The sequence below is a fragment of the Chelmon rostratus genome, chromosome 22 (genome assembly GCF_017976325.1).
Source record: "Chelmon rostratus isolate fCheRos1 chromosome 22, fCheRos1.pri, whole genome shotgun sequence".
Classification (NCBI taxonomy): domain Eukaryota; kingdom Metazoa; phylum Chordata; class Actinopteri; order Chaetodontiformes; family Chaetodontidae; genus Chelmon; species Chelmon rostratus.
The window spans coordinates 12,035,889-12,269,287 of record NC_055679.1 but is presented as its reverse complement, the minus strand read 5'-3'; the positions used below and the strand labels follow the sequence as shown (position 1 = coordinate 12,269,287).

The window sequence follows — 233,399 nt, the reverse complement described above, 5'->3', positions numbered from 1 at the left end:
AAAATCTGTTTAAAGCTGCATTAATTTCTTTTTCTCTTCACTTGGGAGAAGCTGAATTTCACAACAAGCTGCTAAACCCCTCTCCATGACATGTTATTCTCTTAAAGCTGTACTAATTGATATTTTCATAGAAACAAAGGATCACTGACTACGTGTAATGTGAAAAGGGTCGTTGAAGTGACAAACACGCAGAGAATTATCATCTGACTCTGAAGCCCACCTCAGCTCTGCTGAGCATTGCTGCATGTTTCTAGGCTGCCTGCCCAGAAAGTTAGCAATTAGCTGGTGAACATAGTGGAGCATAAAGAGAGCTAAAGAGTCAGATATTTCCCTTAGGAGGAGGAGGAGACTAAAACATAGATGAGCGAAGAGTGAATATTGGGTTTACATTTGTCAGGTGGATAGAAACGCTACTCCAAAATGAATGCTAAAGCTGCTGTCTGCTGGATGTATAAATATCTAACATTTACCTCTCATGTTTGTCACTGCTTTACAAGGTGTTGTGTTTACAGCTTAACTGCTGCCCCGAAGAGGTCAAAATAGTCAAGTTGTTATTGCTAACATGCTAGCTAACATGTTACACACCCAGCAGTGTTAGCGTTCATCTACAGTCGTGTTTATGGCCACCTGACAGTAAATTTGTGTTAAAAATCGACCACATGCGACTTCTTGTGTGTAATATGAAATGCTAGGCCTTAAAGGTGCAATGTGAACTCCAAACAAATAGGGGGCAGCATATCACCAGAGTAACCCCAACCCGTGCACACTATACTCTTGTCTGTCTATCTATGTCCGTAGCTACTAGCTGCTGTTGGCTATTTAGCTGCATTAGCCGTGCAGCTTGTGGCCCTATTAGTTGATTTCTGCCCGGTCTGAGAGCTCGAAGCACCAGGGCAGCGTTGGTGTTAACACTGAAGGCTCGGTGGCTGACAGAGGCCAGTTTGACGATAAAGGCACGGCAGGCGGGAGATGAGAGGTGTGAGACAGGACGGACCAAGGCTAGCTTGTTAGCATGCTAACCTCAGTGGATATCTCTGCAACACAATACATAGACGTCCTTGACATCACATCAAAACTGTTATTTTTTCACCTCCTGTCAGTAACTTTTTAATGTTTTAAACTAAAAATCTTACATGCATATTACATATTGCACCTGTAAGGGTTTCTACACCTAGTCACATGATGTGATATGTTGGCATGTGGATTAACAAAAATAAAAAAAACAGTACAAGGGAGCAGGAGCTTCAAATATGGCCTTGAGCTATTTATATCCTTCCATAATTCTGCCCAACAACTTTACCAATCACTTTCTGCCAACCACATTCCAGGTGGAGCGAATCTAACTTTTGATTGGCTGATTGACCTTTTGGTGACATCCAATAGCACCTGAGGCTAAGGTTCTGTATCTAGGGGATTGGTTTGACAGGCTGGCAGACAGAGTGCTGTGCCGTACATGAGGCTAGCAGATGTTTAAATTCCCTGACTAGACACAGTCTGGAGAGAAACTGGAGCTGGGTTAGTGTCTGCCCCGTGTACCAACCCATGTGTGGAGATTTAATGATGGAGCACTCGCACAGACTGTGTTCATTGAGCACCTGCCCTTTCTTTGGCCTACGCATCCAAGTCACCTAATTCATAGATCTGTGCACATTGCTTGAAATCAGGCATATGGCTTTGACTCAGAATTAAGCAACTGATGGTACCATAAGGCACTATTTAAAATTCTGAATACATGAATGACTGAATAAGTGAGTAAAAAAAAGAAAAACTTGATGGTGCTACATGGGTAGTTGAAACAAAAATACAGTATGAAATTAGTGTGTTTGAGTGTGTCCTTTGGGTGTAGGAATGTCAACCGTTACCTTCAGCTTGTGCTGTGACGCTTTGATGGGAGAGTGAAAGGGACAGTAGAAAGATCCACACAGAGGAGCGACCCATACCCATTCCTCTCCCCCTCTTCCGCCTTCGATCACCTGCTTCTTCTCCCAGTTCTTCTCAAATTCCCGAATTCCACTCGACAATCATCAATTCCAATGATGATACCAATTTCCTCTTGTCTGAAAGTATACAGATGAATAGGGAGTAGGGGAAAAGTCAGAGAGTTTTCACCTGCAGTGACACAATGTTAAATAAATGTCTGCAGAAGAATGGCTGTCCAGTATGAGCCCAGCTATTAAATCAACTATTGGGAAGTCTAAATATTGTGGACATAAAAAGTTGGTACCCCGATGATCTATTATAACTGTCTTACTTTGGAGGGTTTCTTCCAAACTCAACCTGCTGATTGACCTGGGTGGTTGCCACTGTTTTGCTGTTTTACTTCAAACTTTCTTTCCCACTGTCATTAATATACGTGATGAGCTGAAGTTGTGGATATGTACTTTAGAAGCTCAAGGAACAAAGATAAAGAGTTTCATCATCAATCATATATTGGGGGGCATTATTTAAATGAATGCTGTCTCCTCAACGCTTCATTGCCTCGACTCAGTTCTCTACATTTTATACCCAGCTCATTGTCCTGTACACACCGCTGTGTACTTTATGATCTACTTTCCTGGTCTTCATTAGGCCAATAGGACACAGCGGCATTGGTATATTATTATTTACAAAGCCATACTGGTTAAACTCCCATCTTATCTGTGTAATCTCCGATCACTCATCAACAGCTGTTATAGGTGGCTGCGCTAGCAGGTGCACAAGATTTGCTCAGACGTTGGTAGAGCAGCTTTCTACTATTCAGGTCCTGGCAAAACCTTCAGAACACACTACAGTTTAATGATTTTGTCTGCCCGCAAGAGTTCAAAGCTCAGATAAAAAAAAAAAACCTGTGCAACTGAAGTGCAATTGCTATCCTTTGTCTGTTTTTCACATATTCTATTTTATAATTTCTGTAACTTGTGCTGTGTTGGCCAGGTCTCCCTCGAACTAGAAATTTTAATCTCAAAGGACTTCTTTGTTAAATAAAGGTAAAAAAAACATTTCAACAAAATTAAAAATTACTCAAAGAGAAGAACCCATCATGAATTGAAGCTGCTGGGTTTTGATTTAGGTTATGTTGAAGTCAAACGTGAATATGCTTTTGGCCTGAAGACAAAGATGTCAGAATATGACTGATCAGTCTGTTGAAACTCTACTGCTGATATGGCAAGAAAATTAAACAGTCGTGACTGGAAACCTTTCAGTTAAAGTAGCTGGAAGAGGAGTGATGCACAGTCCTGAGTGACAGGTTCAAGGAAGCTCTGTATGATTCCAGAGGTGCGAAAAGATGTTTAGACTCATCAAACCTCTGGACCGCATGCACCTGTCCTCGACCGAGGATTACCCAAACCCCCCGAGGGCCTGCCATGGCCTGGGACTCACACTGCAGAGGTGATTATCTACTGAGCCAGTGCTGAGATGGCATGGCTAATCGCTTCCGATGTCTGTGTGTGCGTGCTACCTTGCACTTGGTCAAAAAAATTTAGCTCCATGGTAAATCTGCTAAAACGGGCAACAAGTGTGTCTAATTATAGTTTCCACCTGCCCTCTGTTACATTTTGTGTATGTGTGTGTTTTGGTTTTTCATGTTTGATGGTGACACCATAGAGAATTTGTGTTAAATAACCCATCTAAGTAAAAATTTTATCTCAGTTTTGCATGAAAGGGAAGTGTAAGGGACACATGCTTCACTGTGATCATGTTTTGGAAGCAAGTTACTTCTTTCTAAGCTTCATATAAGGTGCAAGACGCTGACACTATAGTTTAGCTTTCCTTCTAGCTTTAGCTTTAAGTTGTAGATGTGACAATGACAGCAGGACAGGTACACATTTAGATAGATGAGCCTCACTGTGAAAGCACACTTTTTCTCCACGGCAATCTAGATGGAGGGAGAGCTGGTGCCGTCAATGAGAGTAAATGGAGGTACAGTAACGCCCTGGGATACAGAACATCCTCCTTTTTTCTCTTTAGAGACAGAGGAAACTTCAGGTTAGCATGAAGGAAATTAGCCCCAAGGCTACAGCTTTTGACTTTAAACACTGAGTGGAGGCAATTCAGTCACTTTGAAACCCTGCAGCTGCTTTAGTGGCATAGTATCTCCCACTGAGACTGTGATTTTTAAAAGCATTTTTGAAAGTATACTGCAATTATCATGACTTATTGTAAAACCGTGCTGCTCAATGGTCCACTTCAAATTCAGCTCAAGGATCCTGCAGCCAAACTGTGTTAAAACCTTCCCTTAAATGCATACTGAGGACCACAGAAATGTATCAACAGAAAGGACTAAAACAACATTGAGTTAAGTGAGCATAATCAACGCCTAAGTAGAGTAAACCCAACACTTAAATCAGCACACAACACACTAGCAAAGGAATCATGCAGTAACGGATTATCCCATTTGAAATGAATGAACCCCCATCACAGAGCAACACGTTCAACGCATTAACTGTGATGTAGGAAATGGTTCGTGCTGTTATGTTTTACATTAGCTCGCTAACTCCCACACGTCTCCACACAAGTGTGTATGTGCGCCTGTGTCTGTGTGTGTGTGTACTGTATGGGCATGTGCTTTTGCAAATTCATAAGCTTAACATCAAAGAGAGATCTGCCTTCACTCAACTACTACACATGAGATGAAAACATACAGATTTCTTTTGGCTTTAAAGATTCACATTCCATCCATCAAGTTACCCACCAATATATCACTTTCAATGTTTCCTCATGTGGGCATATTCCAGCTTTAAATTTATAAGATGACATAAAAAATAAATCAGATCAATGTGAAATAATCTGAATTCCAGAATATTCCACAGTGTGGTTGGATCACCTGGTCTGACACAATCAGAATGGCTCAAGGCTGTCTAGTTTACAACCTCTGCAGATGGAAGTGAGATCTGGCAGGGCTCGAACTCTAATGTCATACAGCCAAAAGACTCCACTCTACCCCTCACATACCAATGCAGATCTAAGATCTGTCTCTGCATGTATCTTCTTATGACTAAAGTGCAGAGAAGACAAACCTGTGTTTTTGATGAATGACAGCAAGTGCAGAAGCACACAGTCACTGTCTTGTATCTATCCTATGGCACGATTTTTAAATAGGTTTGCATGGGTGTTCAGCAGAGCAGCAGGGGAGCGGATCCTCTGCTTTTTTATGATTTAATGTAGTTAAATACATTTGAAAGCTTTTTTTTTATGTTACCATGAGCCAAAGGTTTCCCAAGTTTCCTGAAGCAAGCAGCAAATCGTAATGTTCAGCAAGTGCAAAAATACATTAGAAAATAAAAGATACAAGCATTGTCTGGAATGGCTGTGATTAGCTCCGTCGACCGGGTCGCAGCTGGAGTCCGACGCAGCTGTACCTCGTGGAATTTACGGGTATGAGTTTACAGCCATGCTAGCAGCACTGTAGCACAATCGCATGCTAGCATACTCACACTGGCAATGCTAACACGGTGACATTTACCAGGTATTATGTTCACCATCTTAGTTTAGCCTGTTAGCATGCTAACATTTGCTAATTAGCACTAAACAGAAAGAACGCGTGAGAATGATGGGAAGGCTTGCAGGTATTTGGTTGTGAACCAAATTGAAAAATTTGGAAATTAAAAATTTGCCGTAATGGTTGCGCTAAAGGATAAGTCAGGATCACCTGGGGACCATGAATGTCTGCGCAAAATTTTCTGGCAATCAATACAATAGTTGTTGAGAGCTTTCAGTCTGGACCAAACTGGTGGGCCCACTGAACGACATTACCATCCATACAGAAGCCATCATTCCGTCAGTCCCATCATTCCTGCAATGTCTGCGATCATAAGGCTGAGTCAGATACTCAGAGAACATGCCTGCAATGATCCCACATCAAAAAACACTTGCACATGACTGCATCCATCACTCACACCATGCTGAGATCACAAGCACTTTGTCCAGCCTCGCCGAGGAGACAGTATGCGTATTGTGTCCGAGGCCTTTAGTTTATCACTGCCCTGGGAGGATTAAATAATGTTACAAAATGAACTTTACTGTCTCTGGCCCTTATACTCCCTCTCTGTTCCCTATCTCTTTTCCTCACACACACACACACACACACACACACACACACACACACACACGCACTCCCTCACACATCATATGCCCTGTAAGTCTAACTGCATGTCAGCTATTTCTACATAATGGCATTTTCCACCTCGCCACTTCACAGGATGGATTATCCCCGTAGGTGGGAAACTGGTAACAGTGAAAAGACACACACAGAGACACACACACACACAGCTCAGACCTACAATATATGATGACAGATGTCTTTGGTGCAATAAAATTGAGATCTACAGCTAAAACACACACCAGCAAACAAAAAAACACACACTTATGCACAACTCCAAAGCTGCAGCATACTGTCTTAATATCACTTTGCATTTGCAGTCAGCCAGCACAGACAAGTCTATGCACGAGAGGAAGAAATCCACAATTAATTCAGCATAGTTTCATCTTCTGCTCAATGCTCTTACAAACAACCTGCTCTTATTATTCATGAATACACTAGAGCTGACATGAGTATAAAATGCATGACATCTTGTTTTTATGCTCCTGTTGAGTTCGGAGGTGTGAAATCTTTGCATTAACTTCTGCACAGAAGCGCTGTGCTCATGCCAAAGACAACCGCACACACACACTGCAGGGGCAATGTGTGTATTTGAAAGTGCATGGTCTAAAACTGAGTGGCACATTTCCAGCAATTGCTGTACCTTATCACATACATTCAGTTCAGACGGCAAGAAAAGAGGCAAGCAGCGAGTACTAATATCAGATAAGCAATGCTATTTAAGGAGAAATTGTACTGTAAAGAGCAGCAGTAAAGTCTCAGTATAAAAAGTGTTGGCCTTAATCCAGACACTTTGCCTGTAACAAAGGGTATCTGGGCAGTTAAGAATTCAAAACTACTCAGCAAAGCACCACATTAAAGTGCAGTTAAAGTAATGGGTTTTGACTATGGCCCTAAAATGGGCCCACACCTTCTCACTCACCACTGCAGACAAGTGAATCATCATTATCTTCCCAAACCAGGTGACCTCTTGCCGGTCGACAGGGGAAAAATGCCCCTTAAAATCCACAAAAAAGTTTCATCCAAGTCAGGGGGAAAAAGTCTGGAACTGATGTAGTCCTGCAAAGGGTGTTATTAGAGATAACTGACTGAATGGTACATGAGAATCAATGTGCGTTTCTGCGCGTCTGCATCTGAGTAAAAGAGGAGGTAGTTGTGTTTGAATGTGTGAAGGGGTGGATGAATGACTTGCTTTCCTGGGCTCTGCTGAGGCGCACAAAAAGTTTGGGAAGAAGGGTGGGGGCGAAGCTGCTGTAACCTGTTGACTCAGAGAGAGCGAGAGAGAGAGAGAGAGAGAGAGGTGGGGGTTACTGAGCTTTGACCCTGCCAGGAATGCATTGCTACTGTTCTACAGTGCTTGTGTGCGCATGCGTGTAGTACATGGAGGCGCAGACACAGACAGCCAAGCTTTCACCTCGGGGTAACAGAATAAGCACTTATTTAAAACGATGTTAAGGACTCGGAGGTTAAGCCTGCCATCACCCACCATCACACTGTAGGCTGTAACGACTAGTAGGAAGGACTGCAAAAATCCACTTAAAACCTTCTTGGCTACACACACGCTTGCAGAAAGCAGGCAACCCTTGGACGACCTCTGCAAATAGTGGCGCAAATAATTTTCAAGATTTGACATGTTATTGACCCAGTCTTTTACAGGTTGTTTCATTTGTTCACGGTTGTTTCATTTGGCAATAAAAAATGTTCTAATTTTAAAAATCCGTGCCGTGATTTGAACTACACTTGCACCCAACATTTACCCATTCATGCTAACAACCGATTATGTCACATCAAATAGGCCAAATACCAAACACAGCAAAGGTAAAAGAAAAGGTCTTGTATTCCTTGCATACCTCTGTATTCAAGGTTTGTATACTCACATAAACCCAACCAAAATAGCTTGTACAGCAAACACCTTCTCAAGACAGAAAGAGGATAAATCTGTCATGTTTTACAAGCCTCTTTCAGTTGGTGTGTGTTTGCGTGTGAGTCAATGTGTGTGTGTGTGTTCTTGAGGGGCATTGGGTCACATTTAATGGAGGACCCCAGGAATGTGGTGACCAGTTTAATAGGGTTTAGCCAGCTGTCAGTCTTGACATGCTATAACTCAGCATGCACACGCACACATGCACACTCTGGTGGAGGTGCAGATCTGGGTGGTGTATAAGGATGTGACGGTAGAAGTATGCAATCATGCTGTTATAATATATACTCAAAAGCATCCATTTCCACCTCTCACAGGGATGCAGGATGTGGCTGCCATCTCCATTCATCTATGCAGAGTGACTGCATCAGCAATGCCAGATTCCCAAACAAAGGTAGCAGAAATGCTGAAAAGCATGTAGATAATGGCTCATCTGCTGTAGCTGCACTTATAAAAAGAGCATTTGCATGCACAAAACATAAAAACCTTTCAGTGGAACACATCTAACAAAATGCAACAATCAAACCAGCAGCTACATGGGTAAATAAATAGACTTGACCATCCAGTCCGGCCTCAAATATAGCTGCAATAAACTGTCATCGTAAATGTCTTTCACCAGACAACAGGAATTTCATCCTCCTCTCAGAATGAGACATTGCAGGCTGATCGAACGTCAAAGCTGTAAGAATATCATGTCTGAATAATCCCCAGATGCCATGAAGAACATCACACAAACGTTTCTACAACTACAAAGGAGGTGTTTTCAATGCAACACCCCTGTAGAATATTTCTTTCTCAGTCTTCACTCTGCAGTCTTATTGGGTGAAATGGTGAAATCGAGGGCTACTTCTAGCGTTCAGGAGCATGCATAGTGCGAGCAAAGCTGCATTTTCTTTTCATCGGGCTCATGCAAACCTTTTCTGTCCAATTCGATATCACGGCGACTCCCTGTGAGCGGCGCTACAGCAGCGCAGCGCAGAGCAGGTCACAAGGACAAGGTTGTTAGCTTAAACTACACTTGGCCATTTATGTGAGCGATGGTATAGTGATGTAGAATAAAAGGTGGTGTATACTGGTTTTGCCTCTGGGTCGTCTGAGCTACGTGCTGCCCCGCCGCTGACCCTCAGCGCATGCTAAGAAAGTTCAGGAGGACGCATCAATCAGGACTGCTCTCACCAAATAGTCAAAGACGAGTGCGTCTGTGTGCATATATCTCTCTGTACATCAGTGTTTTCCCCTGATACTGTCAAAGTGTGAAGAGAAGCTACATGTACCAACGCTGATTTCACCCGAGGGTTTGAGGAGAACATAACCTTAATGAATCCTCATTGCACCAACACTTTACTCTGTAAGAATTCACCACCTGATCGTCTTGATAGCTTCCCAGGCTTGATTACATCATGGGCGAATGCGCCTAACTGTCTTTCAGCAGCAGGTGTGATTAGAAATAAAAGGTGTTGCGGACCTGCTGGGGGTATTCAGATGGGGAAGATTAACTAGCCTTGTCTCAGCTAATTGCACTCTTTTTCCAAGTGGGCCTAAATCCTCCCCAGTCACGAGAGGTGCCGGCAAGAAAGTGAGATCTGATTAAATTTACGCTGCAGGCTAACCAGGAAACAATCATGTGCGTTTGGGAGTCAAGAGTGAGAAGAAAAGAAGGGAGAAGAAGGGAGGAAAAGAGGGGGAGAAAAACAAGCAAAAGCACAGCAAATTAGCAAAGCCATCGGGAGTTCAGAAGAAAGGGTGTGTGAGTTGGGTTATTGCGGCTGAGCAGGTGAGCTGGGAGTAAATACGGAAGGAAAAAGAATTAAAGATGTGTGCGCACATGTATTAATATTTGTGTGTGTGTGTGGTCCTGAGTCATTAGGAAGCCCATGGGCTGGCCAACTTTACTGACAGGACAGCCTCCCAAAATATCAATCACAGCTAATTAACAGCTTCTTTTTAGTGGAAATTAAACCCTGCTTGCCACACTTTCTCCTCCTAACATGTGAGTGGAAAAGGGTAAAAATAAAAAAAAAAAAACTATGCAGACATCTTTTCCGTGACAATTCCCTTTTTCTTAAAAGCCATATCAGTTCCATAAATACTGTGTTTCTGCCAAGGCCACTGATGATGTACGTGATGGAGGTACAAGTGAGCATAATTTCCTATAAATATTCTATTTGCAAGAGCTTTGGTCATTCGCCATTCATGCCTCGTGGCAGGTCTTCAAGAAGCTTCTACTTCTAATTTGATGAAATACAGATTTAATGGATTTCTGAAATCTTAATTTATCCACCTCCTTTTTTTTCTCCATCTTTTTTTCTTTCTTTCTTTTTTTTTTTGTTGCTCTACTGGTTCCATCACAGAGGTTATGAGAATCAAACATTACTTTAGCCGCTGGTTGTACCACTGTTAATTGTGCGATCTCTCACACAGCACTTTAATTATGTAAAGTTGAGGCTCTCAGTTGAAATTGAGGATTGATAGAGTTTTCCGTATAATTGGTGAGCGTATTACAGTAATATCATTTGCTTGAGCTCAAACAGAGATGGCAGAGCGATTTTATCAGAGATGTTTTAGTAACTCTGTGCTGAACTTTGCCCACCTACACTTTGGAACATTAAACTTTGAGAGGTGGGACGTGTCACCTGCTGCTGCAGCGTGACATCAGCCTCGCAGCCTTGTTTTTTCCCATGCTGCTATTTCATTTGCGCTCCTGCCTCCTTTTGTGCAACATCAATGTAACTATTGATAGACAGACAGCGTGAGATGCGTGTCGGACACATTCGACGCTTGTATCAGTTTCTGCTTAATGCTGTCAGTGTTGGCACATTTGTTGGAGTTTCACACCAGGAAGATGGGCAGTCTTTCTCTGACCGGAGGCTAATGCAGTTCTGACTCACATCCATAAACCGTACAAGCTGGGAAGGGTGCCCACTGCTGCCAACTACAAAAGGTCTGCTCTGTGCCAAGCCTTTTAGCAGCACAAACATACATACAAACACATGCACACGCACACAGCAGAGATGCACGTAGACAGGATAAGCCACAGTGTGCAGAAAACAGAAAAAAAGCACACACACACACACATCCATACCCTTGGTGTATACAGTACTCACTCAGCGCTCAGCGCTTGCCTCTTGCAGACCATTTCTGTCAGAATAAATTCATTTCACAAACCATGCAACTCCCCGTCTCTAACTGAGATACGAGCTGTCATGGCAACAGAGGAAAACAGCGGTTGCAGCGTGAGGGCTGGTTTGTTGGGACAAGCTGCACCAGAGCAGAGAATTGAGATGCAGCAGAAGTCTGGGCTGAAAGAATTAGTCATGAGCGTGTGTCCAATTACCACTCTGAAGTCGACAAAGGATATCAAAATAATGAACAAAAGCAGGTCTCTTCACTGCGCTTTAGAAGATGCAGTGACACTGTAGATCCGATATTCAACAAGATGAGAGAACTAGAGATACACATGTAGAGATGTGAGTCAATAACCTCAAAAAACCAAGAGACGAGGTTGTTCTTAACATAACAACAACAGCTTCTTTTCATGTTTGCAAATTGAACATTAAAATCAGTGATTAAGGACATCAGACTGCACAGATTGCATGTTATGCAGCTGTAGTACATAATGCCATAATTATACAGATTACGCTGAAATGCAAGGCAGCAGTTATGTTAATTATAGCCATGCAGAATCATGACTGGGTGACTTAAAAGGCCATCCAGTCAGTTAAAATGCTGTAGATCCTGAAGCTACAGTTTGTACACTGCATCATATACGCTGTAGCTCACCCAGATCTAAGAGATCACATTTGTTGATAACGACAGTTGCATCTCAGGAGTGATGAGCATGTGTCTGACCTGGAGGGATGGTTTTTGCATGCAGGATTTTTAGGAACGAGACAAGCTCTGAAGGTCAAAGGGCAGCAGCTGTCCACAGTTGCCTTTTGAACCTTTCAGAGACCACAGAGACAGAGATAAAGAGAGATGAGGTCAAAAGAGGGAATATGGGGCTGAGAAACTTTTTGAATTCATCAGGGACAGACACACATTTCTGTGTCTCTCAGACAGAAAAACTTTAACTGATGGATATGCTGTAATCACCTTCACAGCTCAATGCATGGGAAGAATCTTTCACAATCAAGTTGCATGAAGTCATGCTTAGCTTTCAAACATCCCTCTCTGTCTGGATACACTCACAGAGGAGTTGACTGAACTTGTTGAAGCAGCGTCTGGAGAGGATTTTTAACTGTGCATATATGATGATGCTTGCTCAAGGGAAAAACAAAAAACCTCAAAAATAGATTAAGAGTCTGGTGTGTGTGTGTGTGTGTGTGTGTGTGTGTGCACCTTCATTAATTTCTCTAAATCTTAGTTATCTTAGCTATTTTGCATGATTTATCAGCTGGGGTGCCTGCCTGCATGCTGCACTCCATCCCACAGACTTGTGCAGACTCCTCTCACTTGGCAGTCCAAGCGTTTGGCTGCAAAGCACAAACAACTGAGAGGTTAAGCTACTGACCTGTAAATCCAGGTGTTTCTGTGAAATGATACTGCTTTGCAAAAGCACGGGAGTGCAGACCAAACTCTGTCAATCTCAGAGAGCGGATTGGTGAAGCAGACAGAACTGACAGTGGGTGGAGGTGAATGCTTAAAACAGGCAACCTCTGCACACCCATCTGGCAGAAAATGACAGAAAACTTTTTTGTGGAAATTGTTGAATACACAGTGTCTGAAATTATGTTGATAATAGGCATAAAAATGTAGAAAATTACTGCAGTTCTGTATCGTAAACAACTTCCATTTTTTTTGTCCACTGGTGCATCATGCAGCTAATCCTGAGGTCAACTGTTTGTACTGATCCTTTGTAAAAACACACAATATCTATTGAAACCAAAGACAGTTCAGTTATGAAGGTTATCATGTTAAAGCAGTTTGCTGCAAGACTTATGATTCTGTGCTTTTTCTGCACAGCTGAACCTAATCCAGCTTTAGTGAGCAGAGCAGAACTGGATTTAACTGAGTTCACAGAGCAGGACTGTGAAGGACAGTACAGTGTTTATTCAGGTATGCAGTATAGTCACATTAGTATTGGAAAAGAGCAGTTTTACAATGAAAGTAGCTCAAAACGTAAGTTTTAGAAAGTAGTTCCTTTGGAAAGAGGAACAAGGTTTTTCAGTATAATGAAGACGACTTTTGGCTGCATGGTTACTCTGATTATCAAAACCACTAAGTTAAGACAACCTGATCATATGATAACAGGATGTGACTGCAAATATTCTATATTTATGTTACTGGAACAAATCCAATGAAAAGACTAAATACTTTCCCTTCTACTTCTCCACTGCAAGCCCACTGTTTCCTGCTGAAGACATATTTTTTTAAGTTCATACAGTTCATCAATATTTATTTTTATTTAAACAAAGTTGCTGGGAACTATTTTCAGCCATGGATTAGTACACATTTGGTTTACTATCACAAGCTACAAAAAATGTATCTCCTTTATACACTCATGTGTTGACAAAGTGGTGAACCTCGCTCCATCCTCACTTGTGAATGACTGAGCCTTTCCATGTTGCTCCTTTCATTCCCAATCATGATACTATCACCTGTTACCAATCAACCTGTTTACCTGTGGAATGATCCAAACAGGTGTTTTTGAAGCGTTCCGCAACTTTCCCAGTCTTTTGTTGCTCCTGTCCCAACTTTTTTGAAATGTGCATCAAATTCAGAATAAGCAGATATTTAAAAAAAACAATGACGTTGATGAGGTCAAACATTAAATATATTATTTTTGTGCTGTTTTCAATGGAGTATATGTCAAAAAGGAATCAGGATTATAGTATTTAGAGCAGCAGGACAGTGTATGTGGGATTAACTGAAAATCAACCTCAGTGCCCATGTTTGTTTTAATGAAGGAACATAATTTTTGGACACAAATAGAGGAGAGGAGAAGTGAGCTTTTGGCTTGGCTACGCAAGCTATTCGCTGTTTGTTTTTGTCTTTTCATGGGATTTGTTGACAATAAGACAAACAGAATATCATCAGACTTGGCCTGTGTTTTCTGTCTGATATTCAGAATATTCTGTTGCTTCTTGGGCGAGGGTTCATGCATTCACCCGCTCCTGTCTTCAACCTGAACCAGGATATGAGCTCATATCTGAGGATTGTATAAATATAAATGCACTCCCTCCATCAGTCAGGCAGTGAACTCAGTGGAATGTGTCTTCTTGTGTTGTACAATATTGCATGTTGGCCGCTGCGGAGAGATGACACACACACACACACACAAGCAGAGACAAGTCTGCTGTTTGTCTGCCGAGAGCAGGTCACTGGAGCTCTGCGGCAGTACTCGACGGAATGGAAAGTGGCCGGGGGGGCGAACTGCCGCTATGAAAGCTGCTGCTTCATGTGCATTATACAAAAGTAAGTGTTTGCATAAAAATTCTGAAAACTAGTTTTTTTGTGTGTGTGTTTTTGCATATAAACATGATAGCCAACAGAGATGTGGAGAGGTAAATGTGGTTCAACAATGCAGAAAAAAAAAGATGGGAGCATAATTCCAAGCATTATCTGTGACGTATGTTTTTATTAACTGCAGGTAGGGTTGTCTTTTCCTGACCTTCACAATGTTTGGATTTTACAGAAACAAAAACAAAATTAAGGTAAACACAAACACATGCGCACATGCCCCCTCTCATCCACCGGCGTGGGCTGTTTCTACATCAAATCTTGCTCACTGAGCTCCACAAACCCTGACTTACCAGGAGTAAATAGATCGCAAATTCATTAGAGCTTGAGCATATGGTGGGGTGAAGGGTTTCAAAGCAGGGACACCTGGGGGTTTTCACAACCGTCACATAACCTTTGTCCCCGTAATCCACCTCCGCCTCTCCTCCCTCTGTTGTAATCGTCTCTTTTGACTCATCTCCCCCGTCATGCGCCCTCCGAAATGTCCCGCTTTGATTTAATTTAATATGCATGGCACAGCTGAGGGGGACAAGGACAGTAATTTGTTGCAGAGTCAGAGGCTCTTCCTCCTTTCTGGGGATGCTATGAAGTGGAAATATTCAGTGCATCACTCGATTTGATGGGAAGTGGACTGTGGGTGTACAAGGCAACAACTTTTGGGACATGAGAGGCTGGGAAAAGAGACAGTAAAAGCAGGAGATACAGCGACAGCGGAGGAGGGGAGGGGGATGAGAACAGCAAAGTGAGGCTGAAGTGACAGTGGAAATGGAGTGGGCTTCAGGAAAATAGCTTAAAAGTAATGATTTCTGAATGACAGCATGAAATACAAAGAGTCTAAAGAATGGGAATAGGCAAAATGAAAGTGGGAGAAAGAGAGGATAACTAAAAAAGGGAGGTTATTGTTAACACATGGCGTGTCTGTAGCATGGTCAGCACTCCACGTCATGGGAGAGGAAAGAGTGGAAGACAGGGAAATGAAGTGATGGAGACAACATGTAGAGGAGGAGGAGAGCAGGCTGAGGAGAGGAACATCTGCAAAAAGAGAGAAACACATGGCAATGGAGGAGGAGGAGAGAAAAAAGGGTGAGACAGCCAGAGAGACAATGGGAAAGGAGAAAGAGAGAGAGAGATGGGAGTGGGTGGTGTTGGGTGGAGAGCAGATAAAAAGGGTTATGAAAACTGCTGTCATCACCCTTTGGAGAGCCCACGTTAAAGCAGAGGTCGAAAGTATGATCAGAGTTCAAGACCCTTAAAAATCAAAAGGAAAGATAAAAAACGTGTACATTCGCACATCCACACTTTCTCTCACACTCACATACACACGCACACGCACAGACTGTGAAATCCCACCTGACTGCAAACTGAGAAACACAGTCCAACTATCTCCTTTTACATCCCCACGAAGCCCAGCTGTAGCTCTGCTCCCCTCAGGCGGCCATTCCCTGGCTTCCAGGTGAGGTCAGCCCACCTTGGGGGGCAGTATTGTTCCAGTAAGGGTATTTGTCTGGGCATGTCCACCTCCACCTACTGAGATCTCCCTCCACCTGACCCAGAGCCTGCGGGGACAAGCCAGATATGGCATGACAGGAAGAAACATACAGCACAATGTGTGTATACGTGTGTGTGTGTTTTCTTCCTCTGTCCAGTTAAGTCTTCTTTCTCTTGACGTTTTGGACATTATTGCTTTGCTGGCTTGTCACTTCTAATGCGAGTTGGGTTTCAACAGCTCCAAGTTTTCAGTACAAAAACAAACCTGCACTCTGTAATTTTTTTTTTTTTTTTTTAGCTTAGTTCGGGTTCTTAGTTAAGAAACAGTCAAGTTTGATTCAACTGCAGGCCACTGCCGTTGGTCTAATAAAAGCTAATCAATAAGTGAAATCATTATCAACAAGCCAAGCACTGGTTTGTTGATAATAGCAATGACAGACATTCACAAGGCAACATTCGAATCAAATAAAGAGGCTGAAAAAAGAGGTGAGTAACGTCTCAGAAATAACAGCAATAACTTCTTAAGGGCTAGAAAGACTCATTTGACTGGTCACCATCTGATATGTGTTTGTTTGGTGAAGGTCAGGCCTGAAGTTTGTAATATGAGTGCCAAAACAATAACTGAGCTTTGGCACAGTGAAAGGCAATTTTCCAAGTCTTACTGTGTGGAATATAAGCATGTTTTTCTTCAAAACACTTTTTTTTCTTTTATCAAAAGAGTTCAATAGGAACTGTGGAAACAATGCAGTTCATGAGCTGTACTATAGCCCAACCAATATCGTTTGAAATTGGCAAGTTTTGGATATTAATGAAGACTGTGTGATCAGAAAAAACATTAACCAGGTTTATGAATCTGACCAGACATCATGTCTAAAGTTACTGTAGATAAGAAGATTGATACCACTGATGTATCTGCCTGGTAGGTAGAAGACCTCGCAACAGGTTAGCTTAGCTTAGCATAAAGACTGGAAACAGGTGGAAACAGCTAGCATGTCTCTGCTAACAGAGGTAGCAAAATCTTCCAGTGTCTTAAAGCTCTCTAATTAACATGTTACATCTAATTTGTTTAATGAGTTTGGACAGAGCCAGACTACCGTTTCAGGTCTTCATGCTGAGCTAAGCTAACACTTAAGGCTGATATATGATATATAGCAATATGTAGTGTCTGCTACATACTAAGTGCATGAAAATTAAAAATATATATTTCTATGCTTGCTGCTGAAAGACAAACTAAATATGACCAATTACAGCATAAACAATATGTACATGAATGAGGGCCAAGTATGTGTTTGCTCAGTGAGACATCCTGCCTCCTCTCTGTACATCTGTATATTGATGAATGGTGAGTTCCTTGGTATGCACTGTGTATTGATTATTGCAATTACACACTATTACGGTTCTATTATCTGCACTGACTGTCTTTAATTACACTAGAGAGCATGAGGAAGAGTGAAGGAGGGGAGAGAGAGAGAGAGACAGCGAGCGTGAGAGAGAGACACTCCACAGATAGATAGATGAAGCGAGACGCTGCACCAAACTAATTAAAACAGAAACTTTTTGTTTCAGCAAGTTGACAAGGAATGAATCTGGCAGGGAATTAATCTGTCCGCAGGGAACACAGTGAGGAGTTATACGCACACGCACACACATATAGGAAGGCGCAGTGCAGAGTGCCGTTGCCATAGTTACTGAGTGTGGCGCCACATCATGCGGCAGAGTTAATGCAGAGGTGTGTGTGTTTTGTGTGTGTGTGTGTTATTTAAGCTTTCATTATAACACCACCCTGACCTATTCCAACATCCTCTACACAAACACAGGAAGAGAAAGGTTGCACACATAAATCCGGAGTGTTCCTGTTGAAATAGCGAAGGCTTTGCTGTTGGTAACGGCTTCCAAACTGTCGCCGTCACACTTGAGGTGAAGCATCATTTATGCTTATGGTGGGTGATGACATAGTGAAAGAATACAATAGGAAAGGAAAGATGAGCACTTCAAGTCAAGGCCTAAAGAAAGTGTTCCTATTGGTTGGTTAAACTGGGTTAAGTACACCATCAACACTGCCTTGTGCCTGTAGAATTAGCAACTATGGAAGATACTACAATACTAGTAGCTTATCAAACCTCCATCTCTACCACTGGTTAATAAACCAGCATTTAAACTACAGCAAGCGGTGTGTCAGCGTCGACTCTGCTCTCCCACCACGGAACGATCTGGCCAACGTGGACCCGGCAGACTCAAACCCAGAAACGGCTGACATTCAGGAAGCTATTTCAAGCCAAGAAATATTACTAGGACATCGCGAGCAACTCCTTTGGACCCTGACTGCAACCATGCTTTGGTAATCAAATCGCTCAATTAACTAATCAATCATCCCATGAATCCCTGTAGCCCATCTGGCATGTTCCTCCAGCTGCACCTTCAGTGTCTCCTCCATCCTGGGAATCCTCTGCACCTGACCCGGAACCCTTCGCTGGGGATTTGGCAAAGTGCAGAGGTTTCCTCCTTCAGTACTCCCCAGTGTTCAATCAGCGACTGTCAACCTTCCCTTCAGATCAATCCGAGGCACATTATGTTCAGGGACTTTTGAGAAGAAAGGCTTTGGCTTGGGCAGAGGCGGTTAATGCTGATCAGTCTGCTGTCACTCCCTCATGGTGATGTTTTGTCTCAGATGGTGAACAAACAAATTTGAAATCTCTTTCTTCTTTAGGGTTGATAATCACCTGTCTAACTGTTGCAGGGAAAAAGTTGACTGTTCCTATCCTCCACTCCCTTCTTGCCCTTCTCCATCACCTCTCATGAGATCAGGAGCCCATTCATTCCCCGTGGCTCAAGCTCCTCTAAAGAAGAGCCCATGCAGTTGGGTCAAGTGCCTCTTTCTCCCCTCTAGCGGCTCTGCAGGATGGGTGAATGCTGTACCGTGGTCAATAAGGTCACTTCATTGCTTCCTGTTCTGTTCTGCCAGAAAGACATGGCTCATCATTAAAAGTGGGAGTACTGGTGAGCCAGACTGCTTCCTCAGCCCCCTCTAAACCCAGAATGCTAATTCAAGCTACCCTTTGTTGCGGTCAGTTCACCTGACCTCTCCTCGCTTTGGTCGACTCTCATGCAGAGGAGTTTTCTGGATAAAGATTTGGCCCTCCGATCAGGAGAATCTCCTTGAACAGCTTAAATCCCTGCTAACAGCCAGTGCTTTAGATGGGAGATTTTTGGCCAGAAAGTCTGGAGGGACAGATAGATTCCCAACCGCCACCGGACCCCAGCTCTGGAATACAAACCAGGCCACAGAGTCTGGCTTTCTTCCAAAAATATTTCACTAAAAGCCAATCTAAGAAATCACCTCATTACATCAGACCTATTGTTGTGGAACAAATAATCACTCCATCTGCTGTAAGTTTACACTTATCCAGCACTATGAGGATTGGCCCTACATTCCTTGTTTCTCAGTAGAAACCAGTCTCTACCAGTCTTGTCTGCCCTCCTTCTGATCCCCCTCCACCAGCCCGGTTCATTGATGATTACTCTGCTTATTCGGTTCCATGGCCCCTGGATGTGCGCCGTCGTGGAAGAGGTTTATATATCTTGTGGACTGGAATTGATTTGGCATAGAGGAGAGGTCCTGGGTTCCTTGGTCCTTCATCTTATCATCTCATCAGGAAGTTTAGCTAGTCATTTAGCTAGTTCTTTGCGTTTTGCTTGAACCCTTTTTAATCATGTGTCTCATCATCCTTCTGTCCTCTTTGTCCGCCTGCCTTGCCCACCAGGTGCCAGTCCGCCTTCCAGCTCCAATAACCAATAACTCGGCTCTCTATGCATGCTCCACATCACCTTTATTCTGACTCAGCTTAGCAAAACTCCATCTCGACCACTGGTTATAAATCTAAGTTTAAACTATTGCAAGCTGAGTCCTGCTTTTGGGTTCAAAACGGGTTTCTCACCACAGTACTGCACTACTGACAATACTACTCCTAACTGCTGTACTAACTATCACCATCGGATAGATAAACATAGAGTATTATTTTCTGAGATACTGATAATCTTCCACATAGAAATGTAGCAGCAGGTGTAGAAATCAAAGGATACAGTGGCATCAAAGAGAAATACTCACCTTGAAACTTTACTGCAGTACAGTGCTTTAACAAATGTGCACAATAACTTTCCACCATTGTGAGAGAGTCACAGAAAGAATGAAATAGAGGGTTAAAGTTATAAGAGAAAGGTATGTTATCCATGCTGCTCCAACATACAGCACTCTAACAAATGTCCAGTAATCAAAACAGTTCAGCACAAATTAGAAACATGTGGGACCCGTCTGTTCTCATTGTCCTCTACCAAACCCATGTCCTTGTTCAAAGAACTGTCAAAACAGATCTGCACAAAATGAATTCCTGATGCAAGCTTCAAATAATACCAGTTCTCAATTTCATGTGCTATCGCTCCACCGTCTGTTCTTCAAACCACCTGAGCTTTTCTCACAGAGACAAAACAGGTATTGTAAATGAAGACACAAAGACAGCTGAAGACTGCTGCTACGAGCACTGGGGACGATCAAAGATCCAGAATCTAATTTCATATCTGTGGGAAGGATGTGTGTGTGTGTTTGTGTTAAATGAGTAGGTGTGTCCTTGCTCCTCCCTCACATGCGCAAAGGTTAGTTACCACATTTACAGCTGCGCCTGTAACATATTATTCTACTTTCATAGACTATTTTCCAAGTCCATTCACAGCCTCATAACCCTCCCTCTCTCCCTCTGTATTTTCACAAGACATTTTAAAAGGAAAACCCACAGTAGGGGAAACTAGCTGTAACTGCTGGCCCTGTATCTAGTAACAAATCACTGTCGCTGTAAAGAAGGGGTGTAATTGAAAGCTGTTTGAAAGACTGTGGCAGCTCATGAGGCTCAATGATGGTTGTGTCCACCTGGTCAGAAGGCCCGATGTCTGAAAAAGAGTGCAGGAACAGGTGAGAAGGATCCTCGTCAGCCTGGAGAAACTCAGCTCTAAGTAGGTCTATACTGTATTTAAATAGCGCACCTGTGAGCACAGTTTAGGGCTATCATTGACAATTCTGATTCGTTTTAACGAATTCAAACAACCCAGATCAGTTCTTTGAACTATCTCAGAATGACAGTAGCATCAGCCAGAGCTTTTCTCTGTGTTGGCACAGTGAAATGGAGTGTGGAAATAGCTCTGGCAACGTAAGCGTACATTATATTGAACTGAAGCTGACTACTGAACATGTCTGAATACATTAGTCATCTAAAGACCATTTCTTTAAAAGACTACTTTAAATTCACACTTATTAAGTATACTTATGTTTCTTATTAAATCAGTTTTCACATTTGTATGGAAACTGTTCAAATATGCTTCATAGAATAATCACCACACCAATCATCATCATCATCATTAAATGATGCAATATGAACCATGATCAGAATCATTCCCTCATTCATTGTTCTGTATGTAATTAGCACTTCACAGTTTACTCTACAGTGAGATTTCACACACTTACAGAAAATCATTCCCTCTGGTCCTCACTGGCATATAATATATAGTATAAATGCCATGAACACTACTTTACACTACTACTGTAGCATTTTGCAGGATAATACAGTTTAGTATAGTATTTGTTGTTATTGTATTGTATTGTATACTATACTGCAGTTTAATACAGTGCAGCATAGCTGTTTTGAGTAGCACTATATTGTATAGTGTAATATCATGTAGTATAGAACAGTTTGGTATACTACAGTGTAGTACCACATAATGCAGCATAGTACTGTGAAGTATAGTTTAATAAAGCAATGGCATAAAATAGAAGAGTTTATAACTGTATAGTATAGAATATATTACAGTTTAGTTTAGTATAGTGTAGTACCAAAGAGTATGGTACAGTGCATTAAAGTGTAGTATAGTACCCTTTAGTGTAGTATAAAATAGTAAAGTGTTGTATCATATAGTATAATGCAGTTCAGTATTGTACAGTTTAGAGTAGTACCATTTACTTTCTTATAGTTTAGAGGAGTACCATATAGTATCGTACAGTTTTGTAGGGTACAGTATAGTGCAGTACAGTTGAAAGTTTAGTGTTCAAATGTTTTCACACATTTCCTTGCTGGGAATTGAACCTCTGAGTTCTGTAGCGTCATTTCCATCCTCTTCTGATTCAGGAGAGAACCATTCATGATCGCAGTCCAGCATTAGAACCAAAGGTGATGTCTGCTCCGCCAGTCAAACTGACATGCTGTTGTTTCCACTTTCTCACCATTTCTCTTATTTCTTACAACTCCCTCTCTGGAATAAAAATATTGATGAAAGCTCTTTCCTTTCATAGCCCAAGTCTTACAAATATCATAAAAAATGGATTCATTACATTGGGCACTTGAGCTTTGTGAAAACCGATAACGTGCTTCTGCATATGTCCCATAACAACTCTTTCCTGCAGACATAAATCTTCGATGCGAGCAAGTCTTTGTTTCTCTCAGAAAATGTGCTCTCCTTTTCTCTTTGGTGAAAAGTGTTGCTGTCTTGAGGAGGTATTTCTAGATGAAGGTGTGTGACATGTTTATTTTTCAGCAGCCGGTGAAGTTAGGGAAGCAGACAGCGTGATGCGTTGTGTACGCATACTGTATGCTGTTTAAGCTTTCTTTGTTATGAATGATGTTTTATGATGCATAGAAACCAGCAGAGAGAAATAACAACTGTGTGTTGTTTTATTCAGTTAAACACTAAATGAATAGGCTGCAGCAACTGCTGCATGCAATCTAGCACTACAAACAGGTAGGCACAAATACAGACGGTAACAGATGCATTAGAAAGATAGACAAGTAGAGACAAAGGCACGTATTAAGTGGAGCTCATGAGAGAGAATAAAAATGATTACGCATACAGAAAGACATGAAGCAAAGCAATTCATTCTCATTTGTAACTCATGTTATACTTCTCCTTAAACAGACTTAAAGGCTTTTGCAAACCTTCATCATGCACATCACTGTATGCAGTGCAACAGTAAAGCCAATGAAGACAACATGTTCGTCCATGATATGATAGAGTAAGGGGTGCAGACTGTTGTGTAAGTAGGTTAGACCCCAGGGGCCCTAAAGACACTGTCTAGTTTCAAACTGCCAAAGAATTATGACAAGGCTGCAACATCTGCTGCCTAAGAGGAAGACAGACAATGATGGATGGCCAGGTGTGTTTTGTGTGTGTGTGTGTGTGTGTGTGTAGAAGTGCTGCATTCACATGTACAGCCCAAGAACCAGAACATGCATACTGTATGTGCACATAAACAAGCACCTACAAGCAGACTGGCTGCTAAATAACCAATGCACACATCTACGGCAGATGACAATTCCAATTTACAATGAATCACAAATGAACATGCCAGTATGCAAGGCTGTGTGCAACACACACACACACACACACACACACACAAAAAAAAAAAAAAAAAATGTGCTAACTTGTCTTTGATGGCTCACTGTTTAATACCTGTCAACAACTTCCATATGAATGTGTTTCCAGTTGAATAAATAATCCCATCAGAAGAGATAAAGATTAATGATGTATTTATCATCCAGTGACAAGAGCTCCACGCTGCACATAAAAGATCAGTATCTACATGTCAATGGCAAATCCTATTTGGTGAGATTACCGAACGGCAGGAAAAATAAAGCCACTTCACTGTCAGGAAAATTAATGCAACATTCATAAAACATGTCGTGTACCACTTAATATTTTGTAGACAAGAACTTTTCCACATGAACATAACGGTACTTCTTTTCATCATGAATCTGAACACATTAATATGAAAATACAAACACATTACTGCATCTATCTTGACTGAAAGACATGCTCATCAATCTGTGTGTGAGCTTGAATCATCATGTGTGTCAACACTGTCAACCTTTAGGACAGTAAGTCAGTAATTTTAAAGAGGAAAAACACAAGTTTGCCTGTAATTATACTCACCTTATAAATGGCCATTAATGCCATCACTTGTCATGGATACAGACTATAGCAAGTGCGAGCGATCCAGACGTGTTAAGGCACGAGGAAGAGATCACAGGGAGAGCCGAGTGCCGACAGTAAAATCTAACCTCAGGTGTTTGGCTTGAGCTTATCACATCACAGTCTGTGTAGTTTGCGGTAAGAAAGCAGGATGTGTAGTTTTGTGGTTGACTGTTAACTTTTGCAGTTACAGATTTTTGGATGTTAACTGAAGAGGCCAAACTTATGTACTTTTACTATTTACTGATGACTGACTTCATCTTATTTTTCTTTTTATGTTAACACAAATTTTGGTTAAAGACGCAGTTACTTTGAATATTTACAACTTTATTTAATGCCAGACAGCCTACAACCATGGCAGCTATCCCTCCCCGCCTGCTTCTCCTCCCCGGCTCCCATCTCTGACTGCTGGGTTTGAGTTGGGTCTGAGTGAAGGAGCCGGGCTGGGCGCCGCAGGGGTCTTGCGCCCAGTGGGGATTGGCGGCAGGATGGCCTTGACGTTGGATCCAGGACGTCCGTCAGTGGGGGGAGACGCGGCCACAGCTAGCTGATCTGTGCCTGGACGGGGGGATTCAGGAGTTTGGCCTGGTGCCGTGTGATGTGAAATAGGAATATTTTACTTCATGAAATCACAGCTATTGAAACACGTCAACACATCTTTAGAACTAACTATCCTCAGCTTGATTGTCTTATAATCAGATGTACTGTGTTGGCGATTGAAAGGCAGTAAAGGGAGCGTTTTTTAAATCAAATGAATGACTAAAATATAAAGGAAAAATATACAGTCGTCAACTTTGGAATAGTGTTAAAGCTTAAAGCATAATACCGTAAGGGGACAACAAATTACTAGTGAAACTATCTTTCCTTGGCCTGTAGCAGCAAATCTCTCCTCTCTTTGCTTTCTATATTTAACAACATAGTAATGCCCAAAAAAGATTAAAAAGAAAAAAACATAGCAATAATAACCTTTGAGTGTTTCCAAAGCGTGTCCCAGGACAGACATATCTAGCGGCTCCACTAAGCCAGACAAGGCCCCGGCTGAACTGGGCACAGACAGCGCTGAACTGGCACGAGACTCATCCGAGCTGGTGGTGGTGAAGGGAGGAAAAGAGGGGACGGAGGAAAAGACAAACCGCAGGGGGTCAGGGGGAAAAGAGACAGACAAGGAGTTTGTGTAGTGAAGGTGTGCAGTGAAAGAAAGACCAGGTTGTTAAAGGGACCAGTCACAAAGGTGAGAAGAACACACAAAATGATTTGAGAGTGATTTTTTGAAAGTTTAACCATTACGCTGGGAAGACCAAGAGGGACCATCAGAGCAGTATTTCTGACCACATGTCACAATAGTTCTGATGAAAATAATTCATTTGAGTTTGACCATTAGTACTCAATAAATAAACAGGTATGGATTTTTGTCGTACACACACGCAAGTGCACATGAATAGAAGACTTTAGAGGAATACAAAAGGATCCTCTGTTACAATGTGAGAGACAGACACACGCGAGTAAAGACACATCCCTATTTAGAGCCGTGTAGACAGATGTCTGGAATCCTCTACAGAAATACTGAAGGGCTGAGTAATGCTAACAGGACATACTGGGGGCATTTATTGCTCAGACCGCGTTGACAGAACTTGTAGATTTTCAACAAGTTTGGCAAAACCTGAGAACATCAGGCAGCAAATTAAATTTGACTGAACATGTCCTGCATGCATGTTTGCAAAAAAATAAATCGCTAACAATTTGTACAGGTGAGAGGAAGCTGTGTGTGCTCTTTCATGCACAACACACACTCATAATCACACATACTATATAAGCGTCTGACTCATTAAACCCATATTTGCCTGTTTACATAAGTGTGCACACAGGGGAGTCAAAAAGCAGCAAGAGCTATAAAATCACAATTTGTGAGTGAGCGCATTTGTGTGTGAGCAAGCGTGTGTGTGTGGGATGTCTGTTTAGATTCAGCCCCACGTGGATTGCACCAGTAGAATGGGCTCTATAAAAGCGAACATATGTTGTAAAAACAAGCCAAGGGAGTAAAGAACACTACTACAAAAGCAGCTTCCTGCTCCTAAATCTTTAGATTGTTTTTTTTTATGAAACCACAGGACTTGGATTCACTCACCTCATCTTAAATCTAAATGCTGCCATTATGAATTCAGAGCGTATATACAGAGTGAAATCTTACACAGCTTTGAAGTATTTATATAAATCTGCTATTCTTCCACAGCAACATCTGGCCTCAGTTTTGACTGCATTGGGAGAGTGTGAGCACCTGTAAGTGTGGTGCATGTGTGTGTGTGTATTCTCACCTGCTGTCCTCAATAAAATGAGTACCAGGATCATGATTCTGCAGTGACGATGGTGCTGTTTGAGCAGACCTGAGGTACACAAAAAATACGATTAAATTCAATCATTCTTCTTCATGATAATAAATCATAATGGAAACGCAATTTCCATTTAATAACTGGTGATGGGTATATTTTTGGAACACTGAGAATAGAGTGCCACTCCACAAGCCCATCATATTAACAAACAGTTAGATTCAAATAATTTGGGCACCTGTCACTTCATCATCAAGGTCAAACAATAACCCGAAACAAACCATCAAAATGCAGTTTGGACAAGTGCACCAATTAAACCAATTTGGCCCAGCTGAAAGTGCCTACTTGAAATTAAGCAGTGGAGTGCAGTGGAGTGTGTGCTACTTATAATGAACCTTTTGAAGAGCTGGCTGTAGACCCCTGGACTCTTCCCCACTATAGCCTCTCTCACCAGCTGCTCACGCCTCCTGATGGAAGCTAGCTCCTGCAGAGGGGAGAGACGGAGAGAAGGAGGAAGTAAGAGGGGAGACAAAAAGGAGAGGGAAGTTAATGCAGAGGGTGATTAAACTGAAGAGGAGACGGGGGGGAGAGGAAAGTTGGACCGGGTGAGTGATGATGTATGGCAGTGAGGACGAGAGAGAAAGCCAGCATCTTGATGGAAGATTGAGGATTATTTTTCCATAAATTTCATACAGTCTAGATGTCTATTTAACATTCACTTACAGGCTTCATTACCAATAAATTTTTCAGCAGACGTCTTATAACTCACAACGTGGCTCTTCTGCGGGCTGAGCACTGCCTGGATCTTGGTAAAATAGTTTCTGTAAGACGGATCTGAGGGGTCAAGAGCTGTGGCAGAGTGTGACGTCAGCGTGGCCGATCCTGACCTCGACGGGGGTGAAGGTGGCTCCTCCTCCTCCTCCTGCTCTTGACCTGAGACAGAGGGAGACAGATGCTGTACATCAGCACTGTGCAATACTGTATTTGATGATTACAGCATTCTAACAGACATGCACACGATCAATAGGCTGTGTATGCATGCACGTACATAAACAGAGAATATGCTACGTGGAGCAGGAAAGCAGATTTATAGACATTATTTTTCAGCCATGTTAAAGAAAAGATGCAGCGATTAAGTGTTGCAAAGTTTAAAAACAATGGTCTAAATCGATGCAGCACAGGCCAATATATCCTGGCTTTTAGTCCCTAGCATGGGCCAAGTATCAAAACACTGAATTTTAGACATCCCAAAATGCATCCAATAGCATCTTTTCATTAGACTCTAACTGTCTGGTCAATGCTTCATACTTTCATACCAGAGATGATGCCACTTGATATACGTATGTTTTCACAGGGTGATGTATACTTCCTGTCACTGGTAAAATGACTTTGACATGTAAAAAAATGGTGGACAGCCCCATGCAAGGCACACTTGACTGACTTCACTATTACCTCTTGCTTAAAAAAAATGCTGTAAGCCTGCTAATCATGATTTGAACAAACAAACAAGTACACACCTGTGCAGGCGTTGTCAGGGGATTCTCTGTTTTTGTGTTCTCCTTCTTCCTGCTCATCTAGCAACAGGTACTCCCTCACTACCTGCCTCAATGTCTGATAGGCTTCCTCCCAGTCATCTACTCACACATCCAAGTGCACGCACACACCCACTCACCCACACCCACACCCACACCCACACACACCCACCCCCACACCCACACACACCCACCCACACACACACACACACCACCACAGAAAAAATCTGGTTGTGAACAGAGCCAATGCATCTCCCATCAAACAGCAATGAATCACAGATATGGGGATGATGACCTTAGTGTAATGAGGTGCTAGCTAGCAGTGCATAAAAGTGATGAGGTTCCACACTCCCTGTATGTTGATCTCATTAAGAAAACAGCTAACATGTCTGAGTGCTTTCATGAGGGGATGATAAACACAGCTATTCCGTGGCTACGTGCCCTTAATACATGTGGTAATTGGATTGAAAGTGTAGTGTATGGATTTTAGAGGAGTGTGTTAATTTATCTAAGGCTATACCAATGACAGTTGCGCTAAGCCAGGGTAAGGCAGGGTATTTTTCGCTCTGTGAGGCACCACATTGACAAATTGCCTGTGAACAAAGCAATCACAGCCAAGACTTCCAAATTTCTCTCTTCCTAACATCATATCCAAAGCAGGAAGAAAAACATGTCTCCCGTGGGAATCAATTGTGTTGTCTTAGTTTAAAATAGATATTTGTTTTAAATTAATTGAGAGTATTTCTAATTACACTTTGTACCACAATTAAACTGTCATGAACTAATAGTAAAATAGATCTAGAGGCCACTGGAGGATATTAAATTGTCATTATTATAACTGTAATGCACATTTAAATCAACAAGTGGAGCATCAAACAACATGAGTGAACACATTCCATATAATGATAAAGTTCTTCAATTACAAAGTGCTTCCATGCCGTACCACAGGGGATAATATTATCAAAGAATCCCAGTCGTTGCCTGTTGGTGTTGGCGTAGAGCTCTATACGTGACACCGCGATGTCAATCTGTGCTGGGGTATAGAGACCACGGTTTTTCAGGTGGCCGATGTACTGCTCCACCTGGGCGGGGATGAGCAGGATGTATCGAGGCTCAAAGTAGCTCTTCTTCAGACTGAACACACCCTGCATGGACGGGCGAAAAGTTCTGTTACAACGAGGGGTTGCTTTGAAATGTATTTGAACTGATTCACACTGTGCTGTAACAACTTCGGAGATGAAAACTGAAAAATCAAATCCACTGGCGACACACGCACGCAGGCAAAAGCAATTTAGTATTCCAACCAGCGTGCGTATGATCCCACAGTCTTATCCCGAATCGCTGAAAACATTATTTATTAGCTTTCATTCCAATAAAGCACGCAGTTGATACTGAGAAAGAAGCTTCACTTTCGGTGTCTTGGGTTTAAAACGAAACATCACTAATGCCCTTAAAGTAAATTTTTGCATTACTTAAATATCACTCGAACAGAACAAGACAAATATGGTTTGCGTTTGCAGATGCTTTATATTCTAGTTTTATAACAAAACTTCATATTTGCTGGGTTTTCAAGAAATTACTCAGCCTTCCCGCTCCATTTAGACAATATAAGCAGAATAAACATATAATAAGTTCTTTAAAACACACTGTAATGTAGCTGCAAACAGATATAAGGACATTTTAAACTAATATTTAATACATTTTCTCAACAATTAGAACTTGTTACTATTACTATGTTGTCATTCATGATCTGTTTAGCATCCACTGATGGCTTTGCACTTGTTGACAAATGCATAAAAAAACACTTACACCTGCTTACAACCACTTTATAGTCTAATATAATCTTACATATAGTAACATAAAGATCCTCCATCTCTACTGTATGTTAGTCTACTGGCTTTATTGTCCACATGTGATATTAGCATACTGAATGTGCTGTCAGACAAGACTTTTCCATACGCACCTCTAGCTCCATATGCAGGCAGCAGGCAAGTCCTTCTCTTGCTACATCCTCTATGGCGTCTCTGGTCAGACCGTACCTTTGACCCCCATACTGCATGGTCTGGATAAACTTACCCTGAAAGGAAATTTCCAGTTATGAGGGGAAAGAATGAGAGAACATATTAGTTACCAGTTACAAGCAGCATTTATCTCCCAAAGTGGACATATTCCCTCACATGCACACACAACCCAAGCATGTCCTGTCAAGATTAACAACCCTTGCCCACCTGTGAACTGAACTTTTGACTGGGTGGTCAGTGCAAAAAAACTCTCCCTTTGTTACTTCTCACACATCACCCCTGACCTTTTGTCTGCCGGCTTTTGGAGCAGTTTCATTTTCAACTCTCAACAAGCTTATGGCCAAATCCAATACAGTTCACTAAAACAAGTTGTTCTTTGGTTTGTGGTGGCAAAAAGGAATTCAGACATATAAATAAAACTTGTTGTGATTCTCAAGAAAAAGTTGTATAAACTTGTATGAATTCTATTACTCTAATTGAGTAGTTGTTTGTGCAAATGTAATGTGAAAGTGTTGTGTTGCATCGTGTAACTGAAGCTTATTTTCACTGTATTAAAGCAGTCTGCTACATTTGAAATCACACCAATTAGAGAGCACAAATTTTGTAACATCAGCATTGAGTCTGGCCTGTCAATTAAAAGGCTACATTTGAAACCAGTAGCAGTAAACAATACACTAACAAGAAAATGGTAATCTAACAAGGCTTTGTTTTGCTAAATCTTTCCCAAAAAAAAGTCCTCTCTGCCTTTTAGAACTGCATTCAGGATGAAAGACTGTATAATATGAAAATAATGTAAAGAAAACTCATTAACCATGAGTCACTATAGTTTAAATTTAATTAGGTTTTACTGATAATTCAGGTAAGATGTGTGTCCTGAAGTCAAACTGGATTTTTTTAGTGTCCCTGAGCTTCTTAAATAGGTCACCGACAAGCATTCAAACACTCAGTTATAAACATGACACTTGTGATTCCATAGTACCAGACGTGGATGCTATTCAGACAAAATTGCACAGCAGGTGTTCCTTGTGTTTACAACACAGTAAGGAGTATAATAAGTACCAACGACTGCTGATTGTGGTTAATTTTGTACAAGAACAGCCACAAGGAGTGGGCTCAAGAGGTTGTGATTGCACGCTTACTAAAAAGCACCTCTGAGGGAAAAGGGAGTGAAGAGGAAGAGGGCGGCTGACACATTAAAAGGAGAGAGCAAGAAAAGGAGGGCAGGGCAGTGATAAACCAAGTTGCTGGCAACAGAAGAATGGAGGGTGGAGGAGAAGATTGGAAAAATCAAGTAGAACGAGGGACAGACAGTAAAGTTAACCTGATCCACTTCCTCTGTAGGAATAGACAAAAGGCATAAATTCCAGCATCAAAGCCCTCGCTGTGTAAATCACTGCATGACCCAGACCTCCATCCATCATCCCCCACCGCTCTTACATAACAGGCAGCCTGACTCGAGGGACAAGATGGAAAACAAATGTGTTCAAGAACTCCGACCTCTGCACCCATTTTTATGACTTGAAGAAATCCACTCATTTGACAATTTTGTTATCCTCAAAGCATATACGTACACAATTTGACCTTCTATGAAAAGAGGTGTATTTTATGTGATTTGTACTAATACCTGCACATTCGCAATTTTAAAACCCTTTAGCTCTCTGTGTCCTTGTCAGTTGTCTCAGACTATTAACCATGACTTGCATGGAAGCATTGTAGGAAATGCTGTGATAAGTCATCCTAAAGTAAAATTGAATTACTACAGCCATTGCAGCTTATCAAAAAAGCCAAACTCAACTAAATGTATTTGTTAAATATCAGCCAGTAAAAGTAAAATCAATCTATCCAAGTAAAAGTAATTATCTCAGCTACTCAGCTCATTATTGCCAGTGAGTGAATTCGATCTGAAACTCAAGGAGTTATGTGAAACAAGAACACTAAAGAAGAGCCAATATACATTTAATTAACTCATAGTGAATATTAATCTGTTTGCATGATTTATAACAGAGTGCATATGAGCTCCAAATAACCTTGAAACATGTATTTTGCTCTCATGTAGTCCAAAGGTCGACAAAAGCTTAATAGCAATCTAACGCACCATTTGAGTCATGTTCTGAAAATCTTCCTCGCTGACAAAATGGTAATCAATTCCATTCTCCTCTCCAAAGTAGGGCCTCCTTGTGGTGTGACAGGTTCTGTGGAAGCAGACACATACGAGGTAGAGAAACACTCAGTCCGGAGAGTCCAGGTAACATATCCAGTCATATAATTTATGAGGTCTAAGTATGTGAAAAATCTCAGAACTACAACCAGTAAAGAGGACCAGTAGGGGGGCTTTGAGCTGGGACAAGAGCACTGGGTTTCTGGAGCGTTTCAGACAGTGAAAACCTTAACATGTAGGTTTTACTTTCCGCAACACGGTTTTGACCCCACATTTAAAGGGTAGATTCATATTTTTTCAAGTCTATCTTCGTACGAAACTCAAATTATACATAAATATCAACCAAGACAAAGACCAACTTGGTTTGGCTAAATCAGACTGGTGAAGCCTCATATGAGCATTTGCTGATCTTAAGAATGTAATTTAGTCATTTATTTTGGTAACAGCACGAACACAACCCCCGAGGAGTTTGAGACTGACCCATAGGCGAAGTATTCGTTGAACTCCTGACACAGTCTGTGGGCCAGCTCTCTCTTCCCGCAGCCTTGAGGACCAGTCAGAACCAGCATCGGATATGGAGAGTCTGCACTGGGCAAAGTGCTGCTTGGAGAGACACACACACACCTTTCTAATAAACTTAAGCTTGACATGTACAGTCTCTCTAACCATAGACGAGCAAGACTAAAGTTTATTAAACTATGAAGCCAGAGCACAAACTTCTCTAGTCATGAAAGCCGCTCCTATAGTCAATATAAACGGGAGCCTTGTGGGCAATATGGATGTGCTCTTTCTGAGAAGCACAGAGTAGAGTGGTAAATTGACTGTAGCTGCAGCATTTTATTTGCTGATGATGGATGTTTTCAAAAAAGTGCTGACGCATGAACTCATTTTCGTCTTTTAGGGAGTAGATAATATGAGCAATACAGAAACACTGCAGATAAATTGCTGCTCATGTTTAACTTTCTTGAAAGTTGATTTTGCAAGATTTTTATGATTTTGACAAATCAACACGTTTGATTGTCAACCTTCACATTCAGAGCTCACATCCTAAATGAGACTGTATTGTTTACTGTCACCTCTGTCAACATGCTGTGTAATTCTTCTTCCTCCATATTACTGTACATTAAAGGAAATTAATATTCATATGAACTCAATGCACTGGGTGGTTTTATCTTAAGCTTTACTTTCAGAAACAAGGCACATGACCATTCAGAGATAAAAAATTATATATCAAACAGTATATTTGTACCGACCTGTCATAAACCACCTGGGGCTGCATCAGCTGATACACCAGGTGGGTCATGTGATCCCGGGCTGCCACTACATCCAAAGGAGGGTCGTACTTGTTTACTGATGACACCTGGGATTTAAGGTTAGTAACTATGTGTCACAAAAAGTAAACTGTCCCACATGGATGGAAAACATTAACAGCTGAATTAGGTTGGTGGCTTTCCTGATTAAACATGGAGGTCAGGCGTGTTGAGACTCTGTTTGTGCTGTTACCCTGCAACATTCCTGTGGTTTTTATTCCTACCTTTTCTTCAGCAGTGACCTTCTCTTGGTCCAGCACAGTCAGATGCTGAAGGAGGAAGACGACTGCCAGTCTGTAATCTGGTTGCTCCTACCAATTACATTCACACGGCATAAATTATAAAAATGTGATGAATCTATACTTAAAGCACAAATTTTTTCTGTGTTGTCAAGCTGAATACAATTGCTGAAAACACGATGCAGGAAAGTGGCTCTCTACCTCCGCACAGTCAATGAATGTTCTCATGGTTGTACGCTGTGGTCAGTAAAGGGTTGGTTTACCTGCACAGGGTTTCCCAGCAGGTTGAGGTCGCTCAACAGGAAAAGATCATGAATGTGTTTGCACTCCCGAATTTCACTAATCTGAAACAGAACCACAAATTCATGCTGGAGTGCACGTGTAAAGGTTCATTTGTAGTCGTGAAAAGACTAAACATGGTGAGCATGAAGGTTCATTCTCAAACTTGTCTGCAACTACTATTCTGTCAAACTAGAATTGAATTGTTGTATTGGGAGTGTACTCATATTGGAGTCTGCTCATCATTTTTTGGACATTTCACAAGCTGTTAAAACTCTGGACTGTTATTGTGATGGTACAGTTGAACTCATTCACCTGGACCTGAACTTCCAAACTGGTCAGTCTACAAAAAATCCATGGCATGGAGATGTAAAATGATGACAGGTTTTGGAGCTGAAACAGCCATGCATGCAACTGAAATGTACTCAAACATGTACCTACTCTTTAAGGGTTTAAACTCTTTTACAGGTTTCCCTGTATGGTACACGATTTTTGTTATTCTGAGGATAGACTTTTAAATTCATCTTTGGTGCAAATCTACATAGGTTTTTGAATTCTGATCTCATAATTTATCTTGGATCCCATGTAAGAATTAGGCTGACATATTTGTGCTCTTAACCAATTCTTTCTGAAGGTTGTCTTTGACCAATACCAGGTTTTTCTCCAGATTGATGGAGCCCAGGAGGTGGAGATTCTGGAGGCCAGAAAGACTGTTAATGCTGTTCAGAGACAAGTCAAGAACCTGCAGACTCCTCAGATTCTCCAACCCTTCAATCCTCTCCAGCTGGTTCCCCCTCTGGACACAGACAGGAAAGAGGACACATTTTAAGAGGCAAGTACGTGATATTCATGAATATGCATGCATGCATAAGTGGATTCCAACCCACAGTTCTACTTCATATACAGTCAGTGATTCCCACTGATAAATATTAAGGACACGCCATGGTCGCTCTGCAGGGTGTGTGAACCTTCTTTCCCCTCAGTGCTGAGTTGAGTGGCAGGCCTGCCTCTCTCTGCTAAATCCTGACAGGTGAGGACTGACAGCCAAACAGCTGGCGAGGTGCTAGCGCGGCACGCAAACCAACTAAAGAACCAGACCTGGGCATTCCTCCCTTGTCAGGGTCCCCAGCCTGCTTCTCACTCCATTCCACCAACTAAAGTTGTTATCTAGCCGTCTGGCCACACCTCATCCTGCTCTTGCCAAGCATGTTGCCTGGCAGAGGGCTGCTGTCAGCGGGGGTGGGTGACTGCACTGGTCCCCTGAAGCTCTAGGTCGGTGCTGTGATGGGCTGTGAAACAGGCTGGCTGACAGGGCTGTGCTGTTTAGGGAGGCAGCATGTGAGGGAGAGGGTCAGGGATGGGATTAGATGGATGTTGGATGGACAAGGTGTGAGTGTGTGTGCGTATGTGCTGAACTTGGTCCAGGCTCACTCAAACACCAGCAGCTGGTCCCAAAGCAAAGCTACAGACAGGGGCAGGCAGAGCCAGACCGATGGCTGCTGACAATGAGGAAACACTGATAAAGGAGAGAACATGCATGTGCCCACGCGTACACACACATACACACACACACACATAAACACAAGCAGAAAGAGAGTGAGAAGCAGAGAGAGAGAGAAAAGGCCTGCTGTTGGACCATATGGTGATTCTCAAACAGGGGGCCAAGGTTTTACTGAATGTAAAAATGTGGCCAAAAACAGAGACATAAAGAGAAAGACAGAGGGGAGAGAACAGAGAGATAAATAGAAATAGGTGAAATTTAGCATACGTGAGGTAAAAGACATGTAATAAGAAAGATCTCTGAAAATACTCCTACTGTGTGTGTGTGTGTGTGTGTGTGTGTGTGTGTGTGTGTGTAAGTGTGTGGGTAGCTTGGTGTGTGGGTGAGATACTAGACAACACATGGAGGGAAACAACCTCCTGTGAAGCAATGCCATACATATAAATGGAAGTATTGCCAAGCAATTGCAAAAAAAAGACAAATGAGACGTCTGTGCTTGAACGTATGAATGTCTGTGTGTGTGAATGTGCATCACATTTCTGACTGTAATAGAGCAGGACTTACGAGGCAGAGGTGGGTGAGAGGCAGACCGTCCATGCCACTGATCCTCGAGATCTTGTTGTGTGCCAGGCTGAGATGGGTGAGCTTGCAACATTGCTCAAGACCACTGATCTCACTGAAACTGTTGTCTGAGAGTGGGCATGTTAAGAATGACACACAAGGGAAAAAAGCAGTGGAACAAGTATATTTTCATAGACATTATCATATATAGGTACAGAAAGAGGCTATAGGGGCTTTGAAAAAATTGTGTGTGAGACAGAGGCATAGACGAAGACAAAGAAAGCGCATGTGTGAGTTCACATACACATGGATGAATGTTAATGTCTCTCAATAAGGATACAGGCCAGATCCAGTTTACTAAGCGATGAATAGGCTGACAAATCCTTCATTTTTGTCATACGGTTATGGGAGAAATTGACTTCCTGAAAAAAAAAAAAAGCAGCACACTATTAACCAAAGTCATGAAAGCCTTCATTACATCTCACTGAAGAAATTCTTCGCTTAAATCCATAGAGTATGGGAAAGAATTTTCAGTCCGCTAAAGTTCACTGTCATTCAAGGGCAGTTAATGCCTTGTAAGCATATTCAAAGTGACTACAGATGGGCTATGGAAATCCATGCCTATCTTGAGGGAATAACAGCAGAGGGAGAGAAGCCCAAGCCAACAATCAAATGTGGTCTTATCCTGTCAGTTCAAGGTCCTACATTACCTTTAGATTCTTGGGTGGCTCGAATCCAAAGAAGTTGGAGATTTCATTGTGAGAAGCATCCAGCATGACAAGGTACGGCATGTGGCTCACACAGGATATATCTAGCAGTTGAAAAAAGTTAGAAAAGCACATTAAGAAAAATGAACTACTCAAATTTGAATAATTAATGTCTTAATTACATCTTCAAGGCCACTGAATTTATCTAATAATAAAAAGTCACCTTTAATTTTGTTGTGTGGCAGTTCCAGCTTTTGAAGATGGACATAATTGGATAAAACAGATATGTCACTGAGATTGTGACTCTGGAGTAGAGAAAAATACAACCTTGGTTAAACTTAGTTTGCCTCAAAATTAAACGACAAAGAGATCCGTCACCATAACGACAACATGACAGTGTCAAGGTAAACTGATTTGTCAGGGAACGCTTCATCTTGACAAATCAGACAGGCAACATAGCTGAAAGCCATTTAATGTCATTTATACATGCTGTCTGCGTGTCTTACAGGCAGAGACAGGTGGTGGTACAAGTGTTGCAGCCCAGTGCCAAAGCGTCCAAGGTTGGACACACAGCTGGACACCATCTCAGCAGTTAAAACACCACCCTTCTGGAAACATAAAAGGGACACATTTTAGTACTTTAACAGAGTAATGAAGCTGGCATGTGCAGCCCTTGTGGAATTTACAGCAGTGAGCTGTAGGGATCCCTGCGCTAACAATACATGTACAGAATCTGAAGACCGCTAAAAGCATCACTTATTGCTCACAGCTTCCTGCCCCTCAAAGCACACATGCACATGTACATGCAGTGCACACACACACACACACACACACACACACACACACGCTTACAAAGGACACACACCGCTCTAATTGCACTTTACGCGGCTACCGCAAATTGAAAATTAATCAACCATTTGACCTTGCTGTGCTGTTTTACTTCCCCAGACCTCTTGTGCAAGGTTACCTGCTTTACCTGTTGCACAACGGAACAAATATGGAGGTTTATTCAAACTGCTCCACTAATATGCGGTCACTCTGCATTTTTCATTTACACTGACTCCACTTTGATACTATTACACATTACAGCTGAATTATTTGGACATGCTGAAAACAACGGAGTGAAAGAAACTAAAACAAAAAAGTTTATTTCTATTAAGAAGACACGCTACATGCAGCTTATTGTCAGCTAAGGTATCCTGCAGCTTACCTCCATCTCCGTTTTCTTCTAGCTCAACGCGGCTGGCAGCGTCATTGAGGGACCCTGGGGGGCAGCAGCTCGGGTGACGCTGAGGAAAACTGTTGACTCACTGTTCCCTTTATCGTTAAATGATGTAAAGTCGGGGACAGCGACTAGAACCTGACTTATAAACAGTCAAAGTATCAACTTTTTGACAAAGAAGGTCAAAAGGTTCGTGTTCTAGCTAGCTAGAAAGTTAGCTTTTCACCCGAAGAGTATACCGTCGTCGCCTGGCAACGTTAAGACAAGTGAGCGGCGAAAGGAATTGTGGGTGATGTAGTTTGCCTGGTCTCAACAGCGACAGTGGCACACAGGGAGCAGGTGTTTAAAAAGACGAGGAACTTTACAACTCTGGAACGTGAGAGGAAAACAAATCCAAAACCTAGCATAGCTGTGAGTACTGTTAACAGCCTTTACTTAGGTGGGCGAGACAATTAAAAGAAATTAATGAGAATATTCACAGGCAAAAGAAATTAAAATCATTCATAGATAGCACTAGGTGAGTGATGACGACTAAAGTTTACCAAGACCAAAAAATACTTAAAAAGAATTGCAATATTTTCCCTACTTATTATTTCTACAATATATTTAGCTCTAAAGTATGAAAATGTAGGCATCTACCATGAAAATGATGATGAAAAAAAACATTACTGGCACGTTCAGAGATTCAGAGATGAACCATCAATCAGCATGTGACCACCAAGGGTTCGAGTCATGCATTTTAAATTTCAGTTGCTGGGTCACCCTTTTGTTTAGGACTCCATTGTCAGTAGACACAGTTGCACTAATACACTCCCTGGCTTTGCAACACGTCCAACAGACACAGATTTCTGTTAACAACACAAGTCTTCAGGTGGTATGTTGTCTGTGTTTATTTTTCTGATTCCAATATGCAGCACTTCAGCTTTTCATGCTTCAAACCATGTCACACATCACACCTGTCAGGTAAAGCACATCCTCTAGTGTTGGTTTTGGATCCATCTCACTCATATGATATAACTTCCCGGTTGCATCAAAACAGTGATGGACTGTGCTGTCATGTGTGAAAGAGGCGTTACTGCATGCACGAACTCAGCTTCCCCCAGTGGAAAATATGACCGTTACGCAACCACACAAGGAAAAACACTGCACAAAATACACCAAACCAGATGGGAATTTGAAGCATTTATTTTTTTTGAGTGAGTTAGTGTTTGCATTGACAAATCATGTGTGCTTAATTTAGAGAAGGTTCAGAGCATTTATGAGATGACAATCATGTTTAAACGTGTTCAGGACTAACACACGCTACAATTCAATACATTCTTACTTGAAAGACAGAAATTACTCTAATGGAAAAGATGTGTAAAATTAAGGTCCACTGCAAAGAAACATGAAATAAAAGCAGATGAGCTGAGTTTTGCCTCCAAGTAAAAAAAAAAAGAACTTTTATTACATTTTACATGATTCACTCATTAATAAAAAGCATGGGCAGCAGGAGTGGTTTGCACTTACAGATATGGAGTATACCCAATACATAAGCCTTCTGGACTTTTATGGGTTATGTGTGCAACAGCCAGTTAACATTGTATTAAAGCTTCCCATGTATAACATAACAAAAGTGGCTCTGAAGTGAACAGCTGAATGAGCAGATTTCAGATTTTACACCAAGTGTACGTTTCAGAGTGGTAGGCGAGCCCCTCAGCAGCTCCGCGGTTGTTTTCCCATCGATCCCAGCCTATGTGTCATTATGATGGATTGCTCTGTGGGCTTCAGGGAGACCAGCGCCGGGCCCGCTGTATTGACAAGGCTCCCATTCCCCTCTCCTCCTCTCGTTAAGTACTTCTCTCCCAAGTTAATGAACTAAAATCACGGAGGGTTGCAGGGAGGGGAATGATTTGCGATCTCCTCTTGAGTTTATATGTTAAGTTCACTTTAAAAGACTTGAGCACGTGTAGTGGGGACGACAAAATAAAGAGCCAGAATTGCATCGTTTCCGTTTATAGAGCTAGTATGGCCAATGTACTCCCACACATATTCTTTAACACAAGAAATGCAAGTCATTCCACTGTGAAGGGATGGAACTGAAATCAGCAAAAATATTACTCTTTTGTCAAATGTGTAAAAAAAAAAAAAAAAAAAGTGAATCAACTCACAACTTTCCACACCAGCCACACAAGTTTACAGCACAAACTATAAGAAAACAGATAAACAGATTTTTTAACAGCCATAGATATGATACAATTCTCAGCAAGGGAGATCTTTGGGGACCAACCCAAATTGGCAGCAGGCGGAAGATGTGGCCTCATTCAGACAGTCTAATCTGGCATCTGTTATTGCAGACAGAATCAGTGGGCCCATGGGGCTGCCAGGAGAGAAGAGCTAGAGGTGTAATTGAGAGCAGCAGTTTAGATCTAATAGGAAAATGAGATGAGATGGGGCCTAAGTTTGGGTGAGTGTTTGGGTGAGACAATCGCCTTTTATCTGGAGCTGGAGTCAGGGTGAGTGGGGGACTGCTGGAGTGTGAGGGCTGCATTTGTTGTGTCTTTTAAAAAGTGCAAATGGACAATATAGGTTATCCTATGACACAGATACATGGGGAGCCAAACTTGCAATGTGTGCAGTTGTGCTGGTTGTCACCTCAATTCCCAATTAGAGTGAGTCAGTGCTGCATTCACTTGTATTTTATTTAAATATATATATATGGTATATATCTACATGCCCAGAAATAGAATAAAGTACATGTGTGTCAAGCCTTGACTAGAATGAGTTTCATCACATCAGGCAAAAGGAGACACACTCTCCATCAACAGATTTGACACACATTATAATCTAGGTCTGGAGCAAGCCTCTATTTCAGTGTTTTCTAACCCAATTCTTAAATATCTCCTGTGCTGCAAATTTTTTGATCTATTAGTCCTTACTCTTGCATACATGACCCAATTATCTGCAGCATGTGTACCTGCAAGACAGAGCTGAGGGAGCTGAAATTAAAATGTGTAGGTGCTGTAGATTGGTGATTGGGAAACACACCGTTATTCTCTTTCACTGGTTCACTTTATCTGATTTCCAGGCAACTCAAACCCCCCTCTGGACCCTTCTTCTTTACACTGTGGTGATCTTCTTGTCCTTGGTGGCCTGTTTGATGGCAGCCTGCTCACAGATGATCTCCTTCAGCCTCTGCAGCCGGATGTTTTGGGTGCCCAGGTCCCCTACACCCGTCTGGCTGCGATGGAGCAAGGACAGGGCATTGATGTACTCCAGCTCCGTGTAGCGAACGCCCTGGTCCACGACCAGATTTAGTAGCTCATCTGCAGTGTTGTACAGCATCTCGTAGTACTGCCTGGATGGAGAGATATGAGAAATAAAGTGAGAGGGAGAAAATGACGGGAGGTTATGGATGAAGAAAATGAGTCGAGGAGAGAAAATTAGGAAGGATAGAAAATTGAGGGGAAGCAGGGCAGAGAAGAAAAAAAGTTAATAACACTTTATATTCCTCTGTTTTGCATTTTTCCAGTGCCGAATCAAAAGGAGCAACAACAACAAAGGGAAAACACAAAAGCCAAACTATCTGCTGTTGCTGTCAAGCCCAATTTCCTTATAAAGGACTTCAAGGACCTCACCCTGCCGCCACCGGGAGCTGAAGGCAGAGGGAAAACATTCACCGGCTACAAACTACTGAGACCGTTTTAATGAAACACTGTTGACAGAGCCAAAAGAGGAAAGAGGTGTGTGTAGAATTAATAGCGCTTTAAACTGGACCTCATGCCACAGTGGGCCATTTGAAACAGACCGTGAAGTACATACTGGTAAAGAAGGAGCACAAAGGAAGAGTGAGTATAACACACACCTCCCACTGGTGACTCCGACTGAAAGGTCAAATGCAGCAGACAGAGGTGAGTGTTTTTATGTATGTTGTTGGTGCTTATTTTTTTTTTTTACTGAATATTTAGAGAAAGCCCATGTGTGTGAGCACAGGATGTAATATTCATTAGAACCAATTAACGGAGAAGTCGAGAATGTTTGTCCATAAATATGGATTCCAGTAGGAAGGTAACTTGTCATAAACATAATTTACACATTCCTGTGCAGAAAGCACTGCTGGAGGTAAGTTAATGCACAGAAAAGGGTCAGGATGCAGGACAATTTTTCTTTGCTCGCGGGCAAAACACAGTAAAACACCCACGAGAATGTGTGTGTGTGTGTGTGTGTGTGTGAGGGGAATTGTGTTGGCCGTGGTCAAAACAAACAGAAACAGCAAAATGCAGTCACACACTAGCATAGATTGCACTGCTGTGTGCCCGGGGCTATGGGACAAATCCCATCCTCTCAAGAGACACTAAATGTTACACTTCCATCCAGCACTGCAGCTGTAGATGCAGTCAGAGCAAGAGGACAAGAGGTGAGCTCCAGACACACTGTGCTACGACATGTTCCACATGTTTACAATTAGAGAAGAAATGGTTGATAAGCCTGAACAACACTTAAATGTGCATTTTAGTTTAGAAAGAACATTTTTCTTTGGGTTTTACTTCATTATTATTATTTTTATCGGTGCAAAACCAAAACAGCAATGACTTTACAGATGCGAGAATAATAGAAATGGGGATAAAATGTGCAAGGACAGGAAAAACAGGGTGACGTACAGAACTTGGCATGAAACAAAACAAACCAAACAAAGGATGAAATAATAGTCACAATAATTAACATCATGCAGTTACTGTGTTTTTTAGATTGTAACTACTGAGTTTTTTAACGGAAATTTGTTAAATATGGCATACATGTTTATATGAATGATTGTGTGTATGGGAGAGAAGAACATAATGATAATAATGCACGTATTGAAAAACAAATAATCAATAGGTAATAATAAGGGACGTAACTAAATAAATAGTTTGCAATTGATATTTTAAAATGTCAGTTACTGTAGTACAGAGATCCTGACCCTGGAAATGATGTCAGTGCCCCCGCTTCAGGAGGACATCGTTGCCGAGGTGAGGATGTGTCTACTGTGTGTGTGTGTGTGTGTGTGTGTGTGTGTGTGTCTGTGGTGGAGAGAAAAAAAAGACACAGTAATCATGCCATCCCAGCCCATCTCCATCAGAGACCCAGCCACGCCACCAGAGGGTCGTGACGGAGTCAGCCCTCAGACACAAGCATTGTGTTCATTGGTTCGCCATGACGTGCAGCAAATGTGATTTAAATCAGACCGGCTATAAGGTGTAGAACCACAGGTATGACACTTGCCCTTCCTTTAACAAGATTTAACACTGGAGCTGTTTCTCAGGGAGGACTGAAGCTGCTGCTGCTCTGCCAACATCCAGCTACGCCTTGTGTAGACATGGTGACATGGCTCCCCGTGTAACTAGAGGGGCAATATATGTATTTTAATGAGCTTGTCTCTGTGTGACACTGCATATGCTCTGACTGTTGGGCTGAAGGAGTTTTCCTTGCATAAGCCTCCCACCTTGGCCAAGGGCAGATGCCACTCACTCAACATCAGTGGCTCCTGCTGCTTTGTGAGCGCAGCCAGACAACTGTTGCTGTGACACGGCTGAAGAAAGGTCTTGGAGGTGTTCAGTCCACCTGTTGTCAAATCTTTCTTTATGCGACAGCAGAGAAAAAGAGTGATTTAAAATTATGTCCATCAGAGGAGCATCTGGAGAAAGAGGGTTAAGCTCTCCATTGTGCCAGAGGAAGATGAAAGTAAATGGATTCAAATCTTTTCTGATATGGAGCAGTAAAAAGACACTTTGCTAAGAAAAGATATTTTTATCTCATTTGTTGAGCACCTCCACCCATCCAAGACCCATTCGCTTCTTGAGATGATCATTTTCGATGCTAACGAGGCGCTAATGAGCACTCTGGGAGCTTCTGCTCCAAGGTGTTTTATGTGGTGTCATTTTGGAGATTCAACAGTAAAAAAAGACGAGGGGTGCAATGAATGAGACGGAGATGGAGAGAGGGAGAAAGAGCGATGACTGAAGAGATGAGTGAGGAATAGAGGTGCATAATACCTGTTTTTTTTGGCCTTCCCCTTACAAGTAATGCCCTTGGCCATCGAAGCATTTGCATTCTGCCTCACTCTCCATCCTGCTCTCAATTTCTCTCCAAGGTCTTGTTCATTTTTCCATCTCTGAGCTCATTTCATGAAAAAGCTTGTCAATATTGATGAGGGTCACACTGGTTCACTCCTTAACTGGGGGCAGGACAGAAGAGGGAGGGGGGGAAGCGGGAAAAAGATGGATCCCACTTGTGGTTTTACCTCATCATTAAATGTGAAGCGTATTTGTGTGTTTGTCTCGGCTGTGTCTAAATGTTAGTGCCCTCAAATGTGTCTCTTTGTATCCGTTTATGTGTTTATGCGTTGCTGCATTTTCCTCACCGCGGCAAAAACGCCGGCTCGAAAGCATTAACATTTCATTCCTGGCGATTACCTGCGCGCGTGAGGCAAATCTTCTTGTTAAATGATCGAATGGGAATAAGGCATGGAGCCACAAAGAAAACAAACACATTTCTTTTGTTAAGGGTAGAAGCTTTGAACAGAAGGCTTCCCTCTTTCAAATACCCATCCTCGACTCTCAATGGGAAACAGCTTAGCAGAGGAAAGCAACTGTTGATTTTGAACAGAGTAATAAACAGAGTAGAAACTGCACCTGACTTCCTGAGACTGATTCACTCTAACTCTCTAAAGGGGCATAATTATCTGTGCAGTTGATGTGTATACAGTTTGTTTTGTTTTTTTTAGTTATGCAGTTATTTGCTATGCTACGCTATGATTGGAGAGTCTGCAGTAAGTTGGCTGTTGGTGTGAATTTGAGCGTGTCTGTCCCTGGGATAGATTGGCGATCTGTCCAAGGTGCCCAGTGTGAGGTCGGACAGGCCGCAGGGATTGTGTGTAAATAATGACGGACGGATACTTAAAACATAAAAAAGGAACTTGGGCCAGGACAAAATCGGTCCAAGTTCTTGCTGTTGAATTTGTGTCGGCCTACTGACTGACTGACTGACAACTGTTTAGACTCAGCTCCCTCTTTCAATTAAGAAAACCCGTCTGGTAGACAAGTAAGTTATGCACACCGTGGGAAATTAGCAACAAATATCGCTGATGAAAACTGAAATTATTACTGTCACAACTAAACAGGGACCAAATCCAGTTTGGAGACAAAAAAAACCAACAACAACAACACAATTTTGTGTGATGAAATCGTAAAAGTAGCTGGAAAGCTCTGGAATCCATCTGTTGATGCAGCAGCCGGCAGGTGGAAATAAAAAATACCTCATCAGTGCTATTAAACAGAGCTTAACTACAGTATAATAGCAACTATAATTCACTTGGCAGTGATGCATTTAGGACAAATCCCACACAGGATTTGTTAAAAGCAGATCTACTGACGTTCATTTATAACTGACGACGGGGTACTAAATCCACTGTGCAGCTTCTCTCTGCAGCGTCGCATATCAAAACACAAAGCTGTGCCCACAGGACGACGGTGTGCAAGACTGTCAGCTAGTTGTGTGTGTGTGTGTGTGTGTGTTTGTGAGTTGTGAGGACAGCTGGCAATCTGGCCTCTGCTCAGTACAAAGGAGAGAGGGGGCCGGTTCAGACAGAGAGAGTGTCAGGAGTGTTTGTGTGTAGCTGTGTGTGCATCCGTCTTTGTATGTGCCTGAGTGATGTATCTTCGTGTGTGCTGAAAACACTTTCAAACAGTTCATTACCCAAGCAGTTGGAAAGCCATTTGCCAAACAGGGTAAGGGGCTGTTAATAAGATTAAAATCTCTCGGCACCCCACCATCAAGAAAGAACCCCCAGCGACACACCCACACTGACACACAAACACACACTTCTTTTTATCTGTTATGCAGCTAGTTAATGAAAACTGCATTGTTTTTGTGAATTGTTGTTTTGTTTGCTTTCTTCCTTAAAGTCTTTAGTCGCTGTCATCAGTCGCCTTCTCTCGACACACACACGCTAATTTTACCAGCTTCCACCCACAGTCCCATCCATAAGGGCACTGCTTTAGTAATCAGCGCATGTGTGTGTGCGTCAACATGCCTCCATGGTGTGCTTTCTATTAAATTTTAATTAGCAACTCCCACCCTCCCTTTCCCCATATACAAAGAATATCAAGTTAATTTATGATGCGTGGATGCGGCATCGGACAGACAGATATGTATGTCAATGAGAGTGAGAGAGAGAGGAGGGAAAGAGGGAGAGCGGGAGGGAAAAGACAAAGACGGGGAAGAAAAGTGAGGGAAAAACAAGAATCAGCACAATTCATTCCCCCCTCATTTCCAGCGTGTACGATATTAAGGCCATTACAGGCTGCCTCTGTCAGCGTGTTTGGAACAACACATTAGTTAGTGAGGGAGAGATGAGGTGAGGAAGGAGGAGAATGGATGAGAGACCTCTCCATCAGCTGGAACGAAGACTTGTTGCTGCAGTAACAGATACCAGGGCTACGGACACCGACAAGAATGAATTCCTCTCTATTTTTTCCCTCACTGTAACAGTAAGCCTGCACTTTACTTGAAAATGCATCTTTGCTTTTGACATTGCAAAAACCCAACCTCACATTTTAGTGCAAAAACAATTACTTAAGCCTGATTGCGGGGCAGTGTGGCAGTGAAGTGAAGACTTCATCTCTCTGTTGCCTTTAGCCTTCTCTGCGATCACTCATTTTAAATGTCAGTTCAGCCAATCGCACGATGCAGATGCTGTCATTAAGCTGGATGTTTCTATGGACGGCCAGCTTCGTGCTCATAGAGCTGCAGGTAGAACAGCAGCTGGTTAACATGGCACCCCTCAAGAAGAGGCATTCAGGTGTGGACAGCTTGCTTCCCTTCTGCATGTAAAGCTGTAAGCCAAGTAGCTTTCACTGCACAGTCACTTTTCACATTTCTTTGAGTTCTGTTTAATGTAAGAAATATTGCCATTGCTTTTTTTAATTGAGTATATGTCAGAAAGAATAAGCAAGTTATCACATTCTGTTTTATGTATGTTTTACACAGCTTTTTTGGATTTAGGCTTGTATGACAACTGGCAAGTGTGACCTGTCTTGATCAGTTTTAGCTGTGGCATGACTGTACTGTTCTAACATGGTGATTAAGATGATTATTCTTCTGCTTTGATAGGGTTTAATATGTCATATGAAAATGCAGCTAATGTAAAAGTGGATAGCAGCACCTTTGGCTCTGGAAGAAGATGCATCTTTGCAAAAATTCATGTCGTTTTCACATGTAACTAGTGTTTTCAAAATTAGCCAGCTTACTGTGGATGTAGTCTCAATCTGTCTTTTTCAATCTCTCTCTGAAGTATTTCTCCCTGCCCTCCCTCTGTTTCCCTCTCTTCCTCCAAAGCTGTCCAACTGTCTCTCCTCTGGTAATGAGGAAAGGTCTGCAGAGACACTGAGACTAAAGCTTCATCAGCAAAGACCAGTCCCATCATGCTGCGCCTGACAACAAGCACACACACACACACACACACACACACACACACACACACACACACACACACACACACACACACACACACACACACACACACACACACACACTGGCTTCATCAGCAAAGACCAGCGTCATCAAAACATACACACACACAAACACACACACATGGCATGAATAGACAGGCTTCATCAGCAAAGAGCAGCCTCATCATACTGCATCTTGTGCATGCACCCACAGAAAACAGCAGAGGAAGGGAGGGGCTGGCAGAGCGAGAGAGTAACAATTCAGCAGAGGCAGTGCAGGTGGTTGGACGTTAGCACAGAAAGAGAAAGACAGGGGGAGAAAAATGAAGAAAAAGGGACTGAGAGAAGAGGAAGAGAGATAAAGAGAGAGACACAAGGTGACAGGAAGGGAGACACAAGCCGAGCGAAGTGACAGCGTACTGAAGCCAGGCCTAAATACAAACAGTTTTATCTGTTGACACCCACTACCTCCTGACACAGCCGTCAACTGTACTTATTACCACATTCTCTGTAGACACACCAGCCTGTCACCTCAACACACACACAGGGATTTAGGCACACACACACAAACACGCAAAACCAGTTTACTTGCTGATGCGCACACACCGGACCTAAGAGGCTGGGGCGTTACACTTCGGGGCAACACGTAGTACACAAGGCTCTTGTACAATTCACACATGTACGCCTGCACACGGCAGTAATTTCCAGTAGCAGACAGGTGGGTGCGATGCGGTGAACTCTGGGGCATCTCCACAGTGAGCCTGTCAGACTGGTGTTTAGCCTAGCTACGGGCTAAGGGGCTTGCAAGTTAGCTAGGAATGTTATGACAGCCCTGCAACCTGCCTACACGGGTCACTGGGCAGCTCAGAGCTCCTCCGTATGCGTGTTTGTGTTAGCGAGAGCGTGCTATGAGTTTGTCGTGTCTCGGTTTGCGTCTGGAATAACATACCCTAAAATGCTGCCGCGCCAGACGTGCAAGATATTTACACAGACAAACAGGTAAACATTTATTTACATCTACCTTTGGTGCAGGACATTCGTGTGTACTCACATTGTTGTGTAAAACATGCTGTGGTGTGTGTGTGTGTGTGTGTGTGGTCCCCGTGCTTTCAGGAGCTGCATCTGCTGGCGGGCTGCAGTGAAAATTAGAAATACACCTGTGTGTGTATTTGCAGTCACACACACGTTTTCTAACGATTATATGCTTTTTCAGGCAGTGGAGATCGTTCCAAGCTTTTTGACACTAAGCCAGTCAGTCCTTAAGCTTAGCTGATCTGAAACGAGTGCTGAAACGATTAGTTGATTGACCGATCAGCAGAAAACTAATCAACAGTTTAGCATGTGGACACGTGCAGCTTCAAAAGTCACTTGCTAGCCTAGCTGTGCTTCAAACAACATGTGCCTGGATTTTAAATCTCAGTGAAAGCTAATTATTTCAGATATCCATTTCAGGTTACTAATTCTGTTCCCGAGGAAAATAAGTCCAAAATTTCTCCTCGGCTGGAGTGGACTGTTGCCAGGCAACACAAAAGTTTTTGAAAGTTTTGTTGTTGTGTTTTCTTTGGAACTATTACGGCTTCTGGGCTTTTCAAAATAAAAGACTCACCTGCAGGAGCACCGTTATCACCAGAGGGAGAGGTGAACATATGGGACGATGACAGGTGATCAATGCAGTGATAATGTTGATGGCGCAGTCACGCATGCACACACACGCAGGCACACACATATACACACATACAACACACAGACTTCCATTTCCTGAAGACTTACCCTAACCATATCCACTACTTGCTTAAACCTAACCCAAAACCTAACCTAACCTTAACCCAAATCTGCACCTAAAATTTAATGATTTACATTATGAGGACTGGCATTTTGGCTCCATAAGCAGGGTGAGTCCTCTCAATGTGGCTATGTAAGCAGATTTATGTCCCCACAATGACATGTAATACATGTTCTCACACACAAACACACAGTACACACAGATGTGACACTGCAGTGACACACAGTTCTGCAGAATAGGACCGAGCCCCTGAACTGTTTCTGAGCAGATGGTCTGTGTGTGTCCACTTGTGTGTCAGAGTTTAGGTGTGTGTGTGCATGACCTTGACCCATGAGCTGATATTGCTGCCAAACTTCTGACTGAGAGACAAGAGACCACCATCGGACCTTGCCATACAAACACACACACTCACTCACACACACATATTGGAGTTTTAACACCCGGTGCAACCTCAACAGTTGACTGTACTGTACTGTAGGTTTTCACAGTATCATACTGTATGTGACCTGGACTCTGCCACAAGGTGGCACTGTTTCCCCATCCTTCTTCACTACATTGGAACGAGAGAGCGAGGAGAGAGAGAGGAGTGTGTGTGTGTCTGTGTGTGTGTGTCCATGAGTTCTGCAGTGCTGGTTATCGGGCCTCTCCTTAGTTTTAACTCAGATCAATGGTTATTACTGTGCCCTTGTCCAGGTCTCTCTCACCTCTCCCTTTCCCACACAGGCACACAGATGCACACACACAAAAAAACAAAACAGCCAAGACACACACACACACAAACACGCATCCACATGCTGAACACACATAGGAAAATAAAACTACATGGGCACACACAGGCAAGTCTTCCTCAAAAGCAAGCTTCGTGCTGTGATCACTTCCTTTCCTCATTTTACGCTTGTTTCTCCACAGGTGGTAATAAAAAACACAGATGAATATTCTGCTTTTAGTCGCTCTTCCTCACACTGCTTTTCACTGCTGACTCTGGTTGGCCAAAAATCTCAACATCTCTACAATAAAACTGTCACACCTTTCAAGATGCTTTGCATAGAGTATGCAAATTAAAAAAATCATCACCTTGATATCTTGATATCTTTAAATGTCTATGACATTTAGAGGATTCAGCTGCGAAATGATTCACTTTGTCAGTCACAGAGGTTTGTTGCTTATATTCTATTGAATTTTTTTATATTTATGCTACTTTAAACTCTACCTCCTCATTAGAAAGGCATGATTTGTTGGGGGCGGCAGAAACACTTACATAATATTTCTTCAAGATCAGTTCTCCTTTACATTTTTCCACTCAATACGCTCATTTACTGTAACCTCAGCCAGCCAGATTTAATATATTAAGACCGACGAACTCACCAAGCAGAATGAACAAAACGTGTATCTGTACGCATATGTACTCTGTGATGCACATACTAAATGCAGTTTGGCCTGGATGGTATATTTATGCCAAGCAATGTTAGAAAATACTCTGTATGAGAGCATGCAGCCTTCCAAAAGGAAGTCAAAAATATTGCTTGTGTTTTATTTTGTAACTGTATGGTCACCTCCGCTCGCAGGTGTGAGCTACGTAGCACACTCTATGAATATTCATGTCCTGAACATAAACACGGTGATTTCGAAATGCTGATTGGCTTGGCTGCGTTTGCCGTGCATGGATGAGAGCAAGGGATACATATTACATGCGTATGAGGGTTTGTGTGTGTGCGTGTTCGCAGCGGTTGGTGTGTCTTGGAGCCGGAGGCCGGCCAATCCAAAAAACCATGAATTTGTAAACAATGTGCTCTGCAATTCCCAATCAACACCTCCACACCACCCACGCCTCGTAATCAGAGAGAGCGGGAGAAAGAGAGAAAAGACAGAAGAGCCATCACTGGCATTTCTCCATAATCAGAGTTGACAGAGGGTAGAAATAACATACTAATCAATGGTCCTCTACATCCAGTACAGTTCAGGTCATTTCAGTTTACTTCGTTGTTTTTTTCCAAGAGGGAAACTTGGCTTGCAATATTGGCGTATTACAAATGTCCAAACACAGACAGCACATCGCCACCCATCCACTCAAACATATGACTCCCTCATGAAGAGTCAAAGAGCCGTGAGAAGCGACTAATTAACCCTTTGACACGAGGCGACAATACAGCAGACCCCGGCAAACACATTTTAGTAAGACGTTGAGGAAAGGTGCATTAACAGATAGTTGAGATGCTGCCATAAAAGCAAATAAAGACAATCTGAATGATGGCTTCAAAGCAGGTTTTCACCAGGTCATGTAAGAATCTGTAGATTGAAAGAGACTGACACGCATCCACACCTGAACAAAGTGCTTATATTTGAATATGAAGCTGATAAAGTTTTTCTCCTCTCATACTATTTCCCTCTTTCTCTCTGTCTTTGCCTTTCATGCTTTCATCTCCCTCTCTCTGCTGTGTTCTCTCTGCTGTGGATCTTCAATCCATGCTGTCCTCTCCAAGTCAATTCAATGCCTTTTCCTGTGAAAGACATCTTTTCTATAACTTCCTTTCACTTAGGTTTTTCAATTTTCCTCCACCTAAGCCCTCCCTTCCTTCTCCATCTTTTCCATCAGCCTTTCTCTCACACATCCCCTCCTGTCAAGGACACAAGCTTCTGAAAGAGGAAAAAAAAAATCATATGAATACTATGAATCACCCCTCTCTTTCTTTCTTTCTTCCACTCTCTTTCTGCCCTCCCGCTCCCTCCCATCCTTTTTTTCACAAAGATATCTGAGCGCTGATTTCCCCCATGCCTGTCAGAGCTGGACAGCACTGGGCAACAGCAGGTAGACTCACAAAATAAAAACGTATGAATAAGAAATAAACACCAACAACCGTGTGCACGCAGACACACGGTGCGGGTGACAATCTGTTTGACCATCTGTCTGCCTCGTGCAGCGACGGAGTTGCTGTCTGAACTTGAGGACACCGTGCACGTCTGTGTGTGTGTCTGTGCAGGTGTGTTGTAGAGTTGGACGGATTTATCAGCAGTTTTAAAATGAAAAACTGATCGTCAGCTTGCAAGCACTGCTCAGTTTTATATTTGATTCATAATCAAGAAATATTACACTGATTATCCCCTTAGGTGTTAAAATGTGGGTGATTAGCGTACAGATTCCAACATGTGAATATGTGTTAATATTTATAAGATTATTATTATCTTGGATTTCAAGGGAGAGTCCAGTGATATCAGACGCTTTATCACCATGACAACAGCAAAACTTCACGGGAAAAAAACAGCAGGAATGTCTAAAGTATTGGCACGAATGTGGCATGACAGTTTAGAGTTGCTGACTGTCTACACTAAATACCTTCAGCCAGCTACTTGAGTCCAAGTTTATGATTCTTTACAAACCCACACTGGTGCATGTACTATCAAAGAGCTTCTGGTTGAACCCAAAGAAGTGCTGCAGGTGAGCTGCACACTGGCTAACCCCTGCAGAAATGTGACCAGGCTCTTACCTGGCGAAGTCGAGGTCGGCCTCCCTGGACATGGTGATGTTGGTGAGGTTCTGCTGGAGGACAAAGATGTTCCGGCACATCTTCTTGATACCAGACTCGCTGATCCTCTTGAAGTACTGGGCACCGTTGATCAGAATACAGGAGATCAGATGGCCCAGACCTGGTGAGAGGGATGAGGGAGAGAATATAGTGGTTTTCAGACGCAAGGAGGGGAATCAAACTAAGAGGGGCAGAGAAGCTCCGTGCTGACCTTCAAAGATGTACTGGAACTTGTGCTGCTGCAGGGCGGCCCCCATGGCCTCCTCTATGGCTGAGATGTCCTTGTTCAGTTTGACCACAAGTGGGTCGTAGTCCATGCTCTCTACGTTAGCCACGATGGCGTAATTGCCTTGCTTCGTCAGGGGGATCAGGTAATGGAAACAATGCACCCTGGATTGAGACATGGGAGGATTGTGAAGTTATGGGAAAGAAAAGAGAACGAGGACGATTAGATGCCGAAGAATGTTTATTTCATGAAGTTTGCTGTTGATATGTTGTAATGGACGATGACCTGTGCCGAGTTTCACAAAATTACAGGGAGCTGAAACAGCTAAAGAGGTGAGGCCTGCTAATATGTAAACCTTCTCTAAAACTTTACTGCAGCGTTGCAGCAGCAATTCACAGATTACAAAACACACATAAGTTACACTAAGCTAACCTGAGGTAGGTAACACTATTTAAAAATATATATACATGTGAATAGAAAGTACTACATTAGATAGAAAATAACAGAATAAAAATAGATTGGAGTTAAGATAAGACAGAACTCTGAAAGTGCATACTAAAGTTGAATAGAGATGTGATACAAACACAGACTGGAGTGAGCAACTCCAGTAACTGTGGGTGAAGAACCTTGCTCAGAGGTTTTTTCTATCCACTTTTCTTGGCCAGACTTTTCTTGACTGGTAGAATTGCATTTATTCTTTTGTAAATGGGCTCATAACCAACAGCAGAAAATATTAGAATGTTTAAATAGCATTTTTTTATTCCTTTTACTTTCGGATTACTGTTAAGTAGCAGACCGCGTCTCGGCTCAAAATGGAAATAACCATAATCTTGACAAGCAAAACACCCTTCCTCCAGTTTGTTTCACGCCCATGATAAAATATACCTTTATAATTCTTTTTAAGACTGTGGTGGGTAGAGGAGGTGAATTTAAACCTATCCTTAAACAAGATGCTACTTCTCTCTGTCCATTTAAACACCTACATCTTGGTCTGAGGGTCATTTTGGTCCATAGAAGGCTCATTTCTGTCTAGACTTCAGGAGTCAATACTCTCATAATGCCATAATCACAGTGCCCTGAGCAGAAAGGTATAAAATGATACGGGTGAATGTCTCTTTCCCCTAAGGCGAAGAACACAACTGCACCACATTTTCAATGCCTCCATCTCACTTCCTTATCTCTCTATTCAATCATTTCTTGCACTTAGCTAGTGTATCTCCCTTCTTTAACCCCCACCATCATTTTAACCTCCGCACTCATCTCTCTTCCCCTCCCTCCCCTCCTGCTCTCTTCCTCACGGCTTCATTTAGCTGGTACCACTATCAGGGGAAATTCGCTAGATGGGGAGAGTCAATGGAGTGTAGCATATAGCTAGACATCAGCCTCAGGGAGGGTTTTCTACTGAAATCATAAACAATATTGCATAAGCTACACAATAGTCTACAGGGAAATCGTGGTACATGGAGGGATGGAAGAAAGGGGAGGGGGATGATGGAGGACTATTAGTGGCTGTGTGTGTGGGGGGGGGGGAGTATATGGTGTGGTAAATTAACTTCGATATTGACATTCAAAACACATATTCAAGACATGATACAAATTCCTAAACTCCTGCATTTAAGGGTAGAAGTGCGTCTTTTTGTCCGTGTGATTTAACGACACATCCTCTAAGCTTGTGTGGTACGATCATGGAAGCTGGGCTGCAAATGATTTGACATCAAACTGTAAGATTTTAACCTCAAGATGACGCCAATGTGCGTCGGCTTACACAGAAATCAAGCAACAAGTAACGCAACACTCCCATGCCACATAAAAACTTGATTTTCACTGGAGGGGGCGGTCTTTACAAGGTTCAGTGGGAAAAATATAATTTTCATACCCTATTATGTGGCTGTAACTATATAAACTTCCAACACTTATTTCAAAAACTGCTTTCTTTGAGGGAAACAAATCATCACCCTGAAATAATAAGCAGAGTAATGTCAAACTACAAACCTGTTTAGAGTATGATATGAGATGGTATAAAGAGTGTGTAGTTTAATGTCTTGACGGATATGGTTCAGCTGCACACCAGCTAACAAATAAATACATTTCATTAAAAAAGGAAATTGATTACATTTCTTTTGTTGTGACAGGATAATTAGCACTGCTATTTAAAAAATCTGCTTATCCATATAACACTTTAAGGCATAAAATTCACAGTGTTTTAACCATAAAAACAAGATTGCAGAATGTTTATAGTCTTCAAGTTGACTTTGGAGTGTTAAAAACGGTTCTGCTGGAGTATCTGAGGCCATCTGTCACCTTGTAACGGGAGCATGATAAGATAAATCGAACAATCCCATACAAAGCCCCTGTGTCTGTTTTCATTCTGCAACAAGTGTGGGTGATTTTCTCCCTTCTCCATACCTGACCTCCAGGTGCAATGCCAAGAGACAGCGGTCGGCAATGTCCTGGAAGCCCCTGGACAGGTCGCTCAGCGTCTGGAGAATCTGCTCCCTGCTCCGCTCACTCTCGCCGACCACCTGGCTGTCTGCCGAGCATGGAGACACGCCTGGATGGACAGGGTAGACACAGCATTAACAAGCACAATTGTTACAAACAGTGGCAGTAGCAGTAAGTAGAGGCACCATCCTTAGCTGAGTGCTTGAGCAAGCTGTCCTACCAGCTCCAGAGGTGCTGTTCTATAGGTGACCCTGACCTCTGATCTGATCCCAAAAAAACTTGGTACTGTTACATGCCTGTGCCCACACACACTGTACTGTACTCCAAGGTAACACTTATGTTCATGTTGATATGATCAGGCAGTGAAAATGACACCACCTCATACAGTACAGCACAAAAGGAAGCCATTATGTTCAACGTTGCATTCTTCCCGAGTCCTTTAGCATGTTCTTGTACTCTCTTCTCGCCACTTGTGCTGAGACAGCAGGAGCATGTGTCAGTGCACTGCATTGTAAACACACAAAAGACCCGTGTGTGTGTGTGTGTGTGTGTGTGTGTGAAAAGAGAGAGAGAGAAAGAGAGAGACAGAGCATGATGAGTGTATATAAATTCAGCACGGTGTAGATCAATGGCCATAAATTAGCAAGGGGGAGGAAAGGGAGAGAAATTGGCCCCGTCAGTCATATGTAAGTCTATTTGGTCAATGAGGCGAGTGTTTGTGTGTGTGTGTGTGTGTGTGTGTGTGTGTACGAAGAGTGACTGTTGAGCAGGAGAATGCAGGGGTCCACGATCGATGTGCCGCAGTCAAAGCCAGCTCCCCAGTTACTCTTCCTGCCCTTCCGAAGGTCACACATGCATGCACGCAAGCACACACGCACGCACACGCACGCACGCACGCAGCTAGGGACAAAGTGGCAGCAAGTCTGAACGAAGGCCGGAATCAGCTGCTCATTTGTCGTCCACATCTATGACTAATACTTGATAGATAGAAAACAGATAGAAAGTGAGATACAGGTATTTGACTGGAAAGATGTTGGTTTCTTTGTTTGTACATGGGTTCATACACATAACACGTTCCATGTGTATGTGTCCAAACCTGAACACTGTAGCTAAAACCCAACAGTCTGCTGGAACAGTACATGTGCAGAAATCATAACTCAGCTCGTCAATGCAATGTGTTTTGCAGCAAACCCTGAGGTTTCGAATGTATCACAGCTTTCAAGTGGACTGTGACATCATACACGGTTAGAGATCCTCCAAAATAGAACAGAGGCAGAGCTGAGAAAACCCTTCCAGTGACATCGATACATCTACCATTTGCTGGAAAAATAGTCAAACAAATCCTAAAAAGCTCAAGCTCAAGTTCATAACAATATGGGAGTATTATATTAACCTACATTCCATATCCACTAAACATACTACACTTATTTAAAAGTCTGGTTGAATATCACTTCAAATGGCTGTAATGCTGATTAACTGACAAACTTGCAGGCAACTCGTGAAAAAGATATTGATCTATGAACAAAATAGAAAAAAAAACAAAAAACACTGAATAAAAAAATGACTGAAGTAAATTTGGGACAACATACTTCTGAAAGAAGCAGTTGCCATCTGATGAAGATGTGAACTTTCCTTAACACACAGTGAAGGCACCTCTCTTAATTGATGCAATTAGCTCACACACCTGTTGTTTATTAGCTGTTGTTTCCTGTTGCCAAACTACTCCTGATGATGGATTAAAAAAAAAAAAAAACGAAAGCAACTTTTCCTCACATTGATAAGGCCGACTTAAGCTTATTGCACACATAGTTCTGTACTGTTCAATCAAAGCAAGTCTTTGCTGCTCTACATGGCGTTTACATGGTAAGCGCTTCTGTGTACTCGTGTTTGAACATTTTGTCTGTGCTGATGAATATATGCTTCTATCCCTACTGTAACAGTTACTTTACATTAAGCCCTGATAAGACAGGAGACCATTGACTTACGCAAACAGCAGCGAGGTATGTGCCACGGCCATCCAATCAACAAAGCAAATACACTCAGAGGTATGATGTGACATCTCCTCTCTGGCCTGTGTGTCTGACATACAGAGATAAAGGCTGGAGATGGTATTTCTTATTAAAGGCGTGCATGACATGTATGGAGCTGTGCACGTGTAGAAGTGCTAAATGTATGTATTGTACATATGAACTCACTTGCTAATTAACTGTCTTCTTGGGTAAACCTCTTGATAATGTGTGTGTGGGAGGACACTGCAGTGAGTCATTTGCAGCAGTTGCAGGCAGTTTATAGTGTAAGAGGTCATTTCAAGTCCTGCGATGAAAAAACTTTGACTCTAGCTGAAATAAACAGTTTCAGATAAATGCTGAAGATTACTGATGAAAACATCACTGTTCACCTCAATAGAAAACTCTTTTGTTGGTTAGAAAAATCACAGATCTCTGCAACAATTATTAGTTAAAAACAGAAATAATAAAAAAGTTTTGCCGCACGCTGTGCATTCTCACTTCTCACTCCACAAAGCTGTGAGTAAACCACTAATTATCAGCCTTGCTTTCTTCTTCTAATCAGTTTCATTGTTACCACAGTCAGAACCACCACTCTGAGATAGTTTTGAGATCATTAGGAGATAGGATGGCTAAGATTTTAATCTTTATCTCTCTGTAAATTTGACTAGTTCACATTAAATCAGTGTGACAGCAAAACCAAAACCAAGCATGTCTTAACTCAGCACAGTCATCTAATATTCCTCCATGAGTTTGGTTGCATATTTGTTTTTTTTTCTTATAAAGAAAAAGTCAGTGAACAGTAATCACTGTATAAATCCATACATCCACACTAGTGACGGCCTCCTCCACCAGGAGAAAACAGGCTACCAAGGATTAGATCTTTAGGTTGGCAATATCAATATTAATCCAGCTAAATGAGCCACAGGAACAACAAACAAGATTGGTCTTAACAGAAAAAATCCACAATAATTTCTCAAGGGAGCGGAGCATAATGACATTAATTGGCTCCATTTGATTGTATTTAGCGGATGCTGTTTATTCTCTCTGGTCACATTATCAGATTATTAATAGATAGACAATGCAGCACTGAAACACAATACTGCCACTCAAAGTAAAAGCTACAATTACAAGAATATCTATACAGCTGAGTAACCTGAAAGCAGCATTAAAAGAATGAAGACTTTATTATATACAGTATATTAAAGGAATATTAACAACACCAACAAGTGTTCTGTGCAGCCAGCAGTGCACCGACTCTTTATACGGTTATAAAACTGTCGCTGTGCTTCCATAAAGTCTTTACCTAAAGCACCTGAGAAAAGGTGCTTGTATATTTGTCTGATATAGACCGTTTTGCTCTCAGTGTGTTTCTTTCCTTCCCTTAGCTTGCGGTTGTGTTGAGAGAGATTGCGAGCATTTCACTTGCTCTGCCTGTGGGAGCGTTTTCCCTCCAAGTATGTGTGTACGTGCACGTCGGCGTGTGTGTGTGAAAGTGACTCGAAGGCTTCTGTTTCCTCTCATGTGCATTACACTCACTCACTTTGGCAGCAGAAAGGAAAAAAAAAAAGGGGCTCGCTGTGGCACACACTGCTGGAGGTCTCTCCAGGGGGTGTCCGTGAAACACGCACGCACGCCCGCAAACACACGTGCGCGTAGACACAAACGGGTTCGTGCCGCCCCGCCCCACCCCGCGCTGCTTTGATGATGCGAGGGAGGCGTCGCAGCATGGGGGACACCATTAGAGTCAGGGACAGACGGGCGAAAGGAGACGACTCATTGGTCCTGACTGACAACTTTCTTGCTCTCTTCTTCGCTGTATGCTGATTAAATTTGAGGATATGTATGTGCTTGTCGTGTATCTATTTATGCGCTCATGTGTAGGCATGCTCCTGTGTGTGTGTGGGTGTGTGTGTGTGTGTGTGCTATGCTTATCCAATTATTTTCGAAACCCATCTAAGAGAAACGTCTGTTGCTTGCCATCTGCAGGATATGAGGGTGGCAGACATTAAGGGAGAAGATCAGTGATGGAATTCACATTCTGACACACATCCAGCACACAGATGCATACACACACGGACAGTTCATATTAACACAAACCCCGTCTTGCACTCTTTGACCCGTGTGCCACCGGGGGAGCGAGCAATACATTAAGAAACAAGAAAACAATGTGACTTGACATTTCCTGTGGCACTGACAAATACAGATGCTAAATATTTGATAGGAATCATGATCTGTTTTGTTTAAAAAGTACAACATGCCCTACCCCCTCAACAGAAGAGAGGAATGAAGAGAAAATGGAGAAAGATAAGCAAAGGACAGTATCCTGCAGGGGTGGAGTGATGAATGATTCATAAACGACTGACTGAGTAAGAGAGGAGAGGAGTTATTAATTATTTTGCTGCCTCTGGTAGAGGATGAACATATGCACATGGGGATCTGAACTTCTGTCCGGAGAGAAAGAGAGAAAGCGAGGGGGGGAAGAGAGAGATTAAAACTGAGAATGAGATTGAAAGATTTTGATATCTGAAGACCCCAGATTGTTTAATGGTGTCTTATAATCAGAGAGAATCACAATATGCTGCACATTTTTGACAGAAACAGATATGGAACCCACGCGGATGAAACAAAAGAAAATATTTCGACTACTGAAAAAACAACACCGTCGTCTCCCACTGCAACTAGTCCCTCAGGCCTGTGCAGTGAATAAGAATGTGTTCTTAGTCGACTTGCTTTGTTAAACGGAGTCAAGTAAAAAAATCATCGCTAAAGGGAAAAGCCCTACACTCACCACAGTCAAGGTTAGAAAAGTGTATTCTATAAGCCCTCCACATGCAGCAGAGCAACCACTAAAGAGAGGGGGAACTTATTCCCACGAGGAGAGCACACCGTTATTGTCTAAGCCCTGCAGCGTGGACTAGAGGCCTGTTTCTAAGCAGCTAATGATGGTCAGGCCTTCGACATGAACACATGCTTTTGTGTATAAAGTATTAGCAGGCGGCAAGAAGTCTGCAAAAGATTCATGATCTCCTGCAGGTCCGTGTTCTGTACACAAAGATCCAACAAGGATGCTTGACACACTGACAAACATTATTAAAAATGTCTAAAATGCATATATGCACACACAGCAGTAAAAAAAAAAAAAGTTTGTCACACTGTCATTGCCCCTCAGGCCCTCAGGCGTATGCATGTGCGGGTCTGTGTGAATGTGTGTGCGTGTGTGTGTTGTTGGGTAAATATTGTCAGAGTAGATTGGAAGTCCAGTGCTGCGACCAGATGGGTGATAAGACCCTTTCTGCAGCCACCTTCACGGCCAATCACCATCAGTGGTCTGTCTGCATATGCATACACACACACACACGCACATACACACTCAGACACTGTTAGCAATCGGGCACACACAGATATCCAAACAGACTCACAAAACTGCATGTGCACCTAATGTGCGCGCTATTTTCATGTTATCTTTTACACTTCAGAGCATAGCAGTGTGTGTCACTACGCATCCAGCAGGATTCAATCACACAGGAAGGTGACCAAACCAAACGTCCACTGCACAGATTACCAAGCCATGGACAGAATCTACCAGAAAGCTTAACACTCAAAGAAAATAGATGACCGTGTTCACAGTACCTGGATGAGGAAGAGGCAGAAGGAAGGAAAGAAGGGCAAAAAAAGAGAGAGAAAGACATGGAGATAGAAAGCAATACCAAGGCAGAAATGCAAAGAGAGAATGAGGCAAGAAAGTAAAAAAGAGGAATGAAAGAAAGAAAAACGCAACAAGAGGGAGAGGAAAATGAGTTGTTCATACCTGACTGCTTCTGTAATATAAAATCCAATTTGGGGAGGCATAGACGTGAGGCGGGGGGGTGGTGGAGGATGAGATAAGGTGGGGTCCTTTTTCCCTGCCGTACCCTTGTCCCATCTTACACAGTGCATGCTTATGTACGCACACATGCGCGCACACACACCCGTACCAACACACACGTAGTTCGTCATCAACTCGGCAAACACTAAATAATGAACAATACGGAGGCTGTCCCAGCATGATAAGTGACTGCCCTATCCTTCCCATTAGTGCCACCCGCCAGAATTAATGATAATTATGTCACGTCCCTTCCCGTACTTTTATTGAATTCTTATCTATGAATAAACGAAGAAAGCCGGCGTCAGAGTGAGAAGGAAGGAGAAGTTTGAAAAGAGATAGTGACAAAGTCAAGCCCAAATAAGAATATCTGAAAACTCTCATTTAATTATTTTATGTCTTAAAGAAAAGTTGCGATATGGAACAGCAAAATAGTGCAAGTTCAATGAGCAATCAGAGGTTTGAAGCTAGAGAGTTGTGACAATCGCTGATAAGGGTTGAAGCTCTCTCTCTATCCCTCTAGGAAAGGTGCATAATTTACCAGAGCTCTGCCAGAGGACCAAGATACTGCAGTGAACATGGTTAAGTCTCTCCACAGTACTGTAACATAATTACAACAGGGGTGAATGACAGAGCTGTACATATATGCAGAGAAAGCACATACAGTTGGATGCAAAAGTTTGGTCAAATTTCTGTTACTGTGAGTAGCTGAGCGAGTAGAAGACGACCGGGTCGGCATAAAGTTAAAGATGACACATTTCCTTAATATTTTAAGCAAGATTACTCTTTTACAGTTTCAAAATAACAAAAAAGGAGAAGAACCAAAAGCAAAGGTTTGGCCACCCTGTATGGTGATTAGGTAGTAACACTCCCTTTGGCAAGTATCACAGCTTGTAAAGGTTTTTTGGAGCCAACTAAGAGTCTTTCAGTTCTTATTCGCCCTACCTTGCAAAATGCTTCTAGTTCTGTGAGGTTCTTGGGCTGTTTTGAGGTCTATCCACAGATTTTGGATGATGTTTAGGTCAGGGGAGTGTGAGGGCCACTGCAAAACCTTCAGCTTGGTCCTCTGGAGGTAGGTCCATTGTGGATTATGAGGTGTGTTTTGGATCATTATCCTGTTGCAGAAGCCACACTTTGAATCCATTCTTCATGCATGCCACCGGCTGCAACACAAGCCTGATGCATGATCGATCCACCCCTGTTCATCACAGTTGGAGAGGTATTCTATCCATGAAATTCTGCAACCTTTATTCTCCAAACATACCTCTGCTAATTGTGGCCAAAAAGTTATTCTAACTTCATCAGTCCACAGGACTTGTTTCCAGAATGTATGTTTAAATATCCCTTTGCAAACTTTGGACACTGAATTTTGTGGTAAGGACGCAGGAAAGGTTTTCTTCTAATGACTCTTCTATGAAGCTCATATTTGTGCAGCTGTTGCTACTTAGTAGAAGAGTGCACCACCACTCCAGAGTCTGCTAAATGTTCCAGATTTAATCCAGGTCCTCTGCATTGCTTGGTACTGCTAGCAATCTTACGAGCACTTCTCTAAGAAAGTTTTCTTGGTCTTCCAGATCTCAACTTGACCTACGCTGTTTCTGTTAACTGCAATTTCTTAATTACAATAAGAACAGAGGAAAGCTATCTGCCTGAAAACACTTTGCTATCTTCTTATAGTCGCATCCTGCTTTGTGTGCATCAATTATTTTAATTTTCAGAGTGCAGGCAGCTGCTTAGAGGAGTTCATGGCTGCTGATTGTTGGGACAAGGTTTGAAGAGTATTTATAAAGCTTTGAAATTTGTATCACCTGGCCTAATGATGAAACAAGTCATATCATTGCATCAGGCTAATTAAGGTCAGAAGCCTTGGTAAAAGTTAAAAGCTCAGATCTCTTGAGGTGCCAAAATGTGCTAATCTTGTTTAAATTGTTCATCTTTAACTTCATGACTTATGGAGATCAGTCTGGCTTCAACTCATGTGTCCACAAGAAATTGTGCCCAAACTTTTGCATGCCACAGTATGTATATTTTCTATGTTGTCATGCTGAGATTACTGCAGGTGTCAACATGCTGAAACTGAATCCAGTGCTGCATAAAGCTTATTAATACAGAACAGTACTCCAACATCTTCCATTTGAATCTTCAAGAGCATCATCTTGTCGAGACTGATAACATTTGCTCATCCAGCTCTAGAAATCCAGCTTGATGACATTCTTAAATATGTTAAATATTGAATGAGCATATTAGACAGACATCAACAAGAACATGACTTTAGCATGGGACTGGGAGAATGAAGTGTGACATCTGTTTATGCTGCAAGTATCTGGGGGGAAGCTTTTCTATTGCACATGTAGTTTTGATGGAATAAGGATGATAAAATCACAAAATACGTGGTGGCAAATCCAAGTTGCAAACAAACCTGACCTTACTCTAAGTGTCAATAATTCGAGTAATAACTCCTTGATTGCCATCGTGTGATGTTAATAAAAAGATATGGACTAGAAGGAGAATATTGCATGCTGGAATCTAAAAAAGAGGAGATTGAATATGTTCCCAAAGTGATAATGAGGATAAAACACCCCAGTAATTATTAGTGATTAACAAGACCTACTTAAAGACTATGTGTTGGATGGAAACACAGACACCTCATTTTGATCAGTGATTAATGATACAAAAGTGATGAGTGAGCAGGGAACGTATGAAATGCTTTTAACAGACCTGATTAGGGTAGGAAGTTATGCACACACACTCGCAGAGGCAGAGCCACGGATAATGAGTGTGTGTGTGTGTGTGTAAAGTGCTCTCTGACAACTCCAGTGGAGACGGTAATGAGTGTATGATAATACACTCAAACAAGAACTTAATGAGCCACAGGTAAGAAGTATTGCTACAAAAGCACCGCAGCTAAGGATGACAAAACTCCATACACCCCCGACTGTGACTCCCCATAAACCATCCAGACAATGTTTTTAATCTGGAGTGTATTCTGATCAATAACTGCTTAACGACCTGAGAGACTAGAAGCAGCGTCTCCTGGAAAAATGTCCATGGTGTAACATTGCACTATACTGTAATATACCAGTCAGTAGAGGATGTACTGAGGCTTGTCTTCAGGTGCTTCCGGGGTTGCAGCGTCACTAAACAACCACACACTATTACACAAACACACACTGAGCATTTTCCCGAACAGTAACATTTTTGGCAGCCGTGAAAGCCTCTCTGTCTGTGCCAAAGTGGAAGAACAAGAAGCCGAGGAAAGAAGATGACAGAAAGGACAATCTAATTTCTGGTGTAACGCAACCATCCGAGAAGCAGAATTCATGTGTCAAAGACAATATTGAGTTTTTGCTGCACAAAGTATAAACGGCAACAGATGTCTGGTGCCGGGTTGAAGGCGCAAAATTTACTGCATATGTCAATGTTTTTGCCAGAAATATCACCAACCAAAGTCTTGCTTAATTTAATTTCATGAACAGAATAACAGTTAGCAGGAACAGGGTGTTCAGCATACAGGCTGGAAGCACTTTGTATTTATTATCTAGTGATGTTACAGTTTCTTTCCTGTATGCACAGATATGAGACGGATATTAGAGCTCAACTATGCAAAGACCTCAAACGCCAACAGAACCGGAGGACGAAGAGGTGATATCTTCATTAAAATTAAGAGCTCACCGCCTCTTTTTTCATTTGTCACACAACTATTTCTGTAACTTTTGCACATGTTGTACGGACTACTTCCACGTCCCAAATGATGCTTCTCTTACTTACTGGAGGCATGCGGTAGGCTGGCGAAGAACGTCTTGAGGCGACCGGCGAGCCACTCCATGCTCTCGTGGAGGTTGGCCAGAGCCTTCAGGTCGCTGACGTCACGCAGGATCTCATTCTGGGGGATCAGCTTGTCTCCTAGGTTACCAGTCAGCACCTCCGACTCCTTAGCAAAAGCCGCCCTGAATGATGAGGGAGGGGAGGGTAAGAGTGTGTGTGGTTAGAGGGATACTGTCGGCAAAGTAAAACATAATTTGACCATCACTCAACCAGCAAACACCCTTCATCAAAAATGACTGCTATCAAAAAAGTGCTTGGACAAATACATGCCTGATGACTAAGAGGCATGACTGAAAAACACTATAATCAGTCTACAGTATTAAGTTACCTGAAGGAAATAACCAGTTATTGGTTTGCTAGATGGTCTGCAGAGGCAGTGAGTGGCTTACATAAATGCTGTAATAAAGGCCAATTTTCGAAAGTTAAAACATTACAGATTGCTGAATGGAATAGATGTGTGTTTATACAGCTTGTGTTTTTTGCTTTTTTTAAGGGTTAAATTTTCATAATAACCCCATCTGTATGTGCACAATGATGCCGGACTGAATTAGCATTGCAGCCTTAACAGTGATGCACAAATGTCCAAACTAGATAAACAGAAACAAGACAACAGCCAAAGGGATGAAGGGCAGATAACTAGATAGATACAAAGATGTCGCGTTAAGAGAAATTTGTTGTCAGAGTCACTTTAAAAGCCGGGAGTAGCAAAACAGTCTGTGGGAGAGAAAAACAACAGGTGATGGAGAACATTAGCAATGGAAGACAAACAGAAGGCGGCGATTTACACGGAGGAAAAACAAAGGCATAGAGATCAAAACCTGTTTTCCACTATATTTGCAAGCACTTGTGGTTTTGAAGGGATATATGACTTTGGTTGCTGGCAAGAGAGATGGTGAGAAAAGTCGGATAATCTCAACACCACAGTGGCGCAAACACATGACCATGTGGACCGGCCTCCAGAGTCACCAGGATGCCCAAAAGTTCAAAATCCTTTGAACAACAAATGGGTAAAAGAAAACACAAAGATGCACAAACACATTCTCTCACTCACAAATAGGCGTGTGTAGCTTATTAATGAGGCTTCATTAAAGTGCCGGGGTTGCCAGTCGTGCAGAAGCTAATCCCCCTTTCATAGCGATGAAAACATCTACGGCTCTCGAATCAAACAGCCTTATGGTTTCCCTCTTGCTAACTCTGAGCTCTCACTGTGTGTGTGTGTGTGTGTGTGTGTGTGTCTCAGAAAGGGAGTTTGAGAGGAGAGGGAGCAGGCACGCACACAACAGATTGACTTTCTTTGGCCACATAACCAATTTATTTATTTACTTTACTATTCCGCTCCGATGAGCTCCAGTGTTCCCTGCAGAGTGCGCACATTCAAAGGCAATTTCGATAAGACTGACCCCCCCCCGAGCCCCCGCCTCCGTCTGCTCTCCTTGTATTTTCTTATTTTGTTCATCCCTCGTTTCCGCACTTCCTTGAGATAGAGGGTGTTTAAAAGAGCAATCATGACTTATTTTATGGGTGTATCTTAGTCAACAAGAGAGGGTTCAACAGTATGTGAATAAAGGAGCAAAGACAGGAGGGAGGGATTACTTGCCCGATTGCTCAAACGTGAGTCACTGTCTACTTCTGCTTGCTTGTATGTGTATGGTGTGAATGAGCGAGTGTATTTTGTTACCCTGCTTGTTTGAGTACAGCTCTTTATGACAGAATTATGAATGTGCACACACATGGATATGCTGTATGCACATTTCTATGAACTAGTACACATGTTCTCCGTGTGTATTTGTGTGCGTACCGAGTAAAGTCCTCTTCATCCTCTCTCTTCTGTCGGGTCTGTCTGGGTTGAGCCATATTTGCCCAGTTAGGGAGCGACTGGAGCAGACGGCTGATGTCTTCGTCTTTCGACCAGGAGGCACTGATGGTGAGCTTCTCCTCACACTGGACGATACCCCTGAGGACAGACACACATAATGAAATGCAGACAGAGGAAAATTATAAAACATACATAACAAGAAACAAGTTTGAAATTGTTTTGGTTAGATGTTCATTTCTAAGATGCAGTATTTTAGGATTGCTAAAAGCTACATGCTATTAAGACGAATATGCAACCAAGGTCGAAGGGAATCCACTCTGATCATGAACTGAGATGATGGAAAAGTTGTGATTCTGACCTGCTGGTGGCGCTAGGTGAAAAAGCAAAAGATGAATAACCAAAGTTAACTGGATTAGCCGTCCACAGACCAAGAATGTCTGCACCAAATTTCATGCCAATCCATCCAAAGGTTAAGATATCTCACCTGAAAATGTTCAGCCACACAGCAAGTGTAGCTACAAACTAATTGCATAATAACAATAGTCATACAGACAGACTAGTATCCCTACTAGCCAGGTGACTGAACACGTGGTTCATGAGCATCTGCGCTGGCATATAAAATAGTATTACAGCAGCTGCGATTTGGTGTGAAGAGAAATTGGGGCAGACTGCCAACATGTATTTGCTTTGTGTGCATGTGTCTGGGTTGGAGGAACTGCTTGGCTCTGCAATTAATATCATACTAATACCTTGTACAGGAGACACAAGCCCTCTAGGGTTTCACATCTACCCACACGCACAGACTTGCTCATGTGTAAATACACGCAGGAGCACAAACGCACACACAATACAAACACAAATACACACATGTACACTGGCAGCCTCTGTTGGGCTTGTCTTTATCACTCGGAGGCCCCAGTGAGACTGAGGCTGACCTGTGACAGAGTCCAGATGGACTCCCAGCAGTCTGTCAGTCCTTTCCTGTGTCCCCTGGACCGTTCATCACTCCCTCCCTTATCCCTCCCTTTTCTCTAGGCCCCCCCTTTACCTGGCCAGGTGTTACATGGTCCCAGGGGAGCACAGATGGATGGCCTTTCACAGGGTGTGTGTGATTGTGTGCATGTCTAAAAAGCTAAAATCCCATATTCTAGTGATAGTGAGGAAGTAGACAGGAAACAGAGGAAAAAGAGGGAGTATGACATGCAACAAAGGTGCTCTTTGCAGTTATATGCAGCATATTCAATTCTGTTCTCACACTAGCATTTCCCCATGAATGACCAAATGTCTTGACGAGGTTTCACTCAGGAGAAGCTTCCATTAAAACATTGCAAGACTACAACCTGACCTAAACAACACAGATTTATTCCCACAACAGTTTATCAGTGAAAAGGCAAAAATACAAAGCAGCACACTTGCATTTTTTAAATTGCTTTGTTGTTTTCTAAATAAATACTCGACACAGACAACTATGAAGTATTCTATACAAGAAAACATGGCTGTCATCCTCAAGTACGAAGGAAAAAGAGGATTTTAGCTCATGTTGCATGTGAGCTAGCCTCTCCCTTCTTTTACCTGTAGGCTGTGTTGCAGATTTCCTTGTACTCTTGCAGCTTGTCGCAGACCATCTCAAGGAACTGGTTGGAATAGGCACTCAGGTCTTGCATTAGGCTCATTAGATCCTGGATGGACTTCTCCACGACCACCGTGCTCTGCAGGCAGAAACAGGTGGGACAGCAGTGAGTGACTGGTTGATTTAAAAAAGTAGATTTTGCAACCTTAAGAAGAGAGAGAAGGAGACAGAGGAAGAGATATAGGAGGACTTGATTTTATGCAAGCAGCCGGTCAGGTCCAGTCTGCCAATACAACAGGATGGCTCCAACTTCACTTGTCTATCTGTCACCTGCGGTGGGACTGATGACTGGTGCTGGAGAGCTTGTCAGAAGTCATAACACTGTATTGGTGGAATGGATGACTCTTAGTGTGTAAGTGAATCAGCGCCAGTGCACGTATTTTTGTGTGTTTTAAACTTCTGTGCTTTCTGTGTGTGTGTGTGTGTGTGTGTGTGTGTGTGTGTGTTCTCAGGCTGAAAGTGAGTGCGTGTGCATTTGTCACAGAGCACCCATCACCAGGAGCCACGGCAGGGCTGTGACAGCAGCCATTACAGATTAGCCACTCCTGCGTGACTAATAGCTGGCCCGGGAACAGCAGAGCAGCTTCATATCCCCAGACACACTCACACACATACACGCAGCGAGCAAACTTTTCAAAACACACACCTTTGAGCAATTCAAGAGCTGTTAAATGAGATTACAACTGGGTATGTTCTCGTTTGCCTGCTCCTAGCACTTTACCAATCTATCCTACATCTCCAATAATAGTGATAACTTGCTATTAGTCTGTTGATAGCGCTGCCGCGTTCACTCTGAAACTCGCTACGACTGGGTGAAGCAGTGCTGTGTGTGTGAAGCAGAGTAATCCTGCACGAAGATACACAGAGAGGGAATCTTAAACACATGATTTCTATTCATCATTCATAGATTCTTAATATTCATCTCGCTATCCCTCCTATGTAAACTTAACACGGAGTTCCATTGTTTAGGTGTGAAATGGAAAAATTAATAGCTTTGTCAAAGATGAATAAAATGGAAATGATCTGTGGCAAGCGCAAACAACTGCAGGGGGAGAAGGTACTGGCAACCAGAGGCTGGAACTTTCTTTTCAGTGCAGCCTGTTAGAACCAGGCCGAAAACACAGACAGCCAGATGATCTCCTCCAGAGTCAACGTCTTGTTTACTAGAGCAAAAGGTTAAGAGTGAAAGAATAATATATATCAGGTGTGATGTTAATAATATACCTGAATCTTAGAATAGTGAAATTACCACGTTCAAGTCCCAGATCGCCATGATACACTGTTAAGTATTTACTCTGTTATTACAGAAAACTTCCATAACACACAGGCCAGTGGTGAGCTGCCAAAGAGGCTGAAAGACTGCAGGGGGCAGTAGTGTCTGTAATTGACCCTAAAAAACTATGGAGGGACCCCTGATGTGATAGAATGACATTAATATTAATAGCTCTTTCTGTGTTTCAGCTTCCTGCTCGCTCATTCTGTCACGAGCAGGCAAGCGTGCACACACACATCCGCACACACCCCCCCCCCGCCCCACACACACAAACACCAACAGCAGCCACTCCACTGAGGGACGTAATGATCCATAGCAGTGCCCATGCCCATGGAGTGCTAACCAAGGCCTTGTCTCTGCCAGGGGAGCACCCTTTACTGTCCACGCCTGACTCCCTGTCAGTCGGCCAGGGCAGGAAGAAATACACAGAGCCTGCAGGAGGGCTAGCTGTTAGTGCAGCACTGGCAGCAGCTACTACATCTCAGTGCAGGCTGGTGGTACTGCAGACCACTTAAATAACAGTAAAAGAAAAAAAAGAGCGTTGGCAAAGACGACACTGCCGATTTCTGTTGCTGTGACTACGGGGATAATGGTAGGTGATAATAATATACTACTTTTGTGATCCCTGGAGGCATTTTTTAATTCTTTTCCACTTGCCTGCTCCGGGAGGGTCAGGCTGTCGGGTCAGCACTGCTGTGGCTGCAAGGGATTCAGTGGGTAGCTCAGGGAAACTTCAGCACGACTGACTTCTTCATTCAGTATAACAATAACAATGCAACAGCAAATACTATTAGGATGCATCTAGAAACGGCATATTTAAGAATAGGGCAAATGTGGAATACCCGAACAAGTGATAATTTCTATTCTATTTAATATATTAGATGCAGCAGTTGGATTTTTAACCATTAAAATGCCTGATTCAATCCGAAGAAAAGCAAGATTTTGAAATTTAGAGATAATAACAATATGCTATTATCAAAAGGTTAATTGTGTAGTCAGAATGATAACAGTGGCCCCCCACTCTTGCAGCCTCGACTTTGAGGACATGGAGCTCAACAGCGGGCCAAGCCAGTGAATGGAGAAGGGTAAACAATGGATGCCCGATCCATTACTCCTGCTCTAACAAATGCTCTTGCGCTCAGCTCCCTTGTCTAATTCTGCTCATTTAACACAGCCATTTGTCTCAGGCAGCAGAAATCATTAAAAAGTAATCAAGGGACAGATTGAGAAAGGGAGGGCTGAGAGAGAGTGGTAGAGAGAGCGTTTTCTGCTACATCTCCTCCATCTTACTTGACCGTTACATCGGAGACAATATCTACTGTGGAGGCTTCTCTGTCTGTATCCATCTTACTATCCACTTTCTAATGTTTCACGCTTTAAAGGTCAACATACCATGCGATCATGTGAAAAACACACATTTCTCTTGTGATTCTACTTTGCAGGATTGCATTACGCCTGAAGCCTGGTTGCACTTTGCCTCTTCTCTTTTACATCATTACTACGCAAAAGCATAGTCATCAAGGAAAATTAGACTTGCGTGTTGCAAATGGATCCCAGATATTTGCTGGGGTAAACTGCCGTCGTTAAGAGTGAAATGAAGGCCGAGGCCGCAGTGGTTTAATGACAGCAACAAGGCAGCGCTAGCACTCAGAGTGGAAAAGCTGTTAATGCACGGTCATCACGACAGAAACCATCCTGAGCTGGTGCTAAAAGTAGTTTTTTTTTTTTTTTTTCCTTTGGTTAAGTGAGTAAAAAGCAAAACACAGGGACATGACATTAATACAGCACGAGTGCGAGGATGTAATCGCTAAACTCATCTGCGGCGCTGTATTCTGCTGGTTAAATGTAAAGTGTCATCCTGGGGTAGAAAGGAAGGTACGGAGAGGAAGTGCATTCTATTTACTCGAGCTCACTTAGGATACGTAAACACATGCTGAGTCTGAATGGCAGTTTGTTTTAAAAGCTCTCTGTAATGTGTTTTCTGAGCTGTTGAAGTGAATGGGGGACTTGAGGGCCTCAGGTTTGAATCTGAAACGGATCATGGACTTCCCCATTAAAATGGGGGTGTCCCTCAAGGTTGCGCAGGGGTCAGGGTGTTTAACCCCGTGCTCTTTGCCACTTCACTCGCACCCTGACCCCAAACCGCTGACTCGTGTAATGCCTATGCCATGCCATTCACGTGTGTGACAGAGGGTTGCCAAAATGATACACACTCAGCGGCGCGTATACACAACAGCGCACACCCACACAAACAAGAACAAATGCTAAGATAACCCCCGTTTGCCCCCTTTCCCACACACACACACACACCCACACACACACACAGGCTGTCCCTCTCCTGGGTACAGGGGGAACTGGGCATGAGTGGGACATTGTCTTGACAGATCATTCATCAACGTCAGAGTAGAGCCACACTTCGAAGGCTCCCCTGACACACACCGGATGGCCCTCATGCTCTTGCCTGCTCAACCGCAACACATGCTTCTTTGTATGTGTGTGCACGGCAGTGGGTTCGTACTCAAGTTTGCTTAAGCTCTGACAACAAGGCAGCGCGCCTTTGTCTACTGAAGTGTGTATAATGTCACAAAAAATAAAAAAACAAGGCCCCCCCCTAATCCTCATGGGATTTCATTCAGTAAGCTTAGGGCTGTTATCTAAAATCAAAATTAATCTGCAGACTTTCTTATTTCTCTTTTAATTGACTGAATTTAGGGCTTTCGAATTAAAAATTAAATTCATGGTTTCAAGACAACACTAAAAGCTTAACTGTTTATTTGCACCCAGATTTGCCTCAGTTCTTTCTATATGACCTGAAAGACACAAATCAAGAGCTGCCACCAATGATTTTGTGCAAGGAATCATCCTGCTGACATGCTGCAGTATATATTACAACCTGCATGTGGATTTGCATAAGCCCATCGTTTTCATCACTTTTTGGGTAAAATCTGACATATGCAAATTGAATCCTAGACGTCATTATAGCTGGCGGTCATTAAATGATTCGTTTTGGGCTGAAGGAAGTCAAACAATGATAAAATAATGATGTACAGAGCTTCTGTGTGGACCAAACTGAGTAATTAAAACAACACATCTTCTCTTTCACCTCAGCCATCATCCCTTCTGATGCAAAGCTTAATGCAGTGTTTGTAAGTGTTCTAATTGAGAGATGAGGAGCAATATCACACTTGGCTGATTACAGATGGGCTTCGATATGACATGCCCCCTATTCACACCCACACAAAAAACACAAATGCAGGGTGAAATATGGTGATTCTAGGAATAACCCAAGAGTTCAGATTTGCCATTTGATTCCACATAGAAACTCAAAAGTCAGCTTTACTCTTCACTCTTGCTGGTATTACACCCAGGATTGTATCATTGCCTTCTGGTGGGTGTGAGAGGGATGTTCATACCATTTTATATGATTATTTATCACTTATTACGACCAGTTATTCTGAATTATTTAGAACAAGATCTGGGTCAGGCCATCACTGGTTTGCGTGAGCAAATGAAAGCCTGTATATGAGTGTGAAAGAGAAATGATAATGTGATTTAATGTGCTCTGTGAGGGCTGTATGTTCCTCTCTGTGCCCCATTAGGCTCATATGGCGCCACTGTATTGGTGCGCACGCGCACGCACACACACAATGCTTGTGCTCACAGCAATACAAAGATTGTCATTTGCAAATTTGGAGCACTGACTTGCTTCTAAAAATTCAAGCTGTAACTTTTATCAGGCGCCCACAGCCAAAACCGTCTTTCCTTCGAACCAAAGGGCATGTTTGTGGTAGAGCTGACATTTCAACTTCTCTCCCTCTAACTCACTCACTCCAAAGGCAAAGATGATGTCTCGTTACACACTGAGACTCTGTCAGTGGTAACGCTGCATGGTGTGAACCTGTACAACCGTAGGCTGTGGCTGGCGAGGCTGTTTTCTTCACTCGTTTAAATGCTCTCTCTGTCACAGCGCACACAGAGACAAGCACACACTCATATATTATGTATAATATATATATCTATTATTTTAATATAAATATAGAAACAGCATAAACAAAGCACGGCTGTGTCACATATGTGAGAGAGGAACATTTCCTTGGTGGAGGCAGGTTGGAGGCCCAGGGCAGCTGGGCGCGAGCCTCAGGAGTATCTGTGTTTGGTGTGAGATAACCAGGCGAAGGCGGGTGGTGGGGATTGTTCCACCTTCAGCAGTAAGGAACAGAAATAACGCTTTGAGGTGATCTAAAATCAAAATACTTGGAATTTACCAGGATTTGAGTCCACTTGGTTGGACAAAAAGTGACTCCTTCTACATTATTGTACCAGAGCGAATATAAGCAGCATATATTTGTACATTTAAAATCATTTGAAACTGGGCAGATCCACTGCGAAATGGTTCAAACAAATGTGACTTTCGAATTAACTGACTAAGAACTGGCAATCAGAGAGGGAAGCCAGCACAAGACATATAGTTTAGATAAATACTGAAGAGTTTGATCTGAATGTGATGGGACTACAGCAGCCTCTGAATTTCAGTACCTTTAAAATCAAACATTTACTACAATTCAAAGCTGGCGTAAAAGTATTTCCCCTTGGTAGCAAAAGCCTCTTAAGTGTTTTTATGCACTTCATGTGCCAGTGTAACTATAGTGTTCTTTTAAGAGCATGTCTGCTCAGCCAACCTCCATGTATAGATCAAGGTTATAATTATAATTATGAGTCAAATCTCAGAAGATGTATTTAAAAAGCTGGAGGATTGGCGACTGCGACTTTCTTCAAGGACGGAGGAACTGAAAGAACAAGCAATGAAAAATCAGGAAACTCATTCTTTCATCTTACAACTTCTTCTTGACCTTTTTAAGAGCACGAGAGCGAATCTGACCAGTTTGAGATGCTGCTACATCATCTAAGTTCAAGCAAGGCCGAGACAAGAACGTAAAATCAAATAATCCTCCGGAAACCATCACGTTGTCTTAGTGATTACAACCCTCTTGGTAGTGGAGGAAAAGGAGATTGGAGGGACTCATTTCAAGTGCAGCCAAAATTGCTGCGAGTAAGAGTGATACTTTTTTTTATTGAGGTGCCTCATTCCTTGATAACTCTTAACAGCTGTAAAATTGTCAACTGGATGCTTAGGCACAATCCATTTCATGACAGATAATGTAGTAGAGGGCTGCAGGAACTATTTGGACTAAATGGAAAGGCATTTCGATTATTTATTTTACTGTGAACGGGCCTATTTCGGTTGAGCGAAAATGGGTGTTGTGCAGTTTCGCTGAGATTCTCTTTTTGCTAATAAACCTGGGAATGGCTTTTGCTTTTGTTTCTGCTAATCTTTGTGGGGTGGGTTGTGCCTGCGTGTGTGCATGTACGTACACAAACCACCCTAATGCCCTCTTTCCTCCTTCCTCCCACTCCCACTTGTGTCCCAATCACAGGGCACGGCTGATGCAGCTAACAGGTGTATTGTGTTGTGATTGCTGCGTCTGTTGATGGGAGCAGGGTGCTGAGAGTCTCCTTAATAAAGAGAAGCCACCCCACCCTCCCAACACTCTAATCTGTGTGTGTGTATGTGTGTGTGTGTGTGTGTGTGTGTATGATGGGGTGTTCGTGGGGGGGCAGCAGGGAGCCAATCAACAGGGAACGATCACCCCCCCCCCCACAAATAAACATTGCCTGCACACATCATCACAAATAAAAAGGTCAGTGTCATTACAGTTATTGGAGGTGGTGTGTGTGTGCATGCACAAGTAACACGTGTATACTGCATGTGTGTATGCCCGTTTGCACCCTCCGCTCTGACAAAGCTACATGTGAATATGAAATTTAAAAGGTCAACATCATTAGCAGGCCATTGGCAGCCCAACACATCTGCAATACAGTGAGCGCTCTGGCAGCTGACAGCGAGTGAATGAAATCAGTCTTTATCTGGCTCCAGAACAAGTTATGTGTGCACACAAACACCCCAAAAACAGGCACATACGCGCACGCACCGGATGCACAACAAATGCAGGGACACTGACACACACATGCAGATACAAAAGCAGTAGTTAGCGGCTATTGTTTGGAGACACAGGGGACAAAGCTGAATGATACTTGGCTGGAGAGAGAGGACCGGTGCGTAATGTAATTATGGCTCTGGTGTGGTCTCGGCTGATGAAGTAAACAAGCAGAAAACAAACAATTCATCCGCACTCATGGATGGACTCTCTCACAAACATGAGCGCAGCCTGCGAGTGGGCATGCAGGTGGCTCGACACCGCTGTCTTCAGGGTGGGGAAATGTGGTCGCCTATTTCTCGTTTTGGTGGGTTTGTTTCGTTGCACTTGTCTGAGGCTGCACGTGCACACTGTGTCTATGCTTGTATGTTAGCGTGTCACAAAGCGAGCGTGTAAAGGGGTTCTCTGAAGATTAATGGAGCCAATCTTGAGAGCTATCCAACAGAGTGACCATACCCTCCCTATCCTACTTTCTGCTATTCTATTCCCCCCCCCCCCCCCCCCCCCACCATTTTCCCTCGATCTAACTCTAATTAAATGAATCAATCAGTGGCAACACCAAAGCTGGACAGATAGCATCGCACTGCCAGGGCTGACGGCATGTATGTTTGTGTGCTGGAGTCGAGTCCATAGGGGGAAAAAAAGGACAGGAAAAACAAGAATAAAAGGGGAATAACTATGGTCACAATAGATGAAAGGTGGAGAGCAACAAAGATATATAAAAAAAAAAAAAGCAAGAATGGAAGCCAGAAATCAAATAAGCCAAAGACCCAAAGATACATAAAGATACATACAGAAGACTTAGATTGGTGGCTTGGTTGCCTTCCTTCTTTCTTTTAACACCACTGCTCCTCCAGAGACTTATCAGCCAAGGCTATGCTATCACACAGACACATGAATGGACGTTAACCTTTCCCACTGAACTATATACTGTCCCAGTCATCTTATCTCATGCTCCGAGTGGACAATATATAACTAGTGTCAGGCTCATAATCATATCATTATTATGTAATATATGTACATGATACATAAAAGCAGTATTTGACACTGCTGGTGCCTTGTGATAGGCAAATCATTGCCAGTATCAATAGTGCTTATTAACCTAAGCCCAGACTGCATGTGTATTGCTTATTATGGGCTGTTTCAGCAAACCAAAGGCGTGATATTCACCTTGACTCCTGTGCCGTGTTTCCACAAAGTCACTTTGTCCATTTCTACTGGTGAGATATCACTGACAAAGGGTCAAATAATTCCTACAACATGAATGTATTTAATAATATGGGTCCACTCCAAAAGTTAATGCTATGGAAATGCATCCATAAATATTCTCATCATGCGGCAGGGGGGTAGATAAAATAGACCAAAGGTAAACCTATCCCATATGATAGAGCAGAGGGTCAGAAAATAATATACATTTCATGTATATGTAAATGCTGCGACAGAGTGATGCAGCTTCCCGTGTTCCTGGCATATGCATGTGCGCTGTTACATTTCTGCTTGGCTCCAAAACTCCTCAGCTTTGTTCCAGAACACACAAAACCACACATGCTAAGTGCTAATGTCTTCCTCCAACTCAAACTATTGCACCCATTAATATGTGCTTCAGTGGCTGCAGAGAGCAGATGCGTCCATAAAATGGGCTCCCCTATGGTGTCCCGTATGTGGCTGCAGCCAAGGTGTATGCGAGAGTGTGTTTAATGTGCTGTAGCAATATTGAGCTCTCTCCCTCTCGTCAACCACGCTGGCTCTGGTGCCAGCGGTGTGTGTCTCTCTCTGATAACACCTGGCCCAGTAAGTATCATGGCACTTAAAGGGAGCACATACAGTAAATGAGTTCACAAAAACATGCTCAGACTCAGCTCCTACATAGATAGGTAGACACAAGGAAGCACACAGAGACACATGGCCACATCTGTTCCATTATTGGAAACTCTCGCAACCATTATATAGTACTGTCACTATAATCTTTAATTATCCATTGCAGTTACAGAGTTGGTCGATTCGCCAACTGGCCAGCCAGAAGCAACTGACATAAAATACTTTGCGCAAACCCAGTTCAAAAACCTACTTTAGTTTATACTTCCTGGATAAAAAGGTGTCAAAGTTCTTTACCAAAAGCTCTCATGACAACTAAATGAATAAAAAGTACACACTGAGGAAGAGAACGGTTGCTCATAAAAGTGACACTGTGGATGAAGGCCATCAAAGAAAGCAGTGGGAAGGCTCTCAAATTGGGGACCGAAAACACAACCACACACATGTACCAAAACAAACCCACATGGATACAAATACACACATGAAAAAGTGCCGAAAAACACACAGAAATGCCATCCTGACCCTAGAATGTGAATGGCAGGAGAAGAAGAGAGGAAGGCTCTTTTATTTAGCCCAATTAAAAAGGCAAAAAGCCCAAACAAAAGGAGTGTTTTATTGCACTCCCCACTATCAGCAGAAAGGCTCATTAGCCACAGCAGCATAATTAGCAAGATGCCGCACTCCTCGTTAAGGAGGGGCCCGAGCCGTAAACAAACCCTGCTGAACTCCAAACGCCCACGGTCTCTCTCTCTGTAATGATCTGCCACCGCTGTTCCCTCCCTGCGAGAGAACCAGGCACACAGACAGGAAGGCTCTGACAGAAACAAACACACAGAAACACACACACACACACACACACACACACACAGACACATCCAAGGAATGCTACACAAATACCCTCAGCACAAACAAACTACCTCTCTGGGACACGGTCTTCCTTGACAACTGCGTGGACAAAAACACACGCACACACAACACAGACAGACCTGTCAAGAAAAATATGTGTGCATGAGAAACATACATTTTTACAGTACTGTCGGCATAGAGAGCCATACTCCACCAAACATCCAGAATATCTGACAGCTGAGACATCTAAAAATCTTGCCAACTGTCTGGATCTTGACTTTGGCACTGCTGTAATCTTCAACCTGCCACGATGAGCCTGTTTTGAATAAGAAAGGCTGCCAAAATCAGCAAGATGAGCCTGTGGTTGAATGCGGTGCAGCTAATGAGGCAGTCAATCTCAGTTAATTTTTTAGTTCATTGCTAAGTGCAATTTTTTTTTTTTTTGGACTGTTTCTTTGGACACATGTTTCAAATTTAATTTTGAGAAGCACAAATTAAGTCCCAGGCTGTATTGGGGCGGCAGCACAAATTCCAAAGGTGGACATCTCAAAACATCAACACACAAAAACCAAAATCTAACCCACTTTCACTGGAAACAGTCACTCCCATGTAAACACAAATAGATATACTTAAATGCATCGACATTGCTTGCAACCCATAGAAGACATCTCTAATGTAAGGACAAGCACAGCTAAGTAAGGCTGGTGTGTGATCATGCACTGACGGTGTGTGGCTGCAGAGTGGATTTGAGACACAAACCCTCTGATTCTCGGGTTAGGTCAGCCATTGTGAGAGAGAGGGAGACACAGGTGTTAATGGGTATGTGTGTGTGTATGTATGACCACCAGTCAGGCTCAAACTCTAAGATCAAGCGCTATTTCAACCACAATTATGATCCTGTGAGATAGGTGGCCGGGTGGGCATAATGATCTAAGAGCAAAACAGAGGGGGTGAATGTGTGTGTGTGTGTGTGTGTGTGTCCACCTGCCTCAGAACCAACTGAGATCATAGAAAACTGCAAGGTGAGTGTGCTCAAGAGAGCCCTCCTCCACTGAACAGGTGTACAAAGGAGAAAAGGTGCCAAGCAAAAAGGTAGCGTGGGTTTTTTCTCAGTCTCTTACTAACACATGTGGACGTGCTACACACCTACAACGAATATGCATGCGTGTGAACCTGTGTCACCAAAAATCGAAGGTTATTCACAGCCAGTGTTGTAATCAAATAAAGAAGACTTGAGGACAAGAGGACACATTGTCATTCATGCCCTCCATGTAAGCATATAATTGGCATCCTGAGAATGAGCATTGTGTGTTGGACGTTCCTCACCTGCAGCAGTGGTCTCTGGACGCCCAGGACCTTCATGGTATCAGCGCTGGCAAGGATCTTCAAGGGGTCAGCTGCTTTGCTCACTGCCTCGATTTCTTTGTTGATCTCAGTTCGCACCTAATGGTTAAGTGGCAAAAGTTCACATTATATTAAATAAAATGGGATAAAGCTAGAGTGATGAAGAACTCCATTGTTGTGTTCGCACATCAGTCTGCATTTTGCTATTTTTTAATGAGTTTTCTGTTTGGACTTAACATTTCCTGAAGGTGAAAATGATGTTCCCGTCGGTGTAAACAAAAGTCACTTCAATTCAAAGTGTCTAATATTTTGTGTACAAAAAAAAAGAATCTCAGTTCCAGATGGCTGTCTAGTTGTCTATTTACTAGTTGGAATTTCTTGATGAAGCCTGAGGGCCAAACAGTTGCATAAAGCAGAATTACAATTATGTTTGTACGTTCATTAACATTTGTTTTAAAGGTAAAAGCAGCTTTAAAACCAAACAGACAACCCATGAAAACATGCAGAGGAGCATTACTTGATGTCACTCTGCCAGACAATCTAAACAATATCAATTTGTTATTTCACTAACCTGGTTGAGGAAGAGGTCGTTGATGTAGTAAGTGAGGAAGGCTCGGAGTTGGCACTGCTTGGCCTGGCCCGGCCCCATGTTCATCTCTATCTCCTGAATGAACCTGGGCATAAAAAAAAAACAAACAAAAAACATTAGAACAGCTACGGCACAGCAACATCATAACACCACCTGTGAATGGGGGCAGATTCACCAGAATGTCTGAGACGTTATCACAGGGGCAATGAGACACAGGCTTGTGACCAGCAACACAGTAGCTTTGCGTCAGTGGATCCAGCATCGACTGGGAGGGGAAGATCTGCCCTGGGAACTCGTTTTGGAAAGCTTTGCGACTCTCAAGGTGCCGTTGAGCAAGGTAGTTAACCTAAAAGTGCTCCAGCGGAGCTGCTCGATGCCATTAGTGCAAGACTTTAGTTATACTTGGCAACTCTCAGATGTGAGCATGTGCAACAGTAGTAAAAGTGTAGAGCAAATCAACAAATCTACATGGTAAAATAAACTGCTATTTACAACGTTAATGATATAAAACGATCTGGGATTCAGTACTCGTGCCCTAGGAATTCCCCCAGAGAGCCGGTGTCTGGTTGGTCAGATAGGGTCAGACAGTAATGTATGGGTTGGGAGAGGCACATGCACACCTCGTTTGTCAGAGAATCATTGGTCACTGGCCTCGTCTCATACACACCACAGGGCGAACCATGCAAGAGCGAGTGCCTTCTCAAGCGCTCAGCACATATAAATGCACAAATAAATCAAACTCCTCATGAAGAATTCTTTGACCTACAAGACCTGTAATACGTATGACCTAAACTTATAAAAACACCAGAGACACACAAGAAAGAGTACAAAGAAGAATGTTTCCTGTGTGAAAATCATGAAAAACCGAGGACATAAACTGAAACTAAAGCTAGAGTCTAGCTGGTGATTAGGATGGACAAAGCCATTTATAAAAAGCAGGAAGAAGACTCTATTGCCTGGAAACTGTGTCTGTGCTAACCTGCAGTGGGAGTCAGAACTCGGAGGCTGCAGCATTGCAGACAAGCAGGGGTACACAGCCTATGCAAGAACTACAGATCAGTGGAGGTGAATGATTGATTCGCTTAAGTTAAGCGTGCATGAACATGTGCACACAAACATGTATGCGCAGGCACACATAAAAACACATGCAGACAAACACACGAGCTGTAAGATCGCACAGCTCAGCATCTGTGCCCAATTAGTCAGCAAGAGCTGTGTGTGTGTGTGTATGTGTGTGTGTGTGTTTGTGCATGTGCGTGGATACGTCCATCCTTGTGTGTCAGTGTGAGCAAGAGAGAGCCAGAGTGAGCGAGGAACCTAAACCTATTCTAAATCCTTCATTGATCCCCGCTGAAACTCTACCACAACAGAAAGTTAAGTAGGAGAAACTCTTCTGTGGCCTCATTAAAACCGTCAGGCTTGCAAAACAGTGGAGGCCAGATATACAGCTTCCCTGTATAAATATGTAGAGAGCACAACCTAAACACTCCTCCTTTACAAAAAAGATGCAATTTCTGCTGACAACTTCATTTCCAAGAATCGATCTTGACAAAAGTTGCCAGTTTAAACGTGCATCGTGTTGTTCGGAGATCCATCTCGCGCTGTCATTATTGTCATTGTTTCAATACAAGTGTCAAGATGATGGATCTTCAAGTTAGCGCGTGAGAACAGATGGATTTTTGCAGGCAGGGGTGATAACGTTTGAGTAATGTAGCAGGGACGAGGCAGTAAAACGGCTTTGTCTATGCAGGCGGCCATCTGGAGCCAAGCCGCGGGCCCCTGCACGAGGATACAGAGCCCACGGGTGTCGCAAGGAAGTTGAGCCAAGGTAACTGGGCTGAAAGCACTGTTGGGGCCCGCAAGAACTCATGACAGCAAATTTACATTTTAAGAGTTTAAGTTTAGTGAGCAAGACAACATGCGCTAAACAGAACGTTTTGTGAGACGATGCGGGGATATCATTTGGAATATAGAGTCGTGAGGCTGGTTAAAATGCAAATGGTTTAATAACATGGGGAAAAGCACAGCGGAGCTTAAAGATTTCCAAATGGATCCTGAAAGAAAATCTCTCTCAGCTCATTATCATTACGACCGCATCTTCCAAACATCCTCCTCGCTGACGGCGCGACGTACTGCACAGAGAATGACAGCTCCTGGTGAAGATGATGGCGGTGATAACAGATGACACCGAGCAAGTTAACACACGCACATTCAAAAGCCATCAACTTGTGTCGACCGCAAATGAATAACAAACCACCAAAACTCAGAGGAGTGCTATCTTTGCAGGCAGTGCAAGGCCATTTGCAGAAGCTCACCCTCTGAGCCAAAACTCCTACACAAAAACATGGTGAGACAGCCTGACCTCTCGCCGAAGAATGACAGCTAGCCTCGTTTGATGTCTCAGGGCTATAACTGAGCCTGACATTACACTGGTCTAAAATTGACATTATTTCACCAGTTATCATGAGCTCTTGCGTGATAATTCAAAAAAAGGAACAGGCTTCTCCACTTCTCTGGCTGGAGTTCCCTCTATATTAGTAGGGGTTCCTTTCAACAAGTCTGAAGTCTCCCTACATTTAATAGTCAAAGCATATTTCAGACATGATTAAAAGGTCAATGCAACACTGTTTTATAAAAGCAGGTAACATAACAGATGTTATTGTTACTGGAATAAATGATGGACTCACTTCAAAGGGATACCATACCACATGAAAGCCAATGTAACGGTACAAAAATCCAGAAATGGCATACATGCTTCCTTAAATAGTCTCCTCGCACTTGGAAAAAGAAATGAGTCATTCAAAGGATGCCTTCAATCCTTTCAGAACCACAAAAATTCAGTAATTGTGTCCGCTTCAGCTTATGAGGCTGTTATAATTGGACCCGATGTGACATTAACAATGTCAGTTTCATTGCCAGGTGACAACAAAACACACCAGTCAACCATATGGCAGCTGTACGCGGCAGAGGTGTCAGCCAAGTCGCTAAGGAGACGCGGTGGAAGCGCTGCAGAGGCACAGCAGCTAGTACACGGTGTAGACTCGCCCCTGTGTGTGAAATCTTAATAACCTTAAATAATCTGCTTATCTACCCTCACACACACACACACACACTATTTCCAATTGGCCTAAAAACACTGTGGCAGACACTTACACACAGACTGGCATGCAGCAAAGGTTGTAATAGTAGGTGTCAATTACAAGAAGGAATGAGACTTAGATCTTTGAAAAGGACAAGAAGACCAAGAGTGAGTTCATGGTGTTGGTGCTAATTGATCTACTCATTACAATACTGGCTGCTGCTGATCATAACACAATAAATACATAAACAATGCTGCTAATTATCAATTCTCAATGCCATTAAAGCAAATCCAATGCTTGACACAATGGAGATGCGAGGGCAGACTGAGTGTCTTGAGGTTAATAGGCCAAACAATTAATCCAGTGATGAACAAAATAATTGGCAGATCAATCCATAATGAAACTTTGTGCTAGTTGACACCCATCATTTAATACAGTAAATTCTTCTTAGGATTTCCAACGTTTAGACTGAAAACATCCTCTCAAAACAACAGATTTTCTGAAACTGGTGTTTCGGAATGATTAAATTTCTGAGTGCCATTCCTCCTGTTGTTAGAGTTAGGTTTGAGAAACTGATCCAGTAAGATAATTATCTCTTGTGGGACAACGATTGCATGGACCAGGCAGACAAAAAAAACCCCAGAATCAATCAATTTGTCCATCTAGAAGACTACAGACCGGCTTCACCCTTCACAAAGCCTCACAGGTGCCAAGAACTGATCACACACACATTCTCCAATGCATGCGCACAGGCACACTTACACAACCAGACCGATATTCAAATTCAGAGGTAGTTTGCCAAAGCAGCCCGGCGCTGGCCTCAGGGTGTGTTGTCTCCAGTAGAACCAACATGGCTGCACCAGTCGCACTCCAAACCCAGTTCCTTAGCAGCAACGGCCGATGATTGCACCTGACAGCATGTAATTATCTGTCATTAGAAAACAGATGTCAGAGCCTAGGGTCTAGAGCTGGATAATTGTAGATGCCATGCCCTATGTGTATGTACGTCAAGAAATGACATTCCTGGATGGCATAATGTATTTATACCAACAGGGATTTAGCTAATGAGTGAACCCCCTGCATCCTAATGGCTCGTTGATTATTCACAGAAAGCCGAGGTTTGATTATTTCTTTTTTTTAAAGATAGCTAATACAAATGAGAAGAGACAGGGACAAAGATGTTTTATAGCGGCAGTTCCAAATTCATTTCCCACTGGGAACTAAACCTAAGGTAACAAATGTTTCTTTAAATGGAAAGGGCTGGGATCCCATCATCCATCTCTATCTGCAGCAGCGGCGTAATGATGCTGAAAGAGGAATGGGATAAAGACAAAGATTTAAGAAAGACAGCAGAATAAGAGTGTGCTAAGATCGATTAGCGAGTCAGCATTTTTAAATCTCCCAGAATTCTCCCCCAGGCACGGACCTATCAGCTATGGTGAATTCTGATTTTGCCGCCCAGAGAGGAAGGCTTGTTCTGTAAAGACCTGTCACACACCAAGGACAGGACACACTGAACCTCTACCGACCGAGAGAAGGAGGGAGAGAGTGAGTGCAGGCTGTATGTGTGTGTGTGTGTGTGTGTGCATACCTGTGACTATGGCAGATACATCTGGCTGTCACACTGACACACACACACACACACACAGACACACACTCAAAGGCTGACATGGAAATGTGCAGCCACACGCCAATACATCAATACACCACATCCAGTGACACTTAAAAGCACTTATGTTTATGCAATTACTCTTACTCGCTGCACTACCCAGTCACTTCAGGAAGATTTCAAAGTCGTAAAAGGATTTAAATGGATGGTGACACTTTATGGGTTTTATGGCACAACCAACATTAGCTTTCATTTCAATGGATCAGACAGTAACTGCTACAATGGCAGCTTTTAATTGTTATCCAACTGCACATTCAGTATTGATTTTCTGTGAATATTACACACTTCAATCCACACTCGTTACTTATTTCTACAGCAGTGTTAAATTAATGAAGGCACACACGAGAATATAAAGAGCTACTCAAGAGGTTTCAAAGCACATAGCTGTAAGATTGAAAAGATGGATGAGGGAAAATCACGTTCTGTATGACTACTGGCTTGATCCGGAACACCTTTTCATCCACAAAATGTAGTACTTAAAAATATATATACCAGTATACTTTTCAGTTAAAAGCTTAAAAAAAAACCATAGAGCAATTACCACCACCACCACTGGATGGCACTGTGACAGCTTTTTCCACCAGCTCAGGCTGCAAGACCAGCTTACTGAAGTTTTTTTTTTTGTTTTTTTTTTAAATCACAAATGGTTTTGAGGAAGAATTAAGATTCCAGTTGGTGTGTACTGTCTGAAACCTGTACAGGATTTGCTGTGTGCGTGTGTGTGCATGTGTGTGTGTATGTGTGTGTGTAGAAAGACAAAGACAGAAAGAAAGAGATGGGTGAATATATTGTTTTTTTTCTTATGCGACAATACTGTGTGTGATTAAGTGTACGAGCGTGTGTTTTCATCAGTGCCTGGTGAAATGCATATGGTCTTCCCACACACCACCTACGCCTGTGCCAGACTCCCTGCTGTTTATACCCTGCCCTCGCCCCTGATGCTGCATCACATACGCTGAAGGCTTTCCGTGTGTTTGCACATGTGTGAAAACATGTGTGTGTGTGTGTGTGAGTGTGCGTGAGTGCAGGACTAAGGGGTGGCATGAGTGTGTGTTTGTTTAAGAGAACAAAAGGGAGAAAGAGGAATGCTAAGGGAAGGTGCAAAGATGCATTATGTAAATTACGTGAGTGTGTGTGTGTATGTGTGTGTGTGTGTCCCACATGCTTACAGCAGCAGGTATAAATGGGCTTCATAATCAGGACCTTTCCTTGGGAGAGCGAGGCTAATAGGATATAAAACAGAGGTCCATCCTGCCGTAACCCAACATAGACTCCGTACGGACCACAATGAACAACATACAAAATGAACTCTGAAATAATCCATCAGTTATTTATTCCCCGTTATTTCAACCCATGCCACACATGAAAAAAAAAGAGATCAACTGTTCACATTTAAATAAAAAGTACGCATGTTAAGACCTTCAGTGAGAGGCGTCTCAAAGGCATTTTCTCCCAAACTCACAAATTAGATAAGAATGTGGCCACAGACTTCCGTTTCTGTGCAAGTTAACCCTTATAAAAGTGTTCTTGTCGGATTTGGCAAGATACTTTCTTTGCTGTCTTTTCTACCAAAAGACAGGATACAATTAAACTTGTGATTGCGACACTGATCCAGAAGCTTTATGTCTACGTTCTGTCCTGAAATGAAATGTCAGCAAACTATTCCTCAAATTGTTGTTGGACTACATGGATCCTCCTTCAAGACACCTGGGCCTCCTTAGGGAAATCGTGACAGAAATATAAAAAGAAATGTAGCCGTATTCCCCATTAAAAGAGTATTGAGCCTTCACTAGACGATGAACAAGTTGATGAATGAATGAAATACCAGCCAGCACAACTAGGCCTTTTTCACAGAAGACGTTTTGACATATCACATTAGGAAAATCGCAGGTAGTAAACACCACAATCAGTGATGGTTGAGCTCCATTAGCTGCCTCTGTTAAGGGCCCTGGCTATATGCACGCTGGCTCGGTCGCACGAGCTGTCATGGCTTACTCTGAGCCACCGTTAATGTTATTAAACACACCTGCGCTTTTTTTTCCTTATGTGTCAAAGTCAAAATGTCTGCTGTGAAAAAGGTCTATTCTAACCGGAGTTCTATATGAATGTTAGGCTCACATCTAATCATCAAAGTAAAATCACTGTGGGCGCTGCCATCGTGTTCTTGGAGTGTTTTAGTACGAACTGTCTCTGAAGCAGCCGCAGAATAGTTTGTGTCTGAGCTGTTCTGGTTAGATTACAACTTCTTCAGAGACAAAAATTAAACTGAGATGTACAATATGACAGAAATAAGATCAAATTACTTTTTAGGATATATTTTACCTGTAAGAACCAGCGGTATTGGGATTTAAACACTCCTGACATGAAGATATGACTGATATCAAGGAGCCTTTATGCATCTATATACTCTTGGGTACTATTAGTAGCATTTGTGAACATGTAGGTTCAGTATGTGTTGTAAGCAGAAATGCTCCAGCCAGGGCTGATGAGGACGAAGCTACACATCTTCATCCTGTATGTGCGTGAAAGTGCATCCACACATCTATTGCTGCATGCACATTTATGTCTCTGCACCTATTTCTGTCAGTGTGTGTGTGTGAGTGTGTGCTGGCCCATCGCAGTGTGGTGCAGACCAATTAAAACGGGGGAGATTGATGACCAGGGGCTCTGAGTAGCAACAGCAGCAGTAGCGGTAGTAGACAGCTGCTTCCTGCAGACAACAGGAAATGAGATGGCCTTGTTTAGCTGACGCTGCCAGCACCAACACCACAGAGCCTCAAAGACAAATCACCACCTTACCGCTGCTGCTGGCCTACTCCTCCATCTTCCTACAGTGCGCTCTCCACCCTCCATCTCTTTATCTCTCTCTAATTCCATCCAAGACTATCTCTCTCATTAGTCTTTTCTCTAAGAGTAATCTAGTCGAGGTGTATTCAGTTAATACAGTGAAGATACCAAGCACCGATGTGCAAGACAGATGCTGCCTCTATGATTTGATCCTAAAGCCCTCAGTCACCACTAGTTTGATGTTTCTTGCTGGAATACTCATTGCAGATTTTCTTCCAGTTTGGCAGCATTTAGGGTATTTGTGTCAACTTAAGTCCAGAAGCAAAAGATTAATCATGTAGTCGACTCTGTAACGCTGAGGCAATGCATTATTATGAGAGCAAATTCTCGTTTGCTCGGCGTTAATAGCATGCCGGTGAATTTCGGTCCGAGTCATTGTCTCCAGCTCATGTTTTAATTATTAAACTCACAGTTGTGTGTGATGGGTGTATCGAGCACTGCGAAAAATCCCCCACTCCACTAAAACTTGGTTTCAAAGACACACACCTTTCCTGGCGCGTTGCCTAAGGCAAGGAAATCATAGCAGCAGGGGTACAAACGTGTCCACTGCTGGTTCATTCCCATTCATAACGGCTTTCAATTTTTCAGTGGACCACATCTTTTTATTTCTGAAGGTTTGTCACTGAAGTATGAATTTTATATAATGGGCTGTCTCTGCTGTCAACTGAATGGTAAATACTAAGACTTCTTGGAATAAAGGCACACTCACAGCTTTACTAATGGGTCTGTAAATGGGTGGAGCAGATCAGTTATTATGACACAAAGGAATAGCAGCATCCAACAGTGGAGATAATTATATGATGCTTAATATGGAGTCCTAATTTGTCTTCATGTTATATTCCATTAATTTTCAACTTTTAGATCCATCTGCTCTTCATTAACATTTCTAAAAAAGAAAGCACCACTCAGCCACTAACAGTCACAATATTTTAAAACCTGAAGCATCTTAAGTTGGATGAAGGCTTGTTATTGCCATTTTAAATTATGTTTTGTGCAACATAGAGCACATTTCCCATTCACTCTTAATGGCAGCTAACTGTTGCAATTTTTGTGTTTTTTATTCTCTTACTATCCAGTGAATGTAGAAGGGCTGCAGGAGGTTCAACTTGCTCTCATGCTACATTGAACCATTAAGGCCACAGAGTGGCAAAGATGCCTCAATGTCACAATGGGAGGCTACCGGGCCTAAATTACTCCTTTTGTGCACACTGTACAATGTCAGTCAATACAAACAGAGAGGCAGGTGACGGCGCTGTTCGTGCCTGGTCCCATGGTGTGTATGTGTGTGGGTGTATGGCCCCTCCAGATGCCTATTTTCTTAATAACAGGCAGCAATTTCTCAGTTCAGACACACAAACACACACACTATTCTCTAGTCAGATAGGCAGGTGCACACAAATGCTGTATCTGGCCTGATTGTACTCTGCTCAATACTTAAGTATTTAAGTGTTCATCTCCTCCTTATAAAACAAGTCTGATTAATAAGCCGAGCATTAAGTGGTCTCCCACAGGTGACATTTACAGAAACGGGGGAAGGGGATTGCTTTATTAAAGTAAGTCAGGAAGGAGAAAACAAAGCTGACGGAGTAGAATACAGGAACCAAGACTTTAAGTGACTCCTATTCTAATCCAAACAGCATCCACGACTTATCATAGGGTGCCTTCACTTGCAGTTTGGTCTGCTCCAAGGGAGGTTTGTCAAAAAAAATCATAGCCAAGCCGACATCTAGTGTCAAGATTGAACTCAAACTGCCTTAAAAACCTTAATGTACTGTTCTCTTTAAGTCTGTGCATCAAGAAGAGCATCAAGGTGACCCTTTGTGAGAAACTTAAAGCTTATGCCTAACATTTCTCTCTGTGAGTTACTTCTCATTTTCAGCGCGAAGACTTCGGGTCAAAGGATGAAGAAGGAGAGGGAGGCTTTGGAGCTAATTAAAGGTGCTATCTACAGTACACGAAATATATCTGCCTGCAGCCAGAGAGAAAAGAAAGAGGGAAAAGTGCACATGCCAGTGCTAAGCTCAAACAACAATGATCCCAAAAAAGCTGGGATCAACTTCACTGATTTTTGTAAATATCTGCTTATTCTGAATTTTGATGCAGCAACACATTTCAAACAAGTTGGGACAGGAGCAACAAAAGACAGAGAAAGTTGTGGAGTGTTCCAAAAACACAATGGTAACAGGTGATAGTATGATGTTTGGGTATAAAAGGGGGTCCTCGAGTTTGTTTTGCGAATGACTGCATTCTGTATTTTGGAATCAGGGTTGTACAACATACGTTTTTTCTGGTCTTGGTTCATATTTTCTGCCTTTGGAAAAGTCAGTAGACAACTTTTTAAGTAGTAAATTAGAATTAGAATTGAATTTACTAACCAAACATGTGTACACATACAAGATATTTGACTGTGGTTTTTCATTGCTCTCAGCACACTAGCAAAGGAGTAGACATACAGCTGACCAACGACATGAATGAATGAATGAAACGTTTTCATACAAGTCAGGTATTTTAGGTTGTAAACAACCTAGAAAAACAAATTAGGGGAAACAAATTGGAGAAGCAAGCCAACTGATTTAATGAGTGCTAGGTCCATCTTTTCTCACTTATGTAAACACACACACACACACACACACACACACACACACACACACACAAACATCATGTTCTTTACTAATCAGAGTTGATGATATCGTCTTTTTTAGGCACCGAAGGACACTCACGGTTCAGTGAATGACTCAGCTGAAGACTGAAATGGCAACGATCCCTGGGAGAGCTAAGTGTGAAAGCACTTTTCAATTCACCTGAAAACTACTGAGAAAATCACTTAACCTGCACACAACACACATAGCGCTGGCAGCAAAGATGGACGTGACGAGTCTATTTTGGCCCAAAGGGGAAAGTGAATGGAAAGCTGCCCTGAAGAGAGCGGGCAAGTCGAGGTCAAAAGGATTGTTGTGAGGAAATGGCAGCGGTTTTGATATTTTCTCTAAAATGTAATGGCCACAGGTGAAGGAATGTCATTCTGCTGAGCTATATATATATATATATATATAAATATAAAAAAACAATTTTGCACTAACAACAAAAACTAGTTTAATCCGACATTCCCAGTCAGCTATGTGTGTGTAATATAGTGTATTTTCTTCACACCTCCCAGCACAATATGCTAGAACTGCATAGCATCATTGGTGAGCCATTCCTCCAAACAGGTTTCCACAGTAGATGAGCCATTTCACATCACTCTCCTCTGATTAAAAAACACTTTATATTTATCACTTCCTCTCCTTACTGTACGCACTTATCTCCTCTCCTCTATCTCCCACCCTGAGTTTCACTCCCTTTTCTCTCCTCTGCTGTCGTCTCTGGTCTCTTATCCCCTGTAACGCTTTAGACTCATCCCTCATCTTTCTCTCTCACCCTCTTTCCCCTAATTCCCATGCCTCTCTCTATTTTTACCACTCCATTGCTGTTATCTCTCTGTGGCACCGTTTCAATGCACCCGCCCTCCACTCCTTGCCAAACCTTTCCTCCATCCCTCTTCTCTCGCTCTCTCTCAGCCCTCAATTCCATTTAGACCTTTATGTTAGCGTAGGACTTTCCATCCTGTGGCGTCCAGGTAGTAAATTGAAATGGTTCTGGGGGCTCCATTGAAGGCTGATTGAATTTAAAAAGAGAAAGTGCCATAAAGAGAACTAGTGGTGAGAGGTCTGTAATACACTGAAGGGCTCCCCAAGCTATGACAGTGTTGACAGGAAGAGGGGAGGAGGTGGAGGTGAGGATGGGCAGAAAGGAGAGGGGTAAGAAAAGGATGGAAAAGGGGAAGGAGTGAGGAAGGACAAAGTGAAGGTGGGGGAAAGCAGTGACAGGAAAAAAAAAACAGGACGAAATGAGAGCAGAAAAACGCGGCAGCGAGAGGATTGAGGAAGGAGCAAAAGAAAGGGCGTAAATTGTGTAAAACTCTTCATCGGCATGAAAACCAGCCCATTACCCATCGCACACGAGGAGATCGACAGAAACACAAAACCTCTCACAAGCAAGCACCCTTGATAGTGACACCTCGCAGAAATGACTCAATCACAGTTTGCATGGCCTGGAGGGAGCGAGGTGACAGGTCTCATATTGGAGACAGCCAACAAAATGCAATTCCAGGAAGTCAGCTCTAGGGCTGTGTGTCTGTCATACCTACAGCTCTGATAATACTCCCACACATCACATTACGCTGCTGAAATAGCCACCTCTCAGCATATGGGGCATACACAAAATGGTAGAGACACACAAGTATCTGCACACAAACACACACAAACGCACAGATACACACAGCGCTTGCACATGCAACCCTTCAGTATACATTACTGCCAGGGGAAATATGATGTTAGGGGTTAAATTATTCATTGATCCTTTCGTAGCCTGTCCGAGGCTGCTTGTTGTAGTGTCATGTCTTGGTGTCTGCGTGAGTGTGTGTCCACTTGAAAGGGCTCTCGGGGGAGAGAGACAACCTTGAGCTGGCACTGACCTTTAACTTTGTGTGTTTCACTTCTGAAAGTGACAGGTGTGTGCGGGCCGCTGTGTGCGGCGTGTTGTCATGTACACGACTGTATTGGTAAATAGAGAAACTGTCCATATAATATTTCAGGCGTCAGGATGACCAAAGGAAGGTGAGGGGATGAGGGGAGAGGAGGGAAGAGAAGACCCTTGGATTCAAACAAATTCCTCGATGGATATTTTCTCAGACGCACTGAGCGGTTTACGGTAAGGCTGTAGGCTTTGATCAATTCTGAGATCACGATTATTTATCAAATGTGACAAATGTGACAAAATCATTTTATTGCACTTTCACATTTAAATAAATAAGAGCACTGCTCTTTCACGTTGTGCTACATTTCTGCTAATGTCCAAATCATTGTATCACAATAAGACTTGAAATAAGGCTCTTCTTCACCTGAATTTAATGCATCTCCTAGTTTTAGTTAGCAAAACATAGGCTAACTTAAACAAATATGCCACCACAGAATGCAACCAAGTGAAAACAAATCATGCCTATGAAGAAAAGGCAGTTATATAGTATGATTTCTGCCTTGAGACACAAGCAAAGGCAGGTCGCTATATTTCTAAAACCCTTTCTGAAGGGGAATTAGGGGCAGGATTTGTTCAGCGGCTACAGCTCATTGTTCCTGGTGGGCGGGCCTTGGTGTGGATCCTGGTGGCTTAAACAAGCTCCCCTAGGTCTTCTTTTTCCTTGACATGGGTGCATCCTCAGCAGTCTCAGAGTGGGGATCAATTGGGCTCATCTCCTTAAAAAGAGTACAGTGATTAAAATGTGAATATCTAATTCAATCTAATGAAAAATATTTAACATCCATATCCAGAGAGTAGATTAGAGCACATTACAGCACTTAATTTCTTTGCACATTTTAATCCACTTCATTTCATTTATTTATTATAAATTCTGTGTCTATAAGTAATCACAAAAATTACCCACTCCCATGCCTGCAGGCACAGTCCTCGCCATCTCAGAAGTAAGTCTAGCTTGGCTTGGTGCAACACTGTCCTCACTGATGTATCTCAGCTTGAACCGTGGAGCGGAAAGGAAAGGAAACCATGTCCAGCAGTTCTTGTGTCAGAGGGTTGTTGTATTTTTTCGTCCAGGTAGCTCAGGATTTTAGTTCAGTGCATGTTATGTCCGGATCATCATCCCTCACTTTCAGAATAGAGGAGCTGAAAAGGTGGAGGACTGGATTTCCAAAGGCAACACTGACATACTTCTCACTGGAAAGTGCCTCAGTGAGTTCAGATGGCCTCCAGGACATCAGTGACCTGCCATGTGGGGATGAGGTGTTGGGCTTTTCTGTCCATGGTCAAGACATGAGCAATGGCCCTCTGCTGCTCCAGGACTCTTTCTATCATGGTCTGCCTCGATCTCCACCTTGTGGGGCACTCCAGCTTCAGTGCATGCTCTGGAGGCTCCAGCTCTCTTTGTGCCTCTGCTTGCTGCTTTTTACGCCTCCAGCTGCAGGAGAAGCTGCTCACCAGCTTTTTACAGAGGCCTACTGCATGGCCAAACAACAGATCACTCATTGAATTCTCTGAAAAAGAATATCAGAGATTCATATGTGAAATTAAAGCACAAAATAAAACCTTATTTGCTTCTACACACATTTGATAAACAATCACATGATATTACTGCTATATTCCTATTGTTATTAAAGTATTCCGAAGGCATATTGACACAATCAGAACATACTACATCTAATTTATCATTAAAGATTGCACAAAATATTTAAAGAAACTAGATGTCTATTGTAAATCATATCCTGCCACTCACCTAATGCTAGATGGAGCACTGGGACCTCGTCCATTTGTTCAGAGGGACTTCATGACGTTTGATCTGTTGTAATGCAGACAAGTCTCTAATCCTGCAAGCTCCAAGAGGCCATCGCTTCCCTCAGCCCTCCTTGGCAACTGAGTCTCCAGGGTGACGTTTGCAAGCATCGACTCATCATTGTAAAATCAGCGGCGATGTAATGAATTGTCAGGCTAATGTAGAGCTCTATTGTTTTGCTCGACCACAGGTCAATGGTAGTCGCAAAGTACAAAACATCCCCTTCTCTTTCCCCCTGACGTTTTGCATACGGTGCAGGTAATTCCACTTTGGAGAAATAATTGCGTGAAGGCACCACATATCTTTTGTCCAGTGTGCTGAGCGCTTTCCTGTTTTCCTGTCATTGCTCACATATCTTTGGCCAAATGCGATGCGATTGCACTGGTTATTTCATTCTGTCCTTGGGAGCTGGACGAAATGTTCCAAACAAGTGCTTTTGGGACATTTCACAACTTTCCCAGTCTTTTGTTGCTCCTTTCTTAACTTTCTTGAAAAATGTTGCTGGCATCCAGAATGAGCAAATATTTAAATCAATGAAGCTGATGATGTAAAACATTAATATAATGCTTTTCCACTAGAGGTTGTAACATGACACCAGGGAGAGTACGAGGCGTACTATCCCCACTCGGCACTTCAACATGCATGTCTGTGTCATTCCACATGCATGCCGTCAACTTGATCAGTTCTTATGAATAACATTGCCTACTGTCTGCAGCATTTGTGAGAACAGTCAAGAGCTCCTGTTGGCTTAAGGTAGATTTCTTAAAGGTCAGTGGAAAAGTTATTGCTTTATTTAGGCTGCAACAGTAGAGAGAGAAAGAAAACTCTTATCTGAGATGAGCATGTTGTTCTCCCAGATAGCATATGTACCAAACAATGCAGAAGGTTTTGTTCATACTAAGTGATGTTGTGTTTAATAAAGCATTTACATTTGACGAGGCTTTAAATGAGAGGATTTTTCTCCATAGGTCACTTGCTTTGAAAATGTATATCAAAATGTGAATATGGAGAGCCGCCCTTCCATTTAACATTTACATGACATTTCTATGATTATTTGTTCAGACTTACATCCATTATTAAACTAATAGTTGTCGTCTGAGGTTTCAGTAATTACAGGAATATTTAATCTTTCTGTTTTTCTTACAGGGAGACCGAGGCCAGCAGTAAATGGCCTGGTGAGAGAAAGAGGAATAAAGAGGGGAGTCAGACGAACAAGGGGAGATGGAGAGACAAGAAAAGAGGATTAGGCATGAGGAGTTATAATAATCAGTACACAGCCTACAGCTATAGACACACGAGACAGGCTGAGAGATAAAAAGAGAGAAATAAATTGAGAGAGAGAGAGACGCATAAAGCCAGTGCTTAACAACACTTAGGCCAAAGTTCTGCAGCAGATGATGAGATGACCTGCAATGAGCATTTGTTGTTTGACTCTGTATCCCAAGATAATCTGAATTAAAGGGTTATCTTTCTGTGCTGACAAGGACGATGTCTGAAAAACTGACAATGCAACAGGGTGTGTATTATCTATGTCTACGTTGGAGAAACTGACCAATAAAAGAGTACGTTAGTCAATTAATCAATTGGTCAATCGACCAAAAAAATATGATTATGTTTAGGCCTTTTCTTTAACTTTCATTTACTTTTTTTTTATTGTGAGGATTTGAGGCTTTAACTTGTCTTATGTGGTCATAAATGGAATATGTTTGGGTTTCGAAGTATCAGTCAGACAAAACAAGCTATTTGATTGTATCACATTAGGATTTAGGAGATCTTAATGGTCATTTTTCACTGTTTTCATTACATTTTGTAGACCAAAAAGTAATCTGCAGATTAATTAGTAAAAATAATTGCTATTTGCAGCCCTAGATAACATAAGTGATGGCTATTAGAGTTAAAATTAAGCTCTCCACCTGTCTGAACTGCTATTAGTTATGTCTATATATACCGAAATAAGGTTTCAAAACTAATCTACAGGCAATAACTAGTCTGTTCTCTCTGGCAGCCCCATCTCTCTATGTGTATCTATAACAATACATATATTAAAATTCAAAGACCCCTGGAAAAGACACAACAACCTGAGCCCCACCTTGCTGATTCCCACTCCAAGTATGAATACTCCCAGTCTGAACAAGGCAGGAGGTAGTGTTCTTAGATCAACTAGACTCAATGGACTTACTCTTAACGATTTTTATTCTGTTTTTTCTCTCTGCTATCTTTCAGTGTAACGAAGGCTTTTGCCAGCCTACGTCCTGGAATGCTCTCATTACCTTGGAGCAGTTGCCAAGGGAGCCGGCGTGATATTCAATACTTCTGTTTCCCATCCCTCCAATCTCATTTACACTTGACACCTGACATTTGCATAATGGCCTCGCTCCATCTCCTATCTACTGAAATACAGGGTGGAGGTGAGGAAGCTATATCGTGTGCGTGTGTGTATGTGTGTGTTTGTCTGTGCTCATGCTTGTTTGGTCGTGATGGGTACATATCCCGATCTAGACTGTTTGTTTGTGTGTGTGTGTGTGTGTCACAGGCAGGGGTTAAATGACTTCCGTCTTAATCTAGCTCATTAAGCCTGTGGAGAGCACGGAGTGCACCACATTGGCTGATTTGGGACAATTTACGGAAATGCTGGCAGGAACACGTAAATGTGCATGCTAATCAGAGATGCTGTGACCCCAATCAGTCAGACACATATATTAGGGTGTCAGGAAAAGTGAAAACGAACATGAGTCTTTGTCTTTTTAAAAATGCAAGCAGTGTGAGATACTGGTGGAGTGGGGTAAAAATGCCACTCTGTCATAGCATTGGAGCCTCGCACCAAATTGGTCTGTTCATTCACCACAAGTTCTGTCAGAAAACTTTTTTCAGCGAACCACAGTGTTGAAAAATGCAACCAAGAACTCTGGGCTCTCTGATCAGAAAACAGCTGCAGCAGAATATTCTCATGTTGACAATGCAGTAAATCAAACTATCCGGCTAAACTTATTGGTAAGCCTCAACTCAGCAACCAGTTGGTTTCATTTACTTTATTAAATTAATGAAAATAATCTGTCGCCACAACTGTGGACCTTTGAGTTTGTCCATATCACAGTCAGAAAGTAATAAATTCCTGCACACTGTTGGCGCAAATTTTGAATTTCAAATGCTTGAAACACTGTTTATTCAATAAACTTGCTGACAATGTGTTGGAATGTAGTCATTTGTTTTGCATTTTCCGATGCACTTCCCCGCCGTGCATGAGAAAATACTTGAATTGACTTCTATATAAGAACCGTAAGCCAATCCAAATCAATCCAAACAGGACAGTACAGTCATGAAACGAGGAACAGCCAACTTTGCAGCAGCAGTGATATTTCCAAAACATGAGAGGAGGTGTTACGGTGTGTCAACACAGTGGGCACTGCAATCGGGGTTTCCAGTCTCTCACATGTCTGACGGAACAAATTTGCCTCGATTTTTACACTTAAAGTCCATTTTCTTCAATTTTACACACATACTGTCGCTATGGTAGTTGTGTGTTGGGCTGAGCGCTGCCAAAACAGTGGTGACATGGCTACACTGTACCTGAACGCATCCTGTGTAGAGCGCTGCTCTGCTAGCGTGCTGCTAATGCGACACTTAAGCCACATACAATACAAACAATTGTATCAACAACTTAAAAAAAGCATTCTTTTGGTGTTTAATAAGCCGACTTCCTAATACATTTTGAATAATGTAGTCGACAAAAAAAAGGCACTCATATTTGTTTTTCTCCTTTCATTTAAACCTTTTCTGCAAATTTTCAATTAAGTTTGTAAGAAAATACAAACTATTAATGTTAAAATGATTCCTCGCCATATGGCGTGCAGCGGGCTAAAGCCTCTCGCAGCATCTGAGTCTGGGCTTTGTTTTGAGCACTCGACTGTGCTTTTGTGACTCTCATCCATAGACTCTCTCCACACTGCTTGACATGATTCTTGCGTAGGCGGTAAAAGAAGTTAGTGGCGTTTGAGTCTATTGTGAGGACCGGCCTGCTGCAGACTTCTGGTATATGTAAGATATTTATACCCAAAATATGTGCCTGTGACAGTAGTAGCCCCTTCTTTAAGGCTCCTTTTTGTCTTGGCTGGTCGGGGTCCTTCTCCTGTTCAGAATTACCCCGATCTGTGTCACATTCACTCTCCTCCACGCTTGCTTGTGTTGTCTTCAAGCAAATTTCCTGCCTGCATCCATGTTGTGCAGAAGAACACAAAGCCTCATCCAAATGGTGAAAAATCGTGCCACTAAGAGTGTAATTTGCAGCAAACCTAAATAAATGATAGAGCAAAATATGATAACAGAGATTTTTTCTGATGTATGATCTTCATAACGCACAGCCCTGCCTCACAACGTTAAACACATAAAAAACACATGCATGCATACTTGGAGTGGTGCGGTAAATGCCTAACATAGCACACGCACAATAAGGACAGATGAACAAACTCAAATCCATATACACAGATCCCCTCATGAAACTACTCTTCTCTGCATACCTCTGCACACATTTCAGAAATAATCTCTCTCATAATATACCAATTTGTCACAAATGCTGTGCCTCGAATATTTATCATGATATCTTTATGTAGCACCCCCCCACACAAAAAAAGAAAAATAATATAATCCTCCCCCATATCCCTTCTAGCCAGAAAGCTTGTGAGCTGGAGCTGAGTGAAATGTCGTACTTAGCAAATTGCATTTGAAACCAGGGGGGAATAAATACTACAGATAAAGACTGCTCTAATGTGCTCAAATCCATTAGAAATCTCATATTCACACATAGCAGAAATCACATTACAAGACGCCCCTAATGTCATTTCACAGGGTTTTTCCACCAGCATTTGCTGCCAGGGTGAGACACTAACATCAAACATAATGGATTTTCGCCTTTTCTCTTCTCTACCCACCTCCCTTCTGTTGTTCATTCCCCTCATAGTCTTTTCTGTCCTCTGCTTGAAATTCCCTTCCAGTTGTCATTGCTGTGGATGTGAGCTCTATTTCGGGTGGATGTAATGAATTTAGCCAAACAGTTTCACAGAAGAGACCACTCGCAGACAGAGGGGGGGGGGCTATGGCCAGCGTGTTGCACTTTTGCTACTCATCAGCCCTGGAGGAAAGCTCGCCAGTTCAGTGTTGTTCCACTTTATTGCAAAAGTGTTTCTATCCCTCGACTTCCCATGCTTCACTTCCCTCACTGAAAAACAGGAGAGCAGATGGGGCAACGTGGAAATACCATGTGTACTTCTGCTTGTTTGGATAACTTTTAAAGTGGAGTGATCGACATCGACATTGATTTTCCCTCCTCTGAGGAAAGATTCAAAGTCTTGGAGGGGAATAGGATAGTTGTCTCACAGATAAGTATTTAAATTCATAACCTTTACTACCAAATAATGCATGCTAAAGGAGTAGAGTGGAATAGAGAGAAGAGAGGAGAGGAGAAGAGGGGAGAGAAGACGAGAGGAGAGACTCGATAAACAGACTCAATCAGAGTCTGCCAGGTTGACTTTTCCACTGGTTGCACACTCAGTGGGCACACCATGACTCCAGCCTGACTGGTCCAGGATCAAACCATCACTGATAGGAGAGGAAGGACAAAAGGGGAGAAATATCCATCTCTTTGAAAAATGTTTGTTGTGTCCTTTTCAGAGTTTTGGTTTTCACTTTATCTCAAGGTTTAAAGTCTGGGATGATTCAATTTGGACACAGGGGAGATATATTTGGTTACCATTATATGCAGAGCTGGAAACCCTATCTGAAGGGGATGGTCTCTACTGAACCACAGTTTCTGTGAAATTAAATACACAGCAAAAAAAGATCCTGCTAAACTACAGGAAGATGAGTAGAGCCAGAGGCCAAATTACCCAGACTGTAGAAATCAAAGCCAAGAGCAGCAATTAAACTCCTTGTCCAAAAACTGGCTTATACCGCTTCTACTCACACGCCGAGTGTGACATGAGTCAAACATGGCCATTATGTGGCTAGGCCAACAATAAATTAAAGCAAGCCATGTAGTTAGAGACAACATAATGCAACACAAAAGCAACAAATCGTAATCTTGGTTAGCCTGTAGACTTTGCCTTTACCCACACAAACACACAAAAAGGACAAATATCCTCCAACCACAATTATTCACTCTGAAACACCATCTCTTAGAAATACCAAGAGTCTGTTTAGCCACCATTTGATTTGATGCTGCAGTGAGTTGAGACCATCTATCTTTGAGAATAATTAACTATCCGGAAAGATGGACTAACTTATGTAACCACCAATTAGGAGATCACAAACATCCCTTTCAGAGAGAGTTGAGAATTTTAATGAGGCTTAATGACTTGTTGATTGGTTGGTGGGCTTTGTTTAGAGGTACACAGGGCAGATGTGCTGGGAAGAGTTTAAAAAACAAACTCCCTCCACTCGCTGCCTCATCTGCCCACCTCTGGTGGTACGATGCGTACTAAACTTTACAATAACACAAGTGTGTGTGCGTGTGTGTGTGGATATATGTGTATGTGTTTGCATCTGTACAGTCGGAGGTTGATGTGTATGCTTATCTACAACTCCCCTCAACAATCAAGCTACCCCCCACTCCAGTGTACACACACACACACACACACATCCGCACAGGCTACTTCAGAAGCCTAGCCCCAGACGGGGTGAGCAGATCAATCAATTACATCTCTGCTCCAGCAATCAAACAAGGTTATTATCAGGCAGCAGCTCACCGACCTGGAAAGGCCTGGCCAATCAAAGGCTGCTGTGATGTGGGGGCTGGCGCTCGCTCATGTGACAGTAACACAGAGTGGCAGCTCATGTTGTCGAGGGAGAGAAGGATGGAAAGAGGAAAGACAGACGACTGGGGCTGAATTCAAAGGAAAAAACAGAAGGAGGTGTGTGGGACAGGAACAAGAGAATATCTGTAAATCACCCATCTCCGGCACTCTGTCTTTACCTTGACATTACTCTCAGAAGGACAGAGGAAGATAAGAAACACAGAAAACAGTTCTTTATAAATAGAGTACGCCAGGATTTTCAGGATTTCAGTTTTTAGAAGGTGGTTAAACTCTGTCCTGTTTTGCTATCTTTGCTTGGCTGATTACATCCCTGGAAAATGCAGGAAATTACAGAAAAAAGGAGACAAACACAGGAGAGAGGGAGAAAGCAACACATGTTGAAAACATCCCTACATTGTGGTTCAGTAATTCTCCTCTTGGCAGCAGCTCCCCCTGGCATTTATTTGATAAGCATTAAGGACATTCTGCTTCCCACTTCTGTCCGTTCATAGCAACAGGTCTGGAGAACCATATTCGGCTTAATTAAATTATTGTACACTCAAAAAAGGGAGACTTTCATTTCATTAAATTATTGTTGGTAACACAATACACCAAGACACACACGCAAACCTACAAATCTCCAGAGATTACAATCTAATCTCTTTCAAAAGCAGCCAATCAGAGACAATCAGGCACTGTGGGGGAACAACATTGATGGGGAAAGCATGACTGTGTGAACATCTGTGTGATTATGACCTGGTCATCTGGAAAAGCATCAAAGGCCTAACGGGGTGTGTGTGTGCACACATGTATTCACATGTATGTCACATTGTGGGGACATAAATCTGTTTACAGTCATGTTGTGTGGACTTACACCCCTTGTGTGGACAAAACGCAAGTTCCCATCATGCAAATCATTAAATTTTAGGGTGAAGACTTTTAGGGTTAAGGTAAATCCCAGGAAATAAATGCAAGTCTATACAATGTCCTCGAAAGTGATGGAAACATGACTGTGTGTGCGTGTGTGCATCTCAGCACAATTCTGGCCTCTCAACTGACCAGGCAACAACTCCCAGTATCCCCACTAAATTTTCCCCACACAGACCTGAAACCACAGGGACCTTCAAAGCCGACTTCATAAGAAGTGTACTGCTGAGCGTTCAGACAAACTAGACCCCCTTAAGCTCCAACTGACGACTGTCTGCTTCACATGAGTCTGTTGGACAGGTTGCCCAGGGAACCGAGTCTGATTCCATTATGGGATGGATAAACACAATCAAAGAGTTTATCCACCTTCTATAGCCAGAGAAAAGACCCCCGCAATGATGGATCTAATCTCCTGCACAATATCTGGTGTGTGTGTGTGTGTGTGTGTTGGGGTGTGTGTCATGCCCACAGTGTGTATGTCTGTCTCTGTGCATGCGTGTGCTTGTAAGACATGAGGAGATTGAAAACTCTGCACCTCACTCGAAAGTGGCTGAAGTTGCACTTTTGGAAAGCGATAAAACCAGCAGTATTATTTACAACGTTGTGTGTGTGTGTGTGTGTGTGTGTGTGTTGTCCTGTGGGGAGGGCATCAGAGAGATAAAAGAATAAAGATATGGCAGTGCTGCAGCTGGTGACAGGTAGGAGCACCTGACAGATTCACAGCAAACTGCCATTGTGTTCTGCAGACATCCAGCAGCTTTCCTTTTCCATACACTCACTCACTCACTTTCCATCTGTCTCCTGCTCCTCTCCTTCTATGTGTATTTTTATGTCTTTCTCTTGGTCCTCTTGGTTATAGTTTTACATAACTGTATGATTTACTATTTAGCAGGAGCGAGTAGTTATCTCTCTCTGGCAACTAAAGGAACTATTTAGACACAGAGTAGGTGATTCAATGTAAAAAGAACAGATGAATTACATTTCGATTCAAAGCTGATCAGAATTATTCAATCCAAAAGAGATTTGACTTGAAGATTTAATGGCAGTGACTAAATAAAAATACACCATTATTACTTTACTTCTTTATTTTTTAGTGCTATTTAAGAAAACTTTCTGGACAGTTCCCAAAAACCCATTTTTTTTCCAGAAATGCTGCAAACACTAGGTTTTATATCTCTCGGTGCTTGTGTCAGTATCATCTGTCCATATTTAGAATTTACAATGACACTACTATTCATGGACACATGCCCTTGTAAATCAAATCGCTTGTTGCTTCAGCAGTTGCAGTAGTGTTGCTTGTCTTATATCAATTTGCCTCAAGGTGACCACCCCTGCAGGTAACTCTGACACTCTGATTAATATTCCATACATACTGGTTACATCCCACTCTTCAGTCGTCTGGTGCCTTGCCATCCCCTTGTTTCATTTTCTTCCCATGTAAAGCATATTATAGGTGTAGGAAGAGTGTGTATGAGCATATAAACAACTTGAATTCAAAGCAAGCTAACATGCCACCCAGCTTACATGCAATCTAAGAGCCTTTCTATTCCTCCGCATTTTCTTTCTTCTTCTTCAAACTTATCTCGCTCTATTCTCATCCCACCTGTCTGTTGGTTTCTTTTATCATTTATTCCTTTGTGTTTTTCTTTCATTGCCTCCCATCTGCTCTCTTCTCTCTGTTGTTGGTTTCTTTCTTCTGCCTTCTTTATCTCTCTCTCCCTCCCTGACCTTTCCAGTGTAAAATCCTCTCTCCACTTGATTCCCAGTTTTTAATGGGTGTGGGTTAGAAAGAGGGAGAGGAAGGGTGCTATTCACTGAGGAAAATCCTCCTGAACGAGTGTGAAAAGATTAGAAAAGAGAGCAAGGGCTGGTAGAGCAAAGCAGTACGCGCATGTACGTGTGAGTAAGACTTTAGACAGGACGTCGATGCTGCATTTTAATAGCCTCGGTGCAGACACCTCTTTGAGGTCGACAACAGATGTTATTGTTGAAGGAAAACTGTAGTCGTCACAGGTAATTATGAAGCTGCCGCCTGACTAAATGAAGGTGAGGGTTCAACCACAAATTATTTCTGCCATTTTCAGTTCTGCCAACGTGGGCAGTTGCATGTTTGAAGCAGGTCATGCACAAGGTAGCTCAGTGGGCAACTACAAACACCGGTCTTGTCGGAAAATGATCTCAACAATGACTTTTTTGATCAATAAATGCTGTAGCTGGGACGTTTTTGCAGAGAGTTTTGATCCTGTGCTGTAGTTCGTTCCCTCTTACTGGCAATGTGGCCGTTTTGCTGCCTAATAAACTGCCTAGTGGATCAACATCATAAAAGACTGTGTAATTGCAGGACTTAAATGGATCATAAATGCCTGAGTAATGGGCGCCATTTTCCATGTTGCAGTAGAGAGTGTATGGACAGTGACTACAGCACTACTTTATCAGAGAAAGCAATAATCAACTTTTTCTGTTTGCTCATCATTAGTAAACAATAAAAAATGGAGGGATATGTAGACAACAAGGCTATCCTAATAACAGCCTGCTTCTTTGGCTTGATACATCATACCAATCTTCTAGCTTGCAATGGCGCACCATGTGTACGAACAGAAAAAATAATCACACCACTAAATCACCACAACGTTCTTTTAACGCTGGTTGTGCTTCCATCGCTTAATTAGTGACTGGATGTGATTAGAGGCATATGTGTCTTGGCAGGTAATAATTATAATTCTGAATGGGTTCACACACTTTAAATTTCAGCACAGCAAAGTCTTCAAAAAAAAAACACGATTTCAAAATGCCAATAGGAATGTGGAAAATCAAAAATACAAGGCTCAGCTAAGTCACCTGAGAAACCTCCAAAATACTTTTTAAAAACTTCTTTAACGACGTACTCAATTTCACCTCTAACTCTTGCTCTTTCTGTTTGTCTTGGTCTGTGTGTGCTGCTCAGGAGGGGAGTTAATGAGAGTGTGAAATTAGTGCAGAATGGTGGCGTCTTTCGTTTTCACCACAGGCAACAGCGGTGGGAGGCAGAGCCCTTCTGTCCTTTTCCTGTCATCGAGCTTTCTATCCGCTCCTCATTCCTTTCATCGCTCGCTCCATTGTCCTTCCCTCTCTGCTTCCCCCGAGCAATCTCTGTCAATCTCCAACCTTCTGACTCCTTTCTCTCCCTTTGCACTCTCTCGCTCTGCCACGGACACAGTGGAACCAAACTCGAGCAGAATTCAACTAACTGCACATCAACATGAGTACTTTTTAATTAGGCAATGCTGTGAGTGCATACGAAAAGCTCTGTACTCAATCGCCTGTTAAACAGCTGTGATCAATCTAGTACACCTACCAGTCTGGTATTCGCCGAAGACCAGCAGGACAATTTGAAGCTTTCTTTATGTTTTGGCACACCACAGCACAGACAAATGATGATATGCACTTACATACATATACAAAAGGGCTTTGAGTCCTGTTGGTTATGATAACGTATGACAAACTAATAAACTCAGATATGGCAGCAACTCTGCAGGACTTCAGGCTTTAATTGCACACACAAAAACACACATTGCCACACATGCACGGACACTGCAGACATCTACAGGTATGGCCATGCCTGGTCATGCTGGGGAGGGTGAACAGGGAGAGATTAGGGGCACGCTGAAGCTTTTCAAAATGCCAACCTCGTCCGGAGCAAGGGGTGTAAATACCACCCAAATGTCAGCAGGAGACCCCACAAGTCAAACTAAATTGGCTGCTACATGCACAAACACTCCCCTATGTCTGCCCTGTATTGTGTGCGCCTCTTTAAAGACATACATTCTCAACTCTGACACATCAGGTTGGATTGCAATGCTTGTGAGGGCAGAGCCAGCTTTATTCATGCACTTACTGCAAGGCCTAGCACTGCTGAGCCTAAAACAGACGTGAAGCAAAGTTTCAGTTGTCTTTAGCCCTCAGAATAGAAACTCAAGTATATTTGCTGGGGGAGACAAACAGAATAAAAGACAATCACACAAACAATCAGGACACAACCCATACTTGTTGTTTGCATTTGCTTTTGGGCATATGCCCTGGGCAATATGCCAGAAAGGCAAACACTACGATAAGTAGTTTGCATTAAAAGAGCCCACTCCACACCAACCGCCTTATCATTATCAAACATCTATTTTCTGTCATTTAGCCAGGGCTCGATTGTAGGGGCAGCAGACTAACCATGGTAGCCCAGATGTCATCCTCCCAAGCCGCCTCCTCCAGCTCTTCCTGGGCAAGCCCGAGGCTTTCCAAGACCAGGTGGGATATAAAATCCCTGCAACATATTCTGGATCAGACATGCAGATATGCAATTCTGCTCACTCTTCACTCTTTGGCTGCTTCTGTCCAAAACAGAATAGGTAACAAACCACAAACTCGATGCTCTCACGAGGGTTACACGTGAACTTCATTGCTCGATAGAATGGCACTGTCACCCAATATTAGAACCTCTGACAAGGGCGTGTGAACTACAATGATGTCCTTGTGACTGCATGGCTTCAACAACCTAAACTGCAGTTTACATCCATGTCTGTCTGACATATAATATATGTAGTAAAAACTTTGAAGGAATTTAATAAAAGGTATGAAGTGTAGTTTTAGATGGAATGGAAGTTATCACTATGTTGACATGTCTGATTCCAGTGAATAATTTCCAGCATGAAAAGTGCTGTCTTCACTTAGAGATTTCTTTTACAGAGGAGTCAAGAGGACTGATAGAGAGCTCCATCACATGGTGCAACGATGATCACCTGAAGCTCAGTATCAGCAAACCAGTGAGCTGCTGGTGGACTACAGTGTTTTAAATATGGATGTTGCTGCAAAGAAGCTACACATTCTAAAATGTGGATGCACTTTCTTATGTATTATTTTTACTAATGTATTACTCACTTGAACCTACAAGAATATTTGATTAAAAATGTGCATTGTTTCTGACATTAGCTCAGACACTGGTCAATGCCGATTATCTCAAAATGCCAGATATAGGCCCGATTAATCGGTCTGCCACTCCTTTACATGTCTTAGTCTGGCTCTCTCTGGGTTACTTGGCCTCACTGAACATTACATACGTTCTTAATTACAAGCCAATCAGATGCAACATCATCTGAGCGGGGCTTAATATGACGTAAGATGAAATGGTAAAACCCACTGGGAAATTAGATTAATGCGCCAGCAGAAAGTGATAGTCAGTGAGGCGAAAGATAAAATGTAATCACACAAGTAGAATAGAATAAGAAGCTTAGCCTTACTTTCAGAGCTGAATAAATTCCAAATAGTCTGAAAAAGTTGTAGAAATTATTACAGAAGCTCTTTAAGCGATCTGATTGGACATTATACAAGCTGTTGACACATTTTGATCAGATTCTCATATAACCCTCTCTGGAGCAGGCTAGCTGTGCAGCGGAGGTTACCATGGCGATCTATTCCAATTCAAAGTGAACCAGCTTTGTGATACCGGAAAACCTGAGTCAAACCCACAGACGGCTGGATACGGGCCTCAAGAAGGAATCCATCTTGCTCCAAAATCACGACATAATATTTGGCTGAAAAAGTACATGACTGAGTAGCCAATGGAATGAAACAGAAACAAAGGAACAAAATAAAGTACACTTGATTTTGGGAGAGAAAAAGACATATGCCTCACTGAGAACATTAAGACCATGTTGTCTCATACGCCCACACAAACCACTGATTTCCAGTGCTGCAACCCCCAACTGCTTTTGTCATTAGAGCTGCCATGAGTTGCATGGCTGGCTGCAGGAGGTGTTGCGATCCATCAGCGGCGTGCCAGAGCTTTACCATTAGAAAACCATCTGCAAGAAACAGCGCTCCATTGGCACTATAAGTCTAGAGTGGGCAGGGTGGAGGGAGGGAGGGAGTGAAGGAAGAGAGAGCCCTGTGTGCAAGGCAGTTTGGTGTGATTGATATGAACCATTACAGACAACATAGGAGAGGTTGGCAGAAAGCTAGTCACCGTTTTATTTTTGCTCATTTGTTCAGACAAAAGCTTGGCTGGACCCACAGTGAGCAGGGGTTGAACATCAGCGTGTTTGTGTGAGAGAGAAGGAAAGAGCACAAGAGGGAGGGACTGAGATGAAGACTCAAGGCCAAAGCATCGGTAAAGGGACATGAACACGCGGGCAAGCACCAGCAAAGAAAGACATTAAAGCGTGGACACATGCACAACGCGCACACATAGAAACATAGACAACCCTTACTCTCTGAAACCAGTAATTTGCTTTCAAAGAGCATCGGTCAATCAAACAAAAGGTAACCTGACAACTGACAATACAGCTTAGGTTAGTTGGGATGCGATGACGAGCAAAATGGATCTGAGAGATGAAGCTGATTTTCTGTGACTCTGTCTTGTTAAGTGTCAGTCCAACGTTCAAATTCTAAATCAACATTCAAATGTTGGCAGCTTTTTTTTTTCCTATGCATTCTGTTTGAACCTGGTACACTTGCAGATAAAGATAAGCCATATTATTATTACTAGAATTATATATCTGCAGATTTAAATTCTGGTGGTGGCTGGATGGGATTGTTTCTGATGGGTGTGATCCAGACTGTTGTAAAGTCAAAATGTATTGAACGCCTGCTGAGATGCATTTATGTTGATGACACAAGCTATAATCATAAAATAAAGTTGATTTAATACAAAGGAGACTGACTCATTTAATCTGATGAATCAAATTATTCAAATGCACGATTTTGTTTGAGGATTTTCAAGGGTGATGACATCATAAAATAGAAAATATGACAACAGGCATTCGAAGCCTTTATCTAAAACCTTGACAGAAGCCTTGAATGTACAGTCCTAGGGTACACATAATGTAATTCCACGTATACTTGAAGAAAACCATTGAAAAAAAATCTGAATTGACTTTTTTCAAGTAGGCCTCTCCTCGCTGACTGTGAAATTAAAGAAACTTTGTAGAGCCAAACAGCAAACAACCGCAAAGCAAGTTAGCTGCCTCATAATACAGTTACTGCCCAGATGGCCTCTGAGAAGCTGTAGCTCTCCACTAGCTGAGAACTCAAGATACTTTTACCGTCAAAACATCTGTTAACCCGCCAGCTTTCTACAAAATTAAGGGATGAATGATGAATGAAATGCTTATCCCACCTCTGTGTGTTAAAAACATGCTCAGTGATGTTAAAATTGCACAAATGTATGCCAAGCACCACAGTGTGGAAGTTGGAAACATCACTGTTTAATGGATCCTAGAAGGTAATGTATCACTGCATGGTGGCCAATTCAATTAAATTGCTTCACTATTAGATTTACCCGACTCGCCTGGGACCACAGTGCTGTATAGAAAAGTACCAGACATACAGAACATTACCACAAAGACAACCCTTCACAAAACTCAAATTTAATGGGAAATAAAAGCGAGGGTGGTAGTCGATCCCAATTCCTGGATGGTATCAACAAAACATTTTGAACTGAAAGTACAGTATATTACATCATGTTTGATTTACGACGTCGCACGAAACATTAAAATGGCTGAAATCGATAGATAGTCACTAAGAGGGTATGTAATATAATTAGTTTACATTTTACTGGTATTGAGTCATGTCCCAGCCTTCATGTGTCTTGACTGGCTTGGCCATCCCTCTCTGACAGACCTGTATGACACTATTGGTCCTTTCACACATGTACCTCGTAAAATTAATGGAATCTGCCCGGCCTGTTCCAGTAAAGACAGCAGGTTCTGTCACTCATTGGCTTTATTTTAATATGATCCAATAAAGTGGCATATTGAAGAGAGGTGAGCTGGTGTCAAATGCAGCCATAGCTGCAGTGTAAAGGTTTTGTCCACACAATATACCAAAATCAAACTTTAGTGATAATATGACTACATCTAGGGTGGTCTGATTGCCGTACCCGGGATGCATATGTGCGTTTTATGCGGTCAATCAGGTCCCAGTGGGGTCCCGTTCTATTACCACAGATCCCTTGGATCTACTTCTTGGAATGGATCCTAGAAGACCCAGTTGGTTTGACAAGTTATAAATTTGCTGTAATAGCAATCAGCTGTGAAATAGGTGCTGATATAGTCCATGTTTGCTGGCTTCAGGTCCAACAAACAATAGACGGGTCCGGTTTGGTTCCCGGTAGTAAATTGCAGTGTCTTTCTGGACACATGAAGACCTCTCGCCTACAGAAAAATACTGCTTAATTTACAATAAAAGCTTGAAGTTATGATTTGCTTATCATTTAATTTATTCTATCTTTACCTGCGACTCCGGTCTACTTCAGCACTTTCTCACAGTGCAAGCCGTGCCTCATTTCACATGAGCGACTGTGTGTGGACTCCTTGCTGCTTTGTGTTGCTGATCACATTCCCGATAAACTAAAAACACGTCTTGAAACCACATTCAAATAAATTTCTGGCTGGATGTTGGGTGTACCTGAGAAGAGGCTGGAAGATCACAGTGATGTTCCTCGCTCCCGGTTTACACACAAACTTCATTTCTCCCCCTTCAATGAGGTTGTCATCAGCACCACCTGGAACACAGGAGACGAGACTCAATCAAACATGTCAAAATAAACGTCCAGACACAGCATTGTTGTTGCAGGGGTGCTTTAACTGCACAGTATGTAAAATGGATATGTGCAAATCATATTTAAGATGACATTTAGAAGATTCAGGTGGTCCCACCCAGACTCAAAACTCATCATCACCTGTGTCCTTTAACAAGACACCAAACCAAGAGTGCCTCTCTGTAGGTGGCTCAGAAATCTGATGTCCCTGGAAGGGGCATGGAACAATGATGCTCCCTCCACAAATTAATATTTTTGCTTAAAAAAATCTTAATTATTATGAAACATTATTAAATATTTAATCGGCACAGGAGCACACCTCCAGCCCTAATAAACACATCACTCAATCAGTGCAGCTCGCTGTCACAAATCTAAATGCATCCCACATGCTTATACTCATCCATGTGTCTGCGTCACTGCACGGGCGAACCCCACAGCTAACGGGGTTAATCAGAAAATCATTGCCATGTAACACGCCCAAAGAAGGACTGGGGGAGTAAAAGGGAGGGGGGAGATCATAGGGGAGAGAAAGAACACTGAACCTCATTACCTCCACTCATCCTGAAGTAATCAATATAACTGATGGAGGAGAGATTGCGGCTCATTGTCAATACAGCAAACTGCAAAGCAAAAGGATTGACCGTCCGTCTGCCTGTCTGGGCATATGTAAAGGTTTTGAATGAATGCTATGCATGAATGCACACGTTTATATATGTGTTTATACAGTGTTCGCAAGCAAATTGTGATGAAGAAGGAGAGCAGTGAGATATGGCATGGAGAAAATGTTATTCATTAGAATTTCTTGTTTTAGGTTTATGATTAAGTCCCATGGCACCCAGTAACAATACACCCATGAGAATGGAAAATCAGACAATGCAATAAATAACCTTCTAGACTCAAAACCAAAGGAGACTGATAAATTAACATTTGAGCTCTATGTGTGGGGGAAAATCCAGCTTCCAAGATTTTAAGGACTCTGTAAGAATCAATGCACTGACTACTCTTCTGCATTCCGGCCAGTTGAAATAAGGTGTGATGTGGTGTCAAGCGTACAGAGTGAGTGAAGTGGAAACACTAGACAGGAATCAAACAAGACGGTGATCCGAGCTACTTTGATAGGGTTTTGAGATGGGCAAAGGTGTGTGAGCACGCGTGTTCTGAACTGGTGAGATTTCACTTTGGCACAAAGCCTTGCTCTGCTGTTTTCTTCTGTTTCATTACCATGTCCAATACGGCCTTGCAAAGCTTGTGTGATAAAACACAAAAGACACTTCGCCATAGTGCGAAAGCCTGTTCCGCATTACCTGTGCAGCCTGCCTAGCCTTGCATTCAAATGCATATCAACCCATTGTTCCCTGTGCCCGGGCTCCATAATACATTTCTAATAGAACAAGTTTCATTTGAAAAGTATGGGAGACAACACTCTGCGTATTTTCATTAAAATGACAAGGGGAGCTTTCATTCCATCCAAAACTTTCACATCAGGGGTTTCTGATTCTGATCTGTTGCCATGAAATCTGCCTGCACGGTACGCCCACATTCGTGTTGCTAAGTGGAGACAGAGATGAGGTCCAATTCACTCAAACTCTCTCTTTCTCCATCTCTCCATCCATTCATCCTTCCTTTGGTGCCAATTCAATTAAGACTCAATTACAGGCTCCTAAACAAAGCTGCCGCCAACGCACTCTCTTGCTCACCCTCCCTCATATTCTCTCTCTCTCTCTCACTCAGTCTCTCTCTCTCTCATCATCATCAACGTGGAAGGAGCTGGCTAAACTTTTGTTTCCTTGCCATCGACTTGCAAACACTCAAGTTCCCATGAATAACATCAACATGTCACTGACTCCTGGGGAAGTCAGCGTTACTTGTCTGCTCCAAGAGCCACATCTAACCGGCAGCCACACACACACACAGACACACACGCAGACACCCACACACACACACCAAATTGACTACCATGTATGTATTCCCAATGACAGTGACCAATTTAATTTCATGCTCTAAACATCTGCATCCGTGTCAGACAAAGGAGCGAGGAAGAGACCTCATTGATCCATGGGGTCTGGGACCAGCTGCCAACAGGGCATAGCACTGATGAATATTAAATAGGCCTGCATTAATATGCATAGGATTCTTCAGAGTTGTCTAGACGTGACAGGGTGGCTCCGCTTCCAGGTCAGGATGCCACCAAACTGCTGCCAGCCCTCCCTCCACATAATGTGCAAAAATGCCATTTTGTTTGCGGGCCCTTGTGTGTTTGCTTGTGTGCTTGAGTATACTATTCGTCAGTGTTGTTTGGACGAGTGTCTGCGAATTTGTGTCCCTCGGTGTGTGGTCTGATCCAGGATTAGTGGGAGGGGTGTGCGGAGGTGTGGTGCTCAGTGGGACGGCAACTGAAAGCTGGAGAGGAAGAAGTGACACATTCTAATGTGGCCAAATCTGCCTGAAATCCCCCTTGAGGACCACTACTCCATCTGCAACACACAAACCTGAGCAGACAACACACAACTTCTACCCATACAAAAAAAAAAAAATCCATGGATTAAAGTGATGCAAACAGATATGGATATGGCATGGCTTTAAACACACAACAAGCAAATACACACACACACACTTGTGAAAGTACCATCACAGATCAACCTAAACTACACAGATACCATATGCTCACCCACACACACACACACACAGTGACACCCATCCAGCCCCCTGTGGTGCCTTAGCATGCGCTCTCCAGCCCACATGTAATCAAGTCAGGCAGTGACTTAGTGAAATTGCATTAGCTCCACTTTCCTGGGTTTGATGAGAAACAGGTTTGATCCTGTGATGAATTCTGGCCTTGCCCAGATTTAGGCAGGGGAAGAATGAACGTGTGATGCCTTCTTTAACACACTCCAGCCTCTCCCGGGACCAGTGTGTCTCTGTGTGTATCTGCAAGTGTGTTAGAGGGGGCGAGATGAGGAAATCCAGACAGACGGGCTAAGGAACAGTCATAATCCCTAATTTACAACTGGTCTGAATCTGTTCTGTGTCCACAATCTAAGTTTGTGCGCCTGTAGAGGAAAAAAAGGACAGTGGCAAACACACGCATTAGTCCAGCTACTCATAATTCTGTACATGTACATGTACTACCACAAATACAGCAATAGATGATAATAATATGTAGGTTTAATGTGCAAATATTGTAAAAGCATGTTCAACTTTTTCTTAATTTAGTGAACTTATATTTTCTTCTATAAAACACTGATGATATATCTTAAGTTTGCTTGCCATTATCCTCTCCCCATGAAATTTAGCCATTACAAAATTCTCTCATTGAGATATACTGCTTGAGTTTTCATGTATCAATCAATAATTTGTTTCCACCATGTGATTTTGAATATGTTGGTAAAGTTTATTACATATTGCTACTTAGACAATGTTGTAATAATAAGGACAATGTTAAATTTGCCGATATAAATCATCATTAGATGCGAAATACAAGTAAGTATACATGAGTATAAACTGAACGAGCCACTCATGCAAACTGACCACAGCTGTGAGCTCTCATTTATAGCCAGTGTGCCAAGCTGGGTTTGTGTTTGTGTCAACTCAAGAGGATCAAAGATACCTGTGATCGCTCGGGATAGATCCTGATCGGGACTGGCGGGAGGGCGACTGGATGATTGGTGTAACTGACTCATAATCATGTCCCTCACGCACTCACACATGCTCAAACAATGCAGGCCGGCCAAAACAGCACCGGCAAAATTTGGCATCAAAATACAAACACACTCAAACAAGCATGTTTGGAGGGAATCTTTCGAGTGCGCGCGTAACACTATCCAAGCTGAAGTTTGACTGGTGGGATTCAACGATATCTGCACCTCTCCACAGTATGTACAGTAAGAGTTGGCTTGTAACAGTAGAGTGAGGCGGTGCTCTGCATTTGATTGAGGCCCCTACTAGGACCCGTTAGCCAGCACTGCACATTTAAAGCTAAATTGTGTAAATAGAAAGCGCCATATAGTATAATCCAATTTTCAACCTCAATGGCCTCATTCGTCTGTAGCTGCTACGATATGAAAATGACTGATCAATTCAATTTGCTTGTAAAAGAATCAGACTGGCAGTCGACTACATATCCACAGAGTTGAAACCTGCTGATCTAATAAGAACGATTTCCGTGTCAATAATGTATGACTCTCTGGTCAATTCCAGGCAACCCATTCCACTCAGACTGTCTTCATGTCTGATTGGGTCTTAATGAGAGCCTTCTATTATTAAAATTAATTTGATGGGATGATATCTGCTGCTCCACCTTTCAGGAGACCAAATCCACCCCTCAGCTGAGAATAAACGGTATAAATAAGTGATAGCATAAATAAATTCAGGTGTAAATTGAGGTGGATTAATTATTAAAAGTGTCATTGTGGCACACAATGTGTCTCCGTGGTCCTGAGTTTAATGAATGCACATCTGTCAGTGGTATGACAACAATGCACTCACTCCTGCAGCAGAATGAATATTAATTGTGCAGAATGTCTATTTTGAGACATGAGGAGGAGCCATCCTAAATAAGGGACAGTTTGGACGGACAAAACCCTTCGAACAGCTGGAAATGCATGTTGTTTGTCTTTCAAACTTCAGCAAAGACAGTGCAGTTTCAAACTGTTGGCAAATTGTGCCAATGTTAAAAAATTGTGGCATTTTCCAACATTGCCACAACCTAGATTGTGAACTTAAGATTTCACAACAGTTCACAACAGCCATGCAAGCTATATGCTAAATGCTAACGTGCTGAAGTAGTGACAAAATTTGACCTGCTGGTGGCACTAGAAGAAAAGTCAGAGGGACACCAAAGTCAGAAGAATTCATGACAGCTCATCTGATCGCTTTTGAGTTGTTTCAGTCTGGAACAAAGAAGCTGACAAACAAACCGACTGACCGACAGCTGAATCGATGAAACATGACCATCCTGAGAGCCATGCTGCGATCATGGATTAATACGACATTTCACACAGTAAACAAACACAAAAAAATCAAAATTTTATGCGGCTAAGACATCATATTTACCGTGAAAGAAGCGAACGAGTATCTCAGCTGTCCATTGGTGTGAATGTGTTTGCCGGTCTGTATGTCAGCTCTGTGTTAGGGGCTCAGTCACACCAGCATTACAACTGCAAAGTCAATTCATTTCTATGGAAAACCTGCAATCAGTTCAACTTCAGTGAACACTGAGATGAATATTTGTGCTGTTAACCAACTGAAAACCATCTTGACAGTGCTGACCTTTGTGGGAAAGTAAACAACCAGAGAGCTCTAGTCGTCACTATATCGCCAAACTTTGAACACCTCAGAGGAAGCACAAATAAATTTCACTTTGCCATCCTTTAAAGAGATAAATCATGGCAATAACATGGTCTCTGGTCATAGAGGGTTTAAAAACACTCTCGAAACACTCTTGAATCTGTCAACCATGATTTGATTGAGTGTAAAAACGAATCGGTAGGAAAACCACGTGTTGTCACATCATTGATTGGACCCAGCAGGGAATGAAGACAGCACACTGCACACGTTCTTCTATAGCGGAGGAAGAACCTGTTGCATGCTGGGAAAGCAAGAGGTGTGTGTTGTTTATCTGTCTGGCTACCAGCGATGCTGCTACGGTACAGGTGCCAAGGTCTCTACAGCCCCACGTGTCCTTCTTCCATCCCTCCTTCCCTCCCTCCCTTCATTTGCTCATCCCTCCATCTTCTCCAATCAGCAGGCCTGAGATTAAAAGTAAACACAGAGGTGACAGTCAAAGCCGCGAATGATGACAAGACCAATGCTGATTAAAATTAGCCACAGGTTGGGAAAATACACCAAGCTCTTTCTCTCTGATTAAATGTCTGCACTGTGTAAACTATTACAACCTTGTTCTCCTTCTGTTGTCCTCTGCATCAACCGTTTCTGGTCTTCCGGCCTCCATTTTCTCACTGCATTAAAAGCTGGAGCTTTTAACATTGAAGAAACCAGCAAGAGGAAGCTAAATTTTGCAAGTGTCCAAGTATGGGAAAAAAATCCCATTCCCACCCTTCATGCCTCCCTTCAAAGCCACTGGCTCAAAACTCATGAACGCGTACTACCTGACGAGTCCACAAGAGAGCGTCGGGGAGGTGACCGAAAAAAAACGACTGCGCGAGTCTGCTGTCGTGATGTAGAGAAAATTTCAACATGTATTTCCACTTTCCAGGACTTTGGTCTAAATGATGTCTTGATGAAAGTATCTCCAACATCTGGCCGTGCTCATGTTTAGTCTCAGTTGGTCTGATAAAGCAGTTTACATTTTAATTATGTGACAATATGCTTGCCTAAAGCTTGCGTGTGTCTGATGTTGGGCTATGAGCACTAGCTTCCTCGTTGCTCAGATATTTTAGTTTCCATCACTGCATGGAAGGAACAACTGAATGAGACATGCATGCAGGGTCTAATGGGGAAGCGCTTTGGTTACTGTTAAAGCTGTAATTTTGGTTGACATCCAGTTTTACTGCTGGGCTCCTACTGAGATATTCCAGCAGGTGTTGCTGGCTTGTTTTAGGATAATCATCTGTGATTCACATTTCGTCTAGAAGTGGAGAGCCACAATGGCTAAATGAACTGGAAAAAAACAGGGTGCAATGTGCAGTGCACTAACATTAATACTGTCAAGATTCAGTAAAATGCTCAGTTTCACTAGGTCCATAAATGTCTGACCTAACGACGAGTCAAACGCTGGCAACTCTAATATCAGCCTTTAAATAACCGCCTCCAAAGTCTTTTCCATTATCATGCTCCTATCCTTCAGTTTCCTAACCAGGGGCTTGGTGAAGTACAAGACAGTAAAACACTGATATTATTATTACAAGCCACAGTGCATTTTCCGCACTGTCTCCATGCTCCACTCTAATTTCAGCACTAGAGCTACTGTAATTCAATCACAGCAGATGAGAATCCAACACTGCATTTATGTGTGTGTGCGTGTGTGCATGTATGTGTGTGTGTGTGTCTGTCTTGAGAAAGAAGGGGAGGGGAATCAAATCTCTAATGTTTTAACCGATCAACCTCGCTGAAATCTATGTTGGAGCAAATTGAACATGATGAGCCCAAGCTAACACGTACAAAATAACTACTGAGAACTACAGTAGGCCATCTGCAGCGGTGTGTGTATGTGTGCCTTGTTTTCCACAATATGCAGAGCTGCTCCATATTTGCTTTCATGCTGAACACAAATAAAGGCTTTTCACAGTAATAGCCTGTCAGGTAACAGAGGTACCTCGCATTTTATCTACAAACCCAGTTATGTCGCCGCTGGAACAAAGCGATTCATAAAGGTCTGGCACCTGAGCAAGAGGGGAAACATGTCATTTTCTGGTGACATTCTTGCAGCGTGCACAAGCACAGACTCAGTTACAACATGTCATTCAATTACAGCATGTCGTACATGTCATAATTGGCATACATACTTTATGTAGCGTACACACACACCCACGTTTGGGCAGAATAAAAGCCCTCATCAGTCATTGATATGACATGTGCCTTTGCTACATCACTCAGCATTATGGGTAATAATTCTACTCGGAATAATGGCCATTTGAAGGAGACTTTTAAAAAATAGAAATGGTGAACTAGACGATATTCCATATATAGACAAAAATACTAACCTGTTAATCCCTCTTTGCTGTAGAATAAGTCGATAAAAAGCGAGTATTGTCTTGGAGTTTAATAAAAGATGCCTGCACTTTGTGGAGAACATATTTCCCTAATTTTCCTTCTGAAGTTTCTCAGAAACTTAGAACATAATTGTGGCTTATTAGTGGATATAATATTACCTCCTTTATAATCTGTGGCTATTGGATTCAATCTGTTGCACGATGAGCAGCTAAAAATGTAAACAAGTTTTGGAAGACAGACATTAGGGTTTATTGAAGGTAGGAAATCATTTTTATTTTACAGCACAGAAGACATAATTTAGAATGATTTAGAATGAGTTCAGAATGGCCTGAGGACTTACAGTTTATAATGCAGTTTAAAAAGAAATCCATCTCCATAGTCAAGTGTTATTTTTACTTATACACAAGAACTAAGCATCCTGGGGGTAAAAAAAAAAGCGCTGATACATATTTCATGAAGTCTTTGAGAACCATGAAATTATAAATATTGAGTTAATTTAAATTGTTTGACTGATATTTACTTATGGTGGGTCCACATGGAGCAACAAAATGTCACTTACTTTCAAGTGATTTGATTTGGTTATGATCTGTTAATGAGCCTTCTGTGTTGAGACACCCACGCATGAACACTCAAACTCAAATCTATTAAAATGTCAATCTTCTTGTAGCAAAGAGCAAGGGAAAGTTAACACCAGAAAAGAAAGATGAGCGTGAAACATCAAAACTTGACAGAGCATCAGTGCCCGGGGAAGAAGGCAAAGAGTGGAGAGAAGGGAAAAAAAATGAGAGGCATCAATCGCAGTTAAGCAGTTGTCTTCGGCATTCCAGCGCTGCGATCCTGTAATAATTATTGACTTTTTGACCGACAGAGCTCCATCTAAGGTTCCGTTTGTGTATATGATAAATCATAATTGCAAGTTCAGCGGAAGTCAGGTATTGATCACTCTACAAGATGAGTGAACAACTGTTACCCTTGAACTCTGACGACAAATGAGGAGCGTAAATGATTGGAAACAGAATAATTAAAAAGGCAAATCAGTGATTTACAATAAAAATAGAGAGAGGGGAAGTCGTCTGAAGTGGTCGCGGGGGCCAGTCAATGAGGGTGACGTGGTCTTTGCTTTTCTGCTCTTCTGAAAAAATGGCTCTCCCTCAACATAAGATATTCCACCCCCAGCAATCACACCCAGTTTGGCCAAATTGTGTAACATCACACATCAACTGGCGGGAACATGCTGCTTTGCTACTTTACGTTACGAGCACACACATTCTGTAAACACGTTGGTTATCAACATCTGCTATCCCACCCACCTGATATCCCACCCACCATCTCCTCCACCCGTGTCTCCCACAAGACATTTTCCATTTGCACCTCTTCTCCCTCCCCCGTTGGGGTGTACAAATCAGGTTGACAAGGAACACCACTTCTGGTTGCCACAGCCCCCACACCCCCCCCCCCCCCCCCCCCCCCCCCCCCCCCCCCCCCCCCCCCCCCCCCCCCCCCCCCCCCCCCCCCCCCCCCCCACCCCATGGGAACATGATGCTATTATACATAAACAAGAAGCCTCTAATACAGCGTCAGCTTTTCTTTTTCCACCTCAGACCGAGCATCAGGTATAAAGGGGTGCGCGGAGAGAAAGAGAGAGTTGTTTGTGACTAGATTGGACTCAGCCAGACTGTTCTTTTTGTTTGCAGGACGCCCTGTGAACAAGCCTATTTGAATATCAAAAGGAAAGCAGGGAATGTGTGAAATAGATTTGGAAGCGAGTTGATAATGAATACATCTTAAGAGTGGAGGCAGGTCAGAGTTGGGAATGGAGGTATATGCATGTGGCCTGCAGAGAAAGGGGGACATCTGAAGTGTGTGTGGTTGTTTACATGCATATCCGGGGCAAGCGTGTGGTGATAGGCAGGATTTGTGTACGGCTGTCGCATTCGGGGGGGGGTCTCACTTCAAACGTGCCCTGGGGCAAGGCAATATCGCAAGAAACACAATGAACGACGGTGACACAAAGAGAAGTACAATTTTTTTTTTTTTAAAGGGCTGTAAATGCTTTACTGACTCGGCGTGGTGCAAGACTGCAGTAGTTATTGGGATATATTCACACTTCACCTCCCAGATGACCACTGGGGCACTCCGAGTCACCCGCTGCCTCCACACGCGATAGAGGGGCAATAAAAGAGCAGAGGGCGAGGATGTTAAAGTCGAGCGGCTGGGAGACATGCAGAGGAATATGGGGGCATGATAACACATCTATAGCTGGAAAATTGTTATTTTCATAATTTATTCATAGGGAATGTGATTGAATCTGGAGGCTCTGTGATTCTGAAGTAGCGGTTTGCAGAGGATACAAAACACACCCGCTAACACTACATACACATTTCGAAAGACAGCTGAGGATCTGCTTTATATATATGAACACCATATACACGTTCTAGCTGGCAGCCTCACTACATACATTTGGAAGACATACTCCAGATGTGGCTACATATGGAGCTGTAATAGAGTCTTTAGATGAAGCATTGGATTAATTGAAGCGTACCAGACGTGTTTCAGTGGAGAAGGCAAGCAATTAAGTCCCTCCCCCCTGTGTGTTTGCATGTGTGTGCGCGAGGCATGTGAATATGCGCCCGTGTGCATGTGTGTAATGATATATGGCGGCTCCTTACAACACTCAGGAGACATAAATTACAGATATTACAGATTAATTTCAAACCCATTAGAGATATGTGACCGCGGAGAGCTTGCAAAATCATTACATGTTCAATTCAAACACAGCTGCTCTGATTCTTATTTAAATATCTGAGAACTTGGACAAAGATATGTGACATACTGCAACCTCTCTGATATAAAAATATGTTTAACGTCGGTATGAACAACCCTGATTCCAAGAAAGGGGAAACGCTGTATAAAACCAAAAAAAAAAGAAGGCCTAACTTGCTAATCCTTTTTGACATACTGTATACTCAAAACAGCACAAAGGCAATTTATTTACTGCCTGACCTCATCATCTTCAAAAAGTTTTGTAAATAGCTGCTTATTCTGAATTTGATGCAGCAACACATCTCAAAAGTGTTGGAACAGGAGCAGCAAAAGACTGGGAAAGTTGTGGAACGCTCCAAAAACACCTGTTTGGAACACTCCACAGGTAAACAGGATGATTGGTAACAGGTGATAGTGTCATGATTGGGTATGAAAGGAGGATCCTGGAAAGGCTCAGTCGTTCAGAAGCGAGGATGGAGCGAGATTCGCTTCGTGAACACGATTGTATAAAGAATGTTACTACATGGACTCAGAAATGCTTTGTAAAACCACCAGCGAACACATTTTGCTTGCAAATGATCGCATTCTGTTTTTATTTACATCTTACACAGCATCGCAACTTTCTTAGAATCAGGGTTGTAGTAGCTTTAACAAAAGTCCTGAAAGTAGCAAATACAGTGAAGGCTTCTCCAAAAACTACAGGAACATCTGCGGCTCTGACTTTGTAATCTATTTAGCGCATGACCGTTTTCTTCCTTTGTTAACAGTGCATAGCTGGATTTAAAATGAACAATCAAAGTCCTATTTCCAAGGCTGCATTGGTGAGCATCTGAGTTAATAACTATATTGACTTGAAGCAGACCGTTGAGAAAAAAAGAGTTTAGGAAACTCCAAGTAGAGAGACTAAGAGACACACATGACTAAGCTTTAAGTGTTGAGTAATCCCGCAGCCAGAGGAACTCATCAACTCAATCTCTCATTCTAACTCTTTTCCTCTCCCTCCGTCCCTACAGTAAGTTTAATTTGAGGAGAGAGAAAAAGTCCCTTTCCACACCGTCTCAATACATATTTTTCTAATTTCTTCCTTCAGAAATCTCTTAATGGCTTCTTCGCTGGACCCTGATGAAAACAATGACTTTTAACCTTCCTCTCCCTCCCTCCTTCCCTCCATCCATCTTTCCCCTCCCTCCATCACCGCCGACTTATTTCACTTTCTAAATGATTTCTTACTCCTTCAATCTCTTTGCAGCCATTCAGGCCCCGGCCTAGGCTTGTGGCCGGCGCTACGCATTGTGACAGGTGAAATGAAAGCCCAGAGAAATCTCATCTTCTTATAAACGCTCCGAGGCATTCAGCCAGTCAAAAAAATATTTTTTCCTCTTTCTTTCTGAGGTGCCGACAGATGGAAGAAAAAAAAAAGGAGAAAAAAAAGTGAGCCGTTATTTGAAGACCATTTGGGGTTTTCCTTTATCCACAGTTAATCAATGCTGTTCTTTTTGTGGCAGCGAGAGCTAAGCCAGTACATTTTGCATACATTTACAGACTATCTACTGTATGAGTGCAATTTCTCTTTGACTCCAGTCTGCAGTGAAATGTCTTCTAGAACTGTCAAGGCTTATTTTTGAGTTGAATACCGAAAGAAACTTAATTAATATTTAAAAAGTTGACCCTCAATACTCATAATTAGTTATGCAGATATTGTCAAAAGGCTCAGTTTTGCATGTGTTGAGGAGAAGTCTCTGCAGATTAAAAGCACTTCACTGTTATTGTCTCGCTCCATCTGCTACCTTTTCTATTTTATCCAAACAATGTCAATGAAGAGCTCGGCGTGAAAAAAAGGAACGGTAGCAGACAAACAGCGCTGTCAGGCACTGCTGATTGAAACCTCAAGGTCACAGGCAGAGAAGCAGAGAGCCAGGGAGAGAGAGGGAAACAGAAGAAGTATAGGAGCAGTAGAACAGCTTAGACTCTCCAGGGTCTGGCTGTGCAGCTCACTCACTGTGCTGTTTTGTGTGTGTGTGTGTGTGTGTGTGTGTGTGTGTGTGTGAGTGAGAGGTTTTCAAGGCCTCTCCCTGTAGGCGGATTCTGCAAAGTCACCCTGCTCTCTGCCTCTCGTCAATCTCTTTCTCTACCGCTGTCTCCCTCTCCACACTCTTGTCTGCCTTTTTCCTCAGTGTAACTTCTCGACCCGCGACATGCCCTTCCTATCTCCACGGCACCTTTTGTTTTTACTGCTCCCTCGTGCTCTCATTCCGCCTCTCCACCTCCCCAAATCCCTCCGCCGCTCGGTGGCTGGATCCCTCCACACCCCAGCCTCCACCTTCTCTCTCGCACCTGTTTCTCTTCACAGCCTCTCTACTCTGATGTCTATCTGCACTTACCCATCATTTCTGTCTGTTCAATGAGCTTGTAGGTCTCTTTTATTTCTACTCCGATCTCCTTTGTCTTCTTACTCAACCTGTACACCTTTAACCTCCCTCCCTTCCCTCTTTTCAGCCTTTCACCTCACCTCAACCTCTGTGTTCCTGCTGCTCTTTTCTTTCCTGCACACACTGTCACATCTGCTCAAATTATATTTCTTTCTGTCATATTAATACTTTTCACACCTTCTGCTCAGTCATCTCACTTTTCCCTTCCTCCTTCTCACTCCCCTTCCACCCATCTTCACCTCACGTCTCTATTCCAGCTGTTCAGGAGTCTTCTGCACCCCCGCTGTCTTTTCCTCCACTCAGAAACGGGCAGTATATCAATTAAACGTGTTGAAAATACGTATTGTAATACGTACTTTGATGGTCAGAAAAAATAGATTTGCAACAAAATACTTTAAGAGCTTGTATTTGTGCATTTAAAACTTAGTTGCAATTTCTCATGCCAGTGTTTCCTATTTCATTTTGATACATCTGATGAGCAAGTATTTGTACATTGTAACTTCGCTCTCCGTTCCTCGGTCCGTCCCTCTATCCCCCCTCCTCACCTTGTAATTCTCCGCTCTTGCTGTAGAGTTCCCGCCTCTGCTCTCTCAAGTAGGCACTCATGCTGATGGCATGGGAAGATGATTCAAACCTGCAAAGCACACAGAAGGATCAACAAGTAGGCAGAGGACACAACAGCACAACACTCAACACAACAGGAAACAAAAAAGGAAAAACAAAGAGCAATGGGCTTTGGCCTGAGATGTTTAACAGATCAATGTAGCCTTAAACATAGTTTTGTCTTTTGAGATATTTCAATTTAAGACTTCTCTTATACACACGGAAATGTATTCTTTTATTTTCATTATATTCGGACAAGCACAAGGCAGAGAGCAAAGTGTGTGACCCTTACTTGAAGAGCGACTGCTTGGCACGTTGCGGTTTTTTCTTCGCAAAAAAGGCAGCAAACTCACTGCCAGTGCTGGCGTAGGAGAGCTGAGCTGACGGCTCCGTGGCGCTGCGGCTGTTCTTCACGTCCAGGTACTCCATAAGCAGAACCTAAACAACACACAGGGCACGAGGTCAAAAGGTGTAAGAGGTACATCAGGAATATGTTAAACTGTAGAGGGCCGAGGTGCAGTAGGTCTAATGGACTCAGCTGCCCAATTTGTGAATGCTGACTCATTGTTTGTCTGCATAACACTAAATCGGTGCATGAAACACAGAGATGATCTGAAACAAAGAAAACAAGATCCATCTCTAAAATATCACAAAATCATCACTAGTAGTACGTCCAATAACAAAAGATGTGATATTTTAAAGTACAATCATAACCAACTGCAAAGCAAATCTAATGTTCATCCCTAATTTATCATAAATATGCTTCCTCTCAATATTACTACACCTTTGATAATGTAATATGGTAATATAAGCCTAATAATGACTTTAGAGCTCCCACTCACAGTCATATCCTGTTCCTCTGCTCTGTTCCCTTATCAGTTTATTCATGAGCGCCATTTTTATCCATAAGGCCTTCGTACAGTAGGTCTACTTCTAGAAAATACTTCTTTCTAAAAGAAACATACCCACATTTACAGACATTTACCATCAGATTATGCTCCATCTCTGCAGAAAACAAAGCAGAAAAGGTGAATCACTCTTGGTCAGGTTAAAAAATTGTTGAGTGGAGCTGCAAAAAACCAATAAGGTTCCCACACTGTGTTTGATTTCAGCTTTGTTGTATTGTGTATATTGGTTTTTACTGAATTATTCTTCTGTTTTCATATCCCGTTTAATGTAAAATTGCAATCAAAAAATACTTTGTTCAGCAAAGATGCATATCCAGCAGATAAGCACTGGACATCCATCGTGGTAGGTTTTGTATTTAGCTTGGTTTGTAGTATTACAATGTGTCACAATAAAAAAACAGAAAAAAACAAAAGAAAATCCAAACTTTCAGACAGAAAAAGGCCAGTGACACAACTGCGTGCCTAAATATTCTTGTCCTCCATTTCCCTCATCTGTCAGCATGATCTATGGTGAAATCCATCAATGTCTGATCATGCTTCATGAAAATCTTATCAACTTCTAACAATAGCTGAGGACAAGCACATTGAAACTCTGGCCAGACAGAGGAAGTTAACTTCCTCCACTCTATCATTCTATCAGCACATTCCCTCTGTTGCCTTCATTGGCTCTCATTTTTCAAAATCTCTGAGCGTTTCATCTCTCATTTCTCACATTTCTATTTTCTCTCCGTTGCTCGGTCTACCTCTGTTCATCGTCCCGTTTCTCTCTCTCGCCTTTCTTTTTTCCTCTCTGTGTGAATACATATGTTCTAAAATAGCCTCCCATATCTAATAGCTTCATAATTTAGCGGGGCCATTTAGCCCGTGTGTGTCTAATTCTGAGGCGCAGTGTGGGTCAGCCCGGAATGGGACAGGAGTAATGGCCAAGCAGATGGAGATCCATCCCGACCATAATGATGTAATTAATGCTGCGGAGAGCACCCCCCCGTCACGGATGGGAAAGCCTTCACATGCGAGCATCGATGTTAATTCAGGTGCACACACATGCATATGTATCGATGATTGCTTTCAGAGGTTTTGATGGATGACGTCAAAAAACAGGTCAAATTTCTTACAAACTAAAACGTGCACGGTTGTCCCTTAAAATGGTCCTGACATAAAGGTAAATGTTTAGTGTGATAGAACAAACGTTTGTGGAAATACACACATTAAACATGTGCACACAATCTTCCACCACACGTATAATTACTCTCTAACACACTTCCCCACATCACCGGCAGCACTGGAGGCCACATCACACACAGCCTCTCCAACTGGCAACACCAGGTCCACTTGCCACTTGCCACTAGCCTCATGCTGCAGCTAATCCTATCAGTGTATTAATTACTAATGATGAGCTGATGGAGCGAAACCCCCGCTTGATTGCAAGCTAACGCCCAAGTAGACTTAATGAAATGCCAGCAGTGGGCTGATGAAGGGGCTCCGACCCTACTTAAATTGCATTAGCCCAGAGACAGAGTGAACTTTGGAGGCAATTAACTGGACTGTTAGGACAGAGAGAAAGATAGAGGAAGAGAGGGATGGGAAGCGGAAAGTAACACAGAAGGAGCGAAAGGAGGAAGGAGAGATAAAGGTGGAAAGGAGTTGTGGAGAATAGAAAGAGCAAAGGATTATAGGTGGAGAATGAACATGGAATAGAATGCTAAAGAGCAAATGGGAATGGAAAGGGAGAAGAAAGACAAAGAGAGAACACGAGAGACCAAGTTCAATAACCAGCTGTCGCACATTTAAGAGAAGTTAAAAAACAGAGCTCTCTTATTAATTTTGACAAGGGCACATGCTTTTAGTACAGTTTCACCAACCAATCTCCAATCAGCAGCAAATCATGATGCAGAGATAATAACTCGCAAAAGTAAAGTTTTTGTTCACGTCACCTCAAAGTTACAAAGCTGCCTCGATAACAAGGGCTACATTGGTCCTTACAAAGTTACTCTGTCGCAAAGCCAGCAAACGACTGCAAATTAGTGTTTTTTGTCTTGTTTCAAGTGGATAGCATGACACTGACTAAATATATCTCATTGTGCAGTGTATAAACTAATTTTCTAGAATAAAAGAACAATTTCAAGAACTGAAGACTTCGTCCTTGTTTGTGAAGAAAGTGACGTAGTTTCTTTTCTTTTAATAATATATTATAACTACAAACACATCAGAGCAACAGCTTATCTAAGATAAGTCACTTTATTCCTGAAATATATTATCTTTACGTGTTGATATGAGCACTGCAGTGAGTCGTCTTCATCTCCATCTGTCCACGGCTCTACTCACATACATGTCAGGAGACTTCATAGGCAGAATACAATCTACCTATGTTACAAGCAAACTACAATCCCCAGAGTAAACTCCCCAGCATCTGATCAATACAAACAAGGCACAACCTAGTTGCATAGCATTGAATGTTCCAAATATAGCAGGGCATCATGCATGAAAAGCTCCACACCCATTTGCTGTAACCCTAAGAGCTGGAGGACGATATAATACATTAATCTCAGGAGGCTAGTAATCTGTTAAATGTTGCACCACAAAGAAAACTTGACAGTGTAGGTTGCGACAGCCTCTCTCCCACCAGTAGAGTTCAATGTACTGTAATAATGTGCTGTGACTGCATTTATATGGACACAACTTTGTGCCAAAGCCTTACCTCTTGTTGTAAAACGAACAAAATGTCAGATTAATTTAAAATAATCTCAGATATTTGAATGTTTGAACCGAAGTTATCCTGGATGATTGTGCTAGTCTGCTAATCAGTTACTCATACGACCTGGATGTAGTAGACTTGTCTCCACACAATGAATAAAACAATGTCCCCTTTCTTCCCTCCTCCTCCCTCTTACCCATGAGGTCAAGCAAATGAAATCTCATTAAAACCATTATTACTCAAGCAACAAAGAGGCCTGGGTCGTATTACTGTTATCTGTGTGTGACCCCCACGGCTCAACAGTGAGGAATACTCAGGTAGTGATAAAGAAGTATCGGGGGGTCTGTGGTCTGTGTTGCAAAGAATAAGAGCGACCAAAAGATGAACTTACACAGGGTGAAGGACAGCAATACATTGAGAAACAAAACTATAATTCGGAGACACTGGCGACATAAGAGGCAAAGAAAAAATTATGCACAGAGGAAGAGCGGCATCTATGGTCCAGACCTTTGAATCCACCCACTCCATCAAGTTCAGTTGACTGATTCTTCCGACTCTAGCCTTGTGACATTAAAGAGTGGTTTCTCGTCAAAAAAAGCTGATGATCTAATGAGTGCCCTGTGGGGACTAATGATTAGCCAATCAGCGCCATGGGCGGGACTGACGCTGTTGTGAAGCTGTTGGAAAGCGCTGTCAAGCTGTCCACTAAAACTTAGGAGGAAACTGTCAAACTATGCAGTGCTGATAAAATATGAGCCATTACTGCATTTCCTATTTCTCGCCTTAAATGTATTCAGAAGCAGATTTTAGTGTACTGTTTAGCTGTAATATGAGAAAGTTTGGGACGGGGACTCCATGCTGAAAACAGACAAGCCAAACCGAAGCGCCACCCGACTCGCCCACTCACCCACCAGGAGGAGCTTTCTGGTCCAGTGCATTTAGATACATTAGTCTTGGCTGAGGAAAAATCCAACACACAGGCAAACACATCAATGCAAAACTACACAGATCCACAAGTGACGACAATTCACTGGTCTACACCGTCATAGTACTGATAGCAGAGCCAGTTACGGCAGATGTTATTAGAGGACGGGAAATGAGAATTCATGGCAATGATCTCAACACCTTTAATGTTGGCAACAAGTAGTATCAGATGGAAACATGCCACTTTCTACATTTCCTTCTTTGTCTTAAATTCCCCTAACCCTAACCCAAAATCTGGCATTTAAACATCAAAGCATCCTGGTAGCAACTTCCTCAGTGTAGATGCATCTTGATAACTTAAGACAAAATAGAATCTGCATGCTACATTAGTCAATAGAACTTCAACCAAAGGTTACAGAGAGTTGATGGAGAAACGGGAGAGGAGAAAATGAAGTGCTTGAATTTCCCAAAAATCAATATTCACGGGTGAATCCGTGAAGCAGCGGATGAAAAAAAGGGTGGTATGTAAAGATGTGAGACGCCGAAAATGGCTCTTCACACCAGATACGAAGACTAAGCTCAAAAGTTCACATGAACTCGAGTGTGATTTTTGGGTGCTTATGTGCCGGCACACGTGCAAAACACACGTCGCTCTCAAGGGCTGCCCTGACGAAGACTCACTTCCATCACCACCACTGAATGTAATTCTGTCAGGCAAACAAACTTTCACAACTGAGCGGCTTGGGGTCTCGTCTTATTAAAAAAAAGGGAAAAGCTTCGTTTGAAATTCATTACTAGCACTCCAATTTATTTCCTCCAAATCAAATGTCCTGATGTCACCCTTTGTGCTTGCAGAAATTGTATACTCATCCTCCATCCTGTCCATTAGGGCCTAACACCTAATAAATCAGTGCAATTAAGAGAGCGCCACTCAAATCTTTGCAGGTGAGCACTCGTCACTGGATGAATTCTGTTGTCAGCTGGCTAAAATTAAAGAAATAAACACCACTTCATTTGCACTTTCCTTTGCTCCAACCTCTCCTGCTTATTTAGTCATGTTAAGAGCAGCCGAGAGAACAATCACAACAATTTGTTCCCTTCTCCAAGCTTTATTGAAATCGGCTGTTTTCCCACTAAATCCCTTGGCTGGTGTCTTGTCACAAAACATATTGACTGATATCCCTTGCTGCTAGCTTGAAGTTAAAGTCCAAAGTGTCCTTGGCCGTCAAAGAAAGTGTTCTTTATACACCCTGTATTGATTGTGTTCCCGAAACTTCAATAACCTTCACAAGTTCTGACAGAGCTTCAGCCACAACTACTCCCGCAGCACTGAACTACCGCTAACCGGTGGGGGTTCCCACCTGGAGCGCACTGCATCTAGTCAATCTTTTGAAGGCTATCTTGTTGACGGAGTAGAGGAAGATGTGCCTGCGTGTTCAGTGAAACCCATTTTATTTCTCTCCATGTCCTTGCGGTGTCCTCAACGCTTTTTTTGTTCGATGCAAAAACATTCTAAGCGTATTTATTGCTAAACAATTAAAGAATAACAGAATAGTCTGCTGTGTTGAATGCCGTTTCTATGGATACTATCCTTTTAGTATATGTGTGCTTTTATTTTTGATTTCCATGAGATAGTGAAAATACCAGTGAATATGTTGAAAGGGAAAGGATTACTGCATATTTTAAATCAATAGCAAGAGAGCAAATTAAAGACGACAGACAATATTACCATTCACCATAAAGGGATAGACACCATTATGGTATCCTTTAAGTTAAAAGTCAATTTTCTGCGTGTTGTTACTCAATGAGACTGTAGTGAATTTTTATTTGTAACTGTACAGTAAATAAAATTACTTATTTTCCACCAGAACAGCAGCCTTGAGGGTGTGAGAACATTGAGAGTGAAAGACCACTGAATTCTCTCCTTTAAACCTGTACATGTAAAAACAATACATGCTGATGATCTTCCAAGAGCTGGACGAATGCAATAACCTCATCTGAGATACTTTATTTGAAGTTGAAGCCACTACAGTGTTAACTGTGCGGGACATGATATTGTGTACCTTTGTGTAACACAAAGTCAAGGAAATTATTACAAACACATACATCAGCAGTTGATTAAGTCTCCAGTGACTTTGATGTAGTCGATACGGGTGGGGTAAGGGACTTTGCAACACCATGGAGATGGTAGACTTCACTGCGCTCCAGCGATATGTAAATATGACAGCGCTTTGGAGGGCAGAATAAATGTGACACATTGATTAAAATGTTGGGTGAGAACAACGCAGCTACGTCTGTGCCTCATATCTAATTAAAAGAGATCATTGTCTTCTGGCTGCTCTCTGGCAGTTCAATTCGCCTCGTTTTCACTGTGTTGATGAGCTGAGAGAAGGCACTGCATATTTAAGCCACTTGTATATTTACCAGTCGCGACAGCCTGGCTGGTATAGTTTTCACCTTGTGAGTCTGTGTGTGTGTGTGTGTGTGTGTGTGTGTGTGTGTGTGTGTGTGTGTGTGTGTGTGTGTGTGTGTGATCATGGCAAAATGTGGTCCTGGAGACAACTATTAGCAGGAAGTACCACAGATGTGGTTTTGAGAACTTTGCTAGGTGCCACGTCTGTGGACAGATTTTGTAAATGCAAAAGCCTTGCAACTGTGCAAGATGCGAACTAAAATTAGATGCCCCAAATCATGTAAGAAAAATAAAAAATGCAATGTAATGAAACTTCCTGCAGTAATATATATGATCAAGTCGGGATGTTTTTCAACATTACACATTTTATCTCAATTACAAAAGTTCTAATCAGTCAGGAATAGGCATGGTTTGAAATATTAATCATTATTTACAGACTGTGTGGGCTAGAACCCACAATAAGTCTAATTTCCCCTTACAATAATTCACTACATGCTTACAATTGGGTAGGCAAACTCATTAAAGTATGCAATAATTAAGATCAGCGTACATGAAGGAACAGTGGCATTAGAATGTGCCAGAGGCCAACAAAATTGGGCTCTTACAGCCTAAATATTTCTCCGCAGAGGAGGGTATTTCCCTGGACTTCCACTGGCTGGCTACTCCCTAACGTTGAGGAAAGCCCCCTGTGTATGAATACATAACATGAGAGCAGTGAGTCTGGCAGAACAGGTAATCTGTGCTAGATTTACTCAGCATGCCTAACCATCCTTGTATGGCTAACTTTTACCTATATTGGTACTGACATATATGTGTGTTCTGCTGAAATATTCCCTCATTTGATAAAAGGAACGTAGCTACAATATAAAACATAAATAGTCAAAATAGGCCAGAGATAAATCAGTTGTTTGGTAAGAATGAGTATATGTCTGGCTGGCTGTCTGTGGACTGATCTTGAAACTTTACAGGTGTGTAGTTGAGATTAAAATTAAGATGGAAGCTGGGTGTGGTCCGACCAGTGAGTACTGGGACCCTCATGTAAAAACATTGGAATGACTGAATACTCATGGTTGGGAACGTCAACATGCTCACGGCTGATGTGATCCTAACAGAAGATGGTCCCTAGTTATATATTTTGGCACAAACATTTGTCTATGTTAATATATGGCAATGAAATGGTATACTTGTGAATTAAGGTTTAAGAAAAAGACAGAGACCTGGGATGAGATGAGATCAGTAATATATAAAAAAATAGGAAAGAATATTCGAAGCTGTAAGAAAATTATGGAGGCAATGTGTTAAAAGATATCTCCTAATCACAGCACTTTCGCGAGAGAGAGCGAGGACTTTCCCGTTTAGTGCCACAAAGCGGATTCTGAAGCAGGGACAGGTACCAGACAGGCAATTAAGTTTACTTTTAAAAATTCCACTCTTTATTTGGAGCCTAAATTAAAAAAAAAAAAACACTGGTTGCACACACTCTTCTCTCTTGCTCCAGTAGAAAATGTTGCTCTGCAAAAATTCTCTGATGGAGTTTCTATGATCTAGAAATCAGTTCTTTCAGGAGGCAGAGAGTCAGCATCCATCCATATTTTTGAATGCAGGCTCAAAGTTCCTTGTCTGCGGCGAGGAAGCCACTCATTAAAAGTGTGATTTGCACTCTGGTCACACACTCGCGGCAGACAACGGACATGGCAAGCAGTCACCCAGCCACAAATCCTTGAAGAAAGCGCAAATGGCGAGCTAATTAACAAACGTGCATGCCTCAAACCGAACAGCAGACAAGGTCAAAGGGTGATGGACGTCGGTAGCCAGCGACACTTTGTGCCAAATATACATTAAATAACACTCCCAGTGGGCGGGCTTAATGAAGAATGCATGGAATTTATGAACCGTGATCTTTTGTGAACCATGTTAGCCAATTACCTGAAAACGCATTGTGACTTCCGTCTTGCTAATGATTCAAAGGACACTTGTGGATTTTCTTGCTTGGCACCTCAAGTTGTTTTAACTCACACAGTTAACATTAATCACATCACATTAATCCTGCCAGTCCTAACTGCGTGATGCTGCTATACTGTATTTTTTTGAATAGCGAAGCATATTAAACATTCATGGACACACACCAGCTCCAGTCACTGTGACTTCTTTGACAAAACAAGACAGCTTTGAAGAACAGGACAGTTTCTGATGGTAAAGGAAAAAAGGACAATCACAGATAGAGAGCTGCAAAGGCATGCAGTGGTGTACACTTAGAAATGTAAATTCAGTGATGGTGTGAATAATCAATAGATACACTAACAGACATTCCGCAGAAAGCCACTTCAAAAATTGCAATGTGGCATGAAAACACCTCTTCCAACAACCACTCTTTCACATCCACACTGAAATTAAGATCCAGCAGAAGCATCTCCAGCATTTCTGAACAGGGATTAGAACCATTACATGAATCTTGACTTTCAAAAGCTTGTTTACCTACTCCCCATTCAAAGCCTACGAGGCCTCAGTCACACACTGATGAATGGCGTTTCTCTGCCGAGGCCTTGTACCTGGGTGCGCCCTGTGTTTCTGTCGGCTCTAGCATCTGTCTGCTGGTATGTCATGTGGAAAGGTCAACCTGGTTTCTCCACCTCTCAAAGTGGGGAAAAAATAACACCTACCCGAGAGGTTTCTGTGCATGTCAAAGATGTGAACTGCAATAAGCAAGAGGCGCAAGACAGGCAGGGATTCAAATGATTTAACTGCAGGGGAGGAAAAAAGATACCGATGTCTTCTTCTGTTCAAGCCTTCGTACCAATTATCACTTTTAAACTGCATTTTTTGGAGGCAATAATGACCTGGTGCTTGGAAAATTGTAAGAGTTACAGTAGTTACAGCAGAACTGAAGGAAAAGAAACTTATGATGAGAGACTAACAAAGATCGTAACCAAATTTTGACCAACGCTGCCCTGGCCCTTCGAGAGTCTACAGACGTGAGATAAGAAGCGGCTCACTGTCCAATAAAACTTGACAGAGCCACTGTAGGAGCAGTTGGAATTTAATTTCTCTCATTGCTGATATGCGACTCTCGAGGACAGAGTGGGGTAAATGAAGGGGGTGAAAGGGAGTGTGGGAGTTGTGAGAGAAAAAGAAAGCCAGATAATGAGATTAAGAAGGAAATTGCAAGGAGCAAGAGGGGTATGCGCAAGGTGTTGAGACGCTGAGAGACTGTAATACAGAAGCAGCAAGAATGATGCTGAAGAAGGCAGGAGGAAGGGAAATGGAAATGCAGAGTGGGAGAGAAAGACGAAAGAACAAGCAGGAGATGAGAGAAACGGCAAGACGGAGGGTGGGATGGACGAGGGGCCTTCATATTGATACAATCGGTCAGGAAATAATAACACGAGTGAGTGAATAAGAAAACCTCATTTCACGTAATGAGTATTCTAATCAAGAGATTACATTATCTCACATCGCAGAGACGGGGGAGAGTGGAGCCCCTGGCAACTGGGTGTTGGCAGTGATCGCATGCTGGGGAATGGCTTAATGCCTTCTATAACAGCACTGGTACAGCAGAGCTATCGCAGTACATGCCTATGCACAATCACACCCTCTGAAACACACACACACGCACACACCTAAACACTCCTGTATTCATGCATCCATGCATGCCAGCTGGATAAAACTCAATTAATTAGTTGCATCGTGTTAGAAGTTGGACATAGATGGGCTTTCGATTTTACTAGGCAACAGAATTCTGTCATTTTATTTTTATACTTTGATCAGTAAAAAAAAAAAAATCAAAACATATAATTACTGATCTTGCTATCGATTGCCATAGCGACAATCCAAGAATTCAAGCCAACCCTCTGAGAAAATTTGTGTTTACCGCTGTACCATCCTTCCCATGTTGTATATTTATATACAGTACTTCTCATAGGTGAGAAAAGGTGAGCACCATGACAAATTCAAGCTGCTTGACAAGTGCTTATACACAAGAAGTGCTTCAGAAGAATGTCATGAATTAACTCAAAGTGTAGGAGAAGCAGGGAAAACACTGAGATCTTGGGTATGAGCGCGCACACACACACGCATACGCACACGCACACGCACGTACGCACACGTCACTTCGAGAGCAACGACCGCCACAGATTGCCCTCCGAGAATCACCATAGGTCAGCTCAACAGCTGCTCATCCCCTCAGCCAATCAAACAGTAGCAGGGAGCAAGAACCCAGCATAAATACACGCCAATTAAAGAACCTAAAATTAGTCCAAGCAATCAAGCTCCCCCTGTCTTTTTCTCTCGCCACTTCTTTCTGACAGACTGAATGTCATCCGTCACATCACTGCCAGTTTCTCCACTGATTAATTTATTGTAAGAGAAGGTGAATTGAATCAATGTTTTCAGAAAAGTGCTGGGTGGAAAATAAATTAAGGATGAATAACTCTCCATGGAAGTGGATGAAAAATAAAAGCCTGGGGGTATGCCAGCAAGGGAAGACAAAACAAACAACACAGAGTTCACCATGAAAGTGTCTTGTTATTAAGGAGCAGTGCTCTAATATGGCTTTATACTTAAAGCAGCAAAAGTAAATATAAGTATAAGTAGTATAACCATACATCAAAGCAGGCATGATTCATAGATTATACGGCTTTTTGCTCACAAAGGGATAAATCTATTATAATCTACCCGACTGAAAGTGTTATCCAGCTTCAACACACAGATTTTTATTTGATCTCGAGGGTTTTAATACTTAATTTACTTTTTAGTGTCCTCTTTTTCACGTGTCTGCAGGTGACTGTCAGACAAACATCTGCAACAAAGTTCTTCCCAGTTTCTCCTGAACCCATATATCAGCGCTCTGAGTCACTGACCTGCAGCACCGTCTGGATCTTGGCAGAGACGTCGGCCTGCTCGTAGAGCTTGATGCCCTCTTCGTGGGCCCCGCCCGGGCACTGCACCGCGATCTTCTGCAGGTGGGCCAGCACCACGCTGTGAGCCTGGGCCACTGCCTTGAACTTGTCGAACAAAAGCTCCAGCAGTTCCAGCAGCAGCCTGTAGAGGGAGCCAGAGAGAGCAGAAAGGGAAACAAGGGATGGGGAGCAGGAGAGCGGGGAAAAAAGACGAGGAGAGGGAAAAGGGAGGGAGATCAAGAGGGCTTAATAAACACTTAACACTTAATAAAAAAATAAAACAAAATAGATGTGATACATTTTTTCACTTTGGGAATAAAAATGTATTTTATAAACATTTTCCCCATGGTCTTGTCTATCACAGTTGAATACAGGAGCTAAGAAACACAGCCAGCACAACATTTAGACAGTTTATTGGGGAGGAAAATACATACTCCTACAGCAAATCTCTTGGTCTTGGATTTCTATATAAAGAGAGCAGAGAGCCGCCAAGGAATTCAGCTTCTGTTTTAATATTGGAGAGAGCTGAAAGTGAGACCTGACCTCTTCACTGCCACCAGAAGAATGTGTATGTGCATGGATCCATTCTACCAAATGATGAAATGACTCCTATTTCACCGTATTTACCTGTATAATAAAGTTGAATAACGACTTGATGAAAGGAAAACTAAAGGCAAAACTACAGTTGTCCTGAAGAAAATGACGGAAATAACAGATGGCAACAGATAATCTACCCAAAAACCATTACTGAGTGCATTTCACAGCACAAATTTTGTTTTGCAGTTCCTTGTTTTCAACAACATTTCCTATTTAGCTGATACTCACAGCTATTTTAACCCAGCACCTCGGCCGGCTATCGAAAAAGTAGTGAGCTGTCTGACCTGGACTCAAATGAACATCTACGCCCATTAGTTCTAAATGGCTCTGGCTGAAGAAGAAAGCGCAGCCAAAAACCAAACAGACCTTCCACTTGATCTGAGTGCTACGCTCTGGCTTGGAAACTCACAGTTGCCTCATCTACACTAATGCTTTCATACAGACATTGCTATACCTGCTTTCTGCACAAGGACAAAGCTTTCAAAGTAAAGAGGAAACACAGGTTACATTAGTGGAGTCTGAATGAGGACCCAGTGCACCCATGCCAGTGAGTGCCTACTTTATTTTAGTGGAAATATTACAGTTATATAAAGGTAGTCACACAGTTTGAGGAACACTGGTATTTCAGTACTCTCCTCTGGCATTTAAATTGGGTTTTACTTAATTAGTACAATGCTGTTGTTGTTTTCTTTTTTAGGCGCCAACAGCTTAAAGGTTTAACATACTGGTGATTTGACGTCCCTGATAGGCCTGGATTTATACAGATCTTTCTGTTCTGGGACTCTTGAACCACCATATTTTACCCATTTACACTCAAAACTAACGAACTTTTCCTGCACCTAACCAATAATATTTTCTGTTGATCCAAAGAAGGAAAAAAGCAGTTGGGTTGGTTACCGAAATATTGAGTGATACAAAAAAGACCAGCTGTATTAGTGCAAAGTACAGCTAACAAGATTTAAAGTTAAGGTTGCAAACCAGAAGAGCTGCAACTGCCAAAACGCATCATCTATTAAGCAGACTCAAAAGCACCCGAGCTCATTACGCCGTTAATGCCAAGTCAATACAAATTTGCACTGATTTAAATGCTGCGAGAAAAGAACACATGCTAAAAGTTTTGGGAGGTGGCCAAAGTTTTCTGGGAAGGTATGAGGATAATGTCGAGGCAAGACGGATGTTTCACTGGGGGGCATTTTGGTTGGCTGTCTGTCACTACACTGGCAGTAGCAGCGAGTAAATGTTATTAATGGAGAGGAAAGAAGGCACAAATCACAATGAGCTATAACTCAGTGAATGGAAGATGTTCGTGAGACGAAGACAGGAGCTGTGAAATGCCAGCGAGTCAAGGAATTCTCCCTCCCTCCCTCTCTTATGCATAAACATGAAGGACTGGCAAGAAAAATACATTGTGAACAGCAACTTTCAGGAATGCACAAACAATACATGAGCATGTACGCGTGCATAGAGGCAGACACACACAAAATGTATGGCTCTGACCTTGTCACCACTTCTATTTGTTTGATTTCTAAGCACATTCCAACTTACCCCCACCTCACCCTTTATACACACACAACCAAGTCCTCCTCATTATCTCCCAGTGGAGGCCATCCTAATTCATATCGTCTGTTCTTTGAGGCCTCACTTCTCATTTCCCCTCAGGATCGAAGCTGACACACACATGGCTGATGAAAGGTCGGGAGAGATGGCAGAGAGCACACATGTGGACGTACAGTCCCAGTCTAACTGACCAGCAGTACATCTTTGTGTGTGTGTTTCCTTCATTTTGGGAGGACAGTGATTGAGTCCACATTAGATTATCATTAGGTTGCTGAGTGTTTAAAGAACCCTTGTGAATTGCCACATGTGCAGGCCATCCTGCTGTCATACACAAATGGACTCTGAGTCAGAAACACTCTGACACAAATTTGCCCCCCAGAAGATTCAACGGCCACTTGACTGAAGAGGCACAAAAAATGGTTTAAAAGAGACAAGCAATCAATCTTGTGATCAATGTGCATTTCTTGTTTTCAAATTGGATTAAAAATACATAGCCATTTATTTTAATGTTCTTTGGTCATTCAAGCATTTCTTCATTAAATCAGCTCTCTTTCTCAGGCAGTCGGATTAGATTCAGAATCTCTATAAAGCAAAAACAAAGCAAAAAGAAGAGGCTCAGTTTTTGTAATGCAAAGTGAAAAAAAGGGAATATGAGTTCAACAAGTCTGATTTGATGTAAATGAAACCAAGCTACTCACAGATCAGTGGTGCATGCTAATAACTTTGGTGCATGGAGTGGGAACCTGTGTGGAGAATCTTTGTGAAAGTAAAAATCCAGTGAAAGGAGTCGGAAATGAAAATGCACCCCCAATGTGGTCGATCTCAGTGGACGAGAATGAGAACATAAAACTCCAACAGCAAGCCACACGTCGCTGTATATACTGTAAAGTCCTTAAGTGTTGCCTGCTAGTCTGCAGTGCTATAAAATATAGTGTGCAATATGCAAGACCATTGTTCCCTACAAGTGGTACATTGGTCTGAGTTTCCATAGCAACAAGCCTTGACTTTAAATTGAAGAGAACATAGGCAGAACTAGGTGTGTACGCATCCAAACACACACACAAACCTCTGAGTGTTCGCCCAAATGCACACAAATACAGTGTTAAGCGCTTACGCACACAGGCAAACTTAAAACAATCTGCAAGGAGCAGAGCTGGGAATGAGCTACACGGTGGCCTATTACAGCGAGGTCAGATGAGATTCGGCAGGCAACAGGAGAGGGAAGGCAGACGAGGCCAGAGAGAACATCCCTGACAGAAAACAAGACGTTCCTCTTAAATAGTTCAGGATCAGTGGACTGAGACCTGTGTTTCCCAAGTCTACTCGCTGTGTGTGTGAGAGTGTGTGTGTGTACGTCTGCAGGAGCTGATGTGACTGCATTTAAAATGTAGCAGTCCTCTACGGCAGGTGTGAAGTTGTTTGTGTGTGCGTGTGTATGAGTGTGTTTAACCATGACTTGTCTAGGTTTAAAGCAGCAGAGTATCTGTTTTCATGGTCTGACGCAGGTGTGCCGCCAGTCCTCACCTTTACTGTGTTTCATACCTGGTTGACTGTCTGACTATGAACACCCTGGGGCTGCATTCAAAACATGGTGTCGACCGCCTTTACTGTCAGCTCTAAATATACCTAAAAGGCTGAGTACATGTTAACACCAAAAATGACTGGTGACTAATCCAAGCTATATTAGTATTTACTACCTTCCCTCCCCTACTACAGCTGTACTGTAGTAGGGGAGGGAAGGTAGATACATTCCTAACTTTTACTGACCACTTGGGAGAGTGGCCACCTTATATGTAATGACACTGAATGGAATTGATTCGAATGGAAATTCTATAATCACAAAAGAATAAGCAAACAGGCTGTTTGAATAAAAGTCTTGCATGATGCAACATTTACAGGATTATAAAGTACAGCTTTATTAAAGTCTGTCTTTAGTGGTAACAACAGTAATTGCATACTGCTGTGTACACTGTTACTGCTCATGCTACTTATTATTTTCTAACAAAATATAATTCTAAAAATACGGCTTTGCACAGAACTGCTTACCCACTTCCAGTATCTCCCTTTCCTTCTTCATTTGCTAGTTATTATTAACCTCCACTTTTCTCCATTGTTTTACTGCTACGTAGCAATCCTAATTGTTGTCCACTCTCTGGAAGCTGTGACATATCAACACAGTGCCTTCCTCCTTCAGTGTGCCACCCCGATGCTCCCTGTCTCCTTACTGTACCTTGGCTGGCTCTCCTGGGCCAGGTTTTCCCCTCTCTGGTAAGCATGGTCTGCTATCTGAGTGGTGGACCGCTTGACAATCTGTTTCAGCTCAGGTTCCAGCCGCTCCATTATGGCTTTGATGGTCTCAGGGATTTTCTTCAACTTGGCCAGAGCCTGAGGGAAGGGACAATACAAGCAGCTTATTGAAGCAAGAACACCCAAACACTGAAACAGCAGCACGGAACATGCTACGGATGTAGCATAACTGAGATGTTGAAATTCACAATTAACAGGGAATGTAGCATTCAGTAATGTTTATGTATGTACCTTGATGAGGATGCCCATGAACTCAGCACTGTTCTCCTCTGGATCCACCTCAGGGAGGTCCGCTTGGTTCAACTCCCGCACATCCTGCTGCAGCTCACGCACTAAACAAAGTACACACATACACAGGTCAGCACATGCTGTAAGCGCTTGAAAAATATTTACAGACATAAGGATGCAGTTATTTTAGCAACGGGTCATTCTAAGAAGACACGACAAAAAAGAGAAACAAAAAGTCCAAACACTGTTTTGCTTGTACTTGCACATTTATAACATATTTAATTCTAACATATAATGCTTACCTGTTTTAGCCACCTCGTCAAACAAACATCTCACATCTACATTAGTCCACTGAGATCTGTTACCTATTCAGTAGATTCCCCAAACATAACTGCGACCTATGTACAAACATAATAACTATGATTCAACTATCACCTTTTTAATAACACACTAATAAAAATATGATAGCTTTAACTATATTAATAGACCACATCTTTGTCTTAAATGCACACACCTGCACCAATACAGTAATTCCTGCCCAACCCCCCATCCCCACCCCCAAATGCTCTCTCCATCTGACTTAGCCACATTAGCAGCTAAATTGAGAGTGGCAGCATCGAATGATGCTCTAATTTCCATTAGATGGGGCCTCCCAATTCCCCATCAAAGCGCGTTAAGAGAGTTAATGTTTATGGCAAGTTAATGGACTTTGGGTGTATTTCCTCTTTTCCCCCATTCCAACTGTAGTTTGTGTAATAATTATGACAATTACTAGCTACAAATGAGGTGCTCTAATGCTATTAGACAAAATGGCAAGCTAGGCCACTGATGGAAGATGGCTGCTGTGTCGTGACCACAGTTGTTAGCATGACGGTGTAAAGGCACTTACCACCTGGTGATGGCTAATTGCCAGTGTTCTCTTTGCATAATGTGGGGGAAATATGTGGTTTAGCTGTTACTTTTAGGCCTACAGGGTGGGTAAATTGAGTAGCGATTTATTATGTATTAGTGTAATTTGTAGATTTATGTGTGTGTTTGTGTGTTTGAGGTCAAGGCATTCACATTTATGGCGATGAGCTGAGCTGAGTGAGTAAAAAGAGGTGGAGTAAAAAGACGCGGAGCTGAAATGATAGTTGTAACTGACATAAGCAAAGGCAAAGCTAAGGGCAAAAAAGAAAGACAGTGATAGAGAACGACAGCAACAGCTTAATTAAATTACTGGACGCCTTAAAAATGTTGGCTTTCAGGGAAATCTTGCTTTTCAGAAGCTAATCATATGCTAATGTTGTTAATATGTCACTGCCAAACTGCGAATATGTGTGTTGATACTGAATATGTACAATATAGCGTGTGGATGCCTGGTATCCACAGAGCTTAAAAAGAAATGGTGAGTTTCTAACTTAGAATGCCAGCAGTGGGTGGTGAAAAAAAAAATGCCAGGCTTAATATAAAAACTCAGAAACACCAAGAGAACACCAAGTTATTGCAGGATTAACTTTTTTCATTATCTTCTTGTTTGCTTTCCTCTGTGCTCTGTCTGGGAGGAATGCAGCGCTGACTCTACGCCCCAACAACCAAGAGAGACTTCATACATTCCTGAATACAGTTATAGTCGACATTATCAGACCCCGTTACTGTGCTGGTTACCAGTTTGAGCGTAATGAGTGCTGTTCCCCTGCTGTGATGACAGAGATGCTGGGTGACTGATGGTGCAGATGAGGGGGGGGGGGGGGGGGGGGGGGAGATGATTATAATGTTAGCAGGGAAAACGTATATTATGTTCATCGTTGAAGATGTTATGACATATACCACCAGGACAGAAATGTGGTTGTGTGCCTGTGCGCAAAGATGTGTGTACGTAGTTTGGTAGCGTTGTATAACAATTCAGATCGGCAGATTCAGTGTGCATTCAGTAATACTGTGTGCTTGTGTGTGTGTGTGTGGTAATACACACCCATAATGGTATGCAAATGAATGCAAGCCAGAGTGATGCTAATGACTTCATTATCACTAAGAATATCAGCACAGTGAAAATAAAATTGCAAACTGAAATCCACACACTTTGTTATCCAAAGAGACCAACAACGCTGCTTTGGTGATGTGTTTATCTCCATGGTACTCTTAATGTATGCAATTTTAATGGAAAGCAAAACATTCATGTTACGGTTTTTCACAAAACACCCTCTGAAAATTCCCACTTCTATTTGCTTACTTTATTACCATCTTCTCACCACCCTTTCTTTTTGTTTTATTCCCTCTTACTCCTCTATGTAATATGATCTAAGGATCATACCGCTGCTGGATCCAGGTGTGCTGAACTGTGACGAATCCAAGAGCTTGCGCGGTGTGGACAGGCTGCCGACATCCAACGCAGGCATTGGAGATGTGTCTTTGGCCGTGGAGCTGTGAGAGACAGATTATCAAGATAAAATAACCCATGTTATTGAAGATAATACTTTCTGTGTCATATAAAACATAATATTGCAATTGCATGAGAGGAATGGGCCCAAATTAACCCCAAAAATCTGCAGTAATCTGCAGTCCTCATGCAAATATGAAAGTTTAGTATGCTTTAACAGAAACGCACCCACTAACCTACCTTTCTCGAACAAAAACAATCTGCTGGTATAACAAAAAACCCTTGCATCTCTGGGTGGGATTGGTGTTGCTTTCCAATGAGCCATTTATCAAGCCTTAAGCCGGAGGTGGAAGCAATCCAGGTCCTTTAAGCTGGCCGGTATAAACACAGTGTGCCTGCTAAGTGAATGGGGTGTATGGAGGCTGGCTTGTTGTTAGAGGCGACCCAATACAGGAAGGCCAGGACCTGTCACTGGCTGACCCTCAGTAATAAATCACTGTATCTCACCAACCCACCGCAACCATAATTACTGCACCCCACACACACACACACACACACACACACACACACACACACACACACACACACACACACACAGCAGAATGCCATGCACGGAACACAGCAGCATCAACAGTGTGTTCGAAGTCATTGTGTCGCATTATCCCTAATAAGTTATACGGCCGCATCGTGAAACTAAGAAACTGGCCCTCATGTCACGGAGGCATAGCTGAAGTTATTTTCCGAGGGGCTGCAAAACCTGCTTCATAATTTGAAGCAGTGCTGGTGTCACACAGAAACTGTGGATGTTGAATTCTGTCATTTTATTTATTTAATGCTAGTAATTGGCAGCTGACATCTCCCAGCTTTAAAAAAAAGGTTTGTTTCCTGGACACAAAACAATACAATGTGTGTCAGTAGCATCCATCATGAATCTGAATGCATATTTCCTAATTCCATATTAGTGTATTAGGGAGGTTTGCCTTTTTCCAGTAAATGATGTGGGGTTTTTCTCCTGCTTCTTCAGAACTTCACAGCGCAAAGTACAAACATGAAAAAGTAGAGCAACAAGTTATACAAGGTCTAATTGTTTTTTGTCAGTAATTGGCTTGGTTTCCATTCAGTAAATAACTGGCAAGCTGCAATTGAATAACTTATAATGAAGGAACATCAATACAGTCTAAACTTTTGAAAGAAGGAAGCACTTTGAAGGCTACATTTCTGTTGACTACATAATAGGCAAACAATAAAGGCAACTCAGAGCAAACAAACTGGCTACAAGATAGTTTTAACAGTCTATGACTATTTCAGCCTCACTCTCTCTTTCAACCTTGCACATATTAGCTGAAGGTAAGAAAATGAAATCATTTTTATTAAATTGTGTGGATCCATAAAAAAATCACTAAAGCTTTGCTGAAGCTAACAGGGATGTTATCAAAGGAGATGACTACTTACAGTACCTTGCAGTTTTTCACCACTAGTCATGTTACTGTGCAAAATACTGTTTAGTGCTTGCACAAGAACAGAAGCAACTACAGGAGCGCACTCAGTACAGCGCAGATCTCTGCCAGGCTCACAGTCAAGATAGCAACAAGCATAACAAAAAACAGGGAGCTACTGATTACGAACCGTGTGTAATTTTATTGGATCATAACAAATCAGGTACAGAATTAATCTGCAGATGTTTCAGTTCAAGATGGGGCCAAACAAAGGCCAAAACGTGGCCAGCATTTTCATAATGCTATGTGCTACGCAATACTATTTCATATCTCTGTTCTTGTGAGCACAAATGAAGTGGTAATAATATAATAAACTGCCCCTTACCCTGGAAGGCGAGCAGTGTTTTTGTCCTTGTTCTTGTGTCCCAGCCGACTTGTGGACTTGATGTAGAGGTGTCGGTGCAGCTCATCAATGAGTACAAGGTGGATGTTGAGCTTCTTGCTGTGGAGTTCCAGACGCAGGTCTCCAAGGCCCTCCACCTGCAGCAGGGAGCCTTCCAAGGACTCGACGGCTGATACCTGCATATGACAACATACCAGCCAGTCACCGGCAGTCCATAGCTGTGCCTCTCAAGTTTAAAAGTGTCTGATCGTACCCTTTCTGTAGCCAGACCACCTGTTGTTTCCACTATCAATCGATAGCAGACAGTTGCAAGCCACAGAAATCACATGTAAAGACAAGACACATGACAATAATGATATCTGGCCTGGAATTGAACCAAGGGCCCCCACCCTTGGTGAAAATCTAAATGAAACTCATTCCGCAGCCACTTCATATAAAACTTTCACAGCCAGTGAAAAACAATCATAACACAACCAACATCAGAGGGTGGCGGTGGGAGGGAGGCACATCCATCATTCCTTGACACTGCTACAAAACTCAGCCCCACAAATAAAGGACAATTATGTGTAGGAAAAAAAAATCACTGTATAAGACCTCTATATGGTCATATTGAATTCTTACCCACCAATAACTGCATGAAGACTACACAAAAACAGGATATACAATTTAGCATCCCACTGGCCTATATTCAGTGTTCCTCTGCTGGTGAAAAATCTCAAATCATATAAGGTGTCTAATGGATATCCTTCCAGTGTATATAAAGAATCCCAATGGTCAAGTTTTCTTTTTTTCTTGAATCGGAACCAAAGCTGTTCAGTCAAAGCCTTATTTATCCCCATCATTCCCTGATTACTTTCGGCCATATTCAAGATCCTTCAATACAAGAATATCCCTTTTTAATCAATCTCTCTCTCTAATTCCATGTTTCCGATGAGATAAACAACCACAGCAACACTGACAACAATCATCACGAATCAAATGAACAAATTGTAAATTCATTTTTTAATGATTTTCAATTGATCTACAAATATACATACTATTATGTCCAATATATGAAGAATAGATTTCTCTCCAAAAACTGACCTTAAGTCTGTTCATGCCCTCTTGAGTCATGCTCATTACTTCTCCAAGTTCTCCCTCCCTCCTTCCCTCTTTCCTCAGTTTTTATGAGCAGGAGCAGCAGCAGTTGTGGTTTTCAATTAATAAATCATGCCATTAAATGCAACAAGCCAGTTTGTATGTGTGCACTTATGTGTATTTATGTGTGTATTTTAAGGGCACTAATAGCAAGATGATAGTGCTCTGAAGAATATTTGCATGGCCGGGGCAGGCCAGAAGGGAGCTGGTAGAGGGAGGGGGGGGGGACGCTGGGCAGGGGCATGGGTCAAGTGTGTGTTGATGCAAATGAGAGCCACATTAGCGACAAGATGAGCTAATGCACTGCATGATAAGCCCCTTTTGGCTTAATAGAATAACTTGGCATGTCTGCAAGGCTTGCATGTCCCCTGTGTGTGTGTGTGTGTGTGTGTGTGTGACCTCTTAGATGTGTCTATGTGTGATTATATGTGTATGATTGCATGACTGTAAATCATTTAACGCTTATGTGTCTGTGTGTGGAGGGGGGAATCTCATTACCATTAGGCTGGGATGACAGAGGAAGGCTGGTTAACATCATTAGGGGGCCAGGCCTGTCAGCATAATGAGCGATATGAAACCTCGAGTGGATTTGTTGGGAGCAAGAGAGATGGCGAGAAGGACAGAGAAGAGAAGAGAAGAGAAGAGAAGAGAAGAGAAGAGAAGAGAAGAGAAGAGAAGAGAAGAGAAGAGAAGAGAAGAGAAGAGAAGAGAAGAGAAGAGAAGAGAGAATGACAGTTTATCACCAAGCTCTGAGCTCCGAGGGGGGCGTCAGTGGTTGTATGTGTGTGCACCTGTGTTTTGTGATACTACAGGAACAAGGGAATGAGAGAAGATATAGATGAGCAGAGGAGAGGAGAGAAGAGAAGAGGAGAGGGCTTTTTCTGGAACCAAAGTCAGTCTCGTTTTTAACCAACCCCATGGGGTCTACGACTGCCATTCAATAGCAGACAGAGCATAGTCTGAATTCTAATTGTCAACCCTTAGAGATAGGACTCAAATAAACACACGCATGCAAGCACACACACACGGTGTTATGGAGAGCAAGAGACAGCAAAGGAGGGAGAGGGAGAGGGAGAGAGAGAGAGAGAGAGGGGCCAGAAAGTTGATTCCCGGCTACTCTTCTCTCCACCACAGCAAAATAACAGACAGATACAGTCTGTAGCCACAAAACATTTACAAGTTTTGTTAAGGAAAGAAAGAAAGAGGCGAAATAGAGGAGAGCAGAGAGAGGAAGCAACAGAAGGTGCATGCGAAAAATAAGGAGACGCTAATCTGCCAGATGAGCGCTGTTATGAGTGACAGCATGATGAGAATAAAGATATCAGGGACTCTGAGAGAAGTAACACAGGCAGTATGACAGGCAGGAAAGATGTGAAGGACAATTCATAAGGACTTGGGAGAAGAACCCCTCAGAGGTAAAAGAATCCGACTGCACTTAAATTAGGAAACGTAATTTAGGAATAGCGGAATTGTAATGTTGGAGCTTTAAATGTTGCTGCTGCAAGGATTTGTGGGTGCTAAAAGAGATGAGAAAGGAAGCACTGAAGCATCTTTCCTTAGCATTATTATTATTAGAGAATCTGACCAGCTCTTATCACGACTGCCACTCAGATTCTTGTCAGTCCTCACTCAGTTTAGAAAGTTCTTCAGCAAAAAAGACTATTTCATCACAATCTATGTCTTGGCAGTATACAGTTCATCAGAAAAATTTCATATGCACATCTAATTGTTATGTCATGATATCTTTCTAAAAATCCAGAGAGAATCAGTGGGGGTGACATTTTTCCTTTTGACCAGTTTCAAGTCAAACTGAAGTTTGTGTCGAGAGATTTTTTTCACGCTCACACACTGCATATACATTTAACAAGTTGCTCCAAATACAAGTAATTTTTTATTTAAGTCTTTAAGTTATCTTTAATGAGTAAACAATGCACCGACTTTTCTCACAAAGCCCTTCATCAACTTGCTCAACGGCAACGTGCACTGAGACTGTTTCACCTCTGGGTAACCAGTATGTATGTACTGTAATTCACTTTATTGCAGCTCACAACATTCATTTAGTCCATCATGTCAAAAGTGCAGAAACATAAGTAAATACGGAGGGTTGGCTGTATAATTCACAAACTAACCGAATGTGCTATTTCAAGGGATTTTCTAATCATAACGAACATCCTCTACTCTGGCTTAAGTGTAGGTTATTCAAAGTGGACTTTTCATATATTACTTATTCATGAACTGCATAAATATGTCACCAAAGCGAAAGGTAGAACGAATGCATCCAACAGCATTTTGATCTGCAGAGGCAAATAAAATGTGCTTTAAAGGGGGCTTTTTACATACCAATGAAGCTGCACCGCCCTGATCAAGTCAAGCGCATTTGAAGTTTGCAAGACAGAGGCAAAGCGTCCAACTGACTTTGAACTTTCCACAACCTTTCAAAACAAGCTGCACTGACTGAGCACAGGTTGAATGAACTTCCACTTCTCCCCACGCCCACAAAGAGGATTTTTCATGGTCCTTTGGGAGTACCGTCATCTCTCTTTTTTCCTCCTCCTCAGATAACCCCATTCTAGCAAACTAATTATTACCAACGTCTGAAGGAAGATGTGTGGGAGTGACAGAGGAAGAGGAGAGAAAAGGGAAGGGAAGGAAAGGAAAGGAACAGAGAGATTACAGAGCCTGGTCGTTTAGTCCTCAATGCCTCCTCCAGCTTCCCTACTGAGCATACTGCAAAACACCCATCAAAAGAACATAAGTACACGCATACATACACACCTGCAGCGTCCTCACTGCACTTAGATGATGTTCGCTTGAAGTAAAAGAGTTGCATCCAATTGACTGTTTAAGGCTAGAAAATGATTATTTAAAGAGATGACAGGTCTTAGCAGCAACACTTCATAGACACTGGTGCATATGCATGTGTATCATCAAAGATCACACTGTACTGCCACAGTATTGCCTCATATGCATGTACGTATTGATCAAGAAGCTTTCCCAAATCTTCAAAAACAAGTCCTTTTTTTTTTCTCACTTTCTTCACCTGGTTTACCATCACACCAAACAGGACAAAACAGCTTCCGAAGACCAAATCCATCAATCTATTTCTTTTTTCTTTATCCCTCTGTCTGCTCCATTTCCATCTAACTGAGATACTGCACAGCTCAGACATACAAAGATGCTGCCAGACAACCACATCTCTGGTCATTACTCTACTCACCAGCATATCTGTAGCATGAAGGTAGTGCTTGCTCGCCATATAGGCCTCCAGCCGCTGAGGCACCTGCTTAATGCTTTCGATTTCATCCAGCAGCTGGAGGACGTGCTTGTGCTCGATGCCCTCTATCCACAGCTTCCGCAGCTCATCCCTTTTGCAGTGCAGCAGCATCTTACAAGACAGGAGGTTTTCCTTCACCTGCAGGAGAGAGTGAGTTGAAATCCAAACAGGTGAGACACAACACTCGTCCACCAGGTGCATTTTAGCTCCAGTCGTGCTTATAAAAAAAACATTAGATCAAGCCATTCCTACACATACTGAAAAGGCAAGAGGCTGCTCTAATGAAAGCTGAATAATAAAAACTACAAAGCAAATCAGTTCTTATTTCTGACTGCTCAAGCAAAGATATTCCCCTCTGTTAAATTGAGACACTGATTTCAGGACAGCTAAGATACTTTTCTGCAATAAAGGCAAAGCATTGCTGATCCTTACCTATTGTTTGAATAATGTTTGACTGCTAAAGTCATGCAAAAATTTTAGCAATGCCAAGGATGTAAAATGTTGAACCATGCCATAAAATGTTTTGAAACAGCCAGTTAAATGGTGTTGGAGACATACTTTCTTTTCCCTGCTTTGAACTGTACACACTGTCATTTGCTGTAGATATACTTTTTTGTGCAATACTTGTTCATTACTACTGTTTACTATTTTGCTATTTTATTATTATGTATATAATCTTTTTACTGCTCGCTATTTTGATATTTTATTATGTATAGTAGTTTGTTCTTTATAGTCTTATTTCACAATTTTTCACTTATTTCACTGCGTGTAAAGCTGCTGCTGCACTGCAATTTCCCAGCTTGGGATAAATAAAGTATGTCTGTCTGTCTGTCTGTCTGTCTGTGTATTGAAACCATTGGCAATTACATTAAAGGTCCAGCGCACCTACACGGGTTCTGGCTGACTAGACCTCAGGTTGAAGTTGGGTAGAGCTGTGCTGAGAGTGCGCAGCAGGAAAACACACATAAGAAAATAGTTTCACAGACGACATATGTTACAGTGTGCAAAGCACAGGAGTCAGTAAAAAAATTATTGCAGCAGAGTTTCAGTAAATTGCACTGAATCTGAAACTTGCAGAATCACTGACATCTTTCAAATCGCTTCTCAAAACTTGTCTTTATCAAAAAAGCTTTTCATTAATGCTAGCACTGTTTTCTTTCCGACATATCTGAACTCTTTCATACTTTTATCTCATATTACTGTTGGGTATTTAATTTAATTTTGTATTATTTGAATTGTCTGATTTTATTTGCCTCTTTGTAGCCCTAACAGGCTTTAGTCCATATTCAACCATGTGAAGTAATTTGTAACTTTGTTTTGGCATAATTATTATTTCTATTTTTATCATCACAATAATTAAAATTATTAGTATTACTATTGCTACTACCACTGCTATCATTATTATTGTTACGATTACTATTTTGCAGCTTCCATTTCAAGGTCCTAGTATTGAACACGCTGGCTCTCGGTCACAATGTCACTGCTTACTAGAACACTTGAATAGATCAGAGCGTAAATATTATTGTGACACCTGTGCTTTTCCTACTAGAACAAGTCAAAATGCCTGCCAACTGTGAAAAGAAAATGTATTTAAGTCATCATTTAAAGATAGAACTGTGCCAGCACACCTCGGTTAAAATTCAGTTTTATACTGCTCAGGAAAAGCACCTGCACACTGGATATCTTTTTTTCCAAATCTGTATCGGAGGGGGGATAGAGCGATTGACCTCCCAGTTTTAAATATTTTGTGTGTGATAGAGAAAATTATGTCCAGGGGGCTAAGGATTCTGACTTCAGCTGACAACTGTTAAGTAGGCAGTTTTCTTCTTGGGTGAACAGGATTTGTGCTAATTAAGTCAGTCTTTCAGTCTCTGAGAATGAAAAAAAGCCTAAAAACTGAGATAAGAAACCCTTTTAATGTATGAAGTGACAAAGAAAATGAATGAAAAATGTGTTTTGTGTTTAATTACACAGCTTAGAGTCACTGCTCTGAAATCCGTCAGAAAAAATGTCACATGAATTCCAGTAATGGTTTTGACAACCTTCCTCATTCATTTCATCCAGGGTCGATTTTTGTCTCTCCCATGTACCTGTTTGATCTTGTTGCGGGAGCTGGTGATGCGCTCGGTGATGCTCTGGTAGGTCCTGATGGCAGTGGTTAGTTCGGCATAATGCTGAACAATCAGCTCATCTAAATCCCTGTCACATGTCTCAAAGGCCTCCTCCAGACGACCCTTCTCTGTCTCCCTGTCCTGCACATCATCACTGCTGGACAGAGTCCTGCATCACAGAGGAGGGAAACAAAGGAAGAACTTAATAACTAAATCCATGAGTCTGAATGAAGCATCAGTGATGGAGTGGAGAGGAGAGACCCTCAGGAAATCGGAAGTAAAAGCTGAGTTTGAGATAACTTTGAGTTTAGGTAAGGAACTTGAGGGCAGTATAAGGTAGACAATGAAAAACAAGAGTATGACAGTAACAGTACCAGATGTTGTGTGCCAACACACTCCTGCAATATCGGCAGTACTGCAACACTAAGAGGTGCATTCATGCAGTAACAAATGGGTCTGCAGCCTAAGCACCTAGTGGTGCAACCTTAATATAAATCAACCTTTATTTACATCATGAAATTTAAACGTTATTCTGGAAGCCCTTGAACTCTGAAGTTTTGTTTCCATCATTTTCATGTACATTGTCAAAACTGTCACAGTGGTTGCAGCGCGTGCCTCTCATGTATTACATCTGTTTCACGTTTTAGTGAGTATTAGTGAGTGGAGTTTTTCGGTGATGATGCCAGAAATGAGCCTCTGTGTTCCTACAACATACACTCAAGTGAAACTTTAAAAACCCATTCAAGACGTTAACGTTAGAAAAAATTTGTGTTGCTAAGAGACATCTCCGAAATTCAAGCTTGTTGCACTTCGTGTAGCCACCCGGAACAGAAAAAAAACATTTTAATATACATCGGGCAAAATATTTTTCGTCCAATTTTTTAGGACATATTTGCAGTTTGTGACACGAATAGTCGACGAGCTACAAGTAGTGAGACACACACTGTGGCAAAGATTCAACCTTTTCTTCAGCTTCAGGGATGAATAGAGCTGCTGTTCACATTAACTGAAACATGCGAAACATGCGTAAATAAAAATAGCAAATTTGTGACCTTTAATTTCTTTCTTATAATAAACGATACAGGAAGGATGTTGCTAACATGTAGCTTTAGCATAAAAGCTAGCTGTCAATCCGTGTCTCTCCGCAAATGCGAGCACAGTTCAGAGCTGCCTGACGTCTTCCCAGCTATAATATAAAGAATGTGAGAAACCTTACCTTATGACAGAGATAAGGAGACCAGAAGGGTCTTTGTTTTTGCTAACTGCACTCCTATATCTCCCTGTATCAGCTGCCATTTTTCCAGCTGCGGCACCCAAACAGGAAGACAGGCGCGCGAGGTGACACGACGGAATTCTGGGAGTTGTAGGTTTAACATGGAAGGAAGTTCTGGCACTGCCGGTACACATTTCTCTGACTTCTGCTTTTGTCTCAGCCACAAACAGTCAACTGGATGTGAAAGGAGTAAGTACATTTATATAGGCTGTAAAAAAAATAGGCACAAAAACAAACTGTTTCCTAAATTCCATGCCAAATTTTAGGGGGTTCTGGCTTTTATTTAGCGAATAAACTCAAAACTTAAACATGACATAACAGTAGTTCTCTATCTATATGTTTGCTTTATTTATTATAGAAATATTGTTAAAGGCAAACCAGCAATTCAGAATATTTAAATTTTAGATTATTTCTGAACATATTCATAATTGATCTCCGCCAACAGAGATCTCCATAACCCGGATGATAAATAGTTTCACTGTGACATTTTCAATCCAATCCTCTTGAGACTGATAAAGGAAAGGTTGAGCAGAGAAGAAAGGAGAGAGACAGAGTATGTCAGTGAGTTAATAGCCTCCCTCATTTAGAACATATAGTGCTGGATTCCGCGGGGCCCTCCTGTGCTGTATCTCTGACAATCTCTGCTGTACCAATGAGAATGGGAGAGAGCATTGATTCTGGAGCAGAGGGGGTCGATTCAGAGCAGCCTAGGCCCTGATTGATGCGCTGGTGGACTGACGAGATAACATTGTGGGTGAGCTTTGTGTCGCTTCCACAAAAAAATAAAAAATAAACAATCGCTGTGTCATGCAGGAGCCACAGTTTTTTAACTGAAGGCGCCTGACTTCCCAGGTCCAAGTTTGATTTTGAAGGTCTTATCACCTTTCCTTGCAGCCCATGTCCCATCAGTCCAACTAATCAACAGGGCTTCTTTTCTCCAATAACCCAGGACCAAGGTTATTTCGTTCAGCTTGATGTGTGTTTGGACACTAACTGATTGCTTTGATTGACTGACCTGTGTTCGGATTAAATGCAAGGGCAATAAGGTCTTTGAAGGACATGCCTTTATGATCTGTTAATGTAGAGATCTAAATGCAAATGTGTCTTTCATCTAATGCTTAGTAAAGAAAGTAGAAATACTGCGGGAGGTGACTTCTATAGCATTATTAATAATGGTGCAACGATTTAAGCAAAACATTTCAGTTTTGTTCAAGTTTCAATACAGTATGTGGCTGCAGAAGAAATAGCAGTTTATTTGGATTAAGATAAGAGGAGCTCTATTAGCAAAAGCATGCTTTTAAGCAGGTGCTTTCCCTTAGATGTGCTTCTTGCAATCATTAAATAATTCATGTCCATGGTTTTAGGAATCTAGTTTGATGTAATTTTGATGTTCTACTGTTCTAATGTTGAGTCAATGTTAATTATTGTGAGAGAAATACCACAGAAAGATAAGAGGGTTGTGCAAATACAGTATTTTCACCTCTCTAATGACACCCCTTGGAAACGTAACAAAATGACATCCCTTGGTGATTAAGAAGAAGGCACTTCTTTACTTGTTTCCATGGAAATGTGGTTAAGGGAAACGGCAAAACATTGCATCTACATGCCTTCTGGATTTTTCACATAATCTTGAATTGGATTAAACAAAACCTGCTTGATACTGTATCTCCAAATGAATACACCACCTAAATTTAGATACAGCAAACTTTATATATTAGGCTGCAGAGAGAAATGAAATTAGGTAAACATGCCCAATGTGGAATCAACGGAGACATCACAAAGGCAAAGTACAATCAGAGATACTACCAAATGCAGTAATAATACATAAAGGTTAAGAGGACAAAGCAAGATGAAAAGATGAATATCTAGAGATCAACTTTTTAGGAACTCAATAACAGACTAGTGACCAACGGACCACATCATGTCATCATCAACTTTTATCTTTTTTGTGTGATCTTTGAGCTGCTTTGAGGTTGCAGGTGTTTCAGCCAATAGTGGCAATAAAAGCAAAACACTTATTGTGCAATTTGGAGGTTTAAAGCGACAAAGTGTCATCGATTCAGACAGTTTATCCAAGCAGAACACACAAGGTGTGAAAACAGGATGATGATAAGTCATGATGCAAATTGTATCCAGATCATGAGACAAATGGTAGTAACACATGTGAAAAATGTAAGGGCAATGAAGGACATAGGACTTGCAGGCAGTGTGCTCTCCTCTTAACGTAGTCATTGAATCAAATATTACCAGTAGATTAACCAGCTCACCAAGCTGCATAATTATGCAATATCAAAGCCTTTTTGCTGTCATAATTCTGTCATTAACAACAAGTGAGGCTCTTTTCCACACACAACCATTCAATCATGTCTCTGTGCTATAAGCTCTGTATTCAATACAGCCTGAGGCTTTTCATTAAGAGCCCTCAGGGCGTTACTGCACATTCTAATTCTTCGTTATGTAATCTGTTCATGTTGTAGAGGTGAGGGATTCCCCCTGGGAAAATCTGTTCATTACAATATGACAGCACTTAGAAGATTTCAATATCTATTATCTCAGGGCACCACTGGAAATGAAAACATAATAAAACATTCAAAATGAATAATATGCACGTATTTTACTGGGATATGTGTCAATATAGGCCTGTATACATATATGAAAATACATGCTGTATATATACTCTATACTGTAGTCTGACCAAATTGACAAACTGGCATGATCCTGCCCTGCAAACTGGTCATCACCTTGTTCAAACTTTTACCGTCTTTATTTTCATTAATGAAATAACACTTCATGTCCCCTGTTGTGAAGTTTTAAAAGTTTTTCATACACAAGTCGTGTCATGTTCCCGGTGACTGAAAAAAGTTCACTCTAAAATCTAGAAGCTTTCTTCTCCAGTGTGTATATGTACACAGATGTATATGTACATGTATATGAAGTTTATATGTTTCTTTTTGCGCACACAGCACTGTCAGTCATTCTGGTACACAGTATATTATATTAAAATATGTATTTGCTCAAGGTTTATATTGTGCAGAAGATTTGAATGTGAGCCCTCTGTGTATATGGGATTTCCCAATATTAGTACAGTATGAGTATGCACAACCGCAATGAATTCTTAAAAAGGTTTTGATTGATTTATGTTTGCACAGCACTACAAACACACTCAATGCAGAAAACAAAAAATCAGCAGAAAAGAGCATTATAGAAAACTGTATTAGGTTATTGTGTGTATAATATATCAAGTTTAGAGGACGGTTCTTATGAACTGTCATTTCTTATAATATCCTCTCTCCTCGAGGCATATCACATTTCTAGCTGCAATTTTATGTCCTGCAAGGCTGTATGAGTTCCTGAAAAGGCATAAATATTATTTAAAAAAAGAAGGAAGTTAGAATTTTACATAAATTTAGATTCTCATAACACACAGCAGCATTTTCTATGTATTTCCAAATCAATAGAAGTCTTAAAAATGGCAGATTTATTGATTATTTGATAAACCTCCCGCTGATGATGGCTCTTAAAATGAATGTTCAGTAAATATGCTTGACCTTTCTGCATTCACTTAATCCACATTTGTTGATGAAAGTACATTTCATCTTTTTGTCATACAAATTGAGTCTCAGGAACATGCTTTTTGTCTTGTCTGTGCATCTGATATTCCAGTATAGTATTATTTAATAGCTTTTTTCTCATTTATTTTTTCTTCATTTTCTTTAAGGTGCAACTTAGAGTCAGAAAATAGCAATGATAGTAATAGCAGTAAGAGTAAAATATAAACAGTTGAAAGTGTAATTAACAGCTGTCTGTTATTCACCAACAAAGTATGTACTCCATTGTCCTGTTGTCTTATGAGCAGGACTGCTGAATGGGGAGTCTTATCTCCACAATACATCAGCCTCTGCACAGGACAAAGCTAACTCTGCTCCTTATGGAACTGAGGCTGACAATAATTAGCGTTATACATTCCCTGAACGATACATCTCTATTATATAAGCTCCTTCTCTTTCCTCTTCCTCACCTGCTCTCTCCTGCTCATGTGCATATTTATGTTTTGGGGGTTTTCTTGCTTAACATCTCTGGTCAGCTCTGCCTATCCTATCCACGAGCCATCCCCATCAAATTTAACACTTCTACTGGTCACCCTCCCTTTTCACCTGTCTGTTGCTGCTGAATAATTTTTCCCCTGGATGCTCACCGCTGTTGTTTGTCAGATCGTCTATGTTGCCTTCTCGAGCGCTAAGTTTCTGCATGCTTACCCCTACCACGTTTGATCTGTCTTCTGTCTTTGGATTTGTTTGTCTGTTCTAACTGGCTGCCTGGAAGCCTCCTCGCAGCCATGCAAAGCCTTCTTTTATTATATCAGTTATGCCTCATGGGTCCACTTTTGGGTCCAAGAACTGTCCACATCTGTGGTGCTGACTGGAGGATTTCTCTTGTATCATCTCTTCTATTGTGAGCAGAAGGCACATTTGGAAAATGAAGAGCAATACTTATCACTGGAAATTAAAATCAACATTTGTTGTTCACACATTAATTCCCAGGATTAGATATTATGCTATACAAAAACAAAGACATGTACTAGAGGAATATCAGTGAAGCGTCGAAAGCAATGTGAGGAGGAATATGGCTACTGAATCTGGCCACGCAATGGGTTTCTACTTCAATTCTTCTCTCTCCTTCTATTCTCTGTTGCAGCTCTATTTCCATTTCAGGAGCTGCTTTCCCTGATGGGTTTTGCAACTCCTTTTGCCATTCTGCATTTTTAAAATCAATCTGACAATGTTGTTCCATCAGTCAGGCCGCATATCCTACCCAACCCATCCCCTCTCCTCCGTCTCCTGCCTGTCTTTCCACCTCTTCCACTCTCACTATAGTTTTGCTCTTTTCTTTTTCTGTTTTTCTCAGCTCAAGATGAACAACACCACAAAACAATAAGAAATAAGACCAGTGTTTGGGTTGAGACTCGAACTTTACAATTTATTACATTATTTGTTTGCGTCAGTCCTCCAGCAGCTCAAAACAGCTTGAATAATGGATTTCTGGTGCAGTCATTATGCACCAACTGCAATGCATTTTGATTCCTGTAAGTTGAATAATATATTATATCCTGAACACAATGATGGAGATATTAAGAAAGTAATTTAATGGATTCATGGAAGACAATTTAAAGCACAATAAAGTTTTTTTTGTAGCTTTAACTATTTGTAGGCAAAATTCCTGTCAGCTGTTTGTGTTAAATAAAATAATGTATTTTGAGGTTCAGTATGATTTCTGAATGATGAAAGAAGTTGTGGTATATGCGTTTATATTTGCGAGCTGCAAGACTTTTGTCTTGTCGAGTCTTATCATCAGTCAGAAGAAAATAGGCGTTCTTATTTTTGCCACAAAGAGAAAATATTGATTCGTACTGATTTAACCTAACAGGATAACGATCCTTCACATGAAATATTTCCTTAAAACCTTAGTGGTCTTAGTCATGTTTTGTTATAGTGCAAGGTTATACAGAGGTTTGCATTCAAAGCATTTGTTTTGTGTCTTACTACAACATAGGCTACGTAATATCAATGTCAATGAAAATAATGTTGCAACTTAATGCATCTATGGGAATAGTGTAGCGCTCTTAGCGTTTACAGATATGTGCATAATTCACCTTTGTACACTTGTGTTCAGTTCTGTGTTAATTCGTAGGTTTTTAATGTTTCACTGCGCATAATACGTGCGGTCACTTTAAGAGTTCTGGTTATGATATGTCCCGGTGATGTTTACACATGCAGCATTACTGTTCATGCGCAGCGCCATGTTTTAACGGTGTTGAAAAATGAATAAATGAGACTCACGCCTCCGAGTCGAAACGTGAGAAGTATCCTGCATTATCTTTACAAACAATGCCACTTCCACACTGGTGACCCCGAACGAAGTTTGTTTGCTGGACGTATCCAGATCGCCTAACCATGACGGCCAACGCTGTATCTCTCAAGCTCCCCGAATTCTGGGAATCCTCGGCTTCTGCATGGTTTGCTCAGACGGAAGCACAGTTTGCCTTGCGTGAGATTACCGCCGACGACACTAAATACTACTACGTGGTGTCTGCCCTCGGAAGTTCCACGGCATCGAGAGTGGTGAGCCTTCTTAAACGTCCTCCTACGACAACAAAGTATGAAACACTGAAGAGACTTCTGCTTAAAACTTTTGAACTGTCTGACGCGGAGAGAGCCAACCGGCTTTTCTCTCTTCAAGGGCTCGGCGACAGTAAGCCCTCCGAGTTAATGGACCGCATGCTCGACTTGCTGGGGGACAACAACCCGGATTTTCTGTTCATGCACCTTTTCCTGCGCCAACTGCCTACACACGTGAGAGCTGCTTTGGCCAACACTGCGACCACTGATTGCAGAGCACTGGCCGCGGAGGCTGATAAGTGTTTTCTGGCTTCTCAGCAGCCCTGTGCAGCAGCCCTCCTCCCTGCAGGGGGCGTCTCCGAGACAGGGGATGATCACCTACTCATCGCAGCAGCAGCTCCTCGCCGTCAGCAGCCTTCAGGTCAGCATTCTTCAGGTGTGTGTTTCTACCATGCGAAGTTTGGCCCCAAGGCTAAACGTTGCCGCTCTCCATGCAGCTACAGTGGAGTGGGAAACTTCAAGGCCGGCGCTCACTAGTGGCCGTGAGTGTCGGCCATACTGGCAGGCTGCTCTTCATCCGCGACTCCATCTCTGGCCGGCGTTTCCTCTGCGACACAGGGGCACAACGGAGCCTTCTGCCTGCTTCACAGGTGGACGTGGTGGCTGATACCCACGGCCCCCCCATGGAAGCCGCCAATGGCAGTCCCATCCGTACGTATGGCACAAGACACGTTGAACTGTGTTTTGGGGGGCAGCGTTTTGGCTGGGACTTTGTGACGGCCAAGGTGGCCGTACCACTCTTAGGGTCCGACTTTTTATGTGCGTATGGACTGTTGGTGGACGTTAAAAATCACCGCTTGATCGACGCTGTCACTTTCTGCTCTTATGCATGCATGCCCACTGACTCTGACACAGTGCACTTTTCCAGTCTGCTCTCTAACACGAACGATTTCCAGCGGCTGCTCGCCGAGTTCCCAGCACTCACGCAACCCACCTTCTCCTCCACCACTGCCAAGCACGGCGTCGAGCACCACATAGCCACCGCTGGCCCGCCTGTGTACGCCCGCGCTCGGCGCCTCGAGCCAACGAAACTTGCAGCAGCAAAGGCGGAGTTCGAGGCCATGGAGCGCTTGGGGATTGTTCGACGCTCTAACAGTCCTTGGGCCTCACCCCTTCACCTCGCTGTCAAACCTGGGGGAGGCTGGCGCCCTTGCGGCGATTACCGGCGGCTCAACAACGCGACAACGCCTGACCGCTACCCAGTTCCGCACATCCAGGATTTTTCTGCACACTTGGCTGGTAAAGTGATTTTTTCAAAGGTGGACTTAATCAGAGGTTATCATCAGGTGCCCGTGCACCCCAGCGACATCCCAAAAACAGCTGTGATCACACCTTTTGGGTTGTTTGAGTACCTGCGCACACCTTTTGGGCTCAAGAATGCAGCTCAAACTTTCCAGCGGCTCATGGACTCTGTGCTACGGGACCTGCCTTTTGTTTTTGTGTACCTTGATGATGTCCTTGTGGCAAGCTCATCCCTGTCAGAGCACATGTCACACCTTCGCACACTTTTTGAGCGACTCACGGAGCACGGGCTCATAGTCAACCCAGCCAAGTGCGAGTTCGGCCTGTCCGCCATTGACTTTCTGGGACACAGAGTCACAAAGGACGGGATTGTCCCTCTCCCATCGAAGGTGGAAGCCATCACCACTTTTCCACGCCCAGTCACTGTCAAAGCCTTACAGGAGTTTCTTGGCATGGTTAATTTTTACCACCGTTTTCTGCCCAAAGCCGCCCAAACCATGCGACCCCTGTATGAAGCTATAAAAGGCGGAAAACCTAAACGTGCAGTGGACTGGACAGCAGAGAGGGATAAGGCCTTCGCGGATGCTAAGGCGGCCCTGGCTAAGGCCGCAATGTTGGCACATCCTGCCCCCTCCGCCCCAATTGCACTCACCACGGACGCCTCAGATTTTGCGGTGGGTGGGGTCTACGAGCAGTGGGTGGGTAACGCTTGGCAGCCTCTGGCCTTTTTCAGCAGGCAGTTGCGCCCCAGTGAACAGAAGTACAGCACTTTCGACAGAGAGCTACTTGGCGTGTACCTGGCCATCAGACACTTTCGTTCACTACTGGAAGGGCGCCGGTTCACCGTTTTTGTGGACCACAAGCCACTGAGTTTTGCCATGTCCAAAGTCACTCAGCCATGGTCGGGCAGGCAGCAGCGTCAGCTCACATACATTTCTGAGTTCACGACGGACATTGTACACATCTCAGGAAAGAACAACCATGTCGCGGACTGCCTCTCCCGTGCGCTTGCGGGGGCAGTCCACCTCGGCCTGGACTACAGCAGCATGGCAGCAGATCAGGCCACAGACCCGGACGTGCAGGCTTGCCTCTCATCCACAACTAGTCTACAACTGCAAGAGGTGGCGTTCGACGATGCTGGCACCACTCTGCTTTGCGACATCTCCATGGGCTCACCAAGGCCTGTTGTGCCTGCAAAGTGGAGGCGGACTGTGTTTGACGCCGTCCACGGCCTCTCGCACCCAGGCACCAAAGCCTCGCAGCGGCTGGTGGCAGAAAGGTTTGTGTGGCATGGGCTTAAGAAAGACGTGAGGGACTGGGCGAGCACTTGTGTGGCATGCCAACGTGCTAAGGTACACCGTCACACAAAAGCTCCACTGGAGTGCTTCGAAGTGCCGGAGCGGCGGTTTGACCACGTCAACATTGACCTAGTCGGTCCACTACCACCCTCACAGGGCTACACTCACGTGTTGACGATGGTAGACAGGACCACACGGTGGGCAGAGGCCGTTCCACTGTCCTCCACAACGTCAGCAGACGTTGCACGTGTGTTCATTGGCACCTGGGTGTCCCGTTTTGGCACCCCGTCAGACATTTCCTCAGACCGTGGTGCTCAGTTTACTTCCGAACTTTGGAACGCTGTTGCTGAAAACCTGGGAGTTAAACTACACCGTACTACGGCCTATCATCCCCAGAGCAATGGCCTCTGTGAGCGTTTCCACAGATCCATGAAAGCCTCCCTGCGGGCCAGTTTGAAGGACAGTTCGTGGGCAGACAGGCTCCCCTGGATCATGCTTGGCATCAGGACAGCGCCGAAGGAAGACCTGCAGACCTCCTCAGCAGAGCTGGTTTACGGCCAGCCATTGCGGGTCCCTGGGGATTTCATGCCTAGCGCCACAGCCCCTTGGTCAGCCACACACCAGCGGTCTAACCTATTGGACAATGCCAGGCTGTTTGCTCCACTCCCTACGTCCTGCCATGGTTCACCGAACACTCATGTCCCCAGTGGCCTACAGTCCACTGAATACGTTTTCATCCGTGTGGATGGTCACCGTGGGCCTCTCCGCCCACCTTATGAAGGCCCTTTCCGTGTCATAGAGACAGGGGACAAGCACTTTGTGATAGACGTTGGGGGCAAACAGGAATGTGTGTCTGTGGACCGTCTTAAACCAGCTCACCTGGATCTAGCCAGGCCAGTTGAGTTGGCACAACCCCCAAAACGAGGCCGTCCCAGGGTTAGGCCTCCGCCGCCCGCCCCTGTTACGCCAACGCCTTCCTCCGGGGCTGCCCCACAGGCAGTTGCATTGCCTCCCATTCCATTACCTCCCATTCAGCGGAGCCGCTGTGGACGTTTGGTTCGCCCGCCTAATCGTTAAATTGTTTCTCAGGTTTTGATTGTACAGTGAATTCTGGGGGGACATGTGTAGCGCTCTTAGCGTTTACAGATATGTGCATAATTCACCTTTGTACACTTGTGTTCAGTTCTGTGTTAATTCGTAGGTTTTTAATGTTTCACTGCGCATAATACGTGCGGTCACTTTAAGAGTTCTGGTTATGATATGTCCCGGTGATGTTTACACATGCAGCATTACTGTTCATGCGCAGCGCCATGTTTTAACGGTGTTGAAAAATGAATAAATGAGACTCACGCCTCCGAGTCGAAACGTGAGAAGTATCCTGCATTATCTTTACAAACAATGCCACTTCCACAATAGACAATCATATTATAGCTCTTTCTGCTTAGTGTTCAAAAGGCATACATCAAACAGCAAACATACCGATGATGTTAACTCACGAGGAAAAGTACAGAAAGTGCCGAAGAAGGGCTGTCAAACTCACACTCAATCGTTCGCAAATAACAACCAATGAAAATCAGCGATGTAAACACGTTGACACTTCTATCCAATCAATTCGCACGTTCTTCAAGTACGTCATGCTAAGGAAGTGCGTTCGTGCCGAAACAGTGGCGTGTGGGCCCCAGCCAGCTATATCTGGCTCTAGCGCAAGTAAACTGTACAAAACAAAACTGGACAGTGTTCCATATTATATGTAGATAACTGACACTTCGGCAACCTGCGGTCTGACAATGGGAGCGAACAACAGTACCCGCCGCGTGTCATTTGAGTCAGATGAGAACGAGAATATAACGGTGGTGAAGGGCATACGGGTAAGGGACAATATTCAAACCTGCTCAGTGTTGACCAAACAGGTGTCTCATGACTGCCTTAAAGCGATATCAGTCATTACTTTTTCTGTAATTGTGTAACGTTATTAAGCTCGTAAGTGCTACGATAACGTGGCTAAATGGCTCGTCTAAAAGCAGCCAGCTAAGCTGTTACAGCAGGTCTTGGCAGCCTGCCTTTCATTCATTCTGAAAGCTTCACAGCAGGTTAATCAAAAGTACTGAAGGAGTATACAGTCGAGCATATAGTTAATAGCTACCGCAGCAGCTATGAAGGTTAGCTCGATACGATGAACGTTTGATTGTCCTTGTGGGAATGTTGACGTTGACGTCACCAGCCTCGTGCTCTGCTGTCAGTACATGAATGAAAGTGTCTCGAACTACACAGGCTGTGGCATTCATGCTAGTAGATCATTTCCTGTTTCTTTAAAGGTGGATATGTGTGTTTTCTTTAAAGTTGGATATGTGTGCATGGTGATCGTTGAAATGGAGTGACTGTCAGCTTCTGTTACTAGGAGGAAGCTGTCACAACTTCTATGTCACTGTCAACTCACTTAAATATAGATTGAGAGGCTTTAGTCGATCAGATACGACTTTAGTTGGCATGGCTCTGTCTATTATTACTCAGTTGGCAAGACAACCATTGAGACTAATGTTGTCTTTCAGTGAGGTGTAATCCTGTTTATGCCACCGCTTTAACGGTTATGTCAGCAGATTGAGAACCAAGCTTTGCCTACTCCAGTTAAACATAGTGTATAGTTTTTCATAGGAACAATTTGGGGAAATACCCTGATACAGTCTTTTTTTTTTTTTAATTTGAAGCTAAAATTAGGGGATAGCTATTTTAGCATTGAGACTGAAAGCAGGGGAAACAGCACCTGCAAACCTCACTTATTAACATGTTGTCAATCTGCACACAAAGTAGAAAAATGTAAAAGCAACAAGGTGTGGTTTTATGGGAAGTTCTTGAACTGTTTATTTATGAAATAATGACTTAATCATGTAGAGCCATTTCTTTTAATCACTCTCATTGTTCCACTGTCTCTTTTCTTCCACTCTCCTTTGCAGCTCTCTGAGAATGTCATCAACCGCATGAGGGAACCTGCGGCACCTCCTAAACGTGAACATGCTCTCACTCCGACACCCTCTGTGGCGCCTTCCCTCACTCCTTCTCCCCTCCTGCGGCCAGTGCCGCCTCCCTATGACCCGATCACCTCCTTGCCTCCTCCCCCTCCTGTTGTCGAACCTGTTACACCTCCAGCTCCTCCTCCACCAGCTCCATCTGCCACAGAGACTGTGGCTGCACCTCCACCACCTTCTCCTCAGCCTCTGACAGAACAGGTAGCAGCACCCACCATAATTGACATGGTGCTCCCATCCCCAGCTGCTGCTACTGTTGTTGCTGCTCCTGCTTTTGAGCCTGTGGCGCCACCTCCTTCTCCTCCCGCTCCTGCTGCTGTTGAACCGGTAATTTTGCCTACACCTCTTCCTCCTCCTGCCCCCATTGTTCCCCTGATCCCTGCTCCTTGCCCTGCTTCAGCTGTGGTGGAAACAATCACTCCGCTTGCTCCTCCTGCTGTTGTTATCGAATCATCTCCTCCTTCCATAATCAATCAATCTTTTGATTCCTCTCCTCCAGTAATTGAACCCATTGCTCCCTCACATATGATTGAACCCATTGCTCCATCATCTGTACCTGAACCCATGCCACCTCCTCTTCCTGTCAAGACTGAGCCCATCATTGCTCCCCCTCCTCCTGAATCAGAACCCCTTTCTTCCTCTCCTGTTTTCGAGCCTGCCACCATCCTGCCACCAGCCTTGCATCCTCCAGGGGACACTTTGTCCCCGCAGCCCGCTGAGCCATTTGCTGCACCTCCCCTGCCTGAATTTACTGCTCCTTGTGAACCAGTTGCACCTCCTCCTCAGCCCCCAGCGGAGCCTGTTTCTCCTCCTCCTGTCCCTGAGCCAGCGGTAGTGCCTGAGTCGAGTTCCGTCCCACCACCTCCTGCTGCACCAGCCAGTGAGTATTATTCTGATATGCTGAAAATCAGTATTTGTAACACATTTCATTAACAAATGCTGACAGAAGCAGTTGTGGCAAAGGAGAAAAGCTCTAGATTTATTGCTACATGACGCATGTTGTTTAGTAATGTGGTATTGATTGAAACTGTATAATATTCCAGTGTTCAAGGGTAGCTAAATCAATGTTAAAGCATAGACAAGTCTACCAAAATACTTATTTTTATGTAAAATGCATGACGGAGTAGTTGTGTGAGGATTTACTAAATGCTTTATGAGTTTAAAGTTGATACAGTTTGCCAGCTGAGACATTTTCAGTCTTGAATTTTCTACTTAGTTTTTACTGGATTTGAGTAGTTTCTGACAACTTCTCCTTGACTAAATTGCGTCTTGTTTCTTCTACAAAGAGACAGGTCAATGCTCATTCATAAAAACCGAATCAAATGAATTGTTCTTGGTAATGGCTAATTGTATCCTGAAACGTATGGAGCGCTTCTTCAATGTCGTGGTTAATTAAAAGGCAAAGGTTACAAGGGAATGAACTGTCTGAGGATTTATTTTAAGTCCAGCTATTCTGAATTTTAATTATGTTGATTGTGTGGGTGTTTACTTTGAGCCACCCTAAGCTTTTTGTCTCCAACTTTTCTTGCAATTTGTAATTAGTCCTCTTTTTTAAAAAAAAAATGAGCCTCACGGTAGCCATGGTCATATTATGATTCATTGCCATTCATTAACTGTTAATTAAATTATTGATTCTTTCTTGTAATAATGTTAATAAATTGATGCTGTGGTTTGTGGCCCTCCATTCTGCCTCTGTCACGGTGGAGCTCAAGCTGTCATGATAACTGTTCTCCTTCCTGCGGTTTGCGAGATCACTCAGAATAGTTAGGCTAAACTCAGCAACAGTCTAAAGTTTTGATCTATGTGGGTAAATTCTCTTCTTCTTTGTGTTTTTTTAAAAGATTTTCCAACTGCTATAATCAATATTTAACAATCAATCATATTGCAACTTACATGTGTCAGTTTTACAGAGTTTTATAGTGTCCCTCAGCTCGTTGTTTCAGTCTTCTGATTGGACTTACATTCACCAGGTGACCAAATGCACAGTATATTTCCAAACGAATGCTTATGTTGCTCCATATCTTCTGGATGTGCAAACAGGCAGCTGTTTGCTAACACATTCTGCTGAAGTGATCATTTCATCTTGTGAGTCATTAAAAGGAGAATCTCTATAATCCCTGTTGGGAAGGCCACAGGAATTTATAAACAAAGTTTGACGGTAGCAGTGAGTTTAATGTCATTTTTTTTATACATAAAAGCAAATGTGGCTTGTGAACCCTGTCGCTACAGATAAGATAGTGTCAAACTACACTAATATTGCAGAGTTAATTGAGTTGTTTCAGTTACAAAATGGGTTTGCAAGGTCCCAAATAAGTGGACAAACTCACTCTGTCTCTGTCTTTTTAGCCTTGTTGTCTCTTTAGTGTGGGTGCACGTCCCTTATCTCTTGACATATCCGACAGAGGACATTTGAATGTTACTCGTTCATTACAAAGTACAGAAGGGGGCGTGGGTGCTGGTTCTGTTGAGGGTGGCATCCATGGTGTGGGCAGGCTCCACCATCCTTGACTGTGCTCAATCAGTAAGGTAATTAAAAAAGGCCAACTTATGCCACGCCACACTGACTCCAGTGATTAAAACGACACCTCCGCAGTTTCACACAGCAAACCACCAGGCCTCATTAAGGGAAGGAGGTGGTCGGCATGTGTGTATGTGTGTTACATTTTTATTTGGCCATAGGGCTTCTGTGATATGACACTGAGTTTTGTGCTAGCCACGCGCCTCTTTGTGTGAACACACGAGTAATACAGTCGGCCAATTATTGCAATTTATTCTTGTGTTATTCCATTTCTTTGTCAGTCTGTTTTTAAAATGAGCTTTCTGGACACTTTCACAACAGAGATTCATTTTTCTCCATGTTGAAAGTTATTCCTACATTCAGCTGATTTGTGCTGATTAATTTTCATACTAAAAAATACAGAACATCTTAGTTTTGTAGTAGCTGTGGAGTGTGTTGGGCATGGTTGTATGAGAAACTGCCTACTTCCTTAATGGCACAACACTGCATTCCTGAAAGATTACAAATCTATCTGGTCACTTATAGATGTAAGCTCTATAGTTTTTGTTGGAGGACCTGGTGTTGTGATTGCTGCTTTGTTTTCCAATTTCCGTTCTTTTAGTCTGAAATCACTGATGTAAGGTTTGAGAAGAGGCAGAGTTCTTACAGGATAAATGAATATAAGAGAGAAAGTGTCAGAAATTCTCGAAATAGGGATGTGTCTCACAAAGAGAGAATCTCTTTTTCGAGTTTATTGCGATTTCAGTTGATCATTTGCAAATGTACATACAGCAGCGTGTGTCACAAACGCATCCCACATTCATCCCCCTCAGAGACACAGTTGTCTTTTAATTAATGGACAGTAGTCCCTCTGTTCATTCAGAGCTTTATCTAACTTTCTTCCCTTGGGGCTGTCTTCCTCAAACACTGTTGTCAGAGAATTAAAAGTTGAAGGCCAAATTCTGCAGCTTGGCTTTTGATAACATTTCTGTTTAGAACTGGCAGTTTCACATGAGAAGCAGAAATGACAAAGACTGTGTTCCAAATTGGACACTTTTCCTTTTTACTTTTAGTGCATACTGAGGTTTATGTAGTGTTGTGTGCAGTAAGCATACAATTGGGACGTACTACTTCATCACAACATCACATCTTGAACTTTGACCCTCTTGCTCATGCATCCGCTTCAGTATCAACAGAATATTAATGTATTAATTATGCACACGATTTGCAATAAGTATGTAGTACTTTCACTTGGATGCACTGTCATCTGTCATTGCAACTTCTGTCATCTGTCTGTGCTCTTGATGTGACGTATCTTCCGCTGCACAGTGGATTGTGGGTCAGAATAGCCAGAAATGCAAAAAGCATCCGAATGCAGCAAGACATCCTGGTATTTTTGGCATACTGTATTTGATATTACATATTGGTGCATAAAGTTATCTTGTTCAGGCACTCTAAATAGTATGGTAGAATGGGTATTGGAATGCAGCCAAAGTAATATCACACTGTGCACTTAGCCACAGTTAGCACAGTGCACATAGTTGTAAGACAATTGGAGTATAAATTTATATTGCAGAAAGGACTTTTTTGCCCCCATCCAGCTTTTTCTATGCACAGTATATCTGCAGTTATAGGGGGTGTATTGCCAGTAGTTTTATTGTTGCTCCGTAGTCACCACGGTTTGCAGTTGCTCATGGCTGACCCCTGTCAGGCTTTGGGCCCTTATATTTACCATATCACATAACAGTGACGTTGGTTGACATTTACTCTGGTATTTATATATACTCCCCTTGCAAGGTCACCTCACAGGCTAACATGTACCAAACTCAGCAAGTATTTTGCAGGAGAGAAAAAAAGTCAACTTGGACGATTGATCAAGCCTGCTCTTTTTAAGGAATCAAAAAAAAAAAAAGAAAAGGTACGACGAATGCGAATCTCGTTAAAAAGTTGCAAAGTTCAGGCCAATCCTGAAAGGGTAAGACCTTAATGAGGCAGACATTGATTATGTGTGTCCACGAGAGTTGGGTATCGAGTGAGGCTCTCAGCAGGTTGGCTGTCTCTAAATCATGATCTGAGTCAGTATGTGTGCTGATTACACCATAGTCAAGGTTGAACCTCCTACACCTTCTCCAATGTGCTATAAATATTCATAAGCCATAGCCCACACACTGCGCTGGACTAATAGCCTGCTTAAAGACGTCTCCCAGCCAGGTGCAGCAGAGAGGACGGCAAAAAGTGAGAGGCAAGGGAAAACAATAGGAGAAATGTGGGTGACTTAGTGTGTTTGTGAAAGCTACAGGATCACTCTTTTCTTGAAACTGACTTATTGTGTTATCTTGTGAAAATGTGAAACAATCAGTTAGGTCCTATTCCATAACATGAGACTGAATTAACAGGAAAGAGTATGAATAAAAGAGAAAATCAGAAATGGCACCTGCCTGCCAGCACTGGAAGCTTGCTCTTGGCACTTTTTTTTCCCCCCTCCTTCTTTCCTATTTTGAACATCATGAAAGGTGCACGGTGACTCAACTAAGCGCGAGCGAGAAACGTGAGGAAGTGGTAATGTTACAGATTATGCCCTCCACGCAGGTCCTGGGGTTAATGAAACTTCTGATGAGAAACGCAATTTGCCTTCGTCTATTATCTCCACTGCCAATAGCCTGTGCTCCATCGCCTCTCCTCCTCCTCTATGGGTTTGTCCACAGGGTCTAGTGATTGGCGGAAAAGGGAAGGAGGGGGACATGTCTAAAAAGATGATGAGTTTTTAATCTTTTTAACATTTACATGTCCTACTCAGGATTGACACAAGCACTGTCGATCTGGAATTGTCTCTGACCCTAACCAGCCTCCCTCAAGGACCCCAGACAGTGTTTATCATATCAGAACCTGTTCTATGCCTGACCCTGCGGACCCGCTGGCAATCTGAAGCCTCTCTCTGCAGGGCTGGCGAGGATGTGGTGATAAATGAGGAGTTGCTTAGGCTTGCATGAACTTAGAGGACTTTTAAAATTTTACTTTTCATTGCCCATGGCCAAAGGGTGTATATTTTCAATCTAAGTGTGCGATATTTTAAAGGGCGGTTGATACAGAAATGCCAGGCTTCATCTCTGATTTAAAGTGGCACTCGAGTTTGGTGTCCAGTACACTGTGTTTTCATCTACTTTACTGACCATTGAAACATCACTGTTTGTGACCTAATATCAAAATGCTGCTAATGCATCACTAGTGCTTTCAGAGGATTAAGGAAACATGAATAATGTGGAAATGATGACATAACAAGTGCAGTGATTCATTGTTTATTTTACTCAGAACTACCTAGAAAGTTCAGAAAATTGAGACTCTTATTTAAAGATGCATCAATTGACATGCAGCAGTATCACCCAATAAAACTGTTAGGTCCAATGTTCACTCTCATTTGAATGAGTAGGACCTGGCGGTTGCTAGTTCCAGCTTCATAAATGTAAGGACTTGCTGCTTTTCTGTGTCATTTATGATCACAAATGAAGAATCTTACGGGTTCAGAGTGTTGGATGGACAAAAGAAGCAATTTGAAGATGTCACTATTGGCTCTGATCATTAGAGACTAAATGATTAATCAATCAATTGTAAAAATAATTGGCAGATTAATTAATGAAAATAAGGGTTAGTTGTAGCTCTACTGCACAATATTAGGATAACAGCCACATGATGCAGCTGCAGCATTGTTTTTGCAGACTGAAGGCTGCCGTACCATGACATCTGCTGTTTTCATATTTACCCGATGTAAAAATACTGCTTGTTGCTGGTGGCAAAGTCTGGGTTTTAGCCTGGAGGTGGTCTTTCTGTCGTAGTTCTTAACAGAGTTGTAATTAGACTCTCCTCTGCAGTGAGATCAATGGCGCTTCTGAGTGCTGTCACACATGATGGATATTATTTTCTCACGCTCTGGACAGTAGGTGACAGCAGTCTCTGTCTTTGAGGATACACTGTGCAGCGAAAAGTTGTCAACTGTCAATCACCGCCTCTGTTTTCTTCTGAAGCCCTGTCATACTAAGCCTCCTTCTACCTGATGCTTATTCATTCTCTTTACTGTACCAAATAGTTGACGCACTGTGAGTTCTTGTTATGCGTTGTTTGCTGCGTGGAGGAAAAGGCCACAGAGGTTGGAAATCAGAGGAAGGATTATGTTAGTTGTGCTCTGGTGTTGTGTGTTTGAGCAGGAACGTCACTTAAGAAAATTATTAACAGTGTGGGTATAACAAAGCTGCAGAAAGAGGTGAAGATGGTGGATGAAGAAAAACTTGCGAATGAGCCAACATTTTATGTATCCGTGCCACCAGTTGCATTAGCTGTAGCCACATCTCAGTGGCTTGTGTCCATCAGTTTAACAGTGTCACAAACTAATATTTACATCAAAGGATTATGAGGTTGGACAACAACAACATTCAGAATTGTATGCATTAAACAAATGTTTTTATTTAATTACTTAAGAAATGAAACTTTATTCCAGTTTTCAGAAAGAGCAGAATAAAACGAAGGCACTGAGGTTTCGGCCACTACAAGCACCAGTCGAGAAGCTTCAGTCCCCTAATTTGAAACTCCTTTTATTGCTATTACCACTCCTAGATAAAATATTAATTTGAAGCCAAACCTTTCCCTGGTTTTTTTAGTTAGTCATTCTGTCTCTCTATCCACGGGGTAACTCAAAAGCCTTTTAAAACTATTTCTAAGACAACTGGTGAACAGGCTTTGAGCCAAGTGCCATTTGAAACATTTAATTAGACTGTGATGTTGATCTGGAATTGCAGCTTCTGCTTTTGGACGATTACTCCTTTTTGTTAAAACAATGAACGTAAAGTGGATATATTTGATTCCAAAACCCAAGGGTGCTGCATGAAAAGGGGATTTAATTCACATTAAATTTAAGGCAAAGTGAAGTTATATTTAAGTATTTCTGTGGCTGAAGAATTGATTGCTGTTGCTTTGTGTTGTTACACTTTCCTGATACTGCAATCAACAACCATGATTAATATGTGAAGCAGCGCCACATGTTGGACTCGAACAGGACAGATGAGATCATGACTATAATAATCCCTAAGCACCACATAGGCTAACCAAACATGATGCCAGACCATAGGGCAGTTTTGGTGCTTTTTGCCTTTGCCTGTATTTGTTAACATCAGGTGCAACACCAATAAGATAAGAAAGAAATGGCTCGGCACATTTTAGGTCTTATTATTAATCTGATTTAGCTGGAATGAGTTTTTTGTGTGCGTGTCCGCTGGCTTGCCGTGACCACATGTTACCAGGTAATAATAGACTCTGACAATAGGGATTATCCCATCTAACTAATGCAGCGGGAGAGTAATCTTGACACTCTCCGACACTTCCCCCATCACTGCAGTGTCGCAGCACACCGCATGGCACTTCTGTCTTCAGAGCACGTTTTGGGCCTGGTGGCAGGCTGGCATCTTTACTTTCATGCTTAATTACCTGCCAGGACACGCCAGTGGAGACATGGAATCATACATGTATGATGGTCTGACATGAATATGTATAGATAGGGTGGCACGCTGCTGTGATTTGAAGATGGAGGCATGTGTGCATACATGCCTGAATGTGTGTGTGTATGTGGTGTGTGTGTGTGTGTCAAAAGCAGCGAGGCTATATATATATATATATATATATATATATATATATATATATATATATATATATATATATATATACTAAATTATATTAAATGCAAATTTCCCAACTCTTACTGGAAAAACACCCACCTTTCTCTCTTTTTTCTTTTTTTTTTCTCACTGTTTAGACACCGTGACTTTTTTCAGTGTCCCAACAAACACAATGTGCCTGTCTGTAAACAACAGCAGTGTGCTTAGAAGCCTCTCTAACTCTCCTTCTCTGGTCTGTTTTTGTCTCCAGTTGATGAAGAGGCCCTGAGGAAGAAGATCACTGATGAGCTGTATAAAGGCTTGGAGCAGGACAGGGCCAAGGCAGAGCAAGAGCTGCAAGCCTGGTTAGACAAATACATACACACACACACACACACACACACACACACACACACACACATATAATTTGTGTTTTGGAGTTGAAATTCTCAGGTTTGCTGGAATCAGAATCGTTGGTGTTGCCTGTGATGTGTATTTCTCTACTCTTCTCTTTGCTCCTTTTCTCATCTTCCTCTCCCCCAAACCGTCTTTTTTGGATCATGATAAATCGAATCAGGGGACTGTGCTCGTGTCAATTCCTGTTCTGGGATTTCATTTGAAAAAGAAGACATTTTTAGATGTGACTGTTTTCCGCTTTCATTAATAGTCAAAAAGGTCAGCACGAGTCCTTTCCGATCCCCACTGTGTTTCCAATCTGCCTCTCTTCCGAAGCACATCAGCACTTTTTTTCCTCCCTCTGTCTCTGCTTCTACTCTCCTTCTCTTGTTCTGTCCGGATCAATTAATCATGCCTGAGAAAGGAGGGTGCTATCCTGAGGTAATTTCCTGGGTGTTGAGTGGGTGATACATTAGCCTTGCCTGATGAAGAAACAGTCTTCATGTAAGGAGAAGGTTTCTCCTCCCCTCTCCGCTCTGCTCTCCTCTTCTTTGTGACCCTAAAGAAGCAGGTGCACATACCATAATGTTCGATAATCGCGTCACTCCCCCTCTTTAATAGACATGGATGATCTCCAGCAGACCCTGCCGAATGAACAACCATGATTAGCCACTAAACATGCTCTTGTACTGCATGGGGGGGGGCACAACCTTTCTTTATCCAGGAGGAGGTAGTGTTAGCCTAGCGATTAGCCTCGTTTTTGAAGCTCGTTCAAGAAGAGAGAAATTAACAAGTGGTTTTGAGAAATCATTTCTCTATTGATTTTCTTTTCCTGGCTATTTTATTTTTCTGATGTAACTGCTTCCTGCAGCTCGTTTATTGATGTCTGCTCAGAGGAATAAGTGCTTCAAAATTATGGCCTCCTTGCAAATAATTGAAATCATGGTGGCTCTCAAGCCCTCAATTTTTGTTTGTGCTAGGCCGGGGCGGAGTATTCACTTAAGAAGACTTAACTGAACATGAAATGGTAAATAAGCAATTATCACTTAGCCAGCACTTGTGTATATATGTGTGTAGGTGTATATTAATATCGGTTTTTAATGTGGCTTGTGTACTGTGTTTTTTCATTTGCTCATTTTGTCAAATTATTTTTGGTCTATCTATTTTTTTTTATGTTTGTATATTTGTCCCCTTTCCTTGTGAATAGTTTGGGAGGCAGTAATGCATCATGGTGCGTTCTGGGATTTAAGGAGTGCTTCAAAAAGGTGTAGTTCAGTGGTGGGATTTGTCTGGAATCAATAAGTATTAGAAAACAAATAAAATGTAATGATGCTCAGATAGGTAACACTAAAACATGAAGTAAAATTTAAATAACAATTGATTTAAGTCACAAGAACTGATATAAACTGTTTGGAGTGTGCAGAGACTATCCAGCACCTGATCAAAGATTAAGCTTGACCATATCAGTGTTTGCTTAGCTCAACACATTCACTATTTTCTCTGGTTAGAGCTGGCACATAATGCTTCCTAATGCAGTCAGATTACAAAAAAAAAGAAAAAGAACTGCAGCCAGTGATGTTTTACTGATAGAAACTTTTTTTTTCAGCCCACTACTGTCATGCTGACAGTATCAGCAATGTGGTCTTTTGGGAATGCAAAATACAGTAGTTTGTGTGACAATGGCCTGTATCCTTGACCTGCCTGTTATACAGAACTACTGCATGAAAGAGTGTGAAATCAGCATGTTAGCAGAGCAGCAGCAGCGTCTTCAGCGCTCCGTCTGTTTCTGCACAGGCCAGTCTTTTGTTGCTTCTGTCCAAACTCGCTTGAAACGTGTTGCTGCATCAAGGTCTAGAATAAGCAGATATTCACAAAACTCAATGAAGCTGATAACATTCCGTATATTGTCTTTGTACTGTTTTCAGTTGAGTATATGTCAAAAAGGATTAGCAAGTTATCACATTTTTTTTTTGGTTTTATACTGCATCCCTCCTTTCTTGGAATTGGGGTTTAAAGATATATGGACTGTGAAAGTTACAGTTTTAGGTACTTTTTCACTTCATTCAAATGTCAAAATCTCTGTCAATATAAGCTGAGATGTCTTTGTTCAACCCTGTGAATAAGTATTGTGTGAGAAGTGGAAGAGTAACATTTAAGGGATAATATGTGAAGAGAGTCTTAAATAGTAGTAATAGTAATAGTAAAATATAAAATACAGTATGATAAAAACTTATGATAATAATACAGTCCTGCATTTAACACTGCAAAAACACAAATGCTCACCCACCATGCATGAGTTAGGAAGTAATCTTCCACTCCTTTTTTGCCACAGTGGAACTTAGTAGTACTGTAGTTATTGCAGATAAAGGTGACTGATGCTTTCTTTTAATTGGAATAGATGACAAGATCGCAGTTTCTTTTTTCTTATCTGGGTTGTCAAACCGTAATTAAATTGCAATGGTTTTTCACTTTCCCACAGTGCAAGCAGTAATTAAAGGGAGTTTTTGGTCATTGATTGCAAACGAGACACAGTGTTTTTGGCCTTTGCTGTGCTGGAAGACTCAGGAAAGAGACTGGATAGCTATTGCTGCAAATTGATGGAAGAGGTAGATTTTTTTTTTTGTTTGTCTTTGTGTGTGTGAGGGTATCAAAGCTCAGCTTACAAGACTGCACAGTGCCTCACCAGTTACAGAACCCTGCAGTGAAACTGCTGCACAGCTTGAACACAGGGAAATGGAAGAAAATGTTCACCCCCAGGAAGCTGGGAATAGACACATACATGTACACACACACATATGAGGCCAAAATCTCAAGGTCATGTTCAACCCAAACAGTTGCTCCTGCAGGTTGTCTGTTTTTAAGATGTCCATAAGGAGAACACTGAATTCTTACCTGCTCATTTCTTGCATGTCACTCAAAAATATATTAATGTACAGCCATCAGAAGTCCTGTTGCCATTCACTCAGTTCCCCTTTTGCTTTTGCCTGCTGTTTTTTTTTATTTTTTCTGAGTGTTTTTCCCCATTTTTGTCTTTACAAAAGGTCAGCGGGCAATCTAGCTGTGTTTTAATACATGGTCAGTTTGTAAACCCTAAGGCTAACTGGACCCTTGATTGTTTGCTTCTTTAACTCACGCATGCTCCTTTAAACCTCTACAGCTACACTCTAATATATTTCTTTTATTCTCTAGTTGTGTACACACTGTCTTTCTGTCACACACTTAGTACTGGCCCAAAATATTTTGGAGAAAGTATTGTGGAAAACAAACAACATAATTAACTAATGCATGCTATTAAACTGAAAAGTGGTAAAAGGAAGATAACTGCCAAAATAAGCCGAAAACATATGTCTTGTTAAAGGACATTAGACCTCCATAAGGCACTGACACATTCAATTTGCCTTCGTATAAAATCTAATTATTGCCACACTTAGTAAAATTCCTCCATTCTATCCAATGCAATATTGTGTAGGATACACAGATCTAGGGAATTCTGAGGAGCAGTGGTGTTTAGATTAAGTAGTATTTCTTTTGTTTCGCTTTAGGGCCATACTTGAACTCCACAGATCTGGCTTTGCATGTTGTGGTCTGGTAGGAGTGAAGTAAAGGCTCTGTGAGGAGTTCATTTGGGTGCAGCCTAAACTCATTTGTAGCAAGGAGCGGCTGCAGGGAGCAGATTTGCCTCTGCCGCTTCTCTGCGAGGCATCAGAGCAGAACGACTCAGAGAAAAGGATGAGAGAGAAGGAGGGATGAGGAGGAGAGAGAACCTTTACACCATCCTGCCTCTCTTCCTTTGGCCTAACTCCTCCTGCGTCACCGTACGATCCACTTCTACTTCTCTGGGTTATTTGCTCAGACTTTCCTCCACCTTGCCTTTTCTGTCTTGTCTTTTTATTCCTTCTTTACCCTGTATTTCTCCATCCATCCCTCTTGTCTGTTTCTGCTTCCCTCACTATGTCTCATTCTATTTTCTTCCCTCGTTTTTATGTCTCCTTCCTTCCTCCCTCTCTCCCCGTCTCCTCTCCCGTGCATGAAATGCATGTGTTTGAGCGTCCAACACTTAAAGGTTAGCCGTTGTGAAACTTCTGCCCATTATTTCAGCTTGTCGTCAAACAGCTTGTGTTGGCTGGTGTGATATAATTGCATGTCAGACTTTTGAGTGAGAAGACTGACCTTCTCTCAGAGGCTCTGTCTTCCCTCCCCGCTAACCAGCCAGCCTGGTAAATTCGTTACTGCTCCCAGGTCAGACGCAGACAGGCTGGCCTACAGATGTTTACATTTTGTTTATTTTTATCTTTTGCTTTCCTTCACACAGAAATACATATACTGACACACACACACACACAAACTCCAGCTAATTTTAACAGATTTAGAAAGTTCTTAGGTTATTAAAAAACAAACAAACAAACAAATCCTGAATCCATCCTGATTTGGACAAGATTGCGGCTGGGGAGTAGTTTTTCTTCTTTAAAATGTGTCTGAATCAGCAACATTGCCAGTCTTTGATCAGATTCTATTCTGCACTTGCATTAACCTTTCTTCATGATATTCTAACTGCGACTTCTGCAAGAACATTGTACAGCCCAACAACTTAACAGCACTCTCTCACCCAAGATGATAATGATAATAATGATAACAATGATAACGGTAATAGTGATAATAATCATAATGATAACCTTTATTTATAATACATTTTTCAACCACTTCATGCACCCAAGCAGTCAACCAGTTCCTAGCAGCTACCGTAAATCCGAAAAACCAAATCATCCCAAAAACCTTAGCCATCACCTCGAAAACCCCAAGTAACCATAGAGGACATCATCGCAACCAGCAAGTAGCCCCCCTAATAAGGTCCCACCAATCATCTGATTAAGCCTGGCAATCATCTACTGTCCATCTACTACCACCCTGGCAACTATGGAAACACAATAGCAGACAACTGCGTCAAGCAACCCCATAGCAACCAAACTTAACAATGGAAATTCCCTGGTAATTACAGTGTACACCCAGCAATAACATATCCACATCCTTCAAAACACCTGAACATCGTAGAAACCACCTAGTAGAAAGCTAGCCTTGGTGTTTGGGTAGGTGGTTATCAGTCTGTTATGACACCAAGAAATTTGGTGTTTGACTACCTGCATGAAAAGATGTAATTCCCAGCAAAGCACTTTCTTTCAGTCGATGGCTCTTCCCTTTCATAAACCTGGTTATATTGTTGTAAACATGCTCCCATCCCCTGTTTATAAGGCCATTTTAAGTGTACGAATAACAGTTATTGAAGTGTAAATACGGTGGAACAGTACAGTAGCTTGCTGCTGACCTTTTCAGTCAAATAGTAATGGTTATTGACTCTGTCCAATCTCCTACCAAATCCACTGTCTGTGCTTTGGCTATTACGCAAGCTGGTTTTACAGAGAACATATAGAAACAGTTGGCAAACTTACATTCATTTCTAATATCATCCCTGTGATTAAGCTACATAAGACACCCTGGTAGCTATACAGAATGATTACCAGCAGGCCTCTAATCCAATTCCACCCCACCAAGTTGAGGGAGTATGTGCACGTCTTTGTTGAGTTTATAAAATTGCTATATGTTTGAGCTTTATGCACGAGTTATGATATTTGAAGCGACAACAGCAGAGGCAATACTGACAATGATATCTAATTTTGACAGTGTGCTTGGGCATAGCATGAAGAACACTGCAGTTTTCTCTTCATAGTTATGGGCAAAGTAGCGGGGGAGTACAAAACAGCATTTATGTTCCTTCTGGAGAGTGGGGCCTCCTCTAAATAAATTTTCTCACTACACTGTCCTTTGTTTCCCATATTTGAGCTCTGTCCCAGCATTTCATAGCAGTTATAGTCAGGTGTGGTGTGTGTGTGTTTGTGTGTGCACATGTGTGTCAAGGGGAGTGCATAGCTCCATAAAATATTCACAGCCAGCATTCAGCGACATTATTCCCAACATCAATATTGCATTGGGCCTTTAAATGCCTTTGTTTCAAGGCACTTGGGTTGAGTCTGCACTGTTATGCAGGTCTGGCAGAATCCATGCTTACAGGCAGACTGTATTGACACACATCTTGTGTCCATGAGAGGTAAACAACAGGAAGTATGAATGGATGAAGAGCTGAGGAGAGAGACAAGATAAAGAAATAAAGGGGAAAAGGGTAGAAGACATGAATTTCTTTAATTTTGAATAATGAATATGTTATTCCTTTTGTATAGATATTTCCTGCAATGTTATTTCCAAATGATTCTCTGTGGAGTATCCAGTAATGATGGCTTAATTGATTAGAATTGGCTGTTGCAGTATTGTCTGCGCATCATTTTTAGGCACATCTGCATATACTTTCATTATTGGACAGTGTGTCAATACACACACACACACACACACACATTCACAGATGTAAATTTTGCCTTGACTATAGTCACTTAACCCAAAGTTTCAGCATCTCAGTGACTCAACCTATGAATTTTTCATCTAAATTGCCACAGATCTAATCTCTTGTCAGTTTTAAAAATAGTGTCCTAAAAGAACTGAAGTATTCCAAAGTCCGCCTGCTCAAGGTCACCTCCTGAAAATATTGAGTTGCTTTTCTGAAGAGACCAACACAGTCCGACCCACTTGCGCTCCACTCCTTTTCAAATTAATAATACCTCACTGGTTCTGTCTTTCCATTTTTCTGTTTCCGAGGCTCGATCCACTGAGCCATCAAAACACAGGTTACTGGGCCAAGATCATCTTCTCTTTTCTATCCAGTGCCGGGCCAAACATCATCCACTTATCCTCTGCAGACATGAGAGTTTTTGTCTCTCCCCTACATAGGTGCTGTCTTTTTCCTCTCTCTGTCTGACTCAACCATTCTCTACCTCAAAGCTCCCCTTTCCTACCCAGTGCCAGTCTTCTACAGTCGAATGAAAAATGTGTCCAATATCCAGGGGACAGGGCAATAATGACTGCAAAGCAATAGAGGTGAAGCAGACAGATAGCATCCAGCTAGTGATAGCAGTCTTTGCTTTGGTTAGCACTTGCAAGGAAGTCAGTAGAAGGACTTTTGTGCAAGGCTGTCTGTTTTCTTGGCTTCCTTTCTTTCACTTGTCCTGGTTGTAGCACCATAACACTTACTGTGTGTTGGTTACTTGTAGGTAATAAGTAAAGTCAATAATTTGCATAGTTTTTTTCATGAAAAAAACTGAGATCCATATAATTTGGCAAGCTGTCCAATGAAGACCTTGCTCAGTGGATTTACCGTTTTGTTGGTATGGTTCCACTTTGCCTGGTTCAATTCTGCTTCACCATCTGTCATGTTTTTCTTTTGCAAAACAACACAAGTAAAAAACACTGACACTGTGTAGGTGTGTTAGAGACTACCTGATTGTCTGAAAAATGCGCAGTTCTTGCAAGTTAAATAACTGAATTAATTTTAACTGCAGTACGTGTTAACTGCAGTGGTGTTTTGTATTTGTTTGAATATGTTGTTCCAAACAACAAGGGTCAAGATTTCTTGCTACAAAAGATCCACTGGCCCACATTAGTCCCACCGAAGTCCTTTTCTGAAAACACTGTACTCTGTCCCATCTCTGTCATAGTAGTAGCAATAGTTTAAGAAAAAGCTTTTTGAGAAAAGGTAGCTTAGGTGCATTAGCAGTGCAGGCAGGCGTGGATTGTAGGGAAATGGTGAATGTAAAAGGCCATTAGGAGGCACCCCATGTGTGTGTGTCTGTGTGTGTGTGAGTTGGAGCCAGATGATGGATGGAGTGTGCTGACGTGTGCAGCCCAGTGGACTGTGAGACTGGACATGGCTGGTCTCTCTCCGTCTCCCTCCATCTCTCTCTCCCACTCTCTGGCTCACTCCCTCTTTGCTTCACTTCCTCAGGGCCAAACATGTCATGTTGCCACCGCTCACTCTCGTTCCTTCTTCTCTCTCTCACTTTCTCTGTCTCCCCTGTCTCGTCCTGCTCTCTGACATTTAGTGGTGTTGCAGGGCAAATGGCAGCTTTAAGACATCAGACATATTTTTATTAGACCTACCCGTCATCTGCTCGAAGCCAAAGGCACGGGCCGGTGATTGGTTGGACTGGCCTGTCCATCACGATTCGTCACTGTGTATTCACAGGTGAGTGAAGAGATTAATGAGATTTTTGAAATGGAATAAAAGATGGAAACCCTTCACTTTGAGAGATGGGTGGGTGCTTTTAATATCAAGAAAAACAGAGCCAAGAGGAGAAAGAGCCACATACTGTGACTATGCCTGATGCCTGTTACCACTCACCTGACAACTAGAATGATGCACTTAAATATCATTATGAGCAATGGCCAAACCTAATGAGGGTGTAAATGAGTCTTGCATTTACCTTAAGTGTTCATGAATAAAAGAAAAACCTTTAAAGCACAACTTTGAAAATAGTAGGAACAGGAAAAGTGTGTTATTCTAATAATTCACAACTATTAACAGCTATTCATCACAGATGTTTCATTTGAATGTGAAGGGATTTTCATCTTTTCCTATCTGCAGCTAAGTCAGCATTCACCATCCAGCATCCTTCCCGGCTGTCTGTCAGGGCTGTCTTAGGATTTTTCTGAGGCAGAAGTTTATTAAGATCCTCGCCGTCTTCATTCAGCCTGTCATAATTCACTTCGGCACTCGCTCTGTCTGCTCTGTGTTTATTTTACCTCGCCACCACCTTTTGATTCCTAGCAGAGGAAGACTTTCAGGGTTTCAGGGACGTTCCTCCTCTTCTCCAATCAAGCACACTGTCGCCGAGTGGGGAGTGCGTTGCTAGGCAACTATGAGAACCCAGTGACAGGGTTCAAATGGTGGTCTTGTGTCTGCAGAGAGCGTGCTGTCTCTGTCTATATCACTGCTTCACTGGATTGATGATCCTCGTTTTGGGGGAATGGTAGTGTCTGTTACACTCTATTACATATTGATAGTTAAAGCACTCTTAAATGTAAATTATTTGGAAATGATAGAAATTGATTTGAGCTGTCTGGCAGATGTTAACTGACTGTGGTACATCAGGTTTTTTGACACCGGGCCAGTCAGAGTTGAACTTGATTTTTTCAAGGTTGATTGAGTGTGACTTCTCACTGGTGCCCCCTCTTTGCAAGATGTGGAACAGCAAGCACATGTGTATTAATGAATCTGACATCAGAGTTTAAAATCAATATACAAGTGTATTGTCCTCTGTCTATGCTTCATTAGCTCTGTACCCTTTTAATTCTGAGACACTGCAACATTGCAGAATGCAGCAGAACAGGCATATGGATGTGGATGGTGCTAAATTTACTATGCTATTATATTTGCTCTGAAAAATAACATTTACTATCATGCATCCATGAGGCTATTCACTACCTGTGTTTAACAAAATCACCATTTTGTGTAATTTAAGTCTTTGAGCAATACCTTTATGCTTTTTTCAAAAATTTCAAAAGTAGCTTGATTTTAAAATAAACAAAGAAACTTTATGCTTCTCCATATATACAGGCACGTTATACTAAGGCAACACAAAGAGACCTTGGTGTGCAATGCAGTTGACAATGCTACACACTGTGGACAGCATAACTTTGTCCGCTGAAAATTTGAGTATCCAGTCATGCATTATAGAGATAGCTGCAGGGCAGAGGATAGTGAATAGTATATACAGTAGTCCTGTGCCATGAGGTGCATTATTATAACCTGTGTGTGCAGTCTGAAGTTACACTAGGTTGTGCAGTGTTTTTGCCCATCATAAACCTGCAATAATGTGAATTGGGTTGAAAAAGTTTATTAATCATGTAAAATGTTGATGCTCCACAGGCTGGAGTCAGAGAAGGCCCGGTCAGCAGCCAAGGCTCAGGCTGAAGCCCAGTCTCAGGTCCAGGATGAAGTGTCCAGGATTCTGTCTGTGGAGCGGGCCGTGGCCCAGGAGAGCCTCCAGCAGGCCGTGATAAGAGAGAGGATCGCCACCGAGGAGGAGATGCTCCGCGCTCAACTCTTAGTAAGTCTGTCCACAAACAGTGTCGACGTGTCGCAGCTGCTGTGAACTGAACCACCTCATCTTCCCAAACTGCTTCATACACTTTAACATTCAGCTGGATGAACCTGCGCCGCTCTTTCAAACCAACGCTGAGCATTTTAACTGCATAACCTTGCAACTGATGAGAGCAATTTTTACATGGAAACAGGTCCCATTTTATGGTGACACGTTTCTGTTCTATCACACAGACACACAGAAGTGAACCTATTTCCTGTAATCGAAAGGGTCTTGCCTGGTACAGTGAGAAATGTCACTGCTGTGAGTGAGTGAGCATCGCTATGAGCAGTAATTCATAGAACCATCCTGACCGTGTTGACGCTCACCCCCACAAGCACACACACACACACGCACCGAAAATGTTTTTTCAAAGTTGTTTTCAAGACATCACCACTTTATATTCATAATACAACCTCTGAGCACAGTTTAATTTCGTTTTAAAAAACAAACGGCGAATAAACCCTTCTTTGCTGTATCCACATCTTGCAGCTCAATATTTTTGTCCTCTTCCATAGCTCTGCCTGTTCATCCTGCTGTATTCTAAAAGCTACCTTCATTTTAGGCAGCCCATGTCTTTATTTCCCGTAAATTGCCCTTGTAAACATTGTCAGATGAGCGTTTCTTACCACACACACACACACAGCCAGCGTACTGTTTTCAAAAAGAAAACACATTTTCCCTGGAGTGCGGCTGCTGTTTACAAACCTATGCTATTGATTATATAGCTCATTTCACACACTCATCGCCGTAATAGAAAAATGAATCATTTTGTTGTGAGAGAGAGGGAGAAGGAGAGGAGCGTTGACGTGATTCCACGCCGCAGGACAACTGTATGAGGGATCCCTCGTTTGGAACGGCGATCCAATCGAAAGGAAAAAGGCGGCGAGAGAGAGTGAAGGGTGGCGACGGAGGAGGACACATGGCGCGATGTGTTTTTTTTTCCCTTCAGCATGTGTGAAGAAAGCCGTTTCAGTTTTAGGTCTTCTGTAATTTAATTTCTGTTGTTTTTCCTGAGGAGGGAGACAGGGCAAATGAGTGGAGGAGTTGGGAGGAAGGGTGAGGATGTAACACCTGCTTTGAATCTGTAATGTGTGAGCAGGACAGTGGGTGGTGGGTCTCGCTGAGCCGTCACAGAGGAGAGTCCTTGTGCATGTCATTGTCTACGTGCTTCTGAAGTACTAACTCCCTTTACTGAAGAAAAGTTTTCCACCTAGGTGCTTTAAAGCATTTGCTTGTGGCCCCAAGACTAACCTTGGGCCTTCAGCAGCCTTTGAAACTACAGATATCAGCACTGCAGCGGCTATGCATTCAAGACTGAGCATACACTCACTCATATAGTCTTTCTTTCATTCTTTGTATGTAGCTTTTCTATTCTCCCTCCAGTTTGTCTGTGCTTCCTTAAAGCACACATATTTCAGTAAAAGAGTCATTGTCAGAGGGTTTTTGCTGTTAAAAAATTGTGTGTGTGTGTGTCGGAGTGATAATTTCCTCAGTTTGAGCATTCTTTTGGAGTGCTGGAGAATCCGACGGGTTATCAGTGGAGGCGCAGTGCCGTTCACACCACTCATGTAATTGTCAAGTCAGACATTTCCGCACAGCCACTGTTCTTTTCAACTGGAAATGGACTTTTCTGTTTTTAAAAGGCAGCCTCTCGCCCGAGACGTCTCCCACCCATTGTCGTTTCACTCCGTGTTTGTCAGGCTCCGGGATTGTCCGCAAGCCACAGCGAACACACCATCTTTGATGAAACATAACGCATGTTGTCAAGGATTTTTGTGTGTGTGTCCCTGTCTCCGGCCTGTCTGTCTTTCTGCACCTCTCTGTCTTTGTGTGGGACTTTATTCATTTTCACGTAAAAAGAAAAAAACAGAGCTGAAACATGCACATATGAGCACGTAGAGCAATTTTGCTCATTTTCACACGGGATGCTTTTAACTGCCCCTCTTATTAAGTCCAAGACGACCTCTGCATAGGTTAGCCAGCAAATTAAATTTACATTGTTGTAAAGCACGTAAGCATCAGTGATTGGGAGGGTGAAATTAATTCTGATTGCTGGACAAAGTCATTAAGTTGATCGAGAAGAGAGAGACGGCTTGTGGCTTGCTGTACTAAGCACATAATCTGGTGCCTGATTGAGCTTTCAGAGGTGATTTGTTCAGTCCTTTTTCCCCAGTAAACCTGTTAACACCTCATGCATGATCGTATAGGCTGGTGGGTTATGTCCACAAGCAATTAATCAAGATTGCTTTAATCTTCATTCTTGCTTTCATACAATATTTAGCTTGTTGGCCGAATCTCACTACACAGGAAAAGTGTTAGAATTATGCTATAGTGCTGCACCCTTATAATAACAACAATGAACATAATGATATTGAGGAATTGTGAGGAATCCTCGTGGATTTGCATTGCATTGCACATCGTCTGGTTTTCTGTTAACTTATTTGCAAAAAATCTACTTTCCAGCTTAACAACAATCTAGTGTTCACTCATAAAATCTGACTGAGTGATCTACATTATTCAGCTGCGTTCCCAGAAAATTACTACAAGTGAAAGTGTTTTGAAAACCGCTGGAATTATCCAAGCGCACTGGCAGTTGTAGTGTCGAGAGAAAGGATAGTTTTTTCCGGTATTGTGGAAAGTGACAAAGGGGAGCGTCGACTACACGAGCAGACATTGCATGTGTCATCAATCAGTCTATTTGTCCAACTGTGGAGTGCTGTTTTCCATTACCTTAGCATAGACAGACGAAAGTAACAGAAAATGTATGCAGAGAGAGAGGGGGGGTGTCGTGCAACAAATCTCCCTAACTGGACTTGAACCAGGAGCTTTGCAGAACTTGTTTTTGAGAAAGGAAAATCTGAATCTCAAAATTGAAATTCCAGGTGATTCCTTGTAGTTTGGAAAAGATTGTCTTTGTGCTTCACATTGTTATAATTGAATGTGAACTGACCCTAACCCCGCTCTCGTGTTCTTTGCCACTGAAAAAAAAACATTTGTCTATGGCAGGTGTAGTTCTTGTGTTCTCTGTCCAGCGGCGTATTGATTTGTCCTTCTCATTAAGACCCAGGTCACGGTGAGCAGCGGGACCCCCACACTTTCCCCCCTCTACTTCACACACAAAGAGAGCGATGCTGTGAGCAGTTATGCCTCCCCACACTCACCTATAATGGCCGTAACCTCCGCAACCATAGCTGCGCCAATTACAGTGACACCCATTCAGGAGAATTGCCCCGAGACAAGGGGTTAGACTGGGGCTGGGTAACGTTCAGATTTTATTGATTTGGATTCCGTGTATAGATTTGGTTCTTGCTTGCTGTTCGAGTCTTGCCATGTTAAGTATTAAAGGGCTCTAAATTATATGGAAAGCTAAAGCTAAACCACTTTTAAATGATGCATAAATGATATGCATTATGTTGTTATTTTCTGTAAAAAATGGCAAAACAACTATTCTCATACCTCATCATGCAAAAATAGATTGAGTTAAACATCTCTCGTACTCCCTGTTTTTTTCTATGCACAGGTATGACTATTGTGGTTGTATTTTATTGTTATTTTTACTATAACTATTTGTCATATCTTTTTCTGCAACAGTTTTGGGCATCTAAACTTGCCATTTAATGCAACAAAGTAGTGTTTGTTGTGGTGTCAAGTGGAGGCCCACAGATGTTTTCCTACCACCCTGGTGGGAGTGCCTGTCCTTCAGGCTTTTCCACCACCAGTCACTCCCCTCCCTGTCAGGCTGACTGGCAGTAGCCCGCCACCAAGTCTACCAGTAATTGAAACTTCACAGCAGTGTAGGCACGGGTGTATGTTGTCATTGTCATTGTTGTTGGGTTCCTGGGGTTCTGTTGTCTGAGGGGAACATGTTCAGTGTCAGTGCACACACATGTTCTGCCACTCAGGGGGAACCGCAGTAAGGGAAAGCGGGACACCGGCGTGCTCAAGGGGTTTGTGTTGGAAACGCAGCGGTGTATTTTAATTTTTTGCATAGGCTCTTGTGCATTGTGTTTACACCTTTCTTTTGTGTATTCTTTGATCAGCTATTGGAGAGGGATAGAAAATGGGCGGACATAATTAATGTTTGAATGAGTGACATTGAAAAGAGTTTTTGATGATCGTTTTTATTATTATTATTATAATTATTATTCTGTCATTTTTAATTTTGCTGTCTATGCTGCTTCTGCCTGCTTGTCCAGAGCAGGAGGAAAAGCTTCATTTCCGAGATCACAGTGCCTCCAAATAACAAGGGTCAGTCTGGTCAAATTCGCACTAAAAAGAAAACGGTCGCAACACATTCAGAGTGTTGTTTTGTCTTCAACGTGCTTGGCAGCCTAATAAGGACGGACCGTATCGTCTCTTCATGAGGTCATTCTGAATAATTTCTAGATGAGTGCGAGTGTACAGCCTTGCGTGGAAGAACTCTGATATGTGGCTTTATTTGGTCAAGATGGCCTCATCAGGGAGTTACTTAGTCGACTAATTACGCACAAATAAACCCTCAATTAGATAACAGGTCAATTAGTGCTTAATTCCCCAGCATCATCAATTAGGAATATGTGATTCTTTGTGGTGGATTAAAGCTGAAGACAAAGCAGAAAAGACCAGTGAATGAGCTCGATTTAAATGTCTTTATGTACTGACAAATGATGAGTTTTGACAGAGAGATATACTAGCACAAGGCCTGAACGGGTCATATAACTCTCTTATTCACAGTCTACACCCATCTGTCAGTCTGCACATCTGTGTTTTAATGAAATCATAGACTCTCACCGTCCCCTCTTTTGATTTTCAACGACTCTGCTCCCTGCGGAGCCAAAGAGGCCCAGCGGCCAATCAATCACTGGGCACAGCTTTTCACCCAGACACAGGCTCTAACCCCGAGGCAGACTTTTCAATCAAACCCAGAGTCATCAATCTTTCCCAGCTCCAAACAGTGGACCGGGTGGGGTCTACCTGGCGGCAGAGGTTTTGTCTACTGTTGGCAACTCATCTAAAACACTCAGATCTCACATTTACTTTTTGTTATTCATGGAACCTTGAGCTAACACTCTCAGAGACAATTGGCAAAAAACTAAAGTATGCAGTATGAATATGCAACAAAAGGATATGCGTCAATTTGTGTCAGCTCCTGGATAACGTCCCAAAAAAATGTTTAATTTTCTTGTTTTCCTTGCAGATACATAATCTTGTCAGAGGTACATAAACAAACAAACAAACAAAAAGTAATCATAGAGATGGCTAAAAATAGAAGCTTGGAGGGACACAGCTGGAGACTTTAACCTTCCTTTCAGGAAACGTATATGCCGCAGTTCATAAATCATACACATGTCGTCGCTAAAGGAACTACAGCAAAAAGTGACACTACACATAGGCCTTTTTATGAGACCTGTAGTATTTTAGGTGTGTTGGGGCTTTTTCTGTAGGGTTTGTGAGTTAGTTTCCTTCGAACAGAATTTTGTTACAGCACAAAGAAAAAGTGTTTCAGCAAACTTAAATGGTGACACGCAGGGGTCAAAGCAAGGTTTTCTGTGCAGTCGACAAGAGTCCCTGATCTGTGTGTCCATCTGTCTGTGTGTCTGTGTACAAAGCACGTTGTCACCACTAGTTGGCAGTGCAGTGTACTGGGTACATTTTCTCTCTCAGGTGTGTCTCACAGGTCACAGGTCTGTGATTGGTCCTTTATGGTCGACTGATCGCCTAAGTTACAGGTGGACTGATAATGCTGGAGTTACTTCAATGTGACAGTGAAAGAAATGTTCGCAGATACGAAGACGAGGCCTGATACAAGCAGAAAGCGAAATGTGCCGATTGTCTTCTTTCCAGAGCCTTGTTCCACCCATCAGCCATGTAGTTGTATATCATGTTTTTGTCGTTCCCCTTCTTCCATCCCTATCTCTCTCTCATACACCCAGAAGCACGCACATACCAGCAGCTAATGTGATTTTCCGTGATTTTTCTCCACCCCTGCTTTCACAGCAAGGGATAATGCAGCATACCAAGAATGTTTGTTTGCTCCCTACACACACTCAGACACACACACCATGTCCATCCTGTCAGAGCTCCTGGAGAAAATCAGTACCTACTCTTTCCTTAAACTGTGTTCCATTTGATGCTTGGCTGGCTTGAAAATGACTTTGGGTAAAGCTTAACATTTTTAATGCAACAAGCCCCCACCACCACACACACACACACTCACACACGCCTCTTCTCACCCCAGTACTCCTCTCCCTTCCACCCCTCTAAAAACTGCAGTCTCCAGCAAATGTCCTGCTTTTTTCTTGGAAAACCTTGTGTACTTCACTTGTGCGCTGTTGCATTTTAGATACAGCCGACTGGACCCGGCTGATAATAGGGCGACAATTTAATTTCCCAGGTATTAAAGGCGACTTGCTGGGTTTTGAATTGGTGCCCGTTGGTGGTATTTAAAAAAAAAACAGAAATGGTAAAAAAAAAAAGGAAATCTTTTACTTTCAACTTATTATTCTTTCTCTCCACATCACAGAGTATAGAGAGATTGAGAGGAGAAAAGGTCCTCATGTCTTTTACTTCTAAATGAGATAAAGAGCGGTAGTGGTACACTGTGATTTACATATATTTTTGGATTTGCTCAGCTCGCCAAGGACAAATTGCGTCCTATCTTTGACTCCAGTCCTCCGAGCTGTTGTAAGAGTAACCCCTGCCAGGCTTGATGTAACTGGATTTAAGAGAACTGTCAGTCTGTCTGATGAATATGCTCTGCAGATGGATTGTGGAAGGGGTTAGGGTGACGTGGCATAGATTACAGACTGGGTTTAAAGACCTAAAACTGAAGGTACCTTTTAAAAATGTGACCACCAGCATGTCAGAGAAGTTGAATGTGATTGTTGCTCCAGTTTGTGAAGAACAAAATTCTTCCTAGTTCATAACTGATTTATTTGTGGACTGCATACTTGGATTGCTTCCTCAGTTCCTTCGGTATTTTACACGGTGATGTGAAGTCTTCACATGTTAAAGTAACAAAGAAATACAGCAATTGCAACCTTTTGCAGGCTGAATTTTTGGGTGAAATAGGTATCTTGGCTATGCTTTGATTGGTCATGCTACTCAATGTGTGATCCTACTGGACCACTCTTACCACATAGAGTGCAGGTACTTTGGATAAACTCTTATATCTACTGGCATTAAACAGCCTCCTCATTACTTTTAACAGTCTTGAGAAAGTAATTTCTTTTACTTGCTTAGCTTTTTAAAAGGGAAGTAAAATCTCTATTACTATAAGTCATTTTTAGTTATCAAAAGTTATTTAGTTGTCCTGTACACCTATTTTTGCAACTCCCACAAAAAGTGCCAGTTCATCACACGGCACTGACGTATTTTGAATCAGTTAATAAAAAAAGAGTGGCACCACTGCTCTCCAGCTTGATCAGAATTTCATTGACTGGCCCAAAGGGGGAGCTACAATTACAGATCTAACAAGTAGACACTAATCGGCCTGAAGGGGAAATGTATCAGTCACTGTGGATATATCATTAATTTTACATGGGACCTTACAAACTCTAAACACTCCAAAATGAGAACTCATTAAAGCCACTGAAAAAGTACAAACTGACAACATGACAATCAGCTCTTTGTCTCTTTATTTGCTCGTTTCCTGAAAGTTGCCCTTTGGAAAGCTTTCATCCTTTAGTTTTTGTACGTGAGGTAGAGGCATGTTTTGCATTGACGGTAATGTTTTTCTGTTTTCTCATGATTAAATGTGTGTGTGCTGTAAGAGGTCAACTTAAATGAGCAGATATTCTGCCTGCACCACTGCACTTTTGATTGTTCCCTACTGACAGTGTACTGTACATACACATGTCCATTTTTTTCTGTCTTTCGCCTGTCTTTGTAATGCTCTTTCTCTCACATCTTGGAGGATGTCCACTCAACCGTCCTTTACATATTGGCGGCCGTACCTCACCCTTGCCCAGGGTGTGGTGCCCACACACCGTGCCAGTATTAGGGTTAGATGGGAGGTCAGGCTTTAATTGGCAGGGCCCGTGGCTGGCACTCTGCGCCAGGCCCATACCCTGTCAGCTAATTGGCACTGCAAGCGGCCAGCAGCGGGGCTGGGATACAGCAGCGCTTCGATTGATGGATGGATACTGGTGTCAGGAACACTTCTTTCTGACAGGGGAGCTTGTACAGTCAATTTACTGCCTCAGCCTCAATGGGCGGTGTATGTATTTATGTATGTATTCATCCTCATTTGTTCTGAACATTTTGGAAAGCTGTCTAGAATTGTCTCGTTGTGCTGTGCTTTTTTCACCTTTGTCTGAACAATGAGTGCATTTGACTTGTGCAAACAGAGACTAATTACCTAATAGGCCAAACACTTCAGTCCATATTATGCAGAACTAAAAATTTGAGATTTTCGCACGTTCCCATCTGTGCAAGTGAGAAAAAAAAGCTGTTTTAAGTTTGACCTTTCTTTCTCCTCTATATATTCCACCCTCCTATTAGTGAGTGCAACAACAGATTGTTACTTGTGAATTTTAAACAGTCATTACTGCCACACTCATACAACAGCCATCATTTAGTTGAAAATCAGTGGTGGATTTTGGAGCATTCAGGTGAGAAGCAGTAGACAGATGTAGAGTAGATAAGCAGGTGAAGGTGGCGTATTTGTTGGTGCTGTACATCTGTGATTGGTTGCAGCCTTTTGTTTGTCATGGTGTTCATGGTTTATCACACTTCTGTCATCAAGAACAACAAGATTAGTAGAAAATAATAGTTATTAAAAGGTGCATATCTTTTCCGGTGATACTGAGATATATCTGAACTGTAATGCCGTAGCAATGTGTTGAACCTGATTTTTTTCCCCTTTTCACTTGTAAAACTGCAATGTCAGTGGTACTGTAGCTGGGAATTTAATAGTCACGACCTCTTTGCCGCCTGTAGTATTAATGAGAATAGTTTTGCAATGTTGTCTTTCTGTTTGTTACTCTCTCTTTCTCTCATCTTAGCTATGGCTGCTTCGGCCAGATATTGTAAGTACAAAGGTTAAAAAAAGCAAGCTTCCTGAGTTAACTTTGACTGAACTATGTGTGTACGTGTGCGTGTGTGGGGCTCGGTACAGTAGATATGTTGGATGTTCAATATGACAGGTATTTTCTTTTGAGCTCATCCCTCTCCCTTTTCTTGGTCTTTCTCTGTGTTTTCCCTCTTGGCTCTGACAGGAGAGTGGTATTAATGAGGTTCCATAGATGTGAACGGTGGGATCAGCTAATGGTGCTGGAGGTAGAGATTTTGACGGAACGATGGAAAGAACTTTAGTGTATGGCGGGAACGAAGAGGAGAGAGGTGTAAGAAAGGCCGTGAACAGCAGAAAATCTGGATGAGATATAGAAGCAGTGAGAGGATGGAAAAGGGATAACAGATTGGGGAATAAATAAAGGCACATGGAAAGAGCAGGCAAGGGAGAAAGAGATATTGATTCACAAAGCTGTTTTCAAAATAAGGTCACAAGCTCCAATTAGGAGACAAACCAATCCAAAACAACACTTAAAATGACATAAAAAATGTGTGAACTTTAAACAAAAGTCACATAACCTGAGAGGCATAGCAGCAGCATTGCACTGTATCTGCAAGCAGTACGCTTTTGAGGTAGATATGATCAATCTATCGATGAAATAAGATCAATCAGTCATTGATGCACTTTGACTTGGAGCAGGTGGAAGGGATCATGAGTTGTACAATTCTGATGGAAATGAACAGGCTAGCCTGTCATTTCAGAGAGAGAACATCAAAATGTCTCTTTCCTGTGCGTCGCTTCAAAGTTACTTGTCAGAGACAGCTAACAGTAGGTAGGACATCAAGGAAAAGGGGAAAATGCATATATTCACCTAAAGGGGTTCATTAGAGGTGACCCTGAGGCTGCTGACATGGGCTTGATAGAAGGTGCCCCTTCCCTGGCTTCATCACGCCTGGGAAGACCACCTGCTGCTGGATGGAATGCATATGCATTAATACACAGCATGAGCACACGTGCACTGAGAAATGTACAGTATGCCCACAGCCATTATCACACAAGGATTGAGTCACTTGCACATCCACAAGGATGGTCTTAAATATGCAGATGGATCGAAGCAAGGATGTACGTGCTGCAGGCACATGCACACAGACGGGTCAGACACATGCAGCTCGAGAGGTCCATAAGGTCCGATGTCAGCAACACATCCTCAGGCTGTCCCTTTTTCCTCCTGCACGTCTTCCCTGCTACATTCCCCTCACCTTCTCTCTGCTATAGGTTGTACCATCTCTCTCCTGTCTCCACTCTCTCTCATTCACTTTGCTCCCTAGGGACATCTGTTGTCCTAAGACAATATGCCTCTCTCCACTCCCAGGTCATTCACTGTGTCCTCTGCCGTCAAGTAAAGGAATTTTCCACCATCGGTTCATGTGTCTGACTCAAAGCGTACCAGCATTCTCCACGCTTGTTTTCAGCTGCCACCTTCTTCTCCCTGTATCCCATTACTCTCACTGCTTGCTGCTAAAGAGGGATGTGGTCAGGAATTATACATGAGTCAAGGCTGTATGTCCAAAAAAAAAGGTCCTGGAACCTGAAAAAGAAGCAGCAATTAACCACAGCTAATACTAATACCTCCCAACTAAATGAGACAGTTTATCATAGTAATCCAGCGCTCCTCGTTGTCTTTCTTGTCTTCTCGTATGTGGACAAGACCGTCAAAATGTTGTTGTCGCTCTGGACTTGCCCACACTCCTTTCCAACTTCCGCTTTCGTGTAAGCCTGTATCTTTCTCTCTCTACAAGCACCAGAGTATCTTCTCCCTTCCCCTCATCTTCAGCCCCTTTGTCCCCATGTTCCCATTGTTCTCTCTGCATGCCCCCTGTTCCCATCTTGGCTGAGACTTCCTCCATACATGCCCCCCATGTCTCGGTAATGAACCCACAGCTCTTCATCTCTCCTCCGTCTTCCCCTGTGTGTTGGACATGACAGATGACTGTGGACCTCCAGAGCTTTGCTCCCCAGGGCTCTAGATAAAGGAAGCTCCAACCACAAGATGATCAATCAATCAGTTTACACCGCAGGCGCCTGATCAGCCAATTAATCAATCTCCGAGCCAGCAGATGTTGTTGCTGTCCCTCAGCGAAGGAGCTGGCAGTGGAGTGGTGGAGGTGGTGTCTCCAACAAAGGCTGAGGGGCTTGAAGTGTCTGGGAGTAGAAAGGAAAGTGATTTTTCATGTTTCTACCAGGACTTCAAGCTTTGTGGGCTCACTAGTCCCATTCGTTTTCACTGGAGGATCTTTTCTCTTCTAGTTTCTCTGTTGTTATTTCAATCCTGAGAACATGTTAAAGGACGCATTGTCCTTGTTATCTTTGATAAGCTTATATAGTTTATATACCGTCCTAAAATAAATGAGTATATTTTCGTCTGCAATTTTTTGAGGAGTGCAGGAAGTGAGATGTAAATGTGTGAGTGGGTTGTCACCCCTGTCTCAGCATCATTAAGGCCAGCTGGTTCAGATCAAGCCCTCTGTTGACCCCCATTCACAGTCAATGAGCTACAGACTCCACAAGGACACTTCATTTTAATGTGCCCTTAAACAGCCAGTGGTTAAGATACACGCACAAACATTGAGACACCCACACTAACCACCTACACCTCCTGGCCTTTGGTCCCTGTCTTGGCCCCTCTGTCCCTGTCCGGGGCAGGTCAGCCCTTTGACCCACCAGGTCAATGTGTCATTACTCACTGTGCTAAGAGATTCCCCAGGGAGAGTAATTGTGACTGCAGCCTGTGGCTTTGTTGTCTTTTTCTGCCAGGATCCTCCGTGCTTCAGTCATCTGTCAAAGATCAAGTCAAGTTACCAAAGTTTCCATACAAGAGTGTCTCAAGTAATGACATACCTAGATATGAGTGTCATACAGGGAATGGCAAAACAGGATTTTACATCAGCTGATACTACCTGTAAAATGTTTGTTGGATTCATGCTAAAATCACATGTGCACGAAAAAATAAAAATAAACATAAGATAGTTGAACTGACAAGTAATTAATTCATTGGACAGGTTTGTGGATCTGCCACATTACTACACTGTGATACTGTATGCCAACAGACACCTGGAAAGCAGCACCTGCACACTGCTGTCGTTGTTGGCATTTAAACTGGATTCCTTTCAGATTTTCCACAGCATAAGCAAGTGTCACTGGTCATAGCACACATCCAACGGGGAAAAGGACAAAACAATCTATGGAAAAATAGGCTAAATCTTGCAGCGTTGTGGTCAGACGGTAATTGCTATAGTCAGAGCGTCTTCACCACAGCCAGCTTGTTCTCAATGATTAATGATACCTCTGCTTCGTTACTGTGACCATTCCCAGCTCCACTGACGTAAAGCCTTGTGAAGAGGTGCCCAGAATGCTGCATTATTATGTTGTGACAGAACGGTCATGCTGTTTATTTCACGGTGTACCTGTGGCCCAACTCGCGTAACTGATTTGGAATCAGTCAGCAGCCGTTGTTGCAAGTGAAACTCCCGCGCTTTCTCCCAATGAACTGTCAAACAAACGCCTTCCCATCAGAGAGTCAGCACTGCACTTGAACTTCATCTATCACAGATAAAAGCTGGTACTTGAAGTCAAAGGAATCAAAGCGTCCGATATTTAAAAACGTTACTTTTGAAAATGGCTGGAGACAAATCAGATATCATATAATAGCTTGTTGTTGGTTGCATTGCTTTTTTTAGTGCAAGCTAACTCCACCTTAAGAGGTCAGTATGCTGTTAACAAAGTGCTTGTTGGATCGTTGAACAACGCCTGAATCAACGCAATCAACTGTCTTACCTTGGAAATTGGGGGGGACTGCTACCGACAGGTTTTGTAACTGGTTGAAACTGTCAGTCTCAGTGTAGCAAGCATACCACCTTTATGGTGTCACTGACCAGCTGTATGGAGGTTAAAAAGTAGTTGGAATTTGAACTTCACCCAAGCTGTCTTTTTTCATTCTACCATCCAACTGCTGCAGTCAGATTTTGTATCTGCAAACAAGTGTAGCACCACGAATGCCTCCAAGGACAGTCTGTCCAAATGTACACTCAGTTATCCTCCTCTGTATGATTGGCACAACTCGCCCCTCTCATTGATGGCGGGCGTTTCACACTGCCTTTTCAGTATGGCTGTCCTCAACGGCTCAACTTTTGCCTTCAGACGTATTCTGATGACAAGTTGTATGAGCAAGTTTATTTCAAGTGCATCTGGCCTTTGCAAAACAGCAGAGAGGCAAATGTCTTTATGCAGTCTCAGCTAATTTGGTTTGCCACTTGGTTTAAATGTCACTTACAGCTGTTAAAATGAATTGAACCAAAGGAGAAAACTTCAGGTTCAGGTGACAAAAAGAATAGGAATGGCATAGCCAAAGATGTGGGCAGTGTGGGCAGTTAGTTAAGTAAATCTCATTTATAGGTGATAGACTGCTTAATTTTTGATGGCATGTGTTTCACATATATACAATCAAGCTTTTTTAATATTTATGCAATCCAAGCTGAGCTCAGGCTCAGTGGCTTAACTGAGAAAAGCATTTCAACGTTGAACCCTGTTGCAGTATTGTTAGCAATAAAATGTGACATGTTTCTCAACCATCAGTATGTGTGTGAATAATGTATTTGACAGTGTGTTTGTCCTTTAGTGTTATCAGTCAAGGTTAGGCCCATTAACTGACCACACTACATCGGACACGATTACATCGCCCATAACCCTACCACCTCCCTAGGAGACTAATAGGTAGCCTTGAACCCAAGTGTTATTGCCGCTCAGTAAAACCCCATGATGCTAATTAACCAGCCAAAGTGAATGGGTTCCAATGGAGTTTTACAGCTACTGCTACCAGGAGTTACGTTTTATTAATGCACACTGCTGCCAGTAAGGTCTGTGTTAGGTGATATCATTTTACACTCCATCACTTAGATTTGATCTGCCAGTGATATAGCTTTTAAAGATAGAGTTGCAACGGTTTCAGAGGCAGTTACAGGATGTGCCAAGATTTGTGGGAGGGATGTGTGTCTGCAACTGTTTTGAATGTGTGTGTGAGAGAGAGAGCTTTATGTGTATTCGTTTATGCCTGCAAAAAGAACGAGACTGTGTGTTTTTCATAAAAACCCCGTTTTAAAATATTCTCCCATCTTTAAGCTTGATATGACAGCTCTCCCTACATCTGTCAAAAAAACCAATTCTCCCTCCAACTATCTTGTCATCCATATTCCATCCACACATTGACCCATCTCTCTCCCCCCCTTTCATCTTCGCTACCCCATGAACTTCCCCTCGCTTACCTCCATCCATCTCTAACCTCCCACATGCCACCTACACCTCCGCCGTGCCAATTAACACCAGAGCACGGTCACATTGCGCTGCCCTTTGACCCCCTCCCTGCCTGTCAGAGCACACAGGACCCTAGGCCCGCGGCTTCAGTATTAGTTTGTCACAGGGCCTTGTCGCGCAGGTCTGTGATAGATGGGCCCTGGTGAGCAGGTCTGACCCACCATGCTGCAGCACTCAGTTGGATGGTGTGAGGGAGCATTGATTATGATGCTATTCGTGACAGGGGTGAATCAGGGCTGAGCTGATGGTGGCAGGGGAAGACAAAAGAGACCAAGGTTATGGATGAGGTGCTGTTAGTTAATGTGATGAGATTTGATTTGTGCTCTATCGATCATGGCAGCATTTTCATCTAGCATGATATATAAGCACGTAGTGGGCATACAGTGTAACCACGAGTCACCTCTTTGTTACAGTGCAGAGGTCTCCATCAGGTGTGAAATGAAAAATGTTATATGTACAGAATTGCTAATAGCCATTATCAGATTTTTTTTTTAAGCAATGAGAAATTGTCTTTAAAGAATAAATATATTGTTGTGCGTAGCCTAAAACAAGTATTCTAAACCATGAACCATGTCATAAATTGAATTCTATCATAAGATTGTTTACATCAGTGGTTCTCCTCCATCAGTGCGAGTCCTGACCCCCCCAACCTGGGGGTCAGGACTCCCTGAAGGGGTTGCAATATATACCATGAGTCGTAACAAGATGATGAATGGGAATGGGAGATCATCAAAAACCTATTTTTTATTTACAAAATTGTGATTTTTTTTTTTGCTGGTTTTCAGTCTCTAACACAGTGATATATTTCTTCTTGTTAAACACTAGTTATATACCCTTTCAGGCCTCTAAAATGTATTCAAATTAAACAAATTAAGAAAGGAAAATGATTTGGTTAAACTGCTCATAACCCACAGAGGACTTGTGACAAGGGGCTGTAGGTTGACATGTTAGGGGGACTCAAGCCAAAAAGGGAGGGAAGCATGACAGCTCAACGTCAGCTGTATTATCCTCTATAAATGTGTTTATTAGAACAGGGAGTCCCATATGTAGCCCCACAGTATAAACACATAATCACACATGCAGTTGCCGTAAACCTGCTGAACGTTGCAGACAGGAGTTATTTTTATTTCGGTCCTTGGAAAAGGCAAAAGTGAACAAAGAGAACACTTTAAACAAAGAAGCAGGTGTGAGTGCATGGGAGCAAATCAGTGCGAGAACAGGAGGTGGTTGGAGGGGCCTGACGCAGCAAAATCCACCTGTTTTCATCCCTCTTCCATCCTCCTCTGCCATTCTCCTCCCCTCCTCTCCTCCTTTCCTCCTCCGCCCCTCACTCCCAGCTCAAACTGCGGCAGTCGGCTAATTAAAAAACATGGCTGTCCTTAATTATTCAGCGGCTGGCTAATTGATATTCACAGAGGCGTTCACCTCGCCTAAACGAACCGTTTAATCTGACCACCACGGTCTCACTCTCAGCCGCCTGTCACCCTCAGCCATTGTGCTACTTTACTTAATAAGAGAGCAGGGGGAGATGGATGCAGGAGCGGGAATGTAAAACTTTGCTGCTGATGTTAATGTGGTTTCCTGGCCTGCAAATAGCTGTGTGTGGACTCTGTCTGCGCCCAGCGGGAGGGTGTTGTTGTGAGTGTTTGTTTTTTGACTGTGCTACTTTTTTCCCATGTCAAGGGTTGCTGCACAGGGAAATTAGATGGAGTAAGGCTGAATTAGAATTAGCCAAAATGAGTTACATCATCCTCTGGACTTGCAAAGTTTTGAAATTGCTCATAAAAAAAAGTCAAAATAAAAAGTTGTCATCATGAGAGTGATTGACAGCCTCTTCTGCTCAGAGGTTATTGTCTGGGAGAAGTCTGGCTTTCAAAGCTGGAAAGTTATACGAGCTTCAGGTGTCCCCTTTTCTTCTCCATTTAACTTCTTTCTTCCTGTCTGTGCTGTGTGATGATTTTCTCTCTTTAACTTCTTTCTAAAGTCAAAGTGACGCACTTGGCACAGGCTTAAGGTCTAACAGCCAGTCCCCCGTTCTAGACACCTCCAATGATAAATCACCTTTTATTGTCCTCTTCCTGTTTGTCTCTTATCTCTCTGTGCTTTCCGCTCTCAAGTTCTTTTCCATTTTCTTGTCAAATTTTGCCCTTCTTTTCCTCTTCCTCCCCTCACCCTTACCCCAGCTCTCCTCCTCCACCCGTGACCGCCTCTTCATTATGGGAACAAAAGGTGTATGGGCAGTGGTGAAGTCTGTCCCATTGTTTGGCCTTTAGTATGATTAGATTATCTTTAAAGTCTGCTGAATGGGGTTAATCGGTCGGAAGTAATCCTCACATGGTGTGTATGTGTGTGTCTGGGTCCGTGCGTATCGTCAAAGAGGCGGGCCAACCTGCTTGCATGGAAATTGAACACATGCACGGCTGCGTGTTCGCACAGACGTACGCATTGACGTGCACAAAAGGGCAAAAAAAAAGCAAAAATAAAGAAAATCCCTGGGCACACATTTCTGCCACAACCTCTCCTCTTTTAATGACCCCTTTAGTCTCGCCTTCAGCACACATTTATCTCTCCAGCCGCTCTCTGTGGGTACAGCTGCTCCGGCTGGCGTGCGCGCGTGCGTATGTGCTGATGTGTGCGCTTCAGATCAGCGCCTGAGCCGTTGTTTGTGTCTCGCCGTCTGTGTGCATCTTTTGTCTTTCTCTGCAAAGCTAACGTCTTTCCTCGCCACCTATCAGCGTAACATTGAGTTTGGACACGCTTGTGACGGTACGCGACCCCCTGCCAATCCCCCTCCTCTGTGTTTCCCTCCATCCCATCATCCCTCTTCTCTTCCTCTGAGATTGAGCTGTTGGTGGGAGACAGTTTTTTGGCACCTCGGTAATCCGGTCTCTGAAAAACTTTGCCGACCTATCATAGGAGCCCTGATTGCATGCTTGGAATCGATAACGCATTTTAAAGGTCATAATAGTGCTACTTCTAGTGTACTTACAACATACTTTAGAGGGTGTACTTCAGGGTACATTCATCCTGCACTATCATTTAGATTCAACTTGATTCCATCACAAAGTGCTGGCAGCTTTAGCTTTTGTATAACACTGGCTACACAATAGCACTTCAGACTTGAAAGGGGACACAATGGAGACAATTGTCTGACTGCAACAACAAGACTGGTTAATGTTAGGTTGTGTTGAGGACAGCGGCAACTTGGCCATGGTGTTGCCTTACTGAATATGTGATATGGTGCTGATGTGAAGTGGTGCTGTGGCAGGGTTGTTTTTCCTCTATATGTGAATCTAGAGATGACATAGTGTGTGTGTGTGTGTGGCGCATGCAGGCGTTTACTCGCATTGGTAGGTTTCTGTCTTGTGAGCAGTGGGTACGCTCGGAGCATCCCCTTGACTTTGAAACTTCCCCCACTCATCTCATGCGAGAACAGCCCCTCGGTGACACTCGCCGCCACTCCTCATCACAATGCATAGAGCACGCAGCTCCGCCTGCAGTGCATTGAGTCGCCAAACACAGATGGTTATCAGTGTAGCAGAGATTGGATGGGGTAATACAATTTTTTTTCCTCCTCCATACGTTGCATTTTCCTTAAACTCACTCTCTCTCTCTTTCAACATCTTACAGTGCTTAAGGCAAAGGCTTCAAGGCTTCTCTGTGTGGCTGCTGTCCACACGACAACCCTCTGCAGTATGGTGGTGTGTGTGTGTGTGTCTTTGACTCTTAACACATGCAACTGTGCATGTGTGCATACAAAAATTGGTTTATGGTTATATACCACATATATATACAGTTGTGCAGAAGTGGTTTGGTTGCAGAAGCTCAGGTGTACGACAAACCACAGTAATACATAAGACATGCAAGAGGACAGCAGCAACAAAAGGAGGCGATACAGCAAACTTAATTCACCACCTCCTTCAGAAATAGGCTGAGTATTAGAGGAGCCAACAGCTATTGTTGGAAGCAAATAAATTATGCTGGCTCAGCATAGCATGCAGAATCATTTGCAAGTTGTACTTTGTATTTAGTTTTACTGTCAAGAATATCATTATTGCAGAAATACCCTAAAATATTGTCATATTACTTTAGAGTAGCCCACTCTTATTATACATGGTAAATGGGCTGAATTTGGGGGTCAGTATCAAACCCCATGTGGACTAGAGGAGCCTGGGATCAAACTTCCGAGCTTCTGATTGGTGGATGACCCAATCTACCTCACTGAGCCACAGCCACCCCATGTATCGTGCGTGTATGCACTGGTGTGTGTATGCCGGTGAGAGAGGAGATTGAGAGGATGCAGTGTGAGGTGTTCAAGCAGAACAGTATGGTAGCCAGTCACCCCCAGCCTCTGAATACTAAACCTTTCCAAATGTCACTTTGAAGAAGCTCATGGATAAATCAGTGCCTCTTTACACTCTTTTTTTCTCCCTCTTGTTTTCTTTCAATGCTCCCTGTATTCAGGAAATAGGACGGAAGGTAAGTTTAGAGGTATTTACCTTCTGTTGGATTCTGCAGTTCTCTCTCACTGTTTCTGCATGATAGAGTCAAGGTTTTCTTTTCCCTTTCAGCTTCTTTGACGTGTTACATTTTTTCTTTGCACCAGATATTTCAGCTGCTCCAACTTTGGTTGATTTTTAAAGCCCTCTTGCTTCAAATGCATTAAAATTAAATGATGAGATGACAATTTCAGCTTGTTTTTGAAGACTTATGAACAGAAGGGAGCAGTGATACAAAATGTTTTTGGTTGGGTCCTAAAGTTTACTGTGGCTTCCAATAGCACAGCTGTATGTCTTGTTTAAAGGTTTTCCAGGCTTTTTATGCACTCTTTTATAGAGAAGCTTACCTAACAAAAAAGTCCAAATGCGACCAATCTATCAATCCTGTTTTATCATCGCTATCATCCATAGCATCAATATACCCTTAGGCTTTGACAAGTCAATGATGATCAGCAATTTCACACAAAACGGGGTTGTCTATTTTAATTTCCATTTGGTTTTTAGTCATAGGCCGTTGATCCCAGTGTGAAGGTTAGCTTTTTCCTCTCTAGGACCTGAGACATCCAGGTCTTATCTGTTCTGTACGTCACCCAGAAAGTCAGTCGTATGTTAAGTGAAGGTCACCGTGGAGGGGAGGACAGTGGAGATTGGTAGGCTGGGTAAATATATAGGCCAGACCATGGTGCTCCTTCGCACTGAGAGCTGATGTTATCCTCTCGGCCTGATAGTGGTTCGACCGAAGATTGAGCGCAGGAGGACAAAGAAGCACGTACAGTGCATGTCAAGGCGTCATCAGTCTCACACACGTGGACACACAGGTGATTTTTCTCCACATTAGGCAAAATGTGCACATGTTCCCCAACACACAAAAACTCGTTTAGTCTTCTCTTGGTGCATGGACAACCTGGCAGGCACAGCACGTACATCATGAAATATTATGCGAAAAAAAAAAAAAGCATTCAGAAAGTGATTCCAGTCTGGTGTATATATGCCAATAAACTGAAGGCCTGTGTCTGTGTAGTGTTATCATGTGTCTCTTTATACACACTGTCTGAGTTCTCATTATAGGCCTCTCTCGTGTGTATGTGTGTATTTGCTGATCAGTTTGTTAAAATTGGCAATTGTCCAGTGAGCACATAAGTTATGTTTTTTCTTCCCTTTTGTGTGTGTGCGTATGCGTGTGTGTTTAGGCCAAGCAGCTGGAGGCCAGAGAAGCCGACCTAAAGAGGCAGGATGTTTTCTACAGAGAGCAGGTGGCCCGGCTGGAGGAGAGGGTAGGAAATCGTTCGCACCACACACCAACCTGAAACCTGAAAAATGCCTGGACATGGACACGCCCCACATTAATGTGCAAACCAACAAACACGACGAGGCTCTGTCTCTCAGTCGCTCCAGAAATAAAGTGATTATATCTGAATCAGCTTATGATAATGGTTTACTATCATGGCGTCCTGATTAATCAGTTTAGCTTTTCTAACCCTTCATTGAGCTCAAATCTCAGCCAGAGATGGAGAAACACACTTAATTGGATATTTTTTTGTATTTTCCTCACATTTCTCAAATGTTAAATCAGAACTCTGTCCCCTGTGATGATCTTAACATTGGGAATGCAGATATCAACACATTTTTAACTGGTAACATACACAGGGCCCAACAAGTGGACTGTACATACTGCATGCAGAGCTATACATACTATACATGTGCATTTACCTGCATGCTTGTGGAAGTTGGTTCATTGCACGCTGCTGTAGATTAACTCGCTTTCGACAAGACTGCTCTAAATTTGTTCTTTTTATTATTACCAAGCAAAACAATGAAGAGAAAACAAGTGTTTTGCTCTCTACACAACTTTAAGAGTCATATGAAAAAAATAAATGATGCAACAAAACCAAACCAAAGCAAAGAGAGTATCCCAAGGTGGAGGATAAAGTATAAACATTCCACTTCCACAACAGAAGAGGAATGTTAAAACTAAATGCTGTATTATTACAGTCACCAAGCAAGGTGACAATTGCTTTATTCAATCACGCACTGCAGCTCTAGTTTTTGCCTGAGGAAGAATTTTCATTAATGTATAATGCATACACATACCAGTGCGCACACAGATTTGTGCGGGCGATTCAGCCAGCATACACAGTGGGCTTGGTCACTACTGGGCTCAGCCAAAGTGCAGTCGCATTTATTCTTTTTCCTCATCCCTCTGCCCCACTGCGTTTGTTATCATCCTTCAACTTAAACTCTGCTTGCTTCCCCCAGTGTGCTGTGCATCGCTCTCATGTTCTCCACCTCTCCGTAATTGTCTGTCTGCTGCTCTTACGCTCTCTGGCTCTTTTTTTAAAATTCACCCTCCGTTCCTCCACCTGAAGGATAAAAGGTTACATCTCATTCATCCCTGTGTGTGTCCTCCTGTCCCTGAAAATGACACTACCCCGACGTTCCTTGTCAAACCAGCGTCCTATGGAGGGGGACAAGGGTCAGCTACCGTGCTTAGCCCACTTCAATTGGCAGCTCCATGCTGGTCCCAGTGAGAGACGCCTTCAAGGCATGGAACCAGGGTCAAATGCCCTGTTAAAGTGTGTTAAAAGGACGCCTTCATGCTGCTCTCAAATCATAAGTGTATCTTAGGAAGGATACAACGCCCTATTTAATGTGCTTAAAATGATGCCTTCATACTGGGAAGGAGTTTTCTTCCCTTTGGAGGGTGCAAAAAGTCAAATGCCCTCTATAGTGCAGGCAAAATGGAAATTTAACACTGTTGTGAAGCCAAATATTCGATGTGGAAGAGGAAGGCACTTAAATTCTTCAAAGAATTATAACTGTTACAAAGTCAGAAAGCTCACATGAATACAAGAAGTGTAAAATATCACATACTCAGTGGGCACGTTGTCTTCAGAAGGACCTCAATGTCAAATAATTTTAACTTTATCTAAACGGCTCAAATGGGTTATCCTGGTGAAAAGATGGTGTCTTGCCTTGTGTATGCTCACCGGTGTGTGTGCACACATTGTTGCAGAAATATATTTAGCTTTTAGCCATTTCCGAATGTTTTTCCAGCTCATTAAAAAGGAGCACACTTGTTGTAATTCACCGTTGAAATAACCATGCTGGTGTTATATTTTTAGTGTGGATTTGTTTGTTCCCATTACACGCAAGATCATTTTCCCTTTGGGTCAATAAAGCTATCAGCTATCAGCTCGCTTTTCCTTACTTCAGTGAGAATGTATTCTTAGCCAAGCCAGTGAGTGTTGAGTAGTAGTGGACTTCTGTCAGTAATTGGAAGTGCATTGGTCTGCACAGTTTTGGCTTGGTTGAGATGTAGGCCTGTTGTTGCACTTGGACCCCACAGATCCAGTCGTATGGCTGAGCTTCTCTCTTCCCAGTCTTCAGCTCATGTCGCATCATTGCATCTTCGGAAAGTGTAGCTCTACTGCATCTCCCCATATAGGAGCTCATGTGAACGCCGGTGGTAGAAGTGATGAGACCCAACTAACACAGGCATTATCGACTTCAGGCTCGGGCCATCCATCAGCCAGGCTGGGCTCTGGTCAATATTCCTTAGCTCAAAGTGTCAACAAATCACCTTCACACCTCAGAAAGAGACAGAAGATTGGATATATATAGATATAGATATAGATATATAGATATAAATATTGAAAGACAGACCACAGATAGACCAAAATCAAGATTTTACTTGAGAACGTATCACAAGAAATTCTGATTAAGTGACATTTGTTAGGAGAGGAGGAGAAGAACAAGAAAAAGACAAAGGAAAGAGTGGTAAAAAGACAAAGTGTCACCGAATGATGAAGAACAGTGAGTATGGCAAAGAAAAGGCTGAATGAAAGCACTACATCATACGTGGAATGTGAGACACAGGAAGGGTCTGTGAAAGTGAACAGCATGCACATTGATTTATGCACAGGAATTAAATGATAAATTAATTGTATTTCACAAGCACTTTGTCCTCATGTGCACACAAACCTCACTATTTCAATTTGCAAATTCTATCAGGATTTATAGCCTGTGGAGAAACAACACAACAGAAGTGGCAACCATGTGTGTTTTTTGAGATGGCGTGTGATCCTGTGTGCAGCCGAGGATCAATGGCGGGCATATTGCATGTTGTCTTACTGTGCAGCAAGCGGCTTGGGACTCCATGGGGGTTGCAGTTTGTTTGGGTTGTGTTAATAACGCTCCTTTTTCTTCTTCTGGCCACAGTGCCCCGTTTGGCACTCAGTCCAGCCTTTCTTCACTTCCTGTTCTCTTCACCCAACGCAAGCCCCGCAGTATACCGAACAAAATCATTTTTGGCATGTTCTGTTCTTGTGTACTCACTGTAACTCCCGCTTGGTTAATAGCGTCCACTCCAGATGAAGGCGCTCAATACAAATAGACAGTGCAGAGAACAAATTTACAGGGACATACAAATACAGACATACGGCTGAACAAAGATAAGCAATCATGAACACAGAGCTTACATACAAGCAATTTTGTGTGGAAAGAGATATAAAGCAGCTGAACAAACATATAGTATCCATATCCAAGTAAAATTGTTACTGTATATTAAGGATTTTGGTCCTTCTCTTGTCTACCATCCACTCAAAGCGCCTTGCAACAGATGCCAGTTTACCCAGTCATTTTGGGTTCAGTATGTTGCCCAAGGACACTTTGGCATACTGACTGCAGGAGCCAGGATCGGATCCCCGACCCTCTGATTAGTGGACAACATCCGGAGCCATAGGCACGCACTGAGAACTTGCAATACTGTTATTCAGTATTGTATTCGGCACCAAGTTTTGATACCTAAGGAGTAACATTCCACATCCATACATTCCACTCTTCATCGTCAGTGAGCCAATAAGCATGCACAATGCTTGTACCAGGATCTGGTGCTCGTGATGGTTGGCTGTCTAACATTCGATGGCTTATAGCCATGCAGAAAAAACACTGTTCCACTCATTGCTGTTCTCTGTTTTTTGACAGTTTTTGTACAGTCCAATACTACACAGATATTCTATCAGTTTCTTCATTTCAGTCCAGTTACCCAGGTTGAGTAATGTGCGTGAGTAAAAACAGTTTCTCCAGCTCCTTCCAGGTCTTTGAACAGCATCCTCCTTTGAAGTAAGTAATTGCACTGAAATATAAAATGTTATTTTCTTTTTGTTAAATTGGATTTTACAAGATTTGCATCAGAAAAAAGCAGAGTTCAGGAAGTAGTATTGAAGTCAAGGTGTCGGTGCCGGTATCGTAAGTGTTTGAACAATGCCCAACTCTAACTGAATGGATAATGAAACAAATTAAACTGTATACAAAAGTGGTTCAAGTGCATCTTTTGATGGAGAGAGTGTTTGTACAGTCAGATCTGACACTTTGCTGCTTTACTTGCTTAAATAAATGTAATTTGAATGAATCTTTGGTTTGTAGACTGTTGGTTGGACAAAATAAGACATTTGAAGATCATCTTGGGTACTAGGAAATTGTCATGGGCATTTTCTTGCATAGACTTAAATAATGAATTATTGGAAAATAATCAGCAGACTCATCGATGAATGAAAAGTGAGTGAAAATCGCTGGCTGCAGTCCTGTTCTGCAAATGCTGTTGCACCACACACCACAACATGCTTGAGCACAGTACGGCGAATTGGTATTGCAGGGTTAGTACACATGATTTGTTTTGAGACATCACATGGCTGATTTACATATTTATGAGAGTGGCGGCGTGTGAAAACAAAGTGTGCGCGCCACGCTCTGTATCAGCGCCCCGTGCTGTGCTTCTTTTTTGGTTGCAAACCCTCCGTTTTACCAGTGAGAGCGCAGTAAATTTGATTTCACACGGAGTACACCGCTAGCTTAATATTATCTCCCATCACGCTCTTCACCCTCCCTCCATCTGCCCTCCGGTCCTGCCTTTACCTCAGGATTCCCCCAGCATCTTCACACACCAGCACCAGCAGAAAGAGGCACCAAAAAAGGGAGAGAGAGAGAATATAAGTCTGATATATATTACACGTCTGTTCCAATCCAACATGGCCATTCATCAGAGGGGCTTCCAGTGACAGGCCATCACCAGGCTCCGAGGCAGCTCAGCCTGCTGCCTCTGCTGCTGCTGCTCATTGGGGCCACAGCTACCAAATAGCCCCTGAAAACAATATCTATATATTTATTACATTTTCACTCAATACCTGCCCTGCTGTAAAACAATCTCATATTTAACAATCAACTTGCCCATGTTTTTTTTTACCTTTTTTTCTAACCATGTCTCTTTCCAGCCCTTCCTCCCTGACACATCTTTCTCGCTATATCTCTCATTTTTCAGCTTTTTTTTTTTGAGTGGTGTTTTTTTTTCTTCATGCCTCAATTTCATTTTTTTTTTGCAGAAGAGATTTTTCTCTTTTTTCTATCTTTCTTTTCGCCTTGTATATCGATGAAATTGGATTTTTCTGCTCTCCCATGGAGGACAATCACTGCAGCAATTGCCATCTCATAGCGAAGTTCTGTGAAAGGAAGAAATACAGGGGAAAGAGCATTAAAAAACAGTAATAGCTTCTATCTCTCTATCTCTGTCTGTGTCTCTGACTTGCTATCTTCATCTCTCCCTGGGTCTGTCATTTCTCCACCCGTCTCCCTCTCAGCCTTTCGCCTCCTGTATTTCTTTCTGGAGAGCGGAGCTAAAATGTTAAGCACATTTTGCTTGTGATGTGTTAAAAGTTTAAATTAAAATCCCCGCTTGTCTTGTTGCTGGGTTCGAGCCGTAAAGATGCTTTAGTGCTTTCTTTCACCATGAAGCGATCAATGTAGCCTCTCTCTGGCTCCGCTAGTTGTATAACTGGAGACACAGTAATCCAGAGTGAAGACATGACAGTGTGCTGCGGTGTTGAATTATTGTGTCTGAGACTGTTTGCTGTTATAGCCGCATGATGGGATTCACAGGGATTTAACGGGAGGTCTTTTCAAGGAATGGTGACTTCACGACAACAGAGCTGCACATTCGTTTATGTTAAAAAAAACAGCAGTGACACTCCGCAGGCTAAAATAATAATCCTGAGATACAACTTTTTCAAATGTCATCTTATAAGGCTCAGTTTAAAAGAGATGCCGGTTCACCCAACACTAAGTTTTTTATGCTTTATTTGATAGGGACTGGGACTGTATACATAGACAAACTGATAAGCAGTTTAGTGTGTTTATAACGGATGCTAATTTGCAACACCCATCCATAGAAGGGCTTAAAACAGTGAGGTAAAAATAAAGAATACCAGAGAAGGCATTTTTAAAAAACATCACATTTAAAGACTAGACATGAGCACGGGTTTGTTGCTGAATTAACCAACATTTGGTTCAGGAAATTTGCGCCTTTCACAAAAAAAGCTTTCTGAGTAGAAGACGTTTTGGCAGAATGGGACTTGAACATGCGCTGGTGGATCTACTAGTTTCTAGGCCATAGTTCTGAGTAGTATTTTATTAGATTGCATCATATGGAAAGGTGTTTCTATTTTTTTGTCCACATGTATAGAAATGGAAATGAGGGTGAAATACATTGCAGTTAGCCATAAAAGTAGCTAGTTTTGCTTTGCCTACATTTTTGATATACACTTAAATCTAGTGGTTTGCAAGAAAACTTACGAGCTACACTACAAAGACTGGAAACAGTCTGAAACTGCTAGGCCATCTTTGTCCAAAGTCTGTGAAGATGCCAGGCAACCAGTGGAGACCCCAGCATGTGGCTGAGCCTGACCTAGAAATATGCCTCCCATAAAACTACAATTTGTCATTTTTACATTCTAATTTTTGCCTTGAATTTGAAGACTGGACAGCTGTGTTTAATCTCCCCAAACAGCCAGTTTACTGACTGTGCAGACATTAGCTGTAAGCTAACTAGCAATGGACATGCCGACCTTGTGCGTGGGAGTGTGTCTGTGTTTGTTCGTGTGAAGCTCAGCCTCTGACTGATCTCAGAACTCACCACAAACTCCTGTTCTTTGTAATTTTCCTCCTCGTCTCTCTCCTTTGTCGTCTCGTCTCTGTGTGTTTGTGAAGTAGATTTATAAAGCCCTGGGATAAGCACAAACTGTTGAGGATGAGTCTTTGTGTCAAGTCGTGCTGCTCTGGGCGAATTCATGTCTGATCACATTGCACTGACTCTGTGCGCAGTCGCTGCCTCTAAAATTGGGTCTGTCTGCACGCATGGTTAGAGGTGAAGGTAGACTTTGGAAGAAAGTCCTTCAAGAGTTCAACATGTTCATGGCGAAGATGGACAGTACTTGTTGTCTGCTGTGCACCCGCACCCTAGGATATGCTCTTGCCCCTTAAGGCAAATCTTAGTCAATGCTTATGCATGATAGGCTCAATAACAGTTTACCAGCCTCATTGCTCTCCTTATGAGCTGGTTGCAGTGAGTCACACAGCAGAAGTCTCATTTACTCTCGCTCTGCAGAACCATAATATTGGCCATGGTGGGGTTTCTCCCCATTTCGGCCCTCCTGCTCAGCGGCAGATAAGAGAAACAAGCCATCAGTACAGGGAGTTATTTGTTTTATTCATTAAATATTGGAGGCTTTTTCTCTAAATTGAGCAGGAGCCTGTGTTGGGATGCAGCTTCTATCTTCTCCATATCACTGCAGTGCATTAGCGGTAATGGCTTAATTTGTCTATGACACCCCCCACCAGCATTTTGTTTGGCTCCAGATGAGCTAAAAACCTAGTGGAAAGCAAATAGAGTAAATAGGATGCAAATGAACAGAGACGCTGTTTTAGAGGTAGATACTTGATTGCGATGGGGTATGCACAGTACCAGGTTTCTGTAGCTACACAGCTCTGTTAGTCCAATTACAAAGAATTGTTAGACAGCAATCAGAAATCGTATTTCTGGGAGACTTAAAACAAGGTTGTGTTTTGCAGCTTTTATTTCAGTCCAGGGAGGAATGTTTTCAACGAAACCAAGCGCAGGTTCTCATCTGTGGGATTACAAAAGGTCAGGGCTACTCTTTAAATCAGTTGGGGCAACAGCTGGAAATCACAATTTGAGACCACTCAGTAATCACACAAATTACACTCCTCTCTGCCTGGTGGTGAGCAAGGGAGTTTTTTTTTTTTCCCCCTCTTGTGCACCACTGTTTCTATCTAGCCAACAGGGTGTGTGTCGACACTTTTGGCAGCATGTCCACACATGTACCCATGCTGTGTGTGTTAGTGCCTTGTTCGTGTAGGTGTCAGGGTGAACACACATGCATTGTTTGTGTGTGTGTGTATTGTAAGTGGTCCTGCAATCACTGTCACGCATGGCCTTTTGTCCTCCCTGGTGGATTAGTGTGCTGATTAGTGCCAGCTCTGCCATTTAGCCAGGTATTATTACCTTACACTTAGTATTCTAGACAGAGACCCAAATCCAGCTCCTTCTGACTCTCCCTTTCTCTTCCAATGGCTCAATCTCGGCACCCAGGAGAAGTCTTATTCTTGCCTCTTTAGCAGCCAAAAAATCTCTTTTAGTCTTTTTATCTGTGAATAAGCTTCTCTTTTTAAATCCTTTTCCTTAGCTCTTGACAGTTTCTTTGTCTACACTGAAAACCACTTGATTCAAGGCCAAGAGGGCATAGATACAGCATGAGCTTACAAGTTAACTCTTAAACTTTGGGCATACTTCTTTACAGTGTTTTACATGCAAACTAATGTCTGCCTGGGGGACAACCGCAGTGGGTTGATAGAGTATTTAGACCCTTTTATTCTTTCCACATTTTGTTGTCACCAGCCAGCACACTGCACAGTAATGACACACCCCTCTGCAAAGACATCCATGAACATGCAAGAAGACTCAGTTGCTCATTGGACATGGGAGCCTACATAGACATCAGTCATTTCCAATCAATTACACTTGACACAAGTGGACTTGAGACATCAAGAATGATTAAAGGAAACAAAATCTATTAAATTTGAATCGTCACAGCAAAGGGTCTAGATGTATGTAATAAGGTAGTTCTTAGTTATATACTATCTATGAAGTATGTACCATAGATGCTATCTACTATATATATGTCTGAAAACTTCTTCTTATGTTCTTATGGGGAGGAGTCTTCACATAAATGTCAAAAAATATTAAATTATGGCCGTAACTCTGCAGAATGTGAGAAAGGAAAGGACTCTGAATCCATTGCAAACGCTCACAGTCAGTGTCCATCCAGCTGAGGAGGACTCAAATCTGTATCAGACCTTTTGTCAGGGATGTCATGTCCCATCTTCGCTTAGCTCTACAACACATGACTATTGATCTTTTCAGCAGCGCAGTTCATTCCTATTGATCTTTTCTGAACTATGATGAATGTCCTCCCTGCCAGGAGGTTAAGTCAGGGCAGATGGGACCAAGAGGCTTACATTTGTCACATTTCTAGTGTATCCAGTGTAATTAATGCAAGATGATATAAGTGTTCCCAGTGAATGTAACAAATTCTAAGCCTAAGGTTATTGTCAGGCCTTGACTAAGACATAGTATTGTTCTGCTATCTTCAATACGTAGATTGAATAGCACTTAGTTTTAGAGTTTTCATTGCTAACCCTTGTTCAGTCTTGGTTGAACCCTCTCCACAACCAATAAGACCTTCCTTAAAATAGATCTAATTAAAAGCCTTTTTCTTCTGAATGTACAATCTTTTTGTGGCCCCTGTGAAGGTCTGCTTATGATTTTATACAACTACAATCAGAGAGATCTTTAACCCAGCACCATAACAAACAGTGCTGGTAGGGTAGCACAGTTAAAGGCTCAAAACCTCAAGGAAATATTTTTATGCTTGTGCGAACTCTACTTTTTTTTTTACTGCGAGTATTAGTGTAAGTATTACTATTACTATATTGAAGCATTGGTAGACATTTCCTAATTTTGCCTCTTGATCAAACCGTATATGACTCTAAATCAAGCCATCCATCACACTTTACAACCTCTCACTATTTGATCATAAATGTGCAGAACAGCCGCTGAGGGCTGACAAAACAAGATTTTCCTCTAGCGGTGTAAGAGCTCGGTTCTATAGCCGTGCTTGAGGAGGCGATTCAGGTAGAGGGGTCCTGCTATGGGTTCATTTGCTATGGGTCACTGGGGGATTATGACCAGCGGTCTGTGTGTTGTTGACTGGTGACCCTCCGACCTTACAGGATTGCTGCCTGTTATTACAGCAGTCGTCTGCGGGAGTATAAGCACAAACGCACACATAAACACACAAATACCCATAATTCACACACTCACACACAGAAGGCACACATGCACAGTGCACAACCATACACACAAAACAAAATAGAAAAGTGCTATGATTTTTTTTTTTTTTTTTTTTTTGTGTCGTTGTAGACTTTATATCTACAAACATGCTCCCTTCTTACAACCTATATACTTTACAGATCACAAAGTTTGCTTCCATGTTGTGGACAATAAGCCCAACTGTAATAGAGCTGTGCCCGTAATATCCCTGTCCATTAAGTTTTAATGGAGTTTGAGTGGTGGTGGATGAGGCCAGGGCTGAGTTGGCTCGGCTGCATTGTACTGGACCATACTGAACTGTTAAGAGGCATCACTTTGCTGAAACATTGCCTTTTGACTGAATAGCTTCACCCTAAAAGATGTGAATAAATTGAATGGACTTTTTTTTTATATATATATAGGAGATTGCAATCACATTTTCATGCATTTGTCTCACTCACTGGGTTTTTTCTCTCTGTCTGTCTGTCTGCAGAGCGCTCAGTTCTACAAGGTCACCACAGAGAACTACCATAAAGCTGCCGACCAAGTGAATGCCAAGTTCAAGTAAGTTCATCAAAGGCTTTAGCTCACATAGCAGCTGTTTTTGAACCTCTTCCTTACAATTAGCTCCCTTTCGTTGTTTGTTTCTTGTTTTGTTTTTTTTTATGTTTTTTTGGTATTTATTTTATGATCTTGGTAGGCTCATGCATGTTATCTAAAATTAGGCATTCACTTAGTTTCTTTATTTCCACAGTAATTAGAATGAAGAAACACTCAGTAGAAAAGATTGGAATTACTGTGCAAGAGAGGAAGGAGACCTGAGGCTTATACAATCCTCCCCTTATTTAAACAAATTAAAAAATGATGCTGTAACTCATCAAAAACACATGCACAAAAAAAACAAAAATAAAGAAAGATTCATTGTAGATTAAAGAAGTCCATGTGGACCAGTGAACACGCTATTGAATTATGCTAGCCACATTCTAACCGACGGCTTTCAATCAGAACCACATTAGCACATCCCATTAGCCGATGTTGATGATGTGGTTCGCTGATAAGCCTGATCGCATGTTGATGATAGCTGACGGGGCTTTTCTTCTGCTCTTGTAGCGCTTTGGTGTTGGATGAGTGTCTTTTATTCTGTGAAACTTTATCTTTAACCAGGCCTCGGTCAGGATTATCCAACAATTTCTAGCAGTTTTATAACACAGGGAGCATTTCCCACATCAAGGAAAAAAATATACGATAATCTCTATGTTTGCTTTCAGATAGTTTTGACTATTTTGCCCCCTCATATATTACAAACTACTAACCACTAGTCCTGTACTTCAAGAAATACTAAGTTTTTTTTGCATCTAGTGCATTCCTGCACCATGAGTGTTTGTGTGATCCTCCCTCTGATAGTGCTACGCTGTGCTCTGAAGACATGTTGCAGCCACACCTTGCATTGAAGAAAATGGTTACTTCATTGAAGCTGTTAACAGAGGAGGTAATATGAAGCATTGGAGCATTCGTGGATGTAGCACATATCCGACACATATATGTAACTCAAGAAGACGCAGAATCTCTCCCCATCCGTGTTCCATCTGTCTTCTTAATAAGAGGCCATTAGGCTCCATAGTAATGTAGGGAAAGTGGATGAGGAGCCTGCAGGAGGTGGGGCAACAATGGGCCCTGGCTCTGAGCTCTCCTCCAGGGAGGCTAAGCTAATTGTGTTAGCTTGTCATTAGCCAGCGCTAACACTGGGATCATTGTCTTCCCCAGAAATGCAGGAAACTGATTAGCCTAGCCCACCAGGGGTTTAGCGCTAGACTCGTGGAAGCCGGAGCTCAGACTACCCAAATCAAATTAAAGAAAAAAAAATCCACCGGAATAACATTAGTGCCAAATGACAGTGCTAACTGCAAGCGAACGGCGGTCTAACGTGCGGGTAGTCACGTGACACAGGCCTTTGCATGAAGAACAGTGATTGGCTGATTAAATTATAGGAGGTGCATTAGCAGGGTTGTGACTGGGTTACAATTGTGGAAAGGTAGAAGAGGGGGAGTACGTGAGTGTATGTGTGTGCATCCGTGTGTGTGCACGCTAATGAAAAGGAGGGAAGGTCTGGTGTTACAAGACAGGGGCAGGGATGCATTGAGGGGATCAGAGCAGAGGGTTAATTGGATTTAACAGGGCGTGCTTGGCCCATCCTTGTTTATGTGTGAGTTCATGCATGATGGTGTATGTTTGTCTGCACTCGTATGTCTGAGCATCTTTTGTGAACATAACGCGCGTGCCTTTCCTCAAAGCTTGCTCTCTCTCTCATGACAGAGACCCTGCAGAGATAAGATGCTATCTGTGGCCTCTGTTGAATAATAAAAGGAAATATTTTTTGTCTCACACAGGCTTTTGATTTTGAAAATGTCCCCCAGAGATGAAAAAAAAAAAACAGGACCTTATCCATACTTGATAGAATTAACATTTGATATGTTAATGTGAGGATGTTATAAAGTGTGGGAGATGACATCTTTCTTATTAGAATGTCTTCATTTCCCCACTCTGGCTCATGTCAGTGCCACTGTAAAGAGAGTGATAGTACTCCAGGGATTGATTAGTGTTAGGGCTGATAGTAGGCTACGGTTCATTATAGCAGCGAAGAAGATGTGTGGGACTATAGTAGGCTGTCTGTCAAGGGTTATAACATCCGTATATGTGCTTGTGCAAGTTTTAATGAGGACTGTTGGGCAATTTGATTTTACAATGCCATGTGCATATGACGTCAGATCAGATGGGAATTTGTCGGATTGCCATCGGATGCAACTATTATTACTTTGTGACATTCAGACCGGGACAAGATAGAAAAATCAAGTCTCGAGAGTGGATGGGACGTGGGAGGAATGTATGTGTCATAGCTAGATGCAGCACCTGTTCTAATGCTCAGTCATAGCCGACATGGGAAATAATAATTACTCTGATTTGAAACAGGATAGGGAATACAAGTGCTTGGTAGCAAAACAACTAACAAAAGTTGACCGTGGGATTTACAGATAGGCTGCAGCAAGTAGCCAGTGTTCTGTTGTGTTCATTGCAGTGGTACAATGGTCTATGTTAAAAAGAAATAAATTAAAGTGTGAGTGATAGGCTCTCAAGGGAGGGAAGTGTGCACATGTGTGTGTGTGTGTTTGTGCAGAATATGAGGTTGTGTATGTGTGTAGCTGTTTGCGTACATGTGCAGTACAGCTGTTCCCTGCTGTTCTGCTGCAGTATTCCCGCCAGAGAATGATGGAGCGCTGTCAGCCGGAATGCTCCGGCATGACTGTGACCTCATTACATCCACAACACACACAAAAAAACACACGCACACATATATGAAGAAGGACATGCATATCTTTCATACTTTCTCACTGCTATGATTTTGTACTCAAAACCAGAAAAATACAAATACAAGAAAAAATAGCAGAGCTTGCTTCAAAAACCTGGTACCGTTAGAAACTTAACATGTAATAGTTATTTGTTTTTCCTCTCAGCATTAAGGACACATGAAAAGTATTGTCCAAAGTGAGTAAGAAAAAATACTGATAGAAGTGTAAAAAAGCCCCTCTACTGTCTGAAATAGTTGCCATGAATCATAAACTGCTCTCAAAGACCTAGATGAAAGACATTTGGTGCACAGTTCTTCCACCAATACATAAATATACGCAACATGTAACAGATAATGTAATAAGACACTACGTTAGACACACGCGCATACACATAGAACCAAAGCTTTTATTCACTTTCCCCGTGACACTCACTGAAGATAAGCGTTCCCAGTCGCCTGTGGAAAGGAGGCCATCTCTGCCTGCGCCTGATTTATATCCTGCCACCTTCACCACTAGTTGTTTATCCACATCTGACGTATTATCGCACTGTCCAGCACTGAATGTGTGACCTTTACTGCACCACATGTATGTAAGGGTGCACGTGCATGCTGGCTTCTGTATGTGACGATGAATGAATTCAAAGGTGCGCACATATATGTGTACGTGGGTATCTCCTCTGGAATGTGTGTGTTTGTGCTGACTGGCTGCAGTGACCCAATGGGGCTTTAGTTTGAAATGCAAGCTGACAGGCGTGGAGGAAAAAGATAGATGTGAGATTATGCGAAAAGATGGAATGGGGAACGAAAGAACAGTGGCGTAGTCCTAAGCCTCTTGTCAGTGCTAACCTTTGGTGGGGCTTTGGGCTTCTTTGTAGGAGCTGGTCACTGTCACTGTTTGTCCAGGGTCCCTGCAGAATTCAGATTGGACAGGGACATCTTATAACGGTGAATGGGTGGGTCCGACAAGGCTTTGTAATGCTGAAGGATTCAGACCATCATCTCTTATGTCTCCATCCCCCTTCTCAGGTCTCAAAAACTTGGATTCCTCTAAGCTTCCAGCCTTGATGGTGAGATTTACGATAAGATCAGAAAAGGCTATGTATTTTCACGTTTTTTTGTTTGCGTCTGAGAGTGCGTGCGTGTGTGTTTAAGCTGCATATATTCCGTGTCTTCCCCATACAGTCAACCATAGAGAATAAAATCTCATTTTAGTGTGTCACTTCGCTGTCACTCCTCTCCTTCCTCAGGCTACACACTCACTCCCTTTGTCTCTTGTTTATTTTTTAGCTCTTTTGAATAAATCTTTTTTTAATTTAATCCAGTTGGCAGTAACAGCAGCCGCAGTCCTCACTTCATCTCTCCCCGTACACACATGCATGCACGCACGCAAAGGTGGAATGAGGAGGTGTTGAGCGAAACTCGTTTTTCCTCATAACACTGAGACCGCACCTGGCAGTCTGTCTTCTGCATACCTTGTGGGAGAAAGAACGGGTCACGCATCCCTCTTTTAGCCCCTTGTAACCGTTAACAACCGCTCACCTGCTTTATTTATGCATCTGCATTAATACAATGTGCAATGTTCCAACTTGACAAGGGTCAAGTTTAATGCCAGTATTGTCACTTGATTTTAAGTTTCCTGATTTTTCTACAAGTCTCTGCTTCTTGCAATGATGGTTGTCGAGAGAAAAATCAGGAATATCCGCCGCAACCTAATGCAATCCAAGACATAGCCCTGCAACAAAGCATTGCAGGACGATTGCACTGTGCTTTTCTTTTATCTTTCATTTTATCCAAGAGCAGGGCTTCTCAAACTTTTTATAACTGAGTGCCACTTAAGGGAGTCAGCATGTGATTGAGGGCCGCACAGGAAAACTTGAACTTGTTGAAGGATCAGTCATTGGTCTGATAGTGGCATTTAATGTTAAATTCCCTCAGCGCCCGAGGTCTGACGAAGCAAGAGTTGATCCATTTTTCCTGAAACCAGCTTTCTTTCTGTGGTGGCTTTTCCATTTCACTTCCACTTTAAACTCCTGAGAATGTGATTCCTGCAAAACTTGCGAGGCGCCACTAGTTAACATGCAACCGCTAGCTTTCTACAAGCTGTCACTCCTAACCTGGCCAAAGCTTGTCAGGGGGGCAGTTTGTCAAGGTAGCCGAGTAGTGTATTAAATGTAGGACATTGGCACGTTTGTGGGCCGTGCAACATGTTTCTGAGGGCCGCCATGGGGCCGCGGGTCGCACTTTGAGAGTCCCTGCTGAAGAGGATAAATATATTAGAGAAAATTCAGCAGATTCCTCCTGCTGATTCCATCCTGCTGCTACAAAATGTAAATAAGGTGTAGAGCCTGGTAGAGGCTTTCCATTTTATTGGTAGTTTTTCTGTTTGTTTAAGGGAATAATACTGATGTCCCAAAATTAATGAAGAAATGATTTATTGATGTTTAATTGAGCCATGCAGCATTTTTATTTTTATTAATTTTGCAGGCAAGTTGATGCAAAGTACTTCACTTGTAGTCGTTGAGGTGTTTTTCTCTGAAGTAGTGGCAGAAGCAGGACAGGCTGAGCAGCGCTTTGACCCCTCGGTCAGGTGAGGGCGAACCACAATTCCGTAGCTAGGCAACGTGGGCACAGGGACAAGATGGTGGTCAGCCGAGGAGACAGAAGTCAATAACTGCTTTAAAAGCTCTTCTTTCAGCCTTAAGAGCTCTGCTGTGCTGGCTGTAAAAAGCACACACGATCCGAGAGACCTGCGTGGGAGAACACATGGACACAAAACGCACATACACACCTTTTAGTGGCTGATTTAGTGACTTTGCTGCATTGGAAATGCTCGGGAAACCCACACACTGCTTTTATTGCTTTTCTGTATTATTTTGGCTTTTTAATATAGTGAACGGCACCAGTGGCATGAATGATGGACCAGAAAAGAATGGAGCACCTCTTGGATGTGCAGAAAACACGTGTTTGCCAATTACAAAACGCTGTAATTCAAGGTGTCTCTCACAAATAAGCCAGCGAGCATCTTCCAGCTGCCATGTTTCAACATATGTTTGTGAAATATCTCGAACACGTTCCTCTTCTTCTGCTTCAGGCTCGAGACCAGAGTGTGCATAAAGAAGGGTCAGAAAGGACATACACTCGCTGTCTTTTTCCTCTCATTCATTCATCCTTCTTTGCCTGCCTCACTGCTCACTTAAGACCAGTGTTTTCTGTCTTAATTTAAATCTCTCTCACTCACGCCCTCTATATTATCGCATGCTCACTCACTCATATGCTCTCTCGCCATTCTTTGGCACTCTTTTGTCCCTCACTCGTGATTCTGTCTCTTTCAGTGCCATCCTCTCTCGGTCTGTCTCTCTCATTCAATCTCTTATCCATGCTGATGGATTTCACTGCGGGGGGTCACTCAGGTCTGCTTTTAAAAAGCAGCGTGAGCGAAATGTGTGTCATTTTTCTCCTTAACTGGATCATTTGTATTTATTTACCCCCCTCGGTACTGACGCCTGCCTTAACTAGAGGGAACATGAGGGCTTTTTAAGGGGGAACCGGCACCCACCCTTTAACCCTATTAACCCCTAAGTGGACCCAAATGATGATAAATAGAGAATGTGGTGATTTGGAACTCAATCTGGTGGCAGGCGAGCGTAATCCATACTGTCGATGGAACTACAGTGTGTGTGTGTGTCTGTGTGTCTGTGTGTGGGCAAAAGAAGGAGTTAGAGACTGGGGGAGATAAATACTGGCAACATAAGTGAAATGTGGCCAAATCAGACCATAAAATGGCTTCTGTCTTTTCTTGGTCAAGCGCTTTTTAATCCTAATATAATGATAAGTCCATTAGTAAAGTCATGTGACACCAAATGGCTTCTTCTAGGATAGAGCTGCTTTGGTGAAAACAATGCATTTTTTATATCAAATATTCTCTTAAAAGCAGCAGCTCCCCAGAATCAACTGCAACAACAATATTCTTTTATTGTTCACAAAAACCAAGACTGCACTGCAGCCACTCATTTGTAACGTCTGATATTATATGTGTTTGCTTTGTTCTTTTGTTCCATTATATTTTGTGGTATCCATTAGAGCCAATAAAGTCAAACAAAGACTGGTCTGGTGTTAAATATCCGGTCAGATGGTCATTTTTAGCTCATCAGGTTCATTGATTTTTGTAAATATCTGCTCATTCTGAATTTGATGCAGCAACACGTTTGAAACAAGTTGGGACAGGAGCAACAAAAGACTGGGAAAGATGTGGAACGCTCCAAAAACACTTGTTTGGAACATCCCACAGGTAAACAGGTTGATTGGTAACAGGTGACAGCATCATGATTGGGTATGAAAGGAGCATCCTGGAAAGGCTCAGTCGTTCACAGGCAAGGCTTGAGCGAAGGTCACCGCCTTTGTGAACACATGGTGATATAAAGGAGATTAATACATGGTCTCAGGAGCACTTTGTGAAACTCAACATGAATCCTCTGCAGCCAGTTTGTGCAATCAGTCATTCTTTTTGCAGGCGACTGTTTCATACTATCCAGTATTGTAATGGGCAGTTTGTTTGAAACGTGTGTGTATGTGTGTCTTTGCTTTGAGTTGTAATGTATCTGAAATGATGACAGATGGACGTACATGTTTCCAGATGCGTCTCACACTTTGTTCAACTATTGAAGCATGTTGCATCCTTAACAGAGATCTATGAATGTCATTTTCGTGCACAGCTCTGCATTGTTACAGCAGATGGTAGTCATGGTCAATATGTGTTGGTTTGAAAAATGCACTGACACTGATCCTCGCTCAGTCTATTGGCATAACATGCATATTGGGCGAAAATCCCAACATCGATCTCAATACTCCGCCCAGCTTGGGGTCAATATGTTCTCTGAAGAATGTATCAGTAGCCATAAACCTAGTGGAATATGTCCCCTCTTTGGAAATGTGCTGACTGGAGCAGCGGGAGGCTTGAAAGAGGGGATTGTATTAAATGATATAGGGACACCTTGAGGAGGGAGACAGACAGTGAGAGGCAGTGAGCAGGTAATCTGTTCTGCTTTATTACATGTTAAATAGGACACATTCACCCTCTCATATCATTTCTGCCCCTCCTCTCAACCTCGTTTTCTGTTCTCTCCTCGAGGAAAACTTTACAAAGGGAGCGAGCGGAGAGCTTCACGAGTGTTGTGTGGAGGGTCTTCTTCAGCTTCTCCTGCGTCTCTCCTCCAGTCTTCTTTCTCCAAAGACACCCCTCTTCCTCTCTTCTTTCCCGCGCTTTCTTCTCTGCCTCCGTTTCTCTCATAAAGCATCTTTTCTCAATGGAGTGTTGCCCCCTCTCTCTCTCTCTCTCACACACACACACATTGCTCCCCCTCCCCTCTGTCCTTTCTTCTGTTCTCTCTTTTCATCCCTCTGCTGTGTGATTTATGACACAGAGCAGAGAAACTGTAATGTAGATATCTAAACCAACCTTACTCCTCCCTTTCATTGCTATCAGTGGATCAAGGCATGAGGATCCTGGTTGGTGTGTGTGTGTGGTGGTGGGGGGTGGATAAGGTGTTGTTATAGAGACCTTTACTGTTACTGATGACACGAGGCAAGACCCCTATATGACTGTTTAGATTTACTGTCTCTGGGGTACGGGGATGCGTCGCACACAAAGACACACACATATAGTCCAAATAATAACCAACTGCATCTGGCTAGATGTCTATATTTGTTTCAGTGTCTCCTACCTCGTGGGGTTTTATTAAATATCCCATGAACCTCTGGGGATTGAGGGAGGGAATAAAGGCGAGAAGAGTGAAGGGAAGATGGAGATGGTGAAGTAAGAGAGGGAGAGGAGAGCGTGGAGCATTTATTATCAGTGGCTGCTTGTATAACCCGTAGAATAATCTGTTGATGTGTGTATGGAGACATTTATACTGTGGCATTATCATTTTTGCAATTGTGTGTGTTTGTGTGTTCACGTACGAGTAAAGAGCTGCAGTGTCACCAAGAGGGCTTATTTCCTGAGATGGAAACGAGAAATGAGAGTTTTCTGTTCAATTCTGTGTACTTTTACATCCCCAAGCCTCTAAAAATGATTCAAATGAAACTGAGAAGGAACATCACTCCTCATTGGACATGCACCCTTTGATGAGGGGTCATAAGTTAGGCATTGCTTCACTTAAAAAAGAGTCAAAAGCAAAAGAGTAAACCTGTTAACCGAAACTCAAATTCTGCTTTCAGACCAAACCGGGGCTGAAAAAAATGTCAGCTTGCCTCCGGCGTTCACCTTTTTTTTTTCCCAGTTTCCTGTAAATCATTTAAACACAGCCAAAAAAAGAGGTTTTGCTTTGGGAATGTGATACGGTCTCAATGTTTATGAATGCCTTACTGCTCAGGTTACATGGGAACAAGATGATTCATCGTTGTTTTTGACTATATTTATGAGTTTACCCTACGATTCCCACAGCAGAGGAATCTACTGTGTATCCACTCGGCAACGTTTTACTCCTGATCCATCTCGCTCTTGATTCAACATGAATAACCTGACGTTTGTCTTGTTTTCTTCTGGTGTTTGACGGAGCTATGTAGGGAGGTGTTGCTGGTGCAAATTGTAATTAAATCCAAGGATCAAAATCCCCCCTAGCTTGCCTGAAACTGAGTACAATAGCTCTAGTGTATTTCCATAACTAGCCTGAAGAATTTGGCGATTACCCCAGGCCAACAACTGACTTGGAAAAACAAAAAAAATCTCTCTTTTCAGATTTTTTTTACCAAGTTTTTAAATGACCACTTATCATGACTTTATGTTATTGAGCTGAACGTGGGGGTACGTTTCATACATTAAAGGTAAAAAAGGGCAATTTTCAAGTGGTTATGGTTTATATCTTATTCGTGATATGACATCGTTTTTGCATCTGCTCACCCTGCTGCATAGCACTACAGCAGTCAGGCTACAGTAAATGACATGAGGGCACCTAATGTAAAACTGAGGAGGGGGGAGGGTTGTATTCTTTCCCCACCAGCTCTGTGTGCTTGGTGGCAGGAACTTAATGTTAATCTTAATGATAGATGATAGAGGATGCAGCGTGCCGCCACAGAGTGTGTGTGACAGTGTTATTGTCTCCATGATTAACTCAACCCCTGTCTCAGCCCCTTCCCCACAGAGAGAACCAGAGAGCAAGCAAAAATAGAAGTACCACTGTCTAGTTCCTCATCAAGAAAAGCTCTTCGTTTCTATCCAGCCCCCACTCATCCTCTCCCTCTCTTCCTCTGTCCTCCTTTCTCTCGCAGAGGCCATTACTGGTGATAAACACTGTGGTTTGTATCAGCAGGATGCACCTGGCATTAACGCGAACGCTTAAGAAAGTAATTAGTGGGTGTATGTGGCTCCCCCTCGTCCCTGTAGATGCCCATAGGCGGTGTAATAAATGAGCGCCAGGATCCATAGGAATAGGATGGCAGCGGTTTCTGCTAGCACTGCTGTCATCGTTCAATACCCTGACGCAGAGCAATGGCCTTGTCATGCCTCCCAGCAAATGACTGAATTTCTCCCCAGTGGATCCACAAATGCGGAACCTTCTCCACACCCAACTGCGTAATGCAGTGAGATTTACCGTGGAACTAACCGAAATCTTTAAAATAAAAGTTCTACATTTTAACAAAAGTGCTTATTAATGTCTTTGCTGTGAGAAGACGGATACCACTCTCGTGTCGGCACAGTGAATGTAGAAGGTTCAACCTGCGACCTGTTAGCTTAGCTTAGCACAATGACTGGACACAGGGAAAACAGCTAGCCTGGCTCTGTCTAAATGTAGCAAAATCTACCTACCAGAACCTTTAAAGCTCACTATAATATATATTTAATCCAAACACAAACTGAGGTGTAAAAAAAAAAAAGTTTAAAGGTGATTAGGAGACTCCAGGAAGCTGCCGTGCCCATCCAAGAAATGATTCTGCTTCTAGTTTAAGATGAGCTAACTGTCTCCTGGATGACCTGAGAGTGATAGTGATCTTCTCATCAGCTTTATTCAAGAGTGTATTTCCAAAGAGGTCGAACTGTTCCTTTAAGTGTCCAAATTGACTGCTTTTTATTCTTTGAAGTACTCCTCTCTAGCTTTACAACATTTCTTAGCCCTCTGAACACTGTATTGGATGGTGAATGATGAAGTGTATTGATTAATCACACTGCTGTCGAAGTTGTTGAAGGTGTAGAAAGCACCTCTCATGCTGTCACAAATTGCCACTGACCTGCATTGACAAGGACTATGGATTTTTCCGGGCCACCCTAACAAATATGACCACGTGCTTATGCACATATGTACACATCTCCACTGCACCAGCTTCCTGCAGCATTTCACCCTGGGTAATGACCCATGCAACCAATCCCGTGCTTTGCATCCGATGGGGGGGTAATTTCTCACTCCAGGGGGGTAATCAAACATCTGATTCTGACTACAGGGGGCTCGGCTTCAGTCCCAATATTCCTTTGAGATCACCAGAGTTGCTGACAGGCAAAATCTCTTTCACACTCATGCAAGGCATTTAGCAAGGCAGATGGAGTGTCCTGAGCACTGGTGTGAACAAAATGATGACACCACCATTAGCATAATAGCCCTAGCATGTGCACATGTCATCATTATAGGTTTTTATGGGGTGTGTGAAGAGACAGACAAAAGCAGTTAACGATGGGCAAGGCATCAGGGTTGATTGGAAAAAGGGTCCAACTCTTGCGTACGTCTAACATAAGAGTCCCATTTAAATGCACTGAAGTTTAGCGTAGCAGCTACCATTGGAAGAGCTAGCATCTGGATCATACCAGCTAAGACAGCAGCACTAAAACTTTAGCACGCCTCAAGGACAGTCTTGAGCGTGCAGAGGTATTGATGCTTATCCTATAACCAGACATATTAGCGTCCACAGTCTACAACAACAACCTCCTCTTGGATGCTGAAAGATTGAATTTGCTGTGTAGACCGGTCCAAGGTGACAGCTACCCAGTATGTAAATGGTTGACACTCTCAGGGAGTGTCCGCATCAATGGATGGATTCACTGGTGCCCAGTAAAGTGATCAATACTCTCTTCAGTGAAGCCTTTTAAAGGGTTTTTAGTGGTAAGACACGAGAACAAGGGCTCATTTACCAGGAAGGTATACTGAGCTTGCCGGTAATTTTAACCTCATCATCATTATCATCATCACATTATAACAAGTAAGCCTTATCGCTTGTCTAGAGCAGCGCCCTTCTCTTGTGTTCTCTGCATTACGCATTGATCTGCCGACTTAGCTTCTCTTCCGTGGCACTGACGATTTGCCCTTTTCAGGGTTGAAGCCATTGTTGGAAGCTTTATTTGACGCCTCTTGTTGTCTGTTTTTTCCGTGTCGATGTGTTGCGATGCACACGTCGATGCGGCCATTGCAGCAGGTTGTGGAGGCTGCACTGACCTTTGACCTTTCCTCCAGCAGCCACAGTCATGATGATTCTTGCTTTAGGAGTTTTGGACAGGAATGACAGTCAAAATAGAAAAGGCGAGGGGTGTACACTCACTATTGACTGCAGTGTAAGACTCTCAGTGAATGCACTCTCTTTGAGATAAAAAGGACCATCATTTTCCAAACCAACAATATGTCTTTATCCCTCTTCTCCTGTTCTTGATGTCTATATCTCGTAGTCATTTTCAGTCCCTCTGCATTGCGCATTTTCAAGCATTTTCCATTTTGTCTTCATTTTCTGTCCACCTTTGACTCTTTTCTCACTCACATATTTATCACTCAGCCCCTTTTTTTCTTTTACACTTTTATGCCTTTCCCTTAAATCTCATCCCTCACACTGTTCCTCCTGCCCCATCCTCCTCCCCTCCTCCTTTACACCTCGTTTTTCCCCATTTTCACATTATTTCTCTCCCCTTCTCACCCCCGCAGGCGGTACGAGATGTATCCTGTGTGTGCAGACCTGCAGGGCCAGATCCTCGCATGCTACAAAGAGAACGTTGGAAAAACCCTTCACTGCTCCAACATAGCAGCCCTTTACCTACAGTGTGTCAACAACGCCAAACAGGTGTGTATTTACCAAACCAAGCTATATGTCTTTTATTACGTTTCACATGTCAGTTGCACAGAATTTGTCACGCTTGTTCTGTGAATATTATGCATATGTGTATTGCATGCTTGTTAAGTGAAATGAATGACGATTTCATTGTGTGCAACTGTGCTCTTTGTAAGGAAAATACTTAAACTTGATTTTGAATCTTTCAAAACAACTCCAAAATAATGCAAGCTTTTCTCCCTGAAAAGAACCACAAGTATGTGCATGCACCCTCATGGACAGATGATATGTAAGTTGTAGCGCCTCCTAATCCTGTAGTGTAGCTTTCAGTTGAATTGATATGTGTTTTACAAAGTAGCCCCATGTGTGTGTGTGTTAGATACAGCATACGTCATTGGGCTCATAGATGGTAGCTAGAGTAGAGCAGCTATTCCCTTTTTAAACGTCCAAATGAATTAATATAATATACACACACATGCACACTAGCATCCATTTACATGCTTGCTTTTAGACAGGAGAATATAATTTCCACTGGGCTACTGGCGCCTGAATAAAGCTCCCTCTAAATAGCCAGTTTAAACCTTACGATCTATTTCCATAATACCTGCTGACACAGGCGTTCCCCCCGGCTGTCTCTGGGTGTGTTTTAATGTAATAAGACCAAAGGAGTAGCCGCTGCTCGTTGGATACCATTGTCCTCTCTGGAGCTCTCTCCTTTCATTGCCGAGTACAAATGTTTTTTCGCCCTCTGTCTCCCACGGTCACACACTGTATGGTAATTGTAATGTCACTCAGGTTGATATTAACTTGATTCCCCCTCTCTCACTTTGCAGCATGTAAAATCCGTTGGCCCCAACAAGGATCAATTTATTCATGGAGCTTTTCTATTAGATTTTTTATTTTTTTTGTACAATTGCATTGTTTTGCCGGATATGAGGAAAACTGAGTTTTGCGTCTCTCCCTCACTCTCGTGGGTATTAGTATTAGATCTAAAAGTCAGATGCTGGCAGATTTTTAAGCTATACATCATGTAAATTGCACAATGTTTTATTCATTGTGTGCTTATGTGTGTGTGCTTGCGTGTGTGTCTGTGTGTGTGCGTGCGTTTAAGAAAGCTACCTGTAGCCTCGTCAGGATTCAGCAAGGGTGCGTTCACAGCGCGGATGCTGTTATGATGTTGTAAATTGTTTGCAAGCAAGCCTGAGACGATATGGTAATCCGCTTGTGTTTATCACCCTGCGGCAATCACAGCACACTCCTGTTCGTCTGTGCTTATCTGTCTAAGACTTGCTTTTAAAGTCATTAGGTGCAAAAAGAAAAAAAAAACTGTTCTGTGATAAGGCTTTAAAGGAATAATATGCAGAATTACACAGCCGACAAAATAGGGGGAAGGAATGAAGTAGGATTGATATGAGCTGATGCAGCTTCATGATTAGGATGTTTACACAGCTTTATCTGAGCCAAGCAGGAAGCTGCGCCGAGAACAAATGTCAAAGGACATGACTTTGACCTCTGGAGGTCAGAAGATCCAAACGTGCCCTCGCCTCTCATCTCCTTGCCCTCTCGGTCAAAGACATTTGATAGCATTGCTCAGACAGTTTTCAAACAGCAAAATCTCCTTCCCCTTCTTCGTCCTTCCTCTTCAAATCTTAAATTCCATTAAAAAGTGAGCCGGCGTCGGTATAGATAGGGATGTCCGAGATGCCATCTCACTGGGGATAAAAACCAAATCCCCCCCAAATCTCGGTTTTACAATATTGACCCATCCACTGGAGTCAGCCAAGACAGAGCCGTTGTTAGCCGCCTGGCCTTTGTCACTGATAATTAGCGTTCTTATCGCTGCAGTCAGTGATAACATTTAGACCCACTTTCACTCTCTTTTGTGGCCTCTGTGCCCTGCCACCAGTCCTCCTTCACTCCCTCCATCCGCTATCCCTTCATCCCTCGTCACATTTCTAATGCATTCAGCACTTAACAGGTCCAGATAGCAAACTGTGAGGAAGAGGCGGTCGAAGGACAGATAAAGTCTCTTTCTCTCTCTCCCTCTATGAAAAAGAGTTTATCACGGAGGCCGATCGCTCCATCCACTGCTCGCCTCCTCATTCCATATTCTCGCCGCATGACCGCCTCTTGCTCCCTATCTTTTCCTTCTCCACTTCATTTTTTAGACTGACCCTTCCATCTCCCTTTTTACTCTCAAAGGGCCAGGATAGATCTCTGTTTGTGGTCTCAGCTGCTGTTATGTTTGCAGGAATATAAGAGGAGCTGGCTCATGTAACTGCTGCAGCATCACCTTTGATATTGACATTTCAATCAAAATTGCAGAACAAAAAGGGTTTTATTGGTTTAATTTGTCCTTTCAGTGTTTTCTAGATGTCAGTAAATCTGGTCTTTGTTTGTATTTTTGCTTTGATTTTTTAGATGTGTTTTGGCCATCTCTCCTATCCATGATTACATTTACGCCTGTCACCAAAACGCATTGTGTTTATGGTTCAAACGGCTAAAAATCAACATTTTTATGCTAACAACATCAACATTGGATATTAATGTGAAAGAGGTCACTCGTAGTGCTCGAACCCAAAGAGGATTATCACCCGAATCTGCAGTTCCCCTTGGCGTCACGGGGCTTTGCAGCGAGTTTCAGCTCGCGGTCAGCTCCTGGACTGCGCCTCGCACTGCCCTCCACACGCACTCCGCCAGAGAGCAGCTCAGAGATGGGAGATTTCTGTGAGATCACGAGGCTCAGAAAAATACAAACTCTAAACAAAACAAAGTGTAGCTGCAGCATCATCCTGCAGAGATACAGTTCAAACTCAAGTTTGACCAAAACATCATCTGTCCATCAGATATTGTGTTCATTAATAATAGCTCTAATAGTCAGTTTTTAGTTACACAAGCCTAAATTTAATGCGTGCTTCTATTCCCACTGCAGTCTTCCTTGTGGCTCTTAAATCCTTTCTGTGCTGTGCTTACGCTTCCTCTTCAGAGGCGGAAATTTTCCCCAGCGGAACTGATAGTCACACATAGCAGAATACACAATCAACTTCTGTCAACATGTCTCCTATTATTTGCATGATCCTCCCTTAAATGCATTTGCAGTGAGGGGGAGAGGTGCACCTCGCAGACGCTCGCACAAATGAAATACAAGTCGCGACTCCAGCGTGGCGCGTCCGCTCGATACATACAGCACATGTGTTAGCATACAGAGAAAATACGCCAATGAGCAGCGATGTGTGCAGATTTTAACCGTGGGATCAGATGGATGCTGGACTGAGGTATCGGAATCTGTATCGGGAGAGAAAAAGCTGCATGGATGCATCCGCAAAAGACACGAGATGATGAGACGAGTCGTAAACAAGGTTTTCGCCAGTTTATCTGAAATAAAAAGTGAAATGTCAGGAATAATAATGTACTACAGCCATTATTTTAACCAGTGGAATCATTCATGTTTGTTGCCATGTTCCCAGGTCTCAGCAGTTACTTTGCCGCTGTAGATACAGTGACATCATAACCAAACACGATGACCAGAGCTACAAACATAAAGCCCAAGTTCTAAAAACCTGGAATGATCCGTTCAGTGATCTGCCCCTCGCCCTAACCTGGACTTTACAGTGTCGTAGACTGTTTGGCCCACAGTTTTTTTTTGTCATTTATCGTTTTGTGGGCAGATCAATAGCGTACAAAATGAACTCCTCTGCTGCAAAGACATGTTACTGACATGAACTTTGCTCATCCACAACACCATTATTAAGACGGTCGGCCAGAGAATAGATTTCTCTTCCTCATTTTTCTTTCCTTGTGTCGCTGTGTTTTTTTGTTTTTTTTTTTTGCTTTCGCGCTTCTTCTCTCAGGCAGGTTTCATCCAGTGGCATCAGCTGCAATAGGCCAGTTCAAATGGTTATTGACAGGGAGTGCTGGGGATTGTGGTTGCACTTATCGCTAACATGGAATCCACTGCCCTCGGGTCCAACTCACTCCATCCTCCTCCCTTTTATAGGACTCCCAGGCCTTCCTCTCTCTGTCTTGTCTCTCCTGTGTGACATAATATCTTCCTCTGCTGTTTGTTTGTCCATTTAGATTTTTATCTTTGTACCGTCTTTCTCATGTGCTTTTCACTCTGTTTTTGTTTTTTTGGTCTGCAGAACAAGTTGAGGACTGGAGGTTAAGGGGAGAGAGACAGAAAGAGGGAGCAATGAAGAGTTTCTGGTGTGGGATTACTTATTATCGACCGACTGACAGACAGACCGAACCGGAGCGAAGGACGTGAGGAACAAGTCAGCACCAAGACACACACCCTCAAAACCCTGTGGAGAACCAGAACAGAACCAGACTAGAGGCACCGAACACACCCTGAGAGAAATAGACACCTTTTCCCCGTAGATCCTTATCTCCTTCCCCACCTCTCTTGCCTTTCGTCTATCTCTCCTGTGAGTATGTAGGGAGCGACACTGTCTGCTATTTTGCGACAGCAGGGGTCGACGGCACCCAGCAGGCCTGAGCTCGGCCCGCTGGAAGGACATGAACCAACACAGCAAAGCAAGCCACCTCTTTCACAGACCACCTGCACCCACCCCCCTCTCATTCCAGCACTGTTAGGAAGATAAAAGTCTATTTTTACTTATAAGTCAGTCCTATTTTGTCGTCCATAAATCACTGAAATCATTGTTTTCCTGCTCCCAATGCATCATCCTGTACACAAATGTGCATGTGTGCATCTGTTCGTGTGACTTTGTTAATAATGTAACGACGTGCGTGTTCAATTCATGCAGACCAACACTTGTGACAATGTCTGATCAGAGGAAATAAAAGACAACACAATGCAGGAACTACTGTTGAACTTTTCTCCATAAATATTCAGTCTCTCAAGTGCGTGTGTATGTGTGTGTTTTATGCTAATAACAGCGAGCGTTTTACGTCTTTGATGGGTACGCGGCCCTCGCGTTGTCAGGACGACATTTTTCCAAACGCAGCGAATGAGCCCGAGAGAGGGGGACAGAGGCGCCGGGGAAATATTTGTCCCAGATGTTCTGGTTCATCATCTGTCTTTCTCTCTGTTTCTCTGTCTGTCAATCTGTCTTTCTTTCCTTGTTCAGCTCTGTGAAAGAGCAGGGGGCCCTTACCTCCTCCTTATCCCCTCATTGTCCCTCTTTTCTTTCACTTATCTTCTTCTGTCTGTCTCTCTCCTCGTCTCTTCCTCTCTGCAGTGTGTTTCTCCTCTGCTCAGTCTCCCAGCCTAATGTTGCCTTGGAGGAGACGGCTTCTCTACGCTGTCTGCACTCTGCCAGACTCTCTGGGTTGGGTTTAGCTAGATAGACACTGTGTGTGTGTGGGTGTGGGTGGGTGGGGTATTAATGCAGCCATCCATCCACTTTTTATGCAGTAACAGTGTGTAGGTGTGTGTGTGTGTGTGTAGGTGTGTGGGTGTGTGTGTGTGAGTGAGAGAGAGAGCGGACGTTGGAGGGATCCAGTCTGGGTTTGATGTGGAGGCCGGTGATCGCAGAGGAGACCTTATCTTAATACTGCATGAGAAGGAGAAAGTGTGTGTGGTGGACGGAGTGAGAGAGGAAGGGTGTGTGTGTGTGTGCGTGTGTGCGTGTGTGCGTGCAAGCATGTGATTCATTGTGACTAATCCCCCTCTGTCAGTCAGCTGTCCTTTTGCTTTTTGACTTGTGGAGTCTCGAAGGGGTGAGGGGTTGACTTCTATTATACGGTGTGTGTGTGTGTGTGTGCGCGTCGGAGGGGTTTTCTAAAGGTCGGGGATAATGGGTATTGGAGTTCATGGCAGGTGTTTCTCCACAGAGCAGACCGAAGCCGCTGTTTCTTTCCCCCGCACTTGTTTTTCCCTCCGTGACTCTGACACAAGCTGCAGCTCCTCTCCCTGACCCAGTACCTCCGAGCCAAGATAAGTGATTTAACGGTGTATTCTGTCTGTAATGAGATTATATCCCTTCTAATGTCATTAAAGGATGATTAGAGAATCGTGAGATCCAAACATGGGGCTTACCTTTTTCCTCCACGGAGACCTTAACAACCTTCTGAAGTTTAACAGTAGCTTGTGCACTTTGTCTTCTTCAAAAAAAGGAGTTTTTTGCTTCTTTATCTTGATGCATTTCCTAAGAAACAGTGTATTAGGCAAGGGCGTAATGCAATTCAAAATTAATGTAGTGCTAAATTAGCTGGAATCTATATACACACCTCCTGAAGCCACTGTTAAAATCTTCCAGTTGTCAGGTGGTAGAAGTAATGAGATTTTGATATAAGAGGGTTTTTTTTTTATTAGTAAAGTATTCATAATAACAGAGTGAGCTGAACGGACGAGAAAATGCTCCCTTTTTCCAGCTCGGTGCGACTTCAACAAGTGCAGCTCAGATATCCTTGAGCTGCTCCTGAACACCGAGGTGACAACGGGCAGCGCTCAACTCGTGTCACAGTTCTTCAGGGGTACCAGGGGGCCCTCGGCTGCTGGGGTCCAGGTGAGAGTGAGAAGAACAACAATTTGGAAAACAGTAACAGGTATTTCAGGTGAAGGTGAATCAAATTTGGTTTTCATTAATTTTTTATTAGGATGGACTGGGGAATTAAAAACATCGTCCAAAAATAAACACACTTCACAAATCTCAATGAGGATGGCTATTCATTAAAAGTGTGACCTCTGAACTAATGTGCTGCATGTTATTGGAGCAAACCAAGAACGTTTTCTTCTAATCAAATCAAGAAACTCATAAAACATTTTCATTCAGAATAATAAAATGTTTTCCATATAGTCCCACTTTTTGATGGTTTATTTGTGACTATTTGCACATTTCAGCTTGATTTTAATTGTTAAATCTCTTGGAGGTTGCTAATACCGTGGGAAAATCTGCTATCATGTCGTCCAACACTCTTGTGCCAAAGTATTCTTCTCTGATTGTTTCTTCCGTCTGTCTGCCACATATAAACGAGGTGCCCGGCACCACCGTGACTCACACATTTACCCACTGAAAAGGCTTCGCGGTTTCCTCTGCCAGCCCTCTTTTTTTTATGATCGTTTGTGCTCAAGACCATGCAAATTGTCCTGATAATTCTTCCAGTTTGGTAGATAAGGGCACGTGTAGGAAGACGTTTGAAGGTCAGCGCTGCTGTCACACATGGAGGACAGTCTGTCTCGTTATTAGCCGCTGATTTGACACGCCAGGAGAGTCACACAGT

General features: G+C 42.5%; 3 protein-coding genes across 3 annotated transcripts; 1 reads left to right on the top strand and 2 right to left on the bottom strand.

Moving 5' to 3' along the window:
• Positions 1-24,312: 24,312 nt before the first annotated feature.
• Positions 24,313-38,804, bottom strand: lrguk (leucine-rich repeats and guanylate kinase domain containing). Its single transcript, XM_041964446.1, has 22 exons — positions 38,762-38,804; positions 37,799-37,847; positions 37,506-37,566; positions 37,090-37,191; positions 36,807-36,888; positions 36,587-36,687; positions 36,217-36,298; positions 35,880-36,004; positions 34,467-34,610; positions 33,799-33,879; positions 33,521-33,607; positions 33,240-33,346; positions 32,467-32,589; positions 31,924-32,020; positions 29,771-29,884; positions 28,751-28,952; positions 27,791-27,909; positions 27,045-27,200; positions 26,671-26,759; positions 26,264-26,332; positions 24,918-25,036; positions 24,313-24,536 (listed from the first exon to the last, which is right to left on the bottom strand). Exons 1-22 carry the CDS (start codon positions 38,802-38,804, stop codon positions 24,313-24,315), a joined length of 2,376 nt encoding a protein of 791 aa, XP_041820380.1.
• A 176-nt stretch (positions 38,805-38,980) lies between these two features.
• exoc4 (exocyst complex component 4) lies at positions 38,981-152,528 on the bottom strand. Its single transcript, XM_041963855.1, has 20 exons — positions 152,426-152,528; positions 151,189-151,378; positions 149,042-149,236; positions 144,670-144,863; positions 142,783-142,892; positions 140,493-140,593; positions 140,185-140,339; positions 135,762-135,942; positions 124,258-124,403; positions 123,908-123,996; positions 110,367-110,463; positions 80,232-80,334; positions 79,643-79,759; positions 68,329-68,465; positions 66,739-66,894; positions 64,884-65,062; positions 55,209-55,353; positions 52,788-52,966; positions 52,538-52,697; positions 38,981-41,142 (listed from the first exon to the last, which is right to left on the bottom strand). The coding sequence occupies exons 1-20, from the start codon at positions 152,503-152,505 to the stop codon at positions 40,905-40,907; spliced, it is 2,952 nt and encodes a 983-aa protein (XP_041819789.1). The 5' UTR covers positions 152,506-152,528; the 3' UTR covers positions 38,981-40,904.
• Positions 152,529-162,849: 10,321 nt separating this feature from the next.
• On the top strand, positions 162,850-231,042 carry chchd3a (coiled-coil-helix-coiled-coil-helix domain containing 3a). The gene is made up of 9 exons (XM_041964049.1): positions 162,850-163,066; positions 164,150-164,422; positions 165,008-165,101; positions 172,629-172,722; positions 182,559-182,739; positions 202,824-202,907; positions 213,345-213,415; positions 226,088-226,223; positions 230,354-231,042. The coding sequence occupies exons 1-9, from the start codon at positions 162,986-162,988 to the stop codon at positions 230,375-230,377; spliced, it is 1,038 nt and encodes a 345-aa protein (XP_041819983.1). The 5' UTR covers positions 162,850-162,985; the 3' UTR covers positions 230,378-231,042.
• The last annotated feature ends 2,357 nt before the right edge of the window (positions 231,043-233,399 follow it).

Bases quoted from the DNA above. Each gene is read 5' to 3' on its own strand.
- lrguk (XM_041964446.1), bottom strand. From the start codon at position 38,804: ATGGATCCAAAACCAACACTAGAGGATGTGCTTTACCTGACAG. The intron at 33,347-33,520 runs GTAGGAATAAAA...CTTAAATCCCAG, and splicing joins AGGTCACTGCTGAAGAAAAG to GTGTCATCAGTAAACAAGTA. The intron at 27,910-28,750 runs GTACGGCATGGA...ATGTGTGAGTAG, and splicing joins TGATAATATTATCCCCTGTG to ATGACTGGGAGGAAGCCTAT.
- exoc4 (XM_041963855.1), bottom strand. From the start codon at position 152,505: ATGGCAGCTGATACAGGGAGATATAGGAGTGCAGTTAGCAAAAACAAA. The intron at 144,864-149,041 runs GTGAGTAGAGTA...TGTCATATGCAG, and splicing joins TTCATGCTACAGATATGCTG to GTATCAGCCGTCGAGTCCTT. The intron at 65,063-66,738 runs GTACGCACACAA...CTCATCATTCAG, and splicing joins GATGAAGAGGACTTTACTCG to GGCGGCTTTTGCTAAGGAGT.
- chchd3a (XM_041964049.1), top strand. From the start codon at position 162,986: ATGGGAGCGAACAACAGTACCCGCCGCGTGTCATTTGAGTCAGATGAG. The intron at 165,102-172,628 runs GTGAGTATTATT...TTTTGTCTCCAG, and splicing joins ACCTCCTGCTGCACCAGCCA to TTGATGAAGAGGCCCTGAGG. The intron at 172,723-182,558 runs GTTAGACAAATA...GATGCTCCACAG, and splicing joins GAGCAAGAGCTGCAAGCCTG to GCTGGAGTCAGAGAAGGCCC.